General features: G+C 40.3%; 1 protein-coding gene across 6 annotated transcripts; it reads right to left on the reverse strand.

Annotated features, from left to right (window-relative positions):
• Positions 1–42,201: 42,201 nt before the first annotated feature.
• On the reverse strand, positions 42,202–194,770 carry Mbnl2 (muscleblind-like splicing regulator 2). 6 transcript variants are annotated; one of them, XM_005374085.2, is made up of 10 exons: positions 194,535–194,770; positions 145,089–145,865; positions 94,198–94,362; positions 86,300–86,500; positions 83,461–83,724; positions 76,889–76,942; positions 76,090–76,243; positions 69,239–69,274; positions 67,919–68,013; positions 44,874–44,977 (listed from the first exon to the last, which is right to left on the reverse strand). In XM_005374085.2, the coding sequence occupies exons 2-10, from the start codon at positions 145,260–145,262 to the stop codon at positions 44,963–44,965; spliced, it is 1,158 nt and encodes a 385-aa protein (XP_005374142.1). In that variant the 5' UTR covers positions 145,263–145,865; positions 194,535–194,770; the 3' UTR covers positions 44,874–44,962. The 6 variants fall into 6 exon arrangements, with proteins under 6 accessions (XP_005374144.1, XP_005374149.1, XP_005374142.1 ...); XM_005374091.2 differs by lacking the exon at positions 76,889–76,942 and having other exon boundaries at positions 194,535–194,769; XM_005374089.2 differs by lacking the exon at positions 69,239–69,274 and having other exon boundaries at positions 194,535–194,769.
• Between the last annotated feature and the right edge of the window lie 46,362 nt (positions 194,771–241,132).

The following is a 241,132-nucleotide window of genomic DNA, read 5'->3' on the forward strand; positions in this document are numbered from 1 at the left end:
CGGGGGCGGGGCCGGAGGGCGGGCGGGGCCACAGGCAAGCCCCGCCCCCGAGGCCAGTCGCCTAGGCAACCAGTCGGGCGCGCTCCCGAGAGGCCCTGCGCGGTGCGGAAGCTTCTGCCCGCGCTTAGATAAACAAGCACAGACAGTCCGCCCGGCGACACCCCACCCCGCGCATCCCGTCAAACCCAAGGCCTGCGAACTGCGCGTGCGCGCTGGTCGTCTGAGGCGGGAGCAGCGGCAACCTGAGACTTTCAGGCCGAGAACTGAACGGAATCGAAGTGGAAAAGGGGCGAGAGGCATCTCCAGGCTTGAATCTGAAGCAGGGAGATACAGAAAGAGAAGCGCAGTGTCCAAGGGGGGAACCCTGGCGTGAACGCCAGTGTCCGACATGACCCGGTCTGTCAGCATTCCGGAGAATTTAGCTTTATTTTGTATAACCATACGATGTGAATTGTTGTGTAAGGGATGAATGCCTCCAAGCCTCTGAGGTTGCATGAATACAAAAATGAAGCTTGGTTTCAAAGGTTAGGACACTCAGGGAGGGGTGACAACACCTCCGAACGGCTAGGCAGCGGCGCCCAGTCAACACGCAGGCCTGTCCACGCCCGATGACGTCGCCGCGGCCCCGCCCCCTCCGCTCTAGCTCCGCCCTTCAGTGGCGGACCAAAGTAGAGTTCTTCCCACGCCCTCTCAGCCTGGGGTGCGTGGAAAACATGGAGCGCGGAATACCCAACGGCAGCTGGAAGGCCCTGGGACACCTCAGCAACAGCCTGCTGGGGGTATCATGTCGGAAGGGGGGAATCATTCTAGCCAATCAGTTAACGACTCTGGACCCCATGGTCTCACTCACGACCAATAGAGAAAAATCTTATACCACGTGTTGGTTTCTCCTTCAACCAATCGGGAAAAAGTTTAGTCATAGGCTTTGCTAACCCTTCCTCCAAAGCCTCGCCAGGGTGGGCGTTTGCTCCTGGGCACGCTCTGCCAACCAATCATAGGTGAGCAAGTGAATGACGGCGGTTTGAGCTGAGCCAGCCATAACTCGCGGTTCCCTTGCCTCGGAGAGCGGGTGGTAGAGAGACAGGGCGGGGCTGGTGGGCCTTGGGAGGGGCCGAGATTGAAGGGCTAGTTGCTGTGCCAGGTTCTGGCAAAGGCACAGGTTGCACTGGCAAGCGTGTGATGAATTCTGCTTTAAACGTTGTCTCTGTGGTATTCTGCCGAAATGATGGGCCTGGAAGTGGGGTTGAGGGATGGAGGTTGATCGTGGGCTGAACGGAGAAAAAAAGGACTTTTGCCTTTAGGCTGAGAAAATTTCTGGTTCTTAAGGAGACGTCGTGCTGTAGTTGCATTGGTGCACGCGTGCTTATAGAACATTTCCTTCTTTTACTACTCAGTTTTTAAATTCAGCATCTGTCTCTAACGTTAGATCTTGAGGACACACCCTTTCCCAGCTCGTCTCAGATTTAGGCGACTTTTTATCCCAAACACCCTGTATGAGGATGATGCTAATTTTGGAACAGTTGGTTTTGCATTTACTTTAAAGTGTTTCCTTCTGGAACTGGCCTCCTCCATTCCCCATTACATCTCTTGAAAATAATGTGTTTCGGTAATTTTAATGTTAGGTCAATGTGTAGCTCTCTACTGTTCCCCTTTTCACAAGGTCATTGTAGAGATTATTTTGATTTGAGTTTCTGTAACAGACTGGTGTTCTTTTTACCATTTTTCTATCAGTTATCAAACTACTGCAAAGATGTACTCAGATTCAGCAGTGCCCTATTGCCCTTTTGCTCCATTAAATAGAATGGATAACCAATGTTTGTATTAATTGCCATAGATAACAAGACGTTTTTGATTAAACAAGGGCACGTGTCCTGTTAATTTTGAAATGTAAATTACATTTGTCTCTCACTGAATAAAAATACAGTTGTCTCGGCATCAGTAGAGGATTGGTTCCAGGACACCTCCTTCATACTAAAATTTTCAGATATTCAAATCCCTTATATAAAATGGCATATTTGCATATAACCTATGCACATCCTCCTGTATAAATCATCTCAAGATGGCTTATAATGCCTAATATAGTTTAAATGCTATGCAAATAGTTATAGTGTATTGTTAATGGAATAATGACAAGAAAAATGTCTGTGCATGTTTTCCCCTGAATACAGTATTTTAAATCTACCATTGGCTAACTCCATGGATATGGCAGGCTGACAGTATAAATCAGTCATTATTTCTTGAGAATGTGTTATCAAAATATGAGAAATTAAGTCTGAGCTACCAGGATCCGCAGCAAAGGCAAGCTGTAAGAAAAACAGAATCAGAAATGTTTTAAGAGAATTGAAAGTGAAGAGGATCTGATATGTTAATCTAAGCTAGTAATGTAAAGAAGAATTAAAGTTGAGAGGGCTTACCTGGATGTTTCAAGTCTGACTACTTTGGCGGGGATGTTTCAAGATGATGTTGTAGGTAACCTAACTTTTTAGAGGTCTCATTTTGTGTAAAACTAGTGTGCTTTCTTGTCATTATTGTTACTTTAGCTTAGTTACCTTCTCTTGAAGACAGACACACTGTCTCTGGTAAGATTCAAATTGTGTATCTTAGTGATAAGAAACTCTTAGGCTTGGTGGAGATTAAGTAGAGCCAAGAAACATCAACTTTAAACTTCTTTCACAGATCATACAGCCCATTCAGTTTTTTTTGCATTACAGTGGAGCTAAAAATTCATTTACTTTGCAAGGAATAAAAGTCTGGCATTTGTGTTTTGTTTTGATTTTTGGTTTTTGAAATTTGCTTTGGGATTGTGATTCCAGACTCCCTTCAAAGCTGGGAAAGTCTGGGTTGGTGGGCATCTGACAGAAGTTGTCATAAAAATGTTGAGTGGACTTACTAGTCACTCCACCTAGCATAATAGAGAGTAGAAGAGCATTTGTTTTTCATTTCTCAGGATATTTTTTAAGAGTAGGAAAAATTTATTGAGAGAAAGAAAAGCTTCTAAGAGGGACAGAAGGGGACCTGGAAAGTGGTTGCCCTCTGTCTTGGTTACTTTTCTGTCACTGCAGAGACAAAATACCTAATGCCCAAAATTAAGGAAGGAAAGGTTTATGTAGCTCACAGTTTGTGGAGGTTTCAGTCCATATCAGCTGGCTCTAAGTCAGGGTGGTATGGTGAGGGGCAACACTTCAAGGTCGCAGAATACAACAAATGCAGCAAGAGCAAAAAAGCATGGGAGAGCACACCTCTTTTTCTCCCTTGCATTGTAAGCAGGCTACCACCCCCTAGGGAGGGTGTAGCATTTACACTGTCTCTGTGCCCTCCTCTTGCACAGGATGAGGATGTTTACAAAGTGAGTACCCTGGCCCCTTGGTGAGTTGCTTCATTAAATTTCTAAACTTCTCAAGTCAACACAATGTATCAACCATTACACCCTCTCAGAATATTTTTTGACCTTTAGTCAATACTAACTTTTTTCATAAGAAGCATAGAGACTGAAGCCCATGGGGTAGTTACAGCTCTTGTGTGTTTCTCATTGACAAGCCTCTGTTTTTACTCTTAATGCCACAAAGAGGCAAAAGAAACAACAGGTAGAAGCATGTTTTCTCACTGTTTCTGGCTCAGAGGATGGTATAAAGTTGATTTGTTGCTGTACATGTGATAATGGTTGAAAGATTAGCTGTGGTAAGAAGGATGTCAGGACGTATAGAGAATTTTTGAAGATTTGATTATGAGATGGAGGTCTATTTCCTGATCCCTTAGTCATGTTATTTGTATGCCAGCATAAACTCTATTGCAAGAGTGATTTTAGAAATAAAAACTTATGTCTTCATTCATTTGTTTGTAGGGAAAAACAAAATAAACATGAGATAAGACAAAATTGACTTTTTCCCCAAGAGCTGTAAATCTCTGTGATAGTGGAAATCCATAACTGTATACTGACACTGCAGGGTCCTTTTAGTTACAGAATCACTTTCCTGAGAGAAGGAAGAAAGAATGAAAAAACTTCATTTTCCTTTTCCCTACTGGATCTGAAAGGAGTTATCTCACCTATATCCAGATACCCTCAATTGTCACAGTTATGTTACCATGGAAACTCAGCTCCTTTTCTTTCTTTCTGTGAAAGATGTTGGAATAGGTGGAATGAAGTGGGAGGTACACTGCATTCTGGGACTTCCTGATGCTGGCAAGAAGGAAACATGCTCAGGATTTAATGTAAACAAATTAGACGACATTTGTAATATGATCAGTACTTCGTGGCTATAAAACCCTGATTCTTAGTGGTTCCTTTGAAAGCCTGTGTGTCTCTGATTAATCTTAAAAGTGAAGGACAAGTCAAACACACTTAGCACCTAGGAAATGCTGCTGACAATTGTAAGGGGAGAAGGTCAAATTTTCTTCACCTCCAAGTCACCTAATACAGCTGAGAAACAGAAGTATATGATGAATGGGAAAGAAGGGGCAAAATGAGCTTGTTCTTTTGAAAACATGACACATCTTGGTGCTTTTGAAAAGAAAAAGAATTGAAATGGGAATAAGACTCCACAAAAGATACCTTTTGACTGAGAAAATAAATGTTTCAAAAGATAACTATAAGCAGAAAACCTTTCTGATAGAAAAATTTTAATAATGGAAATGTAGGGAGAACAAAGAAAAAACCTGAAGAATCCTAAGAGCTTGAGGGTGCTGAGGGCAGCAGTGTGTTAGGGTCATTCACTAAACACAACAGAAAAGTGGGTGCCATGCTGCTTGCAAACCCTGCAGTTTTCCTTTATTTTTTGCCACAGAAGCTGGGATGCATTAGGATTGGCCATTAATGGCAGTGCTTTCCCTTTTCATTAGTCTAGAAGCAGAGATATGACTCAGTATGGGTTGGCTGGCAATTTCTGGGATTCTGACAAGAGTGAGGTGATATCCCCATTTTTATAACCTTCCCCTCACTTCCTGCTTTGCACGTTGAAACTGTGGCCACTGTCTTTGGGCCACGATGCTCTCTGGTTGAGGGAAAAAACCACTCACCTGAAATGGCAAAGGACAAGATGGGGATTACCTAGTCCTGGCTAACAACTGTGCTTTCCTTGCTATTAAAGAAAACAAAGAAAATAAAGTAGCAGAGAGTAATTTAAATCAGCGCATAAGTCATGGCAGAAGTTGTGTGCCCATCATAAGCATCAGAAGTCTGTGAGACTACATTGTACTCTGTCATATGGTTATTTATTTATTTTAATAGTAAAGTTCTTCTCTTCACATTACATAACAGGCACAATTACAGCCTTCACAACCAATAAAACTGGCCCTGGTTATGCGCACCTTAAACAGTTGGTGTGCTTTGATTTAAATTTGAGTTAGGTTTTCTGTACCTTGTAAGCAACCCAACGGTTATAAAAGTGTAAGGATTTTAGATACAATGGTGTTTTTAAAAATCAAGTATTTATGAGCACTTTCATTCTAATATTATAAATGGTGTATGAAAGATATTCTATTTACCGAGTATTTACTATGTATATTTTTCTATTACAGTAAGCTATTAGCCAGAAGAGCTTGTATTCTAGCAGGAGGGATGGACATTAAAGAACCAATTACATTATGTAGTAATAGCTATAATTAGTGCTAACAATGAAAAATTAGAGGTTAGAATGTGTAATATAAATAAATAATAAAATAGTACAAAATTTATTTAACTGAAGAATTAAAAGTACAGAAATACTTTCCATTTGTATGATGTTATACATAGTAATATATAGTTGATCCATGAATTCTTAGGGGTCAGGAGAAACAGAGAATTGTAGTGGGTTAGTGAAGAGAAATTATGTGAAGAAAATTAATAGGGAACCATGTTTTGAAGGACATAGCCAAAATATAGGCCACATAGAGCAGAAAGGAGGACGTAAGGTGCCCAAAGGGCAAAGAATGAAGTAAGAATGAAATAAAGGAAATATGGAATTATTTGATTCTTTAATTCCCTTTAGCAATAGCATTCTAGGGATGGCACTCAGGAAAAAAGTCAGAAGCCAGAAATCTCAAAGCTAGATTATAAAAGGTATGAAATCAATATAAGGAAAACTCATATAGAAGAAAAACTAGTACTACCAGGGTGCATTTGAAATTAAGGCATTATTCAAAATAATGAATAATTTATAATGTGGGCATTATAAATAAAAATGTCATAAGAAGAAATCATAGACTTGAGGGCATGAAGAAAGAAATTCAAACTTTCACAAATAAAAATAGAAAATGAGGAGTAGCAAAAATGAAAACAAGAAATAATTTTTGCTTATGGTTATTTTTAGGGTAGCTGTTATTGACAAGCATTATGTGGAAATGAATGGAATTTCATTGAAAGAAACATTTCAATAGACTAGTAATATATAAGGATAGACATTTTAGGGTATAATATAATTGAAAGTATTTTCCTTAGAATACCTTTTTGTAGCTTTCTGTAGAAAAATATTTTGAACAAAACAAGGTATAAGGAATAAGAAGTTACAGGTAAGTGAAGAATTTTGAAAAAAAAAATAGATGTGCCAAATGTAATAATAGAAAAACAAATACTTGTTTATAAAAATCAGAAGTTTGTTAGGCATTATGTGGTTTCTGGCCAAATATTGTTTTAGTGATTTTCCTAATGCTATTTTCTGTACAAATATAAGAATTTTTTTAAAATGAAGCTACCAGAGGCATATGAAGACATCTTGATATTGCTAGAGATAGAATTTACCTCTTGCTTTCTGTGACCTCAAGAGTAACCTGGAACAGACTAACATTATAACACCACTAGAACATTATTGCTCTGTCTCCTCTTGTAACTAGGAAAGGGACAGTGCTTCGGTCATTTTTGTTTTAACAGCACTCAGTAGAATGCCTAAAACGCTGCAGAAATTTACAAAATATTTGTAAACAAATGAACAATTGGACAGACACTAACTTAGCTTCTAAAACTCCTGTTTTTGCACATAGAGAAGATGAAAAGAAAGGAAAAGCAATGGAAGTTTTCTCACAGTCAAGGCAAGGAATTGATAAATGTCCTCTAAAGTTGGACTAATTCCCAAAGATGCTTCCATCTCAAAAAGAGTTGTAGGTAAGGCAGTTTATGGCCCTGGACTTGAGAGAGTACCGGGAAGGAAGTGAGAAAAGCCATTTCTTCTATTAATTTACTGCTACCTGAAATTACACTTAGCCTTTTGACTTAAACACCCCACTCCTCATTAAAATGTAAGTAGGAAATATGCAGTGAAATTATGCTAGTGTTTTGTCAACTTTGGGGCATTCCGCTGTGTTTACCTTGCTATTAAAGAGAACAAAGGAAATAAAGTACAAGAGAATAATTTAAATCAGGGCATAAGTCCTGGCAGAAGCTGTGTGCCATCACAATCATGAGAAGTCCATGAGAATCCACTGTACTGTGTCATATGGTTATTTATTTATTTTAATAATGAGGTTCATCTCTTCACATTGCATAATATGCACAATTACAGCCTTCACAATTATTAGCTTCTTGAATTTGATTAGAATAGTCTCTTATTTGTATGAGACTACAAAGCTGACTTTGGAGCCACCTCCCTTATCTGATTCCCTTAATTTCTCTTCTGCTTTTCACACCACTGTGTTCACTCATAATTTGGAGGCATCTTGGGGAATACAGAGCAGGGCCACAGGCAGGGTCCATCCAGTTTTCTTCAGCATTGTCCAGCCGTCTTCTCAAGGAAGATTATTCATCCTGCCCTCCCTGTCATCTTCTCAAAAGCCACTTTTCTGATTTTACAAAATAGTATATCATCTTTTGTCATTACCCTAGTTAGTGGTTCTCACACAGCCTTACAAATACAGTATTCGCCATTTAATGAATAGTTAACCACATTTAAAAGACTGAATTAGTTAAAAAGAATCAGTCTTCTTTACTTAGTCAAGTACTATCTCTGCAATAATAGTGATAGTAAAATTGATTATACCCTGCCTTTGAATGAAAGGAGCTGATTGATGAATTCAAGGGTGGTAATTTATCTTTTATTTTTTCTTGGTGGACCAAGTTGAACAAAGTTAACTATTCTGTAATGGGTACCACCTTGTCTACATTCTTTTGGGGACTGGTCTCTGGTTTTATCAAGTTTTTAATTTGGCTATCTTTCATGCAAACTAATGTTTCCAAAGAAAATATTCTTTAACGTATGTAAATTATTTAAGTAATATCTGTCGACAAAGTTAGATTGCATGAACAATAATTAGGACCAAAATTGAAAGTGAGTTCTGTCTTGTACACTGATAAAGTGAAAGCTAAAAGGCCAATTGATGGTCTGTAAAGTTAGGATTATGATTAAGATTTTTATGCTGAAGTTACAGAGTTTCAGTGTCCTGAGTGCTGCTCTATACATTAGGGCTGTAGGTTGTCTTAAAGCTGGGGCATCTTTGACCTGAGTGTGTGACTAATGGGGACAAGTGGGGCTGAGGCTCAGGAAGATACTTAACTATCATGGCTATGAGTGGAAAAGATCTTTATGGATCCTCACAAAGCAGAAATAGCGAACATCAAATCAGTCAGGACAATACATCACCATCTAGATGACTGCTATCTGTTTTTACTCTATTGGGTTCCAGAAAGGATAAAGTACCTTTCATGAATATATATGTTTATTATTTTACAAATAGATATTTGTACCTCAATGAAAATGATCTGTGTCGATAATTTCAATTGTAATAGTCAAATGAGATCTTGTAAGAAACCTTAAATCCTCTGTCCAAAAAAATATGTTTACATAAATTGTGTTTCTCATTTGAGGGCATTTCTGTGAACAGCTTTCGTGTGTGTGTGTGTGTGTGTGTGTGTGTGTGTGTGTGTTGTGTGTGTGTTGGGGTAATGCCCAAATGTTACTAGCTGGGGCCCTTGCCTCATTAATAATGGGAATTGAAATTGAGGCAGCTACATGGATTTATAGGCAAAAGTTTTGAGACAGGAGAAAATGGGAAGGGAGTTCATCTTGAGGCGAAGAGCTGAGGGGAGTACAATATTGATGGAGAAGATCAGACTGACCATTAACAGGAAAAAGGGCAGTATTTTTTTCTTCCCTATTTTTTATCATTGATATATTTTGTTTAATTATTATGTATTTGTCAATAGAAGTGTTTTCTCTCATTGTAGCTCCAACTTACTAAAATGGTGACTGTAATTACATTCATAGGGGCTACTTTTCATCCATTCATTGTTCAGGACTAGGAATTGAAGCCTGGTTCTTTGCACTGAACTACATCTCCAGCCTTTTTTAAAAAATTTTTTTTTAATTTTGAGAGAAGGATTTGCTAAGTTGTTTGGGCTGGGCTTGAACTTATGATCCTCTTGCCTCAGCCTCCCAGAGTGCTAAAATCACAGGTGTGCAGCACCATGGCTGGCTAGAGGCCAGTGTTAATGAGGTTGTTGAGGTTGGCTAGGGTCTGATTGATCATTATCTCAGTTCTGGTTTTGCAGCTCTAGAGAAGTCCTTACAGCTGGAGGAACAATCTGGTTCCCATGAGATGATTATGCTTGCTCAGGGTAAGAGCAGCCTCAGTTTTGTGGAGGCTTTGGTGGAATCCAGGGTGACTACAAGTTTAGGGAAATGACTGAAGCTTTTATCAGCCTATTCCATGAGGCTGTAAAAGTAGGCAGTTAAATGTCCCTGTAGATCTCTTATGTTGATGTCCTTAGGCTTGAAGAAAGGTGAGATAGGTTAGTAAATCTAGGGCTTATAAACCTTGGGTTACCAGTTTCTATATAGACACTCCTTGAATGATTCACCTGCCTATAGGCAGAACTACTGAGCAGGAATATGAACCAAAGTTTTAAGTTAACAGAGGAGAACAAAATGTTAATAGAGGAGATAGATAAATGAAGATGGAGATGTCAAGCTTTGTCCTGTTTTTAGTTCCCCAATGGGCATCAGTAGGTTTAAGAGTTACTGCTTTTCAGAAAGAAAAGGCTTTTAAGTCCCTGACTAACTCAGAAGAAAGCACACATCATACTTTAAATATGTAGTTTTTCCCTGTCCCTCTGTGGTGATCCTGAAAGTTTTATCTTCTTATCTAGTTTATTTTTTGAGAAATGCTATGCAAAGGTATCCTGGCTTTAATGATGTTTCTGGTTTTTGAGGTCAGCAAGATTGTGAGGGTGAGGGGATAGGGGAAAAAATGTATATTATACTTTCTATGAGTAACACGTTCTGAGTTAAGGCCCAGGAAGGTACCTACCTTTTGTCCTCATGGTGGTTTCTGTCTCACAAATCCCCTCCCTTCAAGTCTCACAAATGAAGAACTTGAGGGAAGGAGGGTTGGACATGAGTATGTGGAACAAAATTTTCTGGATGATTCTTATTTGCCCTGGTTGAAAATCAATTTAAAAATATTAACTCAATTTTATAATGTAAAAATTGTAAAGTGAGTGATGATCCTGAAAAGTTCTACTGAGGATAATGAATAATAAAATTACCTATTCCAGATCCAGAATGTAGTTTAAATTCCACTTCTCTCTATGATCCTTACACTAGAATTAATCTTTTGCCAGATCCCCCAAATCATTTATTTTCCTCTCTACAATTTGTCTTGTATTATAGTTAATGTCCATCTATCATTTGGATATCTGGGGAGGAAAAATAAAAGAGTAATGTTTAATCTCTGTAATCTTTTGGCCAGTAAATCATATGTATTCAAAAAATATTGATGGACTTGAATCCAGGTTGATGTATCCCATATAACTATCTTTCAAAATCAAAGGAGAAATAAGCTACTTCCATGAAAAAAGAACAACTGAAGAAATTCATGACCACTAAACCAGCTCTACAGAATGTTCTGAAGGATATATTAGAAAGAGATAATGAAGACCATACATACACAAACACCAATAGAAAGAAGCTTCCAAGCAGGGCAAGCAATTAAACAAAGGAGAAAGACAGGGAACAGACAGCAGGAAAATAACATGAAAAAGTCGATACATGTCAGTTATAACCATCAGTGTAAATGGCCTTAACTCACCAATCAAAAGAAACAGATGGCAGAATGGATCAAGAAACAAAATTCAACCATATGCTGCATTCAAGAAACACATTTAACCCAGAAAGAAATTCATGGACTAAAAGTCAGGGGATGGAAAACAATTCTCCATGCCTCAGAAACCCAGAAAAAAACAGAGGTAGCTATTCTATTTTCAGGTAATGTATACTTTAAGCCATGACTCATCAAAAGAGATAAGGAAGGTCACTACATACTTAATGGAAAATTCCAAGAAGAAGAGAAAACAATCATAAATATATATGCACCAAACACTGGTGCACCCAACCACATAAAACAAACAGCATATTAACAGCATGAAAAACCAACTAAGCATTAACACAATAGCAGTGGGGGACCTTAATACCACACTTTCACAAATAGTTCGGTCAACTAGAAAAAAAATCAACAAAGAAATATCAGAATTAAACCAAGCCTGTGAATAAATGGACTTTGTATGTGTCTACAGAGTGTTCCACTCCAGAATATCAGAATACACACTCTTCTCAGCTGCACATGGGATGTTCTCTAAAATAGACCATATATTAGCCCACAAAACATGTTTAAGTAAATGTGAGGAACTGAAATCATTCCATGTGTACTAACTGACCATATCACAACGAAACTGGGAATCAATGACAAAAGAAATCACAAGAAATGAGTAAACACATGGAAATTAAATAACACACTTCTGAACAACCAATGGGTCACAGAGGAAATTAAAGGCAAAATTAAACTATATACAATTAAATGATAATGCTGAGACAACATACCAAAACTCCTGGGATGCAATGAAAGCAGTCCTATGAGGGAAATTTATAGCAGTGAAATCACACATCAGGAAAACAGAATGAGCTCAAATAACCTCATGTTGAAACAAACTTCTAGAAAAAGAAGAACAAATCAAACCCAATGTTTATATGGAGTAAATTATAAAGATAAGAGCAGAAATTAATGCAACTGAGACTAAGAAAACAACACAAAGAATCAGTGAATCAAAAAGTTGGCTCTTTGAAAGAATTAATAAAATCGATAAGACATTAGCCAACCTCATCAAAAAGAGGAAAGAAAAAACACAAATTAAGCAATTAGGAATGAAAACTGGGAAATCAATAGATCCTACAGAAATTCAGATCATCAGTACCTATGAGAACCTGTGTTCTAATAAGATAGAAAACACAGAAGAAATGGATAGTTTTGGCAATCAAATTGCCAAAACTGAACCAAGATATGAAAATTCTAAATAACCTGATATCAGACAGTGTAATTAAAAATGTAATTAAAAATTTATCAACAAAGAAAAGCTCAGGCCCTGATGGATTCACTGTTGAATTCTACATGAAATTTAGAGAAGAATTAATGCCACTAATACTGAAACTCTTTAAAAAATTGAAAGCGAGGCAATAGTTATAAAATCATTTCTGGAGACAGGTATTATTCTGATTCCAAAACCAGAGAAGAACCCAACCAGAGAAAAAAACTACAGGCCAATCTCCCTAATGAACATAGATGCAAAAATCCTCAATAAGATACTGACAAACAGAATGCAGAAAATCATTGAGATTATACACCATGACCAACTAGGATCCATCCCAGGGATGCAGGAATGGTTCAACATATGCAAATCAATAAATGTAATACATTATGTTAACAGAACCAAAGACAAAAATCAGATGATCATCTCAATAGATGCAGAAAAAGCATTTGACAAAATCCAGTGCCCTTTCATGGTTAAAAAAAACCTACTGAAAATTGGAACAGAGGATCTTTATCTTAATCTGATAAAACCCATCTATGACAAACCAACTGCTAACATCATACTAAATGGTCAAAAACTGAAAACTTTCATTCTGAAATCAAGAACAAGACAAGGATGTCTCCTATCACCTTTCTAATTCAATATTGTTCTGGAAACATTAGCCAGAGCAATTAGACAAGAGAGAAATAAAAGGAGTAAGGATAGGAAAGGAAGAAGTCAAATTATCATTCTTTGCAGATGACATGATACTCTACATGGAAGATCCCAAAAGCTACACCAAAAGACTTGTAGATTTAATAACCAAATTCAGTAGTGTACCTGGATACAAAGTCAACACTCAAAAATCAATAGCATTCCAGTACATGAATAACAAACTCACAGAGAAATTAGGGAAACCACATCCTTCAAAATAGCATCTAGAAAAAAGAAATACTTAGGAATCAATCTAACAAAAGAAGTAAAAGATCTATACAATAAAAACTACAGTACTCTGAAAAAGGAGATCAAAGAAGATATCAGAAAATTGAAATATCCCTTGCTCATGGATAGGAAGAACCAACATTGTGAAAATGGCCATACTCCCAAAACTGTTATACAGATTTAATGCAGTCCCAATCAAAATACCATTAGCATACCTTACAGAACTGGAGAAAACAATCCTAAAATTCATTTGAACCAGAAGAAACCTAGAATAACAAAAGCAATTCTGGGCAACAAAGGCAAGTCAGGGGGCATCACAGTCCTTAACCTGAAATTATACTACAAAGCTACTGAGAAAAAATCAACATGACATTGGCAAAAAAACAGACATGAGGATCAGTGGAACAGAATAGAAGAAGATGCAGGTGCAACTCCAAACACACTAAACCACCTTATCTTCCACAGAGGAGCCAAACATGTTCACTGGAAGAGAGATAGTCTCTTTAATAATTGGTGCTGGAAAAATTGGCTTTCCGCATGCAGAAGACTAAAACTAGACCCAAGTCTATTACCATGCACTAAACTAAAGTCAAAATGGATCAAACACCTAAATATTAGAGCAGAAACACTAAATTTACTGGAAGAGAAAATAGGTACAAATCTTGAAGACATAGGTGTAGGCAGAGACTTCAGGAACAAAATCCAGACTTCACAGGAAATACTACAGAGAATCAACACACAGACTCTCTCCTTATTAAAAAGCTTCTGCACAACAAAAGATATCACCAACAAAGTGAAAAAACAACCCAGAGGGTGGGAAAAATGATAGCCAGTTGTCCCTCAGACAAAGGACTTAAATTTAGAACATAAAAAGAATTGAAAAAAATCGGACCCCAAAAATAAAAAACCCAATCCAAAAACAGGTATCTGAGATGAATACACATTTCTCAGATGAAAAAATATAAATGGCAAATAAACATATGAAAAAAGGTTCACTATCATTGGTCATTAGAGAGATGCAAATTAAAACAACATTGAGGTTCCATCTCTCCCCAGAAAGAATGGCTATCATCAAAAAATCAACCAATAACAAATGTTGGTAGGCCTGTGGGGAAAAAGGAACCCTAATCCACTGTTGGTAGGAATATGGACTGGTGCCACCACTGTGGAAATCAGTGTAGAGATTCCTTAAAAAATAGGATTAGAGGTCCATTCAACGGAGCTATTCCCCTTCTGAGTCTCTTCCCAGAAGAATTAAAAACATCATACCACAGTGATATATGTGCACCCATGTTTGGAGCAGTACAATTTGTAATAGCTAAATCTTGGAAACCACCCAAATGCCCATTAACCGAGGAATTGATAAAAAAAGATGTGGTTTTGTAATATAATACAATACTGCTCAGCCATAAAGAAAGATAAACTTGAGACTCCTATAGGTAAATGGATGCAACTTGAGACCTTACTGATAGGTGAAACAAATCAGACTCACATATGTAAATATTGTATTGTCTCACTAGTGTGAGAAACTGAGAGTAAATAAGATCCAAAATGTACAATGGATATCATGAGTAGGGAAGAAACTGTTCAAAAGAAAAGAAAAACTGTGATGGGAGAAAGGGGAAAGGAAGGAAGGGAAAAGGAAAAAAAATGCACAGGATAGTTAAGGTAGTTATATAGCTAGTTTCTTTTAGTTCATTGAAAAGAAAGTTTTGTGCTAATACCTTTTTGGACAACATTTCATGCCTATGTCTTGTTTTCTGAACATCTACTATTAATATAGCAATATGCAATGTATTAATTATTGTTACTTTCCTACTAGCCTATTTTGAAACTCGGTTTTATTGTTATTTTTCCTTTTTTTCTGTTTAAAATAAAATTTAAAGAATATTTATTGAAATAGATTATGAAATAGTCAGTGTTATTAATATTATAGCAACTTTACAAATTATTGGATTGTTGTATTGTGCTTCCATTATTTCTAGTTTCAGAATACTTAAAATCGGAGATGTTTTTCAACTATAAATTTAAACTATATGCCAGATAAAATTATAACAATATGAAATGTCACAGCTGTACATTCTTCAAAGAGCAATAACAGGCTTACATGAGTACAAACCACAACTGGGTCAAATCTTGTAGACAATCATTTGGTTCTGTAATCAAACCTTTATACTAACAGCAAACAAATTCTGCATCTGACAGAATAGTAGGTTTTGTCATTTTTTTATCTGTTTGCATGTAAACTTAATCTTAACAAGAATCACATCAACTGCTGTTTCAATAAAACAGTTGTAACTAGGTAAAAAAATAAGTTAATAGTAATAAAAACAAATCATGAAAGTAAATGAGTTTTAAAAGATATGAGTCACAAATTTAAAAAAAATAGTATGCAGATTTGTAGAACTTAACTATATCCTCGATATATATTAAAATTTCAGGATCTTGGCCTAGAAGTCAAGGCTATCTGGATGCCAAGCCTTAAACAAGCTGCAAGGGAAATATGTATGTTTTTAATCCCCTTGTTCTGACCCCCTCTTATCGCAGCTTGCGGGCTGATGTAGGCAGGATAGGAAAGCTTGGTTGGTGGGTGGCACAGAAACCTTATGGGGCCGCACACAAGCCCAGCCAGAAGACAGGAGACAAAGTGGAACACAAAGGATGCCCGTATCCTGGTTTTGAGTCCACAGCCTTGGGTCTGTCTTGGTTGGGGGCCTGACGCTTATGAATTATAGAGCTCTACTTCTGTACACAATTTTTAGAGGCATAGTTGAGTGTGCTAAAATGCATTCCTACCTACTCAGAACACAGTGCTTCTGTGCACCCATATGCCTAACTTATTTCTAAGTGTATTTGGGGAAAATAGAAAATAAGGACTCTTGGTACTACAGACATAGAGTAACAATGCATGTGACCACTTATATCCATTGGTAGCTTCCTTTTGGAGGATTTTTGAGGCTCCAGATTTTGTAACATGTGTGTTGGTCTGGGCATTGGTGCTTCGTACGCAGCTCATGAGCTAGTCAGGTGTATTTTCTTTTAGGAATTTAGAATTGTAAACTGGCATTTAAACTAAGAAAAGATAATTACATTTGGAAGACTTTTTAAGGGTCTGTGTACAAAGAAATTATCAGAGAAAGCCAACCTACAGAGAAACATCAAAGAATGAAGTCAATTCTTATACAGAGAGACAAAGAAAAGTAGTGGTGACTTGTCTCAGAGGTGTTTCATCGTATCCTGTGTGCTTCCTCCTTATGGGGTGATCCCGTTGTATTTTCTACTACTGACACATAAAACCCTTCCTTCTCCCAGCCTTACACTACATTTTCCTTACGTTAATATCAGTGGGTTTCTGTTACTTGCAACTAGATTTCTAACGAAGAAAGGTATTCTGTTAGAATATGTTCACTTACACTGCCAGTAGATTTTTGTTGGAAATAAATGACATTCTACTCTCAGTTTGTCTGCATTAATGACCCAAGTGTTTTTCAGAACCTAATTGCATTATAGCTGATGACAGTGGCTTCTGGTGCTGCTGCCTGACAATGTTAGTTAGCGGGTCCTGCCAGACTCCCTGGAGGAGATAGTTTGTCCTTTGGGTAACAATGGAAATATTTTCTCTCATACAGGTTTAATAACAAAATGTGCAGGTGCTCTAGGCAATAGCCAGGTCATGCAAAGTGAGTCCTGGGCTGCAGCTTATCTCACAGACCCAGGCATAGAGTCTGGTGCCAGCCCTCCATAGAATGGACAGTCCAGGAGGATTGGAGTATTTCCTGAAGCTATGCAATAAATATATATGGATGTTTAGCTTCAACTTATCCTTTACTGTTGTTCTTATGGGACAGTACTTTTCAGTTGTCTTCTGGAGACACCGAAAAGTGTTATGAAATCATGTGATTCCTCTTTAGGACAGTACACGGGTTGCCCAGAAAACATAGAGTTTCTTTTATGAATTCAGAGAATTCCTTATTGTCTTATTTGCAGCCAGGGGAATTTGAAGGTTTCTGAATGATAGCCTAGGTCACGTTTGTAAACTTGCTGTCATCTCTAAAATAGTGTTATGTTTAAATTTTAATTAGATTTCAAAATGAAATCCTTAGACTATATCATTCATCATCTAAATACGGACATTTTGAGTGATGGGATGGACTAAATGAAAGTGGGTAAAGAAAAGCAAGGGTAATTGCAAATAAAAGGCTAGAAAAGGAGCACAAAGGAAAGCAGACCTGGATAAAAGAAAAGGAGACTTTGCAGGCTGAGCTATAGCTACTAGCTGGTCCCCAGAAGACTCAATCTCCTGAGCAGCCTCAGAAGGTAGAGCTGCCTGTTCCTGCTCATGGCAGGATTCAACCTCTAGAGGAGATCCTGGAGGCAGAGATGGGGCCTCCTGCTGGGCGGGAGAAGATTCGACCTCTCTGTTAGGCTTTGAAGGTATGGTAAGCTGCACATCGCTGGACTAACTGTAACACTGGAGAAGTTACGATTGGGAGCTAGATCCTGATCTGCAAGTCACATAGTCATCTCTGGAAGTGAGGGAATTTCAGCTATACTCCCCAGAGAGGCCTCTGGAGCATCTGCCTGGATTGGAGGTTCGACTTCCTCAAGGGGATTTTCAAACTGAGCTGTGAGCTTCCACCTGGCTTCCAGAAGGTTCTACCTCCTCAGGAGCCTCAGAAGGTCCTGCTCATGGGGAGAAGGTTCAGTCTCCCCAGAAGAGCCTGGAGGCTGATATGGGTCTCCTGCTGGGTAGGTAGGAGAAGGTTCCATCTCCTCACGGTTCCCTGGAGGTGAGGCTGGGGCCTATTACTGGCTTGGAGTAAGTCGATCCTCCTTCTCTGCCTGTGTGATTATTGTAAGCTCCATAGCCACTATAACAAATGGTGGGTGTGAGTGACAAGCTTCATTTGTAGGTGGAGTTGGAGCTTTTCGCTCCTGGGGCATCAACAGCTGATCTCCACACTCCTCAGCAGCAAGTACTCACTGACCCTGGGCCTGCGGCTGGGTGGAAGAAGGTTCCGCATCCTCAGGGTGCTGTGAGAGTTGGCCTACAGCTTCTCGCTGAGGTGAAGAGGATTGAACATGGAGAGTCTCTGGGTGCTGAGTTTGGGCCTCCAGCTGAAATTGAGAGGGTCTAGTTTGTCTGTGGGACTCTGGAGCCTTACCTGGGTTCTCCCAAGATTCCAGATCAAGGCTGTCACAATCAGCTTTGGCTACTCTCAGGTCTATATTATTATTTTGCCAGGTTCATTTCTGAAGCTTTTGTAAGTCGATGTGGAATTCCAGCTACCACCTTAGCAAAGTCGCGAGTGTTGAACTAGATTCTCTTTATTCAGGTATGAAAGAAACTTTGCTACTTTTGAACTCTGTGTAGAGGTGGAACAAGCATTTCAAGTGCCTGGTAGTCTGCAGCCTGATGTGGCCTGGCAGTCTGGATCTTCTTTTGGGGCAAGGAGACACAGCTAGAGTTTAATTCTGACCCCAACCAACGTTGGAACCAGCTCTGGGAGCCTCTCTTGCCAAGACCCTTGTAGACCCTGGACCCCTGGCAAATGTCAATATGGAACAGTGAACATATCTGGCTCTGGGCCCATCTGTCCAGTGAACTTCTGGGGTAGAGACACCATCTTGGTGGGCACTGATGAATCCACCTGATGATTGTCTCTGAACAGAGCTGGTTAGGTCAGAATTGAGAGAAGAGGACTTATTTGGCCCCAAGGGCTCAGAGTTCAGCTGGACTGGGTATGGGGCCCAGTGCCCAGAAGCACAGTAAAAGCATAGTGGGGCAAGGTTCAGTCACAGAGATCTAGGCCAGCAGGGTGCTGATGCTAGGTCTGCTAGAACCTTTCTGGTAGTCACGTTTGTGGCAAGTGCCTTGGTAACTGCACATCTACATTCTGCCATGCCTCACCCTTTATCCATGGCATCATAGTTAAGGAAACCTTTATTAGGGCTTGCCCACTGGTGACCAGGCTTGATTCCTTTTCCCTTAAAAGGTTACAGTGACTCTTCACAGGGCCACTTCCCTTATAGCAATAAGATGTGCGTCTTAGACTTGGGTGGTCTTGGGCCTCAAGTGGCCTTGGGGGTGAGGCAGAGCTTCCGACAGAATTCAGGGCTGGGCGTTGGAATGATCAAAAATGCTGGGTCACACCTGGCAACTGGAGTTCATCCTTCTCCATGCTGAAAGCCCAGAGATAGTCTTCCTCCCCTTGGCTGCCCTGCTTCCAAGCAAAGCAACTGACCTGCAAGATCAGGACCAATTAGGGTGGAGTCAGGAGAGCACACATGAAGGCAGTTTGTTCCATAGTGTTGCCATTTGCTCTAAACTCAGTAAGGAGTTCCATGTTTCATAATTCTTTTCTCTGTATGAGGTTGGGGCCACATAGACTCCATGACGACTCCACAATTTGTGCAAAAGGGGATTTGGGTGGTGGGCAGTTTAACCTGAGTGACAGGGTTTGGATCAGTGCACAGCTCTTTACATTGGTGTGGGAGAACTCTCCCCATCAATCCAATCATTTGTCTAGACGTGACATAGCTTTTCAGAAACCTACCCAGTGTGTACGCACAGGGAAGACACAGGACATTAAAGTCAGCAGGTTAAATACTTCTCTGGAAACACTACTCCAGACTTATTTCCTTCACAGTTCTTCTTTTATGAATTTTACTACTTGTTTCTTGTCTGACACAGCCCTAGCTGTATACAGTCCAAGAAGAGGCTTCATCCCCTCATCCCAGGTGCCTTGCACATGGCTGGGCATGCAGTAATGGTTTGAAAAGGGAACTGATTCGAAAGTCACCTCATTTAGGGGTGATCTGTTGTATAATCAGATTTCTGAAATGTGTTGACTTCTTCCTCTCACATTTCATAGGAAGACAGACTTGATCATGTCTGAAATTCCTTGACTGGTTTTATTTCATTTAAACTAAAATTATTCTTTTACATGTAAAAAGAACTTCCAATGTTTTTACAGAGGTGATACTTTCTCTACCTTTTCAAAAAAAAGCACTTCATCACGATGGGGTGAGTTAATAAAAAAAAAAATCCTCCAAATAAGTTCTTGGTGGCATGAAATGCATCTTTTGTCCCCTCCTTTCTAAACACGCTAAATGTAGTAAATACTATTTTATTTTAGAAATTACGCTGGCAACTTAATCCCTCATTAGAAGTTTTTATTGAGCTAATTTATAGAAAGGTTCTTCATCAAGATATTGTACTCCAGATGCAAAGAAGCTGAGAGCTAGGTAACACACCATATTGAAAAGCAGAATTATATCCAAAGCTGCAGCACAGCTGCACTTACAGGTGTGGTTATTCTGATCCCTGAGATCCTGTTTGAGGGGAGTTTTAAAAAGCCCATGTTTAAGGACTTCCCAGGCCTTTGAAAGAAGCCCAGCCCCTCCCCTGAGTCTGCAACTGTAGGAGTATCTCAGAGGCCTTGGTTCTGCTCCCCAAACTTCAGATGAGGGGTCAGGGCCCAGAAATTCCCTGAATTCAACAGCAGTACCAGACTTCCATATACAGATTTTCCTGAGATACATCTGAAATCTTCCAAATCCTGCTGAGTGGATTTTTATATTGTTTTGTAGTTTTAGTTTTTCAGTATGAAGCTTGAACCTAGGAGATCTCACATATAGCAAGTGCTGCACCCCTGAGTTGCATCTTTATCGTTTTTCCACTCTTGCTCATTGTTTTGAATCTTGGCTACATCGGCAACTCGAGTTTTCATCCCCACGTACCTGAATTAAATCCTGAAGTTCTGCTTCACTTCTGGCCTCTATGGTCTCCCCTCTGGGTCTGAACTTCACAGCTATTTTGCCAGTGTCTGAAATAAAGTTAACAAGGATCTGAAAATAAATAAGCAAACAAACTTCTGCAAGCAAAAAAGAGGTTCTAATAATAATAAAGTTAAGGACAATAAGCACTGGAACTGACCTAGGTAAACTGTGTGAGGATGTACTCTACTTTTGGTTTTGCATTTATGGTTTCTCAGTAACTTCATATTGAAAAGCTTAAGGGTTCTTGGCATGGTTTGTGACCTCTCTGACAAAGGTGGGACGTGTGGGAATATTGTGGGTGTTGAAGCTCCAACCTGCCTTCATTCCCAGGCCCTGGAATTATCTTGAGGCCCTAAGGCTCTGTGCAAAGCTCAACCTCAATATCTACTTTCTACTCTAGGCTTGAATTTCTTCTTTTTCCTGTATCAAGTGATTACACATTCTATCTTCTGATCTTGTCTTTTCTGTAATTATACTTGATATATCATATGTAACATTTTATAAGTGATTGGAATGGGATCAAGGGCTCTTCTTCATCAGTTTAGATTTCAGCATAAATGAAGATTTGGCTTCTTCTGATTGTCTGATATCCCAGAATGCCATGTCCAGTTTTTGTCATGAACAGAATTGACACAGAGGAAACTAGAGCCAGTAACTAAAATCTCAGGCTCCATCATAATACAGCAGGTTCTTTGGGTGAACAGGACAAAACAGTCTCCTACCCTAAAATAGTTCATATGAATTAAAGCCCAAACTGTGATGGCAACGTAATTACCCATTGTAAACTTGGAGGAGCAAATGGGACTGTTTGTTTTACCATGTGTGTTTGTCAGCATTGTGTTTCTGTGAAAACACCCGAAGTAAACAACAGGAAGAAAGATTGATTTTGGCTCATTATTTTGGAGGTTTTAGGTCATGATCATTTCGCTTCATTGCTTATGGGCTGTGCAAGGTGGAACGTCATGGCAGGGAATACAGGCACTGGGAGCTGGATATCATAGCAGACCAAGAGCTCACATCATAGCAGCCAGGAAGCAGAGAGAGAGAAAGAGGAAGGACCAGGGTCTTAATATCCCTTTCAAGGGCACATCCCCAATGACCTAACTTCCCTCCACTAGGCTCCACCTCCTAAGTGTCTCACTACCTCCCAGTAGCAGAACAGGCTGGCGACCAAGCCTCTAGTGTATGGACATTTGGGGGCCACCTAAGGTCTTAATACAAACACTTGTACTAATAACAAAAGCTTACTTATTATTTATGGAGTGCTTATTTTTGTGTAGGAGTATGGGGGTCACCACAAAAGGTTCTGTTGACACTTAGTCAACCCTCCAGGAACATGGAGCGCTGCTCTCAATTACAGTTTCCAAGTACTTAAGTACTATTTAAAAAATTTGGTAGACTTAATTATAGGACTTGGTAGCTTACCTATGTCTTCTGACAAAATCTGAAGTGATGGAAAAGCATTCACAAACATATGCTTGTAGGGCTTTCCTGTTCTTAATTTCCCTGCAGGTTCAGTTGGCTGGTTCTCTGAGGCTCTGTGACAGCACTGGGGCAGTCTGAGCAGGACTCTGCTCTGACAGAGACTGATGAGGCCTTGAGGAACAGGGGTGTGCACAGACTCACAATATTATTTTTCCTTTTTGGCATTTAAAAAGTATCAGATTACATTGTGAGTACATCCATACTGTTAGGTTATTAAAGTAAATAAGCACCAGTCTGCCAATAATATAGGTTATAAAATAGCCTCACTCAACCTTCTTAAAGGAAAACCAGCAGAGTGTTGTTTCAGGTGCTGTAGCTTGCATCCTGAGAGTCAAGGTTTGTCTGTTCTGCTGCCTTTAGTTGTCCTGATGATGAGACAAGGATGAGCTAAAGTAAGATTTTCACATAGGCCCACGCTCCCCTCTCACCAGAGCTCTCAGTAGTACCTTGTCAAAGGCAAGTTAGGAAGTAACTCAAGTGTCCACTAACAGATTAATGAATAAACAGAATGTGGCACTGTATATCTATATGATGGAATATTGTTCAGCCATAAGAAGAAAGGAAATTCTAACATCTGCTTCAACAGGGAGAACCCTTGAAAACATTATGCAAGGTGAGAGAGCCAATCACAAATGCACAAATACCGCATGATTCCACTTACTTAAAATACCTAGGACAGGAAATTCATAGACATGGCCAGTGGTGGGACTGGGAGAGAAGGAAATGGCAAATAATGGTTTTTTTTGTTTTGTTTTGTTTTTAAAGACAGAGTCTCACTATATAGTGCAGACTGGCCTTGAACTTGCTTATGCAGCATAGGCTGGCCTTGACCTCACAGTGATCTTCCTGCTTCAGCCTCCTGAGTGCTGGGATTACAGGCATGTGCGACCATGCCAGGCAGGAATTAATGTTTAACAGGTGTAGAAATTCACTTTAGGTAATGAAAAAATTCTGGTTTTGGGTGTTAGTGGTGGTTGCACAGCTTTGTGAAAGTACTTACTGCCACTACACTATACACTTATAATGGCTAACACTACATATTTTATATTATATTTTACCATAATAATAATTTAAAAAGACAAGAAAACTACCATTTTTGGAAAAATGGAATAGACTACTTTTACCTTTTTTTCACTAAGCACAGTTTAAAACTCTGGACATGATATTTATATATCATGTTATATTGTTATATAAATATTATGATATATATTGTTATGTATATATGTTATATATTGTTATATATAACAAACAAAACTCTGAAAGGTGGAGAGAAGAACTCAAATCTTTTAAGGATCTTTAATCAGAGCAGTGATACAGTTGTGAGTTGCTGGAATTTCTTTTGCCTGATACATCCCAGACTGGGAGCTGAAGAGATTGGCAGTCTGGAAACACCAACAGTTTCAGGATAAATAAAGCACCAAGTAAATGGTTTAACTTTGAAGGTTCCAGTTTCAGATTTGACAGGTTAAGGAGGGGTAGGACTGCAATGGGATGCCTCAATCTCTAGGGCTAGGAGTAACCCTAGACAGTCACGGCTCCATACTACTGGGCGGATCTCAAAAACATCTATGACCTCTCCTTGAGTCTTCAAATGTAAGGCCTGTTCTTCAACTGAAACACTTTAGTATCCTTTTCACTTATTTCTAGACTTCACAAAAAAATGTTCAAAGACCAACTCAATCCTATATATGGAAAGGGACTCTTTGGTTTTGTAGCTCAATTCCATGCCTGTAGAACCTTCACAATTTTAGGCAACTATTTCCAAAGTAAATATAATTACTCAGGAGAATTTAGACCTAGAATTGTCACTATTCCACCACTTTTACACAAGGACCCAGGGATTTCTAAGATTCAATCCATCATCCCTAGGAAATACTAGTTAACTTATAATCCTGTGAAAAGAACACAGTTTAATACAAAGAGAGCCCCGTGGCAAGTCTTTCTGCTTCTCTGTAAATATCAAGATAAAGAGAAAGAAAGGCTAGAGGCTGAGTTTCACTTGTGTCCTTTACTGTATTATCACTTCCTTGTCGCTAGGACAACATATCTGACATCCACAATTTCAAAGAGGAGGAGTTTATTTTGGTTCACAGTTTTAGTGGGTTCAGTCCATGGTTAGTTGGCTCCAGTGCTGAAACAGCTTGGTGGAAGGGCTTGGTGGAGGAAAGCTGTTCAACTCATGGCATCCAGGAAGCAGAAAGCCAGGAGGAAGTTAGGTGCTGAGGAAAAGATTACACCCTTTCAAGTCCCACTTCAAAGACCCAGTGCCACCTCCTAATAGCACAAGAACTATTAAACTTAGTGGGTGAACCCTCTGATCAGTATAGTGCTATCATGACCCAGTCATCTTCTAAGCATATGAGACTTTAGGGGGGTATTTTAGATTTAAATCATAACATTCACTACCTTCTTTGTGCTGGAAAAAAAATCACCAGGACTTTCTTCTCTGTGCCTTTGTTTTCTTGTTTGTAAAATGGAAATAATAACACTATAAAGCATTTCTTTTTTTCTTTTTTGGGGGGGGGCAGGTGCCTGGGCCACTGAGCTATATGCCCACTATAAAGTATTTCTAAAGATAAAAGAAATCAAGTTAATGTCATATACTTTCCATCACAACTCGTAAGTCTTGGAAACAGGCACTTTCTTTTTCTTTAGAAAATTCCAGAAAACTAGTCTTCTGCCTTTTAGACACACTCAGGGAGGGCTTAACTGACTGAAGCACTGTATCTAGCACTGAGAACTCAGCACCAGTACTCAAGTTTTCCCTGAGCTACTGAGGACCTGCAAGTTCTCATCTTTGCATCTCTGGGGCCAGATATCTATGCCTCCTGCTCACCTGTCCAGTGCTCGTTGGCTTAGAAATCTAGCCACACTCTAATCCCAGGCTGTAGTATCCCAGCAATGGCTCTGATGGGTACAGTTTTTCTTCAGAAGCTCTGGAAAGCAGTAACAGCATCTTATGTATTTCCTTCAGAAGACCTCAGGATTGTCTTGGCTTCCTCAAATGTAGTTAAATCATGAAGCTAGTCTATGAAGAAGTGAAATTTTGATCACCATTGCAAATTACAAAACTTGGGGGGATTCAGTGGTCATATCACTTCAAACATACAAATTTAAATATATAAGAAGTATCAGTAAAATTCAACACTTACATCTGGGTGTGGTGGTGCACACCTGTATTCCCAGCACTCAGGAGACTGAGACAGGAAGATTGCTGTGAGTTCGAGGCCAGCCTGGGCTACAGAGTGAGTCCAAGACCAGTCTGAACTACCTAGCAAGACTCTGTCTCAAAAAAATAAATAAATAAAAAATCAACAACAACAATCAGAAAACAAAATTCAACACTTACTCCATACTTTCTTTACTGGGTTTTACTCTGTAGGCATTAAAGAAGAATTTGACACTTGCATCCTTTTTGCCTGTTTTTTCCCCTCCCTTAATTATCTGAAGGCCTTTAATTCTCTAAATCACAAGGTGGTAGGGTAACTTCAGAGTCATGAAAGAAAAAATGAAAGGTCTGTTTTTGCAGCCTCTAGATATTTAACTAAGAACATCTCTAGTTAAAAAGCATAATAGAATTTCCTTAATCTATACCCCAGTCTCAGCTAAACAGTAATTAGTTAAAATGAATTTATAGGACACTGTACATCAAGAATTAATGAAATTTGTCATTTATTTCACCTGCTATAAGAGGATGACCACAAACTTTATTCTTGGATGTCTACTCTTACTTATTTACATGAATTATTTATCTTATGTCTGAAAATTTAATACATGTCATAGAGCTGCAAATTACATGATCCATCTTAGGTTTTGTAGTTTACTGTCCAAATGAGTAATCAATCTCAGCTATTAGTTTTATTTATTAAGCCCAGCTCAAGAAAAAGAGGTTTGACCCCATCTTATATTATGCTAAAACATAGATATGGTTCATCCAGGATGTTGGAGGCAGTGCAGCTAAAAGGAAAACCAATTTAAGTGAAAGGTGAATTAATAAATACTGTGCCAGTCCTGAGTGTCAGAATTATAGGAGGAGATTAATGTATCACCCCTGCCAAAGCAGAAAGCAGAACATGCCGGCCAGCAGGTAGGAACATTGAATTAGTAATGGTTTCCAAAGTCATTCTGAGTCAGTGAAACAAACTTTGGAAATTTGAAAAATGAAATAAACCCTTAGATGTGCCAAACTTACCCTGGTCTTATTTGATTTTTTCCCCCATAGTATTGGTTTCTGTCCTAAGATTCTCCAAAAAAATATATCAGGATGTTCTATTAGCTTGGTCAGTAAGTCCGGAGACAGGATGCTCAGAAGAACTGATAATGAAATCCATTCTGAGTACTTGTTGAGGCTGCCTTTCATTGGAAAGTGCAGAGTAAAAGAAGATTTAGGCTCTCTGACCATGCGTCTAGGTTGGGGAGGCAGAAGCACAAGGAAGACAGGTTACAGAATAAGAAACTGAATCCAAAAGTTTCCAGGACACACTTAGCTGTTCACATCTTTTTTTCTCCTATCACCTCATCTTAAGACATATTTACCATCCAAATTCTTAAAAATCTTTACTTTTAGGCTTTCTATACAGCTAAATAATTAGCTTTTGTGAACTAATGCTATGTAAAATTCCAGAGCCGTAGCCACTAAATGATACTGCACATGGAGGACAGTGTGCTGTAGTCACAATTGACTTTGAAAGCTGTTTTTTCAGCAGTGTTCTTAAACGTTGTTTCTCAGGCAGCAAGGTCTGTGAGGGCTGTTTCCTCTGCCAGATCATTCTCTTTTCTCACTGCCCGTGTAACACAGGCTCAACCTCCAGGTCTCAGTCCAAGAGCCCTTTCAGGGAAGTTTTCTAACTCTCCCATGGGGGAGATCTCAGAGGAACGCAGATCCCTTTGTTATACAGCCTCATACCGTTTCCACAAGACTTCCTTGGGTAGTAGCAAAATTTACATTGTCCGTGAAACTACCTTACTGGTACCAGTATCTCCCAGGAAAGTAACCTCCGTGAGGTCAGAGGCCACACGTGCCTTTTCTCATTATTTTTCCTCTTGTTCTTAGCACAGGGCTTGGAGCATAGCAAGACCTTGATTAATATTTGCCAAACCAGTGACTCACGGATTGCAAGAGCAGTTTTGCTTTTATATTTCATGAAAAAAAAGGATGGAAAACATTTTTATGCCTTCCAGAACCACAATGGAATCAGTGTTCTTGAAACCCAGTAAGAAGGACAGTTTTTCTATACAAGGCTCCCTATGGAAATGAATGGCAACCTTCACACAGAGTTCTGCCTGGCCTGGAAATTACTGTGAAAGATGTTTGAGTGGATGATCCACCATAGTGCACCAAATGCATAACTCACTTTAAAATGGATGCTGAAGTTGCTGTTGTTTAAATGGAAGAAGGAAAGAAGAGAAAATGGAGATGGGCCTTGACTGCTTACAGTTGTGTCACTCCTGCTTTTTCTATTATTATAACATCTACTGGGCTCTCCTGGCATGTTTTATTGCTTTAATACAAGAGAGACTAGCAACTGACCAGCTTGTGGAGATTAGAAAATGGAATTTCCTTTTGTTTTATGACCTCACTGCACCCCTTCCTCTGCTACATTTGTGGTCTTTAGTTCCTCTTTTCTTTGTCAGGGAAGGTGTTATCTATGGGTTTCCTCTTTGAAATTGCAAAGGAAATCCAAGATATAGTTCCTTTTCAGCCTGCTGCTTGGCTTAGTGACAAAATCCAGCTATTGTTTTAAAGATAAATATAAAATGGAATAGTAAAAATTGAGATCTGAGTGAGAAGCTCCCTGTAGTCCACTTTTGGGTCCAATGAACTCAACACGTTCGTGGCCTGTCTTTCATACAGAAGGCACTGTGATATGTGTTACCTAATAAGAAACATTCACAGTCTAGCGGGAAAAGCAACGTTGTAGCTCACAGCATAAAACAGGCAGGGATAAGTATTGAAACAGAAGTACAAGGGTAGTGGTATAGGGCAAGGGAAGGAAAGATTAATTCCAATTTAGGGATTTGGAACGACATTGGAAAGGTTTTAGGCCTGGAAAGATGGATCTTTAATAATGAGAAAGATTTCAGTAAGGGTCTTCCAGGTTTCCAAGAGAAACCTAGACAAGCAAGTGTATGAGCAGAGCATGCCTCCACATCACTGAACGGTACATTGTAGCTGGAGTTAACAATGTTTGGAAATGTCATGAGAAATAAGATTACAAAGGTATTCAGTCTATAGAATAGGCCTCAAATGCCCTGCTGGACAGTTGGACTTTATTGTGTAGAAAAGATCTGTTGTAGTTAGGGTTTACAAGGTCAAAGGTTTATCACAGGACACATAATTTATAGGATTATTTTATAATATTCACCCAAAGAGTCAAATGCAAAAGAGTGCAGGAGATCTGTCCATACACTAGAGACCCAAAGAATTCAGCTGAAGGCCTGGCAATATCCTGAACAAGACCACCTGAAGACCCAGAACCCATGACAGTGTCCTCCACAAGTCTAGCTGGAGACCTAGATCCCACAGCAATGTTTCATGCAAGTCCGTATCAAGGGTCTGCACTGGGAAGGCCCAAAGGTCGGTGGTGGAAGCTAGAAAGTCTGTGCCAATAGTAGGAAGGATCTGTGCCAGCAGGCTGAGGGATCTGCACTGGAGCCAGGAAGCAACACTCAAGGTAAGGACTTCTCTAAAGAGATCCTCAGTCATCCTTAGCAACAGCAAGGACCCGAGCTTCTCTGATGATGAGAACAGCTGAGTGTGTATCAGGAAAACCAGCACAACAAGCTTCCCCAGGAGAATCATGGCACACCATCACTCCCTCCGGTTCTCCTTTAATGCTGTTGCCAACAGTCTCCAGGTGGGCCTTCCACACCCAGCACCATGCTGGTTCAGTTCAGCTGGGGGTTCCAAGTTGTCCATTCATTAATCCACAAGATCTGTTGAGGAAAGATTACCTTTTTCAGACTTTCAGCAAGTTTTGTTTAGCGTGCTTTAGGAACAAAGCTGGAATTCTATTCTGATGTGGTTGTGGGAGATTAACAGGAGGTCTAGTGCAGTTTTAGTGCCACTCTTAAGTCTTCTCTTACTACTTTCTAGGAGTTTTTGGCTTCAGTCTACTTGAAGTGAGGACATGGACTTTATTGACTCGAAGGGATCAGGTGTTTGATTCTCAGTATTTATCAAAATATATTATCTACTGCCAAGTATTAAAGCCATGTGGCCTGATTGATCAGGACCCTGGGTCCTTCATCCCCAAGGACAGTGATAGAGAAGGAACAATGTTTCTCTTGTCTTACATACTGACATGAACTCTTTTCTAAGACCCAAAGTGTGACTCAGTATTACCTACCGAGTTCTTTTTTTTTTTCTTTTTTGAGCCAGGCTCTCACTGTGTAGTCCAGGCTGGGCTTGAGCTCACTGTGTAGCACAGGCTACTCTTGAACTTGTGGTGATCCTCCTGCCTCAGCCTCTCAAGTGCTAGGATTACAGTTGTGTGCCACCATGCCTGGTTTCACCTAGTGATTTTAATGTTCATTTCAACTTTGTAAATTTTGTTAATGACATTTTTCTCCTCTATTCTAGCAATCAAGTACTGGAGGAGTCTTTCTTTTTATTGTTTTCTTCTGTGTGCCATATTTATTTCTTGGAAAGTTGAGAAAGGCTCTAAATCTTGGACTGCTATCCAAAAGTCGTCTTCAATGAGAATGGCGCATGACACTTTAAAGTTTTGTTTTGTTTTGTTTTGTTTTGCAATTTCATGGTACCATGATAAGGGACATAATAAGAAAATCTCATAATATATTTCTGGTCTGAGATTATTTGTAAGTTAAGCAAGACTGAAGGGAAGATAGAAAGTTATCTGGGCCACTATTACAGCTGGTTAGGGGAGAAGGATGGAGGACCAGGACCGTGGCCATCCTAGCAGAATGGAGAAGAGAGAGTGGCACGTGCCTAGAATGCGTAGAGGTGTATTGTTGATGTGACCATTGGGAGAAAGGGTACATTTGCAAAGCCACCCGGCTTTCTGACTTCAGTAACTGGGTAGACAGGTGAGAGTGCCATTGAAACAGATGGGAATGTAACAGTGCATGAAGATTTGTATGTGTCTTTGTCTTGGATATGTTGAGGTTGCAGTGCCAAGTGTAGTTAGGTGCCTGCAGAAGAGTAGGAGGTCACTGCACGGGATCAGAGCTCAGGAAACATATCTGGCCTGGGTTGGTTTGTCATTAGCATATCTATGTCAAGGAATTGAACGTATCTCTCAAGAGTGGGCATGAAAAATATGAAGATAAGAAGGCCAGCCTCTGAGGTTTTGAACCCATGATCATTTGTGTCGTGAATAAAGGAAAAAGGTAGCATCAAAAAATGAAAAGGGAAGGCCATGAGTTTGAGATAGACAGAGAAGCTGGAGGTGGGTGAAGCTAACAAAGAAAGAAAGGAAGGATTTTGTTTAGGAATGTTTACTTGTCTGCTCTCCATTTAGGCACATGAAAATGGTGTCTAGAACATAAATTTGGCCAAATACTAGAAGAACTCTGTGGGATATTCTTTGCTTGTCAGAGCTGAGGAGGGAACTGAGCTAAAATAGGGAGCAGAAGTTGTCACGTGCTATATTTCTCCCAAAGAAGGTGAATTTCCCAAGGGGAAGCACATACAATGTGAGGTTAGAGGCAAGACTGCCATAAGCCATCCATTCAGCTCCTATGACAGGATACATATATTAGTAGTCAGGGTTCTGAAGCCCACTTGTGGCCTGAATCAGTTCCTCTGTTTAATGGCAGGACGGAGCATTCAGGAAAGGGCTTATCTTTTCAGTGGCTCAGAAACACATCATTTGTTGACTTTATAAAGGGGCTGCAATCCCTCCATGTGCCCCAGGTGCAGGGCTGGAAAAGAATGTCCTGAAGAGAAAACACAGATATGCCCCAGCAGTCATCGATGATGAGGACCACCCTGGAGGAAAACTCCAAATCACCAAGGACACCCCCCGGCATGGGAAGTACACATTAAAACAGAATAATGCCATTCGTCAGACACTTTAAAATAAAGGGTGAAAGTGTTCATGGGATAAAGGAAGGAGCAGCAACTTTACTTCAAGAGCTGGGTTTTATTTTAGAAGAGAGCATGAAGATCTGAAAAAAAAAGCTTGCAGACATTTTAAACAATGAAAAAGTAAAGTAATTAAGATAGAAATGATTGAGGTATAAAGTGGATACAGATGAAGAGGATAAAGTACATCTGATAAAACCATAGGGGGTGCATCATAGAGAGCTATAGATGAGAAATTTGGACAAAGAAATGAAGTGATGTGCAGGATAGATAACAAGCTAAATTGTTATCTAAATAAAAGCATGAATCTAAATATTGTTATCTAAATTGTTATCTAAATAAAAGCATCACAGCTAAATAAAAATTTCAGAAGGAGGAAAGAAAGGATCTGGTGGAGAAACAATATTAAAAGGAATTTTTTTAAAAAAAGTTTAAAGTTAAAAAAGAATCCTAAGGGGCTGGGGATTTAGCTCAGCAGCACAGCGCCTGCCTGGCAAGCGCAACGTCGTGAGATCAATTCCTAGTACCGGAAAAAAACAAAACAAAACAAACAAAAAAAGAATCCTAAAGTTGAAAAACCATACAGAACACAGGCAAGATGAATAAAATAAATCTGCATCTAAGAACTTTATGTTAAAATTGCAGAACATCAAAGATAAAGAGGAAAAATATAAAGCTATGAGAGATAAGGTTGGGTGTAAAAGAATGAGTTCAAATGATAATTGACTTTTCATGCACAATCTCTATTATCATAGATAGCAGAAGACAGTGCAATAGCTTCAAAATTCTGGGGAAAATGAAATTGTATATCCAGCTAAATATCGTTCAGTAGAAGGCAAGAATTTTCTCACATTTCTGAGAAAGATTACTATTCACTAACTCTTCTGGTGAGAACTGCTAAGGGATTCACTTCAACTAAAAAGAAATTGAAAGTGCCTTCCAGAAGGAAGGAGGGGGAAGTCCATATGTACACATATAGAAAATTGATTTACGTCACAGTAGGTGTTCAGACCAGTGGGTAAAAGATACACCATTCAATAAATGATGCTGCAGCATTTTGCCCTCCTCAAGGGAAAACCAAAATGAAATTGGGTCTCTATTTCATTTTCTGTATAAAAAAATCAGTATCAATGGAATATTTCAAAGGGCAAAATTACTGTAGACAAAAATATAGCAATATATCTTAATGACTTTAAGGTAAGGAAAAATTTATTAAGCCATAAAGAAAAGGCTTAATAAATTTGATGATGTTTAAAGGAAAAAGGGAAGGCAGGAAGAAGGAAGGGATGATGAAAAGGAAGGAAGGAAGGGAAAGCTCCGAAAGGGCTAACAAAAGAGATTGGTGTATAGAACAAAGCTTTGAAGAAGTTTGAATGGCCAGAAACATGTAGGAAAGAGGCTTAACTTTACTGGAAACAAAAGAAAAGTGAATTTAATCACGATGGTATAGCAGACTGGCAAACAAGGTAAATGGGTAAATATGAACCATTGCTGAACTCCTTCCATCTCATATGGTGAAGCTCTGCATCATTTCCAATGTTTTTTTGTTTGTTTTTTTACTTGTTACTGTCTTTGACTGTTTGATCAATTTTACATTCTTATGTCTAGTGGACTGAGCAACTTCATTGAAGATAACAGTATGTAATGTAGCATCCATTGTAAATTTGTATCATTTTGTTTTGAGGTCGTGTATCATTTTTGTTGTTTTGATTTTGTCTTCATTGTTGTTTTGTTGGCTATTTAATTAAAAAAAAAAGATTGGAGAGAATGTGACATAAAAAACTGGAGACAGCTCAGGTCCATTGAGAAGCGTGAATGCACACTTATAATAGCTGCCAGACCAGGACATAACATACTCATAAAATGGAACACTATATGGCAGTGGAAATGAATGAACATAAACCATATGTGTATGCATGGATGATTCTCACACATAGTGCTGAGTAAAGCAAGTTGCAGAATGATTCCTGTTCTATAACAGCATTTATATAACGTTCAGACATTCAAAATAATATCCCATGTACCTTGAGGATATACAGCTCATAAAACTTTTATGAAGAGATAAGCGGGAATGGTGAAGCACCAATTCAGGAGGAAGAATTATGTGATCAGGAAGCATTTATGGGTATTTCACCTGGGTCGTAAATGCATTGATAATTAACTAAGAGGTAGGAACATGCACATTTATTGTTCTATTCTGTATACTTTTTATATCTTAAATAGCAAAATCTGTGCCTATTTAGTGATATAGTGTGGATAGTTTTAAAATGCTTATGCTTTAATTATCTCCCCTTTAAAATTAAATCAGTCATTTTCTGAGTAGGGGACAGTGTGTTCTATACTGAAGAAAATCCCTGAAGTTTGCAGAACAAAGAGAGTCGGTAAGGGTTAGTCCAAACCAATGATCAACAAAGGGTTCCCATATCAACTCAATTTCTTTTTTCCCACAGTGGCCTTTGTGGGTAGAACATAGAAAAGTTAAGTCTCTGTGTTCTCAGCTAGTCATCGCTTCATGCCCTGAGTATGTTAATTGATCTTTGTAAAGATTTTTGCCAGAGCAAAATCATCTAATGTGTAGTTTGCATTCAGAACATATGGATGAGTCTTGAAAGTGTAAGGATAATATGAACACTGATTGTGTGTCTGTTTCTGTTGCCTTAATTGAAGAAAACAGTATTGTGCAGTAGTATGCATCAACTGTATTAATTTCAAACATTGAAGCTTGCAAACAGTAGGTAACAACATAAAGGAATGCCTCGGACGGCTTTGAAGTATATTTGGAGGTTGAGTAGACTACATTCTACAGTTTTATAACCCTCTGGATTTTATAGCCACATTTGGACCCTGGAGTGTGTTTTACAAATGCAATATTAGCATTCTTTAAGTCTTATATGAATATTTTTGGTTTCCATAAGAAAAGAATTTGGTAATATTTTCTGTCTTATTTTCCAATAATTATTGATATAGGGTTCAAGAATGTAAGAGTAAGAATAAAAGTTTGGCTCCTCTTTAAAAATATAAGTTATATGTTATTGTAAAGTATATGACAAATTGCCATTTTTAAATCCATAAAAATTCAACTTTGACTTTTTTCTCCTTTTTAAAGTAAATATCATTTTATTGGTGTGTATTGATCATACAGGGTAATGGGTTTCACTTTGGCCTTGCCATATCTACACATAGAGGCCTGGATTTGGCCCACACTGCTTAATCTTCTGTTTTCCTTTATCCCCTTTCTCTTCTCAGACAGTCTTTCTTTTCTTTAATGCCATATTTTTCCTGCCTAGATTCCATATATGAGAGAAAACATGCAATACTTGTCTTTTTTGAGTCTGACTTATTTCACTTTACATTTGGTCTTCAATTCTATCCACTTTCTTGCAAATGACATATCATTGTTCTTTATGGCTGACTAACACTCCGCTGTGTGTATACACCACATTTTCTTTATCCATTCATCAGTTGGTGGGCATTTAGCCTGATTTCATAAGTTGGCTGTTGTGAGTTGTGCCCAGTAAACATGAATGTGCAAATATCTCTAGTATTGTGACCCTGATACCTTTGGGTATGTACCAAGGAGTAGTGTAGCTAGATCAACGGGCAGCTCTATTTTTAGTTTTTTGAGGAATCACCGTACTGATATTAATAGTGGCTGTGCTAATTTATATGCCCAGCAACAGTGAAGATGAGTTCCTTTCCCCCTGCATCTTCACCAGCATTTATTCTTCTTCTTCTTCTTTTTTTTTTTGAATTCTTGATGGCAGCCATTCTGATTGGGGTGAGATGCAAAAGATGTGGAATGGTTTTACATGTACTATTAGTATTTCTTATTTTGAGAAATGTCTATTCAGTTCATTTGCCCATTTAGTTACTGGGCTATTTGTTCTTTGTTAAGTTTTTTGAATTCTTTATATTTTCTGGATATTACTTCTGTGTCAGGAGCAATTGATAGTTATTTTCTCTCATTTTGTGGACTGCCTCTGTACTCTAGTATTGTTTCCTTTGCAGTGCAGAAGATTTTCTATATTCTTGCTTTTATTTCTTGAGCTCCTGGAGCCCTATTCAGGAAGACTTTTTTATTCTTATCATTTTCTTTTCCTTTCTGGATGAATTTAGTGCTACCATAGGTAAGACACTTTTACAAGCAAATAATCTCTTTGCCAAAAAATAAAAAGAGAATCAAAATGTGAATCTAAATATATTCTTTGCATCAAGTTAGAAGGAAGTCGAGTACTTGAGTAATAGGAGTGGTAAGTGACTGCTTGGACTCCCTGGGAAGCAGGAGATTAGCATGCATACAGTGTATTTGAGATTATACCTGGGCCCAGACCACGTGGTGGGGAAGGAAGAAACGTGACTGGGCAAAGGGGGAAGCCGGGCTGGGATGTAGTCTGAACCAAAGCCTCAGCTTCTCCCATGGGAAAGTGTGGGTGAATTTTCAGGATTATACTAAATTGAGATAATGCTGTGGAACTTCATACTCTTCCTTGGACCGACTGGATACAGCTCATGCTGAGGGAGGTTGGACGACTTTGAACCACACACCTCTTGTCATTCCAAAAGAAGGCGAAGAGCTGATAGCTGACTGAGTACTAACCCGAGGGGGCTGGGGAATAGAGGAGGCTCTGACAGCACCCTGCAGCACCCACTATGCCACTTTTCCCTCATTATTGCTCTCTTATAAAAGCCTATGCCCCCTACCGCCCTGCTTTTGTATGCCTGGCATTTCTTTGAATGTAGAACCACCGTCCATTTAATCATCTATCCCTGAATTTTTATTCCTGATGCTTCCCATGGTCCTTGTTTTGCCAGATGCAGTATTTGCTGCTCCTGCTGTACCACCTTGGGAGGCTTCTCCAGAGAGCTCTTGATGTCTTGAGCTCCCACCAATCATCCACAGCACTCATTGCCTGTTTAGTAATTTGGAGTACTTCATGAAATGCCTCAATATATCGCTTTGATTTTGTTTTTATTTGAATTTTTCTTTTTCTAATTAGATTATAACTAGATGATGTCAGATTTATAGTCTTAATGTAGCATACATTTTGTGTGTTACATTCTAGGATTTTGTGGTACACAAATGAGAGGCTCAAAAATATTGTTAAGTGAGTGGATTTCTAGTAAGCTCCTTAGTCCAGAAAGTGATTGAGTGTAAGCACAGATGAGAAACTGAATTTGTATTTTAGATTTTTTTCTATGTCTGCCTCACCTGACACCACTATTGATTCATCCAGGAAGTGCTTATTGAGTCCACTATGTTCCAGACATTGTGTTAAGCAAAGAGGATGTGGTGGCAAACAAGACAAAGGGGTTTAAATCACGGAGCTTAAACTCTAATGAGAAAGACAGATCATGCAGCTGAAACAGGTGAACGATAGTTACACAATGGGTTAGGTGCTGTGAGGGCAATAAACAGTGAGATAGAATAAGCCACTTGAGATATGGAATGAAGGGATATTGTCTTCAGAAAAAAATCATCCTGCCATGATCATAGAGGCAAGCACTTCAAGCAGAAGGAGTAGGAATTCAGGAGGCAGGAAGGATTGCATGTATTTGAGAAACAGAGGATGTCAGAGGATTTGGATCGTAGGTAGCTCAGGGGAGTGTGTATAGGATGAGGTTGGAGATGGTGTTGGCCAGGAAAAAGGGGTTGAATTCTATCATAAGTACAGTGGGAAACCACTGAACAGAGAGGGGTGTTATTGTTTGTTTACAATAGGGGCTAGAGGCGGACGTATCATTAAATTAAGGAAGTTTAAGCTTCACAACCTCCCACCTGCATGAATCTTTTTGCGGATTTGGGAGGAAGAAATCCTAGTCATATGTGTGTTCGTGTTCATAGCTTTATAAGTTTTGCAGTTGCTTAGGACCACTCTCTTTTTCTGTGCTGATTTCTAGTCCATCTCACTCCTTTTGTGGGGTGGCATTGGAGTGTTCATGGTCATTTTCGGGATCCAGCTCCAGGCAAGTTGATTCAGAACACTTTTAGCTTGGACTTAGTAAAATGCAATCATATGATTCATAGCCATTTCTGTGTATGATTAATGTTGTTGCTAGGCATCTCAGTATAAGGCTGGAATGAAGGGATATCATCTTCATAAAAAAATCATCCTGCCATGATAATGTATCACATTATGAAGATGTAGAGCCAGAAGACTTCATTGCAGTGTGAGTCTATCTTATACCAATTGGCCCTGAAAGTAAGCAAGTAGTAGAAAAGAAGATAAGATATGAATTATATGTGGTAGAAGCTAATTTGTGGGAAATTCTTGTAGGCATTGGATATATGCAATTCTAAATAGAGGATTTGGTCTTTATTCTTTTTTTTTTTTTTTTTGGTTTTTCTCTGGTACCGGGAACCGAACTCACGACCTTGCACTTGCCAGGCAGGCGCTTTGCCGCTGAGCTAAATCCCCAGCCCCCGCGGATTTGGTCTTTATTAATACTTACCTATCAGGTTAATAAAGGATAAAGAATTGCCCAATAGTTATTTTTACCATTTCAGATGGAAATTGTGCAAAATGAAACCTAGAATTCCGGATTCAGCTCAGTGGCACAGCACCTGCCTGGCAAGTGCAAGGTTGTGAGTTCAATTCCCGGTACTGGAAAAAAAAAGGTACATATATGTGCATACATGTGTAAAGCTACATTTTAACTTACCAATAAAAACTATCGATATTAAAAAGTGAATTTCAGCCAACTGCCCTTGAAGACTGACTGAACTTTCTGTTCTCTGTATAGCAAATGATACTCTAAAAGTGTTATCATATGAAGATGTAAACAAAAGGGATGCAGTCAAAAATTTAAGCAAAACACATTCCTGAGATGTGTCACAAGAGTAATTCATGAACATGGTATGTTGTTTTTCTCTATATTTATATTTTCTATATAATTAAATACTTTCATATTCATTTTTAATGAGTTCTTTGGGTTTACATATTTTATATATAAATGCATGGGTTTCTTTCTCTGCACTGAGGAGGTTAGTAGGGGCTCTGAGGAGTGCAAAGTCCACTGAAACCAGGGCACTTTGCAGCTGTGTAGCTTGGAAACTTTTGTAGGGTGAGCTTTCATTTGAAGGAAAGTTTCTCTAGCAAAAGAAAAGTTAAAGAGTGTTTTCATTTGTCATTTTAGTTTGCACGCAAGAACTTATATAAATCTTTTTTTGGTATATATAAGCCAAAGACTTGGAAAGATCCACAGTAAAATTATGAGACAAAGCAAAACAACAGCAAGATCCAACTTCTCAGCTTCTCTGGACACAATCAGATTTCAGGGGAACACATTCCATATGTGACCTTTATCCAGAAATTCATTCTCTGTGGCTATTTTCCCAAGACTTTGAAATTACATCTTTTGGGGAACTGCTTCTATGGGAATGGCTGCATCCTTATTAGGAGAAATTCAATGGCTTTCATTATATTTTATTTTAGGAAAACCATATGGAAGCTTGACAAAAACAAAACAAAACTGGGTAAGGCTGGAGACAGATGTCACAGTGTAACCCTTATACTCTTGCCTCTGGTCCTAGTAAAGAATAAGGCTCTGTCTTCAATTTGAAGGAGTACTTTGTAGTTCTTTGCTTTATAGTATTTCATAAATCATGCACTCGTGATAGGGGAGAAAACCTGTTTGTTTTAAGTAACTTAATCCAGGATTTTTATTCTAGCATCACCTTAAATTTATATGTATACTTTACTCTAAATTTTTAATAAAACTTTGGCCTGGAGGATGCCACAAAGAAAGCTCACTGCAACATGGTTGTAGTTAGGACAAGCCAGAACTTGAAGCTCTAAGCTTCAAAGGGTTGTTTAATTTTTATGACTCTTGATATCTCATCTACATTATCAGGATAATAGAGTCTTTGTAACATTAAAGATTATGTAAAATGTATGTGAACCAAACAAGCTTCTTCCTGTTTATATCCTGTTTCATGAAAACAGCTCTGTGGAGTTTCACTAGTTTTGAGAGGATGTCCAAAGTGGTCTTATTAAAATTTAGGCCAACTAGCCCATAAGAAATTTACATGGCAGGGGGTGCTTAAAGCCTTATGTCAAATGAGTGGGTAGCATTTTTCAAAGTAGTTGCAAATGGGGGTAAGGACATAGTTCATTGGTATGACACATGCCCAGGGTATGAGACGCCCTGTGTTTCACCCCAGCACACGAAAGAAAGGAAAAAAGAAAAAGAGAAAAATAGCTGAAACAAAGGAAGAAAGTGAAGTCATGCAGGGTTGTATAATCGGGATGCAACAAAGCATTGGGCTGAACCAAAGATCTAGTCACCCCAGGAGGCAGACATTGAAAGGCACTGTTGGTCTAGAATCAAGCTTCTTATACCAGAATGTGTTTGTTGTACCTTCAGTAGGAATCTATAGCAACTGGATTTAACTGTCAATTATTAGTAACTCTCTTCAACACAAGCTAGGCTTGTTAGACAATATATAGAATATGTAGCATGGAGCTTCACACCTGGGCAGGTGTCTGATGAACACTCTCAATCCTGCCTATCCCTACCCCTGCCATCCCACTCCCCCACTGGGAGCAGAGGGAGTCATTACTGTTTCATTCTGCAAGAATCATACTCATTCACTGGATTCAGTCATTCCTATGGCAGTGGGCCAGTCCAAGAGACTGATTACTCAGTGTCCTAGAAAAACTAGGATATTTTAAAGAGAAGAAGAAAATCATTTAGGGGGTCAGTATCTTCCTCTTATAAATAAAGAATGCTGAATTGTATTTTGATTTTTCTGGCTGTCCCTAAATTCTGCAGTGTTGCAATTGAACTTTTATTACTCATACTTTTGGCAGATAATTGTACGATAATTGGTATTTTATAACTAAACATTTATATGGTCAAGAGATAAAGTAGATTTTTTATCTTTTTAAGTTGCATTTTGGATTTTAATGTGGTACCCCAAGTTAGTCCACTGATGGAAGTTGCACTTCATAAAACCAGGTGTGAAAAATTTTAAGTATAGTTTGTCTTAGATTTTTCACCTAAAATAACAACTTGCTGTCTAGACTTGTCACCTTGAACTTTTTATTAATAGAATCTTTTGTTTTTGAGGATTTTATTATGAGAGGAGTGACTGATGAGATAGCAGGGTTTTTTTATGCATTCCAGTAAAAATGGTTGATATCCAAATATGTACCTGGTTTTTAAAATACATTCAAAAAAGTGTTCAGGTATTTTCCCAGTTGGAAATCCTGATGAGAGAGCTTAAGGATAGATACAGTAGAATACTGCCTCTGCCATAGATAAAGATAAACTTGAGTCATTTGTAGGAAAATGGTTGGACTTTGAGATCATAATATTAAGTGAAATAAATCAGATACACAAGCTTAAATATTACATGGTTTCTCTTATATGAGAAACCCAAAGTATAAATAATTTAAGGAGCAAAATAAAAGAGAGATAATAGGAAAGAGAGAGCTAGATCTTTTGCAAATGGAAAGGGACCAAGAGGTGCAGATGGGGAGGAAGGAAAGGGAAGAGGAAGTAAAAGGAATTAAGATGTGATATGCACATGTAGCAACTCCATACAAGGAATGTAAAATTATGTACTGCAAATGTACTAATAAAGAAAAGACACAAGCATCTTTCTTTGTGTATATGTTATCTGATATATGTTTGTGTTTTCTGCTCTTGTAAGGGAAATCATAACCACGCAGAAGGCCTGAAGCTTTAAATTAACCATTGCGAAAACTTACTCTATTTTGTTCCTGCCTTCGTCCCTAGAGGGGGTGATTTATGCCAACACCATCATAGCAAGGAATGTTCCTATCTGCTACAGTTTGAATATTCTGTGTCCCTTCCAAACTCATACTGAAAATTAATTTGCCAATGTAATAGTACTGAGAGAAGTAGCCTTTAAAAGGCTCTTATAATGTGAGGCTGCCCCTTGTGTTTTATCTCTTTTGCATATATGCACATTTGCCCTTCCACTACTTTGCCATGCATGAGTTAAAACACCAGAAGCTTTCACCAGAAGCCAAGTAAGTCAATACCAGTTTCATGGTCTTGAACTTCCAACCTCTGGAACTGTGAGCCAAAATAAGCTTTTATTTATTATAAATCACCAAGCCTCAAGTATTTTGTCACAGCAACCAAAAACGGACTAAGACACCATTCAGGAGGCCAGTGGCACCTTCCTTGAGAAATACTCTGAGTCTCAGTGGAAGACCTGTGACTCCATTTGTCTATACCACTTAGGAGGAGGATGGCTATCGATGGATCATCATCTCCCTCTCTCTGTGGAACCTGTTTTGTCCTTAGCCTGCCTGGCCAGCATCTATGTCACCTTTCTGCCTCACTTTCAGGTCCAGGACATTTTGTCCACTCAAGAACTTATCAGAAACCTGTCCTACAGGTTAATGGGTACTTTCTTGTCTGTTAATGAAACTGATTTTTCCTCCCTCGTTTAGATGCTGATGCTCAGTCTCTTCAATGTCAGGCAGAATCATGAAGGAAGCTGAGTGACAGGAATTATTTTTATTGCTAATTTTAAAGAATAATAAAAAGTTACACATCTAAAGTTACCATTTTAAATTATGTTCTTGCTGTGAAAAAGCTGAAGCCCAAAGCAAGAACTCCTCATTCCCTGTTTGAGGACCGGAGGTTTCCTTTGAAGCTAGCAAACAATATCTATAGGAGTGCAAAAATCAATCTGTCACATACCAAAAGGAAAAAGACCATGCAATCCTTTTAAATGCTTCTTTTATTTCATTGGTTGTACATTGGGTGAGTGAACTGAATATTACAACCAAAACATAGAATTGATACAAATTAGACTCCTGTTTACACTGTAAGATAATGAATGAGGGAATTCTTTAAGATTTAGTAGAAATGTTACCAGTGGTATATGGCTGAAAGGATATTTCTGTGAAGTGCTGTTATATCCTGAAAACCAAGAGTGAAATGTAGTTCCCATACAAGTGGAGAGTTAGTCTCTTAACTACAGTATTTGTTGAATTGATATCTTCATGTCTTGGATATTGGTGATTTTGTTTTTGTAATTAAACAAAGCATTTAAGATTTATTCATCACAGTCAGACTTCTGAATATAAACAAACTTTTGGCAAATAATATTTATACAGAAAAATAGTTTTAGATCCTCTCAAATCCCAGAATTATTCTATAAAATTACATTATAAATAAATAAAAAGCAAAATCTGTTGTACATATATTTGTACATCTATGCATTTGCCTTGCCTCCTCCTTATTGTAAATGGCATATTTATGATTCTTTGCATATTATAATCACAATTCTGGAAAATGGATATCATAGTAAAAAATACAGTCTTCTATATTTGCTTGGGGATACAGGTGATGTTTTTGATGCTCCATTATTAAAGGGTTGAAAATAGTTGTGTGCTAATAATTTTTAAAATCAAAATCATGAAAGAAAAAAAGACAATGTTATAACAATTAATCTACAAAAATATATCAATGATTCCCATAATTTACCTTTTGGTAATGTATACTATGTTTTCAATGAGTTTAAATGAATCAACAAAAAAAAAGAAAAAAGAAAACAAGTTTGAATGTTTTAGGTAAGTTGTAGCATAACTACATTGTTATAGTTGAGAAAATTACAAATATCAATAATACATAAAGATGAAACTACCAAAGTAATACAAGTTAGATACAAACCTTTCCACAAATTAAAACAAATGCAACGATACAAGCACTATGTAAGATTACACTTAGAATGTGATTCTCTTTTGATAGGGTTATCAGATCTACAATATAAGATAAATAGATAGTAATTAGACTTTGACCAACATGAATTAAAATGCAGATTTCTTTTCTTCTCAAACAAAAAAAGAATGATATGGTTGGTGCATCTAGTTTTCATAACAGGCAATGATGCCAAAATTTAAAATATTTTATACTCAATCTCAAAAGTCAAAATACTTCAATCACTAAAATGTTCACAAAGAAAATGGATGTTTTAAACATTTACACATAATATCCATTTATAACAGCTGTTTTGTTTCTTAAACAATAATTTAAAAACTATGTAGGTACTGTATAGGCTATGTGCAACATATAAAATGTGAAATATGAAATATTTGGTACGATAGTGCTTAAAATAAACTTTAAAACAAACTTTCTGAACAAAATTTAATTGTATCGCTATTACCTTGAAGATCAACCAAGTATTGAAAAAAGTAAACAACATTAAAATATGTTTCATCCATATATAGTATATATATGTATGTGTATATATAATATGTATGTACTTGTATTAAAGTTTTTTATACTTTTGAGACATAAAATATGCTTTAAGGTGAAAGAATTAAAAGAACTATTTTTCCATGCTGTAGTTAGTTACAACCCTTTAATCCAACTTTTGAAATGCAAAACTGTAATGGATTTTTTTTAAAAAGTGAAACTATCTACTTTTTTGTTTACATAGTAATTTAGATTAAAGTCACAATCGAATTTGCAGTGACTGAACTCAAACTTACTTAAATTAGAATATTATACAGATCTCCTCACCTACAGCTTCCTTGTTTGACTAGGTTTTTAGTTTAGAAGAGTTATTCTGTAACAGGCAACCGAATGGTGAGTTTGAAAGACTAATCCCTTAGATTAGACTGTTGGCGTGGGCCTCTCATTCTTGTCAAGCTGGATGAAGTCTGGCAAAATCTAGGCACTTCTACAAAGTCTCTCTTATAAAACAACTTTAAAAATATACTTGTAAAATAATACCTTCAAGACTTTGTTGGGTGGGGTATGAATCTCATACCGTGCAAAGTTTCTTTTTCAATCTATTTAATGTTATTCTAGAATCCCATGATTCAATGCGGCATCTCCAGGCAAACCAAATACCACACTTTGATGTGTCCCCTGTACTTGTGCTTGGACTTTCATTCCGAGTTTAGACCTGCAGGACAGGTATCTATCTGTTTTACTTCACTTCTCGTCTTTGCTGCAGCATTCATCGTGTTGAGAAGTGAATCATACCCTTAGATCCAGTGAGCAAATGAAATGACAGTGATTGGAGTTAGAATCGAACCTGCCCTTGGAATAGGTTTCACTAATGCTAATTATTTATTGCTAAATTTGAAGTATTCTGAGTCGAAATGAGTACATTTTCTGGACTTTTCTGCATCAGCTATAGTTATGGAGATAAGACAATATTCCTAGGACAGAAACTATGTTTAGAAACCCTTTAAAAGTAAACTTTATCCTTTATGTCTTTAAACATCACAGCTGGTCTCAGGTAGTTAACTATCTTAGGTTGGAATATACTAAGCATACCATATTTAATACTCATATATGATATAGCAGCACTAGCTTCTTAGAGTTGTGGTCTGTCCAGAAGAACTAAATCTTTATTTAGCATGCAGTTTGTGGCAATTCTATTGAGGAGGAAACAGGGTAGTATGTACAGTAACAATGTTTAGTTATTCTCAATGCAGATTCTTGGCATTCCATTCCGTTTCTGCTGATTACTTCAGAATTATCTGTGAAAGAAAAAGACAAGGTGGTTTAGGTCTCTCTCAGAGGGAAAATAATGAGTTTAAGTTTTACTCTTAGAAAATAGACATTAGAAAACAGGAGCTTTCTTCAATTTCTTATACTTTTGATGTGGTTAAAATTTTGCACAATCCCCGCCCTTCATGCTGAAGGTTTTTTTTTACTTGACCACTTCTGTCCTGTGGCCACTGTCAAGAGCGATGACTCAAACACACTGTGCTTCCCGTAAAACCGTGGCTGCGTATCTACGGGCATGCACTCTGTTTTGATCTCAGTCTCTTTTTAGCATTTTGCTTTATATCTCTTCGTTATATAATCACATTATTGTGCAATTGATATTTGCCAAGGAGATCAGAAATTCTAAACAGAGGATGCATTTGTACTTAAGGAGATGTTTGTAAGCCTAAATAGAAGTATCTTAAAATTTATAGTAAACTAGGTAAGATTTGTTAACTTATATAATCCAAAGATATATTTCTATCAAAAGGAATTCTGTTCCCAAGATATAACAAGCAGTTTCAAATGCCAGGTAATGTATGTTTAAATGCCAAATTGTAAAGAGAAAAAAAGGGATACGAATGTAATCAAGCAGTTAAAATAGTCTTAATAAATCCAAAAGAAAAGGTAAAGCACAGATAAGGCTAAACGACCAAATGCAAGCTGTGGTTCCTGCAGTTTGATTTCAAGTTCATTGGCAACTCCATGCCTTTGCAAAGAAGTGGGAGTTTAGCTTATTTCTAATTTTCCCATCAGTTCCCTTCTGATTCCTGGGATCTACCTTGGGGTCTGGTTTATTCAGTATCAAGCTTAAAAGCTAAGTTTTGAAATTGTCTAACAAAAATATCCATTATGCAATGCTTTATCTAAACTTTGCGTAATAAACAAAATGTTTATTTGTTAGAATCTGAGCATCTTCACTGAGGAATAACTGGTAAAATTTCTTTATAATAAGGATAAACTAATATTCACACACACTGGGGTTATTCAGTTCTCAGTAAGAACTTCATTTCTACAAATATAACTTATTATCACATTATGTCAGAATTTATACAGGTGAATCTTTTCCCCTTTGAGTGAATGCCCTGTAGTTTATAAACAACAATTTTAGTACACTCAAATGGTTTATCTCACAAAATAAATATGCACATTCTTTATTATATTGTAACTTACAGATGTATATAGAATTGATAAAATAGAGGAAGAACTTAAATATTTGTACCAAATGGAAGATGAAAACTTCATATATTAAGATCATTCTTTGTTTTTTAAACATTACTTGGAATTTACAATCAACTGGGATAGAGACGGGCATGGTGGCACATGCCTGTAATCCCAGCACTTGTGAGGCTGAGGCAGGAGGATTGTTGTGAGTTTGAGACCAGCCTGGGCTACAAAGTGAGCTTAATGCCAGCCTGAACTGCATAGCGACACCCCGTCTCAAAAAGACAATAAATAAATAAATAAAATCAATTGGGATAAATGATATTTCTAGTTTATGTAATAAATATGAAAAAAATAAGGTATAATGATTTTCTATGTAAATATTATCATAGCCTTTAGTATTTGATACTACTATCATAGTATCTTTGAACAGTACATAAATTAAATAGTAATGATATTCTCTAAAGGACCAGCTTATAATTTCACTTATAGATTTAGATATTTGATATTTAAGTAGGAATTTTTCTATTTCATTCTTGAGCTTCAATGTTATCTGTAATTTTTCCAAACAAGGATGTTTCTTAGGGCATCAAACCATGTCTGGTTTTGTGTTTTGTTTTAGCAAGAGCCTCTCTAACATATTTATGGAAAAACTGACATACAATAATGAATATTTTGAAATATATTTATGTTCTTGATTACTGATTGAAATTAAAATGTCATATAGAATGAAATTCCCAACCACCTGGAAAGAAAAGTATTCTACAGAAAGCTTAGCAATGCACAAGTCAGAATGGGTGAATTTGCATTACAGAAATTAGTCACAACAATGCTTTGAACTTGTGTTTGACAAAGAGACATATATGACCATTGAGATCTAATTGGACTATAAATCAGTCTCAGAGTTAACTAAAAGCATTAACTAGGCTCATCCAGACTGCTTTCTCCTCTCCCCCAGCCTACCCACAAGCCAATATATGGATAAAGACACAAATAAAAATGAGCTCTGATGCTGCTGAACTTGCAGCTGTGACTGCTGCCTGCCATATAGGCCAGAAAACTGATTACATTGGGCTGCGTCTTTGCCTATCTTATGGAGTACATATGTGGTACAAAGAAATGAATTACACTGCTGACAGCTGAAATTATTCAAGAGGTTCAAGGGATTTGACCTCAGGAGTCAGGAAAGCATTGGGCATTTCTCCTTAGGAATTCCATTTTCTAGCACAATAATTTTCTTGGAAATATCATTTGATTTTTTTTTTTTCCTGAGAACTATATCTTGCTGGTACAGTGTCAATTAAATGGACTCTGGGGTCTAAAATACACCCTAGAGATAGACTCAGAATGGGATTCCAGATGAAGTACAGTTGCTTCGTGTTTAACTACTCCTCCTTTGACTGTTGCTTTTGAAGTTAGGAGTCATGTTTGGCTTTTTAAAAATTCAGATTATATTTTTGATTAGCACTAAAGAAATGTAATTTAACATAAGATGAATATGTATATTTTGCATGTTTTCCTATGCATTGTTGGTTATATTTGAATTTTAATATATATTTCCTTGATTTTTAGTAGATTCAGAGAATTTGTATCCATGCCTTACAAGCTAAATATGTATTATAGTCTTATTTTGCAGACATGGAAAAGATGACACAAACAGCTTTAACTAGTTTGCATAAGCCAGATGTTCACTATGCTCTGAGCACAAAATCCCCTCCCTGGCATGAAGGTGATGATCTGAGACCAGGGGAAGCCATGGTTCCCAAGAGCTTGTTTGTCTCTCTTTTGGAGCCAGCTGGTGAGGGTGGTCAGAAAAACTCCTGTGAGTGTAAGAGTCAGGGGAAGAAGAGACCCTGGGGTGGGGCATGGAGAAAATAGAGTCTGGAGCACTAGATGAGAGATGGTGGGGAAGTGGGGACCGTTTGGAGGAGCCACGGGAGTAGAAGTGCTGAGGGACCTGTAAGAGTGCTGGCTTTCTCAGGGCATCTTTCCTTTGGTGGCCAACCACATCCTGCCCGGGCCTCCCAGTGGATGTCACGATGTGTCTGCTCACAGCAACACAACACCCTACTCAACCACAGCACCACTGCTTCAGTGTCAGCTTCTGAGAAATCTTGTTCTGAGAAATCTTGGCAAGCTACAATGACAGGAAAGAAACCAAATGTATTGAATAAGATGCGTTTCTATTTATCTCCCTGATGGACGATTCTCTGAAGTGAGTAGTACTCTATACAGTGAAGTATCATGGCAGGAGAAAAAGGTTAGATTTTTAAATAAGTGTCTTGCCAATCTTGAATGGTAAATCAAAATTCTGAACTGAAAGTATTATTTTCAATTCCTTTTTCCACTTAAAAGGAGAACACACAAAAGTGAGAACAGCTGATGCCCACAAAATCCATAATTCTATTTTTGAAGGAAGACACATTTGATCTCAAATCACAAGCACTTTTATAAATCGCTAGTGGCCCCTTTAGTTGCAGCAAGGGTATTTATAATGCCAAAATATCAGTTGGTTGCTATAGGGTCTACTTGTAGATGAAGAAATCACAGTTACTGAATTAAACTGTCCCCCAAGTGGTTGGCTTTCAGAATCTGATGATTCTGCTCAATGTGTATCTCTGTTATATGAGCTTAGTCCATGAGAAGTCTCAGGTTTACTTATTAAACATAAAGCATGAGGGGCTGGAGATTTAGCTCAGCGGTACAGCACCTGCCTGGCAAGTGCAAGGTCCTGAGTTCAATTCCTGGTACTGGAAAAAAAACAAACAAACAAACAAAAAACAACAAAAAAAAGCATGAGTGGCTCCAAAAAACCTCAGGTGGATTATTTCCTACCAAATGTGTTATCAGCAGCCATTTAATAACTTTTGTATCTTCAATGAAGGATCTGAGTCATAGTCAATGGAAGCTTACTAAAAAGTTGTCTAGGTTTGATACTGTCTAAAGTCCACTGGGGCCTGCTAGGAAATGAATGTAAGTGAGTGGGGCAGGTAGGGAGATTGGCAGGCCCTCGGCTCCAGTCAGCTGGAGCTGCAGAAACCTGGGATCCATGTTGCTTGACCTTTCATTTTCCAAAAGAAACTGGAAATTCCCGTTAGGAATAACAACTCAAATATATCTTTGGACTGAATTCAGTGTGAACTCCAGATCCATGAATTCATCAGCTTCACTTTCCTGGAGTAAACACCCACGGTTCTGGATAACTCCTTCCTGAGCAGGGCATCAGCACAAGTTGTAGCAACATTAGTGGGGGCAGCAGTGTGAGAGTGAGTGTGATGAGGAGAAGAGGTCTATCAGAGAACTAATCCTGCAACTCTCCGGCACTTGGCTTTCCCTCCAAGAAATAGGCTTAGGGCACTTGACCAACAGATACCCTCAGTGTAGAAAGAAAATATTATCCCTTCCTTGTCTGAGTAATGAGCTATGAAATATGCATGTTGTCCTGTCTCTTCCCTAATGATGATGTATTTAGGCTGAGTTATCCATCAGTTGAAAAAGAGCTCAACAGGGTGTGACATGCACTTGATTTAAAGCAAAACAGCCTGTGTAAAAAATGAAACACTGAGCTTGAACTTATGGTATCATGGACTCAACAGCTGAACTTGCAGGTATTCATAAAGGAGAGTGCAGAGAAGACTAAGCAATCTAGGATTTAGCTATCAAGTACAAAACTTTCTGGGCCTTCTACCTTGTGGTTGATCTCCATGAACAGTACATATGCTTTTAAAATTGTGAGCTTCCAGGTAACTTTTAGAAATGTTTATACTTCATATATGAAAGTGCTCATTGCAAAAATTCAGGGATGTCAGATGACCTATCTTTTAAAATGATAGCTCAATATTAAATTCACTAAGAACACTCTGCTTTGCTTCATCAGTAGGGAAAACATTTTAGTGGAAAGACCAACTGTTCCAATGTATTGAAACCATGAAACAATTAGAAAAGAATAAGGGATGTTTTAGTTAAATCCCTCTGTGACTAGCTGTCAAATACTGTCTTTGTGGTACTGAATTTGAAGAGGTAGATAAAATATATCTTATAAAATATTTGTGTGGCCTTGTTGAAATATGAAGGCATCTCAGTGGATCCATCACTAGCATGAAAGTTCAAGTGGTATTTCCAAGCAGGGTATGTGCATTAATGGAGCCCACAGCAAAACAGAGTTTTTTAAGGGCAGCTAGAAATGTGCCACTCATTTTTATACTCCGGATGTCCATGATGGGGCTGGGCACACAGGAGGCATTTATAGTTGTTGGCACATGGATAGAAGATGAATAAATAGGCAATCACGGAGGACACAATGCTACACTACATCAACAGAGGACTGGCTGCCAGACCATTGCTAGTGAGCAATGGAGGCAGAAAAGAGCCCCTTGGACAAGATACCTGTACATCTCTGTATTTTCAGAGCACTTAAAGATTCAAAAATAGCCAATAAAAGTAAATATCCTTCTCTATATTCCCATTTTCTCCACTCCATTTTACATAGAGGCTCAGGGAAAAATTCTCCAGGGTAGGTCCAGAGCCATTCACAGAAGAGGGAAACATGGCAGACAAACAAAAATTCTACCAGAGGCAAATGTCCAGACTTGGTAGATTTATTAGAAATCTTCTTCCGTGGTTACAGGGCCCTGTGTCCTGAGAAGGTAATTAAAGAAAGAATATTGCACTATCTCCTCAAAGAAAATTTATTATTAATTAAAAAAATAGGCAATCAAGTGGAATTTCCTAAAAGTATGGCCAAGCTATCCCAATCAGTTACAGAGGAGGAGGGAGAGGGAGACTGATTTGCGGTGCTGGAGATCAAACTATCCGGGCCTTCTGCATGCTAGGCGAGCAGTCTACCACTGAGCTCCACCCTCAGAGCCTTTATTTTTCTTTATCTACAGCTTTCTTGTTCTGTTGCATACACTCCTTTTGACTGCTCTTCACAGGCACTTCTTCCTCCTTCCATCCCTCTACCACTCTACACCTTTTCTCCATGGCAGCCAGGACTGTCTGAGATGCCCTCACCTTGTCTGAGAGTAAAAACCATGGAGATTTTGACTGAAGCAAACTGCACAAAGGCTGAAGCGCATTTGTATATTTTTGGTTTGACTGAATTCGATATTTAATCATAATATTGATTACTGACATCCAAAGCAAATATCTTTTGTCTTTGATGAACATATGGTGTCAGATAAAAGGTAATTAATTAAAACAGTTGTAATTATACATGTTAATAAAGGTCCACTTTGGAGAACTTTCTTGGGTCTTTCTCATGACTATTTATAGATTTCTACTGTATTGAAAATTCAGAGATAATTAGTGGTATATGTAAAGTCACTGAAAACAAGTCTTATTCATTATTTTAGGAGAATACTATTCTGAGGGAGGCAGTGGCATACCATACTTTGACTTATTTTCAAATGAATTTTTATTTACACAGGAAAAGCATATACTGAAGTTCTGGGAGAAAGTTCTCAAATATGGCAGCTAGTTTTCCTCCTGAGCAAAGTGAGATTGGTTGTAACATAATTGTAAGTAGCACCTTAAAGAGTAGTTTTATCAAAATTATTGTTTTTCTCGGTAGTTAATTTAAAATTCACATCCAAAACTCTAATTCCTCTACTTTCAGTGACATCATTCTGCTGGCTCAGTTCAGGCTAATATTTTCCACTTTGTTATATTTGAATACAAGTTTTTTTGAAGTACTATCTAATATATGGAAAATATCATTTGCAATACTAATATTGATGTTCTAGGAAAAGCAGTAACAAAAGCCTCATTGCAGATACTGACCAGGGCCCCCACTGACAACTCAGAATGCATGGATAGAATCCATAAATGGAAATTCCTGATTTGAGTCCATTTCTACTCCTCACACAAGTCCATGCCCAGGGGTGGAAGACTCTCATGAGTATTGCAGTGAGGCTTGGATCATGGCTCCTTCTCTACCCCAGACCCAGCCTCTCTGAATTCCAACTGCCCTGGGGGGAATCTTGAGGGTCATTTCGGATGCTTTTATACTGAGAAAGGAATCTAGTGCTCAGGTGATCTACAACTCCCAAGGTCATTCTAGAGTAACTGTTTTGCTCAGGAAGTATATTTCTGCAAGTATCTACAGCCTCCCAGATCAAGTATAATTCATTACAAAACCCCAGACAAACCAAAGCAACAACAACAAAAAAAGCTTTGATGTTTTGCCAAAAACAATATAAAGGAAATGACTAGATAGCTTTAAAAGTTTTGTCCATAACCCTAAAGTGATTAGGTGGGGAAATAAAGGCTTTAGACATAATTGGAAAGGCATCTCCGATACATTTTCATCTGACAAAAGCTGTCCCTCAGATGACCCATCACCCAGCCACGCTCTGTTCAGGGAAGTCGGTCTGCCCACGGGGCCGGATGTCCTCCTCTCCGTGCATTTTCTGTCTGCCCTTCCAAAGTGGGAGTGCAAGGCTGGTATATCCACAGAGGGGAAAGGAAGCAGGAACAATGGAAACTCTTTATGCTTCTTCAGAATTAAGTCCTCCTTTTCTACTCCAGACCCAGATCTTTCTATTCTCAACTTGCGGTTGAGACCTGAGATCACTTCTGTTGCTTTCACACTGATGGCAGGATTGTCTACAGGTCACATACATATGTCACCCAACTGTGACTGTCTTTTTTTCCTTTTATTTTTTCTTCCATGGGATATAAAGGAGGAAGGAGTTAGAGGGATATGAGAAGCAGGCTTTTTAAAATTTCTGGTCCTAGGGGCTGGGCATGGTGGCGCATGCCTGTAATCCTCAGCACTCGGGAGGCTGAGGCAGGAGGATTGTTGTGAGTTTGAGACCAGCCTGGGCTACAAAGTGAGCTCAAGGCCAGTGTGAACTGCAGAGTGAGACCCTGTCTCAAAAACACAAAAAGAAAAAAAAAAAATTCTGGTTCTGTCCCTGGTGCTATAGAAGTATTTAAAAGAAAAATATACCCAAGAGTGTTACATGTTTATTCTGGAAGAGAGGAGCTATGTGACTATGCTGGCTCAGCAGTTGCTAGAGAAGAGGGGAAAGCATCCTACAGAATCAAGAATGGAAAGGCCATATGACAGCCAGGAAAAAAAGAAGTAGGCAGACTGGCCTATCGCACATGGAAAACAAGAAAGAGGGTTGTGTGTGTGGTTTTGGTGGCTATCCAGGAATAGGCCCCAGGCTTTATCTTCCTATTTTTCACTTGACCGTCTTGACTCCACACCATACTTCACAAAGTTTTCCTGACTAAATTCCAGGTAGGGAATTCACTGTGGATTAAGGCTCCTCTACTTCTGGCAGGTAGAGGAAGAGGGGAAGACATTTTCAGTCACACTCTGGAAGTTTGGGTTAGGCACGTCCTTCTGATGTCTCTCTTGAATCTCAAAGAAATTGAAACATCCATGAACAAGGATGGAATGTGGCCTATATTTGGCATGGTGTCACCCTTGACAAGTGTCATGAGCCCTGCGCTCCAGGTAGTGCATCCACAGAGCCTTTTGGAGACAGAACCGAACTAGAGTCCCAGTTTGGTGCATTGTTCAATACACTGAAAGAACACTGTGAAGAATTCAGCTTTAAAACATCATGTTCTGATTCATGTTTTCAAGACCCATGTGTACAGTGTAACTCTAGGCCAGCCTGGAGACCTAACCACCAACACAGTTGCTGTCTTCATGGGAAAGCTGAGTTCCAAAGCATGTGGCCACAGAACTTTGAACAAACACTTTCAGAAGTGCTTGTGTGTGTAGTATGTGTGTGTGTGTCTGTGCATCTGAGGTAAGCTATTGAAGGAGACTTCTGGACATGAAGGTAGAATCCAAGAAAAAATTTTCTATACCTTTATAACCCAGTTTATGTAACATAATATTAAAATTTATTTTGTTGTATAAATGGGTGATATTTTTCTCTATTTTTGTTTGATTATTGTTGACATCAAAACATTTTAAGTCTTTTAAAGGCTATTAACTAGCAGTTCAAGAATTCTCAACAGCCAGGCGTAGTGGTGCATGTAATCCCAGCACTCGGGAGGCTGAGGTAGGAGACTGCTGCAAGTTTGAAGCTAACTCAGGCTACAAAGTGAGCTCAAGTCCAGCCTGAACTGCATAGTGAAACCCTGTCTCAAAAAGACAAAAAAAAAAGTATTAAAATGAAATAACATTCATAGACATGCAAATTCAGAAAGTATCTAACAAAAAATAATTTAAGGCAAAAATAAATTTTTAAAAAAATAATCAGTTTATGAAGCAACTGTAAAGAAATTTTAAAATATGCCTTTATACAATATGGAGCTTCTCAATATGGGATTTTGCTCACAGTAATAAATTAAAGATTCAGGTCAAGAAAAAACATCACAGAAACAAGATCTTATTGAATTTAACATAAAGTCCCCAATTCTGCTCAATGCCCTGTTTTGTATCTGCTACCATTATGTTAGATTTAGAATCCTGGGTGCATTTTGGCCACAGTATCTTTTTAAACAGTGGAGCAGAATGCATAATTTAGCCTGTAAAAAACTGGTTTTTAAGACACCCAAGGCAGAATAGCAGCCCAATGTTAAAATTCAGTAAAAGGAGCAGTCTGATTAATGTTAGGTACCAGGCAGGGAAATAGATCGTCATGTGCTGTTGTCACCTTGCACACTTCTCGAATTGATAGGAAGACACTGCCATTTAATAAATTTTCCCGCACAATTAGTGTTTGCTCTGTTTTAGTTTGTGTGTGTGTATGTGTGTGTGTGTGTGGGGGGGCAGAGAGAGACAGAGACAGAGGCGTGAGAGAGAGAGGTTAACAGAACCATTTAATTGTGTGTAAAATTGTGGTGCAAAAGAAAAAATTTAAAAGAAACCAGTGGGATTTTACAACTTTTGTCTTTACCGCCACTGTGACCTTTCTGAGCTTTAGTTTCTCTGCTTCCGTCTCACTAGCACCCTTGAGCTGTGGTGGTTCCTCCAACCATGCCACTACCCACCCTTCCCAATAATTCCCCAGAAGTGCCTCCAAACCACCGGGTAATAGATATCCAAATGGAAACCAAGGGAGGGAAGGAAGAAAAGAGGCCCATTCCCAGATTCCTTTATTTCTTTATGACAAACAAAGCTCAGTAGTTTCTTTCCCCACCACCACTAACTCTCTGAGATGATTCTTATCACTTTTTTTTTTTTTCCTGAGACAGGGTCTCACTATGCAGTTCAGGCTGCCCTTGAGCTCACTTTGTAGCCCAGGCTGGCCTCGAACTCACAATGACCTTCCTGCCTCAGCCTCCAGAGTGTTGGGATTACAGGCGTGGGCCACCACACCCGGCTCTCTTATCACATATTAATTAGACTCTAGCTAACTACTTGTGCATCTGCCCCCCTCCTGTAATGCCCATGAGAACAAGGACTTGTTTTCATTACTGTATTCCCAAATGTAGGTAGCACAGTGGGCTCTTAATATATTTTTGTTGAGAAGAGGTATGAAGATACGTTGCCACTGGTAAGTACTAGGCTCTCGTTAAGGTGTGGCATGCAGAATAAATAGATCCTGCTTCTAACACACTCAATTCAAGGAGGAGGTATTCACATTTGTACCTAGTTATCTGATTTAGAAAAAAAGAACTCTCAAGGGGAAACAGCAACAATGAAGAATTTTTATAAAAAGAATAATTTTATAAGATTTAATAAAAAATCTATGTACAATTAGACACTTTTCCTGTCAATTCTTAATCCCCTCTTTTGTGGCAAAATATCCACTCAGATCATCATTTTTAAAAATTGTGGTAAAGTGAATATAACATAAAGTACTCCACTTTAATGATTTTCAAGTGTAAAGTTCCATTACGTTTGTAGTATGTTCACCTCATTCTGCAACTATCACCACCAGCCACCTGCAGAGCTTTTCAGCTGAACTGAACCTCTGCACCCTTTAAATTCTATGTCCTTTTTCTATTCTTACCAATTCTTTCTTTCTTCTTACCCTCCCTTCTGTGCTTCCTTCCTACTTTCGGCTCCAAAGTGGGATCTCCGGTTTTTTGTACGTGCACTGGAATTATCGTTAATATCCATGGCTTGCTTTCTAATTTAGCCTATGGTTTTACTTAAAGCCAATTAAGTTTCTATTCTTCCTGCCAGCTAGCAAAGCATTTGTTCTTAACCAGTGATGTTGATTTAATTCACTGGAGACTGATATGAAAGTGAGGTTCTATGGAGATAGCAGAGAAAAGATGGTATCTCTTTTTTTTAAAAAAAAAATTATTGTTTAAAAAATAAGAAGCCCTGGGTGAGAGGATTCCTTCTGCTAGACTCTTTTCAGCCAGAATTACCTGCAAGTTTATCACCCTCGGAAGGGTAAAGTAGTGTCCTCTTACCCCTGTGTTTCTAGCTTGTATTTCCTGAACTAAATTTGAATTGCTTTATTGAGCTTGCCAACCAACAATATTTTCAGACCATTTTTGATATTAAACTTGGACTTTCAATAAGCACTTCTACTAGAACTTTATTCTTACGTGGTTAAAACTTTTAAAACCAGTAGTAAACTCAGTAGTTAGGAGTTTCTAAAGAGAACCAGATAAAGAGGTACATCACAATCCTACATTGATTATAAACTTCAATCTAGTTCAAATATGATGAAGTTGCCAGAGAACAGAACTTGCAAGCAGGACAGCCTGAGGTCTAAACCTGTCTGGCCACCTCCTACTTCCCTGAATTTTAAGCAAATTATTTCTCTCATCTGGAAAATGTATAAGACACTCACAGAGTTATGTTGACTATTAAATGAAATAATGCATATAAAGTGTCTCATATGTGATACTGGATTTTGATAAATGATGGATCCTTTTTTATTAGGCTATTATTTTAGAATCCATAATCTTAAATCAGATTTAGTTTCAGTTTCTGATAAAGATGGATTCAAGTAATACTACTGTGCATTTAAATATAAGACTGCATGACACTCCCTATGTTGGAAATCAACTTGGTTTTGATGAGATTAAAGTTGTTAAAAATATAAAATGCACATCTCTTTCTTTACATGTATATCTTGTCACTGATGACTAATCTAGACTCAATTTCTCTGACGCTTTTATTAAAGTTTTGACTGTCAATTCATATTAATAATTTTTCAAACTAACATCTTGCAATACAGTATCACAGGTAGCCTTTAGTGCCTCATGGTCAGTGTTCAGTGCAGAAGTTTAACATCTTGCAAGTGGCAGAATCCCCTCTTCCTTCAAGTTAGACCTGGATAAACCCCCGCGTCCAGGCTTAATAGGCATATTACCATGGGTAAGCCATTCAACATCTTTTGTCTGGAGTATTCTTCTTTTTTAATGAGAATTCAAGATTGTTCTTACTCATAGGGCATCATGAGAATTAGATAAGGTGTTCAGTAAGTGCTGGTAGTAATAAGTACTTATTAATGCTAATATACGTACACATTATATATATGAAAAATTTTAAACTATTTTCATTTCCTCGTCTAAGCCACAAATGTGATATTTTGACAAGACAGTACTCATTAATAACTAGGTAACTGTGCTTAGTGTAAACGCCCATGGGCATTTCTCTGCACCCACCCTTGTTTAATAAACATCTGAGCTTCTGTTTCCAAAGCCTTCGCCTGTTTTCTGATGTTCCACATACGGAGCAGGAAGAAGAAGTAGGGGCTTCGCCAGCTTATTCTTAACAAATAAACAAAAAACCCCAAGCCTAACCAACCCTTAAAATACTTTTGTCCAAGGCCACGTGATACACTGGACTTTTTAAATACATTTCTTAGCTTTCTCCTTTAACTTCTCTGCTTGTTCAAGGCCAGCCTTAATGTTGCAAATGTCAAGGAAGAGCCAAGAAAAGAAATATGAACAATAGGAGTCAATTCACCCAATTCCTTCTCTCCTGAATCGTCATAGCTAAAGTGGTTCTCTGGCCCATTCACACATATCAGTGTAACAATGGCAAACATTGAACGAATGATTAATGAACAGTTATGAAATTAATACTGGAAAACGACCTGGAGGGAAAGAAAAGGCATTACCTTTAACTTCTCTGGACATCTCAAAAATCTTTCCTCAAAAATCTTTCTAAGTTTTAAGGAGGAAGCAAAGTTATTGACTGTTTTTTTAAAAAAAAAGAAGAGTGAGTATATTCGCTGTGTACTGTGGTCTGATGGAGGCGGAGACCCTGGGCCTGGTCCCTTTCACAGCCTTCAGTGAGTCTTAGCCACTCCTCCTTCTCCTTGCTAAAAATACAAGATTAGGAGCTTGGGGGAAAGTGCTAAATCTGCTTAGCCACTTGGGGAAGTTTTTTAGCTTCTGTAAATTGCAGTTTCCTCACCTGTGAGTGGGGATAGTAATGATCCTTTACAGGGCCATTTCAGGTGGCAGTGAGATAATTCCCAGGAGAGGCTGAGCACCGTGTCTGGCACATGGTAAGTGTGGCCGGAAGGGCTATGGTCTGAGTCCTATCTATTTGTGCGGTCGATGTGCTCTGTAGTCCTTGGGGGCCTGCTATGATCATTTAAGGCACTTTCTCAGGAAGGTAGTAGTGAAAGTGAAAAGAGATTGCTGTAGGTGAGACACAGATCAGCGAGTTCCAGGCCTGGTGTCCTTGGTGTTTATGTGAGTTGGGTGAACCACTTCGCTGATCTGTTCTTCTCTTCCAATTTTAATGCAATCTGCACCATCACTGTTTTTGTGTTATCAGGAGGTGTGGCATGATTGTAGTAAGTTTGTTCTTATGACTTTCTGCCTTGGTTCCTAAGATTTAGTTGATGCTGGTTGGGTCAGACCTACAATGCCTGATGCATCTGTGACTGGGAGCAAAGGAGTGACATTTTACAATGATCAGTTTAAGGATGCTGCTTCCAGAAGTGCCTGTAAAAACTAAAAAATAAAAAGATAGGTCTGTATTTGATTGTAAGAAGCTTATCAACATAAGCTCTGGAATCTTTATTACTAGAGAACAAGGGAACTGATAAGAATAATATAACTTGATCACTGAAAGTAAAACAAACAGACCAAAACCTCCAGCATACTATACTTATGCTCGGGCATGATGGATTCTAATTGCTGTAATAGCTCTAGGTTTTCATAAACTGATGTCAGAAAATACCAGTCAACAAATTTGTTCTAGGACAAATCGAAGTAAAGATGGGTAGATAAGAACCATTCTTTTCTATGAAAGCCAATAGGAAAGATGTCTAAGGAGGTTACATGGCAGAGAAGAGGAAGGTGTAGAAATCTACAGGCATTGTAGAAGTCGATAGAGCCTCTGGGTGAGCAACGGAGAGTAAAGGATCAAGAAATCTGTCTGAGTTTTTGTGGTTCATGATTATTCATCCCCTCTCGCTGATTTTATCTTCTCTCCATCCTGATTTCATCACTTCATTGATGCAGTAGCTCTCTCAGTGACCTTGCAGTCTCTTCCTGGTCACATCTACATACTCACTCTCAGCAGACTGATGTTTCCAAGCTTCTCATTTCATGATGCTTGTCCTGTTCTCATCCTGCCGTTCAAGTCCCTCCTTACCTGTTCAACCACATTTTGCAGGACTGCCCACTACATCCTCTATTTCTCACTCCCTGCTGTCTCTCTCCCTCACTGGTGGTATGGCCAAGGCAAGTTGTTCAACTCACACAAGCCACAATGTCCCCCTTTTCAGATCTGACATCATAGCTGCTTTGCCTGCCTGAGCTGAAGTCTCAGTCTGATTCTGAAATTTCTTTCTAAGCCACGTACACTGTGGGGAAGAATATAAAAGGAAAAGCACTGACTTTGCTATAATCCCCCGAAGGCCCATGTGTGAAAGCCTAGGTCCTCAGCTTGGTGGTCTTGGGAGCTGGTGGAACCTTTAAGAAGTGGGACGCAGTGGAAGGAAGTTAGGTCACTGGGACAGCACCCTTGAGGAGGATTACTGCCTGGCTCCTTCCTGTCTCTCGTGTTTCCTGATTACCATGAAGTGAGCAAGATCCTCTACCATGTGCTCCCACTATGATACAGTCTTTGCGCAGGTTTCATACAGTGGGCCAACTGACTACAGACTGAACCCTCCAAAACTGTGAGCCAAAACTAACTTTTTCTCTTTTAAAGTTGATTATCTCAAGCATTTTATCACAGCCACAGAAAGCAGACCAACCCAGGCTTCAAGGGCAGACAGACTTGAGGTCAAATGCAGACTGTAATTAGAGCTGTGACTAAATTTGAACTTCAATTTTTTTTTTAACATGTGAAAGGGAAAATAGAGCCTATCTAATACGGTTAAATGTGATAACGTATTTAAAGTTGAATGCTGGTGCATTTATAATGTGAGGTCCCCTTTTTACTTTATCCCGTTCTCATCTCTGCACTTTAAATTCTGACTTAGTCCTTACCTGTGTTATGGTTTATACCCAGATGTTCCCCCACAGCCTCATGTTCTCATTGCTTCTCATTACTTTTCATTTGGAAAGTCACTTGATTATCGGGGCTCAGGGCTGACTTCTATTAAGAGGTGGGTTCTGGCTGTAAGATGTGTGTCATTGGGGGTGTGGCTGGAGGGGCACATCTCCCTGCCCCCCGCACTTTCCTTTGTATTCTCTACTTCCAGGACACCAGACATGAGCAGCTTTTATTCCACTTTGCCACTATAATGTGCTGTCCTGCTTTGGAGCCCGCCAACCATGGACTGAAACCTCTACACATTGTGAGCCAAAATAAACTTCTCTTCCTTTAATTTGTGGTATTTTGTCATATAATTTGTGTGAGGTATTTTGTCACAGTGATGAAGAAAGTGGCTAGGACACTTGTCCTTTATTTAATTCCTACAGGTTCCTCAGAGCTATGTCCCCTGTCACTTTAGAGATGAGACTGACCCTGCTATGGAGTCTGCTTCCCATGAAGTGCTGTTTGTATATTAGACTAATTTTTTTTTAATAGCCTATTCAGATTAATTCACCTCTCTTGACTAGGCAATGAATCCTTGAATAACTTTAGCACCTCCCCCAGTTGGTGGCCTCTGGAATGATCAGCAGGATCTGGCCATGAAGTCACTGGCTGCTGTCATGTGGCCTGGAGGGGAGTCTAGCAGGCCAAATCTAAAGCCAGGGTGTCTTTGACACATGGCAGCACCATACCCAGTGAGTGGAGCCGCAGCTGGGTTATCTCTCCTGCCGTGCACCTGAGTAGAAAGGTTGGCTACTTCCCCAAACACTCAGGCAGCATGGTATAAAGGTGGGCAGCAGTGGTGAATGCCGAGAGAACATTTCACTCTGTTCACAGAAACTCGTAGAAAGAACGAGACCCTGTTCATCATTCACCCTTAGGAAATGAGTCTGAATTCCTGCTTTGTAGCTAGTCTCTTCATCTTTACAAATCTAGAGCTGGAAATACACACACATAGGACAAACTACATATTTGTTCCACTCAAAAGAGAAAACCTAAAATTAGAGAAATGGAGTGTGGTTTTACTACTATCAACAAAAGCCAAAATACTACAGGGACTATGACTTTTTGATTCAAAAAGGTCCCCCCAACCCCATCAAAATGCACAAGAGGATGGGATTAGAGGTATAATAAGTAGGACGATCCACCAGGCAGGAAAGCTCCACATAAGGACTCTTGACATTTTTCTCTTCAGCTGCACAAAATTGGAACTGATATTATGTCTTTAGGTGCTATATACAAAAGAATTCTGCCCAAGCTTCTCACCAAGAGGTGTAAATTATTCATGAAAATGAAATGTACTAGATCACAACGCTTATATAACTTAGCCTTTCCTTAGAGATCTGAAAATACATTTATTAATTAAACTTCATGGTAGTCCTGCAAAGGAGCTGCTTCTGAGGCAGGAAAATAAAAGGACTATTGTCTCATTTTCTGGCTTCTTGAAGAGATCAATTCCTCTGCCTCCATATTGCTCTTATAAAACCAAGTTCATCTACGACTAGCAGAGCACCCCCTCCAAAAAAACAAACACATGTTTTTCAACCATACTAGCAAGTCTGGATTCTAATGCCATAGCCATGCTGCACGATGGAATTTAGATTCACACTGGTAAGTTTCTTTAACTAATTGCTGAGTGCAATTTTTGCAGTTTTTTTGGTTTTGTTTTTGTAAGTAGGCTTCCATCTCATTGTTACTCCTGCCCTGCCTTCTCCACAAAATATTTGATAAGGCAAAATTCTGCCTCACTTCAAGCAACCAGATCTACTCCTGGAACTTAACCCCTGCTCTAGCGTCAGAATTTAAGCAAGAAAATTCAAGGTGGCCCAATGCTTTGTCAGTACAGTACTGAGAAGGATGATTCGGCCCCAGTGCTGTTTGCAAGGACTGGATTCTGTTGTTTCTGCTTTTCTGAAGACCAACATACTTGGGACTCAGCTGCTTTCTGTACTCTGCTCCCAGAAACGAGCAAACTTTGGGAAAGGAATCTTTTGTTTCGCAGTTTGAGCATCACAAGGAGAGGCCAGTGACTCTGCGGTGTATTTCAGGAGATCTGACAGGAGCCTACACCTCCTACACTGGGGCCTTACAGAACCAAGAGATTGTTTTTCTTGTGAAATGAACACGGGCCCCAAAATGGGTCAAGTGGTGAATAGTGGGGAATGTTCAACGCCTCCTACATTTGTCTGAATATAGTCCCAACAGATGGCATTGAATAGTAGATATTTTGTTAAATTCTGAGATGCAAGAGAGATGAAGTAAACTATGACCTTATCTTCCTGCGTTTCTTGGTTAGCAAAGGCTAATTTACATATCCAAGCACCTATATACAAATAGCTTTAAACTGTGTTTACATTCATGGATAAGGAATAAGTAAAGTAGAATGATTTTGAGACTTTCTCTTCTCTCTTTAGTAATGAATAGCAGAACCATGAAGCATGATGGCCATTCTGGTTACATGTGATTATTTTATTTTTCTGATAAGATAGTGTTGAAATTGATTATATCTATAGCAAACATATCAGGCAGTGTGGAAAATGGAATTTGCGGACTTATCAAATATTCTAATAAATAGATGGATATGTGCATACAATATATTATCAACTAATTTTCAATAAATCTTCCTAAGGCTAACCCTCTGCTGAATGGACTTCAGTTCTAGAGGAAAGCTCAGAAGATGTGACAAGGCCTTGAGGTTAACTGTAACCATGAATCAGCACTTTCTGGAGATGTGGTTAATATGCTGGGTGACATATTGCCAGAAACATCGTCTGACTTGGCCCGCTTTAAGGCACTATCAAGGGTGCTCTATAAAGATTCCTAATATCCAATCTGTAAGGATTTTTCTTTCTGGCATGGACTCACAAACCAGAGTGAACTGCGTGGATAATGACCCTCCCGTCCAGAGAGCGGTAATGTTATTCTCTCAGTCTGAAGGACTCTCTCTCTCAAGCACAGGCCTTGGGAGTGTGGAGTTCTGGTGAGTGTAAGGCTCCCTGAGCCAGGCAGTGAGAAACATATGTTGGGGTGGGCACATCAGAGGTCACTGAGGCCACCTAGCTACTGTCCTGGGAGGGACTGCGTGCGGGTCCCAAGAGGCAACTTCCTTTCATATCAGCTCACATCTCTCTTTCTGCCACCTGACATTTATTTGGACAGCCTTTGCTACAGTACGAAATCGTGCCCATGTTTCTCCTTGGTTAAAATAACACTCCCAATGTAACGGGCAAAAGCAAGACAAAGCAGGCCACTTGCCAGCTGCCGCTGTCCTGGTTTAGGCTCTTGTTAAAACCACTTAATGGCCTCTGCAGACTCTCCTGCCTCAAATCCATCTGCTCAGTCTTCCTAAGTGCTGTTTCCATCACTGTTCTGCTTAAAAACCCTACAGTGGCCAAACAGGGCCTGAACCCTTTAACCTGGCTCTAAGGTGTTGTACAGTGGGAGTCAAAGCTACCTTACAGCCACTCCTGCAAACGGGTGCTCTGGCAGTCGGAAAGCTGGTTTCTCTCCAGCTAAACTTTATACCCTCACCTCTGCACACACTTGCATTTGTTTTTCTTTCTACCTAATGAGGATGCCTTAGGGATGTGAAGATAGTCCTTGAAGAATTCAGAGGCTAGAAAAATGTACCTTTAGCTGGGGGCAGGGGGTGGGGGACAGACTCAGAATACAAATTATATTTTAATTGAGCTTTTAAGGATGGTAGTAAGTGAACTGAAAAATCTCTGTATATAAATGAAGAAACTAAAAATATATTTATTTGGAAAATTATTTTCTCCCCCTTTGAGGTATAATGTAACTTTGAAATAAAAATATTAAAGCAACAGTAGCATAGAGTAGTATAGCCATTCAAATTAAAGGAATTTTAATATGCATTCTCATTTTATTTAAGTAATATTCCCAAGGTAACAGGTAAAAGCAAGACAAGGCAGGCCACTTGCCAGAATAATGAAATTTCTCACATGAAAAAAATTGATAAGCCACGTACTAAGCTGTTTATCTCTGCCTCTTTCAATGTATAATTTAAATTTCTTTTAATACAAGTATCTATAAATTTATATATTCCATTTGTTGGTTAGTGGTGGAAGTTGATTGATTTACAGGTTATCATTATTTTATTTTTCTTCTTACCAAGCTATTTGTGAGACTAAGAGAAGCTAAGAACTAAGTCTATGACAAAAGAAACCCATGACCCAGCTTCACTAAGACTAATGACTAACTCTTTCGTAGGTTGTCTTCTATAGAAATTATTTTTACTGATTATAATATTAAATAGAATTAATGAGATCAACTACATGGTTTCTACATATGACATGACTATTATAGAACTAGCTGGCTGCTATGTCCAAATTCAGTTCATCTGATCCTCCTACCTGATCCTCGTTAGTTTAAGCTGCATTAACAAAACTACTTCTTTTCCCCCTATAGCAATGGAGTTTGGTGCTTTTATGTCTCATTGGACAGACAGTTTTACTTCAGGAAAAATTACTTTTGTGTATTCATAGTTACAGAAAGAGGTAGTGTGCCATGGTGGTTAAGATCAAGGCTGTAAAGCAGACTGCCTGGGTTTAAACTCTAGCAAGATTGTTTATTAGCAATGTGACTTTGGTTCGTGTAGTTAACCTTTCTCTCAGTTTTAACATTTGTAAAATGAGGAGGGGGAAACTGTACCTGTCTCACAAAAGTATTGTGAGGATTAAATGGCTATTCATGCTTATAATATGTATTCTCTCATGTAATACAGAATGAAGTAGAATATTTGATATATAATATATAACGTAGCATATTAGAGAGACTATTTAGATTCATACCTGATAAATGGTTAATAAATAATATTAGGTATAATTTATATATTAAAACTGAAATACTTAATTGAAATAGGAAATAGCTCTTAACAAATCTACTCATATTTTTGTTTACATATCTATTCCCAGAGCTAAACAATCAAAATACTTCTATTCTGCTTTTATTTAGTTTATTTAACTTAGATTATGCTTTTATTTATTTTTTATTTATTTGTTTCCATAGTGTAGTGTTTATCGCATTTACCTCACATAAACTGATTTGAGTTTATTTATTTACTTTTGTTTCTTGAGACAGGACATCAGTATGCAGTTTAGGCTGGCTTTGAACTCCATGCAACCCTCCTCCCTCAGCTTCTGGGGACTGGAATTATAGGCATGTGCCACCACCCCCAGCCTGATTTGAGTTTAAAGGGTAAAACCTTAACAAGATAACTTGTTATTTCACTGCCACTAGCAATCTCTGCTTCCTATTCTTGGGTGGTAAAAGAATACCCAAGTTCTTTTGTAAATGTTTTGCTCTTTGAAACTTCTTTAAAATGTATAAGAATGCCCGTCTGAAGATTTAGGCTTACAATAATTTATTTTTAATGAGTTCACTTTATCATTTACATGTGACACAGCAGCAACTATTAACCTGACAAACTACAAACTGAAGTTGAACTTGTTCCTTTACCAACTACACCCTCCTTTGAGGTGATGTATTTTAGCTTCAGGAGTCCATGCTACCTACCCTGCCTCTTTCACACACACAGATTTACATGTTCGCTTGCAATCTCTTCATCAAATGGAGGCAAAGAATCACGGTGCTGGAAAAGTGTATGTGATGTATTGCCAAATGTTTATAATATATGGTGGAATTTATCCTAAGTATTTCTTTTGTCTTTTTCTTTCCTGGAGAAAGATCTCTAGGCATCAGAAATGCTCAACTTGCTATCCAGTACAGGTAAATTTTTATTGTGATAAATACTACTAGGTATAGTATTACACTTCTCATTTGTTTTCATATGAAGGGAATTTGTAACCCAAATGGGTCAAAGATTACATAAACATGGGGGGTGGAGGCAGGACTTAGACTTAAAAGAAACAAGTATCCAGCTTCCCTAAAAAGAATGAGTAAATGACACGAGGTACTTTGAACCTAATAAGGGAAGGATGCAAACAGTCTCTCTCCTTTTGATGTAAAAAACAATCTCCCCAGCTAAGGAGCTTATTTGCTGCTTGTCTTGGTACTAGTTTAGAAGCTGAGTCGACTCTCCTCAGAGGATAGCTTGGCGTTTTAGAGATATACAGCAAAGAGCCGAGGAACTGTCAGTGCATGGTTGTCTGCCTCTGCACTATCCCCTTGGCCTGTCCTTATTCCCTCCTGTTTTGTCATAGAAGGAGCTGCCCTAGGATTTACCTTCCATCCCTGCCTTCCAGTCTGCTTGCACCTCTCCGTGTAGTGATGAAACCTAGAGCCTTGGAGCTCATCCTTACCTGGGTGTGCATCAGCCCTTCCGGTCAGAAGGATGCTATCTGGCCATTTATGCCTTGACCTGATTTCCCCTAACGCTCAACTTACCAGTGTCCCTAATAGCCTGGCCCTTCCCTCCAGTCTTCTCTTATATCTGTCTTCATCTTTCATTAGCACAGTTGATTTTATTAAAAAAAAAAACAAAAAAAAAAAACAACGAAACAAAACATAAAACTAAACAAAGAACCAAAATTGCTCTTCTATGAAGGGAGGGCATGCGCAGTACAGTATTTCACTGGGCGAGGCGAGGGCTTATGCTCAGTCCTCTCACATCCGTGTCCTCGTGACAGGAGCACGGGGGGTGGGGGGAGCTAGTCAGCAGGGTCAGGGGCGCAGTCAGCTTGTGACCACAGAGTGGGAAATAGTCCTCTGGCTCTCACTAGGTAGTATCACATCCATGGTCTTATTGGCACATGCATTAAACCAACAGAGTTAAACTCTCCTAATCAGTAATATCCAGCCTTTGTGAACACACTGGTACGTTCCTCTCCTTTCAGTATGGTTTGGCTTTTACACCAGCATCTGAACAGATTGTCAAGTGGGGACGGAGTGAGTCTCGTGGCACCTACGCCCAAGGGGCAGATGTTAATAAGAATTATTCAGACCTCAAATTTGGAAACTTGGGAAAAAGGGGAGCCTTTTCCAAGATAATTTTTTGCTTCCACCATAGCTGTAGCTGATAGGGTCTGAATGAGCACAATCAAAATAGAGCCATTTCTGAAGCACCAACAGGTTGGCTTCTACAATTTTTTATGCGGCAATTCACAAACCACTGGATAAGCAATGCTGTACTAAAAGGAATTTAAGCCTGTCAGGTTAATTACACAATATTAGGTACGAAAACAAACAGTGCAACACAAAACATAGCTACATCATTATTTGCAGTAAATGTTAACTCTAAATAAGTGCAACCTGTCCATAAATGCTTGCTATAAACTAATTAAAAAAATAAAATTTGATGGATAAACATGAAAAAAAAATTCTCACCGAGAATTTTTTTTTTAAATATCAGCACTCATTTAGAGTTTGGGATTTGTGAAAGAAAGCTTTAAAAGGAGCAAACCTGATTGGCTGTGGCTGTTGCTGCGAAGGGGACACTTGTTGCAGGAGTTGTTGCTGCAGAGACAGTGGCGGACGTAGCGCTGTGCATCATGGGTACTTTCAGGAGGGGAACCATGGGAGCAATGAACAGGAGGGTGTAGCATTATGGTAATAGAAGTGGTATTTTGGCATGGTGAATATCAGAGCAGCAAGCCATCATGGGTTAAACCAGCAGATGGCATGCAATCACAATGCAAAGCAAGGAAGCATGGGAGAGAAATAAAAAAGGGAAAATAGCTTATTACAAGTACAATTAAAGGAAGTTTTAAAACATAATCAGTGATTCCCAGAAAGGCCAAAGCAGATTACTTTGGTTGATGTATTTATAAACATTTTTATTTCTAACAATAGCTCTCTTCCTAATTCAGAGTGTATAGTGAATGTAATTAATAGCTGTTTCTGAAAATATGATTGGTAATAGCCAATGAAGTAAGAATATGTCATAATCAAATTTAGAATACTCATAAATTCTAAAATCTTTGTAGGCCTAATTTGGGATAGGATGCTTTTTGGAATTAATTGTAGTTAAATTAAATTTTTTTCAATTTGGCATTACTCATGTATACTGGAATTGCTGTGAATTGTGTTTTATTTTGATCAATAAACCGCGGAGCAGAAATCATGGCCTTGATGTAAAGTAGCCAGACAAATTCTGCCGAAGTTCATTTCTCTGGATTCTAAGGAGAACTAATCCATCTAAAGACAGACTTTTGTACCAAGACATTGACATGTGTGAGGCTATCTACAAGATATTAAAATTTAATATCTAAGGGAATGTGAAGGTACAAAAAAATCCACAAATTTGCACTTAAAAATATTAAAAGCAAAGCAGTTGAGACATTTGGTTTCAAAATACATCCATGTATAATTTTTTTAAAAATACTTCTGGGAAACTCTGATAACTCTAACACACAGCAAAGAGGAGATAAAGGCACACCACTATGAAACTTTAAAACATTGATGAAATTAGCCTGCCTCTCTGTTTTTCTTATGCTATACCAGATAAACTATAAAGAGAAACAAAACACAAATCATTAAAAAGCAGACTCATACTTGTGGTTTTATGTTTTTGTAGAGATTGTTTTAGCACAAGAGGTCACATTAAAACTGTCATTTTCTTAAATATATAAGTACATCATAAAAAACCTATCTGTTAACTCTAAAGCCAAATAAACGTTCAGATCTATCTCCTAAAGCATTTCTACCATCTCTGAAATAAATTTCAAACAAATGAAGGTACTGTACATCATATAAAAGACAAATAAAAAAGGTTGAAACCTACCAATACTGGTAGCGGGTGTCATGCACAAAACTGACCCTGATGTCATGCAATGGTGGGTGGAAAAAAGTGAATAAAGGGAAAGAAACAGGTTAGCGGTTTAGAGTTAACATTCAAAGTGAGATTGAGGCACAATCAGAAATAAGTAGGGTTAGTTAACACAGTTTTTAGGGCCATTCACATTGTCAGTACAGACACAAATATATCTGTCTTATTTTAAGCCAATAATATTCCAAGCTTACTCTTAGACTACTTTTCACACTTTCTATTCATATACATCACCGTGATTCTAATCAGAATGATGTGCGATAATGCCATGCTGTCCTTCCTCTAAGATCTCAATGTATTTTACAGACATTATCAAGTTAATCCTCTGAGGTAGGAAGTATTTTACAGATGAAAAATCTGAGGCATAGTAACTCCTCCAAGGTCATGCGTAGTGTGCGTCAAGGGCAAGGCTAGAAACAGGACTCTGATCTTAAATCCAGATCTTACCTTCCCTAGATTATGCTGCACTTTCTGCATTAAAATTTTGTTTGATTATAGACAAATTATATATCAAAATACCAAATAAAAAAATCTATTTGTCTATGAGCTGTTTGAAAGCCAGTGGTGCAGGAAGATGGAGGCTCCTGGGCAGAATGGCCTACATATGTCTGTGATCTACTTTTGGCTCTGAGATTCACTATGATGAAGTGGCACCCAGCAAGGAAGTCTATACACTGTCAAGGCAAGTTAGTGCAAAACTGGGCTGAATCAGGACTCAGGCTCAGGGATATTTTCAGAGTTACATGAAGTAATACCCGACAGAGTCCTTTGCCAGAACTAGGAAATCCCAAGTTAGTGTCTAAGTAGGTAGGGTGTTTCAGCTTTCCCTTAGGGAATAGCTGCCTTACCTAAGGATGGTCCTATGATATACACGAACCAGAACACGCTGACCATGATAGAAATGTGTGCTGTGGAAAAGAACTGACTTATAGCTTTCAGGGATTATCTGCTACTGCTTCAATTCCTTAGAATGAAAATCTAGGTAATACATGGATTTGATAACTGATAACTGGGTGTGATGTAGATGTCAGAGAAGTAATTTTTAATAAGCATAGGTTTGAACACTGAAGCTCTCAGAACTGCCTTTTGAGATATTAGATGAGAAATTTGAAGTCTGTCCATCTGTTCTCTTTGCTGAGCACTTCCTACCAGAGGGAGGCTTCTTACCTGATCTGCATTTTGATCAGGCTAACATTACCTACTCAGAGAAAGGGCCTGTTTAACTGGGCTGTTACAAGATTCTTCAACAAACATGCGCCAGTCCATCCAACTTTACACACACACGTATACACTTACCCCTCCAAAGTGATTTCTCCAGGTTTGTCTCTCACCTTCACAAACTTCTGGAAACTTACCTACGCATAAATTTTCACATCCTTGGCCCTATTTATTGCTTACTTCTCTCCATCTCTCCACTCAAACTGCAAATGTCAGTCATCAAAAAATTCTACATTGCCACACTGGGAGGCTGAGGCAAGTCTGAGTCCAACCTGGCAACTCAGTGACTTAGTGAGACCTTGGCTCAAAAATTAAAAAAGAAAAAAGAAGATGAAGAAGGTAAGAAAGCTGAGGATAGAGCTGAGTGGGATGGTCCTGGGTTCAATCCCCAGTACTGGGGGGGAAAAAAAAAAAGCAAACAGAACTTCACATTGCAGCAATTGGTAGAAACTCCTGCACCTTAATCTATTGTTCCTGAATCTCAGCAGCACTTCACACTGGCCCATCATACCTCCACAATAAATGACTGTTGTCCCTTAGATTTTTGATCACACACATACACACACACACACACACACACACACACACACACACACACATCCTATTTTTTCCTGGCAACTCTCTTTTGTTTGCTTTGCTCTTCCTTCCTTGAACTCTATGTCTCTACATGCTGGATGTTTTCAAACTCAGTTCTGGGTTCTTTTTATCTACTCTATATGTTTTCCTGGTGTATCATTCAATACATGAATTTAAATACCATGTATGAGCTCATGGCTTCCACATTTATGTGTCCTGCCCAGGTCAGTTGTCTAAGCCCAGGGCCTTCTTCTAAGTGCTTGCCTGGCCTCTTGGACCTCCATTTCAGTAAGTTAAAACTTTATCTCAAATACTTGGTGGGCGTTACTGTCCATGGGACCTCTGGCCTGAACTAAAGTTATATCTGATGCAACTTCCTCTGTGACATTCCCAGGTTCAATTCACCAATAAGCCAAAACAATCTTGTTTTTGAAATGTAATTTCAGAAATGCATTTGTCTGTCCACCGCTACTTGTAGTCCTGGTCACTACTATCTCTAATCCTGGCTATGTGACAACATCCTTCTCCCCCGAATCCAGTCATTCTCCAATCTGCTGACACAGCACCATCTCTCAATGTGTGCCTGGTCATTCCTACACTGTAAATGATCTGCTGGCTCTTACTGCTTGTGGGATGAAGACCCCTGAGGTCCAAGCTCTGACTTTTTCTCCATGCTGTCCCACACCTCTCTTCCCTGGCACCGGGATCCAGACAGATGAGTCTTTCATTGCTTTGAGTGCAACACATAACACTTCTGTCCTATTTTTGAGCTTCCCACAAGCTGTCCCCTCTGTAGAGAATAATCATCACCCTCTTTTTTCATCTTTCATGTCTTAAGGTAGATGCCAGTTCTTCAGAATATTGTTTAAATCTTCTTTCACCTACCTCTCCAAGCCATGTATATCAGTTTTCTATTTTAATCTCATTGAACTCATTATGTTCTCATTCAGAGTACTCTAAAATTCTTTAATTATATATTTGAGTGGATATTTGGTGCGCATCCATCTCTCCTCCACTACAGTAAAGTCAGAAAGGCAGGGATCCTGTGTGGCTAGGCCTATGGGTCACACGGTAGGTGGTTAATGTATTGGATGGATGTAGTTAGCCATCAGTAAGATATTTGGAGAACAATCTGCTTCTAAAATTTATTAAAGCCCCCAAGCTTGTGAACGGTTTCATTTTAAAGTTAGCCATGGTTGGATTCAAAGTCACTCCTATAAAAAACTGCCTCTTACTCTCTTGAGTTCCAAAGTAGACAGGCTTTCTTGGACGGCTTTCCTGTGTCGTGCATACTATCATCATCTCAGCGACAAATAACCAACAACAGCTACTGTAGCCACTATGGGTTCACGGTGGTTATATCACTTTGCCTTTAGTCCTAGAAGTGGTGAGATGGTCAACCACATTAACTGGATAAGCCTTTCTCTCTATCTGGCTGTGAACATTGGAAAAACATAGCTTTTGCCATGTGAGTGACTCTCTTACCTAATGCCAGATTTTGGTCCAGCTCTGTAAGCCACATTTCTGCCATCTTCCCCTCCTCTCTCTTCCATGAATACTTTGAACTACAGCCACAAGAACAATGTCCTGCTCTTTACATGTTTGCTTCCTATCCCTGCCTAGGATGTTCTTCCCCCAAGCGTAAAATCTCATTTCTCTTTCAATATTTCAAGTAAAGATTTCCTCCTCTGGATGGCCTTCTTTCTCCATATCCTTTGAAACCACCAACTGTGGTACTTGCAGAAGATAGAACACATTGCCTCCTTTTTTTTTTTTGCTTCACTCTCACACAGTTGTACTCAGACCCTCAGCCCATCCTAAATGATGTGTGTTGCATTTGGTTTCCACCTTCTCCTCCGTTTCTTTGCATTTTCATCACTGGCTCTAGAGCCCAGAAGATACTATGTGTTCAAGAAACATTTGCTGAATTGAATGGAACAGATAAATTTCATTGTGGTTGTGCAGATATAGTTTCTGCTGATCACTGATAACTGTCTCAACAAGTCTTGTGATGACTTTGTGTAACATGTGTGTTTCTCCTCATTAGGCAATATCTGGATTAGTACACTCCCCCGTGTGACTTATTTTGTGCTTCTGAAGTAATGAAATAAATCAAGAAGGGACTCTGTGGGTTGCCATTGTCCTGACCAGCCGAGGCCTCTTGTTAGGGCACTAATTCCATGAACAAAGCCTTCTCAAATATTTTCTGCTGCAGTCGCACAAACTTCAGCTCTAGTGCATGAGGTAGAATTATCTGGATAATTTCACTAATTTTATGTAGCACATTGCAGTGCACACAGCCTCAGTTTTTCCATCTGCAAAATGCAAATAACTATTCTTGCCACTAACAGAACTGCAGCATATTGAAAATAATGAGATAATATCTATAAAAACATTTGCAGTAACTCAGAATAAACCTGTCAGAGAAATGCCAAGAGTTATTTAGCTGCTATTTTTGTAACTATGTGTGGTTTTGCCACTTTCCTCACATAGCAAAGAAAAAGAATAACTACTTGGTTAAAATAATCCCTATTGAAAAAGAAAAAGAAAAAAGGAAAAATCCCACCTATTGCAAGTGTTGTAAGCCATCAACCAGGGCAACGGTCATTATAGTATGGTTTTGGAGAAGACTGTGTTTTTTTGTGATGTTAATGTCTTTATAGCCCGAAGGCAGATGCACATTGTGTCAATGGGAAAGTTTTAGTACCCTATCAAAAACGTTCCTATGAATGACCTTCCAACAAAAGATAACCTCTGGGAGAAGAAAAATATATTTTGCTTCATTTATGATAATTTGTTATGTAAAACATTTCCAGAAAAATAGAAAATTTCTCCCTGTAAAAACAGTGGACCCACCACCTACCAAGTTAAAAAATTATTTTTGAATGTCATTTGATATGCAGAGTTTTAAAAGCAACCATTATTAACGATGTATATTATCATTATAATTTTTAAAATAAGGTTGAAAATGTGGTTTATAAGAAAGAAACTCTGAAACAAAAACTTGACCTAACCCGAACACTGAAATTTCTGTTATGGATTTCAGTGAGACAAAGAGTATGCTAATTTCCTTTTAATAAAATTATTTTCTCTTCCATTATTTAAGAGAAATGTAAACACTTCTTCAAAGTTTAAATATCATTTCAGAACACAGCATCCACAAATCTTTTCACTACGATCTTGATATCACATAACTTAACTCTGATTCACAGAGTTAAGTGGCAGGGACCCACCCTGACTTGCAAAGCCCACTATGTGAGGGTTGTCTGCAGACTTGAGTTGTTCCAACAGAATCCACCAGAGGGCAGAAGTGCACAATCACAGCAGCTAATACCTAATATGGTACGTAATCCAATATGCTTCATCAGCAGCAATCAGGTTATTGATTTGGATATTGTTCATCCTTGGTTTGGAAATATTTGAGCTTCCAAGTGAAATGTTTTTAAGTGAAGGTTCTTTCAGTGATTTAACCAGTTACTATTGGCTGGGAATGTTAAACATGCATTAGAGAGCTTCAAAGTCTTTTATGAAGCTGAGCTCCGGGGTTTCACGGGTATTCCCAGAAGATAGTACAGGCGTTAAGACCTATTTTTCTAAAGCAGGTTTGTCTTTTTATGCTTTTCTCATCACTATATTCTTCCTTAAATTTTTGTCTCTTAAACTAGTGGTTAGGAGGTCTATGACGTCACACCTGCAGAAACCATATAGGACCTCAGGGTAAGCTGACCTTCTAGTAATTATTTAATGATTATATTATTCTTAAGTAGGTTCCAGGTACAAATGTTGCTATGCTATAACATATTATTCACCTACATTTACCTTCAACTCACGATTATGGGATGAGGACTTTTCTTTTTGTACTGGGAATCGAACTTAAGGCCTTGTGCTTGCTTGCCAGGCAGGCCCTGTGCCACTGAGCTACATACATCTCTGGCCCCAGGATGAGGACTTTTGACTTTGGAATAAAAAGCTCGGTGGATGGTCTACCCATCAAGGTTTAAGTCACCTCCTGCTTCTTACATGAATTAACAGGTGAGAATCACAGTTGCTATGGTGACTGTATCGTGTGTGTGTGTGTGTGTGTGTGTGTGTGTGTGTGTGTGTGTGTGTGTCTGGATCTATGGTCAACAAAGTGGTCAAAAGGCGGAGAAATGACATGCCTTATACTTTTGTTTCTTCACCTGTAGCTGATCTGTTTTGTTATATTTTTAAAAATCTACTTTTATCTGAATTTTTGGGAGAACCATGTGGAATCCATCCAAGGGGACCGGATGTGTGGTGTGATGCGTGTAAATTGGACCAGCACAGGGAACCTAGGTTTTATAACTTCTCTCAGTTGTACCACCTTGGGAAGTCACTTCTCATGGAGGGGCGCCTCAGTTTTCTCATCTGTAAAACATTTGGATGAGGAGACCACTAAGAACCTTTAAACTCTGTGCTTTTATGATTACTATAATTGAGCTCAGTGAAATAATATTAATGCACCTCATATCATCAAGCATTGGCTAAGAGCTCTACAGATTTGTGAACTTAGTGAAAGCTGAGGAAGATGGAAAAAGAGAGAGAATGGATATAAAAATATGAGTAGAGGATTGCTTTAATTTGAATAGCTTTTAGTGCTCTGAGTAGAAATAGAAAGAAAAGGTTAGTATTTGCTGGAATTGATATTTTTAGGTCATTCAGTGTTAGGGACAAATTTCCATTGTCACATGTAAAAGGTCTTATTTACAAGCTTTGTTTGAATACAAGAAAAACCAGAAGCTCTAACTGCTCTCCGCTTCTCAGAGGTGAATCTGTCACTCAGCCTTATCACATATTTGGCTTTAGAATCCTCAATCTTTAGCTATCAAAGCAAGGTCAATCTGTCTAGATATCTACAACAGTGATACATTTCAGGCTGTATTGTACCTCGGAATGCAAACTAGATTCCACCAAACAGCTTAAAGAAATGAGAAGAAAGCACATGACCGGAAGGACACGAGGACACAGACTGGGACGGTCGGGGCACGCACCTGTGGGGATGAACGCCGTGTGTTGCTGCAACTGCGCGCTGGTCAGAGCCTGCTGGTAGTGCAAGACGCTGGGGTTAAAGACCGGGCTGGCACCGTTGCTTTTTTCAAGTGCTTGTCTCTTTGGTAAAGGATGAAGAGCACCAGGAGGAAAGGCCTAAAAACGAAGAATTCGATAAAATATGTCTAACTTAAAGGAAACACACCTTCCATGTCCACAGAGATCATCAATTGCAACATTCTTTTTTTAAAAAGAAAAAAAATGACAGCTAAGGAGATGCCTCTGCCATGCACCTTAATTTAAACAGCGGCAATGTCGAATGAGTGAGAATTTGTTATTGAGAGCGAAAGCATGATTTCTGTAACCCAAAACAGTAGCATCTCAACTAAGGAAAAGAAAAACTATCAAGCAACAACAACAAAAAAAAATGGTTTCAGCTTTTAAAATGGGTTAAACTATTCTATGGGAAGGAGAAAGAAGCATTTGTGTTATTAATACCTATTCTTTTCTTTAACTAAATGGAAATTTCTTGAATTTAAAGGTTAATAAGAATTATAATAAACATTTTTTGGGCCAAGTAATTTAAATTTGCTTCACTCTTTTGGAAAAGGTATTAAAATTTGTTAGGATTAATTTATTTCACAGATTACATATGAAAATGAGATGACTAAACACCTTATTGAATTTTTTCTATAAATTAATAATAATGATTGTTTGCAACCAATATTTTACAAGTAATACAAATCTCAGATGGTTCTCTGAAAAGCTACATGCAAAGCGAAAGGTGAAAGGTCAAAGTACCAGGTCTACAGTTGCTTCGAGAGGTCGCTTCATTGCTTTGGCAGTCGACTGAGTCTTTTAATAACAGGCAGCGAGCACATGATGGCAGTGGGCCAATGGGATTCAAGCGAATTAACATACAGGTAAACAGCAAGCAGAGGTGCATCATGGGAACGGCATTGCATTGTGGATAGGTGAGAAGGAAAAAAATATTCTGAATGCAATATACAACGTACAAAACACTAGGCATGCACAACAACAAAAATGTTCTCTAAAGAAATGAATATTACACCTTAAATTAGTATTGAAGCAAAAATGCATCTACTATACCTTAGTTAAAAGCATATAAGAGAGTAAAATATAGATGTTTGAAATTCAGGAAAGTTAATTAAAACAGCAGCTCGCATACACACCGTAAGCATTTTTTATATTGCTTCAGAAAAAAATGCAAAACTTTTAAGGGCCATTGGATTGAAGAACTTCTGATAAGTTAGTTTTCCAATATTAAAAAATACTGAAGGCATCAAGTGCAATCTAAGTTGCAAATTTTCATAAAAATAATTTTTAATTTCAGATCTAGCCTAGCAAGATGAAGTAGCAAACTGAGACAAAAAAATTCAGGCAAAAAAATATTCAAACACAAGATTATTTAGGCAAAACTGTTTGAGTTTGGATCTTTATTTTTTGTCTGAATCATGTGGATAATTGTCTCAATTCTTTTCTTCACTCTGCTAGTGTGGGTCTTAAATTATGGACTAAGGTCCCAAGCTTAATCAGTTTTGATTTAAATAATAGGTTTCAAAAATTTCTCACTTTTATTTAGTTTTCCTGTTTCTATGACTAACTTATCGTCCATTCTGTTTTCTACTACATTCGAAATCATAATTTAATTCATCTCAAGCAACTTACCGGATTACACTAAAAATACCCTTTAAAAGGGTATTTAGTGTCCTTGAGTATCAAAAGAATTTCTATTTTGTAATTCTACTTGTACTTTTAGCTATAATTAGTAGAACCAATTAATAAGAAGTGGAAATCTTGGCTAGAGCAAGTACAATAGTTTAAAATAGCAAAGAACTGCTTAAAGATTAGAAGTAAAATAATATCCTTAACTTATAACCACACTTTGGGAAGATAATTTCACTTAACTGAAATAATACCAAATATGGATTGATTTAGACCACAACAAAATTTTTCCTATTCCTTATTAATTACTATTAAAAAAATTTAAAATTCTGTGATGGAATTCTGTGAAAATAAATTCAAACGAAGAGCTCCAATGCAAATAAAAATGAAATATCCCTTTTCTGTTTAGCACAATAGATAAATCCCTAAGGTTTGTCTAAAAATTAAAAATTTGTATTCTGAAATTCTGAAGTGGAACTATGGGATTTGAAATAAAATGGGACAGGACTAAACCCGTAAGATGGGAATAATTAATGATATTTTCCTTGGCAAATAGATGGCTGTTCATTATCGTTTGCTGATTCAGGATAAAAAATATGAAAATGAGAGGAGATAGGTAAAGAGTTATCTGCCAGGGTGGGAGATTCGAAATAAAGTGGGAAGGACCATAGGAAGGAGTGGGATTTAGAATGGTCACCGATGAGAAGTGTTTTGGAAGGTAGTTTTGATACAGGCCATCAAAGCATAGGAAATCAATGCTTTGAAAATAAAATTATGAACACTGAAACCAAATCAGAACAACCCAAGGAACTCAACAACACAGCAGCTTCTGGATATTCTTCCCTCAAATGTGTGTTTGACATTATGAAACGTTTATGATGACACGTTCATTTATAGCCTTTCATCCCTGCATAGTGTTACACTGTTATGTAATACAGGGCTTTGTTTTGTTTTCTGAATTTAAACTACTCTGGTAACTAAAGAAAGCTACGTAGCCTATTGTCACGGAGCACACTGGGAACATTGGGTGGTTAAGTTCAAAATCATTTTGGTCTCAACTTTACAGATTCAATTTTTTCCAGTCCTTAGAATGTACAGAATTAAATGCTACTCGGTGGATTTTTTCAGATATGCTGAGTAGAAGAGACTTCAAAGGCTGTTATTTCCAAACAAAATTTTGATTTAACAAAGCATCATTTAACAAAGTCTCCAAGTAGAATAAGAAATATTAAATATTTCTTTTTAGGCTAGTCATCTGGAAGATTAATATTCTTTTCCTTTTCTTTGTTGAAACCTAATTTTCATAGAATTTAGAATCATCTAGGAGTATAAAGAAACTGACAGCTCTAACGTAAGCACGAAGGAGGTGCCATGCTTGTTCCACTGCATAGTGCATGGTGCGTGTTTGCTTTATCAGATGCAGATGTCTTCTTCCCAAGTAAACTCTGAAGTCTTGCTGGGAAGAGCACACATATTAAGATTAAACATGCCACTCGCCCTGAAGCACATGTGTAGAGTGTACTTGCAAAATCTATGTGGATGAATAATCATATGATAATATGGTTTTCTAGTACACAATATTCTGGTCTGGCTGGGATTGTTTGATGCTGGTATGTTTGCCTACACTGAGATCTTCAGGCTCAGACCCAACCTTAGAGATCAAGGAACCATGTATGCTAGGAGCCTCTTTCGCACCAAAGCAGAGGAATGGGTTTCTCGTAGTTGAGCCCTTACTATGTGCCACTCACATGGCATTTTCCGTTCTTGCATCTGCAACACTTCTGACTTTCTGCTAGCTCTAGGTACCTTCATCTTTGTGCATATGGCTATATGAGCAGGAGGAAGTCCTATGGGCAGTGAGTTTTCCTTTTCTGGTTTGAGGAACAGGCCCACTGCAGGTCAACATTAGCAAACCAAGGGCCCATGCCAGGCATTACAGACAAAGACCAAATTGGAAAGGTCAGGAAATCCTGACAAAAATAATCAGAGCTGCCACTTTAACACGGGATAAAAGGATGTGGATGAGCGGGTTGGAATTCAAAGTTCCTGTCCATGTTTTCTTGAACAATGGAAACTTATCTAGCTGATTGCAGCTTGTCCTGTTTCCTTTTACAAACTGGTTCTCCCCTTGTGCTGCCCCGTGGTGTCTGTGCACGCAGATCAAATACTCTTTGTATTACAACTACCAAAGAGAACTCTGTCTGGCTTATTTTCACATTTTAAAAATTCTAGCAAGGATGATGCTTATGTTTTAAAAGGTAATGTAAAAGAATAAGGCTCAAAAGGAAATAAAAGTGTCTTTTTCTGGAGTCAAAGCTTTAAATTGTGATTAATCAAAGTAAGGGGAAAATCCCCAGATAACAATAAAAATTACGCCATGGAAATGCATTGGATTCAGATGTGGAAGCCAGGTGAATGGAATATTAGTATCTTCTAACTGCAGTCATTGTTCCTATCTCTCTTTTTAAATAAGGAAATAAAATACTAGTTTTCCTTCAGTGTATTGGGTAATCTTCCTACTAGGGTAAGAATACTTTATCTAACTGTACCTAGGCTAGTTTTAAATGAGATTCTCACTTTAACTAGAAATACACGACAGATTCAGTAATTTTCATGTCATTGTCAGAGAGACACTAGCTTTTGTTCTGAAACTACATTCCTTTGGGTTGTCGCTGAAGATGCGGCAGAATCCTTTGACTTCTCAGAACTCCAAATTTGGGCATGGTGTAACAATCTGAGAAACTATGGTAACTAACGCTACTGGCACCCATGGCAGTAACCTTTATACCTCCTGAGGAGTGTAATGAGAAAATGTGTAGGCCAGCCCAGTGCAGAGTACAGCTGAGACTGATTATGAGGCCACGGGATGACCTATTTGTGTAAATGGCCGCTTCTGCCCATATCACCATCAGCCTGGGTCACCTACTATCGACATATGCTAGATGTGTTGTTCCTTCAATGACTGAAATATGTATTGATTGTGGATGTTAGAACTGGTACTTCTAGAAAACAGGCAGATAAACATCAAGGCCCAGTCCTAGAGTCACTATGAGTATCATGGTTTTGTCTTAACAGCTATTTGAGTTATAGGTCCTAGAGTTTCCATATTCCCAGAACCTCATATTATACCCAAGTGGTCAGAAGTGGCCACTGAGATTCAGGCTGCACCAGCTGTAGGTCCTGTCACTCCAACTATAGGGAAAGCCGCCAAAAGGACCTTTAACTATCCCTGCCCATTAGATATGATGTAGAAGAAACTATTTCTTCTCTTGTCCAGAAACGTAAGAATTGGTACCTATAGATATCCACAGCTGTGATCTATCTTACAGAGAGAAGCTGACCTAACTGAGAGTAGTTATCATATCAAGAGAGGCAGGAAAGAAACGGGAGCGATACCACCTGAATTTTAAGTTCCCGGACACAGCCATTCCTAAGCCTCATTTCTCCCTTTTCCTCTCTGAAGACGATGATCTAATAATATCCAACTTTTTCATTTAAACCACGTTAGTTGGGTGTTTGTCTCTTGGAACTACGGTTATGACTGACTAGTCTTGGGAACACCCAGAATACCTGTGGTTTATGTTAGGGTTGACAATGTGAACCTTATGAAAAAACGTGTTCTTAGTGCCCATCAATACATCAATTAGGAAAAGTTGGGGCTGGGCTAAAAAATAATTACAATGAAAAAAAATTTTGCTGTGGAATGATATCTTCACTAAGTGGATGATAAAATGGATTCCATACTGGAAAAATGTAGAAAAGATTCCTTGGTACTCTAAAGAAATTCCTTTTTCATCAACATTGAATCAATAGTATACTTTCATCCTTCTATCCTTTCTTTTGCCCCCAAGTACAACAGATTTTAGAAACTTTTTTCTTTTTTACTAGGACTCTAAAAGGGTGAATTTATCTATATTTTACCGAGCTCATGTGGATGCATACATGCCCATGCCTACAGGAACTTAGAAAATAGCATAATGGCCAATGGCATAAGGAAGAGGAGGACAAGAGGAAAGAACACCAACAGTGTTCAGGATCTCTGAGAAAACAAAACAAAACAAGACAGATGAAGGACCTTCTCACAATGCATAGAGATAAGCTCAGATTAGAAATTAAGCTATATGACCATAGTCACAAGTGATTCTACCTGGGCAGGCTCTGTTCCTTTCCCTCTGCAGCCCTATTGCTTATCACAGGTCCAAGCTTTTCCAAACATTGGTAAATACAATGTTAAATGATGATGAACTTGTTTGTGTAACAGCTACCCCTCCACTTTGGTCAGCTGTCAGGGTATGAGGCCATGGTTGCTAGCTAGTTAGAATAATGTGTTCTCAGATGACACCTCTAAACTATGAAGGCCTATCTACTCTTCCCAAGGGACAAGTGGACACTGTGTCCTTCACAACCCACTAGGTCCACCCTGCATTTCCATAATGTCGTGGAGGAGTGTAATTATTACTTTCACTTTAACCTCACTGTGGGTGTGAAAATCTGGTTGCTTTTGCCTACCCAGTAAGTGCTTGATAGAAAGCAGGACTCGTTGTTCTGAATGAATGAATGCACTGAGAGTTTACTAAAGTAGATTTCTGGTAAACTAGATCTCAATTTAAAGCAAATTAGTTAAAAATATCTGTAACTTAGTGCAAAGTTCTCTGACTTTGATGTGTACTGGAATCACTTTGAGAGGTTTAAAAGCAAAGCCCCTTCCCAAGCCACACCAGACAATTAGATCAGCAGCTTTGGGAGAAGAAATCCAAATGTCAGACCTTTTTACAACCCCAAATGTGGCCAATATGAGAAGCAGTGTTCTAGGTATGTGCTTCTCAAATATTAAACTGCACACAAAAATACCTGGCAATGTTTTAAAATTCAAACTCTTATTCCTAAAAGTCTAGGGGGAGGCCCAAGATTTGGGATATTTAACAGGCACCCCGGTGATTATAAGGATGAAGCTTCTGGTGGCCACGGGACCTCCGGGCTCGCTGAGGTTTGGGAGGTGTAATAGCTTCCAAGGTGAGGACAGTGCCGCACCCCCTGGTCTCTAAGGGACAGGAAAGAGAAGCAAGAAGAAAGCCTGGGTTCAGAGCTCTTTTGTTTTAGTATCATCCAGCACCTTACCATTTTAATGTTCCATGAATTTGTTGTAATAAAATTTAATTGAGGGTTGGGGTGCGGCGGTTGAGCAACGTTGCTCATTGTGATGTTAAAAAAAAGGGGGTGGGTGGGGAAATAGGAACAGGAAGGAGCCAGTCCCAGGCGGGGTCACTTGTTGCTAGGCACAGCTGAACCGCGTCTTCTCTCCTCGCTGGCTGCTGCTGGCCTTGCTGTCCCCAAGCTCGGGGCCCACCTGCGTGTTCTTTGCACGGCCTCCGGACCCCTACCTTAGGAGGACCCCAGTTCGTGCGAGCAGGCTCACAGCAGAACTGGATGTGAACAGACCTCACAGATCCCACTGGGTTCCCTGCACCTTAGGGATTTATTTATTGTGCTGGAGAAGGAAAAGGAAGGGGAAACAAACAGAACGAGAAGGGGAAAAACAACAACGAAACTTAGGCAGCGGAGCAGCGGGGATAGCAGCCCCCCACGTGTCCCGAGAGTCGCGGGGCGCCTAGGTCCTAGCGCGGAAGCGCCGCCTCCCCGCGGGGACGAGCTTGGTGGCGGCGCGGGCGGCGGGTCGCCGCACTTACCATGACTGTGGCCGCGGCCGCGGCTGCCTGGGCGGCCACCGCAGCTTGGTTGGCTTGGTGCTGCGCAGCTTTGATTTTGGCCTGCAAGTGTGCAGGAGGGTGAAAATATTTGCATTTCTCCCTCATGCAACGCCCCTTTATGTAATCCATACAAACGGTTACGGTGTTGTCGTTTGTGTCGATCATGGTGCTGTCTGCGGGGTGTGCAAAGCGGCAGTCGGTCTCTCCCCGGGCACAGTTTCCTCTCTGGAACTCCCTGCATACCTGGGACAGGGGAGAAGAGCGCGCTGCAGAGGACAGGCCAGCGGGAAGGCGCTTTTCCTTCCTTTCCGAGGACGTGGAGACTACGAACTATGCAGAACTCACGAAACCGCAGTGGGCGGCAAACCAATTTGAGATTGGTTTTCCCTTTTTTTTTTTTCCGAGGATGAGTATCGAAATTGAGAAAATCATCTGAAACCTGTAGTTTTGCTAAAAAAACAAAGAGAACTCAAAGCCTCCATTGTCTCCCAGTAGCACAGCACATCATTCCTTGTCTCTCTCTTACTCTGTCTACGCCGACACCCTTGCAATCGCTCGTCAGATTCAATAGGGTTTGTTGTTGTTATTGTTTTGTTTTTGCTTTTGTTTTCGTGAAGCAATAATTTCAACCCCACGAAGTGCGTGCTGCTGCTCTTTCTGCGGCTGGAGGGTGGGATGCTTCTGAATCCCTCTGCTTCTCCCATCCTCACCCTGCTCTGCAGCACAGCTGAGGTCTGTAACCATGGGTCACAGGAACTACCATCCCTGAGACACCAAAACTTCCGCTGCAAGGTCACTATGCTATTTTTGACAGTCCAAACAAATAAAAAGAAAAAGAAAAGCCAACATAAAAACAAAAGATATGGTAAGAGATAAAGGCTAATAAACAAATGGAAGGAAGTTGTATAGTTAGAAGTGTTGATTTTAAAGATCTCTTTAATTCCTAATTCTCCTAATATCTTAAGTAGATAATATTCTTCATCTTTTAGGAATTTGGGGGGATTAAAATTTTATTGATAAAATTTTTTGTTTGAGTGTGAAGAGCACTGTTCATTGTGGCCTGAATATAGAGAACATAATAAGATAAATAACTAGCAGAATTGCTAGCAGAATTGTTAAGTTAATTCTTTTTAGGTTCCGATGCCACTGTCAACATGTTTTTAGTGGTAGTTCACATCTTAGTTACTTGTGACACTACGTGAAAGGTCACTGACATAAAATTCAAGTCCTATATGAGAGTCAGATACCTTTGGGAAATATTGTTTCCTGATCAGTGGCCACGTGGGGTCAAAGGGTAAACAGGGTAAGTCACAAAGTTGTTCATCATTTCCTCCTACTTTGGGAGTTCCATCTTTAGATCATAAAAACGTACAAAGTGAAAATTACTAAGATGTTCACGCAGACGATGAGTAAGCCTTTCTCCACAAATGGGATGATTCCTGTCTGACGGTGTCATAGGTGTGGACAAGCCAGGGTGTCTGGGTGCAGCTGGCTTCATTTGTGGTTTGAAATGAACTGAAAGCTGCTCTGCTACAGTCGTGAATAATTTTTAAATATGTCTTTGTCTTTCAGACCTGCTGGAAAGGACTATTTGTTCCTAACTCCTCTAATTTAATTTGATTTCTGCAACAGTCACTTACTGAACGCTAAACTGCCTTTGGCCCCAGCAGGTGGAGCCCAAAACACTTTTCCAGTCCTATACCAGGTTTATTCTGTGTTCATGGGGATGGGCGAGGGTTAGGTTCTCTTCATCTAGGGATCCATATATTTCACATAGAAGCTGAGTAAAGGAAATATGTCTTTAGAATTATTTGCAGTTTGACATTCTGAATTGTAAAACATTCACAGGATATTAGGCAGCAAATATTTTGTTGCGCTTAAGGTTTATTGAGTTAATATTTAATGTTCATTGGGAGAATATTCTCTAATGATGCAACATTCTAAGGATGTACAGATCACCCAACAACTTTAATTAATAATGGAATTAACGGAGGTCTGTGAAAAATCTATCTGAATCTTTGCACACACTTACAAGATGATTTTATGAATAGCATAGCAATACTGAAGTAAGGTTAATGGTGGATGGATTCTCTAGCTCTGCTGAGACTGAAATTTTATTCAACAAAGTACAGAAAGGTTGCCTTAATTTACAACTTAAAAAGCTGTGTTTTATAAATATATAAGCTTGTTTTCTTGAATTCTATGAAATACTTGAATTTAAGTGCAAGAAAATATTTCAATTAATCACTAAATTTAACTAGCCTCCAATTCCCTCTGTGAGCAAAACTATCGAGGCTGATATTCTGGAACATTCTGGATCAGCCACAGTTATACTTAAAATACTGAAATGTGATTATACCCATTGTTAATAGCTGTAGTCCTATTTATTGCCACCTTGAGTATCCCCCATTGTCATGACTGCCGGGCTCTAGACCATTTCTGGAACTTCTAGAATCTAGTTCTAGAATCACATTCATACGTGTATGAATGCTTGGCAAAGCAGGACGCTATCAGGACTTGGAGCCTTCTTTGTGGCTTGCTTAGTGACTGATTCAATATTCTGTTGGTTACTAAATATTTAGTCCTTAAGCACACATTCTATGTAGCTGATGCTCACTTGTATTAGTTATTATTTTTCCCATACACTAATTTTCTTTATACTTGGCATTAATTTCAAGCCATTTAATTATGAGTAGTTACTGGACAAATGTGCATGTGTATGCATGTTTTTTGGGGAGAACTGAATTATCTCAAACATTCTCTTCCGTAATATACTTCTATCACAAATGCATCTCTAAACACAAACATAATAGAGTACCTCCAATTTGTCAGTCCTGAGAAGTTTCTGAGTTGCAGTTGAGCCCGGGACCGTGACGGGTGGACTTCCGGGAACGATAACGGGTGTGGTAGGCAGAATTTCCGTTGGGACTAACCCAACTCCAGGGGTTACAGGTGCTAAGTAAGGAGCAAAGCTAATAGCCGTATTTGTCCCTATGGCGGGACCTACAGGAAAAGTGGGCTGTTAAAGGAAGACAACACAGGAAAAGGATTTCTTTAGAATAAAACTTTAAACAACTACCAGTGTCATTAGAGCAAAATTTTAAAAATTACCAAGTGTTATTTGAGCAAAATTTATTCACTTATTCATTGCATATGATCATATTTGTTAGCTGTTCAATGGTAAAATGTAAAAGTTTTGTTTAACATTGGTTTTTTGGTTTTGCTTAATAAAAACACAATTCACATAGATCCTCCTTTTCTGAAACCTTGCAAAATATCGGAGAACATATGGGAAATGTTCCCAAAATACGAGAAGTCTAGTTACAAAGAACATATTAAACTTTTGTTCCTATGAAAGTATTCTCAATAAAAGAAAGTAATATTCCATTCTAATTACTTATCATTCCAAACTAATGATACAAAACTAAGGCAGAAAAACCTATGGAGAACAGTGATTAATATTGACTTCTCTTACATGGTTCTGAAAGGGGAAAGAATGAAAGCAATTCTTTATTATACCTAATTTTCAAGATAACCAAGTTTATACATATTCAAAAAGTAGAGCTTATTTAGGGTATTATTTGCCTCAGACTCATCTGTATGTACCCATTTCCTGCACTAGCATGCATATTCCCCAAGTTCATGTGCAGTTTTCATGTAGATCTACTATTTTTTGGCTTTAGATCAACTATGCCTCAATCCAACCTCCTGTTCCTGAAAGGTCGGATAGAAAAGTTTCAAACTTTCAACTGACCAGTTTCTCAATTGGCCATTAAAAATTGGTTTGGTTTTCTAGGTCACAGAATCAACACAGCAGTGATAAGAGTATCTAGTATACTATTAAATGTGTTCTCCATTACTATACTCTTTATCCAGGAATAAGAAGAAATATGCTAGTAGGTTGATGGGATGATTAGTTTTTAAAGCTCTACCAACTAATATGCAAATATGCATTAGACCTTTCAGAAAAGAAATCATGTACATTTAAGGGAACAACAAAGCTGATTTTTCTTTAAAGAACTATTATTTTAAAAATTAAGATGCTGAAGATTTTTTTCTGAATAAATTTCAAACTGAATTGGGCCTGAATGGATTGTGTTTGTTTGTTTGCCTGATTGTTAGTTATGGGTGATTTTTAGCCTATTTGTCTTCAGGACAAGATTTCAGATATGTGCAATCCTATGTTAATGAAATTATTTAACATTAAATTATACTCTTGCCTGTGAATGCTGCTTCTGTATTTGTATATCACAGGTAATAATCCTGTTGTCTATTTGTGACCCCGAATGGGTTGTTTAACATACGGCAAGAATAACAACCTATGATTAGTAAACACATTTTTCTTTACAATAGTAGAAGAATATCTCTTATAAGTGATCATCAGTAAATTACTGATAGTTTGAATAGAAAGTTTCTGGCGAGATTGAAAACCTTCCCTGACATGGCTAAGGTTTGAAAGCAGTGATTCTAATGGCCTTGGAGTGCTGCTGCTCAGGCCTCCTGTGAGTACCTCTTACATCTTTTATGGCTCAGACATAAAATTCACTTGGGAGAAAGTTGCAACATGAGGTCTCAACATGGGAAGTAGATGGCAGGATATTTTTCTCCTTTGATTTTCTACAAAACTTTCTATGTGTATATTACCCAGTGGAGTCAAAACTCTAGAAAGATGTGGTTTTTCAGTAATGGTTTTATAATTTAGTACCACTGGAAAAAAATGATTTAATGGTATGTAACTATGTAGTATTAGAATTTTTCACAAAATCAATTCTGAAAAGTCATAAATCACAACACATCAGGAATTCAATGGACCAGCTATATCAGAAATACCCAGGAGGAATTTTTAAAATGGAGATAAACTCTGGTGCAACAGCTCTAGGCGGGGACCTTGGAATTTGCATTAAAAAATGCAGTATGTGGTCCGATGTGTGGGCAAATTTGGAGACCCTTGACATTAATACGTTACTGGTATTAAATGAATAATTTAACTCAGAGACCAATTACCAAAGTAAATATTTAGAGAAAAGAGCCTCCTCATCTCCATTTGATTTTCTGTGGAAACGGATTCCTAGCTTTCCCTTCCTCCAGATCAGTATGGTGACGTAATCACAGGTTATTCCTTGACTGTCACAACTACATGAGAAACACACAACTCACTCCTCAAAACCTTTTTGGACATCAATAAATATACATCAACTCACCAACATTTACCTTCAAAAACATGTATCACTTGTCCATCTGACTGAATGATCTAAAATGAATGTTCTAGTATGTTTTATTCTTGATGGGTATAGCATAGTTCACAGAGAAATAATGCTATTTAAAAGTAAAAATACGAAGTTTAGATGCAGAGAGACCTAAGTTCAAATCCAGTGCTCTGGTATTTACTCATTTTTTTTCCTCCCCTGGAAAGGCTCTCTGAGCTTTATGATTTTATCTGCAAAGGCGAAGTAAAACTACTTAGCTTGAAGAATAATGCTGGACAAGATGCTATTTCTGTTCCACTTTCCATGGTCCAAACTCAATGCTTCTAAAGTGGAATGTAATCAGCATAACAATACAGTAACTAGAAGTATAAAATTGAATTAAACTGTAGCAAATTTCCTCTCTCCTTTTTTGAAATATGAGGTGAGAAAAATAAATATTTTCTATCACATAAAATTGAGTAATTAAGGGTTCACACACCTAGTGAACATAGATCCAATTAGATGTTTCCTTTTTATATATAGTGTTTTTCATTGAAGTTGATTAGTAAAAAAATATAGCCATGGTAATTTGCTGAGATGTGCATTCTGTATTTTATTATGCACCATAATACTGTAACTCATCTGTAAAAATTCTGGGATTTTCAAAGTGCTGTTCTCACACATTGTCTTCTTTAATCTCAATATCCACAAGAAGCCAGGGTAACAGCAGGAATTACGGAGACTGCAGGTGAAAGCAGGGAATAAGAGAGGAACTGAGAGGATAACCCAAGGTCCGTGCTGCTGAGGCAGAGTCAAGGCAGAGCATCCATGACTTCTGGCTTCCTGTCTGGGACTATGTTCACGATTATGGTTTGGATGTGAAATGTCTCATGAAAGCTCATGTTCTGAAGGCTTCATTCTCAGTGCAGCAAGGGGCAGCTGGATTATGACCTCATGAGTAGATTGATGCACTGGTGGATTTATAGCTTAATGGGCTATTAGAAGTTGGTGCAACCTTTAGGAGGCGGGGCCAGTTGGATAAAAAAGGTCATTAGTGACAGCCTTTGAAGTGTGTATTTTGTCCCTGGCCCCTTCTCACTTTCTGCTTCCGGCCACTCTGAGGTGAACAGCTTAGCTTTGTTTCACCATGCAGTCTCCACCAATGTTGTTCTGCCTCTCCACAGGCCCAGCAGCAATGGAGACAAGTGACTGTGGGTGGAAACTTCTAAAACTGTGGGTCCAAATACATATTTTCTCCTTTCAGTTGTTTTTCTGAGGTATTTGTCAGGCAACAGAAAGCTGAGGAACACATCCGCTCTTCTGCACTCCTAGATTTTGTTTTTTTAAAAAAAAGAGGGATGAAAAAACACCCCAGTACACCAGTTGCCTGTATGTTTTTGGACATCTATAGAAAGAGGTGCATATCCCACAACCTGCTTGAGCTTCTGATGGGATACTTTGGACCCTGCTGCCTTGGAAAAATGCCACTTAGATCCCGGAATAAAGTGAATCTCCTGGGATGAAGTCAAGGCCAACAGTACATCCTGGTGTCAGAATTTGGTTCATGGTTGGCAGCTGAGAAGAGAGAAGGGCAGCTCTTTTCAATGACTCGTTTGTGCAGGCAAAGCATCTCCAGCCTGGACTAAGCCTGCAGCTCCTGCACAAGTGCCACTGCCAGGCTGTCAGAGGCAGGGACCATTTGGTCCCTGTCATCTCTCAGAGGTAATCCTCAGCTGAAGAGGCCAGAAGACAGGATGCAGAAAGCCTTCGTAAAGAAAATCGCTTCTGAAATGCTGGTCCTGCTGTTTCCTCCCTCTGTTCTTCACTCCACCTCCTGTGTTTCTCTCCCCCATTTCCCTTTCTCTGCTTTTCTTTCCCAGTACCTCGGTAAGTCCTGGTTTTCCAGAGCTGGGTGGGGACCAGAACACAAAAGACCTTAGAGGTCACAGCCAAGGTTAAATGTTTAAGCTTTGAGACATAGGACAGCACTGAAAGATCTTAAGGGAAGGAGGGAGAGAGAGGATCCTAGTTATGTTTTTAAAAGATTCCTTTGATTGCTTTATATAAGATTTGCTAGAGTAAGGCCAGAGTGGAATGGAGGAAGGAAATGCTTAGAAGGTGTTTGCAGGAAAGTTTGATGGTGGCTCAGACGAGGGTGCTGGGAGGTAGAGAAGTGGATGGCTTTGAAGGCAGATATAGGAGGACGTGCTGAAGAAGTGCATACTGGAGAATGTGTGGGAAGGCTGGCCAGTTTTCGCTTTGAAATTGTGGGCTAATAGTGCCACTTACTGAAATGGAAATTTAGTGGCATAAAGAGGTTAGTTTTCAACAGATTTAAAGGTGAGTCCAGTAGAAAGGGGGCGACATGAGCTAGAGGATCTGAGAAGAGGTCTGGATGGAAACGTGTATTTGGAAGTTTTCAGCCTGAAAAATGTTTTCAAGACTCAGGGATCGATGAGACCATGAAGGAGAAGATGGACAAAATATCCAGCCTGAGAACGTCATTGTAGACTCGAACCATGAAATGAGCAAAAGAGACAGAGAGATGGGAGGCATCAGAGAGAGATGGATTTAACAAATAAGAAATGGACTACATGTGAGTATCACTAGGTTGGATTTAATTGTTTTAAGTCTTTTTCAGTGGTTATAACAAAATAGTATAAATTGGGGGGCTTTTACACAAAAGAAATTTATCTCTTATAGTTCCAGGGAAATCCAAGGTCAAGGGACTAGCAGATTAAATGTACGGTGAGGGACCACAGCCTGGTTCATAGATAGCCACTTCTGGCTGTGTCCTCCCAGGGAAGAAAGTCATCTTATCTCTTATTCCAAGAGCACTGATCCTACTTGTGAGGGCTCCACCTTCTTGACCTAGTCATCTCGCAAAGGCCTCACTTCCAAATACCATCACCTTAGGCTTAGGATTTGAACTATGAATCATGGGTAGACACAGACATTCAGGCTATAGGAACAATGAAGAGTGACCATTGTGACCGCTGGTTTGGTAATATGGAGGACACTGGGGAGAAATTTCAGTAGAAGGAGTTCAGGGATGGGTGGAAGAGGAGTAAAAAATATCCTTAATGCTTTAAAAATGTTTAACTTCAAAGGAGAATTAAAATTGGAATGATTCTTGCTACTGTTTATTAACTTATTTTTTTAAGCAAATTCTGCATCTGTTAAGTTGCTTGTAGTTGTTGTGAACAAATCACCACAAACCTGTAGAACAGTACACATTTAACCATAGTTCTGGAGGCTGGAGGTCCAAAGTCAGTTTCACTGGGCTCAAACCAAGTCGTTGGCAGGACCATCCTCCCACCAGAGGCTCTGTTCCTTATCTCTTCCATCTTTTGCTGGTTGATGACATTCCTTGGCTTGTGGTCACATCACTCCATCCTCTCTCTGTGGACATGATGCCTTTCTCCTGTCTGTGCCAACTCTCTGTCTGTCCATCTCTTAGAATGACACTTGTGGTTACATTAATCTAGGAGGATAGAACTGTCTCAAGATGCTTAAAGTAACTACATCTACAACAACCTTGTTTCCATATAAGGTGACAGGTATAGGATCCAGGAAACTTCAAGGCCAATATTCAGCCAGCTACACTGTGTGAGGGTAACATTCTTGAAATTCAGAAGTGATTCGTTGGTAGAGTTGATGATTTTTAGACTTGTCATATTTTTTGTTTTAATAATTCTGTGATTTAAAATCCTCTGCTGAAATATTTAAACTTTTTTTTGAGACAGGGTGGTGCAGGGTGGTTGCTATGTGGTGCAGACTGGCCTTGAGCTTGCTTATGTAGCCCATGCTGGTATCAAACTCACGGTGATCCTCATGCCTCAGCCCAAGTGCTGGGATAACAGGTGTATACCACCATACCAAATTGAACATTCCTTCTTTTGTACAGAGGTGATCACCAATACATAAACACAGTAATTGGTAGGAATAGAATTTTTGCATTACCACTGCTGTCATTGAGTACTAGGGTCAATTCTTATTAATTCTGAATAAATAGGAAGTGTCTGACTCAAATGAGTCAGACACATAATGTCCTGTTACTATGTTGACCTTGCTGGATCTAAATTTATTGCCAAAGACATTATTTAATATGCATAACTACATTATTTTAGTGTTTGGGTAATTTAATACCATAATTTCTATCTGTACCCCAATAAAAGAAAACCATGAATTATATATGTATGTTGTTTTAAATAGAGCCAGAAGGATACATATATTTGAGACCTCCTCCAGGCAGCCTTCCCTCACCCAGTCTCACTCCCTTTTTATGTGTCTGTCCATCCCCAAAAGGAATGATACCCTTAAGGAGTGACCCACAAAACAAAACAAAACAAAACAAAAAAAAAAACGATGCCTTATTCTGGAGTCTCTTGCCTCTAGCTTTTTTTTTTTTTAACTCTGCAAAACCAGTTCTGGCTCTGGCTTGGTGGTAAAGAAACCTGAAGATAAGCAGAACTGCTCACAATCAGCTGAGATTCTCTCTTCTCCTGTTGCCCCCACTCCTCTCACAGGCACACTAAGAAAATGTAGCTCCCTGGAAGCTGTCCCTTTTAATTCAGCAGCTTGCAGCCACACAGACTTTTCTGACAATAAAGACTGATTTTTATACAATAGTCTTTTGTGCATGTACTTTAAAAAAAAAAAAAGCAGCAAATTTCACTCACTTTGGCTTTGTTGTTTTCTTTTAAATTAGTTTGTTTTTAACAAATAGTTCACAAATGTAAATGGGCCCATTAAAGCCAGAGGCACTCCTTTCCCTCAGGGCCTCATTTCTAGAATAATTTCCAGACCTTTCAGGAAGTACCTTCAACCACTGAAATCAGGGAAAACATACTACACAATACATAAGCATTTACTTCACTCCCTGGCCATTAACTTGTGGTCCTTGTCCCAGTTGCCGCCCTCTTTGCAGGCCTACAGGGCTGAGGACAAAGTGATTGGGCAGAGTCTCCAAGCTTGGGGCTCTGGCATCATCTGTCTTAGTGGAGCTCTAATCTGGCTCCTGCTGGAGCATGCTGCAGAAAATACCCTGGATAATGTGAGTTCAAGTCCCAGCTTCCCGATTCATCCATTGCCTGCCTGGCACTGGAAATCATTCACCTCTCATTTTTCACTTTCCTGCGCCATAAAATGATGCAGCTACATTTCTAAAGATATCTTAGGCATCACAACATCTTCAGTACATCATTAACCCACACTGTCATTGAAAATGTAGAACTGGTTTTACAGAACTACATTTTCTACAGTGGTTCACCTATGGAGTTTACTGACGAGAAAGAGTTGGAGTGATGCATATTTTGCACATGCTGGTTAGAAACTGTCTTTGCCTCCTGTTGCCACACACTTTTCATTTAATTTAAAAACAACTTTTTCAGCATCTATTGCATTTTGAAGCTATTTGCTGTCATTGTAAGCAAATAGAAAACGTAAAAGACATCGTGTTAGGTCACTGTGGCATTGCCTGTTACAGACATTTCAATCAGCAAGCCCATCTCCGCTAAGACACACTCACCACTGGATGAAGTGGAGTTCCTGGAAACATAAATTGCATCTGTTGGGCGAGCATTGCTGCTGCAGTTTTTTGCTGGATCAAATTGTTCCTCCCATTAATTTCTAGTTGAGTTTTTAAGTGTGTCGGAGGATGAAGATACTTGCAGTTCTCTCTTGAACAACGGCCCTGTGAAATGAACACATCGGGGTGAGAAGCGTTAAGAGTAGCTTGCAACTCCTATGTCGATCGATTCACACTCACACCATATCTACCATAGTAAGAGTTGTGGGGCTTGTGGGTGTGTGTGTGTGTGTGTGTGTGTGTGTGTGTTGAGAGGACTGAATCAAATATTACCTAATTATCAAGGTTGCTTGAATCTGTTGACCAGAGAAGATTCCTAGGATTCCTTCATACTTTCCTGTCTTTTCCCTGCTCTCTTCCTTCTCTTCCCTTCCCTTCCCTTTCCTTCCCTTCCCTTCCCTTCCCTTCCCTTCCCTTCCCTTCCCTTTTCTTTCCTTCTTTCCCTTCCCCTCCCACCCTCCTTCTTCCCTTCCTTCCTTCCTTCTTTCCTTCCTTCCTTCCTTCTTTCCTTCCTTCCTTCCTTCCTTCCTTCCTTCCTCCCTCCCTCCCTCCCTTCCTTCCTTCTTTCTATCTTCTTTCTTTGAAACCCTGACAATACATTACAAAGAAATGGGACTGCTGAGAGTAAAGGAAAAGATCATTTTCATAGACAGGAAGGAAGGCAGTCAGAAGGGCACATTTACTGTGACCCATCAAACGGCCTTTGAACCTGCTGTACACTAGTTTGCACACACAAGAGTGCTGTCAAATGGCGAAAATTATGAGACGTAGTTGTGCAGTGGAGACAGGAGTGAGAGTGTTCAGTGTGCGTCCAGACTGGCTGAGGGTTTCCGTAGTTCAGCTTGTTTTTTTTTTTTTTTTTGGTTTTTTTCTCCTGTACCAGGAACCGAACTCACGACCTTGCGCTTGCGAGGCAGGCGCTTTGCCGCTGAGCTAAATCCCCAGCCCCCGTAGTTCAGCTTGTTGATGCAGTGGCAGTGGAGGCACAGGAGCGGACCTTTCTTGGTGGTACGTGCACAGGCGAGGCTCTCAGGCACGAAGCTGGGTGACCCCCTGGAACTCACTGCTTTGCTGCATGAGGGCTGTTACCTTCTATCCCCACCCTACCCCATGTAGGGAGTATCAAATTTAACGTCATGACATGATCTAGCGAAGAATGTTGATGGCCGCAGGAACATGCGGACACCGAAGACGGCAAAAGAGAAAACCATAAAAACCCTCAGGGCCAGGTGTGCATACAAGCGGTTGGAAGAGTTAGTGCGTACGGTGGTGTTCATACTTAGCCCCCAAGTTTTCAAAACTACCAATTGTGAGACTGTTAATGTGTGAGTTATGCAACTGCTGGAGAAAGAACAGCAAACTGTGTTAAGCAGTTTCAGCGTTATCATTCCCTAAAGAATCAGTCTATCTGCAAGCAGGAGAAGAGGATACGGGTTTGTTTACTAGATTTAAAAATAATTTTAAAAGCAAGCGTGGCAGATCTGGGGGAATGCGTGTTTACAGTCACCCTCGCTCTAAACATCTGGAGTTTTCACTCTGCTTCCCACTAATTTCAGCTGCACTTCTGGCGGCTCAAGCGTCTGTGGTGTGTGACTCTCCCCTCACTGCCGCAGACAGGGGCAGACATGCATCCTATGCTCAGCCCTGGGGTCTGCGCCATCAGTCCTCATCCTAAGGGTCTGCTTTCAGCATTAACAGTTATGTCACCCTCTCGAGAAGGATAACAAGGCGGGAACTGGGCACATTCGAAGGCACAGGCAATCTAATAAGAGTCTATAGCAATGGGCAATGCCAGTGGGTCTCCTCAAGTTCATATTGCAGATGCTTCTGGTCATCTTCCTATATACAAATAGACACCCTAGGGCATGCAGTGGACAGTCTGCTGTAAAGATAGATGTAAACTGGAACTGCTTGTTGAAACCCACCTCAGTTAAAGCAGCCTAAGAATAGCTGTTTCCTTTTCCATCTTTCTCTGTATAAGTCTGCTCAATTATTATTTTTTTAACTCCTCACTGTACTCACTGCTTTGTGACTTCGCAGGATCCCTCCAGCCCCGTCAACTTTCTTCAGGCCTCTCGTACTTTACTACTCTTTTTTTCCCCTCGCTGGACGATGAACGGCCTGGGCCTTTCAGGTTGTTAAAGTTGACTCTGAGACCTTAGCTCCTACAGTGCACTTGTGTGACCAGTCTCGGACTTGGCTGCCTTTATGTCAGATCCCAAGGGCAAGTGTGTCATCGGTGATGGGAGGTGGTCACAGGATGCAAAACATAGCTTCTGCCCATTGGCTGAGTGCAGGGCAGTTCACAGAATGGCATTTCTTAGATTGAGGCTCGTTTACCTCAGGCTTTTCTCTGGTACCTTCAGTTCACACTCTCTTTAGCCACAAATGCTACTTGGCAGCTGACACCTGGGGGATCTGCATATACAAGGTGCACCTGTGACTCTGTGTACACAGATACGCAGATAGCTCTAATGGGGGCAGGTCGGGAAAACAGAATCCCATAGAAAAAGGATGGAATCAGTGAAATATCCACCTTTCCACAAGCAGGCTAAATTTTGTTTACTCATTTGATTGTTCCTTCGATCACCAGCCTTTCAATGTAATGTTTTGTAACTGCTCATACAAAATTTGGTTGGGAAAATGTAGTTTTCTTATCAGTAGTGTCACCCTTCATTGGACTGTGACTCTTAGCAAACAATAACTATTTTTGGCTAAGAGCATATGGTTTATGACACTGAATTCATAACTTATTGATGGACCCTTCCTTTTCATGACAATAATGTAATTTCCTAATGTCCTCTTACACTTGGAATAAAGAAAGCTATTGATCACCTGTGTGCCAGTCAATTTATATATGGTTATCACATTTTCTCCTTATGACAACAGTAAGGATCTCTGCTTCCCAAAAGGCGGATGGGATCCGAATTATAAGGCAGTCTCCCAAGGTCGTACATGGGAAGAGGTAGAGCTACATTTTAAATCCAGGTCTACCCACCTCAATTTCATCATGATACCAAACTATTTATTAGCAATGGTTAAGAACTAGCGAAAATAAAAAGCTAGCTTTATCTTTCACAAAATAATAGAATGCATAACAAAAGTTTAATTGTTATCTATCTGGATGTGGGAATGAAAAAAAGTATTCACCTGGCTTATCCATCAGTAGGAGGACACGGGAATAGCAAATCTCACAAATTCTGGGCTCACAGCATGCCTCTGCCATTCCTAGCTATATGACTTGGAGTGAGCACCATCTGTACCCTGAAAATAATTATTGTGTCTTCCTCCAAGAGCTATTGTGCAAGTAAATGAGTTAACCCATGCTTAAGGCTTAGAGAAATGCATGACAGATAGTAAGCACTGAGTACATGTTGTTATTAATGTCAAAGAAAGAAAAAATGATTGCATATAATATTTTGTTTCCAGGAAGTATAGGATCATACACTTAGTAGTATTTCAACTGACTCTTTGATTTTTCCATATAGAATAAAATCTCCCATCAAAGCGTGAGAAAGTCTACTTAGTTTTACTTATTCAAATATTTTATGTTTAAGTTATTTTCAGTTCTGCATGATATTTTTTCAAGTACCCCTATTTAAGGAAAGCCCTGAACCCTGGTTGTATCTGGCATTCATATTCTGAAGAATTTTGGTTCATAGTTCATGGATGTCTGAGGCACACAAGCACTGGAAGGCTCTAGAACACAGAATTTGTGTTAAGGGATCCTAAAGGATTCTAAAATCCTAAAGGAAAAGCTACTGTGAAAACATACCGTGCTCTCTGACACAGTAAACAATTGGTTATGGAAGTTTTTGTTAAGGGGTAAGATTTTTTAGGCTTGCATCATTGCACGAAAACTGTTGATTATCAAAGCAAGTTGTCACAACCGAATGACAGGGCAGCGTCAGAAATGTGAAGCATGCTTGTACATCATCGTGAAACAAAACAGAAGTGTCATAAACAGTAGCTCCTAACTTTAGTCCAAGAAATTAAGACATACATGTCTTGGAAGAATCTTCCTTTGGCTGCTAGGTTTTGTTTAGTTTCAACGCTCTCCTCTCCACCTTTTACTTCTTGGTGAGACATTTGCTTCCCAAGAGATGAAGGGAACAGGGTCCAGCCTCGGGGGTGGAGGAGTAGGGGCTGCTTAGCTTCTGAAGGGCAGAGGCCGGAGCCCCAAGCCAGTGCTTGCAGAGAGTCTTGTGGGAACGGCAGTCTCAGTGAGACTGCGCATGCCAAGGACTAATTTGGAGGATGTAGCTCATGGGCCACATAAGCTTTTGGGGATTTGCTCACGGTGAGCAGGACAGGCCAAGTGTAGAAACAGTAGGTGGTCACAGAATTCTAGCCTAGGATCTCATTCATTCATTCATTGAACAGAGATTTCTTGAGGTCCTACCGTGTGGCAGGCACTGTGTCCAGTGTTAGGTTAACCAAGGAGAGCAACAAAAGACCAGCCCACAGACTAGGGATGAAGTAGTCAACCCAATCCTGCCCCAGATCAGAGTCTAATTACAAACTGTAATATGTGTTCTAGCGGGGGATGGGAGTGGGAGAAGTCAGACTCAGACAGCTGCATCAGGGAAGGTTTCTTCAGAAGAGATGTTTAAACTGAGATCTAAAGAATGAGGAAAAGCGATGCACAAAAAGGCCTGGTGGGGGGCTGGGGATTTAGCTCAGCGGCAAAAGCGCCTGCCTGGCAAGCGCAAGGTCATGAGTTCGGTTCCCCGTACCGGAGAAAAACCAAAAAAAAAAAAAAAAAAAAAAAGGCCTGGTGGGGGGCTGGGGATTTAGCTCAGCGGCAAAAGCGCCTGCCTGGCAAGCGCAAGGTCATGAGTTCGGTTCCCCGTACCGGAGAAAAACCACCTGTGCTGTGTTTACAGTATGTGGATTGTGTGGTGTGCGTGTTGTGAATTGTACACACATATTGTGTACATATTTCACAAATATATTGTATGCAGTATATGTGTTGTGCTGTGTGTGTTGTACATGTATATGGTGTATATATGGTGGGTATATTGTATATGGCATGTGTTGTGTTTATTGTGAATGCTGTCACACATACTGTGCATATATGATTCATGTGCTGTGTGTGGTATAGGTGTTTTGTGTGGTGCATGTCTTTTGTGTGTGGTTTATATTGTAGGTCTTGTTTATGTTGTGCATGTTTATTGTAGGTCTGTGGTACGTACTGTGTGTGGCACAGGTGTTGTGTATGTTGTATAACTGTGCCTTCATGTTGTGTGTCATATCAGTGTTACGTATACTGCACCTGCTGTGTGCGCGTGTGTTGTGTGTATGTTCGGGAGGAATAAAAACTGAGAATACTCAGCGGAGGAGAACGTGCCGGGGAAGGTTTCACATGGGAAATGGGAAGCAGCTTCTCAGGCTGGAGTGCAGAGGGGGCGGGAGGAGGAGGAGGAGGAGAGGCAGAGACAAGGCAGGAAGTGGGAGGCTCCAACCTGACAGCCAGGACTTTAGAGCCCCGTTAAGGGGTAGGAACTTCACTGCCTCTGAGAGTTTTAAGAAGATTAACACGATCAGATTTATGCACTGTAGTCCATTTAAATCTTTCCTTGATTATTAGATTTTACATTTCTAATTTCATTATAGCTTGTCTTATTTGGAGGCCACTTGACTAAAAATAATAACAGAATTCTGACAGTATACATTGGAGTGTTGCAGTTGATTCTACATCCCAAAGTAATATTTAGATTAGAGACGATAGTTAGAATCAAGTTAGAATTCCAAGCTGAACTGAATTTATTAGAATACGCAACCATGAAGGGCTCCAATACAGAACACCCGTGCTGGCTCTCAACAGGATGAAGAAAGATGCTAAATAACTGTAATATACTTGGCAGAACGACAGATCGGAGCTCTGAGAATTACATGGCCATTAAATTACATGGCATGGGATGAAAAAAAATACAGCTTTGGCTGAGAAAGACTTCAGAATCAGGTTGGTATGAGAAAGAAAAAGTATAATAGGAAAATGAGATTTTCTAATTGCTTATTTTTAAACAAGTAATTTTTAGAATCTTTTTCGAGTGTGCTCCTAATTGAAAAAGTCAATTAAAATATGGAAGCAAAACAGATTAATTAGAAGATTGGTGAAGAACCTCCCTTTAACAATAGGAGCGTTTACCCATAGGAATAATGAACAGACAACCATATCCCATTAGTTTTCCATGGGAAAAGCAATGGATGTCAGAGGATCTACAGTTTTAACAGGGAGTTTGAATTGTCTGCGCATGGCTGCATCATTGGTCAGCAGACCCTGAAAAGCCTCCTTTGGGGAGAATGACTCCAGGTAAGGGCTGCCTCACAGCTGCCTTTTGGAGCTGTTCAGCTCTGTCTCAGCTTCTCCCGGTTTTCAGCAGGTGACGTTCCTGAGAGAGCAGGCCAAACTGTTTAATGGGTTTCAGGAGCACATGATATGTGCTCCAAAAGTAGCCTTTGTGGACACCGTGAGCAATGGAGCCTACCCTGCACCTCAGCAGCGGTCACAGAAAAGCCAGGGAAGCGCTCAGATTCCTCATATCCTGCACACGGGAGGCCTCCTGAGGCCCTGAGGCCCGGAGGGGTGCTCTTGCCCTACAGTCACATCCCCGTAGCCTCTTCTGCCTTGGAACTTCTGGAGAAGCAGTTTAAACTACAGGATAAGGGCACCCAACTTGAAGCCTGGTTCTGCTCCTGTAGTTATGGGATCTTGGGGAAGAGAGACCTTGTGGCCTCCATGTGTCAGATGTGGACAGCTAGAGTTACTACCTCACAGATGTTTATTTTTCAGGTTTTATTTTCTTATTAGCACCGTGTTTGCAATACGTAACGATGCCCTGTGGGAAGTTGGTACATGCACATAACACATCTTAATTCTTTCCCATCCTTTCCCGCTCCATCTCTTGGTGTGCTTGCCTTTTGCGAAAGGTTGGTCTTTCCCTGTTCTATTATCCATCTTTTTATCTTGCTCTTTATTAGTATTTTGGGTTTCTCATATAAGAGAAAGCATGGATGTTTAGGTTTGGGTGTCTGAGTTATTTCATATTTAGCGTTTGAACAGTTTCTGACACATAGTAGACGTTCCTTAAGCTTCAGTATTATTCCTATTAACCCTTCCTTTGCATAATGGATAAGAATACAGGATATTTAAAACAACCTCCCTAACACTTGTTCAGCTTTTTAAAAATTATAATGATTACTGTGCTTCTGTCTGGCCTGCCTACCAAGCTCTTTACCCCTTTGTTATTCTGCTTCTCATGCTCAGTGCCAACTTTGGTAATTTCTCTCTCAAAGAGGCTCCGATGTGGTTTCTTATGATCCCTAGCTGAGACTTGCCAAGGCTAATCAATGCAGCATGACCAGTGTAGAGTTAAAAGCAGTTAGGTGTCACAGGTGGAAAACCTTGCAATTCCAATTGTGGTTTCATCCCAAAATCGTTATGTGAACTTTTGCAAGTATGTGAAATTTTGCCTCAATTTTCTCTTCTGTAAAGTAGGGGTGATCCTATTCCCATATCTCAACTCCCTCCAACCGCTGTCAGAGCCCAAGAGACAGCAGAAGTTGCTAAAAAAAAATGGAAATTCCTATGTATGTTTTTTTCCACATCTATTTTCCCCTCGGATGTTCCTAATCTAGTAAAAGAGAAAAGCCACTTACAGTTATAGTAAAGAACGACGCCGGGGATGTTTCTTGGCAACAATCCACACGGGCTCTGAGAATTACGAGAAGTCAGTGTGGCCAGGCATGAGGAGCATTAGTAGCAATGGCAAATTAAGTCAAAATTGATTAGGTCTAGGAGAATTTATTAAGTGCCAACAGTGTACACAGCTCAGAAGTGAGAACCTCTGGCAAACAGAACACTGTGTTCGTTCCTGAGCCAGGAAAGAGAAGCCGGTTTTTCTAAGTGACGCCACTAGGTGGGTGTACGAGATGTTCACAGCCTCAGTTTCCTCATAGTTGCAAAAGCTCTTAAGGTTTTTGAAAGTCATGGGTGGAGAGGGATAGGTTATGACTGAAACAGCTGGTTTTCACGGGTTCTTCATTTTGCTGGGTTGAAGTCAAATAAGCCAAGGCTGAATTTAGCATTGGGCTTGAACTGCCTCTTCTTCGTCCAGCACCTTTCCAAAAGGATTGGGCAAGTGAAAGTGTCAGGAATAAAATGGCTATTTACATCAGAGCTTAATTTATAACATTAACTATAGAACTAGAACAGTTCTACTCTAAGTGAGGGACAGATTAGGCTTTTAGGGTTCTTTTGAATTTAAATCAACTAATTGAACCACAGGAGTTCCTTGCATGATCAGTTCCAGACAAAATAGCAAATAAAATACAACCACAGAAAGGCACTGGGATTAGATCCTTCTAATCTGTTGGGTTTGGGGAATCATTATAAGAAAATGATAACGAGAACTGTCATCAAAGTGAATGATTGCCCATATCATAAATATTATGCATGAATCTAAACTAGGCCCTTCCTGTTTATTATTTGGTTCTGTTTATATTGCAACCTATCTTTTATAGACCATAGATGCAATAATTTCTTGATAAATAGCATAAAATATTGTACTTATTAAGAGAGAGAAAAATGGAATATTTATAATCTCCTTTCTGGGGTGAGTTCCTCTTTCTCTGTTGCTTCTGTGGCATAGAGGAAATCTGTAGAAAATTTTAGGGAAGATTTGGCAATGTGGCCGTATAGGTAAAGAGGCGAAATCACAAATGCTGACAGGCAATCGCCTCCAATTTTACCACCACCAGCTATGGCACAATGACAACTTTAGGGGAGGCTAAGGGAACGTGGGATTCAAGTTACACAGGTGGGTGCCTTCCCAGAAAACCATACAAGGTCGGGTGGGCCATTCTGGGCACTATGGAGAGGCTGTCCAGAGCTCTTCCCCTCCACCCCCGCCCCTCAGGATTAGCACTTTCACCTTTCTTAGCCCAGCTGCAAATGCCTTATCTTCTTATCTCTGGATTTGCATTTAGGGCAGCTTGTTATCGCCAGAGGGCTGGGAAAAACTTGAAGGCTATCACAGGTGCTTTACAATCTGGGACTCATTCACTACTATGCCAATACAACTGCCCTAGTCCTTCAGGCACTATTGACTTTGGTATATGCCATTAATTTTGTGGTTGTTTTAAATAAATAAAGCATAAAAATGAATAAATGGAGAGAAAAGGTGAAGAAGGTCTATTGTTTATTGTTTAGCAATTCAACCCCTCATCCCACCTGCCCCCTTACGTTTGTTTTCGTTGCCTGGACAGTTTCTCTGGTACCAATTTCTCCTAGTACTGCGCTTTGTGATGGGGCAGGACTGTTAATCTGTTCGCCGAAGGGACCAAGGCCTGTCTTTACTGGTGAAGATCATTCATTCTCTTTATTTTATATTTTAAAATTGAAAATGTGCCAGTTAACAGAAAATGATGAAGCCAGAAATAGCCTCTCGCTTCTCTAGAGATTCAAGGAAACAAATTTCTGGGCACCAGATACTTCATTTGAAAATTATTTTCCTTAACTGGAATATAAATGTCTTCTGAGTCACAGAGGGACATCCGTTAGCGTAGACGGTAATAACATAGCAACCTAACAAGAAATCGGTCTAGTGGTTGTTTGACTTTATAGTGTCTAGAATTTTTGGACACCACGTTCATAATTTTGTAGTGCTGTGGATGAGCTAGAAGCCCTGTGCAATCTTCATATCACAGCCCTAGAATTTTTGCTGTAGGGGAGGGGAGGCCTCTCTATTTCCTGTATTTTTTTTCCAAGTGCACAGCACCAGGACCCTCACACGGGGGCACTCAGTGAGGGTACCCAGTGATCTTCCTTCCCTCTTCCCATAAGTACAGATTGAATAGTTCCATGTGTCAAGCTCTGTGACACAATCAATGAGGCAATGCGAGGTGCTGTGTGAACACAAGTTAGGGGGCTCTCTCCTTAGTTTCAGGGTCAGGGACAGCTCCAAAGGGATGGACATTTAACATTTAAGCTAAAATAGTTATCAGATTATCTAGTCAGGGCGAGGTTAGGTGGGGCAAGGGAGAGGCGGCCATTTAGAGAACTAAAGCAAGCCAGGGTAATTTACAACCACTCCATGGAGCTAAATTCCTAAAGCCTTATAAAGGCTTTCACATAACATCAGGAACAAAGTAAATGCTTACCAAGAAAAAAGAATGCTGGCTGCTATTTTTATCATCATCAGGCATTAGCAATTCCAGAAGCTGGTCAATTTTTAAGTAGGTGGTATCCATAAGAAGGCACAGAACCTTATTACCCTCTGTCTGTTACTGCAGCCTTTTTCATTGTGATTTGAAATACTCTCTGATAAATCACCTGCCTACACAGACAGCTTCCTGGAATTCAGATAGGGATAGAGAGTTGGCCTTAAAGGATGACATCTGGTAGTTGTCTCCTGCACACCTGTGCCATTTATTAAAATACTGAAAATACTTCTGCCCCAGGTAGCAAATAGCTGCTGTCCCAAGCTGGTGCTGTGTCAAGTGTTTTCCCCACCTTTCAGGTCACTACAGTGTCTCCCTTAGATCCCAGCAACCCCACTCCTGGATCCCAGCAATTAAGGAGTTAAAGGTGATACCCCTCCCCAGGGGCCTCTTTGACCTGGCTCCCGTGCGTGCGTTCTGATCTGATCAAAGGCTGCCTACCTGGGAGGTACTTACGGCAAACTATTTTGAATAGCATAGCCAGATGATGAATGTACTCCAGATAAAGCTGGTGTCAGAGATGGGAATGCTTCCAGGAAGCAGGGGGGGAAGAGTTGGGTAGGAAGCGGAGGAAGACAGAAACACATGGAGGGAAAGAAGGCAGAGTGGGTTAAGCACCGGAAGAAGACGAGAAACCAGAGTATCTGTTTAACAGTGCATTCATGTAGTGCCTCAAAGGAAAAGAATGTTTCTCTAGGCTGGTTTGGATCATCTGGTGCCTTGGGAATGACCTGCAGACCTGAATTACAGCAGAGGGAGGGTGCACTTTGTCTAGAAAAACCAACCTGAGAGGATGTGGGGCACACACTCTGCACCATTTCATGGGCATTGGTGACGGTACCAGCTGGAGGAGAAGCTGAGCAGAGTTACGTGGTGGGGAAGAGGGCTCAGTGGGTGTCTCCATTCCTTTAGTCATCCGACAGCTGGTTACAGTGCATCTGCTTTATGCAAGAAACTGGGATGGAATTGCACACAGGACATGCAGCAGTGGCCCTGCCCTTGGTAAAAATAGCAAAGGCTTATATAATACCATGTGTATCATGTAGCAGGCATTTTTTTAGTGCTTCTGAAGATCACTCTCATTTAATCTTCACTAGAAGCTCTTAAAAGAGGTACTGTTAACACTCCCATTTTATGGGGTGAAGCCGAGGCATGCAGAGGGGCAGTCACTTCCAAGGTCAAACAGCTAGGAAGCGGCAGAGCTGGGCTGTCATCCAGGCAGACTGGCCTCACACTCTGTGCCAGCACCCCTCTGCACAGGCGTTTTGAAGAAACTCACAATGGAGCATTCATTTCACACGTTCCAAAGCAGGCTTCACACACATTATCTTGTTACAGCTTCACAACATCCTTGTGTTACCCCGATTTAAAGGTAAGGAAAAAGAGGCACAGAGAGATGTAAAGGTACCTTCCAAGGTCATGTTGAAGTCAGTCAGGGTTGCATTCTGGTCTTCTCACTAAAACATGTACTTTCTCCTCTGCTCCTTGTGGTCTGTGGATGAGGCTACTGAATAATGGATTTTTTTGCTTAATATGGGAAGGGTCTGTATAAAACAAGAGAGGTGGCCTTCTGTGATAATGAACTTTACAGAGGCGAGATGAGATGGTGAGTGCTCTGGATTGAAATTTGCCTCTCTGAAAAGATACGTCGAAGTCATCACCGGAAGTACCTTTGAAAGTAACCTTACTCAGAGACAAGGCCTTTGAGGAGATAATCAAGTGAAGATGGGGTCAGGAGAGTGGGCCCTGGGCCAGTGTGACTCCTGTTCTGATCCAAAGGGGAGATGTGGATGCAGAAACACAAAGATGGTATGAAATACACAGGGAGAAGACAGCTGTCTGTAAGCCACGGAACATCGCAGGCTACTAGAGGAAGGAGAAAGGACAGAAATTGGTCTTTTCCAGAATGTTCAGAAGGAGCATGGCTTTGCTGACCTCTTGATTTCGGGCACCTACCCTCCAGAACCATGAGAGTGTAAATTTCTATTGCTTGAGGCCAGTCAGTGTGTGACACTTACTACTGCAGCCTTGGGGAACTAACACAATTATCTGGAAGAAATGCTAGGAGCCGTTATTTTTTTTTCATCAGATTGATTGGAAGTTACACCAGCAAGACAGCGGTCTTCTGACACTAGGATTCAGTTCTGCCAGTGCATATTCTAATTTTTTCATGAACTTGGGAGACAAGATTCCTCCCCCTTCACTCAGAAATAAATTATAACAACTTCCAAATCCTTAACAAGTACAAGGATGTTTCTACCAATGAAACTAGTCAGCCTAAATGCTATCAGATTTTTCATATGGAAGATTTAACAGGAGAGATTTATTTTAGTAAAAGACAAAATGTTTCACTAAGGAGCTCATTAGTAATGCATAAAGGCCTACTGAGTCTCCGAAGATCCATTCTCAAAGAGAAATGTTGGGATAATTTTTATATTCTGATTACAGAGAATGACTTGATAAAAATTGTCCCTGATATTAAAATTTCACGAGGGGTGGGAATCATTCAGCCAAGTAGGAGGGGAATCAAAGAAAATGGGTAAATCTGGCTAGCATTTTGAAGTTGCTTTTACAAAAGATACACACTTTTGTAGTCTCACTCATGAAGTGTGGGCACCTTTATGGATACTTTGACAGAGTATAAATGACAGGGAAGAATGTAAAGAATAGGCCAGCGCTGTTCATCCCCTTACCCAAACTTCCAACTGTTCCACCCATTCATTCTTTCTCACTGAGGGCCTAGCTAGAGCTCCTCCAGCTAGGTCCAAGTTCCCAACACAAACCCTGAACTGACCCTGGATCTTTGTCCTAGGCAATCCTGCCAATGTGCCCCAGTTTTGATGGCTGGATGGCTGCTGTCCCAAGTGCCAACTGTCTTCCTTCTGATTGACCTTGTTTACTCACTGGATATTGCAGGTGTATGTCTCAGGGACTCACAGGGCTTCTCCCTCTGCCTCTGGGTTCCAGGTCTGAGAACCTGCATCTTTCCAGGCTGCACCTGAAAGCTCTGCCCATGAGTTTGGTCCCGTTGCCTACAGCTGCTCATGGACTTTCCAAGGTCACCAGCCTCACTAGACATCTGCTGCTGTTTCTCAGACTGCCTGCCACTGGATGTTTCTCCAAGATGTACCTAGTCAGGGTGGAGACCTTGAGACAGCATGCTTGGGCATTTCTGTTGCTTAGGGGCTGAACTAACTTTGGCCAAATCCAATCTAACAGGGTGATATGACGTCACCCCCTTCCCTCTTAGGGCCTCCTTGTAAATGATGGAAGAAGTATTTTCCCTCAGAAAAACCAAATATCACCTATCCATTGCTGCTGGTTGAATACTGAAGCATAGAAACTGCTGATAGATTTTATTTGTAAACTGGATTTACCCATTATTACAGAGTCTAATGTTTTCAAAAAGAGCATACATATGTGGTAGTAATGGTGGTATTTATTGAATGTGAATATGCACAATTATTACTGTTGTTATTGAATGCTCATGATTAGCTGCATGCTAGGCAGTGTGTGAAGTGTTTCATTCATATAATATCAGGCAAACCTATGCAAGAAGGAGATACTATTAATGTCTTCACTTGGCCGATGGAACAAACAAGGTCCGGGCAGATTTAACCTCTGTCCTAGGGCTGGCAGTTGGCAAGAGGTAGAACCACAATTTGAACTCAGGCACTACGACCCTTGAGCCACTCCTCTTAGCCTCTGTATTTCTTTCACATGTTCATATAACTATTAAAAAATTATATTTACTGAAGCCTCACAATGAGCCAAGCAAAGTGCTAAGTGCTTTACAGGAAGATCCCATTGGTGTGCACAGAAAGTCTTTGGGAATAGGTCTAATTTTTACCTACACTTTAAAAATTTGGGAGCCAAAGCACAGAGAGGTTCAATAACTTGCCCAAAGTCACACAGCTAATAAAAGGAAAGTCCCAGACTTGAACCAACTAGCCCAGCTCCAGATCCACCTCTCTATGAATGTAAAATCATTGACTCCTGGCCACATTTGGAAGTGTGCTAGGCTGAAATGAATACAAATCTGCATAGAATAGCTGTTATCTCTTGGAAACTCTAGCTACACAGATACGCCACCCATATACAAAACAGGCAGCAGTCCCTGTCATACTAAGGAGAAAGGACAGACACTCAACAGAATCAATCAGTACAATAGCGAGTAAGATGGTGCTAAGTGCTAGGGAGGAAAATGAATCTGAGAGGGGCCAGGGAGTGTGTAAATGGAGAACTCCGCTTTTGATAGGCTGCCCATAAAAGGGGGCAATGAGAAGACGCTACGTGAGGGAGGTGTGAAGGAGGTGAGGAGCGAGCCTGGAGGGTTCTGGGTGAGGACAGAGGAAGCGCATGGTCTTGGCGCAGAAGCACACCTGCAGCATTCTGGGAACGGCAACCAAAAGCAATGAGCAAGGCCAAGAGCAGCGATGAGGATGGGAGAGGTGAGGAGCATGAGGCGACCAGGTGGTGAGGCTTCCTGGTCATTGTGAGGACTCTCGCTTTTACTCCAATTGAGACTGAAATGCAAAATCAATGGAGGGTTAATGCACTGTGCTGTACTACCGAGAGGCTTCTATATTCTTCACATATTTTTAAAATGTATTAGCAACTTTAATAAATTATGAGGAAGTGCATTATGTCAAACTTCCAATCGCTAAATATTGCTGATCTCATACAGAACTCCATTTAGCACTGCCCTTGGATCTGGGAGCAGGTCAGAGCCTGGCACAGTGCAAGGCCTTGAAACACAACCAGTCCAGGGGCGGTGGGCCCTGTTTCCAGAATGCCAGCCCTCGGGCCTCTCCTGGTTCCCTGGCTGGCTTTCCCAGCAGCCTTCAGGTTAGCCTTAAAATCCAAACAGTTGGGAAGGGAATAAGCCATCTCTGCAAAGCCACCTATGAGAGCCTTGCGTGGGGACAAAGCCATCCATCCACACCCATGGCTGTGTCCCTAGCAGTTATGGATGCTCCTCTAGGAGCACCAAGCGGGGAAGAGGTCTCTGTGACAGGGAAAAGGCCTGGGCGCCCTCCTGCTGGGCCAATTTACAGCTCACAATAGTGTCATCTTCACTCCCACCCAGCTACCCCAATTTGATTTTTAATTCAATGAGATGTCCTATAAGTAAATACTGGTTAATTGGGATATGAGTTCCTTCTGCTCTCTCTGTCCTCTGGGCAGGGGCCGGGCTCATGAGCTGGGTATGTGACCAAGAAGAAAACAGGGAAAAACATTACACACTTGTTAATGGATGATCACACTGATAGTTCAGTTGCCATGTTCAGGACTTAAAGCTCAACCTGGAACCTGCCATTAGTCTCACAAATATTAGACTGTGAAGAACTAACTGTCGGACCTTTAGAATTTAGAAGGCGGGACTGGGAACCTCCATTTTCAAGTTCCTGATCCTGTATCATTGGGGAATTTGCTTCTTTTGGGCACATACATATGTAAACCTTCCTAAGAGTTTTCTAGAAAGTATTTTGCTCTGACCTCATCAGTGTTTCCCTCTGTAGGCATTGCTGCCACCAGGAGACACGGCTGCAGGTGCCACCGGACACTACGTATCATCTGATTAGTGCCTTATAAGTAAATGGATGTCAGTTTCCAAAGTTAAGAATTGTGCTGTGAGGACTGAAAGGCAGATTCAAGCATATTATCATTATCTGAAGACACAGTACATCTTGCAAGGTGTGTTTGTAATCAACAGATAGCGGAAACATTTTTAGTAGTACAGGGCTCAGGGACAATTTTTCAATGTTGACAAAAAAATTTTCATTAAAAAAATCCTGATAGTAGTAAATAATAAGTCACAAAATGAATATAAATCAGTCATATACCAACTCCCCCTAAGGAATGTAAACTTTGTGTACTGCAAAGATGTACAAATGAGAAATAAAAACTGAATGTATACTGTGGGCTACTGATATTTTAATCCTGAGCTCAACAGCTGTGGTTAGGACAAACCACAAGCCATTCAGACCAACTGAAGAAGAGGCATTTTGAGGGTCTCCTGGTTGCCGAGACCCATCAGTATAGACTCATTTCCTGCAGGTATTTTCTATTCTGCGGCACCAAGCCTTTTATAATGAAAATAACCCAGAAATCATTAAAATTCAGTGTAAAGAAATTTGTTAATCACTTGCCCACGGTAAAAGAATATACTGAAGTACAAAGGAAAAGGTAGAAATCATGAAAAAAGTGTACGAAAACATGAAATTAGGAAAATAACCCAGAGGAGGGAAGTGAAATGCAGAAGGGCTGCAGGTGGAAGAAAACTTCTTTGCTGTGACCATGAGAGGGTACTGAATTTTATCAACTCATTTTTATGCATCAGTTGAAATAATATAGCTCCTCATTGACTGGTTCTCGTGTTTGGAAGCACCTTGCTCAAGGCTGAGCCAATGTTTGACCTGCCGACCGATGTTTTTCTTCTATGAATCATTTTTTCAAGTTATTGCTTAGGCTGAATCATTTCTGGAACATTCTTGTGTGCCATGGGGATTTTAAAATGTAAAACTTTATACTGTTTCAATTTGACACTAAGAGCTAGTACTTAGTCATAATTAGTTGGTTTCATTCCACTTAATACAGGAATGAGAAGCTTTCTCCTTAGTGAGGGAAATACCAAGATGGAGAATGGCACAGAGAATTATCTGGAAAGGAGAACAGGCATGTTGCTCAGGAAGAGGTTTCCTGGTGCCTGGAAAGCTGTCACAAAGAACTTTACCCTAGGTGTGGGGGCCCAGATGCATTTGAAGGACGGGAGACCACTGGCTGCCGGTTCCCCATCACTTGTCCCTTCCCCCACCCCCCACTCCCCCATTCCCCCACACACTCCCCTCTGCAGCTTCAGTGACTCCAAAGCACACAAGGGGGCCTCTGCCTGACCACCACACATCCACACATTCTTTTAAAACTCACTCCTAAAAACCCAAAGCTAATTCAAAAAATTGATTATCAGCTCTTTCCAAGTATTACCATTTCGTTTTGCTATTTTGGCATTTCTGAAACCTTCCCCTTTGCTTTTAATTTAAAAACTGGAATCCCAGAAAGCATAGCTAGAATATAAAGCTTAAGGATGTGACTCACTGAGTCTCTTAAATTTAATTGTAAACGTTATTTAAAATTGTGTGTAGGGGTGGTTGGGGGGACTCTGCCTTCAGAGTATCGCCCTAGTATAATTACTACTATATTTGAGCTCCCTTTTTGCTCCATTTCATATTTTTATACAGTTACTCTCATTGAGCCTATCCTAAGCCTTGTTTCTTTCTACTTTCAGAGAGTCTTTCAGTGTACAATGCCCGCATTATACGTGCCCAAATGAAAGCACCACTATTAAGTGAACTATTTCCCCTATTTGGGGCTCCTTACAGTTCTGCACTTTCATAAATAATTTTGAGAGCAGCATTTTTGCACATGCAGTCCTTCCTCCCCCTCTTTTTTGTTTCCTCAGTGTAAGTGGAATTATTGTATTAAAGGATATGGATTTTTGTGTGGCCCTTAATGTATCTTGAAATCCGCATATTCTTAAATGTAATCTTATCTGAGCACTCAGCCTATCTGCATGTTCTCCTCAAGAACTAATCATATTACACTGATGGTTATCAGACAATAAGCACATGTTTTTCTTTTTTGTCTTAACTGCCAGGAAACTTAGAGCTAAAGTTCAAATCCAATAATGAGTTCATCTCAGGTAACCTGTAATAGGTTTTTCTTTTCCTTTGGGTCAATTTTCTACTTTGTTGTTTCTTAAAAAAAAAAAAAAAAAAAAGAGATGCTTTATTTTAAAAGTTCCCTCAAATACCTTTCAGAAAGAGGTGGACTATCAATGTCACTCACATACACCCAGACAGATGAAGAGACCTGTGTTTACTGTACCTAACACGAGACGTCATGTAATTGGCACTGTGAAATCAAAACGCTCTTGAATCTGAAATCCAAGGTGATTACATGAGATGAGCTGGTGAAACCTCTTTTTGTGACAGAGATCTCACTCCTTTATGGTAGAGATGCTGAGACTACAGAGAACAGCTCCTGTGATACTAGGGAACTATCTGAAGTCAGAGCCAGAACTAACTAGAACGCAGGCCTTCCCACGCCCAATCTGAACCCTGAACGAAGTATGCTGATTTTCCGTATCTTTCACTTTGTACACCCTGACATTTCTGTCAGGGGCTCAGCCATGAAGCATCTCTATGATACTTTTCACTTCTCTCTTCCTTTGATTCCTGTCCCCAGCATTCATGGTAAGACCCACATTACTTCATTCCTGCCCACACTACTTCGCTTCACACCCTGCCGCTGTGGGAGCGCGCAAAGACTGCCATGAAAAAGTACTGCGAACTGGATGGCTTGGCCAACAGAAACCTAAGACCTCTCAGTTCTGGAGCCTGGAGTGCAAGATGTTAACAGGGTTGTTTCCTTCTGAGGGCTTTGAGGGGAGGATCTGTTCTGGGTCTCTCTCCATGACTTGTAGATGGCTGTCTTCTCCCTAGGACCCTCTCTGCTCTCCAAATGTCCCCCTTTAATAAGGACACCAATCATAGGCTTCACCTTAGTGATTTCATTTTAACTTGATTGCTCTGTCTGTAACGACGCCGTCTCCCAATAAATCCCATCTTGAGATGTAGGAGTTTGGATTGCAACCTAAGATTTTCAAGGAGATTGAACTCCATCTCTATTCATCACACAGGTCATTTTTCTAAGTTTTCATTTCTCTGTTCAACATTTTTCCTTACCCCAACTTATCAAATAAAGTCCCACTTTCCTACTTCAGTTCTCTCACAGCCCTATTTGAAGGCACCATTGTTACTGTAGTTCCCTACATGCCCTATATTCTCGACAATGTGATCTAACAGTGTTACTCTCAGATTTGAAACACTACTGGAACTTGCCTCTCCACACCCATGTTCAGGAGACTCTGTTCCTGCAGTGCCTTTCACTCCCCCTCTGCGGGCCCATGTCCCATGCCCCTTGTTCCACAATGCCTTCTTGGTCTCTCTCAAAAATGTCTTCTCCTCCACAGGGCTTTGTTTGGCTTACAGTGCTGGTAATACAGACTCTCATGACCATCTTACAATCACTTCGGTGTTTTCTTCTGCTAGATGGTATCCTCCTTACGCATGGGAACCTACCCATCCTGGCCTCTCTCCAAGTGCCTTTTGTCTATCATTTCCTCTCGCAGTGACTGCTTATGTCCTGTATGGCCACGTAGGAGGTAACAGAAATATTCTGCTGTAGAGATCTATAGCATTACAACTTCAGGATCCTCTCAGATAACTTTTAGTCATAGGAATGGGCAAACTAAACATGATCTATGTGAACATAGGTGGAATACATAAAGGTTCATGTCAGATTTAAGATTGTTAATGTAGGGGCATGGGTAGTGTTAAAGGGGACACTGTCAGTTTTACTAGGAAATTCCCTTTGTGCTCATATCCCCACCCCCAACAGAAAATTCCATGCAGCTCATTTGTAAAGAAAAGTAAATATCCAGATGGCTAGAGGGATGACCTTTCTCTAACAGAGGGGATGGATTTGTTATCCAGCCAAATGTTTGAAATTCTTCTACCACCATGCATAATTGAGAGAGATGTGTTAATTACCCTTCCATGACAGCTGGTAGGACTTCCTGAGAGGAGTATTGATCTGGAATCATTGTAAGTCACTGTACTATGGCACTATAAAGGTAAGGCTCTCACAACAGGTTTTGAATGGGGCAGGTCAATGTGCAGGGTCTCTATAAACTTGGGTCTGCAAGCATTATGGCAGCCCGCCAAGTCTGGTCAGGCGACAAAAGCACCAGTGTAGCTCTTTGCTTGACATTTTAATGAATGGCACATGGAAAGTCCCGAAGAAGTAATCCTTATTACTACAATAGTCTATGGTCAAAATGGGCTGTTATCAAATAGAGCCACAAATCCAGAAAGTGAGAAGGAGATTTCCTTTCAGGATGCTATAGCTGTGAACCACTGACATCTGCATCACTGACCATTATTTAAGGCACTGAGGGCACAGCTTTGATTCAGCATTGTGGATATTCTGAAGGGAGTGCAGAAAATATGATTCTTGTTCTAGAGAAGTTATTTCTTGGCACTCAGTGGAAAATAATCTAATTCTCAAATGTCTTTTCCAGGTCCAAGATTTGATGATGCTATGATAAAAAGACCTATTTTATCTGTAAATGGCAAAATTGTCATGAATATTCTTTTGTCTAAAATGCAATTCATATTCACTGACTAGTGTCATATTGCTTCTACATGAATTCGTTCAGTTTTTATATCAGAAGTCTGCATAAGGAAGCTTGTGAATTTCATTTTCCCTCTCCTGTTGTTGCTAAATATCTTCTCTTTCACCTTGAGTCACATGAAGTATAGCATCACTTGACTTTTCTGAAATCCAATATAATGGTATTTCAGCTTCCAAAGTAACCACTTTGTTGTTCATTCATATACTTCTGGGAAACTATCTGGTTTTGGTTTAGTCTAGGAAAAATCCATTAAATGCTTTTCCCCCCCTTTAAATGTATAGAAGAAATATATACATCTCTTTTAAGCAACTGGAACCAATTTAAAGCTTTGGCACACACAATGGAAAATCAATGGAAGTTAAAAGGCAAAGTTTGTCTCTAAAAGTGTCATGAAACCTGTGTCTACCAAGAAAAATAAAAAGAGGGTCTCTGACAACTAAGATGGTAGGCCAAATAATCAATCAATTGATATGATTTTATGGAACATACATTGTATACTGGATGCTGAGAAATGGAACTTACAAGATTTAGGTTTCCTTTCCATTGTTTGAACAAGTTTTCAATTTACTTTGGGCATTAAGAGGAACATACATAGAAATAATGAATAGATGTTATCTTGATAAAAATAATCTTAAAGACTAGACATGCGGGAGGACCTCATGAACATTAAAAGAGCTAGCCACAGTTCAGCCTCCATAAATTCCTGAAATCTTGCTGAGCATCCATCCACATTTGCTTCCCAACTAGACAAGAACTTAAAATCTTTGAGTCTTGTTGCTTGGCAACCAACATCAGGCTTTCCTGAGCTCCAGGACACCAATGTCCAAAGGCTCCGGACTTCCCACACATATTATTTTCCCATGGAAAACAAGCTAATCAGTAGGACTACGACTCACACCTTCCCCTTCCTTTTGGTGCTGGGAGTCCCTTCAGGTTTTCTCTAGAATGGTTTGCTCCTTTGTTCCTTCCTCAAAGGGAGCAAGTTAAATGAGAATCATCAAAGGGTGAATTTTCCATTTGTGTCCCAGGCATTGACACTGGTGGTCTAGTACCAGCATCCCCAGCCTCTCAACAGTGTCAACAAATCCTTGCAAAAAATGCAATATGTGCCCCTTAAATTATGATGTGGCGAACAAAGAGACCATTATCAGTTTGTTTGAGATAGTCGTGGAAGGCTTTGGAAATATGTGTTTTGCAAGAAAGAAAAGACAGGAGAATGTAAGGCTCGAAGGAAGTGAGAAAGCAGACGTGCTCAACCATGTTCAGTATCACTGAGAGACCAAGCAAATCCGGGTTGTGAAAATGACCCGCTGATTATGACAATTAAATTGTTATTGATGATCTCATCACAGTTGCAGTGTTGGGAGTAAAAACTGGATTGCAATGCAGTGAGCTAGGGCTGGGGTATGGGTGAGAAATAAGGCTGGGCAATTCTTTCTTCTGGAACATTCTATTACATTAGGCCACCTGAACAGGGATGTTGGAGAAGAGAGAAAATGATATTTCATGTCATAGAAAACGTCTCCATTTTCCCACCTTTCTTCTGTGAAGAAATAGGGAACACAGGCAGATCAGCCATAGAAATTACTATATTTTGTTTCCATCAATGCATGTGTATACAGCAATTATTTCATTTATTTTCTTCCTTTTCTATTTTCCCTTCTGCTTCTCTCTTAGAAATAATTATTGCTTGAATAACTTTCTGTCAAATGTGTTGAACTTTTCATGAAAAACTGAACACAGGAATCTGATAAAAATATAGACAGCCTAAATATATATGGCTTGGAGTTCAGAAGTAATGATTTAGAATTTTAATCAGTTAATCTAAAATTATATAAAGCCAATGTTGTCTGCGCTCAGGAGACTGATTAATTTACTATTTTGCCTCATGTTTGCTTCATGTATGCATAAATCTTTATATTCATTCTTATTTACGAGTAGTAGGAATTCTGTTACAGCAACTTCTTAATATGCATAAGGGTAGTAGAAAGAGAATTTGAAAATAATAATTCATCTAAAAGTATACTTTATCCATTAGTTTTGACCCAAACAAAGAATTTAACCAGAATGGCTGATTAGAAGTCAAGCCAAGAATGTTAGCTTTTTAATAACTCTGGGAAGGTGACAGAGCAGTTCCTTGCTTAAGGGTGAGCTGGTGATTAGAAGAAGGAAGAATCTGAGCAGAAAGCCTAACTTCCACAGAAGAGCGATTTTTCAACTTTTTTTTTTTAAAGCAGCAAATTTTCAGTGAGGCCTTAGGTAAAAGACCAAATATAAATCAGATCTAAGCATAAAAGTAAAATAGAACTTCCCTAAATTAAGCATACTGATATCCTTCCAACTTCCTCTCTGCAGGGTCTGTCCTGGAGTTAACACCACAGAGCTTATTATTTTAACTTTATTTGGTAGTAATGCATTATTATAATGCAATATTGTCTATTTTGATTGTAAGCACTTTAACAGTTTGCAAAGCACCATCACTTTCATCATCTCACTTGATTTTTATAACAATTCTGTGAGCTAAGCAGACTGGATATTGCCATTATTATTGTCACTTTGCAAATAGCTTGTGTAGGACATCTACTTTATAAATGACAAATTAGGGGCCCAGAACTAGGTCTTCAGGGATCTTATACTATGATACATGTTGAGTACACCTTATCCGAAAATCCTGGGGCCAGAGGTGCTTTGGATTTCAGAATTTTTTGGATTTTGGAATATTTGCATATACACAATATGGTTCTTCGGGGGTGGGTCCTAAGTATAAGCCTGAAGTATGTTTATGTTTCGCATGCATCTTAGACATGTGGCCTGAAGGAAATTTTATACACTATTCTTAATAACTTTGTGTATGAAACAAAGTTTCATAGTATGTAATTTTCCACTGTGGCTGATCCTCAAAAATGTTTTAGATTTTGGATTTGGGGATTAGGGAAGCTCAACCTGCAGTATTAACACCTTGTCAGATCATTAGACTTCACGGTCAGGATGTAATAGAGAACTTTTATATAGCATACCCAAGGACAACAGCAAATATCATTTAATTAAAAGTGTAAAAAATAAATAAATGTTTTGATGTTTCTGACCTACATAAAAAATGTATAGCAGTTGGGTGTGGCAGCCCATGTTTGTAATCCCAGCACTCTGGGAGGATGAGGCAGGAGGATCACAAATTCAAGACCGGCCTGGGCAACTTTTGTGACTTAGCAAGAAAATTAAAAATTATAGAAGGGTAGATGTAGCTCAGTGTGAAGGCCCTGAGTTCACTTCCCAGCACTGAAAAAGCTAAAACAATTTTTAAATGGAAATTTGAACTCACACAAATAGCTAGTGTAAGCAATGATCAAATAGGTGTCTTTCCCACATAGCTGACTAAGCTAATCCTTACCAATTTAGGTGGATGAAAAATGTGACAAAGCTTTCCCCCCTGACTCACATAGAACAGTATTTTCAAAACATGGCTTTCCAATGGAATTAACTGGAAAACTTGTCAAAAATGCAAATTAATCCCACCCCCAATTGAAAGTGATAGGTCTGAATTGGAGTGACTCTTTGGATGAGGGTAAGGTTTGGGAAACACATTTATAAAAGTTACACAATGCACTCAACCTCCTCAGTTACTTCCTGAGAGCAGGCTAGAAGTTTTGGGAGAGGCATTTCAGGCCACCACAACACCATTTATTCAATTATAGCATTAAATTATATCCCAGTGACCCGAAAGAGTTGGTGCATATCCAATTATGCCTAATTTATACCCTGGGACATGCTAGTTCTGGCTCAATGTAAAATCCTGGTAGAATCACAATTTAACAAGCTTGACAGGACATCAAAATTGCTATGTTGTCTCCAAACCTCATTAAATGGAAGCCTGCACTTTCTTATAATGTTCAGAGAGAGTGTAAACTATTATTGTTCTTTCTATTTGTTTATGTAAAGCAAATGTACAGCAAATACTTTATTGAAAAACAATACCCGTCAGTGGGTACCCTCCGTGGAAACTGGGTATTCTGCCACTCACAGCAGTGATGCCTGAGAGTAAATACTTCATTGTCCTTCATGGTTACAGCATTTAATAGAATGCAATATATCCCTAATAACTTTAACATGATCCAAAATATTATAGTGGCAGCCTGGGCAGCTAAGAGTGAGCCAGCAGCTCTTGGCTGAGACGCATTTGGGTTCGGAGCTTTCTCCTCAGGCGCTCCATCATGAGTGTCTCTGACCATGGCTCCCTCTTGGTCCCCTCTGCAGTGTTAACTGTTCCATCTTCTCCATCTCTTTCACTGATGCCCGTGGTCTCTCCAGCTTCCTATCTGTGGGTTCCCATTCACCCTGCCCAGCCCCATAGTGCCCTCCCACTCCACGTGTTTTCCCTCTGGGGGGCTGGCATCTGTCTCATTACATGTACCACCCAACGCTGCATTTTTAGCTCCTATTCCCAGACACCTGATTCTGCCCCAATAGACTCCTGCCACACGCCCAACAATCTCACAACCCCTACGCACATCTACATCTTTCACTTGGCACAGTTTCCTTGTTTCTGGAAGCAGGACTGCGATCCTGATTCATGTCTAGGTTAGAGCCATATTCGCGACAGTGCAGCGAGGTGCCAAATGTTCATGATTATGAACTGGTCCTGGATCCAATCCCTGCTCTGCCGCCTAGAGAGGTATCATACATTGTTGGTTTTTTCTGACAACTAACTCCTTCATCTGAACTGGTTTGTTAAACTGGGCCATGGAGCTGGACTGGCTTGTAGGGTTTCTTTCCCCCGGGACTGAAGAAGAACTCAATGCCGAGTGAAGCATGATACAGTACTTCCTATGAGTAACTCAATCTTCTTGTACCAGAGCACCTCAGACATGAGGGTGACCTCAACCTAAAAGGACACAGAGTGACATCCTGCCACGCAACCTGCTCCTCTCTCCCTGCCCCTCCAGAGACCAGACCCATTACATTGCTCTGCTTTTCCTCCTATCTCAAATGCTCCTGAACACAGCAAAGTAATCAGAAACCAGAGAGAGCTATTTACAAAATGGATCTGGACTCAAATCCCACCTTCTGCCTACTAGCGATGTGATCCTGAACCATTGATATAAGCACTTTCTGCTTCTTCTTCCTGACCTGCAAGATTAGGGCACCTATTTCAGTGACACACTGCATGGATAAATAGAAAAATGCGTACAAAATGTCTGGCATTTCACAGGCAAGCAAAAAATGATCACCCCAGTCCCCCAAGACATGTTCCTCTCATTATGTTTAGACAAATATCACATGTGCCTGGGGCCTAATTCCAGTCTCATCTCATTAAGGAAACTTCATTGAAACCTCATCCTAGTCATCACCTCCTATTCTGAAGCCCTACTTAGCTTAATAGATTTACTACTTACTTGGGCACATCAACTGCCATTGTTACTCATCTTTTCTGATGCAGATGTCTAGCTTGACCAATTAGATAGGTGTCTCTGAAGAGGGAAGCTAGCGTCATGATAATTCTATCTCATCACTTGAACTTCCTGCTGTGTCCGTCATCATTATAAATGTCCCATATATTTATGTGAGTAAAGGAGTGAATAAGAAAATCCCAGTGGGAGAGTAAAAGATTAGTAACAACCTGATTTTTTAATGGTAACAATGTAGTAGGTGCTGAGCACCCGGATTTTTGAAGCATTTCAATGGTGGTTAGTACGGAAGAGATAGTGGGGTAAAGATATGGTAGGTAAAGAGTAAGATGAAGAGAAAGGCAATGTTGAAAGAGTTAAGAGAGACTGGTTGGAAGGGCAGGTGGGCTTCACGGAGCTCTCACTCTGAATTAGACAGGAGTTTAGGCAAGTCAGGGTATGCGACCTCAGTTACAGTCTCTTCTACTTATCGTAACAATTTAAAGAATATGGACAAAGAAAGATGTGCTTTCACATCTTGTTCCACCCCTACGTCTCCCCTGTTTTCTGTTTGTGTTTAACATGGAGGAGACAGCTAACTGTCTGCCAAAATGTATGCTCTTTTGCTTCTACCACAATAGAGCTGTGGTTGGATATGCGGTCTTCTAGCTAAACCTAAATTTCCCATCTCCCTTACCAAACGATGGCTATTTGACCTACTTTTCCACAGCAGATTGTTAGTGCACATGGGGTGCTCACTCTCCAAGCTGAGACTCAAGCTGAGTAGGCTTCTTCCATATTTTCTCCTTTCCTTCAATGCTGGTTAGAAGTTGTCTGTAGCAATGTTCTAACCTTAACCATGCAACTGTAAGGTCCCAGAGCCTACAGAACAGCACAGCAATGATGGAGAAGGAAACTAGGCCCTGAACAACTGTAGAACACTAGTCACATCTTGTGATGAGACAGAGATAAGCTTCTTGTTCATTGGTGTAAATCATGTGATTAAAGGTTGTGTGATTCTTAGCTTTCTTATACAGCATAGTTGCTACAACCTGATTAACAGTATGTATGTACCTGCATAAATATTTCTGTTTTAAATACAAAAAGATAATAGTGTACAAAACATTGCAGCAAAATTCATTACTACTAAATGAAACGTTCTGGATATTTTCCCAAGTTGCATGGGGATGTGTTTGCTACAGATGAGAGATAGACAGACAGACAGAATTAGCAATTCTACCTCAGTTTTAAAATGACATTATTTCACAGTATTGATGAACCAGTTTTTTAACCAGTTTCTTCCCTAGGTTATTGATTAGCTTTGTGATTGTTTTCACTTGTCACTATAATTAATAGCACTGAATGAACATCCTCGTACATGACTCCTTATGTATTTCTCTAGAATAAATACTAAAAATGAAGTGATTAGGATAAATAGTATGACATTGGAAAAAATAAAATGCTTTCACAAACACTCATTCAAAAGTCTAAATCAATTTATTCTTCCATAGGAGTGTCTAATTCCATATGACAGTGCATAATTCTGTAATTCCATATGAGAATACATAAATCCCTCTACACTGCCAATATTAGTAATCTTTAGATTTTATTGAGCTCATAGGAAAATAGAGAGAATTACTGCAGAAAGAATAGAAAATAAAATTTAAAAATGAAAGTAGTTAGACTCTAATGCTATAAAATACTAAAACATCAATGCCTAAACTTTCTGACATTCAAAGTCACTTAAATTATTCAGATGAGCACAATAACCTTTAGCCCTAATGCTGTAATTTCTAACATCCCCTTGTTTTCCTTCTGTCTTCCTTTCTTACCACCCAGGAACACTCCAAGTTATTCACTTCTCCATGCTCATCATTTACTCCAGGGTTACAGGTGGCCTTCACACGCCGGGTTCCCACCATGTCCTTGGGTGGTCATGAGGATGAGCTGCAATCACTGGAGAGTTTGCCTCTGCATTGCTAAGAATACACTGCAGCATCTCTGGACCTGTAGCCCTACTGTCACGGCAAGGGACACGGCAACCCCTTTTGCCTGTGCATTCCTCCACTGCGTTTCCAACGCACACAGGAGTCCACCCTTTCTCCTGCTAAAATAGGTGCATGCTCAATGTCCACCAGTGCATGCTACTGTGCTAAGTCCTTTCACAGAGCTCACTTCCGGGTTATAGACCGAAAAGTACCTGTAGCATAGGAGCGGCCTGAGAGAATGAGAGAATGACGGTGGGGAGGCAGAAGGAAAAGGCCAAGTTGGTGGGGTACAGGGGAAGAAGAGCACGGTGTGATGTGCTCAAGTCCTGAATCTTCCCAATTCACACATGATTTTTGCTCACAAAGTCTGAATCTTGCTAAGGCCCGGTGTTCGTAAGGCTTCTCACGGAGAACCTCAAGGCCGCTCCCTCCAGGTTCCAGGGACACAGGCTGAAGTCAGAACAATGGTCCCACCCTTCAGCCTCTTTGATTCTAGGAAGGGGGAGGAGAGACAGACTCCAAGAAAATAGATTTATTCCAGAAATAGTCTCTGAATAAATTCCTACTTAGTGCCAAAGACTATTCCAGGAATTGCTTTGCTTTTTTCTAAAATCTGCTGCCTCCAGATTTTAAGAATTACATATAATATACTGAAAGGCCTAGTACGGTGCACCATGGATAGTATATGCTCAGTAAATGGCACCTATGCTCATTATTTTCTCTCTTCTCTCTTCTTCCTTTCCTTTCAAGAGATATTTTATTTATTTATTGTATCTGTTACTCCTCTGCCTGGAGTTAAGTATTGTATCTTCGCATCTGGTTTTAGCAGCATTGCTTTGCTGAGAATGACACGCAGCGCCACAGTTACAAGCTGGTCTGACGGCACAGACCTCTCGGCCCAGGAGGCACAGTCTGCTGGGAAAATGGCCGCTCTGCCTCCTCTGCCAACCCGAGCAGGGCCTTTGCACAGGGTCCTACTCTTTCTTGCTGCTCAGTGGTCCTCACCAGGGCTACTCCTCCAGGAAATTGTGAGCCAAGAGGGAAACGTGAGAGACGGCGGGGCACAAAGGCAGAGATGGGATGACTGAGAGAGCAGCTGGCCTTGTGGGTTAGAGAGGCAGAGTCGGAGGTGTCTGTGTGGCCCCTCTCATCCGTTCCTTCCCCCATCCTCCCAGTCGAGTCTAGTGACGCATTTTTCCTGAACTCCCGGACCCCAAGTCTGAGAAGGTTATCCCCTCACCAACATGCGCTTCTGAGCACCTGCCGTAGATCCCCCCACTTGAAGGCTCTTGGATACCTTTCCTGGCACTTATCACGCTGTATGGCAGACAACTGCCTGCTACGCATCACCATCCCTGTCCGACCAGCGGCAACTGGAAGGCAGGAACGGCCTCTCCGCTGCTAGAACCTTTTGCCAAAGATACAGCCAAGGCCACCGTAGGCCCGCAGTATACTTCCCCTAGATGCAAATGAAGGCAGAGGGAGAAAGTAGGAAGGTTATCAGGGAAAGGCCCAGAGGCAAAGTACAAGTAGAAAATGAATTTCCAGGAGTGAAAAAGCAACTTTGACTTTCAGACAGTAACTCTTATTCAGCAGAACTACACGGACATAAAGGCTGAAGAGAAACTCAGAGATGGAGTTCCAGAGTAGACTCTTTTCCCATCAGAGAAAATGAAATCGGACTCTAGGACTCTGAAATCCATTTATCTGTTGCTTCATCAGTTTATGTTCAACCATTTAAATGGGGCTACTGTTACATGGCATGCGTCAGGTTCACAGCACAGCCCTTCAGTAGAACCTTTTTTTACCTCTGTGAACTCAGACTGGAGTTATTTTTTTTTTTTAAGACAGGGTCTCACTGTGTAGTTCAGACTGGCCTTGAACTCGCTTATGTAGCCCAGGCTGGCTCCAAACTCACAGCAATCTTCCTGCCACAGCTTCCCGAGTACTGGGATTACAGGCGTGCTTCACCAGGCTCAGCTCCGGACTGCATGTTTGAAGCCAAAGTTCTAGAAATCTTGTGTGGATTAGGCCTTCCTCATTTTCTAGTATGCATACTAAGATATTCTTTTTTTAGTACATGCTTGCAGGACACAATGATTACATTCAACATAGAATTTTTTTTATCATATTAAGATTTTCAAATAGAACATCTGAACTAATAATAGCATTTTCCCCTTTTCACATCCTTTTGCAACTAGCTACAAATTTAAATGATAAAGAAAATTTGATAGCATCATCTCTACTATCTTATTAAACCATACTTCTATTAATGATGAGTCACCAAAGTGCCAAGAATAGATACACTGAACACTTCCATAGCATATTAATGTGTTAGGCTTCATATCACATTTTGCTCTTGATATAATTTTAAGTTTCCTCTGGTGTGTGTGGGGAAAGAGCTTCTCTGGATTCTTTTTATAAAAAGTACATTGAGAAAGCTTCCAGATACTCAAAGACATGAATATTGTTCTGTTCCCTTGTGTATATCTGATTTAAAGGTTAATAAGTAATTAGGAAGAACACTCATCCCCAAATTACCAATTAATATGCCATCATTTTCATTAAAAATGTGATTAATTGTATTATTGCAAAATGTCTTAGACTGGCTAATAAAAAGTTACCTAAAGCAGTTTTAAATCTTCAGCGAAAAAACGAAATTAATCAAAATCAATCACTTTTTAAAATTACAATTTGGGTTTGAGAGATCAAACAAAGGAGCAGAAATGAATGTCTCAATTATTTAGTGTGGATAGAATCTGACAGGGTTCCATGGTTTATCTTATATACTCAGTCATTATTACTAAGAAAACCTAATAAAAACCTAATAAGATATCTTGGCAGATGTTTAATGTGGAAGTTTGACAAATAACAGTTCTTTGGTTCTTGTAATGTAAAGCAGCCATTTATAAATGAGATCGAATCTTTAAACTATTCAGATGTATTTTGTTCGTTTCCTAGGAGTTTGTAAATGGAAATTATGACTAGAATGTATTATGTATTTAAACTTTGTTCTATACCTTCAATGCTGGCATTAGTCACATATTAAAAATTCATAGAATTCCAAAGTTGAAAAGTTCATGATTAAATTTGTGCCGCTGCTCTAAGAACTGTTAGATGTAACTGTATTTCACAGTTTTGCAGATCCTTACGCTGCAATTCTGTTCTCACCATCTCCTCCTGACATCTGCAGGGTTAAACCTCTGTTTTTGTGTGTATCATAGCTAAGCCGGGGAGCTGACAAGTGTTCAAGGAAGATTAGAGCACTGAGAATTGCAGATCACCACCCCTTGGATATGTAACAAGCTATAATGGCAATCCCTGTCATAAATGAAATGGACCAAGTGTAGTGTTAAGAACTACACAATCAACTCAGACTCAGAGATATGATTTTCCGAGGTATTACAGATATTTATTGGTTGCTAGGCAAGCACGTATGTCAACACAGACACCAGGGAAAACTTTTATTGCTAACATAGGATTGGCAGGTTTAGCAAGTAATTCTGGGTGGGGACTGTCTCTTAGTTTCTCTGGTATAAAAAGAACCAAAAAAAGACACAATCCAAAGATCAGTGCAGGCTTGCATTTCTTTGCACATTTTTGTGAAATGGGGACTTTTATTTCTTAAGGTATGGTTGTGTACTTCTTCTGTATATTGGACAAAGCTGTTTTCCTATAGACTTCGTATACTGGCCCTGTTCTTTACACAGAAAAAGCGCACTTCCTCTTTAACACGCCAACTCTGAATGTTTGGAGATGATTATCCTGTTTCCTTGAATCTTTCTTTCTCCAGAGTAAACATAACCATATCATTCCTACTTTTTTTACATGCTGATTTCTCTCCCCTCCCAAGGCATGATACCAGAAAATTGCAATAATAATAAAACTGGCAAAAACTGCAGTCGTTGTTGTTTAGTTTATAGGTACAGTTAACATCTTACAGACTGTTGTCTTGCGGGACACTGCAATTGAAATTGACACAGGAATAAGAAGTCAAAGGGAGTCCAGGTCCTTGATTTTTTTTTTAATCCTGATTTGGAAAAATGCTACCTATGGATTAACATAGTTTTGTGCCTTATTTGAACCTTATAAGACAAACACAAAGTTCCAGTAAGACCTTTATGGATATACAATAGATTTATACAGAACAATAGCATAAGGCCAATTTCACATAATGTGATGAGATCATTTAATATTTTCTAAATTTGGCTGTTAATCTGAATCACTGGAGCAGTTCTAAAGATACATATTCCTGGGATTTATCCCCAGAACTGCTAGACAGGCACTTCCGGGAGTCCCCAAAGGAATCACACTTGGGGGTTATTAGCACGGGACATACATCATGAAGGTCAGTCTTTCTTCTTAGTTAAATTCTTCTTAGCCCAGAAAGCTCTCTGTCGTTATACTTTTTGGTTGCCTATTGCAGTTAACACCTCTATCTCTTTTCTTTAAAAAAACCTCTAGACTAGTAATTAGTACCAAATAATTTAGTGTTTAATTGCCAATTTTACATGACTCTGTGTCTCCTCAGATCATTTATAATATCCATAAAAAAACTGTGTGCTAAATGTCCATGTCCATCCTGAGGAATATGGCAGAATTCTGAATAGATTCATTGATTGACTGATGGAGCATTTGGAGGATATAGGAGAAAAAAGAGAAAGAAGAGACAGACACAGGAACCTAGCTGGGAATGTTTAAAGTTAGGGGAATTTAAGAAGTGTTTCCTGCAGGATGTTTCTTTCGCATTATGTTTGTGACCTACCCAATAAAAATGATAGAGTCTGGTTGCCCTCTTTCTGCAAATCTGATCTTTGGAGATGCTAGAAACAATCCCCAAGACAACACTATATTGATATGGCCATTAGGTTAATTCATCTATGTTTCTAGCTTTCTCAGAACATCAGAGGTGAATGAACTCTATCACTTTGGGTGCAATTTGTTCACAGTGAAGATGATGATCTAGACTGCAGAGCCCTGTTAAAAGTTCCCAAATAAGGACCCAGAGGTTCCTTAGATACTTTCATAGAGACGTACGTACATGCATACACATACATATATATGAAGTATGATGACGAGAAAAGCAGCAATGGTATGCTTATGCTAAGGAACAAAGCAGCTAAAGGCTTAAGTGTATGTTGATACAAGGTAGAATCTCTGAAATACCAAGAGAGCCAGTAATCACTAAGCACAGGATGACACTGTAGCATTCTATGGAAGCCAAAGTTGTTAGAATTGCAAGGAGACACATAAGTAGATTAAACTTCTTGTAATACTCTAACTCTGGCAGGCCCAGGAGACAAAAATAAATAATTACAGACATAAATCTCTAGAATTACATAGTTTGAAAAAACATCCACACATTGGTATAATCTTCTGCCTTAAGAACAGGAAATACATCTCAGCTGTCATGTACCTGCTACAAACTTTGATAGTAATCTGGACTAAAACAATACTTCTGTGCATCTCTAAAGTAAAAATTGCACAATCTTGTTATCTAAGTAAGCAAATATTACTAGAAGCTAACAGGGAAACTTCAAAGGCAAAAAAAATTACCTGAATATTTTAGAAATAGTTGCAGAAATAATGACTAAGTAAACTAAACTATAGCAAATGTGAGAATATTATTTAACAAAACTTAGGAGATAGAGCTGACACTTTTATACAGGAGATATGACTTAAAAAGAATTATGAGAAAACAACTAAATATTCTACTCAGAATTTAGGGAGAAAAGAAAGCAAGGAAAGATGGCGAAAAAACAATACACATCAAAGTAAAAAGATAAAAGAATCGTAACAATAAATATCTTTTGTAGATTGGTAGCTGAGAGTAAATATGGGTTCTTTAAATAAAATAGGTACATTTCAGGTAAATCTAATTTGAAAAGTAAAAGGAAAGCAAGTGAATTATAAAATAATATCTACTTAATAATATTTACAGAGAAGACTGACTCATAACAGAATAAAATAAATTATGAGTGAGAAAGTTGAAAACCCCAGGCAAACAAATAATTTTTTAAGAAAATGTAAGTTAATATGAATTTAATGGAAAATAAAAAATAAAGTGAAACAGTAAAAGAAATCTGTGAAAAATAGAAAAGAAATGCAACTACTTGTCGTGAAGGTCCTTGTCCTTCCCATGGAGATGTTAGACATTCTGGGCAGATATCTGTTCCGAAATAAGGACCCAAATAAGGTTCCCAAATAAAAACCAAAACTCAAAGGGGCTTCCATTATATCAGGTACATTGAGAAAGATTTTAATACTATTTAGGTCTGCACAGAAAATAAACCAAGTTGTTGGAGCTCTGATCTATACTCAGCCCCAGAACCACCGCAGAGAAGAGTCTTTGAGGACATTAAGAATAAAGTGATCAGGGCTGGGGTGTAACTCAGTGGTCAAGTCCTTGCGTAGAATCCAAGAGAGGGCCTGGGTTCCATTCCCAGTAGCACAAGAAGAAGAGAGACAGGGGCCGGCCATATAGCTCGGTGGCACAAGCACCTGCCTAGCAAGCTCAAGGTCCTGAGTTTGATTCCAGGTATCCCCCCCTTCAAAAGGTGATAGACAGAGTCAGAGAGACACAGGAGAGATGTGGAAGTATAGTCCTTTCTTTACGTCTGTACCTGACACGAAGGAGGTAAATAACAAATGGGAACAGGATGGACAGCAATTGATCCTTTCAATAACTTGTCATGGTGCATCTTTTCTAATAATTCGATCCCTAAAGTACATTTCAAATCCACACACTTCTTCCTGTCTCTGCCATCACCACCTCAGTTAGGAGCTCCTGCCAGGAACGAGGAAGATGCGAAGGCTTCACACCTCCTCCAGGTAATTGACCCTCCCACAAGACAATCAGGGCCTGCTGCCCCTTTGCTGAAATCTTCCCGCTGCGGATACAATGCAAACTCCTACACAGCTCCTCTTATTCACTGTGTCGGTCCTCTTGTTTCCAGGAATTGGCAGACTTCCCTTTCCAGCCTGAGCACTTTGTTTTCTCTTGCCTAGGAGGCCGTCTCCCCTCTCAGGCCTGTCTCCTCCTTTACATCTTGGCTCTGAAAGTAACTGCTGAGAGGAGGCTTCCCACCCACCTTTCTGTACAAACTCCTCCCAGATCACACAGGTATTGCTTTCTACTGGAATACCTTGCTTGTTTCCTTTCTGCAATTCCTTGTAAATACACAAATGTATTAAAGAAAAATAAGTATCTTATCCCAGTATTTTCCGCACATCGCAGCTCCTCTTAATGGCTGGGTGCCTGATGGGAATGGAAGAGAAGCTGGTGAATTAACCGTCTGAAATGAGCACTGCTATGGATTAATTTTAGATTCTGAGCATCTGGGTCACGGCTTAGTTTCATGGCAGGTGTGGAAATGATCTCTTTGGTGTCATTAATGATTTTTATAAGGGCTAGGAGCACTTGAAATATTCCTTTGCCTGAAATTTGAGAAGCGAACAGGATGGACATTTTAAAAAGCCTACATGTACTGTATTCTACTTTTCAACAAGTAGAATTTTCAGCTTCTATATTAAGACTGATTACTAATGTACCTTAGCAGAGGCATTGCTTATTCAGTCAAAAATTAGACACCATATTTTTTAGGAATAAGAAGTGCTCTGGTTAGGTGATAATAATTTAAGTGAAATATAAACAGGTCTAAAGTTGAACCTAGTTATTTTGTTTTGCTTTAATTAGATTATGGGCTTAGAGTCATTTTCTTTTTCTCCTTCCTCTGGAAATATTTCATTCTCGACAGGGCTTGATATTCAGTGTGGGAATATGACCTCAATCAAGAAAGTGGAACCATCGGTCATATCCCTAAAACACCAGTTTAGTGGGGCAGGATGGCTTAGGTAAATGTGACTGCAGATAAATATGTCAACCTCTACTCACTCCTTGAGTCCCAAAGGTCAGCACTCAGTGGGAGGACTTGTCCTGAGAGTATCAGCTTTATTCTTGGTCATGATAGGGCTGAGAAGGAGTAATACACACTGGACTATAATCTTTGAGCTTTAAGAAATTGAATCAAACCAAGTGGAAAGAATATGCTATTTAGGGTTAGTGGGGTCAGTTCATGGGGAAATTGTGAAATAGGTGACGCTTATTGTTGGTGCAGCCCCTGCCAAGCAACCTTGGTCTCTGCAGCCCCAGTGTTGTGCCCTCTGCCATGGTGTAGACCTTGGCCTTGTCTGACACCTGTCCTGGGCTTCTTGAGGACTTGCTTGGGTTCACAGAAACAAATGCATTCTGGGTCTCAAGGTCGTCAAAGGAGATTTCCCCTCCCCCACTTTCAAATGGAAAACAGCTTATTTGATGGATCAGAATGTCCCCATTTGCTAGCAAAACAAGGCTTGAGGAACTCTGAGAGTGTCCCTCCCCAGTTAACATGTAGATTTACAGTAACTTTGTTATGATGCAAAGGAGAGGCTGAAGGTATAGATTTCAGTCGAAGTGGTATAGAAGGGTAGATCCTTTAAATCAATCTGCAGTTAAATTTTATGGAGTACTAATGTTTAATAGGAAGAGTAGGAAATTGACACACAGCCACCCACTTTTTCTTCTGCCAAGCAAGGGCATTAAGGAAAAACAACTATAAAGCTTATCTAAAATAATAATTTTTTAAATGAAAGGAGTATTTTGATGATTAAAAAATAAAAAGGAAATAATCTCAGAATAAAAATAACTTTGAATTAATTTATCTTCATGGGAAAAACATATTTCAGTGCCCTTATTTTATAACAGATTAATGAAAACTTTATTAAATGTCAATATCAGTTTAAAACTAAAGGCTTTTGGGAGCTATAGAGTTGCCCATGGGGGCCCAACAAACCACTCCATGACTTTTAATAGCTTTTAGCTGACCGTGGCAAGACTCCAGCTGACCTTCCTGTTAGGACGCTAAAAATGTGAACACAACCCACAAACACCTTTGGAGTTCTAATCTAGAGAGCCTTATTTGTACAAAGCCTTTAACACTGATACTTTTCTGTCTGTAAATTAATGGAAGAAACTGAATGGTAGGTAGCCAGAAGAGTGATATGAATTTTACTCTTGTCTTTTTGAGATAGGGTCTTGCTGTGCAGTTCAGGCTGGCTTTGACCTCACTTCATAGCCCAGGCTGGTCTGGAACTCATAATGATCCTCCTGCCTCAGCCTCCTGAGTGGGTGCACCACCATGCCTGGCTTGTGATATGAATTTTATTGGAACAGTCTTATCTAAATTTTAGGATTAAAGACTATATTTATTCACATATTACATCTTAGTGGTGGAGACAGATAATGGACACACACATAGGTAGATAACACCATTTAAGCATAAATTCTGGGGTAGGTATGTGATATTTAATAAAGACCAGACTAAAATGAAGAACTAAGACTTGCTTCCAGCTGGAGAAAGAGCAACCCAGGAGAAGGGAAAAGCCAGAGCAGAGGACCTGCAGAGTGAACTGGTCCATGAGATTGAGCAGAGTGATTGGGAAAGAATAGCCAGTCTACAGGGCCTAATCATATACGGCCTTGGGGCTTTTGGATTTCATGCATGAAATGGAAAGCTATTAGAAGGTTTTGAACAAGCGAGTGGCTGCTGTGACTTCTGCTTTGTGAGGGTCTGCTGGGGTAGGTATTGGACAAGAGAGAGCTCCTGGGACCATGTAAGAGACCCGTGAGCCACCACTGCGATTATGGTAGAACTGATGGAAATTGTTCCAGTTTCAGATGTGCATGAAGTCAGAGGAGGACTTGCAATGGAGTGGATATAGCAGTAATGGTAAAAGAACAGTCAAGCCAGGCTGCAAGGTGTGATCTGATCAACCAAAACTGAATGGTGCCATCCATGAAAAAGGAGATAACTGAGGACAGAAGGGAGAAAGATGAATTAGGAAGTTAGTGAATGGACTGAATTTGAAATGTCACTTTCATACCCAAGGAAGCAATGGGATACATGGGGAGAAATCAGGGTTGGAGACAGAAATGAAGGAATACTCAACAGGCAGAAAAGGTTTATAGTCAGTGTATCAGATGAGGTCTTCTAGGAGGTCCAGTTTTCTGGTGGATGGGCCAGCACATCCAAAAGCTTGAAGGCAAGAATAAGCTCAGGGAACAATAAGTGTCCACCATGGATGTGAAGAAATGTAGAGAAGAGTTTCAGGGATTGTGTCCAGGGAAACTCCAGCATATGGAAATCAGGAGAAGGATAAGACATACAAGGAGCAACCAGGGGGGAAAGAGGAAAACTGCATGCGAGAGAACCACCAACTCAGTGTGAATAAAGTCTTTCAAAGATATTTCAGGCAGTTTATGAATTAATTTTGCCCTCAATGAAGTCTATCGATGGAAGAAGCAGTGACACTATTATAATTATGGTGTTTGGCAGTGTTATGTGATCAATATTTGTTCATTTTATAGGTTAAATGTGGTGATCTGCAGGCTGGAATGCAGCCTGTGAATGTGTTTTGTCTGGATCTCAAGGTTTGAAAATATTTTAAAGGATTGGCAAGATTCAGAAATGGGGAAGCCTCACACAGAAGTTCAGACCTCTGGTTCTTTTTAAAAATCAGCTGGATTATCACAAGGCAGCAATACCTGTTTGTTTCCTGATGACAGCTCCCATCTTTAGATGGGTTATGTGCTTTTCAGTTAACTTTCTGCAGTTTCTAGAAATCCCTGAGTCTCCCTAACACTGAAACCTGAGTCACTGGTTCCTTTTCAGTGTGTACTTTGGTATGGTTTGGATCAGAAATGTCTCCTCAAAGGCCCATGTGTTCAGAGGTCGGGCTTTGGGAGGTGATTAGATCATGATTAGATCATCTACTTCAATGGATTAAAGCACTAATGTGCTCATAGCCGAATAGAAGGTGGGGCTTGTTTGGAGGAGGTGAGTTACTAGTAGTGTGATTACAGGGTGTGTTCTTGTCCTTCATCTTTTCTTCTTGCTCTGGCTCTCTTGCATTCTTTTTGCTTCCTGGCTGTCCAAGTTGAGTACATTTCCTCTGCCTAGTTCTTCTGCCATGATGTTCCTGCCTTGGAGTCAGCTGACCATGGACTGACACCTCTGAAATCATAAGCCAAAACTAGTCTTTTTTCCTTGAAGTTATGTGTGTCAAACATTTTGCCCCAGCAATGAAAAGGTAACTACTACATGCTCTAGTTCAGTTAAACAAGAACTGAATAAATAAATGAACACACTAATCCCTCTGTGTCAATGGGTAACTTTTCCCAAGACCTCTTTGGATATGAATGCCTTTAGATTCTCAAGTTTCTTGCACATAGTGGTATAGTATTTGCATAAAACTTATGCACATCCTCTTATACACTTTAAATCATCCCTAGATTACTTATAATGACTAATACAATGTAAAGAACACTGGTATTACGCCATATATTTAGGGAATGACAAGGGAAAATGCACTTTACATGTTAGGTACAGAAGTAACATTTTTTCAATATTTTCACTCTGCAGTTGGTTGAATCTTTGATGCAGAGCCCTAAGGTATAAAGGACCGACTGTATTTATTAGTAAGGCACCTCAAGCCCAGAAAGGGGAAATCCTACATAGATTATAATGCAACAAAACCATAGCTTGGGTGAAGATTCTCAGGTTAGGGCTTTTATTTGAAATCTTTGCTTTCTGTTATTTCATTGCATTTTTTTGAAATCTAAAAATAAAAATAAGTTTCAATGAAAGCAAAATAGATGGGCAAAATGCTATTTCCCTTGTTAAAACATTAAGTAAATTGTTTTATATGATAAACATTTTTTTCTCCTTAATCCTTAATGAGAAATGGTTTCCTAGAACTAGTATACAGACTGATAAAAGTTAGCCTCATTGCCCAAGGTAAAGTAAGTAATAAACAAATGTAATTATGTAAAATATAATTAAAATGAAAATTGATGTTGTGCTACATTCATTTTTAGGTAAAGCTAACTTTTGTCATTCTTCCCCATGTATTATTTTTACCTAGTCTAACAAGTTTTAGCCCCATGTTATGGTTTGTGTTTAGATGTCCCCTCAAAGTTACATGCAGTCTTAGATAGGGCGGGCTTTTCAGAGGTGGCTAAATCTACAGTATGTGATACTGGGATTAAGGGTGTTAATCCTTAATTAGTTACTGGTTGATTAGTAAACCAGTCCACTGACTGGTTTGGCATAGTTCTGGCTAAGGCTAATGGTGTGAGTGCTACACCTGCCCTAGCATAGGTAGCCTGCATACAATATAAGGGACAGAAAGAGTCTTATCTTTCTCCCTTGCTGATTTTGCCACCTTTGGCCAAGATACCCTGCCTTGGAGCCAGCCAATTATACACTGAAACATCTACAGACTGAGCTAAATAAACCTTTTCCCCTTTAACTTTGAGTGTCAGGTATTTTGTCTCAGCAGTGAGAGAAAAATAACTAAGACACCCCAGCAGGCTGTCATCAGAAACATCCAGTATCACCATTCCTTCTTTTACTTAGTACCAAATACTCAGTGGAGGTCTTTTTGATTTGTCTCTCTTGTCAACTCCAATCCTTCAACTTAAATTAGAGCACAGGGTTTGATTTCTGAAGTGTCTCAGACTTATATATTATTGTCTTGAGTTGTGTAGACCCAAAATATACACTGCAGTGCTAACTTCCAGTTCCTGACGCTGTGACTTTGTTTGGCAACAGCGTCAGTGCAGATGTAATTAATGAAGGTGAGGCCGCAGTGGAGAAAGGCGGGCCCCTACCTAATGGAACTGGTATTCTAACAAGAAGGAGAAAAGTGACTCAAAACAGGATTCAACACAGGAAGATGACCATGCCACAGATACAAACGTCAAGACACAGAGAACTGAGAGCAGTGTGTCACCACCTAAGGAGTATGTGGGATTCCCAGAAGCTGGGAAAGGCATAGAAGGTCCCTGCAAATACCCTGAGTCTGAATGACTAGCCTCCAGAACTATGAGACAATACGTTTCGGACAGTCCTGGGAAACTAATACAGATATTATCTTGTCTGACTCTGAATTTTAAATGGGGTGAGACTGAGTCCCCAGGAAAGTGCATCATCTACTGTGCTGTGTGCTGGCCCTCAGGGGGACATTTAGGCTGAAGTCTGATGCCCTGAGACTCCTCATTTTTTTGCTCACTGAAGACATCAAAGCTGGGGATATAGCTCAGTGGCACAGCACCTGCCTGGCAAGCATGAGTCTTGAGTTTAATTACCAGTACCAGAAAACACTAATTCCACCTGCTCTTCCATAAGGCTCAATGGTCCTCTCGTCCTGAGAGCTATGTGTTTCTCCTTCTTTAGTGCAGAGTACCTTGAAGTAGTAGTAGGAATCTGGCACTAATCTTAGCTCTAGGCAAATTTGTGAAATAACCAAAAGGCTTCTTTAAGGATCCTTTTCCTATACGTTACAGTTTCTGAATTCTTCTTAGATGAAGGTTTCCTAATTTGCAACCTGTATATAGTTTTTAGAGGCAAACAGGAAACCCTGAGATCCTGATATCATTTGAAATAGTCTGTTAACTATGGGCACTTTTCTAGTTTGGGATATTAGACTTAATTCTTGCAGAAGTCACACTGCCCTATAACAGAACAAGAAAACAACAATGATGAAAAAGCCAAAGGTTCAGGGCCTGGTGGTCCAGTTTTATGCCCAGGAGCTAGGCACTGAGGCGTCCAGAGCAACGGCTTAAGGTGAGAGCAGCACGAAGAGCTTGGATTTAGACCCGTGGGATTGGAGGTGCCATGCGCCACACAGATGGGGATGTTTAGTAGGCAGCTGGAGCCATGGAGGTGCCAGGAAAGGGCAAATGCCAGATTTCGAGCTCCTCAGCATGGAGGTGGAGTTGAATCCATAAAAGAAAACTAGGCTTCCGGTGCTGACGACTGAATGTGAAAAAGGAAAGACCACTCCAGAGTCTTGGAGAATAGCCACAGTTCAGGAGCACAGTGAGGAAGTAGAGGCAGTAGAGGAAAAATGGAAAAGAAGTAGGGGGGAGGCAAACGAACTCCGAGAACACCATGGAGACAGGAGTCCTTAGCGATGACCAAGCCTACACCGTGAAACAGAGATGTTACAAGGCTGAATGTCGCTTAGACATTTTAGATTGAGAGCTTGATAGTGATCGTCAAAAGTCCTGTTGAAAAGTTACACAGACTCTTTCATTAATTTATGCAGTCTTTCAATGTTTATTGATGCATTTCTGCTATATGGTGGACAGATGCCATGCTAGGGCCTATCTTTTGGAAGCTCATAGGCTTATACAGAACACTGAATTTCAGGAGTAAACAGATATGGAGGTCTGGGAAGTGCTGCGGGTGAGTACACAGCGAAGTGACTGATTTGCACAGGAGGGTGAAAGCTGGATGTGAGAGAAACGAACCTGTTATGCAAGATGCACTATTGGTGGCTCCAAGAATCCTTCGAGCATGGATTAGTGCTGGATCCCGTGACATTAAAACCTGGTGGAAACATTTTAGAATCGTGTGGACGTATGCACGCACACACATATGCCCCAATGAACAGTAACAAAACCATTTTTATTACATAGATCTAGTAGGCAATGGTATATCTGTATACAGATACAAACAAAAATAAATATCACATATGCCTTGCTTCCTCCTGCAGTTTCTTTCTTTTTAAAATATTTATGTTTCTAGTTCTTAAATAGGTTTATTCCTGGGGGTTTCTATTTTAGAAGTTTTGTTTGCACTTCAATACGCTAAACTTATCAAACATGAGTATTATTAAGCTACGAGGCATTTTACAATTAATTATATCCATGACTTACTCTGCAAGAGGAGTCAGGAGAAGGAAAGTGATAGTGCTTTGGGGCCACACAGACATGGGGCCAGGTTCTTCTTCCACCACTTACAAGTGAGTTTTAAAAATTTTTGAGTCTATATTCATCTAACTGAGGTTGGGTTAATAACATCTACCTGAGGACTAGACAATGTACAAAAAGTACCTTGCATACAGTAGGTTCCACAGGGCTGAAATGATTATCACTGGCAATGAATGATTTGTCTGAGATTATATTTGTAAATCAGGCCAAAACTGGGTGTGTAATTTAGAAAACACATGAGGAATTTCTGCAAATCACTAGCCTCTACTTAAGAGCCCAGTAGCAATTCAAGCACATGTTTTTAGGAACTTTCCAGAATGACCTCCTATGTATCACTTTTAATTGTGAAATTGTCATCCCTATGTACTAAGACCAAATTTTATTTTCCATCAAAGGTAAATGAACCAGATTTTCTCTTTTTAAAAGTTTGAAATTTAGAAAGAATGAGAGAGTAGGAAAAAATACTTTCCATATCACATGCAGCTTGAATTACTCTGAGAGGAAAATCAAATGATTTACTTGTCAAGTTTTCAACATTGCTTTATACCCCCAGCATCATGCCTATGTGTTGAAATTCCTGCACAGAGCTTCCTGATTTGAAATCTACTGAGATACTGGCAACAGGGCCAAACACATGGCTGCACAGGTTGTGTACCATTCAACTCCAGGGGTGTGTTGATCACAACAGGGCACCACAATGAGAAGTCACCCTTGGAGTACAGTGCCCTCCTGTACAGTCATATTCTGCAACCATGTGTAAGAGGCTTGACTACCTGCCTCATGAATATGCTCTACCACTGAACAAATATTTATTGAGCACCTATTATGTGTGAGACACTATTCTAGGCTCTGGGGATACCAGTGGTCCCACAGACATGAACTCTATCCATGTACAGCTTATATTCTAGCAGAATAGAGGAAGGAGGCAGATAAAAAGCAATAAACCAAAGCCAACATACAAATAATTATCTAGAATATCAGGTGTTGGTAAGCATTGGGGAGAAGAGGAAGGTGGAGTTTCAAGAAGGGAGTGGTGTTCCAGCAATGGTGTTAATCAGTCTTGGTGTTAAGGTTGGCTGAAAGGCTTCACCAATCAGTTTTTTTTTTTATCAGAAGCCTGAGGGAAATGAAGGAGCTCACTGTTTATATAACTGAGACAGACCAGGCCGAGCAAAGAGCGAGCTCCAAGGTCCAGAGATGAAGCCTATGGAAGGGACAACAGAGACACAGGGCTGGAGTGGACTAGAGAAGAAACAGGTAGAAATGAAGTTTCATGGTTGGAGTAGGAAGCAGATCTATCTCCTAGTACCTTCCCATCTCTGTAACGTTGGTCTGCACTAGACCAGAAGCTACTGGAAAGTCTGCAACAGAGAAGTGACATCATTTGATGCAGATCTGAAATGAATCCCACTGTCTTTCTTTGAGTTAATTTTTATTAAGAAAAGTTACATCTAAATGTCTAAAAATTGTCCACACAGTTTCTTCAAATATTGAACAGTTTCAACCAAAATTAGCAGTATGATTGAAAATTGTTTCCTTTTCTGAAGCTGAGTTTGAATTCAAATGTGTAAGTGAATAAACACAAAATAAAAATAGCGAATAACAAACCTTTAATCTCAGTAAACATTAAAGTTAATTCATATATTTCTTTCCAAATATTTCAATTTGCAATCTAGTCCAGCTCAATTCCTATCCATTATAAGAAGAAGAATATGAAAAAATCTCAAAGATTTTAACTGAGAGGGAAAATGTCTTATGGATCGTGGAGGTACTGGGGATGTGGTGAAAACTTCAAGACTTTGGCTGCAGGTGAGTTCATTGCTCAAGAAACAATTTGCATTTTGTCAAGTTAACCTAATTTGTGTTCTGGAATGTATTTAAGTGGTGTCTATAGTTCATCAGCATACTGAAACTTTCAAAACAAAATCAGCTCTTTGCATGTGCTTCCCATAAATTGCAACAAGGTAACATTTGTGAGTAATATACAAGTGTCACTGTAAGAACTGCTACAAACCGGGAGGATACAAAGTCAACACACAAAGACTAATAGCATTCCTATTCACCAGTAATGAACCCTAACCAAGAAAGGAATCAGAAAAACAATTTCGTTCAAGATAGCTTCCAAAAAATACCCAGGGATCAACCTAACTAAGAAAGTGAAAGACCTGTATAACAAAAATTACAGAACACTGAAAAAAGAAACTAAAGAAGATGCTAGAAAGTGGAAAGATCTTTCTTGCTCCTGGGTTGACAGAATTAACACTGTTAACATGGCTACATTACGAAAGCCATCTACAGTTTCAACACAAACTGTTAAAATAACAACACCATTCTTCACAGAACTAGAAAAAACAATTCTAACATTCATATAGAAGCAAAAAAGACCCAGAATAGCCAAAGCAATCCTGAGTACAAAGACCAATGCTGGGGGCATCACAATATAAATTGTCCAAAAAACCACAGTAACAAAAACAACATGGTACCAGCACAAAAACAGACATGCAGATAAGTGGAATAGCAGGAGACACAGAAAATGACTTCTGCATATTCAGCCAGCAGATTTATGTAAAGGGCCAAACATACACACTGGAGAAAGGACAGCTTCTTTATCAAACTACTGAGAAAACTAGATACATGGAGAAGACTGAAACTAGATCCCTATCTCTGACCCTGCACTAAGGTCAACTCTAAATGCATCAAAAGCCTAGACGCGAGACCAGAAACTTTGAATCTGCTGGAAGAAAACATGACACTCAAAGCCACAGAACAGGCAAAGACTTCCTGGGTAGGACTCCAACAGCACAAAAAGTAATAGCAAGAATCAGAAAATGAGATTATATCAAATTAAAGAGCTTCTGCACAGCAAAGGAAACAGTCAAAGGAGTGAAGAGGCAGCCTACAGCATAGGAGAAAAATCTTCAGTAGCTACTCTTCTGATGGAGAATTAATATTTAGAATACATAGACAAGTCAAAAATTAGCTAGAAGCCCCCAGATAACTCAATCAATAAATGGGCAAGTGAACTGAATAGACATTTCTTAGAAGAAGAAATACAAATGGCCAAAAATTATATAAACATGCTCAAAATCTCTAGCCATTGCGGTGATGGAAATCAAAACAACATTGAGATTTCATCTCACCCCAGTCAGAATGGCTATCATCAAGAATACAAAAAAAAAAAAAAAAAAGAATGCTGGAGACAATATGGCAAGAAAGGAACCTTCCTACAGGGTCGGTGGGAATGTAAACTAGCATAACCACTATGGAAATCTATATGGAGGTTGCATAAACACCTAAAAATAGAAATACCATTGGCCCAGCTGTACCGAAGAATTAAAGACATAGACTATAGCGATATATACATGCCTGTGTTTCTACTGGTACAACTCACAATAGCTAAGCTGTGGAAACAGCCCAATGCCTGTCAACAGATGAATGGATAAGGAAAATTTGGCATAAAAACACAATGGAGTATTTTTCAGCCATAAAGACAAATGAAATCGCATCACTCATGGGAAAATGGATGGAACTGAAAACCATCATGTTATGTAAAATAGGCCAGTCTCAGAAAGTTAGGTGTCCCATTGTTTTCTTTTATATGAGGAATCTAAAAAGAAAGAAAGAAAGATGACAGGAAACTAAGGAAACAGGAAAGAAAGACAGACTTTCAGAGATGGAGAAGGGAACGGGAGAGCAGGGAGGGAAAGGAGAGCAGGTTAATGGAGATGATAATAATAAAAAGGTGATATATGCATTTAGCAACATAGCCAGTGGATCTCCTTATTTTGTACTCCTATGTGTACTAACAAAAAAGAACACTGCTATATTTTAAAACTACTTTTATAAGAATATTTTTATATGTATAGGTCTCTTTCCAAAGACTTCAGCAAGTTTCCTTCTGGTATTCAAAATGTTTTATTATGCACTTATGGAATGTTTACTCATACTTATAACAACAAGCAAAAAGGCTCACATTGAGTTGTCCCTATATTCACAGGCCAGCACAGATCCTGTTCACAGTTATATCAACCCATACTCCATGGTGTTTCAAAAAACATCCTGTAAGAACAACACAATACCAATACAAAAATGGCATCTACCCCAACTTTATTTATTTTAATGTCATGACTAATTTTTAGGACTGAGGTATTAATCACATGCATTTGATTCTGAGTTGGACATATGAAGAGATGGGCATATCTTTAAAATTAGTTATCACAATTAATGACTGTACTGTGATACTTTATTATGAAGGGAAAGAAATCAGAATCTCTACTCCCTATTATGTTCAGCTCTGGGTTAAGTATATGGGACATGCAGACAGGTAGTCCTTGCAATAACCTTAAGAAGTATGTATTTTTATACAATGGACTATTACTCAGCTATTAAAAAAGATAAACTCGAGGCTTTTGTAGGTAAATGGATGCAACTAGAGACCATACTCATGAATGAAATAAATCGGACCCAGATCTATAAACATCATATTGTCTCCTTGATGTAGGAACCTGAAAGACTAGGTAAAACTCAAAACGTACAATAGATGATAGGAAAGGGAAAGAAATTGCTCAAAGGAAGGAATGACTGGGATGAGGGAAAGAAGAAAAAAGAAAGAAGGAAGGCAAAATGTAAATATATATATGAATAGCTGTGATAACTGTATTGCTGATGTCTGATGGCATATTGAAATGAACAGTTAATGCTTACAATTTTTTATGTTCTGTCTGATGGTGTATTGAAATGAACAGTTAATGCTTACAATTTTTTATGTTCTGATCGATTTTGCATGCTTGTGTCTGGTGGTCTGAGCAATGATTTGAAGGTAACAATATGCAGTGGAATTACAATGGTGAACTCCTACCATCTTGTCTAGTGAAACTCTGTATTATCTCTAAGGTTTTATCGAAGAATTATTTTCTTATTCTCTTTAATGGTTTGAGCAATCTTTCATTCTTACATCTGCTAATCTGAGCAATGTAGTTGAGGACAGTGATATGTAATGTAACAACCACTGTTGATTCGTATTATTTTGTCTTGAGATCTTGTATCACTTTGAATGTTCTCGCTTTGATTTGTTTGTGTTCATGATACTGGTATGCTGCTACTGTTCTATTTTTTGTTTATTTGTTTCTCATTTACTACTCTCTTTAAAATAAAAAAAGAAATAGGAATTGTTATATCAATTTTATATGAGGAACTTGAAGTCAAAGAGATAAAGTGTCTTGTCTCAAATTATATAGCTCTCTGATGCCAGCCAGGGTTCATCAAAGTCTGCCTGACTCCTAAGACCTGACGCATTCCCTCTATTGTAAGCTGGCTCCATTGAGTAACACTGTCTTTTTCTACTTTTTCTGTTTTATGAATATTCCCTGCCTGAATGCTCAGGACCAGCAGCATTTCAGCTTTTGGATATTTTTATGTTTTGGGAAACTTTCCTATAAGTAATGATATATCCTTGAAATGGGACATACATTTAAGCACAAGATTCATTTATGCTTCATAGGTACCTGATACAAATAGCCTGAAAGAAAAATTATACAACATTTTAAATAATTTCTTGTGTTTTGACTGCCAACTGCCACATGAGGTCAGGTACAGAATTCTCCACTTGTGGTATCATTAGTGATCAAAAAGTTTTGGATTTTGGAGTGCTACAGATTTCAGAGTTTTGGATTAGGGATGCTCAGAGTCTATTACGTAAAGTAAGGTTAAATAGTTTCCCAATGATCATGATCACTATTTTTCCTTTTAGGTACTATTTTCATTGCCTTGCTAGCTTGTCGTTCCTGTTGTAAGGGCTTCTAATCCTAAAAACAAGCTTGCAAATGTGACGATGAATTTCTGGAGCTGCTAGGGACTCCGCATGCATTAGTCATTTTCACTGCTGCATGTCCTCATTTTACTGAGGAGGGAATAAAGTTAATTAGGCATAAATAGCCCACTCAAGGTCTCAAGGTGATTGAGCAGGTGTTTAGACTTAGGCCTGACTTCTTCTTGTGCCTTGGGTTCTTCTCACATTCTTTTCAGTTTAGCAACCTTCAAAACATATAATATCACATATCACATTTGAATTAAGTACCTGAAATTCTATAGCTGTAGAAGTGAACTGATTACTTGAGGCAATATACAACCATGCTTCCAACTTGAAAATGGCTTTCCTGAATACTTCCAAAAATGACTTTTAAAGCCTCCTCTACTTGGGTAGCACTGCACATTCTTATGGCTTTGGATCACTTTTTTCTTTTTTTTACACAGAATATAATATGGCTCATGACCCTGGACCTGTAGGCTGGACTCCTCAGACAAGTGTGGTCCTTGGTAGTCCTCATCATGTAATGAATTATAAGGAGCAAGGTCGTTCATGCATGGGAGTTTTTGTCCAGTTGATATTTGGGAAATACATGGCCTTAGTAGGTCAGGAATATTTCCTGGTGGTTCTCTAATTAGACTTAAGAACTATAATGCTTTAAGAAACTTACAAAAATAGTGATATTTAATATTAAATATCCAAGCCAAGAGCACTTGGATTAATAAAATAAGGGAATTGCAGATGACCTAGAAAATTAATTTCTCATCTCTGACCTGTCTCCATATCTTGAAGCTCTTATGATCCAATTTTAAATCTACACTGATTTTCATAGTGAATGTTTCCATTGGTGGTGATTGTAAAGGCAAAATCATCCTGGCTTTACTTTTCTGACTAAAGTTAAAATAAATACAAATTTACAAAAGTACTTGCACTGTTGCTGTTTATGTGGATTCTGATTTATCCATCTGTTCAATTCATTTTAGTCTAGTCTAATAAACCTTTTATGATAAAAGGAAATAAAACAGATAGTTCATAATGTAGATAAAATGTGTAACTTGCCAAATTTTTACCCTAAAAAACTTCTCTTGGCTATAAATATATTATTCTGCTGTCAGTATATTCAAATTTTCCCTTTAAAATACATAGATATATAGATTGAAGTCTTCTATTTATAAGAGTTATAAAATTTGATTTATAAGTCTTTTAAAACACAATATTCCATATCAGATGAATTCTTCCTGAAAGACACAAGCAGTCCCTTCAACACCCAAGAACAGGCCAAGTAAGGTCACTATTTTGTAAACTTATAGCACTATGAATTCTCAAGTCATGTATCTTGAGCATGAATAAATTTTAAACTGTGAAATAAGCTTACTGAAGTTCTGCAGAGATGGAAAGATTCCTCAGCTTACTTGCATCTATTGAGAGCAGTATCACTATGCCCTTAGGACTGCCTGAGACAATCTGGAACTCACAGCACCATAATTTTAGGGCTAAATAAACCCCAGACATCCTGAGTTGAATCATTCCACATCGATCAACTAGATTATTCATTAAATTCTCCCATTTCTTCAAGCCCAAACTCTATCTAACTCAGTACACAGCTCAGGTGCCTCGCCTTCCACAACCATTTCTGGAAGTGGCCAAGTGGAAGCCAGCTGCCTTGTACAGATCCCCACGGAAGTGTTCTCTCTGTCCCTCCTGTAAGGCGTGATCATCTTTCTCCTTGCATTGTACTTATTTGCTGATGCACCGTGTTTTCTCTACCAGACATGAGCTCATCAAGAGGCCATCTGAACCACATTAGTTTCTTTTCTTATATAACTTACTGATGGTAGGTTCCCAGGTATAGAGCATTGAGTATATATTAATAATTTCTGTCAGCTACAGAAGAAATTTTAAAAGAGAATGAAAGCACTATTAACAAGGATTTTAGGAAGCCCTTGGTCAAGAAAGAAAGAAAGCCACAAGAATAGAAAATTCTTCAAGATATAAGTCACAGTGACTGGCACATGAAAGTGACACATTCAATTTCTTCACCTTTATATACCCTCCAGAAGATCAAACGTTAATAAAATATTTATCTTCAGTTGTCACAAGACTGACTTTGATTTAAAACTCTTGGGTACATGAATGTCATGCCAGACCAGAAATATACCATTATGTATTTTTAATTTAAACACAGATATGTTAAAAATTTATCTACGCCCCATATGGACAAACTTGAGGGAGAACTCTTCCAGTAGTCACCACAAATAAGAAAGTAGAATCTCAAAATGATTATTAAATTTCCATAAAAGTGCAAAGAAAAGCATTGTGTTTGTGGTTTTGGAATGACATGTAAAATGTACTCACTTACCTTTAGGGAATCAAAGCAGGCAATTACTCTGCCATTTTCAACCTGACAGCTTTTTGGGGGGTGAGCAAATTTGCATTCCTCATCGGAGCGTGAGCATGTTCCTCTCTGGAACTGTCTGCAGACTTCTAATGTCAGCCATTTTGTATCTCTGACTGGAGCAACGTTCAAAGCCATGATGAGAAAGTACTTTGGACTGTTAGTTTCTGTTAAAGGACGAAATCAATCCCAGTTCCAATGACTCCAAAACTACTGTTGTGAAAACTCCCACATGTAAGTCTGAAGGTAAGTGATAAGTTGCTTAATGAAGTCCAATCCAGGAGACAGAGTGCTGAGAGAATGTATTGGCAGGCAGTCACTCATCGATCAATATGCCCCACTTGAAGACTGCAGGCCGCAATAAAAGCATGCTCAGTGTCATCTCTGGCTTTCCGTGTCCCAGTCTCTTGACTGTTTTGCAGATACAACTTTTTTAATAAAGTGACTTTAAACTCATGGCACTCCTTTGGAGAATATTCAGTTCTGATGCTCAGCTATGGATGTTGCTGGAAAAGAAGCCTCTCAGATGTTCATATTTTAGTAGGCTATCTCCTTCCTTTGTTCTTTTGAGATTCTGAAATTAAGCAACTGGCAAAGTCAGACAACTGAGGTATCTTCATCCACTCATAAGGTCAGGGTAAAGTGTACTTGACAGAAAAATGAGGCGTGAATGTGAAAAGAGCTCTCAGTCTGCAGTCTCCAGCGGAAGTGACTTCACACAGGCACTTTTAAATCATGAACCTGCAAAACACAATAGAACATCAACTTATTCCCAAAGTCAGTGAAATTGAGACTTGAGCAAACTATGAAGCTCTCTTCTAGAATTTGCAAAAGTGCAGCTTAGAGCCTTGAATATAGTCAGGAAAGTTATGCATTTAAAAAATAGAATACGCATCCAAAGCTGTATTGCAGAGTGATCTAGGCAGTAGTCCAAAAGTTAGGAATGACTCAGACGGATGAGTGTGGCAGACACAATAATTAGGCCTTCTGCAACAATCCAATCTAATGTGCTTAATCGCAAAACAGCGTATTACAACTGTGGCTCCCAATTAATTTCACATTTAGGTCATTGATTTTATTGTTGGGAACGCTATAAACAATTATTTGGGATGTGAGTCTTCTCTGCAACAAAGATATTGTCATTTCGGATGAAGACGGCGCCTGTTCTTTATGTTATTTCTAGTTTTCAGAGATCTGACCCTCGAGCTGGACAGGTAGGAGCATCTCAATATTCTCTGATTTCTTACTATCCCTTCTCTCCTGCTGTTACTTGCTTAATGTTAGCCTTCCCTTATTGTGTGAGAACTTTTAGAGTAAAAACTACTTTTATAGTTTCCTGTGTCTCAAGTGCTTTGGTTCATGGCATCTTTTAGGCCTCCAGAAAGTTACTGACCAATTTAACGAATGACTAAGTGAATGAATGCAAGTTCATCTTAGTTGAGTTCAGTTTAGTTTTTAACTGAGACACACTCTAAAAAATATTCACTTATATGGATCTTGTAATTAAAACATGCATACAATGAAAATGTGGTAAGTTCAGATTTCTAATGTCAGCACATTTCACGTCTCTTAATTTTTCCAGAGGTTATGAAATTATTCAAGCATTAAAAATTTAACATTAACAGGATAAGTATGAATAAAAGACTACAGCCCAGAAGCTGATGATTTTCAGAAACTGTGTATGCCATATAAGCTACCTTATATAATTGCTTAGTCGTCTCATCCTCCTAAAAAATAGACAGCTGAGAATTTAATGCAGACTGGAGGTAGATTACAGTTGTGCTGAATAATGACATGCTGGTCACTGACAAACCAGATACATGTTTGTGGTCCTGTAAGATTATAATGAAGCTGAAAAATTCCTATTGCCTAGTGACATCTTAGCCATTGTAACTGTGTTTGTGTGATGTAAACAAACCCACTGCACTGCCAGTCATATAAAAGAACAGCACATGTAATGACATGATGTCATTAGTACTTGATAATAATAAGTAAATGACTATGTTACTTCATTTATTTGCTATGCTATACTTTTTTATCATTATGTTAGAGGGTGCATCTACTTATAAAAAATGCTTATTATAAAACAATATGCCATGTGATACCAGCAGCATTTTCAGACATCTCTTTTTAACATTTCTCCTGCTTGTATCAAAAGGCCACACGGAGTGATTGACCTATACTGTCTCAAATAAGTTTAGTTGGCTGGGCAAACCAAGCCACACAGGCTTCCTTGCATACGCTTTTCCTGTCCTCGGAAGTACTGCTATGTTCGCTCCTTCGCCAGTAGGGGAGGAGCAGTAATGGTGTCTCTCCAGCTTATCTGATCAGGGCTCATTTATCTAGAAAGTCTTCTCTCTGGGCTGGTGGGTGATGCTTGATCCCGACCACTTTTACTTGTTTATAAAAGTGTTTCCATGAGTTAATATGTATGTGCACGGAAGGGAGCTGGCAACACTGGAAGCTGTGACACATACCTAACTCCAATTATAAAATATTTGAGGGAGCCAGGCAGGCTCCTGCTTGTCTGTTTGGCAGAGCCGGTTCACAGCATCGACATAACTAACTTCAATCAGGGAGCTTAGGCAGCTAAGTCTAACAACCAGATTTACTCTGGGTCAGGTTTCCTAGGCCAGCCTGGACCTGTGTCCTCACCACCTCCACCCCCGGTCGAGAACAAAGGACAGGGGAAGCAAGGGCCAGGGGAACATGGCCTCCTGTGTCTGTGCAGATGGACGCTAATGCTAAGGGGACTGTAAATCATGGGCCTGACACAGGTCATATTTGCAAAATGTTACAGAGCCTTCCTGAGTCCTGAATAGGACAACAAAGACGAAGAACATGCCTGTCCTCAAAGGCAGTGGCGTCTCCCTAGGACTTCACATGTAGGAGAGAAACAGGCAAAATACATGCATTTATGCATGGATGACATGAATAATGACTCAGCTATCCCTAAAAGCCACACAGGCCCAGTGCTTTCAGTGCAGCCCAGGATAAGCTCTCGCTTACACCTTTCCATGAGAAGACATTCCCCCGCTGGAGAAACAGATTCTTATTTCTAGTTATACTAAAGCCCAAACAGAACTTAGATGGTCAGACTCTATCAAAATAAACTTGCCTTTAGAAAAAGTCATTTGTTTAATAACAAATAATAGTGTATATTTATCGAGTACAACACAATATTTTGAAAGAAGTATATTTGCGGATCATCAACACATGCACTACCCACGTGCTTTTCATATGTTGGAGGTGAGCACTTAAAATCTACTCTCAGTGATTTTCAAGAATACAGCACCTTGCTGGTGACTATAGTCGGTGCGTTGCTGAACTTATCCTTCCTGTTCAACTGAAATCTTATACTATTGATTAACATTGCAATCCTTATTTCCCCCCCAGCTCTGGCAAGCACCATTCAACTCTCTGCTTCTGTGAGTTGATTTCTTTTTTAGATTCTGCATATAAATCTTTAATATACACTTGCTTTTAAAAGCAGGGGTAGCCAAGGTTTCTGATGGCCAAGTCACCTGTAAATCAAAGACGTTCTGGAAGGAAAGACGCATGCATCATTCTGCACATGAACACGCTGCTGTTAGAACCTCTCCTGCACCAAGACGTTCTCTCAGCTTGCCCTTCTTCCTAGCCTTAACATTATACAGCTGGTTATTAAAGGCACTGCCTCCCTGAGGCTGCAGCGACAAGTGGGAATAGGCCAGAGGCCGTGCGAACTGGAGGGGAGAGCAGACTTGAATTAGCTTAGCATGAGGCCTCCACAGGAGATGAGCAGTGGTGGGCAAGGATGGAAAGACCGCATTTTAATTTGTTATCAAGGGACCAGCTAATGTACACTAACACAAAGACCTAATTAAATACCAGGTCTACCTGACTGCAAGTGCCTGGGAGGAAAGGCCATATGTCAGGATGTGCCGTCCAATACGTGAGCCACTAAGCTACATGTGCCACCAGCTACATGCACCTCTACAACTGAAGAACTACATTTAAAATCTTGAATCTATCAGTCTACTTTTTTCAATTGTACATTTGATGAAACCTAAACATAGATCAAGTATTTCCAGTTAAAATTGGCATCCAAATGGAGATGTACTTTAAGTGTAAAATACACACTGAATTTGATTTGGTATAAAAAAAGAATGTCATACAAGATAATTAAGATAGTTATATTACTGCTGGGTGTGGGGGCACACGCCTGTAATCCCAGCACTCAGGAGGCTGAGGCAGGAGGATCGTTTCAGCCTGGGCTACAAAGTGAGCTCAAGGCCAGCCTGAACTGCATAGTGAGACCCTGTCTCAACAAGACAAAAAAAAAAAAAAAGAAGATAGTTATATTACTAATTTCTCTTATCTCATTGACAAGAAGGGTTTGTGCTAATATTATCTGGACAATTAAATGCCCCTATCTTGTACTGTGAGTAACTAATTTGAAGAGAACAATACACAATGTATTAACCATTGTTACCCTATTATCTTGTTTTAAAATTTTGGATTTTTTTTCTCTTTAAAATAAAAAAGTTTAAAAAAGGAATGTCATAATATGTTATTAATATGGTCTCATTTATCCCATGGTGAACTGAAAATGTTTTAATGTTTGGGTTACATATTATTAAAATAATACCACTTGCTTCTTTTTGACACTAGAAAGTTCAGAATTATATACGTAGCTCCCATTATATTTCTGTTGACAACACTCTCATGTGGAACTTTCCTACTGTGCCAGGAACGTATCCAGTCTAAGAATCCGCTTCCATTCTCGTCCTGCCAAGGCTCTCCATTATCGATCCTTGCTGAGTCAATTTTTCTGAGGTCAACCTTTTTTATCTGTAAAATGTTGATAATAGTCTGCCTATATTTACATGGGGAAATATATAAACGTTCTGTGTAAAAAGTAAAATGTCCCAATGCAAGGTGATTGAAAAAGAGTTTCTCTATACATATTTATCAATGAAATCTAGTTTCAGGCTTCTTTCTTCCCTGCAATAATGTGTGGATGACCAGGATTGTGCCTGGGGTGCATCTGCACAGATTCTGAGAGCAGGAAAATGCCTTAGAGATCAAAGACCTGGCTGCACAGGGCACCCGGGCCCCTTATCCATCTGCGGCAGCCCTCAGATCTTTGTTCTGCAGCCCCAGGGAACCGTGGAGAGATTTCACTACCTCCTGCCTCTAGCGGCTGCCAACCCGGAAGTGAATGGAGGGCCCCTAGGGCCCCAGCAGTCATCAGGGCGGGAAGTGCTGCTGAACGCTCTGCTAGTACTGGCTTGAGCCTGCTTCCTTGGAGGGCATGGTTTCCATTCCTGCTGTCCAGGTGAGCAGAAGTGGCACTTTCAAGTTCCTCTGCCCAAAAGTGCCCTGTCAATAACGTATCTGTCTGGAAAAGGCTCCCTCTGTTCTGATTCCCAAGAGGTTTCCTGTAGCCAGCACTGGTCCTGAGTATGCGAGGCCCCATCTGCCTTCACCACAAGTTCCTGGGCTATCCTGGGAAACAGAATCTCCGCTCACATTATTCCCCACTTCTGTTCAAGTCTCTTTCACTGTTTTGCCTGTGCTTCCATTTCTCTCTCTTCTGTTTATTTTTAATAAGGTTCATTGTGTGTGTTTGAGGTTTAAAACATAACATATTTTATGGGATACACACAGACAGTACAAGGGTTTCTATAACACATGTCATCTCATAATTACCTGTTTATGACAAGAGCACTAAAATCCTAAAACAATACAATTCTGCTAACTTTAGTCTTCCTGTTTTTCCTTAGATTTCTGCATGTGTTCATCTTTCCTATCAGCTACTTTGTATCTATCAACCTCCATCTCTTCCTTTCTTTTTGGCTTTGAGTTCAGTTTTGTTGTGAAGGGCCCAAAACATTCCCCCTTCACTAGCCCTGCCTTCTTGTGCAGCACTAGGTGAGATTTGAAGTGGCTTGCCTCCATTGTTTCTCTGGTCTTTAGTTTCTCCTTTGGCCTCCTCTGCTAGCACTGAAAAACCTCCTGCCTTTTAAGGCTCCTCAGGGAGGGAGAGAGCTCACGCTTGCCCTGCCACTGAGACACACCTGGCAAGCCTTCCCCACTACGTCCTGGTGCAGCTCCCCTTTCTCTGCCTTCCCTTAGCCCTCTTTGAGGCCCTCTCTTACAACCCATTGCTGAGCGCTGCCTAGTAATTATTTTTAAATAGGTGTCGTTATTTCTTAATTCACAAGAACTGTAAATATTGATTTATCCAACTGCCTCCCCCTCAGTGTAAACTCCTCCCGGGTTTGCTCTGTGTGCATAATAGACTTTGGCTGTTAGATCTGAATCCCCAGAGCTTAGCTCAGTGCCTGGTCTGTAGAATATGCTCCACAAATGTTTGTGGAGTGAACTCTTGATCCTCCTCCCAGGAACATTCACACTGTACTATGGCCCAAATTCTAAGCCAAAGGAGTAATGTTCTGAATAGACAACTTCAGTATTGGCTGTAGGAATGTTCCAGAAGGTGCCTATGGCTTATCCTGCTGTTGCCAAGCAGGTTGAGGGAGGGTAGCTGCCCCAGGGATAAATGGTTTGTGTCCAAAAACCCAGAACCCTCAGCCCAGTGATTTTCAAAATGTAGTAGCAGAGCCAGTAACAGTGGCATCCCCTGGGAACAGGTTAGAAATGCAAATTCTCGAGCTTCGCTCCACAGACCCTGCACCAGAAACCCTGGGGGTGAGGCCCAGAACTCCGCATTCTAACAAGACCTAGCTGGGGGTGATGGATAAGTGAGTTTGAGAATCCCTTGCCACCGTGCTGCTGGCCAGGCATGCTGCTGGCCAGGATGCTGGAGGAACAGAGATGACTGCCCTGGGTGGCCTTCAGTTCACCGATTCCCACAGAAACAGTTGCGGCTTCCCCATAGCTATGTGTCTGATCAATAAAAACAAAACAAACCTAGACTAACAGAAAGCATTTGAGAGATCTGTTCTCCGTAAGATTCATCTCTGAGCATTAGAAAACAGACTACCGTACAGCCCCGAAGACTTCACTTAGGATGACGCAGCTTATGGAAGGGGTGGGCGGGGCTTTGCTTGTCTGGGAGAGCACTATCACATTAAGGGAACTAGAGGCCCTTGGTGACCAGGAGCTGAGGCCCCAGTCAGGAGGAGCTGCAGAGCGGGTTATAATGAATCCCCCACATTTCTTCACTGTCTTTAAAGGAAAAACCAGATGAAAATTCAAGGATAAGGAAACAAGGGTGTGTAGTATTCCCTGAAATGCCAAAGAGCTTGCCATTCAACTCTACAACCAAATCTCAACTATTTTTAGGATCTTTATGTACATGCCACTTCATTTTTCAAAATATATTTAAATTTGTTCTAGGTGTTAAGATTTTTAAGAAAGGTGCGACTCTGGACTGTATGGAAAAATTGGCTGTTCGTGTTCTTTGACAATCAACCATGCAGCCAGTCAGTGTGGGGAGGCTGGCCTTGCGCTCTCCCGGGAGAAGGGCCTCACTCCATCCCATGCCCCAGACAAGCCCCGCCTGCAGGCCCGAAGTGTTCCCACCTCGCCAACTCTTTTTTATTTTTTCAGGAACTGGTATTGATTATCAAAACAATGTTTGATGTCAGCAGGATGCCACACTAAAAAAAAAGCCACGCACACTGCAATCTCAGTGCAGTCAAATACAACCCATCATTTAAAAAGTAATTCAAATGACTCCAACAAGCAACTGAATTTTTTAAACATCTTTGTTCAGACAACAAATTAAAATGGTTAACAAGAAAAATGTACAAATTCAGAGGTCTGGTATGGATGTTTAAAAAAGGCAACTGCTTAAGCGTTTCTGTCCATCCAAATATCAACCTTCTGGCCACTGAGAGACTCAGACTTAACCACACCGTACCCCTTAGGCTTCCTGTTCTCCATCTTGATGTCAGTGTACAGCACATGGCCAGGATCATTGAATCCTTTAGCACCTTCCATGTAAAATCTGTCCTTTAGCACCTTCCATGTAAAATCAAATGGGAGATTCCTCACAAATATCTGGCCGGCCTTCCTGGCCACCCCAGGAGTGAGGCCTCCAGCTCTGCCAAAGGAACCTTTGAAGCTATCTCCAAAGTCTCCCCTTCTATCAAAGCTTTACCACCACTGTCACCCATGGCCAGGCCCATGTGCCCAATGCTAGCACTCAGGGCCAGGCTTATGGCAGGGCCCACATACTCTAGGCTGCTGATGCCCATCCACCTGAGAACCATGGGCTTGAGGCTATTGGTCCTTGATCAGGCCCACACACTCCATCTCAGAGACCACAGGCTCCTCGCTGTAGCTCAGGCCTGGCCCATGCGCTCCATGCCGGCACCATCAACACTGTCAATGCCAGGGCCCATTTTCTCAATCCCAGGGATGCTGTCTCCACTTCCACCTCCTCCCTCTCTTCAGTGATCTCAGATGATGCTTGTTTAGAACGTCAGCAGCGTTTTTCATGCTTTCTTCCATCCTGAATTTAACCACCCAGCACATCCCCTGGCCCTTCTTTCAGCACCCATTAAGAGCTCCACGTATGTTACTTCAGCTTTTTCTTCAACCACGTCTTGAAACAACTGCCACTTCACACCAAAAGGCAGGTTTGTGACAAGGCAGGCATCTTTTGGTTGGATTGGGATAAGGCTCTGAGTGACTGCCTTATTCTATTTTTCCTCTTACTCTTCTCATTCTGAGTAGGTCGTTCTCCTCTACCAGGAGCCCAGTTGCCGTTCGGCACGCTGGGTGCGCCACTCCCCTCCTCCGCATTGGGCTCTGTCACAGTCACCTGGGCCGCCACTTTGACCCTTGCCACCGTTTTCTCCGTGTCTGGGTTTTGTGTACCCTTCCCCCTCTGTGGATAGCTTGTTCATTTTTTTCAAGGGAAAACATCAATCATGTGTGATCTTCAGACTGAGGTTGATCAAAAAAGTGAAATAGCTTTGCAGCGCACAGCTCCATGAGGGTACTTTGGTTATTTAGGATAGTTTAGCTGTCTGCCAGACACGGGCCTCCCAGGGAGCTGATTAAAGGATCTTTGCAAAACAAACCGATTTCTGAGTCAGACAGTCAAGGACTCATTATCCATTAAGTAATTTATAGGATGCCTTTAATTTTATTTTGCATAAATCCAATTACAATAAAGGACTCTTATCTCCTTAACCTTTCTATTTCTCATTTTTAGAATCTTTGTTTCCCATTTTTAACATTCAAAATTCTTAAAGCATATTTAAAAAAAAAATTTTTCCCCCCCTGGGTGTGGCTAGATGTTTGAGCACCTCCACCTCTATTTCTGGAGCCTGACTTAAAATAGCTCTCAGTGCTCTTTCTCTGTGGCTCAATGACTAGGCCACATCCTGAGCTTATCAGATGCAGACGCCTGGGGTGGCAAGGGACCCAGAGAAGCTGCCCCTCGCAGCACTAGGGCTGAGAGCCACTTGACCCCCAGGAGTGGGGTGTAACATGGCCTTGTAATCACAGCCTCAGAGAAGAGGTTTCTAACTGGGGCCTTCCCACAAGAAGCTCCAAGGACCAAGAAAAATGCAGAAGTGAGAGGGATTGTAACACAAACAAAATTTAAAAACCCAGTTGTTGTTGTTGTTGTTTTTATAAAATGAACAGGACAGCAAAAATGATGTCTTTAAGAGCATTTTTATTTCTAGGCTCCTTTCAATTGGTTCAACTTATTGAAGATGTATAAAAAATAGTTCTTTGAGTGTTCTGCTTGGTTGAGGGATAAAAACCAACTTCTTGACCCCAGATTCAAGTCCCTAGTCTACCTCTGAATAACTGTGTGGTGATACCTAACCTCTTTGAACTACAGTTTTCCTTGTTTATAATCAAGGGTCATGCCAAAGCCATAGACAAACTGCAACGACAGTACAGCAAAAGCACAGTATAGAATAGGGACTTTCTGTGGTATCTACCTTCTATCAACATTAGCTCTTCAATGACATCTACACCAATTTTATTTTTATGTTTAAATTTCTGAACAGTCTTAGTATTGAATTTTTAAGACTGCAACAAGTGGGCAAACTGAGGCAAGACTGTTCTTTTACTTGCTAGGAGCTTCACTGGGATTTGTTGGGCATTTTGAAAAGCCACATCAGTGGTTATACCTGTCAGTATCTACATGTGGAGACATAAATGACAGGTGGATTTTTAAATAACTTCTACTCACGAACAGTTACAATTTTCTCCAACTCAATGGTGTGTAAGTAAAAGGAGATAGAAAAGCTCTCTGGGTACAAGCCAGGAAGTCTTTTCTAGAATGTGAGTTAGAGAAAGCTTTGATAATCTTCTTCTAAAACTAACTACAAACACTCATTCCGAGGGAGGAGAGAACCATGGCTGACAGTGATGTCTCCATTTCACATGGTATTTTGTTCTTTTGAACATACTTTCAAGTACTTTTCTGTAGGGAAATAAAACACAGGGACGCCCAAAGTCACACATAGGTCAGAAAGGTCAATATTCCTTGACAAAGGTAATAAAAGGAAAAATCCCCAGCTAAAACTTTTTTTCATGTGTCTTATATCTTAAAGTACAAGTAAAAAAAAAAAAATCACAAAATCCAAGGCTCATTTTAATATGTGAAAATTTCCAATGTATTTCTTAGCCGATTCCAGAAATATGCAGAGATAGAAATCCCATCTTTAATTAGAAATGAGAAAAACTTTCTAAATATATTCCTGAAACCACAGCCAGCTAGAATATATTCAGCACATATTTGTATTCAAATTATGTTTTTTTCACTGTGGCTGTGTTTTCTATCCCAGTACCTATAATTCAGTTAGGAGACACTGTTATTAGAACAAAAGCAATTGTATTAGTTAGTATTTTAGACTGACATAGCACTTACCGGTTTCCTGGATGTCCAGGAACCAATGGCTGCAACCAGACAGTACAATTATTGAGCTTCTGGCTGCCTCCCACCCTGAATTCCCAGAGAAGTCTTTGTTAGAACTCCTGTTTCCTTCCCTGGTCACAGTCTGTGGTGGACAGGACTGCCTCTCAGCTGACCTTTGTCCTTCTCTCTCTCCCTTGACACCATTTCATCTGCCTATACACCTACCTATGCCAATTCTTTAAAAAAACTTTTGTCACATAACTTCATCATCAAATGAAAGGAATGAATAGTGTAACGAACAGGTATATTTTTTAAAAAATGCTCCTTAGGTTTCATAGTGCTCCTTTGGGGTTGCATGATCTCCACTGAGAACAGTGAGGTTGAATCCTACGTTACCTAACTAAGTAGACTTGGTTGTAAAGTGTCACCGGGGCAGTATGCAACACACTGGGTCACACTGGAAGGATGCACACAAGACCCCAGTGGGAAGAAGCTCTGTCTGGGAGCCTTGCCTGGGATGCATGAGACCTGGGAGGAGCTAGCAGCAAGTCAGGATTTTGTAACAGGTTATCGCAATTGTCTAGGAGAAAAGGAATAACCCAGGCAAAATGACATTGCAGTGGTGGGAAGGAAAAGGAGAAGGGTACTTCCAGATCAAGAGTGAAATAAACTTGTTAGCAACCAAATAATCTTTGGGGACTGGGAATGAGAAGAACAGGAAAGAGACTTCAAATTGTGGATCCTGCAAGGGAGAAGTTCATGCCCTGCCTGAAGGGACGTGTCAAGGGTGGGACACAAGCTGGAGATGCAGACAGAGGCCATGGTCACAGACGCAGAGCTGACACTCCTGTTGCTATAAATGACATCTCAGACCATAGGATATAAGAGACCCACACACAGGGCAAGAGCAAGCACAAGAGTGAAAGAGAGATGTGTGGATACATCTAGGAGAGAAAAGAGAAAGACTTGAACAGGATTAAGGACAGTTCATTTAGTTACTCAGAGGAGACAGAAGAGGAGGCCAAACCACAGAAAGGCTAACGAGGGACTGAAGAGCCTCTGAATGCTGCAACATCAAGGGAGGAAGGGTCAGAGTTTCAGGAGGAGGGAGGGGCCAGCAAAGTCCACGGATAGGAGGAGATCAAGGCACAGCGGCGATTAATGTGCCTGGCTGTCATGATAAGAAAGTCGCTGCTGACTCTCCAGGGTAGTAGTTTCTGTGGCACGTTGCTGTGGGTTGAGCACAGAGGCAGCTGGAGGGTAAATACCCCACGCCTAGGGTTCTTGGTCCTCCAGGGACAGCAGGAGCAGCAAGGCAGCCGTCTATGCTCCTGACTCGAGTTAGAAGGGCTCTGACTGCTTGGGGGTCCTGAGCACTGGGGCTCTGGGCCGTCAGGTTTGCTCACGGAAGTATGAAGATGCACCACATAGCACCTGTGTTGCTGCGCCTGTTGCCTTCCCAGGGTGCTGTGCTAAAGTGAAGGAGAGAAACTGGAAGGAGCTTGGGAAGATGGTGACATGGTGTCGGGGGAGAGAGCTGCAAGCACCCTGGAGGAGGAAGGACAAGGTTACCAGTTTCAGGAGCCGCACAGCAGGAAAATGATGCCCAGGTACACTGTGTCTCACAGCCCCTGCCATCTTAGACAGGTGGAGGCGGCCTTGGAAGCCTCAGAGAGGACTGGACGCTTGGGGCATTGATAGTGGCAGTGACGTGGTTCCAGAGGGAAATAAAAGCTGGGAACACCAAGTAGCCCAGAGGACACAGCTTCTGCGGAGAAGCTGGAGTTTGTTCTGAAATGAGCTGTTATGGTTTTGTTGGTTTCTCTGTCTACCCTTGGCTGGCACAGAGCGAGCTGCCCATTTCAAAGGTCAAGGCCTTGGGCATGGGGCAGTTTAAAGGAACAGAAAGGCTTTTAGTCTGTGGACAGTGCATATGGAGGGGACAGTGCTGAGGAGGACAGTGGAAGTGCTGCTCTCTCCTGGGCTGAAATTGTATCTGCTGTCCTGCATCTTCATAAATATCTCGACGTGTGCACGTGTGAGTGTGCACATGCCAAGTAGTGGTATTAAGCAAAGCTGGCAGTGGGTGTGGTGTCCCCAACCTAGAAGGGCTGGACTTATCACAGTCACACAAGCTCGGCCAAAGGTTGGAGAGGCAGCCTCCTTCTATCAGAATGAATCACTGCCCAGAAGGAGCACTAGGAAGTGTGCACAGGTGTCAGTAAGAGGCAAAGGCAAGAGCTGGTCAGCACCGCAGGGAGCCAGTATAGAGCCCACTGATAGATTACCCAGCTAGCAGCACTTACCCTAGGGTTAGCATCTTTAATGGTAAATAAGACCCAGGTGGAGCTTAGAACAAACACCTCCCGAGGACCGTCTGAGATAAGGTGTTTAAGGTGGAAGGTAATACAGATGAGAGTGGTGGCTGAGTGTATGCCTGGTGGCCCGTGTTAATTGGAGAAGAGGTTAGCACACCTGCAGATGGGGATGGAGAGAGAAGAGGCCAGGCTGGAAAGCAGACGGCTTTCCTGCAAAATCTACTAGGCATCAGTTAACCTTTTCTTTGCTCAGTGTCATGGCTTTAAGCACACTCACCGGCAGTTTTATGGCTTTAGGCAGTGTGGGCTACCGGGCTTGTATGCTCCCTACCCTGCTCCTTTTCGTCTGCCCCTCCTTCCTTCCCTCTGATAACTCTACGCCTCATCTGTTGGCAAATCCATTGGTTTGACTTTTCCCGTAGTTCCAGAATGTGGTTGCTTCTCACCCTCTGCACTGTTGCCACCATCATAGAAGCCACTTTTCTCTCTCCTGGGTTACTGCCGTAGCCTCCTAACTAATCTCCTGATAATTCCTCCCTCGCCTCCCTCTTTGCAGTCACTCCCAACAGGCTCCCCCAAGGGAGCCTTTGAAGTGTGTTTCACTTCTCTACCTAGGAACCTCCGAAGGCCCCCCACCTTGCTGGGCCTGGTAGTCAAGAGCCATAGTCAGGACATACTTGACCTCGGAGGTCTGCCCCGTACCACCTCACTCCTTGTTTACTTCCCTTCAGTCACCTTGGCCTTCAGCTGCTCCTTGGACAGCTGGGCACATCCTGCTCAGAGCTTTGACCTTGCTGTTCTTTCTGCTGGGAATACTCCTCGCCCAGACAGTCATATGGGGACTCCTTTGCTGATGTAATATTACATCAGTCCTGCCTTCTTACTCTGGCTGGCTCTGATTTATTTTCCCTCTGAAGTTCTAATCATTATTTGACACTCAAGTAGTCGCTTGTCTTTCTGTCGGTTTTCTCCCACAACTAAAATGCAGTGTGTAGGAGGATAGGGTCTGTCTGTATCTTTAACATCCAGAATAAGATCTAACTTTGGGATATAGATGGCAATCAGCAAAAACTTGAATGGACAAACGGCTGAAAAGTCCTCAGAGCTCACAGTCTGCGCCTGCCTGTGCAATTTGCTTTGTTCCATCTCCCTGACGTGATCTGAAATATTTCTCTGCTGTTACTGTTATTGCTATTATTTTAGTTCTCTGGAAGTCTTTTCTGAGCTTTAAAAGGGAGGGGGCCCAGCAATTGCTAAAGCCACTTCTGTCCTCAAAGTTCTATCATTGTACAGTGATTGGCAAGGCTGATTTAAGGAGAAATGTATTTTTAGGAACTCTTGTGGAAATCTTATCAGCTCGGCTGGGTTTGGCCTAGATTTGTTAGCAGGCCTTTTGAGCTGTGGGATCTAAAGGAAGCATCTGTACCGGGGGAGGGGGACATTTGTGGAGCCCGTTTTGTTCCTTCTCCCAGTGGGTCACAGCCCTGAGGGGGGCAGCAAAAAGCAGGGTCCAGGAGGGTGGGGAGGTAGTAGGGGCCATCCTTGCAGCACCCAGCCTGGGGAGGATCCGGCATGAACAGGCCTGTGTGGAGTATTTTTGCCTGAGCTGCAAAAAAGGACACGGGCCAGGGACTTGGTCCTCCCGAGCTGAATCCTTCTCCACATTTTCCCTCCCATCTGCACCACATGCAGGAGGCTGCTGGGAGCCATAGTCTGCGGCATCCCACCCAGACTCCATGGGCACTGGGGGCACTGCTGTGGGTCCAGCCCCAGACGAAAGTCTCCAGCTGCTGAATAGGAGTAGTGCTGGTTTCCCAGGGCCACCCTGGGGGGTGGTGGGGTTCACAGGTCTCTGCGGAGGGACACAGAGAGGTGCTGCTCTGGCCTGGTCTCTTGTGGCATGGCCATAGTTCTTGAGTTTGTGATCTGGCTGTTGAAGACTCCCTAGACATCCTCTTCTGCAGGAAGAAGCTTCTAGTTCATTCCACATCTGACCCTTTCCCTTCACTACCTGTGCAAAACACAGTCATTCTGCTACAGAATCACAGGTGGGGTACGTGGATGGATAGTGCCAGGGGCTCAGAAGGTCCAGACCGTCACAGAAAGCTACTTGTTTAGCTGAACACTTATGGGGAGGATCTCAGCAGCAGGGGGAGACATGCAAAAGGACAGTATTTCATTAACATCGAACAAAATAAGATTTCCTACTTTCCCTTCCCTTTGACTTGAGCAGAAAAGCAGAACCCAGGAATTCAGGATCAGGGAGAGGCCAATTTATTAAAGCGAGATTTGGTTTTGTTGTGATTTCACTCACCCTAGAAGTCCAAAAAAAAAAAAAAAAACCCTCAGTTTCCTGACATACTTTTTTAATTGCCATTGACAAGGAGTGACTCAAGCCACAAGTATGAAGTGGGCTACAGAAATGAATCTGAGTCAACAATCCGTCTTATCTTTCAGGAAATTGAGCTAACTGCCAGATATCGAAACTAACAACAAATATTTACTGTGTTTAAAGCCTCCGAGCTCTGAGCAATAAAATACCCTGGTAACAAAGTGCATATTCTGTAACATGTAAGCACAGGGACACCCAGGCACAGGGAGGTGACATGAGGAAGCGCCGGCATCCTGCTCCTTGCGGCTCCTCAGCCCCTCTGTACTTGGGAACAGCTTCTTTTGTTGCCTCTCTGCCCAGACTGGGCACTGCTCAGAGGCTAACTGCCACCCTCCTCTGCTTCCCCACCGCCACCACTTGTCATTATTTCTAAGCAACATCACTGTGTGCTGCATCACCATGGTAACGGCGGGCCACCACTTTGCAACAGAGAAACAGGGAGGAAAGGAAGAATCCTAGCTACAGGCCATGCTGCCCCGGGCTCGTGAGCCACTTCTGAGCCACTTCTGTGGTGGCTATTGTGCTTCTTCCCATTTTATGGAGGGGGAAACTGAGGAACGGCCAGTGTTCCCTTGAATCCTGTGACTGGTGGAGCAAAATGTCAAAGATCCGCATGAGGTTACACCTGAGGCTTCCCGGGCCGTTTACACGAATCTGTGTTTCGATAAACATCTCGGCTTGGGCATTGCTTTGGTGTCAGGGAAATGAGGCAAGGAATATTCAGAGGTCTGAGCACACTCAGCACAGTTTTGCATGTTTTCTCCAATACACAGTTTTTATTTCAATGTAAGTAGTTTTGCTTTCCCAATCCCACTGGCCTGTGGTCTTCACTCAGTTTTGTAATTCCCCTCGACCCACTGCACTTCTTTCGAAAATGGATCCATTTCCCTTCAAGTGGTTTTTTTTTTTTTTTTTTTTTGAAGAGGCATACTGCCGAGCTGGAAAATTAATAACCTGGCGTAACCTGTGATACCACCCTCAAGACAGGCTCTCAAGCTACTTGTTCATTATTTTCCAAAACGATTTTATCATCTGCGTTCCCACGTGCATACTTCAACTGTTCTTCTAAGGCGGCTTGTTCCTCAAACTGGTCTGACCTCTTTCTCTAAGAGAACCAATGGCTTTGAATCAAATCAAACCTGACAAGATGAAATGAGGGGAAAAAAGGAGATAGAGTTCTGAATACCTTTTCCTGGTGTGCAGAATATCTCAGGGCTATGCACTTATAATACTTTGCATATTCCAACAAACAAAATGTTTTTCTTTTTGGTAATTAACAATATGTATGAAAAAGCAGCTTAGCCATGTAATGATTCTTGTATGTTTAAGCATTCTTTTAATCATAGTTTCAGACGAAATGTGAACTAATTGTGATGATTTTAATAAAACTTATATGTACATATGTAAAATGATGTTTTATTACCAAAATGTGTCCTCTTGGAGATAATCAAAATAACAGGATTTAGCAAATGCGATTAGCTGGACTTTGCTAAGTGTGAAATGGACTGTTTGCTCAGATCCACAGTGCTAAGAGTCAAGACACAGAGCTTCGGCAACCAGGGAACCTAGGCAAGCGCTGAATTTGAAACTTGAGTTGCCCCCTCTCTCCTGGTTGCTGCTGATACTTACTGGAGCCCACGTAGCGTCTAGGGAGGAACTGGGGAGAACCACAGCAGGACGTTACTAGAAAGCAGTGCCATTTCCTCCTTGTTAGGAAGACTGCAACACTGACGGTGGAAGTTTTGGCCAGAGCCACTCTGTTCACGTCTGCAGCAGGTGGCAGGGATGTGAGTCCCTGTCTGCTTCACTTGTGCCAGTGAGAATGACTCATCACTCGCAATTACTTGTTACCTCTGATGAGGAGTTCTGCACCCACCAACACATCACCCAGCTAACAGGCATTCTAACATTTCAGCCAGTTTTGCAAAAAGTCCCAGTGTTTAAAAAAAAAGACATAAGAAGCCTCCATATCCCTGAGCTGGCCACTTTGAGGGTTTGCTGTTACCTGCCTGAAATGGATGGTTTAGGCTTTCTAACAACTTCTTCCTTCAGGAAGGGAGGCATTTTGTTACCAAGAATGTAGGTGAATTATGGATGCTCCATAGACTACTGGTTCATCATCCTTTTCCTCTTCCAAGAAGAATGTTACGCCTCTTAGGTTCCAAGCAGTTTCTAGGATGAAAGGGTGACTACTCTTTCCAAAGTGAAAAACTGTAAAAATATATTCTCATTAACACTTGGCTGCCCTTTGGGAGTAGCTTAAGTACCAGAAAATAGGTATAGCTGGGAGTAAAACTAATTCACTGAATATTAATCGTACGCAAGCTGGGAGTCATAGTTCCTCTCCTGGCCTCAGTTTACGCAAACATAAGGGAAGATGATGAACAAAGCAGCAGTTGTCAAGCTCAGATGCAACTTGGAGGAGCATCAGTGTTACTTAAAAAGTTGGTGACAAAAGAGAAAGTCAAGTACTTTCAAGTGGTAACTAATTTAAAATTTTTATATTAGAACATATATATATATGTATATCAATGTTCAGAAATTTTTTGTAAATAAATAAGGAGACTTCTGTCAATGCTTCTAACCCTAAAAAGTCCAACTTCTCTTTCCTCTGCTGAAAGGATGCTGCAGTGGAAAGCCTTGAGAAACACTGGGCAACAGGGCACCCCAGGTCCCACCTTCCTCAGATGTGCTAGGAATCACCTTTCTCCCTCATGCAGGGAAGGATCTTAAGGGAGAGGACCGCAGCCCACAGGTTCAGTTTGTTAACCCTGGAACACAAGACAGGGCTCATGAAGCCTAATGATTTCGACTGAATCACTAGCACCTCTCAGGGAAGGATATAATGTTTCTCCAGAGCTAAGTGCCTGCAATGGGCTCCGTATACACTCTGGATTTGGAGGCCCCTTTGAGGCTCGGAAATCTGACATATGGATTTATTTACTGGAAAATAAGGAAATCACCGTTTACACCACTGTAAGCTCCACTGATTTCAGCTGTTTTTGCTCTTGCTTGACAATGATCAAAATAGCTTTATTTGTTTATTTATTTATTTATATTGCTTTAAAAAGTCTGTTAAATTATTTTTCTTTAAAACTTTCACTATAGCTGAGAATAATGGTGTAATAAAGAGCAGACTGAGAATTGTACAGGATCTTATATTCCTATAATTACAAGCATCAGTTATAAGGATGAATGGAAAAGGAAACCATGTTTAGGGTCAAAAGACCTCATAAGTCAAGTTCAAATCAGATTCTTAGATTAAAACATTATCCTGAAATTTTCTGAGAATGTTTTTCAATGGTCATTTTAGAGAAAGAGTTAATAACAGAGCTTTGTTCTAACTGAAATATTTACAGTCAAAATTTTCGTTAGCTACTTTCAGAATATTGCTAAGTATCTTCCCTTTCAATCACAGTAACAAAATCCTTTGTGATAGATCAAAAATTAATATTGATCACTTCAAAAAAATTTTAGTTGTTTATTTTACAGAGAATTCAAAAACATTAACAAATTTGCAAACAATTCAGTGTTAGGTATTTTAACCTAATGTCTGAATCCTTCTCACTTAATAGCATTTAGCAATTAAAATTTTACACGTTTAAATTTTTTTACTTTGGTGGGTGTGGTAGTGCACTCTTATAATCTGGAGGAAGCCAAATTCAAGGCCAGCCTGAGCAACTTAATGACTTAGCAACACCCTGTCTCAAAACTTAAAAAAAAAAAAAAAAAAAATTTAAAAAGTCTGGGGATGTAGCTCAGTGCAAAGGTCTTGGATTCAATCACCACTACTGGGAAAAAAAAAAAAATCCTGAAAATTTTTAAGAAAAATTTAACAAGCACATTTTGTAGAATGTAAACATCAAACCAACACTATATGATCATTTCTATGGGTATTAATACATATGGTATTACTGTCTCAAAAGAGAACTGTTTGAGGCACTATTTATTTTATAAAGAAATAATTATCCTAAGGATTTTTTAAGGAAGAAAACTAAAAAACTGGAAATATGTTTGACTTCTTTATATTTAGTATCTGGGTAACTCTAAACTTTCCTCAAATGAGAAAACTGCTGACACAAGAAACTAGACAGGTAGAGCATGAACAGGATTCAGAAGGGACACCTGTTTTACCTCACCTGTCACAGGTGTTTCTATCTCAAAGGATCAAGTTTTAGCTCCTAAGTGTGTAATTGGACTACAACAAGAACTTAATAAGTATATATGTTTTTACTTGATAATAGTTATTCAAGCCAGGAACATGTGAGGGCACAATTATGGGAACTGAACCGTGTATCTGACGCTGTAGTCTGCAGCTAGTTCATTTCTTTATTTCAAGTACAAGGCTCAATAAATATTTGTGGGATAGATAACTGGATGCATGGGTGAAAAAGAGCTAAAAATAGGTTTATTTTAAATGTACATAGCAAAGCCGTATTTTCTTTAAAGCATGAAATGTATATGCAATCAATTTTAAATGTACTACCCTGAACTTTATTTTTACTATCATAAAGCTAATATTTATGAGGTATTTAAGTATCCCAGACTTCAGTTAGCAAGTTGCAAAAGCTGCTGGTTGCTATAGTCAGTTTAAAATTCTCTTTGGGAAACTTGTATTTACAAGACAGTCTCTCTCGGTGATCACTTATTTTTGAGAATGTTGTAAAGACCAGCTATGCAAAATTTTCAAAAAGGCGAGGAGCGGGGCAGCCAATGCATTAATATGAAATAGAAGAAGTATATGACACAACTATCAGAAAACAGGAGAAAATATTTTAACATTATCTTCAAATGCTATGATTATATGTCAAGAATATTCAAGAGTATTAAATTTAATCCTTACAAGAAATAACTATGTTCGGTTAAATGGCTAGAAATGAGATAACTAAGTAAAGCTAAATAGAAGCAATAGTTTTCTTGTTTCTGGCAATAAACAGGTAGAATATATAGTAGAAAAATATTTCATTAAGACAGCTTCATAAGACAGTTGGGAACAATGTTAACAGAAGATGTAACAGACAAACATAAATACGAATAACTTTACTAAGACATAAAGTAATAGTTTGAATGAAATTGAGAGATTAGTGTAGATTAACATTATTGTTTTTTTCGTGTAGTGCTAGGAATTGAAGCTAGAACTAAAGGCTTTTTTTTTTAACCACCCCAGTGCTGAAGACAGAATCAAGGCGCTCTCACATGGTAGGCAAGGGTTCTACCACTGAGCTACTCCCCTACCCACACCATTCTTATTTAAAAATATTAGTTCTTACCACATTAATGTGTAGATTTAGCACAATTCTAATAAAATCTCAGAGGATTTTTGTTGTTGTTGGGGAGATTGTTATGAAGAATGGGGAAGAACTTGAAAATGACTTGGGCATTTCTCCGGAAGAAGAAACAGAAAACACACATACATTTTTGAAAAAGAATCACAATATACGGAGTTGGTCTCAGTAAATCAGGATGCACATACTATTAATATAAAGCAATTAACATAGTGGGTTGCCACTGAAGAAGGAGTAGACAGACAAACTGGCACAACTGATTAAAACTTCTTGAAAGAGATCCCAGTACACATAAGAATCTAGGACGCAAGATAATAAACACTGCATAAGGAGAAAGGACGCTTATCCAATACGTATTATTGGAACAATTGGAAAAATAGAGAATAATCAATTCCCCAATTGATTAATCAACTGATTTGATTTAAAGGATAATCTATAACAGGAAAACAGAAATAAAAATAGGCAAATATCGCATTGATAACAAGCACACATGTCCAAGAATATAAATATAATGCAAACCAAGAAGAATGACACAAGATCAGCCTTCAACGGCTTCAACACATTAAACTAAGAGCTCTTACTTTTTTAGTGCAATGTTAACTTGCGCATAAATATGAATCTAACCATTCTCACAGATTTCTGCAGAAAGAAAACTAGGTACTGCAGACATGTAGTAATAAAAAATTTAAAATAAAGAAACAAGAAATGTACCACCCACATTTAGAAGCCTCTGTGCTACCAGTTAAAATGAAAACCTCTACATTTTGCTTTGTCGCTACACCAAACCAAAAGCTGACAGTCCAGTGGTTCTTCTCAGCGCAGTGAACACGGCAACAGCTTCTTGGCATCCAGGCTAAGTAAAGGAGAAAGTTGGATACAGAGATATAACTCCTGATGATAAGCAACTAGGGAGGGATGACATATCCACTGGGGCAAAGCTCCCTCCATGCTATTCCAAAGCTACTGCACCACTGAATGGAATCAAATTTACATCAAGGAGTCTTCTATTTAATATTTGAGGGGTGATTTTACTGATAGTCAAGCGATGAGTGAGACACTGTAAAAAGATTTCTCTGTCATTTCTTCAATAAAATGGAGCCAAGTCTGGATGGATCTCTTCACTCAAGATGAATGAATGAATAAAAAAGAAATAAACAGCTCTATATGGAATGAAGATCTAATATGAAACTAAAAGATTTGCAAACCAAAGGAGAGTTAAAGAGGAGAGCTGAAGGTTTATTATTAAAAATATAAAGTAACTTTTAGGCAACGTCTTACTTTCTGTGCTTTCCATGAAGATCAAGAAAGCTGAGCTCTTATGAAATAGGAAAGATGAGAAGATAACAGACTAAGTTGGGAGTAAGAGAGCCAGAGCTAAGTGTGGCTGTCGGCTGACATAAGAAAGGGGCGAATCCAACAACTTGACAGCAGAATTGAAATCTGAATTTGATGCAGTAAAGTGCACAATCAGTGTACAAAGTGGAATCAGTGAGACAGAAAATATACTTGAAACATCAAGTTACACAATATAGAGAATAATGGAAGAGAGATTAAAATGATCCAAAAATTACTGACAGATACAGAGGTCAGAAAACAAAAGATCCAACCTAAGAATCACTAATGTTCACCTACAGAAAAGAAAATAAAAGCACAAACGAACTGAAAGCAATAATTAAAAGGTAGCTAAGGAAATCTTGTGAGGTTCAAAAAACAGCTGAGAAAGAAGATCCAAAGAGGTTTCTGGGTCCTAGACCCTGCAGGAACTCTACAAACCTGGACCTTCCTACCAATCATGAAGACACTGGAGATTTCCAAAATGAATTAGCCCCTCTGTCCAAGCTGGCTAACTACTAACAAACTGGTAAGTTTCCAGTTTCTCTTTTGCAAAACACATGCGCACACACACAAACACATACACAGACACACACACAAGCACACACATGCACACACACAATCAACATAAAAATATCTATAGCATTTTGAGGAAGAAATTTAATAGTCCACATGATATATTCAGTCATAGTATATTTTCCACATGAAAGTTTAATAATATTCTCAGATAGTCAAGAAATTTTAAAAATAACAGTTTCCAGGAATCTCACTAAAGGGAAAGAATTACAAATGGGATTGAATATGTCAGGATGTTAATCACAATGAAATTTATAAAAATAAACCAGAACCAAGGTAAATGTAGTGGCAAGAAATGCTGATATAAATTATGGTATCATGTTATTGGAGCTTTAAAAACACGTTTTCTAGCAATGTAGATTGTCGGGTCTAAATGCTTACCATATGATATTAAGCATTATATTTTTTTCATGGGAAAGCAAATATGTTTGCATTAGAAAATAAACTAAAACAAAAACAGTCTAAGACAAAAATTCTAAAAATGCCTCTTGGGCTTTTATGCTTGTGAACATGGTATTTCCTCATATAAAATTGAACAATAGGTCAGATGTTACTATAATCTAGGGACCATCATTTATAAGATATGGACACACTTTCCAGACTGAACATTCTCAATTGCAAGAAAGTAGATAAACAGCAAAATCATTGTTTTACTAAACCTGTACACAATTTTGTGGTTTAGATGATATAATAGGCTTTTTATATATCACACTTTACATTCAAATTGTTTATCAGAAATTACATGTTATTGAAAAATAAGTCAAAAGGTATATAATACAGTTTAATCATTATACAACTAGATAATTGGAGTGATTCCAGCTCACAGGAAGTGGGTTGTATGGTGGTAGGGTCTGACCAACTTTCAAGAAAAGATTAAATAAAAGAATAGAGTGACAACGGCTTGCAAATTGTAGCTTTCTAATAATAGTAAAATTTGCATAACACTTTTCATAGACTTGGTATAAAAATGTTAAATTATAACCTCTTATTATTGCTTCTAATAATAAAACATAACCGATATAAAATTAACCACTAAAGTTCCCTAAGTGACAGTTTAAACATTATATTCAAGGTTTTGCTCCATATTCGCTTCATCTCTTTTGATTTCATAAGACTTCAGAAGAAAAAGGAAGGAGTCTAAGAAAAAAACTTGTAAGTATTTTATTATTATTTTATTGTCGGTGCTCGGTCCAAACCCAGGGCCTTCAGCATGCTAGACAAGTTCAGCACTGTACCACTGAGCCACACCTCAGCCTGGTGTTATTATTCTTAACAGAAATAATGAGCATAAACTTTCCATTTGTGTTTTCCACAGATATCTTGTCTGATGGCTCGGTCCCTCTGGGGACCCAGAGCACACACTTTCGGAAGGGCTTTGGGATGAAACGTGAATGCGCTATCAGGGCCCTGTAATCACTGTCTCAGATTTTAACCAGCTCAGCTATTCAACCACACAGAAGAGCTGTGATGATGACTGTGAAATACTATGAAAAGTAAATTGTTATGCCAGAATAATTAATTATATGTTAAGTCCAGGAGTAATAAAAACTGGAAAGAATATTTGCCAGAAGTGTTGTTTATAATGCAGCATCAAAACCCTAAACCAGAAGGAGGCTGTCTGATGGTACATGGAGGTTAAAATGTGTGATGAAGGACTTGCCAGATATGCTTTGATTCAGATTGTTTTCCAGACTTGGGTAAGCCTACTCCGAGGGTAAAATTCACAGGTAGAAAAATTAATTAAATTGCAGATTCAAATAGTGACTGCTTATGAAGCTGAATAAAATTTTAAAAATGACACTGAGACAAAAATGATTGAGAACATGGAGTAAAAAATGTTAATAGGTTTGCCATTGTGTTTTTTAAAAAATAAAGTAAATTAAAGAAAACATCTAGAGTTCTAAACACTTTTAGTATCAGCCACATGGCTGCTTTAACAAGGAGGTCACTTTACACTGGAATACATGTGCTCATGCTTCAGGCTGGTCATTAACTGCAGTGAATACACAAGACAATCAGGTACGTGAGCAGTGAAGCCATTTCCCTAAGAACTGCAGTAACGTCGGAGTTAAAAGTCGTTTCCAGTCTGAGGCCTGAGAGCTCAGCTATTCCACCCTACTTCTAAAGGGATCAAAGGGCAATTCTGAATTTTAAAAAAATCACTGTAAAGAGAAAAAAAAATGGGATCTGCTTCCTTCAAGCTTTTATATTATTAACATAAAGTTAGGACTCAAGGGCTTATTCTTCTAAGTATTCTTAAAAATAAAAAATAAAACATATTGCTCTCTTAAATTATCTTTGTAAAGAAATATGGTGGAAATCTTGGAACTCTCTACATATCTTAACTAAAAATTTTAATATAATTATCACTAATACAACAGCTGGTATTTACATAGAGTTTTATATAGTAAACAAAGGGCTTCTGGCATGTATTATCTCCTTAAATGTCAGAGGTAGCATTAGGTACTCAACAGATTGTTTTGCAGACCACTGGCTTACACACTAAGAAATAATCCCAATTACTAGTTTGATTATTTGGGCTACTCAACACTTTCTTTCTAAGATTACCAGTGTTGGTCTCATTGTGACCTCATAAGCCATTCCCATTCATGCTTGCCCCCACGCTATTTACAGAAGTCATAAGTATATTAAGAAAATCTACCAGCTTTATGACAAAGCTGACTGTAACAAGCTCATAAAGCCGATATCTGTGTCCTTCAGCAGGCAGGAAACAGCATTTCTGGGGAGTCTGTCTTGGAGTATGGTCCATACAATGGATCTCTTTTTCTGTACAGGGTCAAAAATTCAGCAACAGAAATTATTAATTTTTTTTTTTTTTGAAAAGGCTTCTAAGTGACAGCAAAAGGAGAGACAGAAAGTTCTAGCTTCATGGCCCCAGCCGACAAAAAGCCAGAGAGAGAATTCTGGAACCAGGAGTTTATTCAAAGTGGTTAACCAAAAGCAGACTTCCTGTGCACTAGGAGTTCAATTTACATACTGAACAAAATGTCAGAGTGATATTCTGGTTTCTTACACACACTGCTGATTTTATTGTATACTTTACAGTCTTTATCCTCCTATAAAATTTTCCCCTTCTAGGTTTTAGGTAATAGTCTAACATAAAGAGTATGCATTCACATTTTCTTTTTGAGATAAGAAGGCAAAGTGGTTTGCAATAGCAATAAGTGTTTGAAGCTCAAATAAGCATTTACTCGTGTGTGTGTGTGTGTGTGTGTGTGTCTGTGTATTTATGTGTGTCTGTGTATTCATGTGTGTCTGTATGTGTATGTAAGAAACAACAGCAGCTAACAACTATGGAGGGCTCTCAAAATGCCAATGTTCTCAAATCCTTATTAGTCAATACACAAAACCTCACTGCCAGAGTCCTGCCTAAAAATGGGGACAAGTGGCATATGCTTAAATTTTAAACTCCAAGAAGAAGCTTTAGCCACTTTACCGGCTAGTTACAATTTAAACTCTATACTGAACTCCTAATCAGACTTCTCTAAACCTCATTTTTCTTATCTATACAGTGGACAATACCACATCTCTTATGCAGCAGGGAGTATTACATTGGAAAAAATTTTTTTTCAATGTATATGTCAAAATACCTAGAACATAACAGTGCTTTTCAAGCATTAGTTCTTTCCGTCCACATTATCTATTATTTAACTTCAAGATAAAAGAACATGGTACTTCTATGTGGACTTGGACCTGGATTTTGGATTTATTTTAGTGAGGGAGATAAGTACTTACTTTATTTCAAAACTATGATTACAATTATACTTGAAATTAAAACAAAATATTAAACTCTTTTGAAGGGCTCATGCTAGTAAGACAGTGCTCATCCTCTGCCTAAATAACATGTCCGACAAAAAAGAGCTCTATAATAATTTTGTTCCTTACCTTAGTATAAACAAAAATGAATTTTACATAGCTACATTTAAATTTAACCTTTTTTTTTCTTTTTCCTTGTTTTCTCAGAGCTAGGGATTGAGCCCAGGTCCTCATACCTGCTAGGCAAGAGTTGTACCCCTGAGCCACCCCCTCCGCCCTAACTTGAATTTTCTTACTTAGCGTCTAAGTCAATTAAGATAGTTAAATGTCTACCATCCCCATAGGAAGAACTTGCAACTGTTGGATTTTGGAGACACCCAGAAACTTTGTTACTGGCATCACAGAGATTACTATCATTTTGTAGTGGATAAGGATGACTTCTCAGAATCTGCTTTGTAATGCTTTGGGAGGACCTTTGCTGCTGGTAGCAAATCAAAGCCATCTGGTCTGGTCTTCCCCATTTCCCATCCATGGCAGGCATCACTAATTGATCCCAGCACTTTTTCCCTGTGAGCCTAGACTTGGCATCCTACAAGTTCTCAAAATGGATTTCCAGGCAGACAGCCACCACCAACTGATCAGAATTCCCTTGGGAGTTGAAACCACCCCCCAGCCTAGACCAGACTTTACCTTTAAACTATTTATGAAATTAAAGGGTATAAGGGCCATGCTTACTGAATAAATTACCACTCTTAACATAATTCTAATGGGAATATTTACCCTACTTATGAGACCAAACTTCTCAGGAGTTTCATTACCATTCATTTAGATATAAATACCTATAATACCACTTATAAATCATTCTTATCTCTTCATTAATAAGAGCTTCTTAAGGGTCATTATTAGATAAAATACCCTTGGCTGGCTCAAATTGCTGTATGTCATTATAATTAATAAAACTGTACCTCTTTATGAATAGTCTATAATTCAGGCTCTTTGGTAATTAGATTGAAATGAAGTTTTATTATATTTCAACTTCATTTTCTATAGTGGTGGATAAATGTAAGCCTACCCTAGTGCAGATCTGATGTATCTCTCACCCAGATAAGCCTCTGTTTTTATGAGCAGTGTAAAGATGTACCCAGAACTGATTTCTTCAAAACAAGCACCGGGAAACAAATGTCTAATTCTTTGGCCAGCATGCACCAGCAGCAAAACAAACAGGCCATTATATGTGTGGCAAAGAATGAGATTACAAAGTCAGGGAGGAACAAATCACATTATCAGTTGGTCTACATTGTAAAACAAAGGCACAAAAGCACCCTTAATACATGAAAAAGTCAAAGTTTCATGGTTTTCAGGGAACTTCAATGGTTTGGGGGGATCATCCTGAATATAAGTGGACTTGTCTCTATTATAATTTCCATGTTTTCCTTAGCTTTCCTGAGCTTGCTCTATTCAGCAGCATTATTGGGTACTGGCCTAGTTTTCTCTGTGTCCTCCAATTTGTCGTTTTTGAAATTACACCCTGTGTTTATCCAGGACAGCTACAAAAGTCATACTGGTGATGCAAGAAAACATAAACTTACTTACGAGTGAGTTTTGTAAATTTTAAAATTTATGATGTCTGGGACTCTTTGAAATAAATATAAGAATCACATTGGAATTTTACAAGAATTTCTATGACCTAATCCTGCAATTTAGCCTTTAAACTATGAGGAATTCTGTTACAGCCATTATTCAAGATCATGTGAGATGAACTGTTTTTTTATTTAGTCATTTTTAGCCAGAAGGAAGGGTAAAATACCGTCTACACTTGGTCCAGAACAAGGGTGTGGTTCCTTTGCTTGCCTTTTTGATGCTGTGGAGGAAAAAAATGTAGTGGGAACCGGCAGGAATTCACGGACAAGTTTTACTCTAACCCTTTTTTTCCTGACACTCCTGATGAATAGTAACAAAACAGGATCCATGCCGGAGGATAAAATCCGCAGCTACCCTGGCCTATCCACTCTGAATAAAACAGTCTTTTTTTCTGTGCATCCACATTATGTATTTGCTGGCAAATTTAACTGTTAATTCATGTGGTTTCCTTTCGAAGAGGGAAGAAGCATTCAAGACAACTGCTCAATGCTCAATTACCTATTAGTTTTAGTTTATAGATGAGACTGGATAAGCCCCAGAAGCAACTAATTAGAAAGAGTGTGCTAATGAGAAGGCAACTGTGAGATTATGACACCCTGCTCTCCTTTACTTGCTGTCACTCAGGGCAACATCCAAGGGCCCGTTCATGTCTCTTTTTGGAAAATCATTCCCAGCCCTGTTCCCTGGCCCCACTCTCCGCAGACAGCCACTGCTGCCTTCCCTGACCCCTGAGGCCCCTCTCCCACCCTCATCTCCTGGAGGTTGCCCTTGCTGCTGTTGGGTCTAGTTAGAACTGGAAAATGGGCCAACTGAGCCCAGGGCCCGGAGAATGCATCTTTGCAGCCCAGCACCCAGAAAAGCACCTGGCACATCCTCCCTGTCTATCTCAGGTTTCCTCACTGCCTAAATAAATGAGCCATCTGAGTGCAGTCCATAAGACAGGTAAGGACCTAGATTTTTTTTCCAGAGTAAAGTGAAAATCTATGCACCTAAACTGCAAAGGAACTTGATGTGCTTAGGAGCGTTATCTTGATGAATTTTCTCCCCTTCTCCCCCGGCCACATCTGCTACTGGCCACAACTGTAGAAGGTCTCCTGGGAGTGGACATGGTGGGGCTGATTGGGTCAGTAACACTGAGCTCATGCTGAAGCCTGGTGCTGGGGATGGAGACAGGGGAGAAGGTGCCTTCTCTGCCAGTGTGCCTCTGCTCAGCCTCCTCAGTTTGCTTTCGTTTTTTCTGCCATGAGCACCACTTTCAGAAGATGAGGTCAGTGGAAAATGACTCCATCTTGCATGCCAGCTATAGGAGCATCCCCACTGATCCAAGCTTAGCTGTACTCAAACTGTCAATCAAGTAACAAAAAGGAGGGAAAAAGAAAAAGACCTGCTCTGTCCAAGCTCTTTTAAGACTACTAGGTGTCCCTAAGCCCCTAAGACCTAGGGGACCCAGGGGCCCAAGAAATTTCATTTCTTATATTAACTAGAATAGATCCTCCTCTTCTATACCTAATGTTTTTGGGGACTAGGAGTGTCCCTGTGTTCTCCCTGTGGCCCAGGACAAGTAGCAATTTACACGTTGCGCCCTGTTCAATCAAAAGCTCATTTCCAGGATTGTATTTATGATGGACAATGGCAGGGAACAGGAGTGCTGATGCTATTAGTGTCCAGCTAAGGGGGATAACCCTTTGCGAGCCAATCAAGGGGCCTCAGCCAAGCTGGCCTGACCCACACCGAGAGACCTGCAGAGAAGGGCCTGCAGGTGTGTGATGTACTCAGGTGGCTGGTGGGCTCTAAGGAGCAGGTGTGCGTTGGCCTTAGAGAAGGCAAGATATCTGAGCCAAGTGCCTGCTCGCCACCTTTTCCTAGATTGAAATACCTTAGAGTACAAGGAAAAGCACAGGAATTGCTTTTGGGGTTCTCAAGAATATTTTGCAATTGAGGTTTCTGGAAATGCAGGAGTGTGGGTGGATTTGCTAAAATCCTACCCACATTTCCTTGCAGCTAACCTGGGGTTGAGAGAGAGATGCCTTCTCTGGGTTGTGGGCACAGGTCCAGCCTTTCCTTGTAGCTTCAGGAGGCATCGGAAGTGTCCTGAATCAGGCAATTTCCTTTCCAAGGACCCCATGTGTGTACACAATGAGAACTCATTTCCTCCCATTGGCTTTTGTTTGAGCAGTTTGCTTTGATATGAGATGTATGTCACTCTCCTTTGCAGTTATCTAAATGCAAGCATCCTCCTAAACTCAGTGCATGGCTACCCCCATTGGAGTCATGCCAGACTGGCCCAACTTGGACTGGTCTCTCCCTCCCTCCCACTGACATTACACATTAAGTGTTCAGGACCCATTCCAAATGACGTAAGTCTCAGGATTCTCCATTGGCTTTTGTGTGCGTGTATCTGCTACGAATGTGTACATGTGTGAACGTGTGTGTGTGTGTTTGGATGATCACATACATGTACGTGCCTTCACTTCTCATTTTGATTGGTGTCTGCCAATCATTTTTGTTTTGCTTCCTTTATGTAGCATCAAACTAGAGGCACAAATTTTGATCAATACTCTGTGAAGGGAGGGATGGAGCCTTTTGAAGATGACTCCCTCTGGATTTGAAGATCTGTAGACATTGTGATTGGGAAAAATTTGAAAATCTTTCTCAAGTGAAAGCTAAAGCTGAAATTTTTAGATCCCATGGTATCATACAATTCCATTCTCACTCCTTTCTCTATTTTTAAATATCTTTTTCACTTTTCTGTTCTTATTTTTTCCCTGTATACAGATCAAATGGACTCCAGACCACATTTCTTTCCTCTTGTTTGTGTGTGACCCACATCCCATGACCCAGAGTTCTAGCAAACACCTAAGTTGTGAAAGTGTGTCTGCTGTTGATGGGTTCTCAGTGGGAAAAAAGAACATGTGATATTGAATTTTCCAACACAGGCAACTGGGTCACCACATCCAGGAAGGAAGGAAAGTCTGGTTCCAAAAAGCACCTTGAAGCATCCTTGGTTATTCATTCTCTGGGTGACAAAGAGGCTGACCTCCTCAGCTGAGCAGAGGCCAGAATGGACTGGCAGATGTTATGGAAGTGTTTGGTGGCCCCAGAGGAAATTCATTCATTCATTCATTTCCCAAAATCTAAACTCAAAAATTTAGTCCTGATAAGATCCAGTTACTATCTGATTGAACAACCTAAAAACAACCTGGATGAGGACAGAATCAATTTTATGCATACCCAAACAGCTCTAGCCTACCATAGACTTTGTTCAAACGATCCATTTTCACTTATACATTATTAAAAAAAACTTTCCAAATGTAGCCCAGTCTTTCTGCTTTCAAAAGCAACTGCATTTTAATTATCCCAGAAATACTATGATCCCTCTAGTCTTGGATAATCTGCTTCTGGGCCTCACCTTTCCTACCAAGGGTAAACATTCCCAAAAGTCCAGCATAAACTCTTTTGTAGAATACAAAGCCTTCTGCATTTTGCTACAAGAACAATAAAGTCTTTATGAGTGACAACAATACTTTAAGAACTTGGAGAAATCCTCATTTTGAAGTCCCTGCTCTTTCTGGAGTTGCTCTTTCTGGAATGCCTGTGGCATTAGTTGGAGATTATTCTCTAATAGTTTCATGTTTTCCCCAGGAAATAGGTCTTAACTATTACACATTGAGTGTTTATTTGTGTATTATAGAAAATCCTTTACATAGGTGATCTCATTTAATCCTAATCATCACCCAGAGAAGTGGATCTTGTTACCCCATTTTAAAAAGTAGAAAACTATTGGCCAATATAGTTTCAAGTTTGAATGAAGTTGAGCATCTAGTTCACAACAGAGCCAGAGCTGGGTGTTGGATCTGAACGGCTTTTAAACCCAGGTGTCAGCAAGCCTGTAAATAGTTTGGGACTAAATCACTGTGCATTCTTACAATGAATATAGATTTCTGGACCTTAAACCAGACATGCAAGTCAAAAGCCTGGGGGCAAAGGCCAAGAAATCTTCTTTCACCAAGAGTTTGTGCAGAGAACAAAACCAATTTTTGGAGTAACTGATAAGTAAACGGGTGTGGTGAGAAACATTTCCTTTTCTTCCTGGGATAGCAGTTGGGTGACATTAGTGTCATAGACATATGACCCTGTGCCCTTGCTGCAAATCTCATCTGGCCTTGGGTGTGCTTGCCCTTTAGTTTTTAAGTGGTGTACAAACAGTCCAATCTATTTTGTGAGATATGCTTCCCATTTTGTGCAGCTTAATATAACCTGATCTCTCTTACAGCAACCCACAACTAGAATGTATGTTAATTCAGGACACTTTCAATAATTTCCAGTTTATATATTTCAGCTCTAGTCAGTCTGTTGTTTAACTTCACCGGCCAAACTTCTTCTCTGAAATTTAAATGTAAAGCAATCCCTGATTAAGGGGATTGGGGCTTTGCTGGCCTCTCTTTAGTACTAAAGTACAACTTCATAGAACTGTAATCTCCCGGGGGCAACATGCTTTCTGTTTTCTTCATAATGGAAAATTCTGACTCTATTCAGGTGGATAATGGACTATAGATTTCTGAGAGTATGACTCATACCTAATAATCATCTATAGAAATGTCTGTCTCAATAACAAGACACTCCAATCATTCAATTGTATCCCACGAGCATTTATTGAGTATCTACTACTTTCCAGACATTGGCTTGAGTTTCAAATGCACATGGAATGCTACAGTAACAAGGCACTTAAAATATTCCACATGTGGCATCTACATTGGAAGATTTTGTTCATTAAGGGACGAGTTCCAGGATCATGAATTATCCTTTGCTAAAATCCAGTGGAATGAAGCAAAAAGCTAAGGAAAATAATAAGGCAACAGAAGTACAACAAATGACATCGTAGAGCACTTTAAAAAGAAGCAGCAGCAGTTGCTGTATTTAGTTAAGCCTGTAATGGTGCAAAGCTCATCTTTCATTAGTAATGGGGATCGACGCAGTCTCTTTGGCCTGCCCGCTACAGTTGTTCTGAATACAGCAGAACTCGTTTCAAAGCAAAAAGCTTCTGGGAGCTTCCTGAAGCAGCATTTAGACCTCAAATTGCCACCATCCTTCACGTTTATCTTGTATTTTTCACCTTTCCTGTTCCAGAAGAATCAGACTTATTCCCACCGATTTGTAAAGACCGTTTCTGCCCTTTGGCCTCAGCCTTCCCAGCCCAATGGCCTCCTTGGGCTCCAAGTGGCCCCGGGGGCCACCTGCCAGCCCAGCACACCTTCTGCTCAAACCCAAACCATCTGTATCTTAACGCTGTTTCCTCTCCTCTTACTGCTAGGTCTCCTTCGACTGCCCTACATACTCCAAAGCTCTTAAAATCTAACTTCCTGCTTCCTGTGCCATGAAATTTATCATCCCACAACCTCTCTTCTAAAAAGTGTATTCCTGAGGTCAGGGGTATCACCTTAACTTTCGTGTGTCATGGTCACAAGCCTAGTCCCCATCTTACTGAACTTCCGGATCTGGCATTACTTTTCACTATCACCTGACTGCAGGAAACCCTAATATAGGACACAGTAAATAGAACGATCCCTTCTCATGACTCAAAGGCAGTGAGAAAGGTCAAGGGGCCTGGATACCTATTCCAAGGTGCCCCCTGTGAAATGCTGCCCTTGGAGCTTCTGCTCATTGGAATGTGCCTAGGAAACCCCCTTATGTGTATGTGTTCCCCAAGGCTGGGTCATCAACCTTTTCCAAGATTACAGTTACTTCCTTGGCTTTTGCAACTCCTTCTAGGATTCCAAAATCTGTCCTCTATGGATGAACCCCAACCCACATCTAGCTCTGCAGGCCAGCTTCCCTTCACCCTTTTCGTGTCCAGGTCCAATGTTCTGATTCTCCCTTCCTCTCTCATCAGCATCCTCGGAGCTTCTGGTACCAAGGCTTTTGTTTCTAGGGCCTCTCTGATGCCCTCCTTCCCCTTGGCCTCAGTACATTCTGCCCATGCTCTTAGTGACTTCTTCCCTGCACTGGGCATCAGCTTTTGGCTGGTTGTTATTGTCACTCTTCCAGCAGCTGCCTTCATGGCTGAGCAGAGTGTCCGTAATTCTCCAGTCCAACCTATACTAACGGGATTCTCTCTCTTAAGTGACGTCTGACTCCATCTCTCATCTGCTCTAACATTCAGCCACTCTCTGCATTCTGAATGAGTTCTAAAATCCACAGTATGGCTACCATTCAAGGCTATCCATGATGTAGTCAACGTCAAGTGCTTCTGGGACTGCACTTTGTACCCCAAGTGCAGGCATTGCCACATCAAGGTCACATCAAGGCCATGTCAGATGCTGTCCTCTCTGGGAACCCTCTTCTGCTTGCCTGGATGGCCCTAAGCTACTCATCCTCTACCTCCCTTGTGTCATGGGTGATCTTCACCGTGGTGATTTACCGACGCATCCTATTTGTCATACTAGAGTACAAATTCCAATGAGGGGGAAGGAGAGCTAGGGAAAGTCTCCACCCAGAAGTGAGATGCCTACAGCTATAGTCTTTATCTAGTTAATAGAGGTTGGAGCCAGGTGTCCTTAGCTGTCGCCTTGTCCTGTCCTTTGAGATGTCATGGCTTCACCCACCATTACTGGCCTCAGTAGGGACCGGTGACTCACAAGGAAACATGGAAAGCCAATTGGTTTATTTAAGTCCTGCTCAGAGCTGCTTCATAATGGTCTCCATCATAAGATTTTTTTCCTCTTCCTACACTGTTGATATGGTATTTTTTTACAAGTTTACCTAAACCCAATAATAACTTCATTAGGTAAAACAAATTTGCCCTGGCAGAGCAGGTTGAGATTAAACTGACGATGCTATCAGTCCCAGCCCATTGACAAAGAGGCCCTCACTACAGGTAAGGCACTTCTGGTAGCTGAGTTCACCACATCTCCACAAAATTCAAGAGTTGAGCATGATCATACTGACTTATGCAAAAGGGGTAAAACGAAGTCCAGAGTGATTTAGTAACTATCTTGACTTCTATGGAAGCCCAGTCCATAAATCTTTGTTGATGGCCTTTGGGCTATGGGTTCTTGCCACCTAACTTAGCCGTCTTTATCTATTTTTTGAGAACTGAAATGGACTAATAGGCCCTATGGTTACACAGCAAGAAAGGCAAAGGTCAAGGGGGGCTGTCATTTGCAGCCCTCTACCTCTTCCTTCCTTCCACTAATCTTAATGTCAAGTAGGAAAAACTACTTCAAGCAAAACCTTCACATGTCTGAATAAAAAACAGAGAGAAAGGAAAATGTACAGGATGATAAAGTGGCCATTATTAGTATTATTGCTACTACTACTGCTGTCATTATTATTATTGTTTTAACTCTGATCATTTCTCTTGAAGTTTCACATCTGAAGCATTTATGTCCCATTAGCCCAGAGTAGATGATGAGCTGGCTCATGTGGTCCTTTCGGCCTCTGATTATTAGTGGGATCAGTGATGCTTGTGGTGTCTAAGAGACCACTTCTGCAAGCTCGGAATGTCAGGAGAGAGACAGATGAGGAGGGGAGGCCCTAGTGGGAATTTAAAAAAAAATTAGGGGAAGTCCTTCTCATGAGCCTTTCTTCCATCTTAAAATAGCCAGTGTACTGTTGGTAGCTCATTAAAAAAAAAATCGTAAGACTGGGGATTGAACCCAGGGATTAGCTTCACAAGGAGCTGTACCCACAGCTCTTTTTAAAATTTTGGGACAAGGTTTCACTAAGTTGTTAAGTTGCCCAGGCTAGATTCAAACTTGTCATCATCAGGCTTCCAGAGTGCTGGGTTTACAGACATGCACCACAATGCCCAGTTTGCCAGCTATATTTTTAAAACTTTATTAAAAACAGAAAAGACCACAAATCCAAAGTGTCCAGTTTCCTGAAATTTCCCAAAGCAAACACATCTGTGAAACCCACCCCTCCATGAAGAAATAAAATATCTGCAGGGCCCAGGGCACTCCACTCCCTGGGGGTCCTTTCAGTCCCCTCCCCCCGCTAAAGTGACCACAGTCCTGCAGACCCCTTTGCTGGCTGCATTTTGAGCAAACTACCATTCAGACCAGGACAGCGTGTGCTCTCCTTCGACAAGCTTTTGCTGGCAGCAAATTGCCATTTCAAAGTACCGGAAAGAAAAATGTGCGTGAGGGAGTAATTTTGTGTGTAGGAGAAAAGTGTTTCTAATTTTCAGTCCTGCAGACGTGAGGGGAAGAAGGGATGGTGAAGGAGGGAAGTCAGCCTGGCGGTGCGGTCCTGGCTCAGCGTCCCGGCCGGAGCCTGGAAGGGATCCAGCCCCTTTGCCATTTTGAGGAAGGAAGCAAACAGTGCGGCCGTTCCCCGCCTTCCCCCATCTGGCCAGGGCTGGTCTCCTCTGACGCTCATAACGTACGAGGCAATGGATAGGTCGGTGTCATGATTTAATAGCAGCACGTTACTAGAAGCCAGACACCGTACTGAACATATGGTTTTGATTTGTTTGTTTGTTTTTAACCAGTGAGTAAGAAGGACTGTCACAGACCTCACTTCAGGATTTGCTGGGTTCTGCCAAACTGTAATGAGAAAGCTACTCCCGCACTGGTGACCATAACCCCCAACTCAGGCTCAGCACCTTTGCGGGGGCCAGGGAGAAAGGGACCATGAGGGCCTGGGTGGAAATGCGGTGTCCCTGAAGCCTCAGAGAGGGGCACCATGGTGTGGACCTGACCAAGCACACAGACCCGTCCTCACTCTCCTGTGCCTTTCTGTGCTCACTTATCAAAACCTGGAAGGGAGTGATCAGAACATCAAAGGCAACTTCACAGCCACAGAGCAATTAACTCAAGCTCCAGCATGCACCCATATCTACACAAGACTAACCAGCAACATTCTCCAACCTTCCATCTTGTGTTACCAGCTACCAGTGCTTCTAGAAGTCATCATTCCTCTCAGTTCCCTTTTCTGATCAATTATTTAGTAAGGTCTGGGTTATACAACAGAAATTTCATCCTGAGATGGAGGACTGTATGCCCTTTAATGGTCAGCTAGAAAACTGGCAGTTTGTGATGAAAAGGGAAATGTTCAGCGTGGCAGACTGCTAGAGAAGTTTACAGGACATCACTAGCAGGGGCAGAGAGAAAGAGAGAAAGGAGAAAGAAAGAGAGAGAGAGAAAGAGAGAGAGAAAGAGAGAAAGAGAGAAAGAGAGAAAGAGAGAAAGAGAGAAAGAGAGAGAGAAAGAAAGAAAGAAAGAAAGAAAAGAAAGAAAGAAAGAAAGAAAGAAGAAAGAAGAAAGAAAGAAAGAAAGAAAGAAAGAAAGAAAGAAAGAAAGAAACAAAGAAAGAAAAGAAAGAAAGAAAAAGAAAGGCAGATTGTAATAGAGCAGAGGCCTAGGGATCTTTTAGGCTAAATATCAACCTGAAGATTTGCCTAACAAAAATTGGAACGCTTGTCTCAGGACAAGTCTGAAAACCATGGGGCAGGCTGTGGCTTTCTGTAGAGTAACACCGGGCCACCGGTAGGGACGTGGCTGGACCTTCCTCGCCCTCCCTGTGTTTACTTGGGGCGTCCCTGAGTGCGCCTGGGCGGAACTGAGGGTGCAAATCCCTCCCGATTGCTGTCTGGAGGACCAGGGCAGGTGAGGGCTGCTGGCTGTTGACTGGAGCTGGGATTAATTAGTTCCTTCTGTGACCTTGACACCTACTGATGGCCAGTGAGCCGGCGCTTCCCTAAGCTGCAGAAGACTCAGTGCTGAGAAGCACAGAGGAACTCGGGGAGACTGGACTACTGCTAAAATGATCACAGAGAGACTGGGCCAAAAAACTAAAACAGCCGAACAAAAGGAAACCCGAAACCACGTAGTTTAGCTCTGAAAACTGTCTCAGTTGTGTTATTCTAACAGTGTGACAATGTAGCCCCATCAATCACTTTCCGTGCACGTATCACACACACATTTATTTAAATCTCTGTCTCTCTGTCATCCTTCTGGGTAATTCTGCAAGCCAATGTCCAGCCCCTTGACGTTTTTTTCCGGAGGTAGCCATTGTCTGTGGCAATGACGGTGAAGCTATGCCATGTGTGCCACAGCGGGCATGCGGAGCCCTCTCTGTCCCACACAAACCAAGTCACCCCAGCAGCTGGGCAGCAGGTCATAGCTGTTTTTTCTACACTAAAATGTCAGTTTTCAGGTTTGATTGCAGTGTTGGCACTTTGCGATAAGTAAGTGGGGTTTCACATGCTGTTTAGGCACTGGGTCCCTAAAAGGTTCATCGTCACTGATCTGTGCCAAGGACTGAAGACAATTTTAAAGCATCCCTTGCCATTGTGGAAGGGGTGTGAAAAGGAAAAGTTTCAGCAAGGCAGATTGCTGAAGAAGTCGTCAACCTCACCTATTAGTTTTGCCCACTGTGCTCAGGCCTGAGGGGAGCTGAGGGAAAACCAGTGCCCCACCATCTTCCCTTCTATGGCTGGTTCAATCTATGGCATGGTTCCTTCTACGGCATGGTTCCTTCTATGGCATGGTTCCCTATGGCCAACCATGGGCCAAAGCTGCTAGAAAACCAAAGAATGTCTTAGGCTGCATAAGTTAAATATCACACCCCACATAAGGAAGGTACCATACTGGTCCTGTTGGAGGGGGCTTGACATCCTCAGATATGTGAAGGGCTGGCCTGCTGAAAAGACAGCGGGCTGCCTAGGCTTACTCCAAAATCCTGAACATCGAAATAAGGCTAAGGAGTGGGAGGTATTGTGCTTCACGGCAGCACAGGACGGAATTTTCTAGCCACATGTTATAGCTTGGATGCACAATGCGGCTGCGCTTGCGCAATCACTAGGGAGATACAAGGTAGTTAGCAGGTGAACAGTTGGTAAATAAAGAGGTCTCCCTTAGACTCTAATGTGTCTTCTCCCGGCAACCCCCATGCCGGCACCTGAGTGTCTGAATCCACCAGGCAACCATTGGAGTAGAAAGTTCTGGAAGGTAAAGAGTTAAAAAGACCAAAGCTCTCTGGGGGCCCCAGGGGCAAAGAGTCCCTTTGATCATGCCTCTTAATTGCAGCCCAGTTGCACCAGGGAACTTTAAAGAAAAGAAACAGCGAAACTCTAGAGATAGGGTTTGTTTTGTTTCCTGAGGGGATGGTCTTTGTGGTGGCTGCCAGGAAGCTGATACTGCAAGGGCTGTCCTCCGGGAGAGATCAATCATCCCTTCCACCAGTCAGGTGCAGGAGGACCCCAGAATCAGGGGCCATCTACTATGCCAGTCCATCTGGCTGAGAGCGTAGAAGGGAGACCAGCAAACCACCACAGGCACCTGTGTGGCACCTGCCTGCCTTGGCGGAAGATAGGCAGGGTGCCCAAAAAGAAGCTTGTGCAAAGAGGGAAACTCAAGGATGAAGCAAGGGGATTTCTAAGAACTGCCACAGAATGTCTCAGAGTCAAAACAGCACAAAAGACCTCACCTTCCACAAGATCATGCTGTTGATAATGAGCTTTTATGGACGCTCTCTGTTGCAGGCATTTGCAAGTTGAGGCCCATCATGTTCTTTCAGTTTGAGGCAGGGTGTGCGCCTGTGCGTGCACACACATACGAGATGGGAGAGGAACACGAGGGCCAAGTAATGAGACCATGCCCTCGTCATCCCTGGCGGTGCCCCAAGTCCCTTTGCGAGGAGGGACTCCTGGCTAAAACTGGACTTCGGCCTGAACGGTATGCCAGTAATTGCTTGTTTATGTTCTCTTGAACTATTTAGTGAGTTCTGAGCTGGTGGTTGTAACATGAAAGATTTCCTGAAGCAATCCCCCTTTTTTGCAGCCCTTAAGCAGGCACTGTTGGAATAGGGTTTGGGTGTCTATATCTTACTAATACGGGTTTCACTCCTCTTCTGGCACTGGCTGGCATGTGACCCAGCCAAGTAACTTGGTCTCTCTAAGCTTCATTTTCTTTGTGAAAAGTTTCAACTCTATTGACATGCATCGAGTTCTCAGCAGAGGGCTCAGCAGACAGTAGGCGCCCCCTAAAATCAGTAAACATTTGCTTTGTTATATTCCTACAAGTTAGTGGTAAATTAAAAATTCATAAAAACATCAGCCATCTGTGTGGCCTACATGGACATCTGGGCAGGGAAGACTTCCTCTAAATCAGTTTAGCTTGACTCCTGGCTCTAGCAAGGAGAGGGCCACTTGCAGGACACAGAGAAAAGACGTGCCTCAGCAGAGGGAGGGCAGGTGAAGGCACAAGATATGAGCCTTATAACCACATAGAAGATGTCTCTGACAGGCCTGGACCTTCACACAGGCAACTCCATTAGAAAGCTCTCTGCTCTAATGATGTCCTCATTTTATACTACAAGACTTTCAACCTACCATTATTAAACCAGTGCAATGTTAATGGCACATAACCCTCTCTACATTCTTCATATTCTTGGGGAGGGGTGAGAACAGAATAGCATTCTGAATGGATGAGTTTGCCACAATTCCCTAAACCAACTCACTGAGGCTGTAATAACTAAAGCAGGCATATTAAACTCTGGGGTTCCAGTTCTACCCCTAGAAAAAGGGAATCTAAGACTGATTTCTAGCACACGTATTTCTTAGGAGGAAAAAAAAAATCTCTGGAGCAGATGTGTAAACACACCAGCCTTTCCTGGAGGTGGTAACCAAACCCCTCAGGGAATTTGTGAGTCTGTGTCAGCAGAGACAGCAGACATTGTGGCATGGGGCGATATCCACAGGCTACATGCAGCCACAGAGCTGGACAACAGAGCTGCTGCACCCCACTGAAGTCCCTGCCTTCAGACGTTGGCCAGCAGCCACGGTGCAAGGCTGGTGGTTATTTCAACGCCACTTCCACTCTACCCTCCGGCCTGAGCAGCCTGGCAAGGCCTCCTGGGCTGAAGTTGGAGGTGCTGTCTCCAGCCCTATGGGGTGCATTTCAAAGCAGCCTTCTGGATCCAAGCATCTGCATCCTCTTACACTTCTGCAGTATAGCCATTCTATTCTAGAGCCTCCCAGATGTGCGCCATCATCTCATCCTCTGAGGGTTTGTTAGAAAAGCAGAACGCTGGCCTCTCCCCAGGCCCACTGAATCAGAATCTACATTTTTAATAAGATCCCCAGGTGATCTGCAGGCACAAGGAAGTTTGACAAGTGATATGCTGATGTAGTCCTTGGAGGCACCTGGTATGAAGGCATCAACCACTTGCACATGTCCAAGTACTCTCTCATCTTGCAAGTCTATTTTCTTCAAAACAGTCCTATGGCTGGGTTCATCTGAGAGCCGCTAGATCCAGGAAAATAAACCTACAGGGTCTTGGAGAACAAGATGACCAGTGTCTAGGGCTATTTCCAACCATGCTGGAATTACTGTTCTAGCCAGTAATATCCCCCCAAATGCGTATTTTGAAAGACAGATGCAGAAGACTTGATAATTGTTGATTTCAACCCGAGTCTTTTGGGTATTAGTGAAGATCTACCTATTCAAAAGTCACTCATAGATAGGAAAGATATATCAATGAATGCGCGTTTATTCCAATCTTCTAAAGCTCTAAACATGACCCTTAGGCTAGTGCTGTCAAACCTGTGGCACTAGTGCCACTGCGAGCTATTTGTATCGTGGAAAGGTTTGCCACTGCTGCCCTAGATGAATATTTGCCCCAAGAGGACCACTGCCAGAGACCTGCGCCAAGGAGGATAAAATACACGCAAGGACCGTGCAGCGCAGGAAGCCACGCTGCTTTCCCATGGAATTATGGAGACTGGGCTATGGTGTTTCACAGGAAAGTTTATGTATGTTTTAAAACACTTGTTCTCCTTTGTGGATATTTATTTTCCTGATTCGTTGCTAGTTCTGAGTTTCTTCTAGGCCCCTGGCTATGTTCCCCCAGGCTCACCCTGTGGCATCCGCTTGTCTCTCTCTGCATGCTTCCACCCTCCATGCGATGCTGAGCATTCAGGGCTTCCACGACAGCTTCTACACAGCTGTGTCTCAGGCTGACGTGGGTAGCCTGGTGTCTACACTGTGCTTCATCTCCACGTTGTCAAATACCTGGGGTATCTCCACTCAGATGTCCCATCCCTCGCTAAAACCACCTGCCCTAACCCCAAAACTCATCATCTCCTCTGTTCCTTTGGTCTTAATTGCACCGCTTGGCCCCCTTTTCTCTAGATCCCCATTTCATCCGTGCCACCTGCCATCAACATTTCTCTTGATAGCAACTGTCATGTCACTGGCCTTTTTGGGCTCTTGTGGCACCTACTATTTTGCCTTTGAGATGCCTTTTGGATCTGCCTTTTCTTCTGTGTTCTCACACTTCCCATGCTCATTGTCTTCCTTCCCACACTATGCCGAGAATATTGCAAAGGTTTTCTGGCCACTGGCATCGCTTGTTAGAAATGTTCTGACTGCTTACCCAGTGCAACAAGTCCTAGATGAATCTTTATCAAGCACTAGACCTGTGTTAGGGGTATGAGATAAAACTCCTTCACAGGGCCCTTCCGCTCTTCTCTGTCCTGATTCCAGCCGCCTGCTCCATCTAGCCTGATGTCCCCCACCTTCTCTAACATTTCTTCTCTATTCCCCAAAGACACGGTTCCTCACCAGCCCTGCCCCCACATCATGCTGCCTCTCCTTCCTGAGATTTTGGTCACTGGCTTCTCTAAACTTTTTGATCATATATAATTGAAAATATTTTTCACAGACATAAATATCATAAGGAGAGCTACTTATTTGTAAATGGTAAGCTTTCATAACAATACTAATATATTCTGTTCTGTATCAAACATACATGTAAATTGACATTTTAAAGGATAAGTTAAATAATATCAGTTCAACTGCTTCCTTATGTAGTGAATAATTTTGCCCTTGGCCTCCGGTGTGTATGTGTCACATCAGAAATGCTGCTCTAGACAAAATACGTCTGTTCAGACCCACAGGAAGGAGCCCTTTCTCCAAGACCTTGTTCTCTATCACTCCAACCCCAACAGAACTCTCCTTTCCTGAACCCACAGGACCTTAAATGTACAAGTACTAAATCATTTATATAATATATGCTTCACTAATACTTCTACTTTGATTAAATGAAACTTTCATTTAGGATGCCAGAAACTTATAGATTTTTAGAATAATTCAGTCTCTTAATTAAAAACATACTGCCTTCCCAAAATTGCTTGGGTTGGGCTCTACTAAAGTATCCAATATGCATTACAAGAAAACTCCAAGTAAGACTGCAGTGTAATTTCATTTATCTCATTAAATAGTATATTGGGTCTCCATAGGTTTGAGGAATGTTGGCTAATAAGACTTTCAGCATATCCCTTAACTTTGCTCAAATTCAGTCTTCATTTTTTTATAAAACAGGAGAAAGGGAGCATTTTAAAATGAGCAGAGAAACTGAAATGCCATACCTGTAGCAAGTTATCATCATGATTACACTTCTTATTTATGCATTATAATATAGAAGATAAGGTACATCTGAGATTTCAAAAATAATTGGCATCCCACATCTGACTTGAGCTTTGATATCTTTCTTTAAGTGCTTGCTTCGGCAGCACATATACTAAAATTGGAACGATATCTTTCTTTAAATGAGTTATTTTTATTTTCTCTGTTTTGTTTGTTCAGCCGAAGCCCTAGTGCTGCCTACCTAGAGGGCTTAGAGGTCTTAGAGCCTGAACTGAAGAAGTGGCTTTGCCAAGTGTTAGCTGCGGGGTCACAAGCGTGTCATGGAGTCCTTCAGAGCGTCTCTGCTTGTATAAGCCAGCTGGGAAGAACATTCAACTTGCGAGCCTCTCTTCTTCTTCTAAGGTTCAAATTACACGAGATATGTGTGCAAAGCCCTTGTTTATAACACAGGACCCTAAAATATTAGTTTTTTCCCCCAGCCTTTCAGCAGGTTTAAGGGAACTCACATGCTCTTATGGAAAAACAGAATACTTCGAATTTTGGTTTCCTTTTTTTTCTCTCTCTCTCTCTTTTTTTTTTTCCAGGCCTGTAGGCAGCCCATTTATAATCACTAATAAATGGTGGGTCTTAGAAGCACTTCACTGCTCTATGCCTGGGCTAGGGTGTAACAGCAGGTACACATATTGTTCCCTGATACCTTCTGGGCAGTCAGAGTCAAGAAGCCCACCTCTCTTTGTGTTCTGCCTTGACTTCTTCATCCCAAAGCCTCCTCTACATGTACACACAGTCTAAGAAAGCATTTGGGGACAAGAGATGGTAACAGGCACTCACCTACCCAGTCCACTTCTACGCTTGTCCTGTGCTTCAAAATTCAAGTCAATGAATCACTGAAAACCATCAATGAGTAAAAGACTTTACACTCAGACTTATGACTCTTGTCCAGAAGGAGCTTTACCTCACACAGCCTTGCCAGAGTGCCCTAATTTTAGGCTTCCACTTTTTAACTCTTTGTTTGAACTGTTAATTGAGATAGCGCTAGTGAAAGCCCTTTGTAAAGGGCAAGGAGCTACACATATGTTAATTACCCTCCTGAAGACATTTGTGTGCTTAACTATTCTTATCTTGTTTGTAAGTATCTCCTTTCCCTAGCTATTGTGGATTGCAAACTGCTCTGGAGAGAGGCCAGCAGCATTTTCAGAGTCTTGCCTGCTCCTTGTCTGTCCCCAGAGGGGGCTTACCGTCCCCAAAGTCCTTCGGCAGCAACCAGCCGGCTGCAAATGCTCAAGACCTTGGACCCGCTCTTCTCTGCCGCCACTCAGGGCTAAGAAGAATTCTTTAAAGCACAGCCACGTCCTCTGCCTCCTCTTTAAGCTTGTGCGCAGCTTGTCTTTGCTTAGAGAATGGATAGTAATTCGGATGTTAGGGGGCGGGCATCAAAACTCAACAGAAGAACTTGATGTTTAAAGAAGAAACAAATTTCAAAATGAACTCTGCTTTTACTAGAAAAGAGGGAACTTAATCCTCCAGAGTCAGGCCTCAGGTTTCCTTGCGGAGGACAGGGATGGTGAACTCCTTGAACTGGGGCTTCAGCAGCACATGGGACAAGGTCTAAGATTTCTTTTTGTTGATCGGTTGGTTCTTAAGGCCTTATAAACGATGTCCCCGTGCGGTCCCCAGTCACTTTACAGCTAAAACTAGCTGCTGAGACTCAGTGATCGCTCGCAGTGGCCTTACAGTTAGAGTTTTTCTTTCTTTTCCCACCCCCTGCATTTAGGGTTTTTGGAGCACCCTCATTGCTATTGCTCATCTCACATCTGTCTATTACTGAAACAGCACTTATGCTGAGAAAAATAACAAAGGTTAGAAGAAGTACACACAGGCAGATATCTCAAACTCAAAATTCCTCTTCTTGTCCTCCTCCCAACACCAAAGTCATCTCAAATCTAAAAGCCATGTCTACTGATTAACAGTATAAATTGATATTAAGCAATAACAATACCATTCAAGCCTTTGAATCTTTGTCTTGCACTTTGTATTTCTGTGCACACACCCACAGGGGCAGGTACTGGGTAACTGGCTTGGTGTTCTAAGCGAATTAGGAAAAACCAGCGAGCCCAAGAAGTGTTTAATAAATACTTGCTGACTGATGGATGGAAGCTACTGACCAAGGATACCTGAGACCATGAATTTCTTGTCAAAGAACTAAGGTGCATTGTGGAGTCCATTTTTACTAGCAAGGGTTTTTGCCACACTGAGGGGAAGAGGCCAGCCAAAAACCTGTCCATCTCGGAGCTCAGATTCATAAAGGGGACCCTGAGGCCTCACTTTCACACCTGTTTTATGGGCAGCAGCGAGACGAGGACTAGTCTCTATGAACAGTGTGCATGCAGTCGGAAGTCTGGGCCTGATGTAAACTCAGCTTCAAATCACCTTTGACTCCTGACTATTAGCACAGCTGCATCTACGAGTTTATGTACCATTTCAAGAAGAAAAACAAAAACCGAGCTGAAGAAAAACAAGGAGAAAAAATGGTATCGTAAATGACTGACACAGCTGTTAAGACGTCCTGCTCCATCCTGTGCAGAGGCTTTCTTTCAAAGCACGAAATACCGAGTTCTTTGCTCCACACTGCAGAAGGTATCCGCGTCCGTTTAATTCAGTGGGTCATTCCAGAAAGGATCCCGGGCTTATGCCTCTTGTCTTCTCCTTTCAGCTTCTTCCCTTCTTTTCTTGCTAGGCCTTTCAGCTGGAGTTGAGGCAGATTTTGTGAAAACAGGAATAGGTTCTTTCCCTGTTCTGCCATGCCCTTGGGGTTCTGTGCTCACCTGGCCTAACTTCCGATAGCAGCTTTCTCTCTTGTCTTTGAGGTCTTGCCTCTGTCCTCCCCAGACAGCCTTTGTCTCCACCGCCCAGCAGCTTCTCCCCTGTTGGGGTTCTCTGCCTGAGCCAGCTCTGATGTACAGCTGTACCTAGAGATGTCAAAGGTGCCCACACTATGCTTTCAACATCCAACGTGTCTTGCACTTATACGATCTTTTCATCAATCAGGATCCTTCACCCCTTGCAATGTACCCACCTACCTCCGTGTTGATACTGCTTTATTTTAAAAAATGTAAACATATGCCTTTCTTCCCATCTCTTGTTATCCATAGGAGTGCAGGAAGGAAAGAAGAGAAAATGCATACAAGATTGACTCTACTCATTCTACTATGTGGAATTCTTTCAGCTCAATATCTAAATCCTCTTCTCCCAATTCTTACTGGGAATCTTGAGTACCCGATCTTGAATTTCTATGGCGCTCCCTGAGCGCGGGACTGGCTGGTAGCCATGTGATATTGATTTGTTTTCACCATAGCAACAGCAAATTAAAACAACCAGCAGAGAGAAGGCAGGCTGTTTAGCAGTAAAGCTACATGACCAGTATATTTCACAAGCATATTTTTCTTCCTTCCTGTTCTTTTCTTCCTTATGCATTTTACTTTCACAAATTTAATACAAAAGCCAAAGTAAAAATAGCACTAAATGCTTTGGGCACTACAAGGCCTATCCCTGGAATGGTCTGTCTTGCTAAGCTTCTAGTATATTAGACTAGATCTGTGGAGAAAATGCAAAATGACAATTCCCTGATTTCCTTGGAGATTTAATTGTTGGTCTAAGGATAAATATCTCTGGAAAATTCTGATGAGCACAAAATGAAGGACCGGGTATACCCCAAGGCAATGCCAAGGTTTCTCCCCTTTGTATTTTAAATAGCTTATTGTGCTGAGACAACTTTTTTCTTTTGCTATTTTTGTTTCTTTTTTCTTCCTTTTTTTTTTTTTTTTTAGTACAAGGTCAAGGTCTCCGAAAGTGAGAGAAAGTATTATTCATTTCTATTAAGAGCTAGGAAAATTAGGTAGGCATTTGTTCAAGGCTCAGTAAGTGTTAGGAAGGAGGACACGAACTAGCACTGGGAATTCCTGGGAACTCCAACGTGTTGTAACCAAAATTCTCTCTTAAAAGGATCCTTAGTAAACAGTAATCTTCCCCCTCATCCACAGAACCAAGAATGCCACCTGTGACACGGGATTAGCAGCCGGCAGTATTAGACTTTCCTTCCTCCGGGCATCGGCCCTAGAACACAGTGCGTTATGTATAAAAGCAGCTGTTCCCACCATCCCAAGCAGCCTTGAACTTGGTGGCATAACCTGCATCCTAGACAATAGCTCTTGTCGCACTGAGAATAGGGCTCTGGGGACAGTCCTCACAGGTGGCAATGCTGGGCTACACCAAGGGGGAGTTAGGCCAGAAAAAAGCCGAGCTCGGCTTCCTAGTGCTTTTTACCAGCGGGGCCGAAAACCTACGCTGACCAGCAGGTAGGAGATGATGCCCTATTTACAAAGGGGATCTGTTCAGGGTTTACAAAGAACAAGCTACAATTTGAAGACATAACTTAAGTCCTGGCAGCCAGGAGAGAATGTTCCTGCCCAGGACTTAGAGAAATATTCCTCTCCACCAGCCTGAATAAAAGAACACACAGCAGAAATAGTTGGGGGATGACGTCAGAAGTTCTGGGCTAGTGTCCTGCACTTCTCCTTGAAAGTAAAAACCGTGGGTCTAGAAGAATCTACGTGGCACTGCTGTTATTTAAATGAGCACTGCTGCCCTCCAAAAGGAGCAGGAGAGCCTAAGAAACTTCCTCTTACGTAAAGATTATAAGGATGTCCCCCTGCCGTATTCTTTTTACCCTATTGTCCCCAAAACATACAGTTAACAAACATCTTTCCACTTCACCTTTGTCTTGGAAAGGGACAGTAATATTCCTTGAAGAACATTCACCGTGGTTGTGGTTAGGCAAGTCAGGATTTTTTTTTCCTTGCTTCAGTGCTTGCTAACTATTCTAAAAATGTTACACATTTATTGTAAACACATGCTTCCGAGGCCTAACAAAAAAGCACAGTTTCCTCATGCCTGGCAGAAATTTAAAACGGAAAAGGGCAGAAAGAATTCTTTAGCAAATATATCCTTTCCTCCTCCTGGGCCAAGTGTGTTAAAAATAAATCTTCTCCATCATTTCTCACTGCTGCTTGTCGGCAAGAAAGTTGATATGGTTCGGCATAGTGAAAACACAGCTTTAAAAGCTAGCCTGCTCTCATTAAATTATTCTGCTGGCTGTGTGTTCTCATTAAAAATGCATACAGATCAGATAATTGCAGTAAGCATTATTAACCCAGCTTTACTTTGGAATATAATGGTTCCACTTTCAAGCTGGAAACAAAGGCTCGGACATGCCAGGGAAAGAAATGTAAACATTGAACTACAGTATCGAAAACTTGCCAGAAAGCTACCTCTTGCTAGGTTGTTAAAAATGTGTCTTTGAAACTCAATTAAAGCTGTAGCATTCTAGGGGAGGGAGGTCTCTAATTTTCAAAACACAGACCTATTTTGGGCCCAAACATTCAATCGGTGATTATTTACTATTAAGTTTTTTTTTTTTTTAAATTCTTAATGGCAAGTCTGTTTCCAAATAACAGGACCAACATAAACTTTACCTATTCCGGAAGTAACTATGGCAGCTTGAAAATTTTCTATAACACGAAAATAAGAACGCTTTCAAGATTTTAACTGGTTTTAAAAAACATAGAAAATGGATCTGTTCTTTCAATGAAAACTCGGCTGTGTGCCTCACCCCGAACAGGAGACGAAGATTCAAGCTTTTGCCATTTCTTTTTCTCAAATCAAAATGTTACGTAAAACTCCAGGCTTCCCAGCAAGTATTACATTTGAATTAGTGGAATCCGGTTTCCCTGGCTTCCCTAAGCAACACACATGGAATGCAGCACACTGCAGCAAACTCTTTAAACATTCAAAAAAAAGGGGGGCGGGGGAGATCGCCTACCTTGTTTCGCTCTGCTTGTCCTTCCCCTGTACAGTAACCCCAAGAACATCTGGCAGAATCGGGCGGCCCAGGCTTCTCCACTGCATTATGAGGAAGAAATTTCCATGCCAATAGTTCTCCTTCCCTGTTTATTGTACTCTGAACGCCGTCTGCCGTATCTGGAAAATTTTACCTTCAGATGATGAAGCATAGACAGTCTAAACTCTGTTGCTGTAAAGCTGCAGCCCTTCCTTCCGACAAGCCCCGCCCCGCCGCGGCCAGCCAATCGCTAACCAGTTCGTCAGCCCTCCTCTTCTGAAGCGGGCCCTCATAGGATGACTGACACGGCAACACAGCGCTTGCAGTGTCGGAAAACAGCGCATCCATACTGATGAAGGGGGAATTTCCCTCTTCGAAGAAAGCAATCATAGCACCAAGACAAAGTGGCACATAATTGGCAGAACACAGAGAGGGGTAGCTCAGGAAAACACGCTCGAAGACAGCCAGCCCAAAGCCGGGAGCTGCACCGTAAATACTTCGTAAAACACAGAACTCCACAGATTCCGAAGAAATGCGGGTTGTACTTGAAACTGAAGTCGTAATACCAGTTAAAAAGGCGTATGTGTATATACATATATATATATATTTTTTTTTTTTTTAAAGGAAAGCAATTCAATGTCTGCCATGGAAAGTGATAGCTTACAAAACATTTACATATGATTTCTATGCTTGGAAGTGAACGTGTTAGCCAAGTGCATATCCACACTCGAGACCTGTTTGTAGCCCAGGCACACACAGTTTTCCTGTCCAACATCTGTTATGGCAGTGGTTAATTGCTGTAGCCCATATATCTTTCATATGAGTTTGCAGACCACTGAGGACTTCAATCAGGGAGTGCTGCACGATAAAATTCATATCTGCACATTACCCTTTGGAGCTCTTGGCAGACACCCACAGGAGGATTAGGTGCACCTTAGCCATCTTAGATGCCACTTGATAAACACCTTGCCTTGGCCCACTTTGTCACTAGTGGAGCTACGATTATAGGAAGGCAGTTACTGCTGAACATACAGGGCATGTGACTCTAGGGGCGCAGTCAGGTGCCAGTCCACAGAGGATGTTTTAGGAGGTGCTGGAGTTCCCTGAGATAAAGCCGGAGAAGAAGAATGGAAAGGTTGCTAAGGGTTGCTTATTTATTTTTTCTAGTCAACAGCATTTCTGCATGCTTTGAAAACAAAAACACATGGCGTTTAGAAAACAAAATAAGCGCACGTTTTCTTGCCACTAAACACAACGTTTGATATGTATATATATACATATATATGTATATGTATATATATATATATATAATTTTTTTTTGGTACCAGGAATTGAACTTATGACCTTGTGCTTGCCAGGCAGGTGCTGTGCTGCTGAGCTATATCCCTGGCCCCATTTTATATTTAAAAAAAATTAAGTATGATGGTTCCATGACTAGACCAAGTCAGGGATAAGACCCTTATTCTTGAGAAAGGTTGAGCCTAACACTATTTTTTTTAAATAAGCAACTGTTTAGTGCATCTGGAATACAGTAATGGGGTACGATGGAGTGGTTTCTTTTCACTTTACTACTTGCATCTTACAAAACGATGCTTCGTGATTTTGGGACTACTTTTCTCAAAAGAATACCATGTTCTAGTCCCCTCAATTTTTATAGTTAACCATGCTCTTTCCTATGTAAATCCTTTGACTATCATAACTTTCAGCCTTTCACCTAGTATAATTTTCTGGAAATTTAAATAAGCTTTGTGCTCAAATAGAGAATTATCTTAACATATTAATATATATAATATTATACTACCTGGTCTTTATGATTCTCCTGTTCTCTATCCCCTCTGATATGAATTTCAAATTTTATTCCTCTATTCTTAGTCCTAAAAGCTCAGTCCCCTTTAATCTCCGTTCTCATCTCAAGAAATGAAGTCTCCTTGAGTTTTCCTCCAAGCTAACCGAGAGCTCTGACCCATTACCTGCATGGTACAAGCACTAATTAATGGCCTCTGGGACTCCAGCCTCCTAGCTCCAAGCTTCTCTGTTGTCAGACAGGTTTTACTGAGTCTTGTAGAGTCATGTTCCTTTTATACTCAAACCCTTCCCCCTATAAAATCCAAATTACAGACTTTCAAGGTCCTTCGTGCTGTGGTCCCTCCCTTCCTGGCCGGCATTTCCTTCACCGTTTTGCTAAAGGAACTTGCCAATAGAGTCGCTCTTCTCTCCACCGCCATGCTGTTTTCTGCCTTCCTCAACCTGGAGAGTGCGGTTCACATCTCCTTTCTTCCCTGTCCACTGTAGCTTCTCTGAAGTCCTTCCAAGTATTCTGAACTGTTTCTCATGCCAGGCCATTTTAAACCCTTAACATAATGTTAAGGAAAATATATCTACAGACATGCTTAAATATCACATGGTATCCCTCCTATGAGACACCCAAAATACAAATAAAATCAAAATAAAAGATAGATAATAAGAAATATGGAGATAGATCTTTCACACATGGAAGGGGACCAAGAGATAAAGGAAGAGGCTGGGAGGAGAGGAGAAGAGGCTGAAAAAACTAATTAAGATGTACTTTGTACATGTACCAACTCCCCTAAGAGAAATGTGCTCGTTGTGTCACGAACATGTACTAGTAAAACATGAAAATTGAGAAAAGTGTCCTCATCAGCAACATAGTCTTGCAGAGCGAGCTTGCCTGAGTTGATCTTTGCATCTCAGAAAACAAGGTTTGTGTCCTGTAGTAATCAAGCTAATGTATGCAAGACATCTATACAGCGGCACATGGGAAATGCTCACCATGTGGTAACTTTTCCTACAGACGCCATGCACAAACTTGCTAATCTCATGACGCTTATCTCAAGAAGTCATGTCGTCTTTGTTCAAGCACACAAGCTGAAAACCAGGCAGAATTTCTTGACCCTCTTCCCTAACCACCAGTATCAAGATCTGTTCAGTTGAACCTCTGAATATTTCAAAATGTTTCGCTTTGCTCCCTCTCTTCCCAGCTTTTCCAAAGGGGTGTCTTCAACTGTTTGTATTGAGCTAGTTTCTTAGCTGGTCTTCTGAAATATATTTTACAACCCCATCAAGCCCTTTTGCATGTTTCAGCCAGAATACAATTTCATATACAGAAATCTTAGCTTTTTCACCTTTACTATACCATTGTGTCCCCTGGCCCTGAATTCAGATGTTGAAGTCCTAACCCTGAGCTGATGTAATTGGAGACAGGGTTTTTGAAAGTAATGAAGTTTAGGAGAGGTCATGAGAATGGGCCTTCGGAATGGTATTAATGTTCTTAGAAGAGACCCCAGAGAGAGGTCACTTTCTCTCTCTACCCTGTGAGGACAGAGAAAGGAGATAGTCCCCTGCTGGTCAGGAAGAGTCCTCCCTAGAATTCCACCACACTGGTCCCTTATCTCAGATATCTCTCCAGACTGAGAGAAAATAAATTTTGGTTGTGTAAGTCATCTAGCTTTTGGTATTTTAAAATATCTACTCGAGCAGACTAATACAGCCTGTAAATATCTTAGAGCTGCTCTTAGGAGCATGATGAAGTCCTCCTGCAGGCTGGGTACCACCTGGCCTCTGTGTACCTCCCTGGCCCAATCAGAAGCCAGTTTCTCAGGGACACTTTCCCCAACCCACAAGATGAACACAGGTCCACCTGTTGCTTTCTCTCACAGCCCCATGAACTCCAGAGTAGTACTTCTCCAATTTTAATGTGTATGCAAATCCTCCAGGGATCTTGTTAAAATGTAGGTCTGATCTCAGGAGTTCCTGGGTGGATACTGAGATTATGCTTTTCTAACAAGCTCCCAAGTGGTATTGAAGTTGTCAGTCTATGGACTACTCTTCACATAGCAAGATTTTATAGCTGTTGTTCACTTAGAGCACGTACTACTGGACATGGTTATTTGTTAATTTCGTTAATTATTTACTTCAGGCCTACCTTCCCTACCAGCTTGTTGGCATGGGAAGTCACCATTGTCTCTGCAGCACCTAACCTTCATGTGCGGAAGCATGGAGGTGGGGGTGGGGCATGATCTGTAGCATATGCAGGCTAAGTGAATGAATCGACTGACACAATGTACTACAGATCCAAGCTGGACTTTTCTTCTTTCTTTGTTCTTCTTCTCCCTTTCCCTTTTTTCTTTTTGTAACTCAACATAAGTATTTTCAAATTTTGGAAAGGAGCTTCACCTCTATTGTGCTCATCATAGGCTGAATAGGAAGGAGAATGATTGAGAAAGCAAACATAGAATAAGGATCAAGAAGTTCAGTGGTGTCTGACGTGAAGTAGGAACTAGAAAAATCAAAATAAAAGAGATTTAAAGAAACACCTTTGGATCCGCTCACAAGAATTTGTCAGTGATCTTCTACAGATTGATGAATTCCAAATCTGTCCCTCCATCCCTTTCTTTTGACCTCTGTACCCAGTTCTTCACTTGAATGTGTCAGAGACAAATTCACCTTCACTTTTTCTCCAACTAAAATCATTTTATTCATTGAAATGTATTTCTCTTATGTTTACCACCTCACTGAATGGAGCTGCAATCATTGCTGTCTATTTCTTTCACTTCCCACTATATCCAAATACACCCAAGTCCTTTATATACCTTGGTCCATTTCCTCTCTCCATTTTCACTGCTGTGTCTCTAATGTAAGATCTCACAGCCTTTTGTCTACTCTTCCCCTCTGCCTCCAGCCTTGCCCCTTACCTTCCACTCTGCTCACGACCCCAGGCAAGCAGAGGAGGGAGGGGTGGGAAAGGGGACATAAAAAGAATTAAGATATGTTATGTGCTTGTACCACCTTCACATGATGAACATAACTATTATGTACTGCAAGGATGTATTAATGAAAACAATTCTCATTTTATGGTGAGTTAAACAAAACACAAATCTTATGATGTATGACTTTCATAGTCTTTCCATTACTCTGATTATCATCTGGAGAAATCCTCTGCTTACTTCCCCAGTATATAATCTCATTGCATGTCTTGAACACATTTCCCTTTTACTTCACACCCAGTATCACTACATTCACTTTAGTCTCTGGAATGTGTCATGTCCTGAATGAGTTAGACCTGGACTACTGCTCCCTGAACATTTTCTATTCCACTCACACCCAGCTAACGCATTTCCATCTCGCAGCATGCCATCTTCTCCAAGGAGCCTCCCTTGGTCACCATGACTCCCATGGCACCTTGACATTTTATTCATCATAGCAACTATCACAGTATGTTATATAAATATGTCTTATTTACTTGTGTAGCTCAGTAGTCCCTGTGAGAGAAGTAATCAGACATTTTTTGTCATCAAGTTTTCCTTAGTACCTAGAACATACAGCTGTAGAATAGCAACCACTGAATAGCTGTTTAACAGTTAAATGGGTAAACATGAAAATGGCAGTGGTGAGAAAGTTCCAAAGACAAGTAGTGAAACTATAGAGGTGATGGAGCCCATATATGTAAAATGATGATTGAAAGATTGAGTAGAAAGAAAAGGAGAGGTAATATAAATGCGGAAAGGTACATGCAGTTATGAGATCATTACCTTTAGTAGATATACTGAAGTTAGCAAGCTTTCAGGTAAAGAAGATTAATCTTTGATGATGTTTAAAATGGCAGTGACTTCCAGAGGAACAGTCTCCTTTTGAGAGGAAAAGTGTAAGTGTCTTAGAACAGATAGAAATACTGGGTCTACCAGAAGAGATGTCTAGGAAGGAGGGAAAGGATTTTTTGTAGCAAGGGAGACATGAGACAGGAAGGCAAGTCTGTAACAATTCAATTTGAGGGCCCACTTCTTTCTCAGGGTACTTCCAGCTCTTACCTTTCCACTTGGTCCATTAGTAATGGACTGTTTCTTATTTCCCTCTAGTTGCCTCACATATAGACCAGACTGTAAGCCCGCTGAGGAGAGAGGATGGGCGTTACCTTTCTTGTGTTCTCCATGATGCCTAGCAGGGAGCACTGCTGAATTGATGTTGGATGATTGATTTCTATTTAGAATTCTGAAGAAAAAATTATGAACTTGAGAAGAAATTGGTATTTTTTTTAATGTGTGGGTTGTTGAAAATGCAGCAGGGAATAGAAAATTGGTTTCATAATTGTCAGAAAAAGTTATAGTGTTTTCTATGGAATATGTCACAAGAAATGTTCGCTGATTTCTAAATTTTCTCTAAAAGTCCAGAAGTAGAAGACTTGGGAAAAATGAGACCTAACATTTTTTGGGGTTAAGGAAAAGAAAGTAAAGTAGATGACATGAAGCATGGAAATGAAATAATGTATGAGGGACCCTCAGCGTAGAGCTTGGTACATCAGTGCTCAGTACACATTAGCTATGCCGTTACTACTTCTGCCCCTGTCATGGCCACCATTCTGACCCTTGGTCTAGAATCTCAGAGGGGCCCACTGAGGAAGGGTCACCATATGTCAACAAAGTGGTAATGAACTAAGGTAAGCACTTGGTGTTCAGTAATATTTTCACTTGGCCAAAAGAAATACAAAATCATTCCATTTATTAGCTATCTCCAAGCACTTCCGTGTTTATGTTTTAACAACTTAGTAGCTATTTGAAAGTTAATACAAAATATTTGAAAGAAATACTATTTTCATTTCATTCTTAACCCAAATTAGTTAATGGATTAGGCATGCCTATTGGGTAGTGGACAAAATTCTCAAAGCTTGAAATCAAATTGGAAGCAATATTTTCACTTCCTGTTCCACACTGATGTTTCCATGGCATTTGCTTTTCATCTTAGTGATGGCTGAAAAATCCAGTTTTGCAAAAAACATAAAATATCAAAAGGGAGGCAGTGTGAATCTAACACAAATTGCAAATTACCTTGAGCTACTGATTTGCACAGGGCCTGCAAGAGGCCCTGACTATCACCTTGTTTCCCTTAGAAATGTAAGCTCTCCCATGAAATCCTTGTGAATTCACTACAGTTTCCCTAGTTGCCTGATAGCACAGTTTTGGAAATATGGCACTAAGGTAAGAATCCTAACAGGTTAGCCAGTGTCACACCATGTTTTCTGGAGAAATAGCTGTTTTGTGTCTCCTGTCCTCAGGTCCAAGGGCATTTAAACTTGTAGCGAAAACGTCAGGTCAGAGTTTCCTGGATATGCCCAGTCCTGGAGCTGAGGCCATTTGAAATCTTTCAAGCCTCAGATATATGAGTGTGGTTTATAGTTCTCTAGAACTTCAGATGGGTGTGGGCCAAACAGAAAGAGGGTGAGACAGAGAGCACGCTAGTCCCGCCAGCAGTTACGGCGGGTGGGGTGGGGGTGTGGTCCCTAATGACCCTTCACCTTTACATGTAGTGAGTTACAGAAATAAGTACAAAGAAGTAACATCAGCATTTTTCCTGCTGTTCCCCTTCAATAGGACCAGACATATCTTTGCAGCTCATCCTCAGTCTACTCCTCTTTTCGTTGGAGATCACCACGCCTCAATCATTTAATGTGCTTGCTAGAATGTGTCTCTGCCTCTACAGTAGAGGATGAATATTCTCAGAATGCCACTCTCCCTCCATGTACTAAAGCCTGGTTTCTGATAGAGAAGAGAGACCTCCAATCCTGAAATGCTACAGGTGGATAGGATAATTTCCCTCTTGGTAGATTACCGGAAGGACTTTTCCATCCATAATGTTTTCCTATCTTCTGAATGACAAGGTCACTCCGGTAGCAATTGGTTGGAAGAAATTATACCTTCCTTGTTTTATCTCTGCTTGTTCTTCCATAGCATTTACCACTTTTGCCCAAGTCTATAACCTGCTTTGTGTTTATTTTCCACTGTCTGTTTCTTCTGTGAGGATGTCCACACCACAGGCAGGGACCTTTATATTTTTTTTTGTCAGCACATCAGGGACTGACAATAGAGATCTGTTAAATACACAAGTAAAGTTTTGGAGGACCAAAATGTGGTCCAGGATGAATAGAAGATGGTGTTTGGGACACAAAGCCAAGCATCAAAGCTGAGAAGCACTTGCTAAGGAGCTTCCAAGGGCCCTTAGAGCCAAGTGTTTGAAAACTAGGAAGATTAGAAATGTCAAACTATCCAAAGCCAGTGTAATTTGGTGTCACCAGACAGTGTGTGCTACTTCAGACTCAGGTTTTTATGCTTTTTGATGTTAGATGAGCAGCACAGGTATCTAGAAAGTGTCTTTACTATGATGGGAACAGCCTCTTCTTCAAAAAGCTTAGAGGTAAGTGTGTCTGAGGGAAAAAGATAGATCATGGTGAGAGAGAGGATGGACACTTGTGAGGGTGAGAGTATGCCAGCCTGTTGACTGGAGGGGACCATGTCATCTGATAGTGAGAGTGTGGACCAGATTTCAGAGATGGGGAAAGTGTGGCATGTGTGTCTTCAGAGCTGTGATAGCCAACTCACATTGAGAAGAAAAATAAATGTAGCTGATTTTAATTTACTACAGAGTAGTGCTTCTCTCAAAGGACTTTCAATGCCCTGGTGACCGTCTTCCTTTCATTCCAGTTCTTTTAGGATTACCACTCTCTCTTGATCCAGATATTCATTGTTTGGTTATGGTTTGTCAAATACTCCCAGGTTATTGGTGCCAACCAAGATCTTCAAGCTATAAAGATAAATGAGACAAAGACCTGACCCCCAGGAGCTTCACATATTACACAATGATCCCCAAAGCCAGACTTGTGGACACTGTCTCAAAATGTTCCAGAAGAAAAAGATCCACCGCCAAGTACATTTCAAAGTTTGAAGTAACTAAATCTGTGTTACTGAGGGACTTCTTAGAGCCTTGATTCTGAAAATATGGCCCGTGACTCTCCAGGAGGGAGTCTATTGTTCACTGCGCTTGGGAATTTATTTTACCACAGAGCTTTTCTTCAGAACACATGAACACAGTATGAATGTTCTGGTAGATACATTTTGGGAAACACTTGTCCTAGCCCAGATACTTTTTTTTTTCTTCTCCTCTTCAAGGAACCATGTCATGTCCACATCAGCTTCTCTTACCCAGCTCAACATCCTTTCCTTGATACTATGTTTTCTTCCTTCACCAGGACCCTTAGCATTGAACTTGTGAGACCTCTGCCTTGACTCAATGCTACCTCTCTTCATGTTTCAGAAGCATCGTTACCCTGGGGATCTGTGTGGCTTCTGCAGATCAGACCTTCACGGCCAGTTGTCTCAGTCCTTCTCCTTGGGCCCATCTTACAGACAAGTGATTCAGGATTTTCTGATTGGTAGAGAGCTCCTGGTGGCTGGATAGTGATCCATGTCCATGACTGCCTTGCAAATCTCAATCCTATCTAAACCTAGGTTCCAAAGGAAACAGTCATTTCTAGAAAATACACTCATTAATCACCTTTTCCCTCTACTTAATACCACTCACGACAAGCGTTTCTAGGGAGCTCCCAGAGGCATGGGCACAGGGACAGGCAGTCTGTTTACTAAACATTTGCATAGTGATTATAATGTGTCGAGTGCAGCACTAGAAAATCCATTATGCTATTAGATTCCCAATTTTGTGTATGAGAAAAGCTACCTGAGGATAAAGGAGACTTCATCATGCCACACAGCTAGTCAGTGTTGGCAGCACTGACATGGTAGTTCTAAAGATAATAATCAAATGATATGGCAGGTTAGAAAGGGTGAAGTGTTAGGAACACACACACACACACACACACACACACACAAGCGCACACACAGGAAAAGGAAAAGTAGGACATGTGTGGGGAGATCAGACATCCTAGGTGGAATGGGAGGAAACAGTTGTGTGGCCAGGTCAGTCCTGCCAGAGTCCGGGCTCTGGGATGATCTGCAGAGGTGAGGAGGGTTACAGGCTCTCCGGAGGAACACATTCTAAGTAGAAGACATAAAGCCCAGGGGCAGCTCTGGAGATGTTTCTGTGGGGGCGACCTCTGCGTTCAACTGCTCTGGCCTCCATTTTGTCCCTACATGGCACCTCCTGTTTCTTAATCTTGCCACTGGGCCACTGTACCAGTGGACCAATCCATTTCTCAGAGCTGAAATATGGTGGCCCCTGCCATTTTGTCCCTTTACAACCAGGTCTTTTTTCACTGCTTTCTCCTCTGACAACAGTCATAACTTTGCAGATCTTTACCTTCTGGTATCTCCCTATCTCCCTTTTCACTAAGTTAAAAAAAAAAAATTGCTCCCTCTTATCGGGTTGCTCTATTAAACAATCTCATCCTGGTATTCATTTAGAGTCTAGGTATATTCTTAATAAAGATTTTTTAACCTCACATAAAATGTTCTGCCTATTCTCTCAAGGACTCGTACACATATGTTTCATCCTACAAACAGATACCTACATTGCAAAGAGAAAGCATCTGGCTTCATTTGATCTGCCTCAGAGAAGGGACGATGTCGTGGACAGATTCTTTGCCAGAAATGGGCAATTACGAGAGAGAAAAGCAGGTTCACCTTAGCAACAGCGTTAGATGCTGATGTCATCACCTTACATCACTCTGCCCTCCTGTCACTGTGTTCGTTCTCTAAAATCTCAAGCCACAGCTTTATAGACTTCTGTATTTAAAGCCTTAATGAAAAAGGAAGAAATAATCACATTTAAATATTCACTGAGTCATCCTCCTCTTGAGCACTGTTAGCAGGTCCCCCTTCTACTGCAAAACAAAATGGGAATTGTTCTTTTTCTACTTTCTCCAATGCGTAGTAACTGCTTTGCCTATGCCTTAGCTCTCTGAGCTGTTTGCACACACACTCCGGGGACTGCCAGCCCCTCCAACAAGCCTGATCACTTACGAATGGCGTGATTTTATTCTGCCAAGCAGTCCAATCCTGAGATGATTACGGGGAGTTTACAATCATGGGTCCTGTGGCTGGAAGAAATCTTTCTTGTTTTTCTACTAGGAATCGAACTCAGGACCTCACACTTGCCAGGCAGGCACTGTGCTGCTGAGTTATATTCCCAGCCCCGGAAGAAATCTTTTGCTAGTTTCCATCCCTATTTCTGAGGGCAAGGAAACAGACACAATAATTGGATTTTATGAAAGGTAGAAAAAATTTCTTCTCCTTGGGATTTTGTGGTTCCTCAAAATTTCAGTGAGGATTCTCACAAGGTGTCAGATCATGCACCAAATATTATTGTGTTCCCCTTAGCCCTGCTGCCCTCCTCCTCCCATTCCCAGTCTCCTCTGCCCACAAAATTCCATGTACAGAACTTGCTGAGCTGCAGCAGCCAGAAATTTGTCCTGCCCCCGGAATTGGATCGAGACGCCTTCACTTAGAAGTTTCAATATTGTTCTTGGCCTCAAAATAAATAATATTTAAAAAACAATAGCATATAAAGAATCATTTGAGTTGTGCTATTTTACAATCAGAAATATTTGTATATTGACAGGAAAAAATTGTTATTAGTGAATACACAACTATCCACATACACATTGCACTTTTACCAAATCATGCACTGGGCTTTCAAAACCACAAGCTATTCGTCAAAGACAAAGGGTTCTTTTGTAAGCTCTCTGCACACATTAGCTGTCAGCATCTAAAAGTAATTTTAAAAGTTCTCAATTTGCTGGATCCCTGACTAAGAAACACAGATGATATTTTTAATCTATTTAAATCTTACCAGTTATTTTTAACATAATTAAGCATTTATAACTTTGCTTTATAGATACAGGCTTTGAGTTATGTAACATGACTGAGCTAATGCTTTGGACTACGCTTTAAAAGGTTCTGTTTTCAAGACTTCACATTTAAATATAAAGAGAACTTCTCTTTGGGTTAGAAATCAATGTCCTCCTTTTAAAAGATCTTTTAATATTGAAAATAGCCAACAGTAGGGTTGCCCAACTTGTAGAAAGCAGTAAATTTTATGAAATGGACAATTAGTATACCTTTTTTATACTGAGTCAACTAACAAGTACTTATTGCCTTAATTACACTGACTGGCACTCCAGTAAGAATACTATTGCTATTCTCAAAGGAGACAAAAGGCCTGCCTAATTTATCTTTATGTCTTCAGTAGTGGAAAGATTATTAAGCATTCATTGCACACTCTTTTTTGGAAAGCACTTTACAATAATCTATCATTTCGTACTCACTCAATCTGAGAGGCCACTTTCTTTCCTTAAATTTTATAAGTAGAGAAACTGAGGAAAAGCAGATTGAAGACAATCTCGGGTCTCCAGAGAAACTAGTGAGTAAGGTAGCTTTTATGTGAAACTGCGCAAATGCTCCAACAAGCTGGTTCTGAAAGCAGAGCAGAGATCCACACCCAATTGGCAGGTTTGGGCAAGAAGTTGGCAAGTGAAATTTTGGTACATTCTCTTGTTAATCCTGTGGAAAATAATAAGTGGTGAAATTTTCTTGGAAATGTAGACATATAGAAAACTTGTACTATGCTAAAGGAAATACAAGATTTTAGTTTAAAAAATAGAAGTAATTTACCCAAGTCATATCTTTTTTTTTGCAGTTTAAATTCATTTATTTTTACTAGCTGATATTTGCAGTACATTATGTTTCCATTCCTTGTGTGGTGTCAGTACATGTATGTCACACATTTGAGTTCCCTTTTACACACCCCCTTCCCTCTCTTGATCCCCTTCCATTGGGAAGGGTCTATCTCCCTACTTCTTGCTATTTATCTTTTATTTTGGTCTTTAGTTGTACTTTGGGTTGGGAATTTGAATTCATTTTCTGTGTCTTTTTAGCTGATCAGGTGATCTGTTTGATTATTTGCCCCTAACTTTAAGGATCATGTTTAACATAAAAACCACTGATAGTTTGAGTGAAATAATACTTTGTAAGAACACATTCTCAGTTTCTTTAGTTTCCAGGGTTCACATCTGGATTAATAACATGTACATTGTGTGTCCATCTCTCCAGGAAGTATTCAGGGAATCGTCATCATTTCATAGTCAACCTCCTTGAAGCGTGTGAACACTTGGAGGGATATGGTGCACAACATGCTCAACTGTACACATCTGCCCAGTTAACAGCTTGAGATGAAGGTTGAAGTGGTAGATGCTATTAGGGCTGGCCACACCTATGGACCTTGGGTATTCTTTGTATTTCTCCTCTGGCTCATTTCTAGCCTTCTCCTTATTCCCTCAAGTCTTTCTCAAATACTTCACTGCCATGGATCTATCATTGATACTGCTCTACACTGTCCCCAATAATGTGAGCACTAATGGCTAGGGTCTCTTGTCCTGGGAGACTGATGAGATAATCCATGGGGTAGGTTTTGCTTCTAGAGTTCTAGGAACAATCAGATTCTGTTGTAGTATCTGGGCCAGGCTACAGCTTTCTCCAAAAGCTCCCGTTCCAGCTCTGCAGAGGGATCAGAGGTATGTCATCTCCTCTCTCAGTCGCAGAAACAGTACTCAATTGTTGAGTCTTACCTTTGTTAATTGGTACCTTCTGAGTCCAAGACTTTCCCATATTTTTTTCCCCTGCTAATAATGATCCCAGGAGATGACTTGGGAAAATAACAAGCATCCCCTTTGGTTTGTCTGGGAAACCGTGCACTACATTGTGCACTTGGAGACTGACATTGGGAGTTAGCACAGTGAAGAATCTGAGAAGTCCTGCAAGAAACATAGGTTTAATTTCACTTATCCTCAAACTTTTTATTATCATAACTTCTATTCAGGTAAAAAATGCAGTTTGAGAGATACAACTCTACAAAATGACAAGTTCAGCGAACAATGGTTACCTAAGTCTGTCTCCTGAGCTCACGGATTAGTTGGTTTTAGCTTCGCTCTTTGGGTGCACAGGACCATTAGAGGTTCCCACAGCTCGGCTGTATGATGAGCTGGGCCACATGTGAGGGAGATAAGAGCGGGACCCAAGGTCTAACCAGAGACAGGGATGGGTGGAGAGAAAGGGGACACAGAAGAGGGACCAAGGGTACTCTATGATGGCCCGCATGTTACCTGGCTTTTTTTATTAAACCCATTTTACATGTTAGGAACCTAAGGCTCAGATAAATTAGTAACTTGCTCAAGGTCATGCTACTATCTTGGGGCATAGCTTGCGTTTGAACCCACTTTGCTGACCCCTGACCCCTCACTTTTCCCACACTCCATCTCGTCACAGCTGACATAATACTACAGTACTATGAATATCACTACTGTCAGACAGGCATCACAGCGCTGTGCTTGAGTGCAGCGTCCATCAAATCTCAAGTTCAAGTCCATCTCTTCCATTGTCAGTGCGTAATGTTGCCTGGGTTCCCATCTCCCCGAACTCTGCCTCCCTGCTGTGGGGAAATAGTTGTTCTCATAGGTTTTTTGAGAGGATTAAAATAGTTAATGCTCAGAAAGTAGTAAATAGTGTATATTGCCTACTGCTTTTATTACTGAATCATTGATCTTTTCTTATATTCTACAAATTTTAAAGCCAAGGCCTAGTTATTAACTATTAACTGTCAGGAGCTACTCCAACCAAATGTAAAAATAATAATTCTACTCCCATAAAGCTGAGACAGGGTTTGGAGACCCTAACATGAAAAATGAGCCACATACGTACTTAAGTACTAAGTACGTACTGCTACATACTTAGCAGGCGGACAGTAGGATATCCTGACTTGCTATGTGGTAAGCACAGGGTAAAAAAAATTGGGCATGGAAGTAGGAAATAGAAAAGATCCAAGTTCATTTCTTCCCTCTGAGGATCCAAATTGAAACCATCATAGTGCAGACAGAGGGTGAACTTTGCTGGGTCAAAGGCTTTCTTGCTGATTCATTACTGTGAATGTAACTGATAGGGACAAAGGGATGTTTACTGGGCGCTAAGGCCCTTCTCTAACGACCCATTGGCTTTTATATTGATTGGTTTAATAGCTTTGATCGCTAATCTCAGAAATAAGTTAGCACGCTTGTGTTTCATAAGAGTGAAGCTGTTAACACTTTCCTAATGTGGTGGATCAAACACTTTACATGGGTTAGAAAGAAAAGGAAAGTAAATGTTAAATATTCCCGGATATTTCTCCCTTTATGGTCTGTCTTTTGTCTTAACAAACTTGATTAACTTTAAAATTAAAATTTAATGTTGGGAGTGCATTGAATACATCAATATATTTGGATGACACATTACTGCAACGCAGAGTTGAATTTTGTATTCTATCTGGGTCAGCTATGTAAATCAACAACATTAATGAGCTTTATTAAATCATCTTAGTAAAAGCTCTACTGTCCTAACTGTTTACTTAATTCTACAACCAACAAAAAACAGCTGTCACCTTCTGACAGATCCTCTTCGGAATGAGTTTTTTTTTCCTTAAAGGGAAAAACTTGATACAGGTTTCAATCCAACAGCAATGTCATATCGAGGCCACTGGAAGAATACTCAGAAAATGCTGACCTTCTAGATCCCAGCTTATTGTTAGGAGAAATGGTAGTGAAGAGGAGAAGACCAAGGGAAACACTAGGCTTCTGTCCTTTATTTTATATGTAGACTGTTACTCTGTAAAAAGCACTGAATTGCTTTACAGACAACTGCATGGACTCAGGGGACCCACCGCCAAGAAAATTTAGAGTCAGCTTGACATGGGTTAGATGGCAACCCATTTCCTAGTCCATAGGAAGAAAAAGTTCTCTAACTAGCTGATGCATAATTTAATTGCTACATAATTAACACACATTTCTCCAACATTCTTAGAATAGATTTTTTTCTTCCTTAAACAGTAAATTTAAACTGCATATATAAATAAAAACCCCCTCAAAAAAAATAAGTTTTATGTGTTCAAGAAACAAAGGTGGAAGTTTCTTATACTGATAATGCTTTGCTAACAGCTTGATTTATTGATATGCACTTGGATTAAGAAAAATGTTTTATTTTGACTATGTTTTGTAAATACTGATTTATTTGCTTTTTTTTTTTTTTTTTTTGCAGTGCTGGGAATCAAACATAGAGCTTCACACGTGCTAGGCAAGAGCTCTACCAATGAACTACTTCCCCAGCCCTATTTTGTAAATACTTAAAAAGGATATTTTAATATTTTTAAATGAGATTTTTCCTAGGACATTTAATAGCCCATCAAGGCACTAAATCCAAGTCCAGATCTCATTACTCTCAGCAGACAAACTGTGGGGTGGCCTACCAAACCACAGCCCTTACCATACTGTGTGTCTTTTATGGGAAAGTAGAAGTTATTGCATTGAGAAAGTAATTTTAGGTTGGAGGCTACAGGAGAAGGCCACCTGGAAAATGCTACTGTTTTTATATGTTGATTTTGGATCCTACAAGTTCACTGAATTTCTTTATCAGCTCTAACTCCCTGTGTGTGTGTGTGTGTGCAGTATTTAGGTTTTTCTATATATATGATCATGTTGTGTGCAAGCAGAGATAATTTGACTTCCTCCTCTCCAATTTGGGTTCTCTTTATTTCCCTCTCTTGCTTAATTGCTTTAGCTAGGACTTCTAGCACTATACTGAATCAATGCGGTAAAAGTGGAAATTCTTGTCTTGTTCCAGATCTTAGAGAAAATGATTTCAATTTTTTCCTATTCAGTATGATGTTAGCTGTGCATTTGTCATATATAACTTTTATTATGTTGAAGTATGTTCTTTTTATACATAATTTGTTGAGCGTTTTCATCAAGTTGAAAAAAGTGAATGAGTTCATTTTGTAATCTTTAATGCTTAGTTTCCTTGTGGGTTCATCTATGCATTCCTTTATCATTCATTGAATTAAATTGATATTTATTTAATTCTATTATATGCAAGGCAATGTTCTAGGTACTGGGAACTATTAAAGAATAGCAAAGATATGAACACATACCTTTATGGAGAATGGGCAGAATGATAATTAAATTAAATAGTATGTTAAAAGATGATAGCAATTATGTAGGCTGGAAGAGCAGGGAAAAGGGATAAAGAACACAGGATCAAGCAGCAGTTTAGAGTATCAACTAGCGCTCAGGGAGGCCACACCAAGCAAACTGTGTTTCAGCAAACACTAAGAAGGACATAGGGCTCCATGAAAGGATAGAGTTTAAGACGGAGACAACAGCAAGTGTTAAGGCCTGGAGGTTGAGGTCTTTTTGCCTAGAGAACAGAGAGGGTGAGATGCAAGCAGTGGAAAAGTAGTCAGCCCAGTGAGAAAGTGGGAATGGACAGTGGTGTTCCAAACCGTTTACAGGCTCACATAATGTCGAAGACTTTGACCTCTATCAGCAGTGCCCACTAATCCACTTATATTTACCAATTGAATTAATACCACCAGGATTTGTTTCTGCATTTATACATTGAACAGTATTTAATATTGGTTACTGGGAAAATTCTGATGACCCCCCAAAATGTTTCCTGTTAAGCAGTGGGTGTCAATCTTTTCATATGCAAGTGGTCTAGAACACAGTACTAAAGAACACAGTACTAAACCCTTCGATCTGGTGAAAGGCATACATGCTTTTCAATAGCTTTCCTACCTCCAGCATTGCCTTGTGGACAAAAGCTTCTGGTCTACCCATGCCTTTATCCATGTTCCTTCTCTATGGAGGGAGGATAAGAAGATTAGCGTGAAAGTATATGTGAGGAAGAAAGAGAAGTGCAGAACAAGAAGAGGAAACAGAGAGGGTCCACCATGAACAATTGCTTTCAATGGGCAAAATTTGATAATTTCGGCATATGACATATTATCAGTTGAATTCAGGAAACTGGGTTATTTTGCAAAGGTAACAGTTCAGCTTTATAATCAAGAACATTTCCTATCTTTTCCCTTTTCCATTCTAAATTTTGACTTTTTTAATTCCTTACTACAGGTCACCTGAAAATTTAGGAGAATTTTTTCTACTTCAGAATCTAGAAAGATGACATTCACTTCTTTTATTCATTCAATATTCATGTTTTAAACACTGCATTTAGTAAGGAGGGAACCAGAAAGCTATGTGTGATACTAAATGAGTGATACTAAATGTGCTAGGGGCTGTTCTAAGGACTTTGCATGCATTATCTCATTTAATTTTTACAAGTGTAGAAGATAGATATCCATCTTCTGGATGGAGAGTAATAAATGGCAGATCTAGAATAAAAATCTCACTCATTTTTACTCTAGAGCTGATATTTATCCCCTTAATGCTCCAGTGGCAGTGGTTTTTGGGCCTCACTTTTGTTATGGAAAATTTTGCACATTAACCAAAGTAGTGAAATAACATAATAAGTTCTCACGCATACGTCTCTCAGTCTTAATAATTGCCACATGAAGTTAGCCCTGTTTTATCTATTCCTCATCACAGTGTTATTTTGAAGTAAATCCAAGATGTAAAATCACATCATTTGTACACATCACAGTGTATATTTCTAAAAGAGAATTTTAAAAGTGGTATTATAATACCATTATCACATCTAACATATTAACAATAATTGATTAGCAATAGTCTCTGGGTTTAAATATCCAGTCTCAAGCTGTGGTTTAACTACAAGCCCGTAATCTTGTAGGCATAGTACCAATTTTCACAAATGAAAACGAATTCTAGCAACACATTAGATTTGTATCTCATTTGTATTCCATTATTATACTTCAGTGGTGTTTGATCAAATGAGACTATTTTACATGCTAGCTGTTTAGGCCTTGTATTTTTCCACGTGCTGCAGGGGACAGTGATGGGATTCAGAAACCCTAGGTTGAAGGTCTGATGCTTAAGTAGATCACTCACACACTTAAAGCCTCAGACTGAGAGAGAGAGAAAGATTAGTATTGCTAGTGTTTTATAATTAAAAGTATCAAATTCTAGAACGTTGCAAAGGTTATATTTCCACAATATCTACTGCTAAAACCTTAAAAATAATTTTATTTAATTAATGAAATTGTCTTAGTGGAAATAGCTTTCTAGATTTAATGAAGTAAAACCATTTGTGTTGAAAGAAATAACAGATAAGTGATTTAAATAATCCTTTTCTCCCTGTGCTCCATCTACTCATTCACCAACCACCAATCCATCCATTCAACCATCCACGTGTCCACCTGTACATCTAGTAAGACCCATACCTACAAGCAGACTTTAAAATATGCAGTGTGAAGATATTATTTCTTACAGAACAGGAGTTGAGCACGTAAAACACAACATTTTAAGCATGACTGATTTGCCACGACCTATGAAGGAAAAAAGGAAAAGCAGAAGTTGCACACTAAGATGAGAATCAGACAGGAGGGCTTCTGTGTTTCCAAAAATAAGAGCGTCTTTTGAAGTTCCACTTTTCTGCTTGTGTGCAGTGACTCTGACCCCCAGCCTCATTTCACTGAGAAGAAAGTGATAGATCATTAAAAGCTCATTGCTCAAGGACTTCAAGGAAGAAGCAGCTTTCGAAGAAAGTTTTTTCCACCCTCTCTTTTTAGTCCATTAGTTTAATGAATGAAAGAGGGGAAATAACCCCTGAGAAAAGAGTCTGAGGTCAGAAGTAGGGAAAGAAGGATCAGGATGAATAAGTAATGAACTTTCATAAACAAAAGTAAAGTGTAACAGGAAGTAAGAGCAGAGTCTACCAGGACTTTGGGTGGAAGGTCAGGCAGCCCAGAGTCTCCAAGGAGGAGAATTTTAGTCCTTCCTGAGGCAACTGGAACTGGCCTCCAGGCACGGAGGGCAGAGCAATTCACTTCCTTAACATTTCTTCATGAAGAGAATGCTTAATTTAAACCCTCCACAATGGCTTCATTCATCTTTCCTTGATGTCTGTAGGTGCTGGGATAGGAAATAATATACTTAAGCGCACGCACTGGTTGAGGGATTGAGTACATTGCAAATTTTAAAGAGATTTCTTCAAAACTGAAAGCTAAAACTTCTTTAAAACTGTAGTCAAGTTGTGAAAAATTTAACTTGGGAATTTTTTGTTTTCCAAGGTTGATTAATATTCTATTACAGAGTGATGAGCTATAAAATGTAAATATTATGAGTAAGAATTCTTACAAGTGCAGTGTGTTAATTTAGCTAAGCTGGGTCTATGCTTCCTCAGATTCCTTTCCTTGTATGGTTCTGGGTCAACACTGGCCACAAAGGCACTTCATGTGTGAGGTATGGACAGAACCCGTAGTGCAGCCACCTTTCCTACATTGTGAAGGTTGGCGCAAAGCTCCGGGCACAGTGGCTGATTGGGACGATTGTGGCTGACTGCTAGTTGCTTGGTTTGTGCAACTCAGCATCTGAACTCCTCACTTCTCTTTCAGCTCCAGTAAGGCAGTTCCTTGAGGTCCTCCAAGGCCAGGACATGTAGAACTCTGTACTGAGAGCACCAGCTTCTCCAGCAGGTCCAACAAATATTTCCGAAGAACGTCCAGGTTAGAGGCTGTGAGAGACAGGTACGGGTTTCAGTTTGTCTCCCAGGTTCCATTTATCGGTGGAGCTCTAATTCATCAGTGCAGGCTCCTGTTTGCCTTTGATCTCAGCCGCATTCAGCTTTCTTACCCGCTAACCAGTCCTGCAGATGTAAAGTCTCCATGCTCCTGCGCCATAGTCAGTGCGGGAAGTGGGCTGCAGAGATTGTTCCATCAGCTCCCATAGTTTCACAGACTCATACCCCTGTGGTTCTATTACATTGTATTGGATGGCAATTCTGCCTTTTTTTTTTTGGTGGTGGTATTGAACCCAGTGTTTTCCCACTGAGCTGATCCCAGGTCCTTTTTATTTTTAATGTTGAGATGGGGTCTTGATAAATTGCTGAGTTGTCCAGGCTGGGCTGAAACTTTTAATCCTCCTGTGTCAGCCTCCCAGAGTGCTAGAATTAGGAGTATGTGTCACTATTGCAGTCACCCCACTGCAATTCTACAGCTAGATCAAGCCTTGATGGATATAATAATTCTGAGATAGGAAATTTACTCAAAAACTAAAATTTATTCAGGGCATGAAGGAAAAACTACCCTCCAAAATTTACATAAATGATTCCCAAATTGGCAAATGATTTGAATACCGACTATAGCATTATATCTGATCTTTGTCAACACACTAAGGTAATTATTAAGCAACAGTATTTCCAATGAGACTTAAAGTTCAAAAATTAAGTAATTTCTGAGGTTCTCAAATTATTTGGGCATCATAGAACTAACAGAAAGATAGATTTGCCACTTAATCATATCCAACATCATAGATTTTGATCTTTATTGTACATTTTTACATTATTAACTATAAATAAATTCTCAAGGTCAAAGAACCAAAATCAAGATCAAATGTACTGAAATCACCAACCATAGTTTATCAAACAATTTCGCACACTCATATTACTTCATGGATCAATTTTTGTGTAACTTCTCCATAAAGCCGTTCCTGAACTCCAAATTTACATTTCCAAATGTCTGTTGGATGTATTCCATTTGAATCTCAAGCCTAAACTCAACTTTTGAAACATCTCTTTTCCTTTGCATAAATATGCTCTTTCCTCTGGCTTCCAAATTTCTCTTAACAATGGGAGTTGTTATTATCATGATTTGTGATCTCTTTTAAAACCTTTCCTAAGAGATTTCCTAAATGGGAAACTCTTGATCATTTTTGTAGCTCTGCTAAGGGTCTGACAAGGGTGGAGCTTCTGACTTCCACTACGCTGTTCAGAGGTGTGAATTATAACTGTAAGGTCTTTGCAGGCTGCTGTGCATATTGTTCCTGTTAAATAGTCTCCAAGCCTGATTCTTTGGACAATGTGAAGATTTTATGACCTAGGTAGATAGAATCAATAGTTTAATCCAGGAAGCAGGAAAATATATATTGTATCATTGTTCTGGTTTGAAGACCATCAACCAGGAGCATTACCTCAGCAAATCAGTCTTCTGTCCTTTAATTACTCTCTTATTATAATTTAAAACATTGACTGATGCAAACATGCAAGAGAAATACTAGAATTTTTTTCAGTTCTAACTAGGTGCAAGGTTTGAGTCCTATGGCATCTATGTACAAAATGTACTAAGAATTTGCCCTTTTTTAAAAAAAAATCCCAATGTCACTACCCTAGTGGGGCTCTGAAAACAGCTGAGGAGCTTCCCATATGTCAGAGTGCTTTAAGCTTTTTATATGTAGCAACTTACTTAATCTTCGCTAACTGTGATGCAGGCACCGTTATTGTCTCCAAGAAGCAGGTGAAGAGATGGAAGTCAAGGAGATGTTTTATGATTTGTTAGAATGCTGCAGACATAAGGCTGGAAGCCAGATTGGTCTCCTTGTAAATCCCATGCTCCAGCAGTAGCTTGCACACAAACATCTTCATCTTCTCTCCATGCTGACTAGCATTACTCTGCTCCCACCATGTGCTTCCAGCAGAACTCCTACTCAATACCTGCAATGATTTTTTTTGGTGATTTTGAATGGAGATTGCATTGAGGATACCATTCAAGGTGTCCAACACGTTTATTTCCATCATATCTCATGTTCCCTCTGTGTGACCCGGGTCCAAAATGCTCAGGACATTTTGCTGGTCACAGGTTGCTTCCTGTGCTTTCTTGAGGAAATTAAGACTGAGAATTGGCTGTCATTGGCTTCTACTTTTACAGTTCCTCCTCTATCCTTGCTTATCTAACAAGAGCTACCACGCTTTAAGATTGCCTCAGTGCCGGGCACCAGCTTAAATGATGTGTATCGTTCCTTTCAATCCACACATCAACCTCTGACAGTAGGCATTTTTGGCTCCGTTTTCCAGTTAAAAAAAAATGGGGGGTCAGAAAGGTAAAGAGGCTAGTCCAAGGTCACTAAATTTGTAGGAGCCAAGGTCAGGATTTGAACACAATTGTCTGACAGGAAGGTTGAGATTTTAATCATCATTCTTTTCACTCAGTTTATATCACATTTGATTCCATTACACAAAATGAGAATTGCTCCTTGAGGATAAGAAGTTCCTTGGGGATGAGCTTTGCATGATCTGTCCAGCCGAAAGGAACCTACCCTTCACATGCACAGTGGTTTTTCTTTTTGTTGTTGTTATTTTTTTTGTCTTTTTGAGACAGGGTTTCACAATACAGTTCAGGCAGGCCTTGAACTCATTTTGTAGCCCAGGCTGGCCTCAAACTCCCAACAATCCTCCTGCCTCAGTCTCCTGGATGCTGGGATTACAGGTGTGTACCACAACACCTGACCCCTGTATTTTTAAAAATAAGTTGTGTGTCACAATTATCCATTCTATATCCAACAACGATTATCTACTATATGTGCAGGTTTATACATTTATTCAACAAATATTTCCAAAGTACCTCTTTGTGCCAGGCATGGATGTTGATGTTAGAGGTTCAGCAAGGAGCACACAGACCAATCTCCAGTTTCTCTGCTAGTTGGGGAGACAAAAGCTCAGGTGCATGTGTAGTACAGTGTAGCATGGTATAACCGGTATCAGTTATAGCATCTGAGGAGAAAAAGATCACTGGGAATTGTCACCAAAAAAGGATTGCCCTTCTCTAAAGGGTGGGAGGGATGGCTTTTCTCTGGATTAGAGACAAGAAAGGAGTTAAGGAGCCAGCAGTACGATCCATGGAGGATGAGAACCTAGGAAGGGAGCAGGGCAAAGTGAGCAAAGGCTTGCAGCAGACGGATGTTGGGCTCACTCGGATGAGACCAGCAGGGCTGGTGCCCTGGGGCAAAGGGCAGAGTAGAAGTGGATGAGGTCAGGGAGGCAGAGGGGCAAATCATGTTGGACCTGCTGTAAGCAATTTGCAAGGTCTTTGCTTTTACGCTGAGTCACATGGGAGGCCACTGGAGGCTTCCAAGTGACTGATCTGACTCACACATTAACAGACAATGGGATAGCAATGGTGGGAGCAGGAGGCCAATTAGGAGGCTGTTGATGACTGCAGCAGGCATGGGAGAGTGGTGGCTGGTCCAGTCCAAGTGGTAGCGGAGGAGGTGGGCTGTATATGTGAAGTTGAGGATCTGCATATACTGAGGACAGATCCAACAAGTCTTTCTGAAAGGGAGTTGTGCAATGGGATAGAGAGAAACCAAGGACTTGGGCCTGAGTACCTGGAAGGATGGAGTTGTCATTTACAGAGATGGGGAAGACTATGGGAACAGATTAGCAGAGGAAGTAGAAAGTTAGATTAAAAGTATCCAAAATTTGAGATGCTGTATTAGGGTTTTCCAGATAATCAGAATTAATAGGACTCTCTCTCTCTCTCTCTCTCTCTCTCTGTGTGTGTGTGTGTGTGTGTGTGTGTGTGTGTGTGTGAATTCATAATAAGGAGTTGGCTCACACAGTTATGGAGGCCAAGAAGTCCCAAGACCTTCGGGTTGAACTGACAAACTGGAGAGCCCATGGTGTAGTTCCAGACTGAATGCCAACAGGACTGAGACTCAGGAAGGGCTGATATTTTAGTTTGAGTCTGAAGCGGGGGAAAAAATACTGTTATTCTAGGATGAAGACTGTTATGCATCTAGATGTTTGTGCGTAGATGTCCCCCTCAAAGCCTCATGCATTCATGGGGCAGGCTTCTAGAGTTTTTGATTAGCCAATGATGGGATTATGGGTGTGAGGGCCACACCCATCCTGAGACAAGTAGCCTGCTTAAAATAGAGTCTTGTTTCTGCTGCTCACCTCTATTTGATTTTGCTATTTTCCCCTGCCATGAACTGTTGCCCTCTGCCATGTGCCACCCTGCCTTGGAGCCAACTGAGTATGGACTGTAACCTCCACAAACTGAGGTAAATAAACCTTTTCTTCCTTAATTCTGGGCATCAGGTATTTTGTCTCAGCAATAAGAGAAAAATAACCAAGACAAAGACCATCAGTCAGAAGCATTTCCTCAGGCTCCAGGAAGTCAGTCTTCTGTTCTCCTCAGTCTTTCAACTGATTGGATGAGGCCCACCCACACTATCAAGGGCCATGTGACCAAGTTAATTGATCACCTCATTAAAAAAAAACTCACAGGAATATTCAGAATAATGTTTGGCCAAATATCCTGGCAGGATGACACATCACAGTTGTTTATTGGATGCTTTAAGGAAAACAACCTGCTGAGTCTGAGGAATCTTGATTATACTCAAATCTTCCCAAGAGCAAGATCTGAACTTGCTAAACATTTGTATCTAACATATAAATAGGGAGTCACTATACAACCACAGAGGGAGGGAAAAAATGCTAAGGATGAAAATAAGGCAAATGTGTAAGTAGTTAATAACCTTTGGATCCCAACATAATCCAAATACCCAACGATATTATTCTCTAGAGAAACATTACATTACAGAAATCAAAATTAAGGGAATTACAAATACCCCAAATAAACTACTACTGCATTTGTAGATCAAAGAACACAAATACACTGCTCATGTGATTTTTATCAAGAGAATTAAATACTGGAAAGAAAGCATAGAAAATGAGCACAACTAGCTGGAAAAAAAACAGCTAATAAAAAAACTGCTTGAACAAATGAAAAACTATCTCTGGGGTAAATGACAAGAAAACCAGCTGTAGCAGAAAACTTTCAGGAGATTATCAATAACTGCTCCAAGAAAATGAGTATATGTAGAGCCAAGTTTGACACGCTGATGGAATAAACATAAGTAGGAGGAACTCAATAACTAGGAGCCAAAAATAATCTTTTAACTAAGGATGTGTAATGGATAGTTTCACTTAAAATATGAATCTATTGTAGAGATTATGAATTTACTCTTCAATTTGTTCTGATTTAATCAATGCATAGTATATAAGGCAGAATAATTGAGCATTCAAAGAGCAATAATTTTTAAATAAAAGTAGAGGCTCCATATCAAGACAATTTATCTACCTAAGAAGTAAAGCGGATTTGTTACTCAAACTGGAGCGAAACATTTTAGCTGAGTTTACAGATAGGGGAGTTAATATGGGAGGCAGCTGACCTCCCTTTTCAAGGAGCAGACTGGATAATCAATGTCTGTTGAGGTTCTGTGACTCTGCTTTTTAATTTGCAGTATCACCGAAAGCAATTTCCTGGCATTCCACAGTCTAACTCTAGGGGCAAAGTAATTGGTGACCCTTGGTCTTTGTAAACAATCTAAATAACAAAGATCACAAAAGAGACTGTGGAGGGATGTTCAATTTAAATTGCATCTTTCTAGGCTGCTGGTTCTAAAAGACAGATCTTCAGAATCCTGGGGTGGCAAAGGCTATCTTGGAAATGGAAAGGCTCAGGAGAACGTGGGTAGGGGCTATCATGGTCATTCGAATTGCAGGACGTGGCTGGCTCCGGTCCTTTTGTCTGATCCCCAGTTTTCTGTGCCCAGAAGTTGATCCGTTGTGGACTGAATCACCCAGACAACTAGAAGGAGAATTTTTCCTTCCCTGTTTCGAGCCTCGTTTGGAGATGCCCTCGATAGCCGGAGCTCTTGCTCTGGGCCTCCCTGTGGTTCCAAGAAGACTTCCTCCTCTCTCCCCTTCAGAGTTTCCACCTGTTGCTCCTCTCTGGTTGCCTCAATTTCCCTTCTTAAAAGTTGCCTTTATGCTGCTCATCCCTTTGTAAATGGTAGTTCCTCCTTTAAAACTATCTGAACCATTTAAAGTGGATTCTTCTTCTCTGAATAATACAGGACTTACTTTCCCTGAAAAATATAAGAGTGCTAAGAATTCTTAAAAATTTCAATGCAAAAGAAAAATTGAAGGGCAGAAACTGTGCAGTCTTACACAGTAATCAACAGAATACTTTCTATGATCCTACAAATGTAGTGCAAGCTTAGTATTTCTGTACAGAAACCATTGGTGAGTTACAGGTTATATAGAAGGATGCTTGTTTCCTGTATTAACTGGATCCACTTCACCCTGGGCACAGTAACTACTTAGCCTGTGAGGTTTTCTTCACAGCCAGAGAGAACAGAGAAGTAGGACTTCCACCTTGCAGAGACAAAAAGATGGTTTATATTTGTTATTTTATGGAACTGACACAGGATATGGCAAGAGAAAGATTAAACTTAAAATTATTTCAAAACTAATGTTCTCTGGGCTAAATCAAATGTAGCCGCTTGTACACATTTGTCTTGCTGGAACTAGGGAAGTCCTTGGAGATTACCTCCAGTTACCTTTTACTAATGCTGTCCAGTGTAATGAATGTATAAAACTATACTCGCTGGGCCGTTACAGAAAGAAAAAAAAAAAGCTACAGAATATGAGGCTCTCCCAACTAAAGTAGATCACTAAGTTATACATCAATTGACAATGTTAAAATGTCCAAGATTACCAAGAACCAGCCATTAGTGAAAATGCACCTAAAACCTTTTAAAGTCACTTCTCACATCTAATTATCTGATACCAGGTATAATTATGCTATTATGTATAATTTTAGTACCATGGCTTACATCATATTGCATGCCATATTGAATTTCTAGCTTAAAATTTTCAACATATTGATTTGAGTAAGTCTAAAAAATGAGTAGTCCAAAACAGTTATATTGAGAGTCTTACAAAGAACCATATTTACTCATTCACTCATTTATTTGATAGATTTTTGTGAGCACCAATTATGTGCTATGCAAAGTACTAAATTCTGGTTGGTAAAGTGATAAATCATATGTATTTGAGGCACTTACAATCCAAGAAAAGCAGGATTGGGGAGAGAGTAATAATTTCAAGCAGGCCATAGTGGAGTGAATGCAAGAGGATACAAAGGTGTGGGACGGAACCCTTGGGTGCACTGGAGCTTGGCTGAGCTCTAAAATGAGATAATGCCTGACTTCTCAAGGAGACACACATAGGTGGAATGTTCCAAGTTTAAGCTGGGCTGGGAGAAGGTGCTCCTGTTAGACATTGTCTAGGAATTGGTATGGAAGCAACACTAGAACTATGCGGACAGATACTAGCAAAGGGGGCTGGACGAGTGGGTCAGGTCTCATACACTAATGGGTTTGACCTGTGCTGAGTAATTTGGAAGCCATGAGGTTATTAATAAATTTAATTCATTTGACCATTTTGCAAGTATTCAAGGAAACTTTGCTTGTATAAGGAGCTGAAGTAAGGACTGAGGATGTGAATGATCTAAGTAGATGGGATCTTTCCCTTCATGTGACTTTGAACCTAAAGGGGAGTACTGGGGTGGACACTGAAAGTTAAACCATATTATTGGATTTAGTAAGTGCTAGTTTTTAGTGCTATGGAGAAAATATGGTGCTAGCACTGAGAATTTTAAGTCACAGGAATGGAGTGAGGATGGGATGTTCAGAAAACTCAGGAGGTCACCTTGAAGAAAGAGCCATTCCTACACAGAGTTGGGTAAAGAGTGTTACAGACAGAAGGCCTTTCTAGAAGGATGTTCCAAGTATCATGTTCTGAGATTGGTGAGGAGCTTTACTTGCTCCAGAAGCAGAAAGATCAGTGAAGTTGGAGCATAACAAGAGTGAGGAGAGAGATGATCCTGAGGGCCAGAGGGGTTGTCAGGAGTCTGATGAAGGTAGGCTGTGAAGACCAAGAGAGAAGGTTTTGAGGCTCACTGAGATGCTTGAGGAAGACATTTAAAGGCAAGAAGCACGAGATGACATGGCACAGCCCTGGCTTCTGGGCAGAGAATGGCATAGGCAGGCAGGAATGAAAGCAGAGAGACCAGGGAAGAAGTCGTGACAGCTGCTCGGACTGAGAGATGGCAAGAAGCGAATGTTCTTTGGAGGTGGCTGTCTTCCGGCCTCTGAAACCTGGAAGTGGATGGTAGGGGGAGCGTGTAATCACAGATGATTCCTAGCCTGACGGCCCGGATGACTTGGCCAAAATTAAGCCCCTTACTTGCATGTGGATAGCTGGAGGTGGGGTGGGACAGGCAACATAATAAATTGACCTTTTATAATAAAAGCTTGTTTGTGATCTGGTGGATTTCATAACATGTGAGGAAGGCCTGGGAAGGAAAGACTTCAGGACTTCCAGCCCTGGCAAAGCTTGCATTGTAATGTTAAGGAGGCAACAAGACAGACTGGGGAAGTGAGTACATTTATGGCAAATGCAAAGGAAAATGAGGAGCCCTGACTGCAAGTAACGGCAGTGTGGGGCCAGGGCAGTGTGCTGAAAGGGACGGGGTACACCACGAAGGTCTCGTTTGTGTGTAGAACGGCGAATCAGGTGAAGCTAGAGAGTGCTCATTAGGAGAGAACAAGGCCGAGAAGGGGACAGCAGGCGAGCCCCAGGGCTGGCGGAGAGCTGCGTGAATCCCACTAGATTTGGTGCTATGATTTGACAACTGAGCCTTCAGAGAGTCAGGCAGGAGCGATTTAATGGGAGGGGCAGTAGAGTGAATTTAGGTGAAGGGTGGACAGAGTATAGATTCACCTTTCAAGCAGCTCCATTTTAAAGTGACTTTGGCTTGGAGTTTGAGAGTAAGGTGCCAATCACAGCACACAGAAATGCTAGGCAGGGTGAGCCAATGGTCAGTGAGCACTTGAAAAGGAGGATGATAGATTAATGGGAAAGATCAAAGGAGACAAAGAACAAGCTCCTTAATATAGCAATAGGCACCTTAGGTAACATCTTCTCAATAGTCTCCAGCCTTTTATTGCAATTAGTCCCCTCAAAGCTCCAAGAAGTAGACACTATTGTCATCTCCATCTGATTGTTCAAATTATTTGAAATTCAACTATTTTTCCTATGGTTCCTCAATCCAGGAAGTGATAACTCTGTCTTAGTTATTGCCTTGCCACTGAGACAAAAATACCTGACAGCCACAATTTAAAGGAAGAGAGATTTATTTCAGCTTACATTTTTAAAAATTTTTATGTTTTATTAGTACATGTTTGTAGTATGTAATGATTGCATTCTTCACGGAGTTTGATAGAGGTACATCACCCATTCTAATTATTTTTTAATCCTCCTCCCCTTGTCCCTTCCCCCTCTGTCTTACTTACTTTTTCTTGTTGCCCAGACAAAATACTTAACACCCAAAATTAGAGAAAGAAAGGTTTATTTCGGGTCACAGTCTGTAGGAGTTTCGGTCCCTAATCAACTGGTTCCACTGCAGGGTGGCATGGCAGAGGGGCACTGCAGAGAGGGGACAGTCCAAGGGGTGGTAAGTATTGGGCAGTGAGCAGCAAGCCAACAGACAGCCTTTCCTTTTTATTCCACCCGGGCTACCAGCCTCTTAGGTGGTGCCACTCAGAACTACGCTAATTCCAGTCAGCGGACTGGTTTAGTGCCACACACCCTTCATCCCTGTATCACATGCCCTAGATCCAGCCAGCCCTGAAAAGCCCCACTTGTGAGTGCACGAGGCTTTGGGAGACATCCAGATAGAAGCCACAGCACCTTCCCTCTATCTTGAGAGAGAAGAGGGGAGCCAGGGAGGGAGACAAACCCCTCAGGTCACCCTGCCAGTATCGTGCAGCTCCCATCCAGACTCCATTTCCTAACAGCAAGTCAGCTGTAGTGCCCCCATGATTCAGTCGCCTTCCAAAAGACCCACCATGAGCACATGAAGCTCTTGGGGGGCATCTAGTTCTAAACCATAGCAAACACCGAGATGCAAAGTTGGGCTGCAGGAGCTGCTGTCTTACTCACTACCCAGAACTTTACTCTCAGTGGAAGCTGACAACCCTGTGCATTCCCACCAGCCAGATGGCCAGCAAACATACCTCTCAGCATCCTGACTTTCCACTGTGGTCGCTCCTTGCCCTCAGCCTCCCCAGCCCGGCAGATGCAGAGCACTGCTGACTGATGAAATGCATCTTCCCCCTACACTGGCATATCTGGGGGAGAAAGTAGTTAGGAGGATGCTTTGGTCCTCTAAGAGAGTGGCACTGCTGCGGCTCTCTCACCTGCTTGGATTTGCTTTCCTTCTTTTCTCACTTCCTCCGGAAAAATCTCCATCCATTCCAACTAACCCCATCATGTCCCCGATTGCCACCTCCTCTCAAATAACTCCTGTTGTCGATGTCATCACTCACTTAAAAAGTTGGTGGGGCTCTTAAAACTTGGATACGAAAATGGGCAGCAACCTGGCATAGAATGATCACATTCCAATATCCACCAAGTCTCTCTGGATTGTCTTGGGACTAAAGCCCAGAACTATAAACCATTGTCTTTTCTTCAGCTGCAGTTTCCTTGGCAAGTTTCAGCCTCCAGGTGAAAGTGCTGGTTGATATTGGGCATCTGCACACACTTTGACTTGACTTCTTCTATGACATAAGTTACTCCTTTTAGGTGTTTTGCAGCTGACCTAGGTGTTCAGGGGGTTGACATCTATTATCGCTGACTGCAACTGGTTTTCAAAGTGCAGTACAGATTCTTAAGCCTCCATAGGTCAATTGGAGCAGAATACCCACAGATGAGTCACTGAGCAGGTCCAACCGTTAGTCTCTAAAGATTCTTCCAAGTCTCTTCGCAGAATCCTAGGTCTCCTGGTTGCCAAAGCACAGACAGTGAACGGGCAGCTCCCCTGTCCACTGAGGGGCTCCATGCCCTCTGTCTCCCAATGGCTTCACCTTTGAAGTATTAATTATTTTCTTAAGCTTTGATGTTAGCCCAGCCTCCACTTCCAAATTTTTCAGTTTTGCTTCTCCCTCTGGTTGTTTCTATGTGACACCTGCCAGGTAGACCAAGCCTGATTTTATCTCCTTTAGTGATGGATTAGTTCTCGCCTGGAGTCATATCCAACTTAGTAGCAGAGATAACCCTGGAAAGATAGGGGGTAAAGTCAGATCAAAGATAAATTAAATAGCTGACTTGTTTTTATGAAAGCAAGATGATTTTTTCCCTCTCACTCTTTGTCCTCTATTTTTCCCGAATACATATCTTTTAAAATTGTTTATGCCTCAATTCTGAAGATGTCATTTTCTCCTACTCTTTTCTTCCAAGGGAGGATTGGAATATTAATCTATAAAGGTCAACCAAGCTGCCATAGTAACAGGGATGATCATTCTGGGGTCAGGGTATTTCTGTGTTTCAGCTCTTGTAGTTAGAGACAGCCTGTTTTACATAGCTGTAGCACGGAAGAAAAGCTAGGACATGCATCCCAGTCACTCTCTGACCTATAAAGACCTAAATTATGAATGTCCTATATATAGAATGTCCTGCTCTGCGTGCCAGTGTATGGCTGAAGCATTGTTTCTTCTTTGAGAGGCTGCAGCAAATGCAGGGTGGGTGACCCCTTCTGTCCTCGGTGCAGCTGCAGGAGTCTCCCCTTCTTAGTCTCCCCTCATGGGCAAGGGTGGCGTCTTCCCCAGCTGCCCTGATACTTCGCCTGTTACCATTCATGAATACATTGGCCCTTAGGAACAGTGAGTAAATAACCATGCTAGTTCACAACAATCCTTTTAATCCAAAACAACAGAATTACTACTTTTGCATTTTGCCTACACTAGAGACTGGCTTAACATAGATAACAAGGTTTTCTATATAACTTGAGTTCTAACCTTCAAACAACCAACTTGGAAGTTTGGAACATGACTGTCATGTAAATCAAAAAATGCTCTAACACCTCGTTTACCAGAGCTGATTATTCCCTGTTGCATGCATAACAGCGTGACTTTATTACAGGCACAGATTTTGAAGGAAATAAATTCTTTTTAACCTTTCATTTGACTTAGTTTTAATGAAAGTACCTATCTCTCATGGAAACTTTGGGTGTAACCAAAGCAATCAGCAATTTTAGCTACTAGAGGATAAGTTATAATAACAGATTAAGTCAAGTCCTGATTTTTGAAAGTATAACCTGTTCTTTGCATAGGCTGTTAGGAACTGATCTTTCTAGAGATATTGTAAGTCGAACCTCGGGTTTCAAACTCTATCCAATGTGCTCTTAAAAATAAAATTACAGTACATGATAATCATAGTGTAGTCCTGCCTTGCATGGGCCAGCACTACCTAACCCTTGCTACTCCTCCAAGCATACTGTCCTTTGTACACAAAAAGGAAAGGCGTTTCCATTTATTGATAAGAACCTCAGGTCCAGAGAAAGTAAATGACTGGCCTTAGTCATGTAGATGTATGTGGACGCATTTAAGACCTTCCACCTCTAAGCTCCTTTCTTTTCAATAATACAGCACTTCTGTTTTCAGATAAATAGCTAATAAACCTGGCTTTTCAAGTCTTCTCGTGGATAGTTCTGAAAAGTAACTTTGTCTCTTTAATCTCCTTTGCTTCATTTGCTAAGAAAAGCAAAGGGGTCATTCTATCTTCTTCCTGTATTGAGACGGACAGCAAATGAAACGTTGCTTGTGAAATGCCGAAGGAACTGTGAAGTACGATCCAAAGGGAAGGGAATCACTATGCTGGTCTTCCTCAAGAGTTTTCATGCCACTCCCAATGCCTGCTTTGTTTTATAAATTTATATGCAAAGCATACAGGAAGTGGAAATCACATTCAGAGCATTGTCAACATCAACGAGGGCACTGCTTTCAGGAAGAGCTGAGCATTAGCTCCTGTCACCTACTGTGGCCAGTTGGAGTCTGTTTTCTGCCATGCTAACAGAGCACATGGACACAACACCGGGACCTGCTGAGGCAGGTGGCCAGAGCCCCACGTCTCTTCCAGGTCACAGACACCCACAGTTTGAGCTCTTTTGCCCAGACACAGACTGAATGATAAAATACATATCAGGTTGAACTCCAGTATTTTTCTCCCACGTCTTGGTAATCAAGCATGATTGAAAAAGCACTAGGTAGCAGGTGGCCCACAGTGTCACCAGCTGCACAGGCTGTGCATGTGGTTCCAAAAGTAAACATCAATAGCCATTTGTTGAAAATTGGTTAAAAGTCCATATCTGTCCCTTTAAATTCTGATCATATCAATTTTGTTTGTATATAGGATAGATTCTGTAGATAGATAGATAAGCCAGAAGACTAGAATATGTCTATGTTTTTATGCACATCTATATTCATACAAACATATATACACATATGTATTTGTACAGTACATACATATCCATACATATCCATATGCACACATGTATATATATATACATATGGGCATACATGTACATACATACAATGTAGACATTCATATATACACATTTGTACATATCTGTAAACATGTATATACACACACATACATATATATGTGTATACACAGTCTGCCAAAAAATCTATACACACTTCAGGAAAAGAAAAATGGATGATGTTTTTTCAGCAGACAGTGTGATCTTTGTATGGGAGACACTAGAGGATGCTTTATAGTGCTGAAAGCCCACTACACTATTGGCCCTTAGTGAAGAAATTAAAAATGCATATGCACCAATCTCAATGGACATTTTCATTGAGGTTACCCAAGCAGCAGTTCACTTTACTCATAAAAGTCTGGAAGCTCATGGCCACCAATTTGAGCACCTCTTGTAACTGTAGAGGCCAAAGATAACTTGTATAAATCTCGTGATGGCTCAATAAATTTAGTATTAAAATATTTATACAAGCTTTTCTTTTCCCAGAATTTGTATACTTTTATTTTTGGTGAACTCTGTATGTGTCCTTCTGCACAGAAACAAGGAGTTATTTTGATTCTTTTACCAAAACATTGTTTCATGTCAACAAAACTAAGAAGAATTGCTTCCACCTTTGAACTTCTTGCCTCCCTCCTTCTTCCTTCTTTGCAGTAGGCATCTACTGAGCTCCACCATGGGCCCATTCCCTGAAGAAGAGGGTGATAGGCATACTAGTCCCCTACTCTACCAGTTAGAGACCCAGGCCACTAAACTGACCACTAGCATTCAGTGGTTGGTGTGTCAATGGTAAGTGTAAGAAGAGTGAAACATTGCCAAGTGTGAACCTTGGAGTGACAGATCAAGAAATGTGTGAGCGCCTTGAAGGAAAAGATGGTGTCAGCAGAGCAGAAGGATCCCAGGGAGAGAGATGAGCATGCATGGGCAAAGTGTGGAGATTTGAGGGAGGGCATGGCTCTTTCGGGAATCTCAGGGGGTGTTGACTGAGAGTAAGGGAGGTTGTGAGGCCTAAGTGGGGAATGAGGGAAGGAGAGATGGAAAGGATAGGATGAGGAGATTGACAGGAATCGGGTAATGGAGAACACTGGATGGCAGGATAATGAGATTAGACTTGATGCTTGTGGAAGCATTGGCTCCCTGCCTGAAGGAAATCAGGGTGTGCTTAGTGAAAATAAAGCTTCGAAGGTTTGTATTCTCTTTGCTTCTCTATTCTTTTTCTTTTGGCTTAGTTTTCATGTGTGCTGGTGTTCTGGGAAAACTCACATGCCAGTTGCATGCAGATGTTTGGTTCACTTTACTGCTTGCTTCAGAAAGCTGTAAGAAGGGGTAGGTCAGGTTATGTATACTTCAGTATATGTGTGTCAGATGTGGGTTCTGAGATCTGAGCAGAAGTGTAGCAGGAGAGGTGGGTGTGTAGCCCCCCATCATTCTGAGATGATGGGTGCAAGTATGATAATTCCTGATATTTGTGCAGGACTTTGTTCATGTGGGAGGGGCTTATCTCCACTTCATGGGTATTACTCTGAAAGGGTCCTGTGAGGTGTCATGCGCATGGTTTACTAGGCCCACTATATCGAATAGAGAGCCCAGGCCTGTTGAGATGGTGGAACCGGCCCATCTCCTTGGTGATGTCAGCAGCAGCAGAGCCATTTGTCAGCCCAAGTGCCTCCTAAGGATCGTCTCACCTTTTGTAGCTTCATTTTAAGGATAATTACTTTGTGGGTGAATTTAGGGAAAATATTCCCCCTGAAACTTAGAACAACCTTGCTATGAGCATGAATGTCTCTGTCACAATGGCAAACAAAGTGTTCCTCAGCAGATTTCTCTAGTAAACCAAGGGTTACATCAATTCTCTGTGGGTTCATGTCTAATATCTCAGTCCTCAGTGCATTTCAGGAAAGTTATTGCGCCAGTTCCATTTTTTCAGCTGCAGAATTGAAGGTTCCCAGCGGCAGAGAGAAATAGATAGGTTTGGCTTCCTAATTGCATTAGGGAGTATTATGCGTGGCTCTGGGCTCTGAATCCTTATGTTTGCTACCACAGCACAAATACAAGATTGCTTTTCCTATTTTTGAACATTTTAGTTTTTGCTTCCTTACCCACTCCACTCACCACCTTCACCAGCACAAAATCCTTCCAGTTATTTTTTACTTAGGCAAAATCCTGGAAGAATATAAAATCAAATGTAGGCAATGAGCAAACCTCAGAGGTGGATTTAAGATGATATTTATTGCACATTTCTATTAGTTCATCTTTTTTGGTAATGAGACTATATTTTAATAAATAAAAAAATAAGGTTCTGTTTGGAACCTTATGGATTCTGTTTGGAAAAATAAAAATTTCATACTTTCCAGTCTACCCACCAAAGGGAACATGGGTTGTGCATTTCCTGTAGTTTTTAAGTTCTAAGAATTCATCTGTTCGTAAAACTCAGGTGAAATTTTTAAGAAGGTCATCCTCTGTATGACAAAGTATACTGACAGGAAATCCTTTGGCTACAGAATTCCCAGTGTTTTAATTGAGGGTGAAAATAAGTTAGTGAAAGCCTGTGGGTTGTTAGAAAAGAGCGGTCATTGAGGGATCACTTGGGGGAGCCCATGGGGTTCAATTTCAATGTATTGTCTTCATCTGATAAATGTTTTGTGGATACTGAAGATTCTTACAAATGTAGAGTTCCACCCCTTTTCTAGAATATTGATGGAATATTAGTGGTGCAGAGTGATAATTTCTGATGTTCATCCTAGTGACATGAAAACATGAATAACCTGTATTCTTAGCCTAATCTTAGGTAAATATTAATTAATTAATTAATTTATTTATTTATTACTGGGAATTGAAATGGGACCTTGTGCTTGCCAAGCGGGTGCTTGTACTGCAGAGCTATATCCCCAGTTCTTCTTAGCCTAATCTTAAGAGAATGATTTATCATGTCTTCAAAATAATTTGAAAATACCCAGAATTGGAGAGGAAAGATGCTGTGATTAGACCAGTGAGGGCCTGGAGCAACTTTCTACTTAGAAGGGAAACAGCATCATATGTGTAAGAGGAACAGTGTTGTATGTCTCAGAGCCCTTGCTTTTCATGCGGTAAGACAGTCACCATGGCCTCTTTTATTGACAAAATGCATTCATTAATATATAACATTATATATAATTTTAATTGAAGGCTAACAATAACTTATTATACTAAAGTAATAGAAAAGTCTATTTTGATCAGAAATCTATAAATATTCCAAAGCAAACAACTGAGTAGCTCTCTATATTGGAGCCTGGGAATGTAGCATGTTGAGGAGATCTAAATTAACTCAGATTTAGGGATTAGATAACTAAGTATTACCAATAACTAGGATTGGGACTATATGAGAAAATATAGGATTTGGGGAAATCAGGAGTTGCATTTTAGACATGTTGAGTTTCAGCACCCATAGTAATAGTGAGGTAGACGTGCCCAGTAAGTGATTGGATGTATGGATCTAGATCTCAGAACACTTCAATGAAAATGATATCTCACCCATGTCTCAAGGATCCAGAAATCCTGTGTAATCTCCCCTTTTAGCAGCCACCATCCTCAGAATGCTGTTCCTGGCCTTGTATTCCAGGCACTAAGGCCAGATATTGAACAGACAAAAGCTGAGTTATCCAGAGAGCACATCTGGGTTAAAATCAACTTGGCCCGCTGATCCAAATCCAAAAGGGTGAAGTGTGGAGAGCAGCCCAGGCATGGGACAGGCACAGCAGACTGAGCACAGGCAGTGGAATGATGGAGGGAGGTGTACTGGAGGAGGCCCCGAGCTGTGAAAGCATAATAGGTGTTTTTATGGAGCTCCTAGAACCTTAGCCTTCATCATAGAGTGTGAGCACACTAGTTTCTTATGGCTACTATAACACATTACCAATGATTTCATGGCTTGAAGCACACAAATGTATTGCCTTGCAATTTTGGAGATTGGTCTGAATATGATTTCCATGTTAAAGTTAAGATGCTGGTAGCCCTGCATCCTTTCTCAAGGTTCTATAGGAGAATGTCTTCCCTTGTCTCTTTTAGCTTCCAGAGGCTGCTCCCATCCCTTGACTCATGGCCTCTTCTATTTGCAGGTAACATTACCTTCTCTCTCACCTCCCTCTTTCAAGGATCCTTGTGATTCTGTTGATCTGGTATGGATGATTCAAGACTCTCAACTTCATTTGTAAAGCCCTTTTTCATATGTACAGTAATATACTCACACATTCCAAGGATTAGGGCATGGATTTAGGGAAGCCATTTTCATCTATTGTAGGGATGTAGAAGTAGCCTAGACAACTTGATTCCCATTCAAAGCACTGCACATTTAAGAAATACAGCAGTTCCTCTATTTATGATGGATTTAAATCCTGATAAACTCACAGTAAGTTAAATATATTGTAGGTTGATACCCAGTATCCTATCGTAGCCACATAGGGAGTTGCGGTGTCAGTGTTTCTCCTCCAGATTGTGGGGGTAACTGGGAGTTACAGCTTGCTTCTGCTGCTTTGCACTTGAGAGTATCACAGTATGCACTGGGTGGCCTAGAAAAGATCCAAATTAAAACTTTGAGGTACAGTTTCTACTGAATACCTACCATGTTTGTACCATCATGAGAGGTGTAATCAAACTATATTAAATATTTAAATTTTGAAAAATTGGCAATAATTCCACTCAAAATGTTCTCCATTGCTTTGAACACTTGTCCTTTAGTTCTTGGCACTTCCTGAAGCAGTTCTGGGAGCCCTCTTTGGTGTTTTTACGAGGTGTGATTAAAAAATATATATATATATATATATATATATATATATATGGTGAATGCTGCTTCTTCATGCTACCCAATGGAAAGACAGGTATATAAAAACATTATGGTTTGTCTTCAGCCATTTAATCCATTGGATCTGGCAATGTGTGACTTCTGGCTCTTTCCCAAAGTCAAAATGATTGTGAAAAGAAAATATTTTTGAATGGATTTAGGACATCTAGGCATCCGCGACAGCACAACTAGAGGCAACTCACAAAAGAAGACTTCCAGAGCTGCCTTAGAAAGTGGCAGGAATGAAGAAATAAACGTGTTTAAAGAAAGCAGTATTTTGAAGAAATTAATGAAAATGTGTTTTATTGTAATAAGTTCTTATTTATCAAAGCTTTTAAACTTGGATATCATAAAGCAAACCATCAGAAGTTGGAGATTGAATCTATTTTTTCTATAAAACTGTTATCTATTCAGTAAACTGAATTATTCACTTCAGGTCAACTTCAAGCCACCACACTTTGTCCTTACTTGGATTTGGGGAATCTTCTTAAAGTAACATAGGATGTCATGGAAATGACTTTTATTCTTTACTTTGGATATCAGATATTGTAAATAAGGTATGAATATGCTACTGAGTAATATGCAGCAATGAGAAGCATGAAAATATGCAGGAACACCGAAAATAACAGAAATAATGTGTGAAAAATGAAAATAGGTGAAAAAGAAATATATCAAATGAATAATTGTTGCTTCACTAAACAGGAAATATATGCCATACTTAGTTCTAGTTTTAAATTCTCAAGCATTTCATAATTTAAAAATGGTAACTTAAAACAGTTTCTGAAAAGTGATATACCAAAGAATTAGTAAGTGTTTGATTCAGGGAAGAGCTGGGAGGATGAAGTCATTAACACCCACTGCAGAAAGGAGATGAAAAACAAAAATGGAGGAGCTGTGGGACTTGAAGTTCAGATGGTCCCTGGTGATTGCTGGTGGAGGAGAAGTTTCGGGAATGAGGGGGGAGCATGAAGGAGATGATGCAGGGTGACACTGGAAACCATAGGACCACAGTTGGAGACCACTGCTTTGGGAGGGAATATGACAGCCAAACATCAGCGATGCTGGGAGGTGAAGTGAAGTTTGGCAATTTTTGTTTGTTTGTTTTATGAAAAAAGAGATTACTCCTGAGTCTTGCCCAAACATTAGTCAATCTGTATAATAAGAGCTAGACTGTTTTGAATAAGCACTTTAAATTCCTAGGATGACACTTCATATCTCATAGGCAAGAGGAGCTGCTCCTGGAATGGAGGGAATGTGAGAAGAGTGCTTTCTCTCTCTGACCAGCTGTGGGAAAGATTCCATCAGATGAGCCTCAGTTTCCTCATTTTCAAAATGTGTGGTTTGCATCAGATGGCTTCTAATGGTCACTTCAGCTGTAGTATTTTATGCCCTTCACTTTGCCTTCTAGCTCTATTTAAAAAGCCTTAATTTTACTCTCTCTTCAGAATGATTAGGCCGAAGCACAGTGGGGAAGAGAAGAGGCTGGGGATTTGGCTTCATATTCCAACGTCTGATTCCTGCACAGGCCAAACAAGCAGGTCCCTTGCCCAGAAGCATGTTTACACAGGCAAATCAGCCCCTGGAAAAAACTGGTAATGCCGGAGAGGTAAGACTATAAATTTTCCTTCTCACTGGTATCAGAAGGTGGATAAAGACCCACCATGCACCTGGGCAGAGGATTGAAAATCACTGCAAAGAGAAAAATTGAAGAGGGGAAATGAAGTCACAGTAGAGACTGCACATTCTGTCTTCTGATTAGAATTAGCCAAGGTCTTTTTAGAGGTGAGACCAACCGTGGGCGTGAAATTGTCAGTACAACACCAGGTGTTTTGCCACTACGTGCTTAGGAGGGATGCAAATGGCTATCTGGACACAGAAAGGATCCTGTTGGGTACCTGGCAGAGTGTGGTGGCAGATGGGAGAGGGCTCAAGGAAAGGTAGAGGGAGAGATCAGGAGGATGAAAAGGCTTTTGCCAGATTGCATCTCCCAAATAAAGACCTGGTATTTTATGGGTGTAACGAGAACAGAAGGGATCTTAAGTTCTGTGTGATGAAGAACAGAGGTAACTAGTATTTGAGAACACTAGCTGCTGAATTTTGAGTGGTTACCATGAAAGAAAGAATTTCCTGCAGTTCTAATAAATTTTATGATAAAAAGAATGAATAGTGGGTCAGAGAGACATTCTGAGAACATGGGTGCTGAACAATGGAAGTAGAACAAAAGCACCAAAACAAACAAACAAACAAACAAACAAATTGGAGAAATATCCCATAACCACATCTTCATTAGAATTTCTTCAATTCTTTGCTGAAAGGATATCAACATTGTTATAGAGCCCTATTCTGTAACATTTGATTTTGATACAACTACATGCATGTTTGATGTAACTATATAGTAACTACACAGGATATTATAAATACATTCATTCTGTAGTAGAGAAATCAGACATTTCTATTAATATTACAAAGTCTCAAGCTTTATTATCCTCCAAATGTAGTAATCAGCATGTCTATACTTGGTGTAACTTAACAAACTATTTTTCTTTTTTTTTCCTTTCTCTCTCCTTTCTTTCTTTCTTTCTTTCTTTCTTTCTTTCTTTCTTTCTTTCTTTCTTTCTTTCTTTCTCTCTCTCTCTCTCTCTTTTCTTCCTTTCTTCCTTTCTTTCTTTCTTCCTTTCTCCCTTTCTCCCTTTCTCCCTTTCTCCCTTTCTCCCTTTCTCCCTTTCTCCCTTTCTCCCTTTCTCCCTTTCTCCCTTTCTCCCTTTCTCCCTTTCCTTTCCTTTCCTTTCCTTTCCTTTCCTTTCCTTTCCTTTCCTTTCCTTTCCTTTCCTTTCCTTTCCATTTTTGTTTTATCTTTGGTTGCTAGCCTATATTCTCCTTCCCAAGATCAGCCCAGTATCTTTGCCAAGATCAAATACATAATGGAGAATAATTCCCAAGGAGAAATTCAAGGTTCTCTTGGAAAGATAATGGTAGTGTGGAACAACAATGACAGCAATATCTCAAGCTCAAAAAACGTGCAATTTCTCTCCTAAATGTGGTCCTTGTCCAGCACCCACTGCATCTGTGAATGGTACCATCAGCTTCTCAATTATTAGAAACTTGGAGTTCGTTTGTACTGTCTTTCCCTCATCATCCCTAACCAAGTCATTGCCATGTCTTGTTGACTTTATCTCCTACATCTCTCTCAGTTTCAGTTAGTCTTTCCAGTCCCACTGTCGTTGCCTTAATCCGACTACTGTTATCTTTCATCTGCACCATGTGCAGCTGGTTTCCTGTCATCTACAGCACATGCATTCTCTGTTTCATGCACACTCATCTTTTATACAAATCTGATCACAGTTAGTTTGTGCCCCAAACAATCCAATGGTTTTCTAGTGCCCTTCAAGGCAAAAATCAAATTTCAGCTTCTATGGTCTCCTATCTCAGCTCCGTCACCTGTCTCTGGCCCAATTTACAGCATCACCGTTAGTCACTGTCCCTTCAGTGGTGCTCTGCAGCTTCCTTGGACTTCATGTTCTGATTTCTTGACAGACCGTGTATCTTCTCTCCCCAAGGAAGGGCCATCACACACGCTAAGCTCCCCCAAGCCCTACCAACAAGAAAGAACTGGTTTCTCAGGCCCAGGAGTACTCTCTGGAGTTTGAGTTGGTCAGGAAAATAACAAAAAAGATCCAGAGTCTCAGGACACAGTTTAAGGGAACATGAAGAACTCATCTTAGATGAGAGCAGGCAGGGGACAAAGCAAGTTGAATTGAAGTCTATGGAAGCAGAGAGCAAACATTCTTCTAAGGATGGCCCCAGAGCACAATCTAGAAGGGATTTTCTGGGCGGCTGGGAGATAGAATGTGAAGTCTGACTCTCATGCTACTTAAGAAATGAGTTTTCTATAGACTAAGAATGCTTTCTTGAGCAAGTTTATGTGCCAGAGAAAAAGCAGGACCTTAGGAGAGGGGGTGAGAAGATGAGAAAGAGACAACAGAGCAGAATATGAAGTAGGAGAAATTATGGTAGGTGAGCCATAACAGAAGACTATGTAACACTGCCAAATAAGGAAAGAGAAACAGAGCAGTCAGTGGCAGTGGCAGGAGGATGAATCAGTGGCCAGTGCCAGGCAACACTGAAGAACCAGATCTGTAAAGAGAAGACGGTAGAGCCCTGGGTGGAAGAGGCCCACAGCCAAGGGCAGTGAATTGCTCCGTGCTTCAAGATGGGAGCAACGGGTCCACGCTTAGCTTGGGACTTACCCCTTGCTCTTTCCTGCTGTGGAGATGATTTATTTTTATAAAAGCAATTTAAATAAATTGAAAAAGTCAGACAGCCCAAAGACCAAAAAGAATATAATTCCTCACTTCATCCATCTGTATACATGAGCTACTTCCCAGAAACATATAAAACTTTTCTTGTGATTTTGATGCCTACCATTGTTTTTCTAAGAATGCTTAGTTTTAGACACTTCTGTTGACCCCTGCCTGGGAGGGAAGAGGTAGGAGCACTGTCGGAGAACTCCTGTGGTCTCACACACATATTACTTCACTATTTTCCCAAGATGATTGTATAACAACATTATAAATATTCAGTGTTGATTAGTAATTATTATGCACGTTGAGCCACAGAAAGGTATTATTGCTTTTTACTTTCTAATACAGCTTATTTGTTTTTTCATTAAACTTCTCTACGCTGGTCATTAATTATTACACCAACTCTCCAACAGAAGTGAAAACTATACTCAGTATAGTCCAGAGCAAAATAAATCAGTACCGTTTCATAACCACTGCAGTTGGTGCAGCCGTTCTTACTGTCACCCTCCCTCCTTCTCAGGCCACCTGGTTGCTCTCTTTTAAGCAGCACAAATTCTACCTTTTTTTCTTTCCATTTTTTTTAAACATTTTGAAACAAAATTTTCCTAAGTTGCTCAGGCTGGGCTAGCACTTAGGATCCTCTTGCCTCAGCCTGCCAGAGCTGGGATTGTACAGGCATGTACTACCACTCCTGGTTCAATTTTGTTTCTGAAGGGTGCTGTTTGCCCTCCTATCAGTAGGTTCCTAAAGTCCTAGGTGAGTCTTGCGTCCTCCTGCCCTCAGGACTTTAATCTGAAGAAATCCAGAGCTCACAGGGCTCCAGCAGGCCCACACTGTTCAGCTTTCTATGCCTTCGTCTCCCATCTTCCAGGGAAATCCAGGCACTTCCACTTTGCTCAGGAGGGACTGAGCCTATCCAGGTTTCTCTGGCAGTCAGTTTACTTCAAATCTTGAACCCTAGCCAGGGTGTATAATCCTGTGCTCCAAGAAAGCACCTTCAGTCAATTTTTCTTGCTCATCTACTTTTATATTCTGGCCTCCTTGATCAAATTGCCTCAAAATCTAATCTCAGGACTACTTTGTAGTCCCCTCTCCATATATGCCTGCTAATTCTTTCAGCTTCTTTTGTGAGTAATCTTTTTCTTCTCCTGTGAGATGATACAGGGATTTAATTTGAGTTATCTGCCTGCAGCCGGGGGAGGAGGGAGGCATTTGTCTTGCAGAGAAAAAGGCTCTACAATGTGTTTGAGTTTTGAGGAAGTAAAGCTTTTACTAGGGATGAAAGGCCACCTTAGGACTCTCTGACTGTTCAGGGACATGCTGCTCAAGGTCAGATACCTTTGTGTGAATCCATCCAGTTATCCCCATTCCAGGTTTCAGAGTTCTGGATTTTCCTAGCTAGAGCCCTAGCCTTAGTGTAACAAACCTTCCCGCTTGTGCATTTGTACCTCTTTGGAAGCCTGTAGTTCCACCATGCCCTGAGTCTCTGCCCCTTGGCCATGTCCATCCTGCAGCTGCAGCAAGAAAACAGCTTTGGCTGTCACTTTGGCTTTTCATTTTGCAGCTACAGATCTCAGTTGCTCAGCATCCCTCTTCAGGGTGGCAGTACAAATTACTGATTACCAGCCAGCTCTGCTGTGGTTATAGGCATTGTTCTTCACTTAGCTTTTAGATGCCTGATTATCTGAAATCGTGATGCAGAAATATTTAGTTACCACCAGTGAATTCTTCAGCAATTGGGCCACTGTCTCATGCCAGAAACTACCATGCTCCATTCTGAGGAGGACTCAGTATGTGCCCATCCTTGTGAGAAAGGTGAGGAATGAGCTAGTCTCCAAATCCAACTTAGCGCCAGTTTTTTTCAGATCACTCTTTGTACCAGTGAGTCACACATTTTGAAAAGAAGACTTCAAGTCAGGGTTAACTGTGTAGGAGAGTTACTTCAGGAGATGCCCATGAAGAGTAAAGAAGGATGTGTTAGCTTTCTGTTGCTGTGATGAACAATCCCTGGTCACTTGGTTTCATTGCTGTGGGCCTGAGACAAAGCTGAACATCATGGTGGGGAGCATATGATAGAAACTTTTCCCTTCAATAAGTTTCCATCTTATAAATTTCCATCATTTCTTAACAACCCATTAAATTAAGGATCACTGAATGGCTTAATCCATTGGTGAGGTCAGAGCCCATAGGACCCAATCACTTCTTTAAAGCACCTCCTCTAGACAGTTCTGCATTGCGGATCAAGACTTCAACACACAAGCTTTTAGTGATGCTTCATTTTCAAACCTTAATGCAGGAGGTAGGAGAAGTTGGCAGGAAGAGGTTTTAGTCTCCAGAACAGGCCTGGCATCTGTGACGAGAGAAAGGAAAGACTGTGTAAGAGAAACCCAAGATTGCAGAGAGGTTTGGTGAATGGAATGGCCAGGGTGCTGAGAAGACTTTGAGCAACTCTTCTTATTGGAAGAGTGCTCTGTTGGGTTCAGAGACCCCTGATATGTTCAGTCATCCAGAGACATGTGGCCTGTGTGACTATGCTCTTCACAGGAGATCCTCTTGAAGGAAATAGGAGATGCTGCTTCATAGTTTTCACAGGTAGATATTTCCCAGCAGAAGAACCATAGGGGCTGGGCATGTAGCTGAGTGGTAAAATCCTTGCCTAGCAGGCACAAGGACATAAATTTGTTTCTAGAACCTCAAAAAGAAAGCAAACATTTAAAAAAATCCTATCACCTTGTTTCTAGGACCAGTTATGGCAGCTTGTGAACCAAGTGGGAGAAGAGACTGGGAATGCCATTGCTGGTGCATGCACTCTTCCTAGATAGACTCTTTTCCAGAGCTCTTCTCTCTGCTGGTCTCAAGACCAGTTTTCAAGACTAGACATTCAGAAAAGAAACTACATGAAGTTGAGGGAAGGGAGAGCATTCACTGGCTATGAGTGCAAAGATAGGATCTGTCCTATCTTCAACCAGTCCTTTCAGTCATACACCTGCCCTCTGTGGCACTAATTGATTTGCTTCTTCTTAGTGTTTCCTTATGCAGACACACAGCTTCCAGCTCCCTCCTCCACCAAGTCAGTGGCCATTCATCAATCCCCTTTCCATCTTCCAAACATGCTTGATATTGCTCATCTACCATAGACTTATTTCCTGTTTTCCTTTGTCCTACTGAGTCTGCACTATTTTTATTCTTTTATTCTTTTTGGTTTGGGAGAGGCAGTAGAGATCAGAATACGTACAACCTTAGTCAAGAGGAAGACTAACTCTTCATGTGGACAGAAGAAAGAGAAAAAGAGCTGTGTGCAGACGTGGGTAAGTAGGTGGATATTAAGTGGGAAGTTGAGGTCATGTCCTCCTGAGTGCCCTTCTACTTTTTTTCCTGTGAGAATATCTTCTGTCACACTCCTGCCACCCAGCAATATCACTAAAGGAGCAGAGTCCATTTTCATTTTGCCTAAAAGGAATATCCAATTTCTTTGTTTTTTTCCTTTGATTAGAGAAAAGCAAGCTCTAGATTTTTTTTTTTTTTTTCCAGTACCAGGAATCAAACTCACAACCTTGCATTTGCCAGGCAGGTGCTGTGCTGCTGAGCTAAATCCCCAGCCCACAAACTCTAGAAAGGTAGTTTATTGTAGGCACAAGGTACAAACTCTGTGTGTACTGTTCTATTTCTTTATTTGTTTCTCATTTACTACTCTCTTTAAAATAAAAATATGGAAAAAAATAAAATTTAGA

The sequence above is a fragment of the Chinchilla lanigera genome, unplaced genomic scaffold (assembly GCF_000276665.1).
Source record: "Chinchilla lanigera isolate Chin_1 unplaced genomic scaffold, ChiLan1.0 scaffold00003, whole genome shotgun sequence".
Classification (NCBI taxonomy): Eukaryota; Metazoa; Chordata; class Mammalia; order Rodentia; family Chinchillidae; genus Chinchilla; species Chinchilla lanigera.

Bases quoted from the DNA above. Each gene is read 5' to 3' on its own strand.
- Mbnl2 (XM_005374085.2), bottom strand. From the start codon at position 145,262: ATGGCTTTGAACGTTGCTCCAGTCAGAGATACAAAATGGCTGACATTA. The intron at 94,363-145,088 runs GTAAGTGAGTAC...TTCATTTCACAG, and splicing joins CCTGCTTTGATTCCCTAAAG to GGCCGTTGTTCAAGAGAGAA. The intron at 86,501-94,197 runs GTGAGTGTGTCT...TTCCTTTAACAG, and splicing joins GAACTCCACTTCATCCAGTG to CCCACTTTTCCTGTAGGTCC.